Source organism: Macrosteles quadrilineatus, unplaced genomic scaffold (genome assembly GCF_028750875.1).
Source record: "Macrosteles quadrilineatus isolate MER2022 unplaced genomic scaffold, UCM_ALF_1.0 Scaffold_1__1_contigs__length_201487025, whole genome shotgun sequence".
NCBI lineage: Eukaryota > Metazoa > Arthropoda > Insecta > Hemiptera > Cicadellidae > Macrosteles > Macrosteles quadrilineatus.
In genome coordinates this window covers 173,551,533-173,790,127 of record NW_026542594.1, presented here as the reverse complement: position 1 = coordinate 173,790,127, position 238,595 = coordinate 173,551,533, and the positions used below count along the sequence as shown (strand labels likewise).

Here is a 238,595-nt window from a genome sequence, read left to right as displayed (position 1 = left end):
CCGGTGTCTTTTCCTAATTATTTAGGATATGTTTATCCTCGAGGTACATTTACTGTAACTTTTATTCGAATGATAATACATTGCTAATCAAATTCCTTGAAAAAATATTATAAACATAACGCTGAGTTTTTGTCTCAATTAGCCTATACAAATTGAGAGGTAAATAAAACATGCGGTTTTTTTTACAATATCCGAATTTGTTTTGACCCCGACACAATAATGCCACATTAAAGCACGGTATGGATCACGAACACTAGAAAAATACTGGTATGGATCATAGACATAAACAAATGATGTTTTTGGCCCGAAAGTGAAAACCCCTATACTAATAAATTTAATTAACATAATGGTTTTGTTTACTTTCAGGCAAAAAACTTCATTTGTTTATGTTTATGATCCATACCGGGTCTTTTCTAGTATTCGTGGTATGGATCATAAACATAAACAGATGATGTAACTGGCCCGAAAGTAAACAGTAGGCTATTTTAACCTAGCTGTTACCCACGGACTTCACCTAAGGCCCCACTAGAAAAAGCTTGTTTTTTTCTAGTGGGGTCTTGCTTTACCACGTTTGACTTTATAAGTATTAATAAAACTATTCAATTGAAAGAATAACAAACAAATAAGTACAGGTGAGGTATTTTTTAAGATAAAGTATATGGAATGTTCCTTTTAGAATGGAATCGCGAATTTATGAAATAATGAATAGTTTTTCGCAAGGTTTCTCCTCATGACGAACATTTTAAGTATATGGGGGGTTTATGGGGGTGTGAATTTTAGTTTTCTCAAAAGTTCATGGGTACTTATTTGGGATTTATATGTGGATACTTGAACATAACCGGTATGGATCATAAACATAAACAAATTATGTTACTGGCCCAAAAGCACGAATACTAGAAAAGACCCGGTATGGGTCATAAACATAAACAAATTAAGTTTTTGGCCCGAAAGTAAACTAAAACATTATGTTAATTAATTAATGTTATTAGTATAGGGGTTTTTTTTTACTTTCGGGCCAGCAACGTAATTTGTTTACCTCTTTTTATGATCCATAGCGGTTCTGTTCAAGTATTCTCGATTAAAGCTGAACATGAGTAAAATCGACTTGAGTGGCTAGACCAGCTGTGTTTAAAGTTTGAGAATTGATAGAAGTAGTCAATGGTTTTATGCAGAATCAATTAAAGCATATGGTACAGTTTCGAACCAGAAAAATCTACTGACTTTTCAAGGTCCTATTAGCATCCCTTTGATTATGATGTAAACACTTACATCACTAACAGTTCCCTAAATAACTTCCTATTTTCGTCGTTTCGTGTCTCCGATAAGAACGATATTGGGAAAGTTCTGCTAAATAGGGTTATATTGGTTTGTATTACGTAGACAGCCTGCTGTATTTATCTCTATTCTAGGTCTATGCGATTGGGTTTTAGTTTCAAACTCCTACCAAGAGGCAAGACTAGTTTAAAAGATAGTACCGAGGTAATTAAATCCATTGCAAAGCTCCAAAGGGCCGCAAATATACAGGCTACGAATAACAATGTTGAGCTTATATCCAACAACCATTTTCTGTAGTCAGTACTACAAAACGTTCATATCTATGTCCATGGGATTTTAATTAAAATTATAATAAATTTAACTGTGTGAATCTACAAGTAGTTTTAAAACGTATTACCATAATAATGAGGTGAGCAATCTATATATATAAAAGGCAAAGCCCTCACTGACTGACTGACTGACTGACTCACTCACTCATCACTAATTCTCCCACTTCCCACTTACCTAGGAGGCTGAAATTTGGTACACTGATTCTTTAGGCATTAAATAGGGAAACTAAGTGGTTTTTATTCTGATCGGACTTTTGGGCTCCGCCCCAGTGGCTCTGGAGTTTCCCATGTTAACCTAATGAGTACTCATATTTAAATGGAATTAATGAATCATAACAGCTGTTTCAATGAAATAAGTTGGTTCTGTTCTATGATGTTCAATAGCATTAAAGTTACAAGGATTACCAACAGAGTGCAGCACTATTATTTTTTTAAATATTTGACAACAGCTAATTTGAAACCAAAAGGTGAGTGAGCGTAGCGAACGAACTACAACCCGGAGGCGAGGTAGCGTAGCGAACGAGGAAGGCAAGTGAGCGCAGCGAACGAGCTCCAACCGTAAAGGTGAGTGAGCGTAGCGAACGAACTTCAACCAGGACGTGTGAGCGCAGCGAACGAGCTCCAACCTAAAGGTGAGTGAGCGTAGCGAACGAACTTCAACCAGGACGTGGTATGAAGTTAAACGGGGCAAAGCCCGCGGGTACAGCTAGTTAATAATAATTGTAATTATTAATAATAATGAGGAATTATCATTTCTCTAACTAGTAACTAGGCTAACTGTTCTAATTTATAACTTAATTGTTATATAGTATTTAACTTATTTAACTAAGTTATATCATTGACATGGTTATATTATATAAACTAACCGTTTACTTTCTATACATTACGTATCGGAAAAATCATATAAGCCCTGATAAAGATTAAAAATCTCTAACATAAAATGTAAAACTGCTGACTTTTACTAGTTCCATGTTGGCGACACTTGAGTGCACTAAAATGTCGAAGAAATGTTTTTTTTTCATTTCACGGTAGATTTTACGGGTTTTGTCTGCAATTTTTGTTTAAATATTACAGGACAAGCAATAGTTAGTAAAGATCTCGTCAAATTTGGTCAAATAGATTTAAGATTATCAAAATACCCCCACCGCAGCAAACCTGCAGACTAAGCGAATTCCCATTCGCCTGATTGGGTTTACAATAAAATGTATCCTTAAAAATATCACATTTTATTCCCTATTTAAATAGTATTAGATTAACAAGTACTTACGTTTGCTGCAACAGAGAGGGTAAAAGTGTTTTTTTTATGTTATAGTTAGTAAGAAATAAAAACATTTTCCAAATTTGATCAAAATATGTTCATAAATAAGCAAACTACAATAGTTTACTTATTCTCCATAAGAATAACATGGGAATTTAAAATTTACAATTTTTTTGAATTTCCCCCGTATTTATTAGGCGCATAATAACGCTTTGATAAACTAAATTATTTGTTTTTAAGCTTTTTAATATGGTTTGAAAATAAATTGCTAAACTTTATGTTTTTTTGGGTCAAAATGGAAAAAACCAATTTTTACCCCATAACACCCCCCACAAACCCCCCGTTCCCATAATCCAATCATGCTGGTTCGCGAACTCGTTCAAATAAATGTAGGTGAACACGTTTGTTTACCTATCAAAAATCGAAAATCTCATCAAAATCGAACCATTTTTGCTCGAGTTATTACGCTTACGGACACATAGGCCTATATAAATATATTATGAATTTGAACGGATGGTGTTTTGGGCCTCTGGGGACATAAAAACGAAAAAGTAAATCGGTCCTGGGTCCAGGTCTTACCATTAGACCTACGGTAATAGCTTATTCCCTATATGGGAAATCCAATAAAACGAGTAAACCCCGTCAACCACAAACATACTCAAATCGGACATCACTAACTTTAAAAATACATTACCTTAAGGGGGTTTATTAGAATAATATATCTGTAAAAATATTTTTAATTTATGGTAAACATTGCCGACGAATAACGTTTTTCCCCTTTAGGTTAAGAGATGGGAACACAATAACAGGTACCATTCTTTTCCGAAAATCCTTGAAATACTGCATTAAGAAAAATACGAATAGTTCAAACAACATAATCCCTAGCCTATTATATAAGTGCAGACAAAATACTCACATTCAAGCTGGTAAATGGACCAGGTGGCCGAAGCGAACGTTTCAGAAGAGACTTCCGACCATCATCAGGCCCGACAATGTAGAATCAGTGTGATCGGCCTTGAACTTCACACTACTGGCAATTATATAACTCTTTCACAGGCATTCGCTCTACTAAGTCGTGCCTATCATCACGTGCGCATCTCAGAAGTACATTGTAGTTTGACATTTAAGAAGTTTAAAAAGATAATTCTGTACTTGTGGAAATAAAGCGCCGGGCACTTTTAAACGTCTGGACGCGGTCCAAATGCTAGTTCTGTTTTGGCATCGATGTTTTACTAACCATCATTATTCAAAAGTTAACAACAACTTAGTTTGAAATTATTTTTCAAATAATCAAACAATCTGCCATAAATTTTACTGATTTTGATAAATTTGCATTTGTTGACGTATTTAAAGTAGCAGATATTTATTGTTTTAAGCTTGTGGTTAAGAAAAAGGTTGTTCAATATTATTATATCTTTTACATTAGCTATAATGTATAAAACGTCCAACAACGTATGAGTTTTTAAAATATTTTAAACTGTTGAAAACCTATTTATAGTACGTATTAGAGACTTTTATCAACGGTAGTAATTTGGTAACGTCAGTCTGACGCCAAAGTTAATAATTAATTATTTAATATTCCAACTGAAATGGATAGAGTATAACCTTCAATTTTTTTCTCAGGATCGGTCAGTCGACCTTCTTCTTTGGTGATACAAAAAACTTAATCCACAGTCTTACCAAGCGATCTTTTTATAGAGGATGTAATTGATATTTTACAAGTTATTCGTTCAGTTAGTCGTTTTAAACTGTATACCGCAAGTTGACATATCCGGTGATAGTTTTGTTTAAGTGCTTGATATCCAATTTTTTTTATCTTATCGAAGGGTGGATTTGACCACGTATTTTGTCGGAATAAAAGATGGTGAGCAGTAGTATTATGCAAATGTATAGTTTTATTTTGTCAGATTCAATTTAAAGTTAGTAAAATAATACATATAAACAATAAGAAATATACCCCAAGACATAAAACCATCTTACATTTAAACAAATTAACATGGGTCTTCTAGGTTGCCATGCTGGTGACGTAATAACAACGAAATATAAACGTAAAATCAAAACAAATGGAAGAATTCCAATCAAAAGTTTTATTTACAGTGTGGGGTGAAAATAGAGAAGTTTGCACAGTACCTACATATTTTTGGTTGAGTTTTCAACCACTAGTGTGACCCAAAATAAGCAAAAATCATCGATTACCAAACATTCTTTTTATGAAATTATCATCTTTATGAATCAATCAGCTGAAAATTTAGTGGTTAATTTCGTCCGTCTTATAAGTACTGAAGACGAAGTTTTTTTGATTAATTTGTCTCTTCACGATTTGTTATTATTTAACCAAAAATTAACCAAATTAGCCGACATCAGTGCTTGTCCTTTGATAATATAGGAAAGAGTAGGCCTAAAGAATGTAACATTATTCCACAGATGGAAACTATTATCTACATCATACAGCTGAATACGTTTAAGGATATTCGAGCACCCAAACGTCATCCACGAAAACACACATTAACACAAACTAGACATTTTAAATTACGACGGTAATAAGAAGTCTAGTAGTGTCCAAAGTCAACAATGTAAGGGAGTATTTAATCCAAGTTGAGTCGTCTAGACAATATCAACGATGGAATTCGATCTTGTTAAGACTGATTCCGAAAACAATGCTGTCGCGCTCGAAGAATTAACGATCTGCCATCTTGTTGAAAATAATTCTGCAAAACCTGCTCGCCGACTTTGCACGTTTTTTACGTATCTCGGGAGCAACAACCTACCGTATATACAGGGTGTCACTAAACACCGGAAAGTAGAGCCGCTATTCGTTTAGAAACAATACCAAATAAACTGTATCTGACACATACTTTCTCCGATTAGCTTGACAACAACCCTCATAACCTATTGGGAACCAGTGGGAGTAGCTTTGATATTTTATAGGAACAATCACAAAAGTTGAAATAACTTTTAAACTGTGATTTTTACAGCGATTTGGGTTGTACCATTTCGTTTAGGGTTAAAAGGACTAGAAACAACATAATCAAAATTGGTCGAGTCTTTTTTATATTCAATTTTTCGATTATTTAATATATATTTATTGGTTCTTATGAGGGAAAATCATGAAATTTGCAGTTACTTCTGTTATTTTTAAAGCAAGGTGGTTGTACCATTTTGTTTAAAGGTAAAAGGACTATTACATACTAAGTTTTAACTGTATCAGCAAATATGGTACTTTTAAACTTAATGTTATTTAAATAGGTTTATTTAAAATTGAAATAGATTTAAGACTCTTCATCAGTTGTTAGCCATATGGGATTTTAGTTCCTTAAGAGCAATATTAAATTTGACAGAACACACCATCATTTGAAGCAGCATGCCGGTTTTATTTATAGAGATACTAGCTGACCCGGCGAACTTCGTATCGCCTAAGTTATAGGTTTCCCCTAAGACAGACCGATGGAAAGAAAGTACCGTTACGTTTAATTTTCAAGATGATCTCGTTCGCATCGCTCAATCACGTCCTGGTTGAAGTTCGTTCGCTACGCTCACTTGCCTTCAGGTTAGCTCGTTCGCTACGCTAACTCGCCTCCAGGTTGAAGTTCGTTCGCTACGCTCACTCACCTTTTGGTTGCAAATTAGCTGTTGTCATGAATGTAAAAGAAATAATAGTGCTGCACCCTGTTGGTAATCCTTGTAACTTTAATGCTATTGAACATCATAGAACAGAACCAACTTGTTTAATTGAAACAGCTTTTAAGATTCATTAATTCCATTTCTCATAAGGTTAACATGGGAAACTCCAGAGCCACTGGGGCGGAGCCCTTTTAAGAATTTCGAAACGGGAAATAGTTTACGTCCGATTCGCATACCTACAGAATTTACACACCAAATTTCATAACGATCGGTGAAGTCGTTCCGGAGGAGTTTGCAGACAAACACTGTGACACGAGAATTTTATATATTAGAGATAGTTTTGAAAATAAATAATTATGTTTATAACATAGAGTACCGGTACTACGGAATAAAGAAATGATGTTTCAAATATTTGTTTTTGTCTTTTCTTAATACATTATTTAATTAAATGATAATTTAATTAATTATCATTAACTTATTAAGTGGTAGGGAAATAGTAGAACTAAAATCTTGACACCCCAGAGGACCACTAAACCTTAATTTTAACACCTGAATCATTATTTTATCACAACAGGTTTTTTTTTAAGTTCTCTTACAAAGTTAACATTGCTCTTATGGGACTAAAATCCAACATGGCTACCCCTGATGAAGACTCTTGAAAGTGAGTGTTATGTCGGCACCTCAAGGGCTTGTTGTGGTGTTGACATCAAAAGTAGGCGTGCAGTTGTGAATCAGCTTACTAATAGTTTAGTTTTTGTTTACGTTTTCATGTTTATGTTGACATGTTGAGTTGTTATTGTAGAGGTTATGTGTGGTTTTGAGGAGAAAAGAATGTTTTCCTACAGTTACAAGACAAAGTGGCCTCGTTGCACTGATTATAGTACGCCTACGCAAGTAGCTATATAATTGCTTCATTTACTTACTTTTGCCGCACTGCAGTATTCCAACCAAACAACAGAAAACAGCTTTTATTATGCACGTAAGTACGTTTGAAAATAAGTTGGCCACTACGACACTACGACTACGATAATCAGCTGGTGCAGGTTCCCATTTCTTCAACGCTTGGATTCTAACCTAAAAACGTGCCTGCGGCTAGTGTGTAAACATTTCTTTCATGTGCAGCAATGTGCCTCTTTGCACACTAGTTACACAAATATACTATTGTTTTTTTTATATTATTATTGTGAATTTTATATAAATTGGTTGTAGAAATGTTGCGAAGAGTTTTATTATCTTGCAATCAATATAAAAAAATACGGTAAATAATATAAAGATGTCTTGAAACAAAATAAGGAAAACAAGAACAAATTTGAGTACCCTAGCCCTAAGACACAAACACAAGCTAGGATTTTGTTAGGAGATTTTGTTATAATGTTATTTCTATATCTGTAAAACAAACAATCTCTAAAATACAAACATGAAACCAATTTCGTGGTCCACCCTTTGAAAACATCAGTACCAACATCCAGTCAAGGTAAAAATATTTACGCCACACTACATTATTTTGATGAACTTTCCACGCAAGGATTTAGTCCAGAAAACAGCTGTTTGCCGCCAGCTTATTCAAATGGGGTTTCATTGCGTAATACTGTTCTGCAATGAGTTTTACCGGACACCAATCAGCTGATTATACTGTATTTTCGTGGCAATTAGTGGTTATAAACAAAAACATAACCTCTCTCAGAGGTTATGACTAGTGATTATTAGTCCTTTAGTTGGTGGAAATATATAAGGATTTGTACGGATTAAGTAGTATGGCGTAAACTATCGTACGTAACTCGTCCAAAATGTGTGTACCGGACTCGTATGGTAATCCCGTACTCGACTTCGTCTCGCACGGGAACGACCACACTCGTCCGGTAAACACTTATTTTCAGGACTAGTAACGTAATATACTATTTCGCCACAATACACTGTTTTAATAGACTTTCCTCACATGAAATTGGCCCAGAAAACAGCTGTTTGCCACCAGCTTCATCCAATGGGGTTTCATTACGTGCTACTGTACTTAAATGAATTTTCACCGAACATCAGCTGATTAGTGATTATACTTTAATCGAATCAATAAACGAAAACATAGCCTCTCAAAGTTAAGAGTAGTTAAATGGATTTGTATAGTTTGTTATTGTTAGGTTATTTATGGCATAAAATGTCGTACATCACTCGTCCAAAATTTGTTTACCATAATCGTAAGGTAATCTAGTCCAGTAAACATATATTTTTCGGACTAGTAACGTAATCTACCAACTTACTATAAGCATATTTTAAGGGTTTTCCACTGGGCGACAGTGGCGCCGGACTTATACTGGGGTGTCTGGGGTATGGAACACCCCCATCAAAAAGGGGGTCCGAGGGCTCCCCCCGTAAATTTTATTGCATAAATTAAAGTGAAAATCAAACATTTCTAGTATCTTTTAATGAATTTTTCAATTATATTTGCTTATAGCGCCGCCATTCCCAAGTCCATATAATCTCACTTAATTATAAATTCTAGAACGTTGTAAGGCTCCCTTCGCAAAACCTCTTGGGCCAAAATCATGGCCCAATACTATATATGTTATTTTTTTTAAATTCTGATACATTTAAAATGTGAATCATTACAAAAAATATGCCGGCTCCACCCATAGTCACTGGGCGACAAAATCTCAGCACTGGCTGACAAAATAGTTTCTGGGCGACAAAATTGTTATTTTATGCCCTGTACTATTTCTACCACTACCATAAGTAAGTAGTAAACCTTTGATCTACTCTTTTGTCTTCTCCTTTAACCAATGCCACTACAAACTGGGATATTTTTCCAAAGGTTCTGTATTTATGGATAGCCTATTCCATAGACAACAAGCAGTTAGAATAAAAGCCCTACCATAAACTGTGGTAAGTCATGATAAATTACACTACTGTTATGCTATGTGGTGATGAAGAAAATGAAAACAAACTACCTTAAGGTGAATTTAAAATCAATTCAAACATTATTGTGGAAACCAGTTTTAAAATTGAAAAATCTATTGAAAGAATGTTGATGCCTTTTGACAAATAATTTTAAGATTTATGTCTCAAGGTTGCGCGTTTGATAAAATACTAAATAGATAATTTGCAATAATTCTGTGACCACTAAAACACACTCACCCAAGTCACAGCATGTCTTTGACCAATTAACAGTCTGAGTTTCATTAACAATTTAGTAAAAGTGGATGTTATTTTTTAAATTAATGTTATAAAAATGTGTTTATAACATTGACCTTGCCTTGCTATAATTGAAAATGCCATGTAACAGTAGATAGCTACTGCAATTATCTATTCAAAAGTCTATTTTAATGAAGTATGTGACTTACCATGACTACAGACTGAGCAAATTCCTACACTGAGTTTCTGAGTTCATGTCTTATCAGTGCTTGCTGTTTCTCAAGGTCTCATGTCTGGGGCTTTATGTAAAAGAGCTATCAAGCAATTAGGTCTAAATTTTGTGTCAATACTTAACTAAATTGCAAATAGAGTGAATCTAATTATATTGTACTAGCTGTACCCGCGGGCTTTGCCCCGTTTTAACTTCATAAGTGAGCTCGTTCTCATGGCTCAATCACGTTCTGGTTGAAGTTCGTTCGCTACGCTCACTCATCTTTAGGTTGGAGGTCGTTCGCTGCGCTCACTTGCTTTCAGGTTAGCTCGTTCGCTACGCTAACTCGCCTCGAAGTTAGAGTTCGTTCGCTACGCTCACTCACCTTTTGGTTGCAAATTAGCTGTTGTCATAAATAAAAAAAAAATAATAGTGCTGCACCCTGTTGGTAATCCTTGTAACTTTAATGCTATTGACCATCATAGAACAGAACCAACTTGTTTAATTGAAACAGCTGTTAAGATTCAATATTTCCTTTTAAATATGAAAAATCATAAGGTTAACATGGGAAACTCCAGAGCCACTGGGGCGGAGCCCGAAAGGCCGATCAGAATAAAAACAACTTAGTTTTCCTATTTAATGCCCCAAGAATCGGTGTACCGAATTTCAGCCTCCTAGGTAAATGGGAAGTGGGAGAATTAGTGATGAGTGAGTGAGTCAGTTGGCTTTGCTTTTTCTCGTATAGATTCTGTCCATTTCAGCCTTAAAGAAACATATTTATCATATTATTCCACACAGAAAGTAGCTATTTTCGATAACAGCCAAGAAAATTATTGTTTCCTAAGCTCCAATTTAGGATCAGTGAAAACATAGCAGCCAGGGTACCAATCCTGCCACACTTACTGACACCACCATCATACAACCTCCTGCAACACACATACAGGGAGGAGCCCAGAAATTGTTAATGTATTTTGAAAGTCACATTGGTTAATTTAAAACAAGCTCCTGAGAGTTAAGGAATTCCACAGGGTGCCATGGGCCTTGTTTAACCTCTATTATGCTTTTCCTTATACCACTGTCTGGGTAGCCAAGCGGTCATCTTGCTCACCTTCAAATCTGAAGGGATCTGGGTTTGATTCCAAGCTAAATCGTTTCTAGACATAGATTACATTTTTTTAATTACTATACCTATCCATTAATAATGATTTGTACAAACGGTCGTTGTTCGGTTCGTTTTTAGATGGTAACAAAACCGGGTTTGGACTCTTCTCTTATAATCATTTCAACTATTTCAATGGCGCAGCGTAGTTAAAAACAAAATTAACCACAACAAAAGACTTTTATTACATCCATGTTGGTGGTGTTCTTACACTTTTATACAACATTCTTAAAAATGTCCGTGTCATTCAGAAACTTAATTCAATTTTAGCCATGGCATCCCAATGAAACGGAAGTAGAGGTCTTTTTGTATCTTTTTGGCAAATTTCCGATAAGAGAATTGCCTATTACTGTCTAGGTCACTTGGTAAGATACCTGCAACTGATTTAGTCTTTCGTTTTGATGTCCCTAGAGGCATAAAAACATCGGTTCAAATGTTTGGAATGTCACTTGTATAGAACAACTCACTGTCATGACCCATCACTGCCTGTTTAAATAACTATTCTTTTTATTTCAATTAATTTTACACAGTACACTAGTGGAACCACCTTCTCCGACCATGTAAGCATAGCAAATCCACAACATATTTCCTGAATGAGAGTGCTTACAAACACAGCCAGATAGTCCCGTTGTCTATCAGGCTTTGCTTTGTGCAAGCACTTATACTTAATATTTTATAGTATTGTCTTCCGGTATAAAACACATGTGTCATGTGATGTAGCCTACCTATAACGTCCAAATACCTAGTTTATGGATTCGAACATTTAACGTTGAACAATTAAACATAAAATATTCACAAAGATCCAAACTATATGCACTGGATGAACTGAAACATCGTAACTATTTCTTTAATGAAAATCCGTAAATAAGTCATTTTTACATGTGATTTTAACTGCTAAATAATAGTAAAAATTAGTTTTTACCCATCCATTGCAAGCTCTGATATGATAAGACACAGCCTTTGGAAACAAATTAGTTTTAGAATGTTGAGAGCTTTTACAACAGAGGCAAGTTCAATTCCGAACTATTACAATGCAATCCATATAGTCCGCCATCTTGAATATTGAAATTCAGGCTGCCGGTAGAACCCTTTAAATATATCTTGTGAATGTCAGTCACAACTCACATGTTGGTTTCCCAAGTGAGCATTTTTTTTATTAAATGTCTGTTTTATTTGGAAAGTTCCAACAGACAGTAATTTTTAAATTAAAAATAGAACGGGACTGAGAAACTAGTCTGAGAAATAACAACTAAGCTAAGAAATAAAAGAAAGTTTATTATAGAATTGTATTTATTAGTCTCAACATTGTTTCATCCATATCCTTGTTTACTACCTACAATATATTTTATTGTACATACATTTATGTACCCCCCTCCACAGCCTGCTTCAGCTGCAATCGTCAGTGATAACTCCAAATCATTTTCTTCTCCAAGATTCAGGGCCGTGTTGAGGGTCTGTGGAGTCCTGGGCAAACTGAAAAGCAGCGTCCGCTTTTTTCATAGTGTGGGCACTCCCAAACACCAGCGCCCATGGGCATACGCCCAGACTGCCTGTTTATTAAAGCGGGCCTGCCAAGATTGTAAAATTCCTCTGTACAAGTATCCTGCAAATTTTGGGGGTGACTTCTGGCTGACAAATTGATTAGGGGAAGAAGTGGCGAAAGTTGTAGTATACCTCAATGAGAATTGGGATAGTCATAAGAAAAAACGTACTAAGAAAAAACGAAGGCTCCATGATGGCAAAACTGCAAATAATAAGTAAAATATTGTTACCACAGTTACTTAAAATTCATTTAAATCAATATCTCTTTCATTTCCATACCAACATTATTACTACTTTATGGCATTATACCCGACTTACATTATTTGTAAGTTTAGTTTTGAGATCAAATCTTAAGTTGTAGTTAATTGTGTGATGATCATGTGATAAAATCACACAGCATTCATAAAAGATCGCTCACGTTACCATACTTAAACTGAAGAAATCCAGCTATAGGTCGGCCGCTTAAAAAATGACCTGCGCAAAGAAAAACTTCAAGTAAATGTTTGGTGATACACAACATGTTGTTGTTGTTTTTAAAAGTGCAGAGAACAGACAAAACTGAGTAGTTCATAGTTTGGCCACATTGGTATCGCCGTGATACAGCGATGCAAAGAGTGCACACAGCGTTACCGCAATACTATCGCTACGGTATCCCATTCGTCTCTGTATCGCGAATCGCGGTTCGCTCTGGTGTGTGCGGCTCCATAAGCCGCCATGGTATCGCACGGACCACTGGTATCGCAAGAGAATTTCCAAGAAAAATAATCGCGCCTGCTCCAGTATCGCGCAGAGGATCGCTCTGGTGTGTGCAGGGCTTAAGAAAGCACTGTTTTAGCAGTAAAGCGTAATCTTCTCTGATGAACACAGTTGGCTGTGCTAGGTTTGGAACGGAGGGAATATCTCTTCTTTCATATTTTTAGGAGTAGAATTTAATGAGTCTCTGGCTACGGTATGATTGGTCTCAAAAGCGAATTGTGTGTATGTTTTAGGACTAGTTTATGTTACGTTATTTAAATATGCTTAGCGTTATGTTATATTGTATTATTTCAAAATATGATATTTTTTTAAGAGATTGATTGGAGGATTGAGCCAGGACCTACTAATCCTAGGTTTGTTGTTGTTGACATTACTTACTGTATTACCATTTCATCTTAAATTCATTAAGAATTTTTATTCTGTAGTTGTAAAAAATATCCCAAGTAAAAATGAACAAAACAAACTTGAATACTACTTTCATACATACATTTTGATGCTAATTTACAAATGATGTAGGTCTGCATAAACATATTGTTTGCTCTTCTCATTGAAGTTGTACAGGATTGGAACTCAGCAGCTGACATAAGGCAGATTAATGCTGAGGTTTAAGCTGATATGTAAAATCTTTCTCACCAAAATTGTATGCATCATGGTGTTGGCTGCTTTTGACCACTGTACTCTATAGTTTGCCAGCCTTCAACTTGCTGAGGTCCTCGTCCTCCTTATTGACTGGCAGTGCATAGTGGTTGTTACATTCACGTTGCAAAAGATAACTTGATGAACTAGGACATCCTGAGGGGCACGGGAATGTGTGAGTTTATAAAACTAAGTAGAACAAATTACAAGTTTATAAATGCTTCCAAATGTAGCTGTTTCAACATACTGAATGAGGGCATTGCCTATGACAGATATGTCTAAGCACGTTATGAGTTTAAATCCATTTCCTCCATTCATAAGTAGGCGACAAAGATATGCCTATGCACGCTATTATCTACATTTCCTCCATTTCAGTGAACGGCAAAGCTTTTTATCAGCAAACCTGGAACAAACGTATGTGCTCACTGGTTCATAATTACACATTTTATATTCTTTAACAGTAAATAGTTAATTTCAAATCAGTTCATGATAAACAATATGTTTTAGACTAAACTAAAACATACCTCGTCTTGCAGTTCAAATAAATAGTGTCTTTTTCAATCCACTACATGTTTCGCCATGTTGGCATTTTCAAGTGGTACACAGAAACATTGAGACTTGAAACATTATAATATCCGAATTGGACTCGTCATATTGTAGAAATTTACATTTAAACACAAAACTGTACATACATTTTACACATGACATACAGTTTTGTGTTTAAATGTAAATTTCTACAATTTGACGAGTCCAATTCGGATATTATAATGTTTCAAGTCTCAATGTTTCTGTGTACCACTTGAAAATGCCAACATGGCGAAACATGTAGTGGATTGAAAAAGACACTATTTATTTGAACTGCAAGACAAGGTATGTTTTAGTTTAGTTTATACTAAGCAGTTCAGGGGCTACAAAATGGAATTTAATATGTTTTAGGTTTTACACGATGATCATTTCTTAAGCAACCCTGCTCGAAAGTGTCTTCTACGAAGAACCGTAGCCCAGCTAAAGACCTTGCTCTACTGGTAACGTAGTGCCAGCCGAGTCCAAACACAGGTTCTAGAAGATACACTCCAGGTATATATAGACTATCTATGTATATAATACGTGATCCAACCCAAACAACGTCAGATTGACGTTTTGGGTTCTTTTAGCCCATGGACTCGATTTTTTTAAGCTAGCTGAACTATATTCCTTGAAAAAATCTAACTAGCCAAATGGCTTTCCTTTAAAATATATCCTAATGGGATTAATAATAGTTATTAAATCTTTCTACTAATATGCAGTTTTACATTAAACAATTTTTTTTCATTGACTGAAAACGGAAACTATTGCAAATCTCATATGGGTAAATCCTACTGTTTTCCTCATCTTTTTTTGCATAATGTGAAACATTGTATCCAATCAAGTTTTTCAAAAACCGTATTTGTCTTTTATTTATTTAAGGGGAAATGTCATATTAAAATACATCATGTAAAAAATGCCATCACAATTTTATTTCATAAAGTTTATAATGTATAAAAAATGTTTGTGCTATATCACTCTCAAAGGTTACAGGGTTCAAATATTTTATATAAATAAATAAAAATAATATTGCATTAAGTTATTACCAATATTAGACACATTCTTAAATTAATAATATAGATAACAAATTGCAGCAAATTACAGCAAACTTATTCTTACAAAATTTATATAAAATTGTTAGGCACAAAACATTCAAAAAGTGTTCATTAATAAAACTTGAAATATCGCAAATATTAATTTATCTTTAAAACAATTTCTATAATTAAATAAAGAAATGCTTTAGCACCTAACGGCTCATTGCAGCATATACATAATGTTATTTACAACTTTTCTACAACCGAGAAATGTTATGTTAGAAAAATAACTTAATATAAAAAGCTATAAGGATAAAAGCATATAATATTAATAGTGTATCCATCTCCTTAGTGATTCTGCTTGCTAAGCGGACGACCTGACTCAGTATGTTCACTTTGTGCAAATTGTTCATTTAGAATTTTTGACTAGTAACTTTTAAAAAGCTGAAAATAGAAAGTTTTTATTACAAGATGAGTCAAGATCTGTCCAGGATTTTATAAGTGAGTTAAGCCGGTGGTCTGAAGGCTCCTACAAAAGACGTCAACCGAACTGCAGTCTTCACACAGTCCGTACATTAAGTTAAAAATTACCACTAACAGAACTAAACAACAGACAACATATTAAATTCTGAATAATGTACAAAATAAAACTATAGTATCTTAGCAATAATATCCTTAACAAAATCAGGACATGCGTCCACCAATAAATACACTTTCTTTGCTTAGGCTCTAGTCGATTTTTCCCGTTTACATAACACTCAACATTATAATTACCGTACTACATACAAATCGCTTATAAATATGAATGGGGAGTTAATTCAGACTTTTAATTTATATCGCAGTAACACTACTTTTGGAGTTTTCAATTCACAGTGTCGACCGTCGTAGGCGCTAAATCTTCGATTTTTAAACCGTTTACAGATTCAGCGTGGTCAGCAAATCCGTTCGTTGTAGTGACATCGGCTTCTTGGATCTGCATCGGTTTTTCTTCTTCCTTTTTCAACTCTTCGGGCTTCTTGATAGGAGGAGGTTTGATTTCGGATTTTTCGTTCTGCTTTGGGTCAGTCTTTTTTGCAACACCAGTTTTTGCAGTTGTGGATCTCCCGTTAAGAAGAGGTTTGGTGTTTGTAACCTGCTTAACACCATTCATTGTTCTTCCCGCTGGTGCAGTGCTTGGCCTTTTGGCAGCGAGAGGAGCGGGTTTGGGAGCCGTGGCTGATGGTGGTTTAGGCTTAGCAGTGGTTGCTGGTGAAAGTTTATTTGTTGCTGTTCTAGTGGGAGCCAAGGGTTTTGAGGTCGGGGCAGGTTTGGTCACTGGAGGTTTTGTCAGGGTAGTAGTAGTGGGTTTCTTAGGAACTTCAGTTTTTCTTGGGAGTGGTTTATGATCACCATTCGTCAAAGGCTTTTTCTCAGCTACTTTATCTGTTGCAGGTTTAGCAGCCAATGTTTTGTTGGTGAGAGGAGATTTCACTCCTGGCCTTGCAGGTGATTTTGTAGCATCGGACTTAACCGATGGAGCCTTGAGAGTAGTCGGTGTTGTAGGTTTGCTGTTTGGAGTTGAAGGCTTGCTCGTAGACCTTGTCGAGAGAGTGGATGAAGTTGATTTATTTATAGGTAGTTGTTTTGGAACTTGTTTCAAAGTGGTTGTCGTGGGTTTTGAAGAAATGGATGAGGTTGGCTTGGTTGCAGGTGGTTTAGGGGCAGAAGCAGTGGTTGGTTTCTTGGCCATGGTGCTAGGAGCAGATGGTTTGGCCGGGGCTAGTTTGCTTGCTGCTGGTTTAGGACCAGCAGCAGTCGTTTTTGTTGTCGCCGTTGTCGTTTTCATCCCTGCTGATTTGGCTGGAGGAGCAGCTTTTGCCGTGGCTGATTTCACTTGAGATTTAGCTGTTGTATCTGGTTTCTTGGCACCAACAGCTGGTTTCTTAGAAGTTACTTCTTTTGTCTTGTTAGCCACCTTCTCAGCAACAATGGCACTTCCAGCAGCTACTGCTCCTGAAACAAGGCAGTACAGTAAAGAAACTGGCAGGATCAACTGTCTTAAGAGGTGGCAGGACCACCGACCATCTTGGATTTTCTTCCCATATCGGCAATGTTAATGGTTAAAGCTTATTACAGCATTGTTTATTAAGATCAAAAGTTGCAAAATATCTCATATTAAAGCTATTGAAAACAAGGATGAATTTTAAATGGTTATTATGTTGTATAGCTACATAAATATATTGACCAATCCACACCGAAAATATATTTAAGAATCATACACAATTTTCTGCCCAAGCTTACGGTGCATGATTAATAAATGTGAACACATTTTTTTGCTGAACGGCGCTATGACAACCACTGTTTAGCCTGGCATCTGACGGACAACAACAATGCAAAATGATTGCCTCCCGCGTGCTCTCAATACTTAATGCGTGGTAACTGTTTAGAATTTAGATATTGTATGAGAATAAAGATATTCAAAATTGAAATTAAATTAGTTTGGCTGAAAGGTAGCATATTATGGGGTGCCAGTCCTAAACAAGACATGATTTTGAGATAAACATAATTCTTTAAGATTGGTTTAAGGGACAGTGCTTTTTAAAAAGGTGAAAATAATCCAAAAATCATATAATGGTTATTTTTGGGTTCTACAGTAAACCCCCTTTTGACCGCGCACCCATTTAAAAAATTGAGTTAATCAAAACCAGGGTAAAAAAGTATGTCAAATGATAAACTAGGCAACTGGAAGTGTGTTCATGGCTAAAGGAGAGTGGTTCATAGAGATAAAAATTCACAAAACAACTTTTTATTATTTAAAGAAATAGATTTTATAGTTTAAGTTGTGCAGTAAGTGAAATTACATAAAAAACTTCTGTTTTAGATCTCTTTTAAACCAAAATAGCTTTTAAATTCCTACCACTTCTCCAGATAAAAGTTTGAAGATATATGTAAAGTTAATTAAAATCATTTATTAAGTATTGCCAAGTGGCAGTCGTGATAAAAAAAAATTAATCATGTATAAACATATTCAATTAATAAACTGTCATCGCATTAAAGTAAGAATCGGTTTTTAAAATCTGGCTGAGGTTGAAGATCTGAATTGTTAGACGATTTCTGAAATTTAATTGCAATGCATGCCCCGAACCCTAAATTTCCCAGGAAAGCTAACTGAATTCTGTCTATTAAAAAAAAACCTCTTTCATGAGCCATATGGCTTTTCTTTAATTAAAATAAATAATAATAATATTTACCTGCAGCAGCCACAGCAGCTACCAAAATATCAGTTTTTGGTGTGTCCTGAGCCTCCTTACTGTCGTCCAGTTCCGGGGCAGGAGTGGGGGGAGGTGTTCCGGCTGATGATGGCACTTCCGTTGTTGGAACTTCGCTCGTCTCTTCCAAATTCGTGATCAGGGTTTCTGTCACAACCGTGCTCTGAACTGGCTCGCTTTTCACAGCTGGTTCTACAATAATCGGCAATTCTGACTCGACAGCAGTTGCTTCATCTTTTTCAATCACCTCTTTTTCCTCGGTAGGAGGTGCACTTTCTGTAAGTGCTGATACTTCTGGTGCAAATACATCTAAAACAGAATCTTTAGCCATTTCCTCTTCTCCTGTTACATAGCTCTCAGATTTAGTGATTTGAGGTTCGTTTGCTGGTGTGAGTGTTTGGTAAGAGACAGTCTTTGTAGCTTCGGTTTCAACAATCTGAGGATGGGGTTCCAGAGGTGAAGAAAGCTCATGAACGTTTTGTGATTGAATGACATTTTCATCGAGTGCAGAATTGAACTGGTCGACTGTGCTGAAAAAGTCATTTGAATTGTTTTGTAGGTCAACTGGGAGCTCTTGTCTCTCAGCATTCTGCTCAGTAGGAGTAATAATCTCTTGTGGTTGGGTCAGTTCATCTTTGTTTATGACTTCAAACCCTTCATCTACATTATTTAATTCTTCTGGTGTTGTTTGAGAATTGGTGATGCGAGATTCTAATTCTAATTCCATCTCCTTAGTTTCAACATCAGTGTTAAACTCTTTGCTTGGTTCTAGCAACTCATGTGTGGATTCAATTTCTTTTCCATCAAGTTTGATGTCATCAAATGCTGCAAGTACTTGATCGACTGCTTTTGGACTGATAGGACTGATAACTGCAGAGTTGTCTTCAACAAGGTCACTACTTATGTTCAGTTCCTTGTCCAGTTTGGAACTTTGTTCACACTCCTGCTCATCCTGAGTGATTTTAGATTCAGTGGCCAAAAACCCTTCAAAGTCACTATCTGATAATGGTTTCGCCAAGGCAAAACTTGTTTCTTCTGATCCAGGGTTTGATAAATCAGAGAATAGGTTCTGTGTGATATCATTGACGTTTGTTTTGTAATTGGTCGTTTCTGATGTAGCGGGAGATATGTTTTCAAATACACTTGGAATTTCCGGTGTCTTTGGTAGTTCTGTTGCCAAAAAGGAACTGTCTGCATTTGGAGCTGGGGTAAAATTGGGGATATCTTTTGGAGATTCAAGTTGATCGAATGGAACAATATTAGCAGAATCTGAATCGCACCGAGGAGAGACAAAAGATGATGGGATGTTCTGCATAAAATCAAATTCATCGCCATGTTTCTCTGCTTCAACATCTTTTTTAGGGGTTTCGAGCGGTGTATCTACAGGTACCTCAAACTGTTGGGAAGAATCAGGGTTAAAAAAGGGATTTGTGTTACTGACAGTTTCAATCGGTTTGAAGCTCATGTCTGTTGGGGATCTTCGGTGTTCATTAACAAATCCTTCACTGTTGACTACGTCGTCAGCTCCACTTTCAGATTCAAATCCAGACGAGCTAGTCCTCTCTTGTGCAGAAATCAACCCTTCTTGAGGTCCATCTCCAGGTGAAATGAGATCAGGTGACTTTTGTGTATCAATGACGAAGTCATCTGCAGGAGAATCTAGGTCGGTTTGATGTATTTTTGAAGGAATCTCATCAGTGGTCGGAGAAGTTGGAGCTTCAACAGTCGTGGACCTTGGTGTTCCAGGAACTTGAAACTCTTCTGCATCCGCAGACAATGGAAGGTCATTTCCCATGAAAGAAGCAGTCATTGGGTCGCGATTGCTGAAGATGTTTGTAGATTCAAAGGCATTATTGCTGAAATCATTGTTCATACCGAAAATGTTAGCTTTTTCCAGAACTGCCGATGAAACTTTCTCTTCCATTTTTTGCAGAGCAGCAAATTTGTCAAATGGAGCGCTCTCCTGAATGTTATCTCCAAAATTTACAATGGTTTCGCTTGCCAGTTCAGAGCTTATTGGCAGAGGGTTGACTTCTTCGATCTTGTCCAGAAGGACTGAAAAGTTGTCTAAACAATTTTCTCCAAGACTTGGCCCATCTGAAAGTAAATTAAATATATTAAAACCGGTACAGCATACTCCTCATTATCCAAAAGCAAAAGCAGTCAGAATATCCGTGATCACTCAATAGAAAAAGTTTATAAAAAAAATTTTTGAAAAAATTGAATGATAGTAAATACTTTTACTTGGAAAACAACTTAAAACACAAACTTAAATCACAAATAAACGTTATAATGTATTAAACATACAGCTAGTGTTACTTTATACAGGTATTGAGAATTGACAGTGTGTGCTTGAGGAGCATGTGGTTGGTAATGGACTTGGCCAGCAAAGTGGTTGCTTGGTTACATAGCACATCAAGCACCTCCTTGACGAGTAACTACACTGTTGCCACCATTGTCCATGTCGAGCTAGTTTCCAGACAGTAAACCATTTTGGAAATCAAGTGGTTTGTGGTTCTATATTTTTTAATTCCTAAACTAAATTCAACAGGATAGCTGGTCATTGCTGGGCAGAATTATTGAATCCCCCCGCGTGCAAGATTATGTAAGTGATACATTCTTGACCACAAGAAATATATCTGACGCTAACATTCATCGCCAGATGATTGAAGTTTATGACCTTAAGGCAATAATAGAGAGTAAAGTACACAAATGGGCTAGGGAGTTTTAAAATGGCTTTGGAAATGTTCATTTTGAAAGGAATTGTGTTTTTGGTGGAGACTACTCACAGAAGACCACAAAGGTAAAAGGTTTTCATTTTTACATCCCAATCCAATTTGGCACACTACCCTCACTAATTGCATTAGGGCCAAAACCTTCAGTCTTCTGGCAATGGATATTGGATTCAGATATACTTCTTGTATTAAAAAAAAAACATTTCATTGACCTTATCTTGCTTGTGGTGGAAAATTTAATTTAAAGCATTTTAAAAACAAACTGCAAGCGTAATTGTCAGCAACAGAGCTGTAAATGGTGTCATTATGTTTACAAATAATGCAAGTAAGCGGGGAGGCGCCTTGTTGTGGCGTACACACAAACTACAGAGCTATACACAAAAATGGCCCCTGCATTAAGCAAATATATGGGGACAAAACTATTAATAAACGTTTTTGAGTTGAATACTATTGTAGACCAGCAAGATTCTAAATTCAGAAAAGATATATAACAGACGTTGGCAGGTTACTAAAATGAACACCCAACTTTTTTATTAACCCAACAAAAGACTCAGTGATAGCATCTTGGGCTTAAAAGCACCGGCATATCAATAAGGCCTGGTAGTTGAAGTTTACTAGAAACCGAAATAAAATAAAGTTTTTCAACTCTCTCTTAATCATCTTTTAAATCTTGCACTGCCACAATAATTCTATTGCTAACCATTATTAACCACAATACACAATACTAACTAGGACATCCAAGGCTACTGGGCCTCTGGGAGATTTCACTATTGAACTCAAACTCTGGTGGCAACGGTACGTTGTCCAGAGTCTTCTCGAAGCCGCGTGCCGGAGACGAGGCGAGGATTGGCGATGATGGGGCGTCTATGAGCCGCTTGGGAGAAACGGGAACAAACTCAGCTGCGTCTGGATTCAGTTGAGAGTTCATGTCTTCCTCTTCCTGCTGTAAATATTCACAAATCATTTAACATGTATCAGAATCTGAATCAGAAAAGCTTTATTCAAGATTTATACATTATATACATGAAATATATGCATAAATACAGAATGGCGTCAAAACAGCTTACTAATTAAAAATACTTGGTTAAACTAAATAAAACAGGAAAATTTAATTAATGTAATTACATGTTGTAAAACTCTTCAAATGAGTAAAATGCTCTACCAATTAGTAACAATTTAAGTTTTTTTTTTTTAAAGACCTAATGTTTTTTATATCAAATATTTCTTTTGGTAGATGATATTGGGTGCGCCAAAATAACCTGACAGTTTTTAATACTAAATAACTCAAGAACAAAATACAATTTTATATATTAAATAATGTTATATTTTACACACTACTATGCCATTTTCACTTATGAAAAATTATATCACTTAGGTGATGTCCTTCTCCTAAACGCAGGCTTTCAATTTTCTTGCATATTTGTAGTCACCTTCGCCTGATGAATAGAAACAATCTCTTCCCGGATACACTGCTTGTTCAGGGATAGTACGAAATTTCGAAACAACCACTTTGCTTTTTAAGTATTCCCATAGCCAACAGTCACACAAAATTAAGTCTGGGGATCGAGCTGACCACAGCACATCACCAAACCAAGAGATCACTTTACCGGGAAAGACTTCACGCGAAACTGTCGTTGAATAATTGGCTGTATGACAAGTTGCGCTGTCCTGTTGAAACCATGTTTTGGTAATGTCTATCGCTCCTAACATTCACAGTTGTGGAACCAAAAACCCCCTCAGTATTTCCACATAGCGTTCCGAGTTTACAGTGATAGGGGGTGTTCCCACTTTCATCCTCAAAAACATATGGTCCGATGACTCCAAACCGTGCCACACCAGTGTGGTGTCTAGTGTAGACAGTAACTTTCTTTCGACTAAGTGATGTTTCACCAAACATATACTATAAATACCTAAAAATGGCATAACATAAGCAATCGTTCACTACAACAATGAGGTATCTAGCTAGTATAACAACTGACTTATTACAAAACAAAAACCGTCAGGTTTTTTTGGCGCACCCTTTACAAAAACATAATACCTGCAGCTGTTGGTTTCTTGTTATAAAACTCCAGTTTGTGTTTTGTTACGGATGGATAATTTTTATGCCTAGTATTATATCTATGATTATCCCCCAGCAGTGGCACCTTGTCTTCAGAAGCCCTCACATGCATAATAGTGTGCAATATATATGAACTGTAAATGGTTAGAATTTTTAATTTTGGAAAAAATTTTTTGGCCGATTCTTCACCTTTGTATTTCATCCACCTTTGATTTATATTTCAAACAAGTTGTATAACTAATTATGATTTTGAGAAAATCATTACACTCAAAAATGGACATTTGTTCAAACCATTAAAATTTTGCAAGATCCATGCCAGATCAAAGGTTTATTGTCGGGACCACGTAAGTTTGCAGTTGGTGGCAGCCAATCACAAGACAAGGCTAGTGCAATGTTGCCACATCGCACTAATAAAATATACTAAGCAATATTTTCAAATCAGCTGGTATTATTAGATTTGGCAACACCGCACGGTTCTCATTGGTTCATTCAAACCCATATGGTAAATAGGCTCCTCTCTCAACTGCAAACTTATGTGGTCCCGACAATAAGCATAGTCCTTAGCATAAATGGAGTAAAATGGGGAATATCTTTTGGAGATTCATGTTAATCAAAGGAAACAACGTCAGCAAAATCGAAATCATACCGTGGAGATATAAAAGATGACGGACGTTATTTCAATAAAATCAAATTAAATTCATCTCCATGCTTCTTAGCTTCAAAATCATAACAGGAACTGTAAACTGGCGAGGAGTCTATATTTCTGAACACAATGCACAAGGAGGTGAAACGCCCAACCACTGTAAAATCTAATAGTGCTTTCAACACATCCAGAGATTTAAACTGTCTGTGTTTAGCATGTATTGGTTCAGTTTGTTAAGCTGATGAAGACTGCAGCTGAGAATAAATTTGCCATAGATGGTTTGGATGTTAAGCTATTCAAAGGGTAAACGAAAATATACACAATGATGACTATATCGTCATTCTCAATTTTTTTTTCTGTATGGAAAGCACTCAACACCCTCAGAGGAACCTTGAAACATGACCAATTCATATATAATATCACCAACCTGGATGCTCAAAGTTAAAAGGGTGAGGCCTCGGGTACGATACGAGCGGCGAGCGGTAACCTTAGCAGCACGTTAGCGGCAGTGGTGGCTACGATACGAGCGGCACATTTATAACGCTCATCAAATTTCTCCAGTTTTATGAGTCAGTTTAGTTGAAAATTGTAAACTATGCTTACCTGCAAGACGTATTGCAACTATTGTTGCTATCTGACAATTGGTTGCCTTTAAAGAAAAACTTAGTTTTTAAAAAAACCTTAGCCCTTACTTGTCCCCATACTTTTCTGGTGACTGAAGTGTTTTAAAACTTCTGTGCTGGTCATTCCACAAACATTCATTGAACTGCACCTCACGTATCGACCCGTATCGCATGTTTACTACTGTTCCCCTCTCATTTTAGGCCGAAATGCAGCATGACTCGCCTGAGCCGCGAGCGGCGTTTTCGCAAAAATCGGTTTTGACTTGGAACCATGAGTGGCGCTGAGCGGTGCCGCTTACCGCCGCTCACCGCTCGTATCGTACCCGGGGCCTGAGAGGTTGGGTACAAAAGGAAGCTGTACTCTGGAGAGCTGAGGAGCTTATAACTTGAATAATAATGGTTTAGTTTACCTCTGTCAATATGGTCCTTGCGTGTAGTTTGTCACTACTGCAGTTTCGTGCTCGTGGAGCACATCATCAGGTGAAGGTCAAAAAGTTAAAACATTTTCCTCACGTGAAGGTCGTCAATTCAAACACACCGAAAAACATATACACACGAACGGTACGATAAAAACATTTATAAACATGGCCAATACATTAAAAACGTTACACACGGGGTCCGGCGCCGGTAGAAGACAAGACTTGTTTTTATCGTACCGTTCGTGTGTATATGTTTTTCGGTGTGTTTGAATTGACGACCTTCACGTGAGGAAAATGTTTTAACTTTTTGACCTTCACCTGATGATGTGCTCCACGAGCACGAAACTGCAGTAGTGACAAACTACACGCAAGGACCATATTGACAGAGGTAAACTAAACCATTATTATTGTTGCTGTATGGTCCAGAGGCTACCCATCATGAAATTATAACTTGAGTTGTTGCATTGACTATTGGATACTAAAGTAGACATCCCATCTATCTGGACCAGCTGTTGCCAATTAAAAAAAGATATTATTTGTGTGAGCCAGTCACAGAATGCGTTAGTGTCTAATGTTCAATTTTCTACCTTATATGTTGTTGTTGATAAGTTGATGGGTCATAACAGTTGCTACAGCTCACAATTACTCATTCCATTAGTTTAACTTGATGAAAAAGTTAGAGTATCCGACAGAGATGAGCAATTTAGATTAGCACTATCTGTTAGTGGCTGACATGAACTACGATTTTGAAAAAAAAAATTGTGACAACTTTAAAATGGGGATGGAATGTCTAGTTGTATTAATAGTCAAAGGTTGTAGCTTATTTCATTACTATTCTGTTACACGGAATACGCAACATTTTCCCTGTTACGTCCACCAAACAAGGTCAGGTTAGGCCTAACGTAACTTAACCTGATGAGGTCGGTTTGACAGAATGGTTCCCTTATTCTTTTCACATCCCTACCTTAGACAAAGCAGAGGCCTGGTTGTCTGTGTCTTCTCCAGGGATGTAGTTCCACTCTTCTTCACTCTCCTCCCCTCCACTCTCTGCTAGGTTGTCTCCACTAGCATCCCTCGCCACTGCAACACCACAACAACATTACACACTGGCTGGGTTATAGAGTACTGTATTGGGGTTTTCACATTTAAGAGACTCGCTAATACAACTAAATGGGACCAATTTCTTTTCAACATCAATTGCCCTGCTGATCCATCACTAGAATCTTCAACGTTCTCGGCATTATTCCTTACATCACCAACAGAAGATTGATATTGCCACCTTCAACAACGTTTGCGGTGACTTTGAAATACAGTATTATGCGCCAACATGCAATATAACCGTAATAAAGTCTTTTTATACCTTTTAAACCATTTATTTAGTGTTTTATGAAAAAACGCATAGGTTAACCGTGCTTGAGTTATACTTTTTAGCTATTATTACATTCTGATAATCTACAGTGAAAACATAAACTTGTTAAGTGAGTTTGGACATGATTAAACTTGACTCTAAAACGTTTTAAATGCAAAACAATCCATTATTACAGTAGAGTCCCGCAAACTCGGCGTGATGTGGACTTGAAGGGTGGCGAGTTTGTGAAATGCCGAGTTATGGGGAACTACCGTAGGGTTAAAAATAAGAACAATACAATTTTTAAGCTATTTGTCTGCCTTTTTTTATTTATATTAATATTACAAGTCATATAGTACAACAAATCCTTGGTACGAGTTGTGAATTATTTGACTTGAGCTGGCTTAAGTCAATGTTTAACTTGGACTCAAAAAATCACTAATTTTTTGTGCCAGGTGATCCGAGTGTGATTTTGTGCCGAGTTATCCAGACTGCCGGATTATCGAGTGCCGAGTTTACGGGACACTACTGTATTAATAAAACTGATACTCTCTGTGAAGTAATGTTGCTAGTTTTTTTTTTTCTAAACGGGTTGAGTCCATGCATACTTTTAAAAAAGAATACTTTTAACTTCAAAGAGAGAAAACTTTTCATCCATCATACTAGAGTGGGGTGTGCTGGTATTCACTTTAATCTTACCCCATAAAATGAGTGGGGAGAATTTTATTCGATTCCATTGTTAATTAGAACCACTTGCCCTTTTCTGGCAGCTTACTTGACACAGGAATGCTTTCTGGAACAGGGAAATAAACTCCCCTTTTCCTCCAATAAAAGGGAAACATGGAATATTAATGTTTGTATAGAGGTGTGGTAACATTTTAAACATTGTTTTAGGATCTAGAGCTACATTTAGGGTATATTACTTAAAAAAATGACTGATACTGGAAGTGTTTCATTTTACCTATGCCTCATATTGGATCCAGTTTGAAAGTTCTCAATGCATCCTTCTAAATCAACTATCCTCATTCTAAAAATATCAATTTGTCATAATAATGAAAAATTTATAAAAAAATATTAGTGTAAATGATTTTAATTATTGGTCATAAATATTCTATTGTGCTTCTTGTAACTTAAGAATTAATTAAACTTATAGATATAAAATGCTTTAGAGCATAGACTTAATTTTTTTATTTTAATCACTATTTAAATCACTACCATAGCTAATGAAAGTTAAAAACCAAAACTGTTTAAATAACTGAAAAAAAATAGTAATTTTTTTTCTGAGTGTGTTGATTTAAAAGTAACAACTAACAACTGATTCCAAAATGTTCCATAGAATGAATAGAAAGAATTTTAAATTTTCTCTGTCAATTTAGTGAATTTTTTCCGATATACATATTTAGATTAGGCATGTTTATAATACCCGTTAGGAAATTGAGGACTTTTAGTAGGCACACACTGACCAGGTACATTAGACTATTGATACTTCAAAGATTGGTGGGTCAAATAAACAAATTTGAATTTTTAAGAGTATTCAGCTTAGAAAAGGCTTTATTTATCCAAAAAAGTTATAATCCACAATTTTGTTCTTTTTTAAATTGTAGACAACGTACTCAAAGGGATTTGAAACACTTTTACTACTTCTTACTTCACTGTACTACGTTTAGCCGGTCATGGTTCCATACAACAAACACAATCTCAACAGATTCTCTACAGGCTGAGCTTTTATTTAGAATTGTTGATAGTTTTTATCCATCGAATGTTTGAATGACCAAGAATACTTGAGTAGACTTAAGTTACATTTCCTGACCCCACATTAACCCACATGTAGCGAGTGTCCTTGCCTCCGAACGCCCATACAGTCCGACCTACACTTTGCATACAGGATTGACACCTGCTTGTATACCAATAAGACTAACCGGTCATCAGCCAACAGACTACTGATCCTGCGTAGGTACTTGTAATGCTAGGGTAGAGTATACAAATTTCAGTCCATTTAGTTTTCAATCTTATCAATAAATCAAACTGTAAATTGGTCAGAAGCAATACAAGCCTACAGATCAACAAGTAGTGGTGGGCCGGGGTGATACAAATACTCCAGTTGTTTGTTACAAATTGGAATTACAATTTTAACTATACTTAATCCTGAATATCACGTTGAACGAACTAAGAAAATCATATCCAAACACAATCAAAATAATATAAACTCAAAACAAGCCAGAATGTTTATACTTTGATTGAACTTTATACAAAAATAGTCTTTAATATGTCATAGACCTTTTGGTACAGTCATATTCTAGTTTAGTGCTTCAATATTACTCAGTATTAAGTATTTTATTATTCAGTATTAAGTTTATGAGGAGTATTTTCTTTGCTGCTATCTCTGAAGACGGTAAACAAATGAAACTAAAAGAATGTTTCTTCTTTCATAGCCTGTCTTAAGAAACTGGTAAATATGAACATAATTCATTTATAAACTTACAACTTAACTAACTTACTTAGGCCTATAGTAAATTTATGAAGAAATGTTTTTTATAAACCAACATTTTTTACCGATTTCTTATATTTTTATTAAATCTGAAAGTTTGGTTAGTCAAAAACCAACCCTTATTCATCAAAATTTCTAGAAATAAAACATGATTCATCTTATTAATTTGGAAGAAGATACAATTCTTTTAGTCATCCACTAAGTTGATCCCAGGTATGGACCCAAGAGGTAACTGTAACCATAAGATATATTGTTTTGTAAATTCTTTAAGTTGTCTTATTCTGGTACTCGCCTTCAAAATTTTCCCACAACAAGAGTCTGGACCATCGATATATAACTACGACCGGACTCATAGCATTTTTAGTTTTATTGCTTGATATTGACTTAAGTTTATGTATTGTTTCTATGTTTTGTGGACGATACATTATTTGACTTGATTTCAAATCAAGAAAAAGGATACAATTTATCTATATGTAAACATGGAATTTTTCTAAGGGGCCTAGCTAACGTCTTGACCTGATAAGATCACACTGAACCCTCCTTAACCAGGGAGGGTTAATAGTTGACATTGAAAAAAAAAACAGAAACAACTAAAACCACAACACGCCTATTCCTAGAAATGATACACTAGAGACTGACCAGAGTGAGAGAGAAAGAGGTAAACAGACGGTGGTAGATAATAGATTCTAATTAAGGGAGGGGCGTCTAGACGTGAACCGTGGGCGGGGGGGAGGGGGCGGCACGTGTTTGACACATTTACACACGCACACGTCTTATCATCTTATCAGTCCGTGGTCCGAGCGTTATACTGTAATAACTGTCCGATTAATTAATTAACGGACAACTGATTTCAAATAAGATAATCCTGGCAGTGTTATCAGACTAACTATAGAATGTATTCTAAAGCCACTGGTCTAGATGGTCCTAATTTTTAAGTTCCTGTGACCATTAATGAGACTAAATTAATGTTGATTATGTTTGAACATGGAGGATTTGATTGTTGTGTTGTCTAAAAACTGTATTCAGTGCTAATCAATCAAGTTAAAGATCACCATATCAGAAATTAATGTCATCAGCCTACGAGAAACCAAAAGTCAAAGAAAAATAACGTCCAAGAATACAATATGAACGATAAATATACAACATCTAGATATAATATTAAAAATATTACTTGACATTTTCGGAATAAAAATATTGTGTCCTTAAGGTAAGGAAATGTCTATTGTATTTTTCACATTATCGAATTCGGGACAATCAAATAATTGCCATATCACACAATGGAAATATTATAGCATACAGAGATCTTAATTCAGTATACACAATTAGAGCTTATTTTTTACAAATAACATGAACATTGAACAACTATCAAAATTGATAGCAAATTAATTTCAATTAGTAAACTTGCACTATATCAAACGCCTTTTACAAAACGCAAAAAATTCAAACTTAACGCACAATGCTTATACACTTATACACACAAAGAGAAGGTAATAAAATGCATGCATATATACAGTATATGTAATCAAATTTGTTGGGCAAATTTAACTACAATAATACCATATAAAATAATTTGTAATGTCTTGAATTGGGATAGTAAAACCCACCAAACTTGGTCTGCAACTCCGCATATGACCTTTACAATGGTCTCCACGGACTGTCCTTTACAGGATGGGGTAAAACAGTCAATTTGTTACAAAAAGGGCACGGCCGGGGGCCCCCCCCCCCCAGACACGCACGCAGTCCTGGTATTGATTTATAACACGCTACACGTCCGACACGGCACGCCTTAACACTGTGGTTAACTATTGTGGACAATTAAATACAATTTTGTCTATACTGTATACAAACGTCCTACTCGTGTTAGTTACAAGAATAAATAGTACAGAATAGAGTGAAATTAATTTAATTTATAAGACGTAAGACGACTGCAATTTTATGGGTTTTTTGTTGAATGATTGAAGATCGGTTTATGACAGTTTATGGCAACCATAACTTTATATTCCAGGTTTAACACGGTTCTATAGCTAGGGGTAGGGATACTAAACAGTCGTTGACATCTGCGAAGTTGAGTTATTGTTCTAGACGTTCAACTCTTATTTGACAAATTTCTTTGAAATCAATTAAACAATGGCAAATGGATGACTTATTCACGATCGTGTGTATAATGGTTTATTATATTGGTGTTTAACTAGATTAGATGATCAATATGCAAAAATTCCAGGTTACATTAGGCTGTGAAATTCGGTATAGTGTTGGAATAATTTCTTCACAACACCATAAACACAAGATTATTCACGTTAGAATAAATATTGTGTTTGCTAATAAAACTAGAAACGTTAATGCACAGTAATCAAATTGGGTTATGCGATTTTAGAATATTTTAATGCGATAAAACACTTTGATATTACTGAGAAAATATTTTTTTTAGCATTTACAACTACAATTCCAATGAGGAAAATGTGTTTATCAGAGAAAAAAATATTATTAGTCAACAATGACAGGTTTCTCTGGTCGTGGGTTGGTATTACCCATTAAACCCATTAAAACATAACCAGCAAGCAGATAAGGTTAACGTGAAATCCTCCCAATGGCACGAAAGCAAGTGGTTTACACGGAAAATTTGAAGTAGTCTACAATCATTTTATGATACGAAAGATTAGTTTATCACAAGTGAATCATGACACAATATTAGCAAGCATGTTATGGAATTTTTTCCTGTAGCTAACAAAGTCAAATAAAGGAGTAAAGAAGGATGGTGACAGTTCATAACTTTTTAGTTCATCGGAATACATAGTGTTTATTGTGTATTAAAACGTGCCTAAAGAGTAAAGGGCCAAGTTTGATAACCGTTTACTAATGTTCTCTTCTATAACAGCTGATCCTCCCGACGACAGACAAAAATAAGATATCCTAAAATACTACTTTGCAGACACCACACGAGGGAGCTACTGACGACCATAAAATGTCCGAGTTTCGTCCTATAAATAAAAGAATGAACCGCATGAATTTCAATGTTTACCATTTGAAAACCAATTTTTCAAATTGATTTTCTAAAATCAAAGCTTTTTATGTGATTGAAAGGTAAACCAAGATGTGCTAGGGTATTATAGTAGTAACATAGAAAATATAGTCCAGTTTGTACCTTATAGCCTGCACCCCTGTATGTCGATATTATCAAGAGCATATAAGTTTAAAATGAAAGAAAACAATAATTATGCCTAAATACATTAAATAAGAAATATTGTCGGAAAATATATTTAGAGCTTAATTATACACTCTATGCTTCTGTATCACACGAAAATAGGTCCGAATAATGTAGTCAAATTATACTTGAAATGCAATTCCTTACCAGGACTATGAATGACCGAAATGGCAATTTGGGGGTCTTTTGGTTAAGGGGAAGGGGGGGGGGGAGTGGCGCCAAGATGTTCTCCCCTACTCTCTAGGGCTAAGGGAGGCGACGAATTAGGGCGGGGTTGGTGAACGTATGCCTACAGTATATAAAATATAATTCATACAACACAATAGTGACTGAAGAAATCTGTATGTTTTACCATATATTAAAATAGTAGATCATCTACTACTATGTTCAAATAAAAACTCTGCGGACTCAGGCAAATACCCGTAATCTTCGCCGCCACCCTGTACATATGTCACGACCGAGGTGACAATGGATGTCCCAGAGGACCGAGGGACCAGGGGGGCGACGCCCCGGGGGTGACGTCATCACGGAAGCGCGACCAGGCCTTGTATGGCAACGTATTGGTCGTCTGGGGGTCTTGACCCTACGTACGTTTAGTCTGGCTATTCGATAAACAGTGCTAAATATCACATGGCTTGGTGTATGTGGTTAACACGTTCAATTGAGTCTGCATATCGAGAGATTTGATAATACTTGAGATTGTATGTAAGCCTCTTATCTGTGTTTAGTATTTTAAGTGTACATTCAACTAAACTTTGTAAATTCATATTTCCATTGTTAATTTCTCAATTTAGATCTTCCGCTTTAAAGCTACCGATTTTTTACATTTATAATGTTTTATTTTGTTCAAAAAAACCTTAACTAATGAATTGGGAGACTGATGTAATACAGTTTTTACCATAAGAGTGATAAAAATGCCCCAATCATACAATATAATACAAACGAATTAAATTAAACATTATTTTAAATCTGTACGTACAAAGCTGTTCTAATGTATTTTTAAACGGATCAATACGGTATGATACCATCAGTTTATTTACAATGCATACACAAATGAACAAAGGAGATGACTAGGGTATAGGGACCAGGGACTTGGGGGAACCAAGACATTTTCAAAACAGCACATTTTAAGAGAGATTATAATGGAAAAACGTTAATAATGTAAAATGGTGAGACAGTCGTTTGTCGGGTTTTGGTTTTCACTAATACTGTATTATAAAGTTGCCGCTTGCTTGACGACATGAGGAAACTTGACAAACATGTTGATTGATCAGTGCACACAATACACAAAGACAAATAATGTAAACCTAGAGAACATCTGACAGGACATCCGATTAGCACCGAGTAAAAATGTCAGGGTTGGCTTCTAACTCCAGTTGTATCAGTTGTCTATATATAAAGGCAAAAGTACCCATGAACTTTTGAGAAAACTACAAGTCACACCCCATAAACCATATACTTAAAATGTTCGTCATGACGAGAAACCTTGCACAACATTATCCATTTTTTCATAAATTGCCCTTTAAGGTCTTAGTTGCTTTCCAAAGGTAACTTCCCATATACTTAATGTTAAAAATACCTCAGCTGTTGTTATTTGTATGTTATTTTTTCAATTATTTATTACCTTATTAAAATCTGGTGTGATTATGTGTTTGTAATGCTGTATTCTGTTTTGTTTATTTCATCTTAACTTAACCAATCAATAGTTTTTTATAATACTTTGAAGTCAAACGGGTTGAAGCCCGTGGGTAACAGCTAGTTTAAAGTAACTGTCGGAACATAAGATACGATGTAGCTGTCAATGGTAAACAAAATAATGAATCTGACCAGACTATAGACCTCTAACTCAATTAGCCAAATGAAAAAGTGTCACCTGTTTTGCTTCTGTTTGCACGTATAGACTTCTCAACATACAGACATGTAAACCCCCGTAAACAAGAGAAACAGATCTCCAAAGAAGCCCAATCAAAACAATTTTAGGTAAAAAAATGGTTAAAAATAAAGGTCTCGACGAATTGTAGTGTATCTAAACCACTACTGGTTGTACATACAGTACCAGCCTCTCACCAGTGTTATGAATGACCAGCAAGCACCATTGACGCAGGTGAAATGCCAACGATGACGTCACCAGCCGAATTGCACAACTGCATCTGCGCCGTATCGATGCGTTCCACCTCTTGCTAAATATAAATCTGCGAGTTGAAATACATATACAAACACCAAGTTTCCGACGGCCAATTGTTCAAACAATGTTGCAAATTTTCTAGCCTTAAACGTGTGGGTGCCCCCGTCACAGCAAAAAAATAGTACAAGCAAATATCTAGATATTTATAGATTTTATCGAAAGACGTCTGCAATTTAACATTAGTTCAAATGAGTAACATACTTTTGATACTATAACGAATAATCCAACCATCTTAAGGTTTTCTTTAGACTTGCTACTACACTAAAAAATCCGAGATAATTAATTTGTCGTGCTATTTATCATATAACGTTAATTGGACATTGATCAAATTTAGAGAAACCTCAAAGGTGTTTCTGTATAAGAATACACAAAACAAAACTGTTTCAGATTCACATTTCATTCAGGATTATTCAAGCGACAATGTATTCTGTACCTCTTGTAAATATATAATTACATTAATTGTTTATAATATGTTTTACATTGCAATTTTCCTTTAGTTTTCATGGTGACCAATCAATATTTTCCTCCCAATACCACCTCACCGGAGCTTTTGATTGCCGTACGGTTTTAATCTAGGTACGTAAATTAACTTTTCCAAAGTATCAGTGAAATTAGTTGTTTCCATTGTATTTTTCGTTATAAAAACTTATATAATATAATATTATAGTACATACAGATGAATAGGTCCACTATAACAGAGAATGTGAGCAAGTTGATTTAAAAATAACATTTAATTTTAAAAGCGCACCACAGCAGTCATGCAATTCTCCAACCCTAGATAGTAAAGAACCAATGAAAGCTGATGATTGGCTTTTTGCTACAACGTTCCCACAAAACAATAATTAGGGACATTCATTAGTGCCACAATTGCACTCAGTGTTGCCAACAGTACCGATAACTTCGCGAAATTTCCCCGAGTTACCGGTAATTCCCTGGCAGTCGTGGGAACGACGTAGCTTTTGAATACAAATAGGCGTACAGTGGAATCCTAATACAGTAGTGAAATATAGCGGCAGGTGGAAAACTAGGATTAAATATTTAAACAAATACTAAAAGAAAACTAACAACTGACTGAGGATTTTATAAAAAAAAATATATATATATATATAACTGCAAGAGATTTTATCACTTTGTTTAAAACTCTCTCTCTCTCTAAGCATTGTTACAATGTATTAATTGTGACTATGCCTGGTTACAAGTTAAACTCATCTTATCAAAATAGATAAAGTGTGGATTGATTACCCCTTAAGTTCAGCTTATCAGTGAGACTTTTCTCGTTTGCCAAACTTAGTTAGGTTAGGTTAAAATGCCATGTGTTGTTTCTCCCGACTAACATGGTTTAAAAACAAACATTTGCTGTTCATCCGGAATGATTCTCGTAGAATATAATCATTCGGCCATTCTTTAACACGCATATACCTTTCTCAAGAATCAAATCATACATGTTGGAAATTCAAGACACATACATAATAGTGGTTAAAGTACAGGATCTCGGCTATAGAGACTCGAGTTCAAACCCTGACATCCACCCAAGTGCTTCTTTGAATCTTTGAACCGATACCCTGGGACAGAGACAAAATCAAAATCAACAGATAACTAGCTGGAAATCAACCTATATATAAAACTAAACACTTTAGGCTGAGATAGTTTTCAATGTTTAGGAGAGATATCTTCACCGAAAATTACACAACATACGATAGGCTGGAGAACAGAACGGTCATAATCTTCTAATAAAAATCCAGGTCAATCCTTAAGAAAATATATTGCAACTCCTGTGCTAAATTATCATAGCTAACACATAATGATGCTTCCCACTAACGGATATCAAGGGACCAAAATTTTTAATTTCCCGTCCCCAAAAAATATGTACTCCAGCGGCGCAAAAAAAAAATTTAAAACGTCAACACGTAATTGTTTCTGGAAACGCAGAGTCTCGTGCCCAACGTGAGGAATGTAGGTGGCTAGACTACAATCTAGATAATTTGTGTTAGGTTAGGATTTTTCAGGGGTATCTCATACGTATGAGGAGCACGGAAAAGATGAGAAATAGTTGACTGAAGTTTCTCCTTGCAGCAAAAACTCCCTATACAGTACTAGGCCAACTAAAACCATCAGGGGTATCTCGGTCTATTTAACTATGGCGAACACAAAGAAAATAAAAAATCTCTTCGTAAGGGATTAGAAAGTTCATAAAAACGTTTTACAATCGAATGAGGGGAAGAAAATTGTTATCATCAAAATCCATGAACAAACTCAGTTTATATAGCTCAAATACTACCACAACTAACAAATTAGGTTTCCTTATATATCCGTCTGTTTGTAGTCAAAGTTTTCGTCAAATGCCCAGACAAATTTTGCTTCTTGCAGCCCGTAAAACATAGACAACTTAAATATAACACGGACTAAAAGAAACAAAATAAGATAGTCCTATCTTAGCGAAGGGCCCTGACAGCACCAAAAGAGTTCAAGCAGGTTTTAACAATGTTGCTCTGAAACTAGTGTAAGCACAATTTTGCCGACGATAATTTGTACTACGAGCGGGGGGCAAGAAAGCCAACCGTTTTAACCGTTCAATAATAGTCGATAGTGAAATTTAATCAATAACAAATCACAAGAACAAAACTATGCGAAAACTCATTAAACTAACCTCAAACGTAACATGAACGTAGAACATCCACTCCTGTAGTGTGTCTTGCAAGAAACTGAGAGTTGAGAGTGGTCGGAAGATATGGACATGAGGGGAGGGGAGGGGAGGAAGGACATTTGACCTGATAACAGGAAGGACACTTGACCTTGAACGTGGGTAGATAAGGTTGTAGACATAGCGTGAGAGTACCCAGTGCAGTGGTCGGGGGATTGGCTCATGTTGAAAACAGTAGCTGATTATCAAGCAAGCTGATTAACTTATTTGTAAACAGTCAATTCTAGTGATCTGTAACAATGTAGTGGTCCCATTCATTTCCTTTAACCCTTTCAGATTATGTAATGATAACTTCCTGGTGATTTCAAGGGGCAATTCACTTATTCACGTTAAACAGTGACATACTTTAGGATGAATGTGGTAAGAGAGTAGAATGGTACGAGATGACCAACTGTGTAGATATGTCACTAACTAAGATCAGCTGTTTTCTAGCTAGGATTCTACCATTTTCTAGACAAACCGTCAAAACGCTACTCAATGTTTTAGGATAGAACCGGCGACGGCGACGTTCTCAGTATCAATAAAACTGTATTTGTGTTCAGTATATTTGAGCGAGTTTTGTTGTCTACAGTCCTAGTTGTCACAAGCTTTAAAATAATTTCAACCCATAAAAGTTGTATATTTACAACTAATGTTAGTTTCAAGTCACAACCAAGGAATAAATCAGTCACTAAAAGTCCCCTAAAACTAGAATAAACCATTTTAATAATCATAACAGTTGGAAATCAAACACCTAAAAACAAGCTCCCTATTATATAAAAAATATTAGAGGTCTATTTACAGTATCTGACCTTAGGCAATGCAATATCCAAAATAATCTAAAATAATATTTAACGATTTTTGCTCAAATTGAAATAACCTTTTATCGAAAGCTTTACGCTGCTACAGCGAAATTGAAACATCTTTCCCACCGTTCTCTAACCACCGGTCTAGAGTAATTAACTAAGTTAATGTTCTCCCTAATTAAAACTAATAGCGCCACTGTCGCGGGGTTGTGGACCATCTCTACGTGTTGTGGGAGAAAATTCTTGTTGGTCTTGAATAGGATCGTTACTAGACATGACGAATAATCAAGGAATCCAAGCTTAGCTAGGAGAAAGAGATCTATACACTATGTTTTATTTATATGACGCGTGCTCACCTCATGGGAACTGAGCTTTGCTCGCAGAAATACATTTTCAACGCGAATCATTGATACACTTATAGCTCGTAAAACAAAAAATTATGGTAATCAAGCTTTGCTGATAAGAAAATTCTTGTATCGAATTATCACTATGTACGACTTGAATCGTGGAGATCCAGCCATAAACAGGACCATTATTGTTTCTCTTGTTTGCTCTTGTATTCTCTTATCTCAAAGTTTATCAAGATTCATATTACAGTCTATTATGTAAACTGTGTCAAGTTTAAGGGTCCGCCCTACCTCTGCAGTTTTGTGTAAACGCAAGGGTCTGGGGCAACCGTGTTTCCGAAGGCTACACTTAACGTAGAATCAAAGTTCGGGTGGAATTTTGAAGAGGATTCAATTATCTAGATTGTTGTGGCTTCAATATTTTTGGTATCGTACCATAAAGCCTGAAAATATTCTTTGAATGTAGACGAATCTGCTTTAACACATTATAGAATTGTTACTTTAAAATTCTTAAACCAGAGACGCATAGATTGTTCTTAGTTCTGTAAAACCCCACTCATTGTTTTTTACTAGCATGCATGGGTAGTTTACAAAGACAGTTGCCGTGAACGTCTGCAAGCGCTTCTCGCGGCGCTGTTCAATGAGTCTATGTCTTGCGGACCCCCTTGAGAAATTTAAGCATTGCTAACGTGGTGCCCCTGTTACTCTAGCATAAAACGTTTTTAACTCAGAACTTCGTTAAAGAAAGAAGACAAAATGCTTTTATTTATTACAACTGGTTACCTACCGTTATACTACAGAATAAAGTTTAGTCACTCTTGGTCTACTCTGAATTTTCTGTGGCTATACTTCCTAATTAAAAATTTACAATTTATTATTTCTACTAGTAGAACTCTTAACGTACGCTTTTCGTTGCATATATTTAAGTTATATACAATACCTAGTCTATAACACAATGTAAAACTACAATTAAACAAAAACAAAGTAAAGATAAAACAATTGAACCTCATTTGAGAATGTGAACAAGCTGTGTTTCTGCATTACAACACTAAACAGCAATGCGAGCCAATTTCCAAAGTGACTACAACTACAGGTGTTTCGTGCAGCTGGTATGATTCATTTACACGAAGCTATTTCGCAATTATCATGGGCAAACAGATGACACATTTAGATACACGAAACATCACCCAAACATGTTACGATACAAGTAGGGTGTGGTTATGAAATTAGGAGAACTTTAAATACTGAAAGTTTAATTCTCATTTTATTGTAAAATCTTAGGTATATTTTACTGCGTGTTTAATGTTTGGTAAACCTAGAATAAGTAGATGTGATAAATGCTTGTGCTTGTGCAATTTGCACTGTTTAGGCCTAAGTTATACCAGAGGAAAAGCAATGGCTAATAAACACTAGTTATCGTCGTATTTAGATATATCAGTTTCAAATTAGGTAAAATGACAAGGAAAAAATTTACATAAAAACGTTTACAGAACTAGACGTAGAATACTGAACCATCAATTCGATAAAAGTGTATCTGCAATCTATTGTGCAGTGGTGTGGAAACTATATATGAGTAAGTTGGCAGGATTATGATTCTTGCCCACATTAAACACTCTTTTTATACATTCACCCCCCTTCTAATAGGTAACATATGAAAAACACCTGCTTCATATGCCGAGGAGACACGGGCTGAACTCAGTAGGGTTGAATATATAATTTTAGGAATTTAATTATGTCCAGGGTATGTAGTAAGGCAGTTTGAAAATTGCTATTTATTTATCGTTCTTTCATTGACTTAAGAACTATTTTAACCGAATAAAACGGATTTCTTGAAAACTATTCCTTGTATTCTGGTAAATATAAAAATATTAAAATATTTTACTTTTAATATTTAACACGTGCAATAAAAACACTAGTGAAGCAGTGAAGCGAGTACACACAAACGTATAACCGTGCACGTAGCAGGTCAAAATAAGTTTTAGATTTTAAAATGCATTACAAAATCTACTTGCAGTGCAGTATCCACAATCAATGGCACTACCTTAGTTATTAAATCACTCTTTTAACCAATAGTTTAACCAGTTGATTCCACCCAGTCTCTCGACCTGAAATCTTTATCCACACGTTATAGCTATTGAGGTTATGATGTAGCTGTAGCCATTAAACAATACTAATTACCAACGGAGTGGACTGAACGAGTGATTATTTTCGGTCCGTAAACCCCGAGGTTATTGACAGCGGAGCGGAGTGGAGTGAGTTAGCAACAGGTATGCGGTGGCGGTGAAGTGAAGCATCGCCCACTTGTAGATCATTGTTTTGTCTCTGGTACACGACTACATGCGTGAATTGTGCTGCATAATACACGGGTCAAATAAATGTCCCCTACAGAGATTGAAGAAACAATTCAGTTGATTTAAAATGGTCAAAAAACTCATAACGTCATATTAGAAAGGTTTAAACGTTTACCACGATTTCTTCTCTGTGGTTTTGCATATTTAAAGTGCTATAGATGGGTTGGAAACAATGTTTGTTTGGTTGTAAACGAATTTTTTTTATAGGCTACCCCTCAACCTAACCTATAACAATCAAATTTTCAAGGACAAATGTAAGTATGGCCTACTGCATTTATAACATTAGGTTGTCGGTAGCCTATATCCTTCAAGTTAACAAAACGTACATTTAATCTTGCTATCAAATTTCTTGAAATATATTTTTTTTCTGCCTTTGGCTTTGGTGCATCACAATGTGAAATGTGAGAATATGTTAAAGATTAGTTTAATTCAGCCAATGTTTTATTTATTTCTCACACTGCCGCCAGCGGCTGATTAACAAGAATGAAAGCACCAGTGCTAAGGAACACGTCGTCTGGTTAACTGCAGTCTATACAAACATACTAGAAAATAGAGAAATTCATATGTTCAACGAAATACTTTGAACAATGTAAATAAAAACAGTTGAATTGGCAAATAATCGCTTAATTATAACACTGTGTCATCCCTGATAGCCAATGGCGAGGTTAAAATGCGTCATACAACAGCTGGAATTTCACATTGACTGACAGCGTTTAGCAATTAGCTGAGTTTACCGAGAGGGTTATTCAGAGATGGGGGGGTTCAGCATTTGAATTGCCAAATAAAACTTCTAACGTAGTAGCTTCATTTGTGCTTAGCACGTTGATATAAAACGTTTCAATATAAAAATACCCCCGTCGCAGCAAACCTGCATACTAAGCGAATTTCCATTCACCCGGCTTGATTTCTACTAAAATATTCCCTATAAATTTTCAGATTTATTTCCTATTTAAATAACATTAATTTTAGTGAGTAGTTAGGTTTGCTGCTACGGGAAAGATGTTGAGGTGTGTTTTTTCAATTGAAATATTGATAGCTTTAAGTTAGTATGAAATAAGCCAAATTGCCAAATTTGATTGAAATATATCCATAAAGAAGCAAAATAGAACAGTTTATTTATTCTCCATAAGAATAACATGGGAATTTTAAATTTACAATTTCTTTAATTTTCTCCGTAGTCAATGAACATTCAAAAAAACTTAAATATACTAAATTATTTGTTTTTTTAAGCTCTTCAAAATGGTCTAGAGAGAAATTTAGAAATTTAAAGTTTTTAGGGTCAAAAATGAGAAAAACCCATTTTTACCCCTTAAAACCCCCCATAAACCCCTGATCCCATGGTCCGATTATGCTGGTTCGCGAACTCGTTCGAATAAATGTAGGTTTAAACGTTTGTACCAAATTTCATCAAAATCGGATCAATTTTGCTCGAGTTATCGCGCTAACGGACACATATATAAATATATATATATATAAATATATATATATATAAATATATATATATATAAATATATATATATATAAATATATATATATATAAATATATATATATATATGAATTTGAACGGATGGTGTTTTTGGCCTCTGGGGACCTCAAAACGAAAAAGTTAATCGGTCCCGGGTCTAGGTCTTACCATGAGACCTACGGTAATAGCTTATTCCCTATATGGGAAATTCGCTAAAAATACTATTTTAAGCTATACACGGTTTTGAAAGAAATTGCAAAGTGTCTTTTTTTTACAAAAAAAGGAAAACCTCGTTACACCATAAAACCTCTTTCCCATAGTCCGATCGTGATGGCTTGTGAACTCTTTTGAATAAATGCAGGTTTTCACGTGTTTACTAAATTGCATCGGTGATCGTACTAACGGACACATATTAATTTAAACGTATGGTGTTTTTTGCCTCTGGGAACTTTAAATCGAACAAATAAATCGGTCCCGGGTCCAGGACTTACTATGTGACCTACGGCAATAGCTTATTCTCTAGATGGGAAATTCGCCAAAACACATTTCAGTAAAGTAAAAGAGAATACAATAATTTTAACATTGTGCTAATCAGTGTAGTTACCATAGATATGTCAATGTCAATGTTTATTTTCGAAAGCTCTCTTAAGTTGTCAAAAGGTCAAAACTGCCCAAAGCGCATGACATTCCTCAGTACGCTGACAGTTCATTCAATTTGACACCTCATAACTAATCTTTGAGGCTGACAGCGTACTTGAGTACTTGGAAAAGCGTAATGTAACAGAACGAACTAAACAAATTGATTTGTAATAGGCTGCGAATACAAATGACTTTTTGATAACCATTGTTGCTGCTCGTTGCTATAATTGCGGTTCCATAGGCCACCCCAGAGAATTTGTCAACTTCACAATGTTTAAGTACTTGAGTTGTTCAGTAGGTATACAATACCTTTAAGGGGCTGGTGCCAAAAAAATATATTTGACACAATTGTCTGCATACCGTTTGCAAACGCAGCTCACTCAAACGATTAGCTCTTGCAAATTTAACCTGTTCAACAATCCTTCCCGAGTTCGTCAGACAGGAAGAGCAGATATTAACACTTCCGATTTCGCAAGACTCATTGTTCGACAGACATAATGATGGCAATTTCCTTTAAAACAATTACTGTGTGCGCGTTCGCGGCCTGACAGAAGTACAGTACAGTACAGAGATCAGTAGCGAAAACTTAGTTGAGGTGTTAATCATTCAGCAGTTAGCACTTAGTGGTCACATGAAGTTTTGCGTTTTGGACACGTTTAAATAATAGTTTCAGCTATGCGGTTTATTGATTTATGTGTAGGCCTACCATGAATTGACTAAGGGCACGAACTTGATAAAGAGAGGTCATTAGAGTAAAAATAGCCCCTAATAAATACCGGACTACAATTACATCCACGATGAAAGTGCGTCATGTAAAAAAACACAGACCCAAACTGGACGAGTTAATTTCGCATGTCATTGATTAAAGTTAATTATTATAATCTAAATCAATATAATTGAAGCAGTAGTGTTTGGTTTGGCACAATTGTAAAAAGGATGATTGACTCAAAGTGTGTCTTTTCCGAATATATTTACTATCTCAAGTATATACTCTAATGGGTATTGTTAAATAAGACTTGTTTTCAAGGTTGACTTCTTATCGAGGTTTGCAATAACATGTGATTAGGGGTAAAAAAATTCTAGGGGATTTAACAATTACACTTGTTATCAACGACGACTTGTTATCAAGGGTCTTGTTATCTAGGTTCCACTGTATTTAACATTAAGAAATAAAATTCAAGTAAATAAATAAAACATTAATGTCCAAAATCGACCTGATTTGTGGAATTTACTAGTGGTGGTGGTGGACAGCACGTCAGTAAAATATTACAGTCGTTTTACAGACTTCACCCTGAGAATGATTATTGCACGATTATATCACAAGAAAAGTCTAGGGTTGTCCGAGATTCTTCCAGTAAACAATAACACTACAGTCGGTTGTTGACTGTCTAATCAGTGAGATAACACCAGACACTCAGTCAATAATGGCCCAGCTGATCCATACTTTCACTGTTGCCCAATCTGGTCTGGATGACTCACTGTAAACAGGTTAATTCCGAACTTTACTGCACTTCCTAAACAGGTTTTGATATAAATAACAGCTGACATTAAAGTGATCAGGACAACCGTAAAGAGGTCAAAGAATTGGCATTTTAAGTAGGTTAGGTACTAAATAATAGATTTTACATTACATTAAAGTTATGAAATTACGCAGACCTAAAACTATTTACATATTAACATAGATAAAACATGAGTATGTTTTATCTATGATATTAATTTAGATGCTGAGCCAAGCAAAAGAAATACTAGTATTTTATTAGTATGCATACTCTACTCGTAAGCAAATATTTTCAGTATGGACTGACGTAGAGATAGAGATGGGCCTCCTAAATAGTAAACCTCTTCCAAAGAGTTTGATCGAATGCATGTGGTTTATACATCACTTTGAAATGTCAATATAAAATAACCAATTAAATCTGAATATTAAAACTCACCATGGCTGCGTTTTTACTACTGTATAAGAAACCTTTATTTCAGGAAATTTAGTACGGTATAGGCCTAACACTTAATTAAACACGTTTGAAGATTCAAACTTAAACAAATTGTTATCAGAAAACAATTGAGTTAAATAAGTATTGAATTCATGTTTTCATTCACAGCAATAACAACGGAAATGTTAAGTAGTTATGCAGTTACTATTACATTAAAGAAGTGTAGTTTTCATAAGGATAACGACCTTTCGGGACTTATTTCGCAGACAAAATATGGCTCACAGAAAAACACAGTAGGCTAATTATGTAGTGAAAACATATTTGGGATATTTACACTACCTACGTAAAATTACTGTATATAATTTAATTTCAATTTCACAGACCGGCGTGGTTAATAACACAAACAATTAGCCTAAATAGACACAAAATATCAGAGAGTTTAACTAAATAAGATAACTGTTGTGTAGGTTATGCCACTTAGTCAGTGGATTTCCACAATTAGTTTTAGCAATGAATACAAACCACTATCATTCATAGTGGTTTGTATTCATTGGTTTTAGTGGTTGGCAACGCAACACCTAGCTAACCTAACCAGCCCATTGGACTGTCAAACGTGTGTATTTGGCACTGCTTGGCCTACAGCCTGCACTTGCCAAGAGTCAAAAGTCACCAGTGAACTACAAAGAGGGAAAGAGGGCACAGCCTAGAGAACAATAATTTGGACTGATCATGGGGCCTCAATGACCAAACCCCTTCCAGATTACATATTGGTAATATGAACGTCACAGCTTTTACCATGAAACCATAACGAGATGTTTTTACAAAGGCTATACTGTACAATGTTCTAAAGCTTGATAAGCTTAATTGATGTTTGTTCATTTCTTCAAATTGCCTTGGGAATATTGAGAGAGATATGCGTTTAAAAATGTTTTACGAGAGCAGACTTGTTTGGGTTTAAGTATTTAGAATGAAAACACTGATTTTTTTGGATTATTGAAAATTAAAATTGATATTTCCAGAACCAACTGGCATTTTGAGAGGATTGGAATACAGATTCTGACCCAATAAGACACATAATAGCCTATGTGTCATATTATCGCCATACCTAGATGAACCTTTTCTTAAGAAAGCCAAAGTTGTTTTTTGGAAGTACTGTACAGAGTACCGGCCTATCCAAGGAAGTGACCAAGTTTATTGAGGAAAGAGAAGGAGGTTATGTCGTCAGAAATATTGCACAACTATTCACTCACCCCTCGTCTAGAACCAGCGACCCTCTGACCTTGAAAGCCATACGGGGTGGGGTGGCCAAAACAAGAAACTAGTCAACAACAAACTTCCCAAATTCACATGTTCGGTTGCCGAAACTACAGATATGCACATGTTTTGGAAATGAATAAATTATCAAACTGACAACATACTTCACCAAAATGGTAAACTGAACGCTTATGAATTCAGGAATATTCCATCCATCGCCCATCAGCTGATAACAGCGGTATAACAACAAAAATGTTCGAGTTACTAAACTAACTTAACTTACAATTTACAATTAAATGGTACAGGAGATATCCGTCCAAAACTTGTTCGTTCTGTTTATTATAACCCTTTTCAACTAATTTATATAATAGGAAACAATAAATGCAATAACAGTAATGTGTAAGGTTAAAATTCTTACCACCAATCAAAATATACACAAGTGTTTCAATGTTAGACAAAATTACAACATAAAAACTAAACTTACCACATTGTGTGGAGGAAAAATCAAATATCCAAAGAGAACTGATAAAATAGGCGTAAAGGAACCAACAATTAAACCAAATAAGACAAGCAAATGCAATGGACACTCACTAGACTGCGCTCAGAGCGGAACTATGGAGAAACGCTGCCAACAAACTGCACGAAATATCCCGCGACGGCCACACTGAGGGTGTATCTAGGCAGCGGAGTAGTGGAGAAGTGTTGCCAACGCACGGCACAAAATAACCCTCCGCGGACACACTGGGTGGATCAGTGGCACGGTGACGGAATGTTCTAGTTGCAATACTTTCTATAGCGCACCAGATGTCACGAATGCAGAACAGTGTGAAATGTATGTGAAATATTCATTTGACAGTGTTAAATTTCAACTGAATTACATGTTACCACATTTTTCATTTCACTGTGCCCCATTTTGTATAAATTATCAATGCATATTAATTCAACATTTTATATAGGTAGTAAGTAAAATGTATTGATGGTTTGGAAAGGAAACTGATGTTTATTACATCAATTTAATCGTAGGTACAGTATATACTTGATTTCTATTTGTATATAACTTATATTATTATAAAGAAACTTCCATGTAATAGTAACCATGATGGTAAATCCATTGCAAATATCCATTGTTTCTCTTTTGATGTTTAAAATAGGATTATGGGTACATAACACAGTTTCTGACAAATTTATAGTTTAATGTTGTGTTCCACTTTCAACTAATTCGTTCCGTGCTTCGCAAATCGCAACGGAATGAGGACGCAGAAGAAAATTATGTGGTTCCCAAACCATACAGTAGATAACACTGACACGCCAAACATTATCACAGGAACAACATTATTTTTAATTATTTACACTTTTTGGTTCAATTCAATCAGCTGGGTGTCCCATAACATTTAATGACTACTAGCTTTCTACAAGTAAAAAATGTAAATTTAGAAAATTTTGAGAATTTGCTGGTTGTTGTCACGGAAACAAATCGAGATTTTATTTTACAAGCTCCATTTAACAACTTTTGGCTTTCACACATCGAAAACTTTGGGAAAACTTTGGAAGTAAAAGTAACCAAGAAGAATAGTAAACCAAAAAGAAACCCACCTCTAGTACAGTAAGTAATTGCCTAACCTAACCTAACCTAACCAACCTAACCTGTACTCAATCTAATACAACTCTTCTAGTCTAGCACGCCAGGATATTGTAATAATTGCGAAAATTAGTGTAACACAAGAGTAGAGAGTGTTATCGTAAACAATTAAAATATAAAATACTTTAAACTAACAACATAAACTAACAACTAAACTAACAAATTTAAAAATGGAAATAGGTAAATGAATTTCTGGCGGGTGGCAACCCTGCGACCAGTTGTCTGCTGGCGGCCGCCCCAGTGTGCCGTCAGGGTTGCCACTCTCGCGGATCGATTTGGACCCAAACAAAGCGCAGTTTATTTACCGTTCGCACTCCCGCGGTCCCGCGACAAGAATAGCCCCGTGGCCCCCGGCGCGGCACGAGACATGGGCTGTGGGCTGCAGGTGGAGTGGCACTTTCACCTACGCGTGGGACTGCGGCATTTGGAGGCGGTGACGTAGTACGGTGCAACCATATGGATGATAGATGACCATATGCATGATGAATAACTTGAAAGTTCTGACCCTTCAGATACTCAGATGGCATGAATGTTTTTAAACGATTTTACGTCACTGTTGCATGTAAAAAGTTCCTAACTTGATAGTGGAGGATTTCCCGGATGAAGATTTTCTCTCGCAAATTCCGACGTAGGGCTGAATAGAAACGGACCTCTAGTGTTGGAGTGTGAAGCATGTGAGCATGGCCAGTACATTCCACACACGTCATGTCGTCCTGTCACGCAGTCTTCACCGTTATCTGTTATCAGGTCAGAGGCACGCGTCGAGCCTCGTATGGGCCGCCGGAATTTTATCCCCCTGGTTTGTGACGTCAGTTTCGCTCTGGGGGATAAAATTCCGCTATTCCATGCGATGTCCGTTATCAACTTAAACTTAGGCCTGGCGCACACGGTCGATTTTTCGATCGGCTGATTTAAAAATCGGCCAAACATAAATCGCCCTTAATTTATGTCCAGGCGCACACGTGGCGATTTTTTAGTCGAGAATGGATTTTTTGAGTGCGTTTAAGCTATCCTAAAATGGACTTTGTTGAATTAACCTATGTTTGTGCTCTTCTAATTAGACCAAAGAAAAAAAGAAGACAACTTAAATATTGGGTTCATCCGATAGTAAGTCAGAGACTTTTAAATCGACAGTTTTATAAACTATACACTTTACGTGATGACAGTAAAACGTGCTTTAATTACTATAGAATGTCTGTTGAAAGTTTAAGTTTTTATTATAACAGCTGTGGCCTTTTTTAGCAAAGAAAACAACACAACTCACACTGAAATAGTGAAGTTCACTGTCTCCTGTGGAGAACAACAAGCGACTGGCCGATTTTTTAGTCGACCGTGTGCGCGGACTGATAACAACATACAGATTTTCGGGCGACAATCGCCTCGCCTACGAATCTGTGGCAAAACCAAGATTTTAAAATCGGCGCAATTCTCGATCGCCTGTGTGCGCGCTTCCATTCAAATACATGATGCACAGATCGGCCGATAAAATAGATGCCTCAAAATAATCGCTCGTGTGCGCCTAGCCTTACTTATACATACAATGGTTGCATTTGTCATTGTCATTGAGTTATTTTTATCAATGATACAAACATGTTTATTTGGGAACAAGGTCAGAGTTTTGACGGTTCACTTATAAAAATCGTCGGTACAATATCAGCATTCTGACACATACTTTCTCCCATTAGTTTGTCAACAACAACCTTTATCATAGGTTAGCGGTGGGGAGAAACTATGATGTTTTATTGAAAAAAAAAACAATAACTTTTGGAACAAACATATTTTTAGCATTTTGGGTTAACTAGGCTTAACATGATACAAACATACTGAACTTTAATCTGAAACTTAAAAACCGGTTTTGTGAAAATCCGTCGATAAAAACACGCCTAGAAATGTTATTGATCAGTAGGCTACCTACATACAAAATTTCATTAAATCCAAAAGTGTAAACGGATATATCCACCTAAAACTCAAATTAAAAAATGTTAACGAAAACAATACTTTCTGCTCATAATATGAATATGTATAGGGAACCCACGAACAAATAATAACAGCGTCAAAACACAGCAACGCACCAAATAAAACATTTTTTTCACCACACTCATCACTTCTTCACACCACTCCACGCTGGAGAGGCCGTTGTCGGTTTGAGGTTCGTTAAGTTTACCACCGGCGTTATAGGATGGTCTAATTAATGGCCAGCACACAGCACGAGCGCCGTGACCTTGTGACCTTGGCTTATCTGTTATCAGCGGTCGGTGTGAAGAGGCGATTAATCGTCCAGAGATAAGACTGGCTCGCTCACACGGTTGGTTGATTGCATTCGATCATCGGATCGATGAAAATATAAACAGTGCAAACAAACATCACAATAACATAAAGAACTAGAATTTTGTCATCTTTTATTAAAATGTGTGATAATCTTAATTTTGTCCAGTAGGTAAGTGATTTTTGATTGAAAACATTTTAAGTATGTAAAAACACATCAGCAATATTCGTTTGGGCAATCGGTGATAAATCATAACAAATCCGTAAACGGTAAGTTTGTGTATTTGTTCTAAATGCAGAGATGTAACTTAACTGGGAGGCATTAAACCAAGAAATTAATTAAAAAGTCCTTAGTTACCGAACCATTATCAGCTTAAAAATTGTTTCCTAAATATTTAGAACTCTCATAAAGAGACATATTATCTCTTTATCATGAGAACCTAACTTCTTGTGTTCTTAAGAAAATAATAATACAAATTTGCTGAGTAAAAATTATTTTTAATGTGAGACACTTCAGCTAAAAAAAAGTCGGCTTCTAGCTTGACAGTCGCACATCAATTTCAGAAAAGTGGTTGGAAGCTTTTTTTGATAGTTCATCGGTACTGGTCAGGTACCGGTACCAGAAAAAAAACCTCTTCTCCCAATATCCCTCTGTATCGCTATCAAATGAAGGAGTTAGTCTAGCGTAGACAAGGGGAAAAGAGATTATTGTCTATGCTACGAAAACTCATCTAAGATTCTCAGCCGACACTGAATTGAGCATTTTTGTTACATTCGTTTGATAAATGAGACCATTGCTGACCTTACAGCAGATCAGTACACGTAAGGGAACAAGGCGTAAATGTACGTTTCTAGTGACACATGTTCACGACGGCTTGGACAAAAAACAAACTTCTCCTCTGTACTCTGCCTCATTGAGCATTTCAATGAATATCAAAGTGCACCACATTAGCATGACACTGGAACACGACTGGGGCAAGTGTAGTGTCATAACCTTGTCATACACCCACCCCACTCGCAATCTGAATACACAATCCCCCCCGCCCTTATAGGGGATTGATTAAACAAACTCAGGGTTTGGGGGTGAGTTCGTTTCAAAAACGACCTCTTAATAAGAGTGTAACGAGCGGTCCCTATTACGCGATTGACGGCCAAATTGTATTAAAGTTGACTCACGCCGCGGACCCTTGTGGAGAAGTAGACCGGGTGGTGTTAAAGCACGTTAAAGTAACTTAGAACTTGCGATAAAAGTGTTTGAACTATCAGTCAAAGCGGAGATGCCGTATTAGCTAACCGCAAGCTGACATTACTAATTCCAAGCAAGAGTCGAAAGAGAGCCTCTCAAGAAGGTACTGTACAGGAGCCACAGTACCTTCTTGAGAGGCTCTCTTTCCGGGAGGAGGTCTCTCAGCGCAGTACCCGCCATGGAGGTCTCCAGCTTCACTTTCCAAGAGTGGGGCTTGAGTTTGGAAGGAGAAGCTTCTCGTACTTCGGCCTCCCCTCTGGCCAAAAAAATATGCCTTGCCATCTTTTAGAGCCTAAATTAAGGAATTGTACTGTTATGATTAGTTGTTATTTAGATTTTCTTGTTTGTGTTTTGTTATTGTTTCTATTTATTTGTTTGTTAGTTTATTGTTCCTTATATTATGACGAGAGTTGTTCTGAAAAGCAGTTGTACTGACAAACGCTTGATAAAGGCATTTTTATTTATTTACTAGCTGGCCCGACAGACGTCGTCCTGTCCTAATGTGGTTTTATGTCAAATGCTCGTTCATTTTCAAGATGAGCTCGTTCGCATGGCTCAATCTCTAGGTAAAAAGTGTGGGTTGTTTAGAATCACAAAGTGCTGCGGAAAAAGAGACTAGGCCTATAGGATTTTAATCTACGATAAAATTGGCACTAGAGGTAGAAAAGTCATCCAAAACGTGACCGTCTTGACCTGACTACAAACATTCAGTGCGTGCTTAGGAACAAACTAGGATAGGAAAACGCTGTCAAATGCATGCTAAACGAGTTTAAAACTATGGATAAAGATATTTGAAATAGCAAAAAATGTTTTAATTCAAAATTTGCAAAAAAAGTTTTTGATTCTTTTCTTTCCGATATGAAATACAGTAGAAGAATCAACCAAGTATGAAATATCAAATATTAAATTTTCTTAAAGGCTTATGTTTTAGAGGTTTATCTTTCATACAACTTTCTAATAAAACACATTAGAATTTACATAAAGAGAAAAACATAGACCAGATTTCACGAACAAAATCCACTCATATCTTAAAGTACCTTACGATTTCCCCTCGTCCTATTTGACAAGTAAATTCTCAACGGAAACACTCGAGCCAACAATTCACGTAAGGCGTGGCGTATGAAAAGAATATTTGAAAGCACTTAACTCTTCAAGCCCCCACAGCGGCCCACTAGCTCACTCGGGAGTCCAGCGATTAAGTCCAAGGATGATCAAATCCTGATCAACGATATCAAGTTGCAGCCCGGCACAGCCCATGTACGGATCCCAGTGTACACCATCAGTCTTGTGTAATGTAATGAACGTGGTCACTTGGTATTCGTAAACAACACTCTAGTGGGGCGCCTGAACGTGGTTAGGCGATCTTTCTCATCGAGAGGGGATCAATCATTGTCAATCAGTCTGGACTTTGGGGTTGTGTTGTTTGAGAATTGGAACTTAGAACTTTTTTGGGGGAATTGGAAAATAAATTATTTCAATTACTTAAACTGTGGGCCCACAGTGACTTGTAAAGTACATGGTGTTTTTAATGCAAGGAATTACTACTACTGTACCGTAAGGACTTTTAACCTCAAAACCAGCGCATATCTTGGTATCTCTGTTTCTTTTCATTCCCGATCAGGTAATATGCATCGTTGCATAGCTATTTATGAGGTTTGATGTTATTGATAGCTTATTGTACTTATATAAGATTCAACATGGTTATTTCGCAAGCTCAAATAGAGTTTAGGTTTACGTTTCATTAGTCTTTTTACGGATCCAGTTTCCTTATGACAATACTATGAATACAGTAGTTGATTTTTAGGGACTGAAATTACAGCTAGAAACTTCAGAAGAAATTTCAGATTTTTCTCGTCATAAAACCATCGATTTCATAGCATACTCAATCTGAGCTTGCGAAAACACTTATGAAGAGTCTTATTCACAATACAATAACTAGACTCGTAGATAATGCAACACCGCATATCAGCAGATTGACAATGCAGTAAAAAAAACGGGGATACCAACATAAAAGGTTTTGCCGTTAAAAACTGTCTTAGGGTAGGCATTCACAATACAATAACTAGACTCATAGATAATGCAACACTGCATATCAGCAGATTGACAATGCAGTTAAGAAAACGGGGATACCAACATATGAGGTTGTTTTGTCGTTAAAAACTGTCTTAGGATAGGCATTCACAATACAATAACTAGACTCATAGATAATGCAACAATGCATATTAGCTGATTGGCAATGCAGTAAAAAAACGGGGATACCAACATATGAGGTTGTTTTGTCGTTAAAAACTGTCTTAGGATAGGCATTCACAATACAATAACTAGACTCATAGATAATGCAACAATGCATACTGATTGGCAATAAGGTAAAAAAACGGGGATACCAACATATGAGGTTTTGTCGTTAAAAACTGTCTTAGGGTAGGCATTCACAATACAATAACTAGACTCATAGATAATGCAACAATGCATATCAGCTGATTGGCAATACAGTAAAAAAAAAAAAAACAGGATACCAACATATGAGGTTGTTTTGTCGTTAAAAACTGTCTTAGGGTAGGCATTCACAATACAATAACTAGACTCATAGATAATGCAACAATGCATATTAGGTGATTGGCAATGCAGTAAAAAAAAACGGGGATACCAACATATGAGGTTTTGCCGTTAAAAACTGTCTTAGGGTAGGCATTCACAATAAAATAACTAGACTCATAGATAATGCAACAATGCATATCAGCAGATTGACAATGCAGTTAAGAAAACGGGGATACCAACATATGAGGTTGTTTTGTCGTTAAAAACTGTCTTAGGGTAGGCATTCACAATACAATAACTAGACTCATAGATAATGCAACAATGCATATTAGCTGATTGGCAATGCAGTAAAAAAACGGGGATACCAACATATGAGGTTGTTTTGTCGTTAAAAACTGTCTTAGGGTAGGCATTCACAATACAATAACTAGACTCATAGATAATGCAACAATGCATACTGATTGGCAATAAGGTAAAAAAACGGGGATACCAACATATGAGGTTTTGTCGTTAAAAACTGTCTTAGGGTTCTCGTAATTTGCGTTGCATTTAAAAACATACTGTATAGTAAAATAGTAATAAAGCATGCCAATGCCGTGACTTGGTCTACGTAGAACGTTGCAGGATACGACCGACGGAGACAAAAGTGGCAATTATTGTGCAACCGGAGAGAATTAAATGGCCAAAAGTGAAAACTGGAAAAGCGCAGTTGAGGGAGGAAGGGAAAGCGGGGGCAGCGACCGAGACATTCCCCGCTACCGACACTACAATATACCGGGAAAATGTCCCGTGACACAAGACTCTATACCGTATGCAACTGAGCAAGTCTGAAGTATTTTGCAAAATAATAATCTAATAAGACGATATCCCATTACAAAAAAAAACTGAATATTTTTGATTCATAAACAATAACGTTTGGTAACATCTTCAAAATAAAATATGAATAGAAAAAAAGAATTTGAAGCGTAAAAATGTAAAAGTGTTCACGTGCTTTTCAGAATAATTATTTTGAAAAGAAAAAGTTTATAAAATGAAATGAGTAGTTTATCGTGCACGCCCATAAACAGTGCATATTGGGATATAATTTTAACGCACAACCATTTTAAAATCGTCAGAAGTATTTTTGGCATATATTTTCTTAAAAATATATTTTACCTGTGAATATTGATAATTAATTATTCTATCGTAATTGCAAAATACAAAAAACAACCTTACGATCCTCAACCATGTGTTAATTTCTTCAAAACATTAACTACACAATTTTTATTATATAAACTCGGAATATATTGATGGGTTTGCTTAATTAGGCTCAGGGCTTTACTTTGACAATGAAAAATTTTACTCTCAAAGATTAACGAAAAGATTAAATGTTTCGGATGTATTTAATCTCTTAATCGTTAATAGAATACAGATAAATTACTGATTACCAATAACTTAAGAGCTACCACCTACAAAATCACTTTGCATTCTTTATAGCATATCCGAAGAATATTCACTCACAAAAATGATCACTAAGGGAGAAAAAATGTTGAAATCTTAATTAAGCCTAAAGCTTGACAGCTAAAATAATTAAACTCCAAAACATTAATCGTGTGACACTACCGCTGTCTGGGTCCACTTCTCTGGTCCAATAGTTTATTGTCACCCACCAATCAGATCAATGATGTTTCCACGGTAACGTCCCTCTATCAGTATTCCTAACACAGTCTTTGCCCCTAGTTGCGTGAGTCTTGTGAACCTTGGGGTTATTTGTTCAAGGACATGACAGGAATGAAGTAAAATACCCTCCCACCTGAGGGGAAAACCCAACCCAAGTTTGCGTAGGGTATTGCGAAAGTTGGATGGAAAAAGTTTTAAGCTATAGATTATCATTAATAACTTCTTCATATCCACTTTGTTGGTGCTTTAGTACGCGAATTTCAACACATAATGATCGTCTTATAACAAGACAAAATGTGTCCAGTATTGGTCTTGACATTTAATGCATATAAAGAAAGAACAATAATGATCGATTTTGAACAGTCACACTGGTTATCATCAGGCCCAATAAAGGTTTCTGCCATGATTTTAATATATTTTTTACTTAGGTAATTGGAGTTTTATAATTCAATTCAACCTGTCCAATTCCGATACTTAGGATTGTCTATTACAGTGCTAGTTCAATATACTCGCTCTCACACATGAGATGATAGTCCACTAAATAGTTGGATCTTCATGTACATGAGTTGCTATAGTCAACTACATAGTTGAATTGGCATGTACATGAGTTGCTATAGTCAACTACATAGTTGAATTGGCATGTACAAGAGATGCCTATAGTCAACTACATAGTTGGATATACTCACACATTAGATGCCTATAGTCAACTACATAGTTGAATTGACACGTACATGAGATACTATAGTCAACTTCATAGCTGAATCGAAATGTACATGAGTTGCTATAGTCAATTACATAGTTGAATTTACATGTACATGAGATGCTTATAGTCCACTTCATAGTTGAATTGACGTGTACATGAGATGCTACAGTCAACCACATATTTGGATATCCTCGCACATGAGATGCTATAGTCCACTACATACACATGTAGTCGACCCACACATGAGATGCGGCAAGCTGCCCCGTTGCCCTCTGTCGAGGGGTTGTGATCCAATCACATGTCTAATCCAATCTGGACTCATTAGCTCAAAGACAACTGGGGGAACCACACTTGCCCGGGGCAACCCATCTGGAAATGCTCAGGACTTTTGTTATGTGGTCTGGACGTTATTTATCCACCAGCTTTATCATGCCACTTGTCACATTATAATCATTGATTGAACATATTACCATTACTCATTAGATTTATCGTCCATGTGGATTAGCTGACTATGTTAAGGTCAATTCTCTCCTTTAAGTAGAGGCGTTTTGGCGTTTTAAGTTTGTTTCTTGTTTTTTAACAAACTCTGAAACTTATCACAATAATGTATTGCAGTACAGCCCCTAAGTGAAACCAAAGAAAATAAATCGTCAATTATACCCTAAAATTAAAGAATCTCATTTGGTCGATATCAAAAAAATTTAAACGTAACCAATATGAAACAGGTTTCAAATGATAAAATAAGATGTAATGTCTATTGCACTATTGAAGTCAATACAGTACCTTAACCTCTAAATATTTGTAAGTTTTTCGTGACCCCTTGTTTGTTTAAGGACATGAAGGGAATAAAATAAAATACCCTCTACACCCTTACTTTCAAGAATAAATAAGGCAGCAAGGGAATCGTGCTGTGAAAGTTTACGTAAGGAATACGAACGTTCTAAAACAGTACAGTAATTACAGTAATTAAAAGATTACTACCAAAGATACCCTACGGAAGAATTGCCATGATACCTGTTTTTATTCAGTAAACACTAAAGTCGAAACCAGTCGTCGAAACTGCAATTAATTGATTTGGCTTATTTTTGGATGATTTGCGTAATTACCCTCTCTCCTCCATATTAGTGTTGCTAGCGAATGGGGTTCAGAATATTTTCTGTCATGTGTCAATGGTACAACCTACGAGCTATGTTATATGCAACCAGCGTTTAAACTACGCCTACGAAACAACTTCACTAGCTCTCAAGATTAATTCACTACTTTGTTCAGTCGGCTTGAATATTATAGAGTTGCACAGCCTAATCTGTGGTTCATTAAAAGCTCATTTCGCGGTCTAGACAGCTGAGCCGGGGTGAGAAGAGGGGGGGGGGGTTGATTGTGCTTCTCCCGCAATTCACAATGAGGCAGTATGATTGCAACTGCTGATATGCAGCGGTGCATTCTGCATTGTGATATATATTGTGCAAGGGTGCAGTGTATGCTCACCCTTGGTTGCTCGGTTGCCATGGTTACCTACGTAATGTTCACCTGCCCCCCCCCCTCCATCACTGATACTCTGTTTCCCCCAAGTAGGCCTACGTTATGTAATTTATGGTTTCAAACTCCTCCAGCTTGATTCGCCCCGAGTTTATTTTTGAGTTTGTATACAATGTGGGGGCACCAAATCAATACATTTAGGAGATTTTCAGGATTTTTTATAACTTTGAAGACGATTTAAGTTAATACCCCCACCGCAGCAAACCTACAGACTAAGCGAATTTCCATCTACCTGGTTGTATTTCTACAAAAAACTTTCCCTAAAATAGTAAAATTTTTCCCCTTTTAATTAACATTAATTTTAATAAATACTTAAGTTTGCTTTTACAAGGAAGATAATAAGGTATGTTTTTTAAAGAATGTTTTTGATCCGAGAATACGGTAATAGATTATCCTCTTATGGGAAATTCGCTAAAATTGAAAACACATCGTAGTCTGAAGCGGGGCCAGTAATTATCGTCAGAGAAGAAACCCGTAGGGAGATCAGAAAATCCTTCGATGGAGAAATAAAAGATTCATCAAATGGGATAGAATCATAAAAAAAACAAACAAGAATCTTCGATCAAAAATATCTATTCCAAAAAAAGTACTAAACTAAACTTTTTGTACTCAAACAACCGACACGGAAGGTGTGGATATCAAAAACCCCTCTAACAAGAGAAGCAAATTTTTTTTAAGTAGAAGAATATGAAGCAATCCGGAAATCTCCACAGAAAGATCCTTTCATAAGTGTCAAACTGATCGAGGTATACTCAAACAATCGTCACAGGAGAGAACCCCATAGGAGAATCGGAAATCTCCTAATGAAGAAAACATTCTTCAATTGCGAATGAATCATCGAAACACTCAGGATTCTTGCACGGAAAGAACCTTTCTCGGTTTTGTATCAGCTGCCCACTTCCTCGCAATAAAACTCATCACCCAGCCATAGTGAGAGGTGATATAATTACAGCTTCCATTCTTTCACCTTTCACGTGAACCCACAGCCCAGATCTCGGCCGAGGATAAGCGCCGAAACGCGAGAACAGCCGTCGTGACTCTGGCAGGATGAAATGGCTTCAGACTACAGAGTGAAGTAGGAACAAATTCCGATATCAAGCTCGTTACTCCGCATGACTGCAAGGAATGTGATTGTGGAGAAAGGTTAGGTTAGAGAATTCTAAAAGCAGTCATTTGAAACCACATCCATTGGATTCCCTTAGAATCGTAAGATAATGTTCTGCTACGGGACACTACGTATGTGGCTTGTTGAACACAAACAATACTGATCCTACCTCTCTATAGGGTCTTAGTTTAGCTTCCTATATCTCTAGATAGTACAGAATATAACGCACAGAATCAAGAATATGATAGCTTGGAAGCAGCAAAATAAATATGTAAAAAGCCACGTCAATTATTAATCATCACTGTCGTTCTCATCCCGAAAGTTCGTACCCAAATTAAAGAACCTCGTTTGATCATTTCACCCCAAAACCCAATATACATGTAAACGTTTTGTCCGTTACCTTTTCTTGTTGACCAAAGTAAATGATTTTTCTGTAAGAAGAACCAGTTTTGTTTTCAATTTTATTTTAAATATTTTATAGCAACTGCTATAAAACGTGTTTGCAACAATTCATCTGCAGCTGAATTCGACAATACTTAAATGTTGCCGTAGACTTGCAAACACAAACGGTATGTGTTAAAGAAAGACGTTATCATTTCAAGAAATTGTCCTCGTATAAACATGACTACACAGAACGATCACAACAGACGCAAGTCTGACCAAACTCACTCAAATCCTTTTAATCAAGACTTACATCTACTTAAGAACCATTCTATCTTACCTTCATGGGCAGGCGGGGTGGGAGTGTCCCTACTTCTGTCCACGTCGACCGGATCGTCAAACTCCTTGCTCTGCTGCCTCTGTCGTTCGAAGTCATCGTCGTGCCCGTGTACGAGGGCCTTGGCCGCAGCGATGGCCGGAGACAGCAGTACGTCGTCCACCATGTCGACATCTGTCTCCGGGCCGAAGTCTTCGTCGTCGTAGTGGCCGGGTCCGGGGGCAGGGGCGCGGTGGTGCTGCCCATTGAACATCTCCCCGTTGAAGGGGTTGATGGGGGTCTCCATGGGCGGCCGCTTGGCGAGCTCCGCTGGATCGGTCAGGAACACGACCACCACTGAGATGTTGTCTGTCGAGCTCTGCTTCTTGGACAAGGCCACCAGCCGTTCAGACACCGCCTCTAGGTCCTCTGCAACAAGACAAAAGTGGAGGTTAGAGCAAGGAAAAGTTATCAAAAAAGGCAGAAGAGTACCAATGTCATAAAGGAACCAAATTCTCAGTAGAGAAATATCACATCTTCAAAAGTCTTTTACTTGTATACTTGAAACCTTGGCTAAGGACTTCTTTTTCTTAGGGACGTCTTCAGTTCATGGATTTAGAACGTGCATCAAGGTTTAACCATACGATAAGAGAGGTCAGGGTTTCCGTTGCACATATAATGTATGGATTGTCCTCAGTTCTAACCCTTGGTATACTCCTAAACTCTTAACTTAACCCAATCGTTCTTATGTACTTTCACCTAGTGATTGGACTGAAAATCCGAATCTTAATATTGCGTTAAGAGGTATACAAACCGTCTCGTTCTTCTTCGAAACTATTAACCCAGATATAAAATTATATCCCGTGACATGCGAAAAATCCAGCTGATTGACTCCATCACATTGCCGGTATTTCGCGCCATGGTGCAGGCTGCAGCCGGCGCGCGGCCGCGGCCACCCGACCAGAAACGGTGGCGAAATGGTGCAACGCTCCAGCGATTGGCGCCGCCGTCGCCTCGGTCACGGTGGCCGCGTGTGATGGCCCAGGATGACTGGGAAATACCAAGAATTTGCTGTGGTCCAACACTAAAATAAGTAGCAACTAGCAAAGATGAACCAGAAAATTTGTTGCGTGGATTTCGCCCATGTTAAATCAAACCTATTAAACAGTATTTTAGTTTCTATGAATGAAACCACTTCAGTTGAGATTAATGCTGTGGATTGAATCGCAATCAAATTCCCAAGTTTTTGTGATATATTGAGTCCTACAAAAACAATTAATATATTTTCATGCAAAGACAATTCCCGAAATTTAAGCTAGATAAGTTCTGAGCTGGGATTTAAGAAGAATACGTTTTGAATACTTTATCTATGTACTACGATGATGGGCAGGGTGTCAATTAAATTATTTGATTGATTTGTTACTAAGATTAGCTGGTTCTTTACCCGTAACGAATTATTAATAGCCTGATTATCAGGGACAGGAGTAGGCCTATGCAATCAAAAAATGTATCATGAAACATACTGATAAGTTTTCTAGTTTATTGTACTGTATATCTTTAACTAACATTTGACCCGTAACGATTAACTATACAAGTTCATGTTTAGAAGCTTGTCTTGTAATTCATTCGTATTATGGGGCACGCAATTGAATCAATCAAAATATGAGCTGATGATGAGAAAGACAGTTTTGCATCTTTACAAGTTTTACTCGACAAGACATTCTATCCTTAGCGAAATCGAGGAGAAAATTATGAATAAACGCACACCAAAACTGACTTCAATTAGCTACTATAACTACAACTTCGTATGCGACTATTGCTATATGTTAACAAATGCATTAATTTGTTTATTTCAGATTCTACAATAGATAAACCTCTTGCCTCAGCCTCATATACAAGAGGCGACCGATGCAACTTTGTATCCACATGTAAACATTGCGACCATTTCCCTCCATCGCGACATGAATACAAAGTTAAATGCCACATTCCCATGCAGACAATGTTATTCTCATGCCGTCAATGTCAGGAAGGGATGTCTTCACATCCCGGTACTCGAGTGAATCTTCGCGAGCATTTTAACACACCAGATATGGCGAGGGCCCGACAAGATAGGTATTATACTTATACACACACACAATATCTTATAGATTTACTATCCTTATAGATTTTCAAGGTAATTTTAGGTAGGTTTCCGTCCTTATAGTGCTTTTGGATTTTTAGTAATAATTTATTGCTATTTACCAACTTAAAAAATGTATTGAAACATAACGATTTATATAATATAAACTTGTCTTTGGGTATTCTTTGGGTATTCTTAACAAAGTGTACGTTACTGCTTGCTTCAAACAGGAAAATTAAAAAAATCCTTTTCGGAGGACAAGTAACAGCGTAAAAAGCGTAGACAATAGAACGTTTTAAAGGACGTTTAATGCTAGAAACAAATTCCATCTGATTGGAATTTCAAATGGGAAAACGAGCTTAAATTTTTAGAGCACCTCCTGTTTAAAACATCGAAAAAAATAAGCCAAATTCTCTCCTAAGATAGTGAAGTAAAGAGTTCACATATGTGAAAACTAAAAAAGGAATCGAGTTCAATGTACAGTTCCATCGTGTATTTACTGAATTGTCACGAATAAGTAAAAACCCTACAATACAAAAAAAAACTTGCCGTAGTCTGTTAAGTAATCACAAATGTTCGCGGTTATAAAATACGAAATCAATTTGAAAGAGGTGACTGTGAAATAAGCGCAAAATTCCACCGAGTCATGGTAACAGTGCGTGGGAAAAAGGTTGATGTGTTACAGATACGTTATGTCATTATCATTCAATTATTTGGTCGAGCATAGTGTAAAAATGAAAGTGAATCCAGCAAAAAAATTAACTTGGTTTTCTTAAATTCGAATTTCAAAATCATTGTGCGCTCTGCGCAATTTACAACCCCCGGTTGTTGACAGTGAAATCTAGTGCGGACTTCACCGAAAAGATAGAATTTAGATTTATTAGTAAGTTTAACACTACTAATCAATATGAACAGCTTATCAAATCATGCAGAGCCAGAAAAAGTAGGCTACGCAGACCGCAGAAAAGGATAAAAATAGTGTTGGCGTTCGATCTTTCGAACATACTGGACTTTATGTGAAATCCTTTCTCCCTCTTGAAGTGATAGCAATATATATATTTTTTCTTAAAGGTCCAGAACTCTTGTTCGCTCCTTCATAGACCATTTCAGCGAAAAACGGACGCTAAAGTAGAGTCAAATGCGCATTTACAGCAAAGCTAGGGATACGCAACGACGTAAAGCTAGTGGACTTCGACGAGTGGCATTTACTGTATAATGTAGTGTGTAGAAAAATACATAGCCGAGAAAATCCACCTTAACTATTAATAATTAATGTCTTTAGTCGTCACCGGACGAAACATTACCATTACTCATACATTACCATCTTAACCTTTAAGCTTACACCCTGGTGATTCGTTCCACACCATATCCTCCTAGGGCTAGGCTGGGGCGACTACACTGTCACAACAACGTGATGAAAGAGGCTTTCAGCAATGTTACACACACTCTGACATTATAGCTTGTGGGGTTCCTATCTTGGAAAGATTCACTTAGGGGAAGGTGTGTTGTGAGAAATCCGCTTATGTTACAAAGTATTTTACAAACATTATCGTTATCAATGAGTTAGGTTTCTATATAAATCAACCTTGCAATGTGTGGCTTTCCTATAAATTGTCATCTCCGAAATAGTTTAATAAATAAAAAAATAAGGTGTTAAAGGTTATGATTTGTTACGTTTGAGTATTTTTTCAAGCTGTTTATAAGATCGATTTTTTTCATATAAAACGTAGGCCTATATCCGAACAAAATTAATTTTGATGTCTAAGTAGTTTTAAATCCTATTTTTGGTGAGACAACAAAAATTTGTTTCAATAAATATTTTTTTTGTTACGGTTCTTTTAGATTCAATAATTTATTGCACGATTTCCTACATTTAGTTAATATAATGAAACCTTTTCGAAATAATCCTGAAAAATTAAAGACGCTTTTGAACGGTGAATTCACTTACAAAACTAAGCCATTTATTTACTGCAAAACGTAAAGAATTGTTAAATATTTTGGCAGAACCAATAACCCTTTTCCCACCTCAAATCAATTAATTAACTCTTTTGAGAACGACAACCTATAGTTACGTGTACACCGGGTGGGTAATATAAATGTGTATCCTATACTGTTTGTATATTCATTTGGATAGGAAAGGCACAGATTATAGAACAAATAAAAATATAACAAAATATCAATATATTTTAGAATTTCAGACGAGTATTTCACATAGTTGAGTCAAACGATCGCGTCAAAATACCAAAACAGAAATATCGCCACCACAAAGTATTGGGCTAGGCTCCAGACTCGTGGAAAATAGCCAAAGAATGCATCAACATTCACCAGAAACTACGTCAATAAACTTGCCGCTTTATAATACATCCAAACTGCAACATGCGTCATTACTGTTCAGATAAATTGCAATTATTCAATAACTGTGTCATTGAGATAGGGAAGATATTTTCTGTGCTATCATATTACAATACTGATTACTGTATTTTGAAATAAAAAACAATGAGTCCGTATGTATTTTAAATCATTTCGTAATAATCTTAAAGTCCTCGCAAAGTCATAGTGCGTAATCCCTTGAATACATTGTATTAATGTTCGATGTTACAAAAACTCTGTCTAAGCACCATCAACCTGATCGATATGTAATACACCTATGACAGAACGATATGGTATGGACTATTTCTTTAGTCATAAAAAAATTAAACCAGAAACATCCTACTCAGACCAAACAAAAGCATATATGCGAAACTTGAGAACCCTTGAACTGTGCAGTTGTAATCGTGTTAAATGGATAATTTTTTTTTAATTTTTCAACTAAATCAATTTGTTCTTCTTCATCCGTTCATTTAGTTTCAACTGTGTTTTCTGGCACTGGTCGGTTAGTGAATGAATACCATCATGTTCTAGGTTACTTCTTAAATTAAGCCGAAGTCAATTTTTATATCACGAAACGTTGAAAAAAACTATAATGGTCTTGTCTGCAATAACCATTTAAACAACAGCAACCACAAGTGGACGTTTGGTTAAATATTTCTTACAGTAAAGAAAAATAGTCCGATAATAATCGAATAGCTATTAGTAATCCCTATAGAGTTCTAGAATTACATCAACGTCACATCAATTCTTATCTAACCATTTCATGCGGTTTTTGCGAACGCTTCTTGAGAAGAACCCAACACGGATCCACCAGCGATGCACACATGGACCCCCCTCCACCTCCAAAAAAGGAGACATCAAGGATAAACATAGCATGTGGTGAAAATCTGACAATCAGATAGTGACCAGCTGTTCAAAGTGAACGTCTTTTAGCTGTTGATAAACAATGATAAGCTCAGCGTCACTTCAAAACAGACATTTGACACTTGATTCAAGCTCTAACTCAAAATTATCATTGACACGATCAAAACTCGATCATGTAGTGTTCTTTGATGAGTTCCGCCAGTGAATCATGATTTAAAACAGATTTTTGACCAAGAGAGCAACTGCCGATTATTAAGCGGATGAAAACAGTTTTTGATCGGAGCAACCAAATTTAGTCACGCCATTGATTATGACGCATTACGAAAATTCCACACTCATTGGTATCAATAGAGTGTAAGTCAAATTAATTAATTTTATGATATAATTTTCTACTTAACTTAGGAAACCAACTGTTACAAACTGCAACATTTTATGGATTTGAGAAACGTTAAAAAAATTAAATATGTAAACCTGTTGGGTTTCATATTTTGCTGTCCTTACAGTAAATCGAGATTTACATTCTAATGTTCAAAGCCAGATATTTGTGAGCCTTAAGCACAGTTTCAAGTTTTGATTTCAATGATGCATACACCTATGACAATCCTTAGTACATATGCTGAAATGGTGCAAGGTATCAGGTGGTAAAATGGTCTAAATCTTTTGAAAGGTACAAAGACAGACTGATATCTCAATGTCAAAGTTGATTCAATATTTTGTATTCCATCGTTTAGAACACAATAAAATGAAAGTAAAAAATTTTGTAAGTTGTTGTACAGCTTGATAAGATCTAATTGGAATTCATGTAGAATATGATTAACAATTAGAGGATAACCGGTTTGTAGCTAATTGTGGTTATAACGCGTATGAATATATTCATGCAATTTCAATGCATAAACCGCGCCTCCAGCGTGTGTGTTTCTATTTTGTTGAATAAACACAAAAAGTTTTTCGACGAAAAGATAATGTAATTACAATATTGAGTCCTGATAATTACACAAGTTTAAATAAACGTTCACGATTAAATTAATCGTTCAATTAGTATGTTAAAAAATAATTGGGGGATGTAGTTATAATCTTAAATATTTTTTTCCATTTAAACTTTAGTTTTTAAGTAGGTCTACAGTCCCTATTAAAGTATTATAGGCCTACTGCATTTATTCAATTGATAATTACATAAAAAAAGTTATATAGTAAATAATATTTAGTTTCATTAGTTTTTATAATTATTATTATCGTAAATACAACACTTTACCATTTTGTATTTCTAGTTTAACAGAAAAATACGTTTTATTTCAGAGAAATGATATTTTTATTCTTTTGTCTCCAAGATTATTTTATCTTATTTGTTATACAATACATATTAGCAAATTTACAATCCTAAGATCCCAGGCATGCGCACGAAAAACAATATTCATAAATCTCTACTCCGAAAATAAACACCTCCGGAACGATTAAAATTTATCATACCAATATAGGGGAGACTACAACAGTGTTAAGACATTGATGTTCGTATGACGTACACAATATTCTATCCAAACTAAACGCAAATAAATTAAGATTATTTTCTAAACAGTTCCTTTCGGAGATATGCATTTCCTTGGATTGCACCACAAACCCTCTGCAAGATAAGAATAGGGGTGTAAAGGTTAATGTAGCGACAAAGTGGTGTAGAAGCTTAACCACCGAATAATAGGATCAGCTGTTCAAACCGAACAGCTGATCTTAATATGTTGAATCTGGTTTTTCAAGTTTACAGACATCAATTCAATGGAAATAAGTCATTCGTAGTTGACTTAAGACTTAAGTAGACCTTTGAGACTAAGTACTTATATGTAAACTATATTCTAAAATATTTATGATACGTAAAGATTTCAAAATTAAATTTTAAATCGTGTTGAATTTCTATTATGTTTATTAAACAAATACCTATTTAAAATAATACTAGATGTCGTCCAGTGGTCGAAACTCGACTCAAAAATAGAATTAGAATTTTAAATTACGATAGTCCACAAAAAGTTCTTCGACACCACATGACCTTTTAGTTGTAATTTACAGACTCCAAATAATATTTTGTATCAACTAAACACATGCACAATATTTATAATGATTTTTATTTAAAAATAAGGAATAGCCTTAGTGCCGTATTTTTATACAAAATGCTTATACAGTTATGAACCATAGTTAACTAAAATGTTAAACTTTTACCAAATGTTTAGGCATGCCCAATATATTTTCCGTCCCTATCCTAACCTAGAAACCTACTTTTCTACCATTACCATAATCTGGGACCGGAATATTCACCCCGTATCTACCAACAATTTAATTAAGCAGTCAAGATAATATTAATGTCCTCTTAACCCCCATGGTGCAATATAATCCCCCATCAGTAGACCAAGCAATGACGTCACTAAGGGTGACCGGGAGGGGGGGGGGAGTTCAACACCCTACATCAGTAGAGATCACAACTGTTGTATTCTGAACAGTTCACGTTTAGGTATTTTTAGTAGAATATTCTTATTGCAATGTAGCTTTGGTGTACTACCTGACCACTGAAGCATTGATTATAATTTTGATCAGCTGTTTGATCTGCGGTTTTATTGTTGAATTTAAGTAGGTAATCTGTTGCACGTTTCACTACATTGTACAATAGCCTTTAAAATATACAATAAGGTTAATAAAATAAATAGACTGACAAAACATAAATATGGTTAATGAAATAAATATAATTTCTTTCATTAGATTGTCAACAGAGGTATTAAACCATTAAAGATTATAATGGGTAAGCAGTGGGAAAACTATGACAATTTGTGGGTAAAATCACAAAAATTCCAATGACTTTAGAACCGTATTTTTTACACTATTGGATGTTGTACCAATTTGTTTACAGTCTATAGATATTTTCCCACAGATTTTTGTATGATTGTGAATTTTGAATATCATAAAACATTATTGGAATAATATTTGGGGACCTTTTTAATCGCCTATGGCAAAAACACCTAGGATCCTTTACATTAAGCAACATAAATTGATCACCAATATTAAAGAACTGTCACTCTGGTTGTGACTCAATTTCCCACTTGATAAATACTTGTCCTTATATTTGGATGTATGATTCACTTTCAACTACCAGGGGAAATCCAAATCCATCTCAACGACCCACAATAGCCGCATTATTCGGTCAGAAATAATCTTATAATCGGATCTGAGGGGGATTTACCCGCAAAACCACGACTGGATCCGATTTTGACAAAAGTCCCCCGTAAACACGGGCAAAAACAATCAGATGTTTTGTAGGGTAACAAGGTATTGAAGCAAAAGCAAAACCACGATAACTTTTGGGAGGAAATGAGACAATGTACTTAAAAAACTGTACAGAACTGTTTGTGTTTAATAAGTGTGTAGGCACACAAAATTGAACAATTTGTTTATGATACAGTTTTGTGATGTAAAACAGAGTAATTTATTTGTTGAATTATTCTCTAAATTTAAAACTATAATGATTCCCTTAAATTAGAACTAACGACCAAATTATCATCTCCTACAGACACAAAAACTGTTTTTTTTTTCTTCTAAAAATTGCCTTTCCTTTAAACCAAGCCACAACGCGTTTTAACCATACATTTTCGACCACTTAAATCTTTCACTCATTTACTTACCATTAAGTAAACCACCCAATCAGCAGACATAAACTTTCCTAGGGAAAGGACAATTGGTCATAAACCAAAGATCAATTAGAGCAGAAATAATAAGTTGCAAATTAGAAAGAGAAAGGTCGACTGTTTATGTGCAACGGAAGAAGGGAGAAGAAGTTAAAGAAGGATGACTACTACAGTAGCGCGGTGAAAAGACTTCTGGGAGAATGGCCAAACATAATGTCAAGGATAGAATGACTCAGGGTGCTGGGCTGGGTACATGGTGACATGTTGACTGTCAATGAATCGACTTCGACTACTGCACTGAACTCGATTCAGTAGTCGAAAACATGTAGTCGACTAGTAATGTCGCTTCCTACCGTCGGTGAGAACGGCCAAAGATAATGTCAAGGATGGAATGACTCACGAGGTGCTGGGCTGGGTACGTTTTGACATGTTTACTGTACAATGAATCGACTTCGACTACTGCACTGAACTCGATTCAGTAGTCGAAAACATGTAGTCGACTAGTAATGTCGCTTCCTACCGTCGGTGAGAACGGCCAAAAATAATGTCAAGGATAGAATGACTAACGGAGTGATGGACTGGGTACATGCCATGTTGTCTGCTATAAAAAATCCACTCTGAATACTGCGCTGAAATCGATTTAGTAGTCGAGAACAAGTAGTCGACTAGTAAAGTCGCATCCAACCGTCAGTTGCTGGGAGAACGGCCAAAGAAAATGTCAAGGATAGAATGAATCTCGGGGTGCTGGGCTGGGTACATGGTGACATGTTTACTGTACAGTGAATTGACTTCGACTACTGCACTGAACTCGATTCAGTAGTCGAAAACATGTAGTCGACTAGTGAAGTCGCTTCCTACCGTCGGTTGTAGGGAGAACGGCTGAGGATAATGTCAAGGATAGAATGACTCACGAGGTGCTGGGCTGGGTACATGGTGACATGTTTACTGTACAGTGAATTGACTTCGACTACTGCACTGAACTCGATTCAGTAGTCGAAAACATGTAGTCGACTAGTAATGTCGCTTCCTACCGTCGGTGAGAACGGCCAAAGATAATGTCAAGGATGGAATGACTCACGAGGTGCTGGGCTGGGTACGTTTTGACATGTTTACTGTACAATGAATCGACTTCGACTACTGCACTGAACTCGATTCAGTAGTCGAAAACATGTAGTCGACTAGTAATGTCGCTTCCTACCGTCGGTGAGAACGGCCAAAAATAATGTCAAGGATAGAATGACTAACGGAGTGATGGACTGGGTACATGCCATGTTGTCTGCTATAAAAAATCCACTCTGAATACTGCGCTGAAATCGATTTAGTAGTCGAGAACAAGTAGTCGACTAGTAAAGTCGCATCCAACCGTCAGTTGCTGGGAGAACGGCCAAAGAAAATGTCAAGGATAGAATGACTCACGAGGTGCTGGGCTGGGTACATGGTGACATGTTTACTGTACAGTGAATTGACTTCGACTACTGCACTGAACTCGATTCAGTAGTCGAAAACAAGTAGTCGACTAGTGAAGTCCCTTCCTACCGTCGGTTGCTGGGAGAACGGCTGAGGATAATGTCAAGGATATAAGGACTAACGTAGTTCTGGGCTGGGTACTGGTGACATGTTGACTGGTTTAAAAAATCGACTTCGACTGCGATACTGAAATCGATTTAGTAGTTGAAACAAGTTATCGACCAGTAAAGTCGCTTCCAACTCCAACCGTCTGTTGCTGTTGCTGGGAAAATGGCCAAAGATGATGTCAAAGATGGAATAACTCACGGGGTGCTGAGCTGGGTACTGGTGACATGTTGACTGTACAATGAATCGACTTCGACTACTGCACTGAAATCGATTTAGTAGTTGAAAACAAGTAGTCGTATAGTAAAGTCGCTTCCAACCGTCGGTTGCTGCGTTGCTGGGAAATCGGCCAAAGATAATGTCAAGGATAGAATGACTCACGAGGTGCTGGCCTGGGTACATGGTGACATGTTTACTGTACAATGAATTGACTTCGACTACTGCACTGAACTCGATTCAGTAGTCGAAAACATGTAGTCGACTAGTAATGTCACTTCCAACCGTCAGTTGCTGGGAGAACGGCCAAAGATAATGTCAAGGATAGAATGACTCACGGGGTGCTGGGCTGGGTACATGGTGACATGTTTACTGTACAATGAATTGACTTCGACTACTGCACTGAACTCGATTCAGTAGTCGAAAACAAGTAGTCGACTAGTGAAGTCCCTTCCTACCGTCGGTTGCTGGGAGAACGGCTGAGGATAATGTCAAGGATATAAGGACTAACGTAGTTCTGGGCTGGGTACTGGTGACATGTTGACTGCTATAAAGAATCTACTTCGACTGCTATATCGAAATCGATTTAGTATTTGAAAACAAGTAGTCGACTAGTGAAGTCGCTTCCAACCGTTACTGGGAGAACGGCCGAAGATAATGTCAAGGATAGAATGACTCATGAGGTGCTGGGCTGGGTACATGGTGACATGTTTACTGTACAATGAACCAACTTCGACTACTGCACTGAACTCGATTCAGTAGTCGAAAACAAGTAGTCGACTAGTGAAGTCGCTTCCAACCGGTGCTGGGAGAACGTCCAAAGAAAGTGTCAAGGATAGAATGACTCAGTGTAGTGCTGGGCTGGGTACTGGTGACATGTTGACTGTACAGTGAATTGACTTCGACTACTGCACTGACTCGATTCAAAGTCGAAAACAAGTAGTCGACTAGCGAAGTCGCTTCCAACCATCAGTGAGAACGGCCAAAGAAAATGTCAAGGATAGAATGACTCAGGGTGCTGGGCTGGGTACATGGTGACATGTTTACTGTCAATGAATCGACTTCGACTACTGTACTGAAATCGATTTAGTAGTCGAAAACAAGTAGTCGACTAGTGAAGTCGCTTCCAACCGTTGCTGGGAGAGGTCAAAGATAATGTCAAGGAAATAATGACTAACGGGGTGCTGGGCTGGGTACATGGTGACATGTTGACTGTACAGTGAATTGACTTCGACTACTGCACCGAACTCGATTCAGTAGTCGAAAACAAGTAGTCGACTAGTGAAGTCGCTTCCAACCGTCGGTTGTAGGGAGAACGGCCATAGATAATGTCAAGGATAGAATGACTAACGTAGTGCTGGGCTGGGTACATGGTGACATGTTGACTGTACAGTGAATTGACTTCGACTACTGCACTGACTCGATTCAGTTTCAGTAGTCGAAAACAAGTAGTCGACTAGTGAAGTCGCTTTCAACCATCGATTGTAGGGAGAACAGCCAAAGATAATGTCAATGATATAATGACTCAGTGTAGTGCTGGGCTGGGTACATGGTGACATGTTGACTGTACAGTGAATTGACTTCGACTACTGCACTGAACTCGATTCAGTAGTCGAAAACAAGTAGTCGACTAGTGAAGTCGCTTCCTACCGTCGGTTGTAGGGAGAACGGCCAAAGATAATGTCAAGGATAGAATGACTCACGAGGTGCTGGCCTGGGTACATGGTGACATGTTGACTGTACAGTGAATTGACTTCGACTACTGCACTGACTCGATTCAGTTTCAGTAGTCGAAAACAAGTAGTCGACTAGTGAAGTCGCTTTCAACCATCGATTGTAGGGAGAACAGCCAAAGATAATGTCAATGATATAATGACTCAGTGTAGTGCTGGGCTGGGTACATGGTGACATGTTGACTGTACAGTGAATTGACTTCGACTACTGCACTGAACTCGATTCAGTAGTCGAAAACAAGTAGTCGACTAGTGAAGTCGCTTCCAACCGTTGCTGGGAGAACGGCCAAAGATAATGTCAAGGATAAAACGACTCACGGGGTGCTGTGCTGGGTACATGGTGACATGTTTAGTACAATGAATCGATTCTAAGTAGTTTTAACTCGTGGCTTTAAAAACGTAAACAATTAAACAGGATTTCACAAAAAAGGAGTATTACCCAGAATACCACAGATTAAAGATGTCCTTTACAATTCCTCAATACCTCAATCCTTTATAACTCTTTGTTCTTAATTTCTCTAACGTAAACAAACATTTATTTACACTACTTTACTGTCCTATATATATATACTTTATTTCCGAAAACCACTAAAGCTGAATAGATACGGAAACATAAACCATAAACAATTAGATAAAGAGCTAACAAACGTATCGCATATTCAAAAACGTTCTTTAAAACTAACCTCTAGGCTTACAAGAGAGAAGTTGAGATAAAATCAACGATCTGCAAATCAATTTGTACCAATCAAAAATGAATTACAACAAAACTGACGAAAGCCAGTTAGCTACTGATGATCGAAGGTTTGCTATTTGTACGTGCCCGGAGTTGCAAATTGGGTCCCCAGGCCCTGGAGTACAGGAAATTAAGTGCCCCCTAACCCCCCTCCACCCTAGATAAGCCCCAGCTCCCACCAGGTGAGAATATCTAACTAACTAGTACCCTAGTAGTTAGTTTAATTTAGGTAATTGATTTGTAACTGAAGTACAGTAAATTGTATATTTCGTCAAATCTGACTAATTAGAGGGGGTCTTTTAAGATGATATCCGTCACAATTTTAAGTTTCCCTACATAAATTGTTTTTAAATGAGTACCTGGTGTGGAGGGTCATTGAATGGAAACTACCTACATTGTTTTTCTGGATTACTTCATCAACTGTATAAAAGGGGTTAAGTTATCTTTATTCTGTCTAAGTAATACTTTACAAGTGATTACTTAAAGAATTAATTGGACAGAATAATGGCTCTTGTATACTACCATACTACCTACATTGTGCATATTGAAAATCAGGTTCAGTCTTCGGACGCCATCTTATCAACCGTAATCTTATCTCGTGTCACCGCTACCTGTAGTCAGGACTACTAACATACACCTGTAGTCAGGGCTCGACCTGTAGTCTGTAGTAGCCGGAACCCGCTGAAATTGGTCTGTTTTATGTCAGACACTCAGGTAAAAAAAAGTGTGAGTAAAGCTATAAACTAACCTAACTTAACCCAAACTGTGGTTTTTCCACTGTTTAAATAGTGGCGGTCCTCTTCTGAAAAAGACCCAATTATGGTTCAAGTGGTCCGGATATAAATGGAACGAAAGTCCAGATTGAATCAAATAGTTTTACTAAAGAAGTTCAGTGTTACTCAAGGAACCCTAGTTTTTAAGTAGCCCTTGCATAATGAAATATTTTTTTTTTTTTAAAGAGGTTGGCGGCCTCTTTAAACCTTGCATTTGCCCGTCCACACAGACTACAGATCTGTGCGTGGAACGTAGTGTTATATAGTCAATGGTGGAACGTATCCAGCAAAGCAAGGGGTGAGCCGGTACAGTACAAAGGTGAACTGTACTGATAAAAGTTAGTGGCAGTGACCAGGATCCGAACCCACGACACTACTGCCTTGGGCCCGAAGTCCGCGACGCTACCGACTGAGCCACCGACTCACCAAATACACGTTTTTACATAAAAAAAACATGCATGGGACAATGCATTTTTAATTACAACAAACAGTAGTTACGTACAAAGATAAGTAGTCATAAACTGTCTTAATTGACAATAAAGAATTCATAACTTGGTTGCGTGAAATGTTAATAAGCTGTAAAATGTTTGTCCGAACTAAGCGAAGTCCAGATTCATGAGGATTTGCCATTCACTGAATAAGATTTTTTCCTATAACCCTAAATTCTTAGTTGGTTCCTTATCGATGCTGAGAGTAATTTTACATTTCTATTGTTTTTTAACCGTAGACAGGAAAAAATTAGAATGTCCCAGGAATGTGATGATAAGGTAGATATTTTCTTATCCCTACCCTACCTTTTACATGTGTTTGAGAGCAAAGTTTCGTTAGTTTCTGTTCTTGACAAGTAAACTTTCTTTCGGTTTCGTTAAGATAGAGGTTTCTCTTGTTGCTTCAATTTGCTCGTTACGTAATGTTCGAGGTTTAAAAAGCGAGTGTTTTTTTCCTTGTAAAAATGAAGTTTTAGACAAATACAGTAATTTAATTTACTGTTAATGTTGTAAAATGTTACTGTATAGGGCCTACAGTATATTTTAATTGCCATCGTTTTTCTATTTTTATGCTATTCTTGTGTGTGATGTAGCATATCAAGGCTTTGTTTTACTATCTAATGTCAACTTTTTGTTAGATAACTCAACAACAAATGGGAGTTGGGTTCAGAACCCATTTCCAAAACAGGATCGAACTAGCAGCGTTCATATTTGAAGGTGAGCAGAACCATCCGGCTACCAAGATAATTTAATTTGACATTGTTTTTAACTGAGGTCCGTTTCGTTTCCAAACTGTGTGGTAGGACAACTTATTGATATAGCTGACAATTTAAATATACAGAATCTTATCTCCACCCGATCTACATTACGGATGTGGGAGTAGTCACGAATTGCGCACTATTTACAGTATAATCAATACCCTATATCGCCCATGAACAAATCTACCATCAAGATGAGAACGCTAACCGATCAGCTGATACGCTGGCTATTTGACCAATGGGTACATTGACTAACACCCGCTAACACTAACACACCCGACCGCCGGAAGGAAACTTAACTCAAAGCAGGAAAGCCTGCTATAAACATAAAGTGACCGGCCTACAATGCTGGCTGCTGTATATTGTAACTCGGTCCAACATGTGTGGGTTATATGGGGCACTCTCTCACAATATCTAGTACAATAGTGGCAAGAGCTGGACTACATAACAGACATGTCATATTCAGAAACGGGTATAATAAATGGATGGATACTGCATATTTTTCAAATAAGCTTGAAATGTTATAGATCTGTATTATGATACAATACAGTTATGTACTTTGATACCAAGATGAAATTCGTATTAGACGATACATTCGGGCATTTAAGGGTTCAATTGCAAAATTTCCAATATTAAACACGAACCTACTTTGTAACAAAAGCTTAGAAACAATAACCTCACAATAATGAAAGATATTATGTCCTTGATATGATATTTCAACAGACGTACTAGTCCTATAGCAATGATGTGGTCCTTATCTACATTTTTGCTTCTCAAGATACAAGTGTAATCGAATTTTTAATTAATTTCGTGTATGAGCACGGCATTTTTAATACACTTTTTGTGAGGCAGCAGTCTAAATCAATGTCTTGTTCCTATCTAACGTCGACATCATTTTATGTTGTTTGTTGTTGTTCCGGATCGGTATGACATACAATAAAAGGTTAAATTACCTGTGTCCGCCGCCAGTCGATCCTTATGTGCTACATGTCCGTAGTAACTAAAATAAAAGTAGGCCTACAGTGTATTTGTCTTTTATTCGTAATGTATATAAGTGTTAAGTTCGTGTACGTGTTTCAAAACTTCAAGACGCACCCAACGGGGAAGATCAAGATCTTATATTAGGACTGATGATGGCAATTTATTCTGCCGAAATGCATATCCTGTAATAGGACACAGCACATAAGGATCGACTGGCGGACACAGGTAATTTAACCTTTTATTGTAACGTCGAAATTTTAAATAGTATCATGGAATTGATAGCCCAATGAAGAACAAATAACATATGTGTTTAGAAACGATCTCGCTTGAAATCAAACCACTCGGCTACCCAGATTCATTAAATTTCAACATTACTCATATTGAAGAGGGCTTTTACTGGTTATTGCACTAAATTGATTAAATTCCTAATTTAAAAACCATTCAGTAGCCTTACGAATCGCTAGACTTTTTACCAATCCAATTAAACGTCACTGTAAAAAAACTGCTTACTGTAGGTTTGTTTCGCACACTAATGTTTATTCTCGTTTGACAATTAGTAACTGCACGACATGATCTACTGAAGATAAATGAAGACCCATTAACACTCGTGGTTCTGGTGAAGAACATTTACGGCGGCGACGCCACCGATGCACACTTGGTAATGTGGATGAGTGCATTGCTAAATATAGCCCCCCTAGTACAGAAATACCACAGTAACACCCTGTGGACTGCACTGTGGCGAGTCTATATCACCATCACACTTGATATATGAACTTGCAACTTGCCAGTAGTTTTACAATGCACGGACTTTGAACAATGATATCAGAAATCTGACACATACTTTCTCCCATAAGCTTGTCAACAACCTTTATCATAGGTAAGCGGTGGGAGTAACTATGATAATTTTGTAGGAAAAAATCATAAAAATTGCAATAACTTTTTTGTAACCATAGTTGTTACAGTAATGGGGGCTACAAAGACCAAAACACAATGATTTTAATCAATACTGGGTTTTTCCAAAATCCGACTTTTTGTAATTTTATGGATTTTTTGATGGGAAAATAACATGAGTTACAATAGATTTTGAACCGTAATTTTTACAGAAATTGGATTTGTACCATTTCGATCAGAATCTAAAGGACTATAACATACTAAACTTGTATCAAAACCGTTCGGACCAGATTTTTCCGTTATTTTATAGGTTTTTATGGGAAAATACCCGTTAAAAATCAAAATTTCAAAAAATTAAAAACAAAACAAAAAAATGTAAAAAAAAGCCTACATACCAATTTTTTTTATTGGACTACAGGTGTGGTCTGTAGCTCTGTACACATCCACACATACAGACACACACACACACATACATCACTTCGAAAACCACTTTTCTGGGTTTAGGGGGACCCAAAATGGAAATATTCACTCAAAACTCAAACTCGAAATTTTTGACGATAACAATACTTTCTCCATATACTATGTATAAGGAGAAAGTAAACAAGTAATTTAAAGGTCCTACATAACAGCTAAAGGATTGTATATGAATTTACGTACAACTGTATAAGGAGAGAAGGGAACATCCCATTCCTATATCACATTTTATTTGCAAATCGCTCTGGTCCTATTGTAAAGCCTGAAACTAGTGAAATGTTTTAATTTGGTGATGTTTAACGTTTGGAGTGCGCCAATGACGGCAATGTCATCATTTTCGGGTAGTTTCTCCACACAATTTTACGCATTATTCAGTCAGTCAGCTAGTGGCAAAGTAAAATTATATGATTTTGCATAATGTAAACAAAACGAATAAATCATTGTAGCTGTACTTCAATTGACACGGATCCATTACAGTTAACAATAAATACTTTCAAAAGACCCATTTCAAATGCAAACAGGGAAATAATAATTTATTACAACTTTGGAGTTTGAGAAAAAACAAATTGGTTTAAAAATCTGTATCCTATAATTTTAAATTTTACACTAACAAATCTTTACGTTTTCAAATTTTGCAAAAATTGGTTGTAAATGAACAACCAAAGTTTTTTACAATCCTGGACTCAATCAAAAAGGTTGGGACTCCAAAAGTCCACGGCGACTTGCACTCTCTCATCGTAGACATGTACAATGATGATGTCCGCCAGTTAGATGACTCAACATCTCCTGAAGAGTCTGTCAGCTGTTGACGTTACAGTCCTTCGTCCTGGCGTCCTCGCGACAAACAAATATTTACACATCCTCCCGACCATAACAGATACAAACATCCTCTCAACGTTGCATAGGTTTTGTCTATGAAGGACCTACATGGTTACAAAATAGCTTGAAACGATTTATTGTTTAGCTATAAACACATGTTTCACGAACTTTTTCATTGACGGAAACTATTAATACCCCGCCGCAGCAAACCTGCAGACTAAGCGAATTTCAACTTGTCTGATTACATTTTTACTAAAATATTTCCATAAATAAGACATATTCATTCCCTATTTAAATAACATAAGATTTAACTAGTGCTTAGGTTTGCTGCTACGGGGAAGGTAAAAGGTGTTTTTTGACCATACGTCAATAGTATATGATGAAGTAAATAAATTTGCCAAATTTTATCAATATATATCCATAAACAAGTAAACTACAAGAAATTTTCATTTTCTCCATAAGAATAACATGGGAATTTTAAATTACACTATTTTTGAATTTTCTCCGTGACCGTTAGGCATACAACAGCGCTTCAATATACTAAATTATTTGTTTTTTAAGCTCTACAAAACGGTTTAGAAGGAAATAATTTTTTTTTTAGTTTTTAGGGTCAAAAATGGGAAAACCCCATTTTTACCCCATAAAACCCCCCATAAACCCCTGTTCCCATGGTCCGATTATGCTGGATCGCGAACGCGTTCGAATAAACGTAGGTTTACACGTTTGTACCAAATTTCATCAAAATCGGATAATTTTTGCTCGATTTATCGCGCTAACGGACACACATATACATATATATATATATGAATTTGATCGGATGGTGTTTTTGGCCTCTAGGGAGTAGGGACGTCAAAATGAAAAATTAAATCGGTCCCGGGTCTAGGTCTTACCATGAGTACTACGGTAATAACTACTTCCCTATAGGGAAATTCGCTAGTAAAACGATTGATTTTGAAAGTGCAGTAGACAATTTAGGAACTCAACTGAACATCCTTGGGTGCGGTTGGACTAGAGCTTACGACAAGGGACTTAATTTCTGGTTCAATTCCCACCAAACACCAATGTATTTTAGCCATGTGATAATATGGTGACCTAGTAGTTGAGGGGATACAGGTTCACTTAGACAACGGTAAATTATAGGTCTCTGGCGAAAACCTCAAAAATTACAAACGATTCAGAAATGTATTTCAACTACGTCACGACCATAATATGTAAATTGCACGTTTTTCAAGAAATTTTAAAGTAGGTATGTTTTTAATGTCGTTCCATTAAATTCCCAGGTAGAATACAGAGGACTTAGTTAAATGTTACCACCATAAGAATTTGATGTTGTAAAATGTTGTTTTCTATCATATTACACAATTTTGTTACGTTGTCAAACTGAAAAGTAACCTTTCGCAAACCATAACGAACGTATCTCCCATGAAACTGTCACAGAGCAATAATCTCGAGAATTATAACTCCAAGATTTATAAAACTCTGACAGTCTCGATAAACTAGGTGTTTTAGCAAACAAAATGACATTAAATAACTTCCAGTATTGGCACTAAAGAATAATGTCTACACCATATAAAAAGCACAGATAATAGAAGTAATACTTCTTTAACTACTTCTCTCGTCTGTGTACCTTATGTCCAATAGTATGCCGCCTCACACAGCGCTAGGCAACCCGTTGCTCTTCAGTCTACGCACACTGCCTATACCCTCATCAGAAGGCGAACTGATGAATCGAAATTGGCAACTAGAATTTTAATTGGCGAATGCGCCTATAACAAGTTAATTTTGTCTGTGTGTTTTTTTCGGAATAACTAAAAGTATTTGACTACAAATTTCAACATAAAATCAAACAATACACTATATTGCTTTAAACACTGACTTTGTTTAGAAAGTTTGTACAACGAAATTAAATTCTGTCACACCGATGGCAATTAAGAATTTTACCGTTGACTCTGCTATATAATAAATGGTGGGTGTGCAACCGTTTTCTTCAGTAGCTTGGATTAACCATGCCATACATACACCATATTCCGGCAATTTCCCGTTGCGAAGCACGAACGTAGCACATAAACACGTGATAGAAAATAAATCAACTAAACACCAACGGATTAGAGCTCAATTCGCACCTCCCCTACCGCGACACCTTTGTTATTATATTGCGCCAGACATTACAGAGGTTATTTTGAGGAACTATTTTTTTGGTGGCGGAAGGCTCCGAGTGGACGCATTCCACAGCGTCTCCGGCCAATATAGCGCACTTCCTGTAGACCATCGCCATTACCATTACCAGAGGACGGTCGTAAGTAATCCACCAGAGTAATCATCGCGGACCAACGGGACCACGGAGCCATTACATTGGCACTTCTCTCGGGGCCCATTCAGAATTGTCAGACGTCTGCCTACATTTGGACTTGGGTTGAAGTATTTTAGGAGGGAAGAGAGAACGGGATACAGTACTGTAATATTACTACAATATCAATCAAGATCCCTCCCGTCAAAGGAATGCTAGTCTTTAACAATTTAATTACTTGGTAATAAATTTTAAGCTTGCATTGCAATTTTTAGAGGAGGAGATTAGAGAATTCAGTTGGATTAATGTTTAATCCTCCTAGGTTGGATCAAATGAGTTTACGACGTTAACACACACAAGAGAGAATTTAAGGTGAAGATGAGTGTACGATGATAGTAAAATGATTGAGAATGTGTCAGCTTTGTCACTAAAATCGTCTGGTTCTATAGCCAGAGCCATTTATTAAACACCCAAAGATTAAGATCAGCTAGGCCGGCTAGGACGGATTCGAATCGTTAAAATAATTGACATCGAATCCACTACGAGGCGAACATTATATCCACCCGGCTCTATGCACAAGTTCCACAACTTGTGGAACCCTAGGAAAAACAAAATTGTCTGCTTGTTAGTCGAACAGCGAAAGAGATTCGCGTAGAAAAAAAAAACTCATAAAAGTAATACAGAACATAATAAGAAGGCCAAGTTCTCGATCTTTTACGAAACACGACTCACTTCGTTCAATCTGTTTTTCTATCTGACTTCACCTAAGAGCAATTAACAGCATGTACTATCCGGCATTTAAAACAAACGAACCGTCAACATTTAATGAACGTCGAACTATCGAAAGTCAACGACATCTCGGAAGGGTTGGTCCTGTTACATTTTTCCGCCCTTGAAGGACTCAGTAATTACTACAAGGGTGACCATCGGGATGGAAAATACCACCTCAGATTGCCATCACAGTATGACAGATGGCAGGGGGTGCTGTGGGGAGGGGATATAGGGATCGTATCATAAAACCCACCCCTGGGTTCAATGTATCAAAAAATACATAAAATAAATATATATTACTAAAAGAATGTATATAGTTCTGGACACATTGGGGATAGAAACAAGTTTGAAACTAATGTGATGGTATTAGAGCGCCCTTGTACACAAGTCAAAATATAAAGGATTTAATGTGAAAGTTGGAAATAAGTAGGTCAGTGAGAATTTCCATTTGGTCCTAATCTCTATTTTTTTATGCAGTAGTAGAACCTCGATAACAAATCTCTCTTGGGGATGATTAAATATAACTTGTTATCAAGGTTGACTCCTTATAAAGGTTTGCAATAACATTTAGGCCTAATCTAGGATTGTATAAAATCAAGGGTATTTGAAAATAACACTTTTGTTATCACTGACCACTTGCTATAAAGTGTCTTATCGAGGTTCTACTGTAATTAATAATGTAGGTAAAATGTAGCAATCGAAGTAAGGACCCAACAAAAGTTCATTGAAAGCCCCAGCATGTACTACTTAATTTATACAATTAATACGTAGGTTTTTTATTATCTCTCGAAGTGCAGAACCCGGCTTTAAAATCTACAAGCTCTTATTCATCATTTACACTTGAACCAATGGCACAGGCTATAGTCAGGAGGCACAGACAATGGGGGCAGGAGGTCTTAAGTCAGTAACAAGGCCACAAAACCCCTTGCTCCATTCTACACTCATCCTTCACCTGTACTCATTATAAAGACAAGGCCATGTGTGTGGTGTTAGTGTCTCAAAGAGAAACATAAATCGTTAAAAACAAGTAACTCAAAGCTTGTCTTGCCACAATTTTTCTTCATAAATTCCAAAGGCGATTGCGTACTTAAGCAATCTATATAAAATGTTAGAAAATTATCAGCTTTATTTAGAGAAGATGGTACAGTACCGTTGAAGTCTCTCACAACCTTTACTAGGCAGGTGCGAACTTAATATTTTTAACTTCATGTATAGTATCATTACGGGGATGCGGAATACTACCCTCAGGAAAACCAACCCCCAGGTGAAACGTAACGTCACGAAACCTGCCAACTAACCAGTATGAACGCCGTGTCCGCGGCTGGAATACTACCCCCGTAGCAAAATGTGATGCTATGTAATTGTAATTTTAATTCGAGTAATTCAGTTTGATAACAGAAAAGGCATGTGAGGAATATCAAACAGAATTTTGAAATGTAAGAGCAAGATTGGTTGGTTAGGTTAGGTTAGTTTAGAACAGTTTGACAGCGAAACTGTCCGTGACTGGAAAACTGCCCCCGATCTCTGACGTCAACATAACGTAGGAACCTGCTTGGAGGGGGGGGGGGGTAGTTGTCTGGGGGACAACGTAAAATTATCTAATTATCCTTACGAAAATGTGACGACAAATTCTGTATATATTTCCTGTACCTATAAGTAATGCAATGTCGAAATTACTTACACTGAGTCATATGACAGTCATTACATTGTTGACAACAATACTCCATTGTAGTGGGTTTAATTTGCGAACAGTTGTCACTTCAGTCACTTAACTAATTAGCTACATATGGTTAAGTTGCATAACTTAAGTGATTGTCAGGTTCTGTAATGTATTATGACGTTATCGTCATCTTGACAATATAGTCAATTCAATTGTATAACAATCGCAGTAAAGAGGTTAATATATGTTTGAGTCCTACTAAATATAATTACATATGCTTTTAGAGGTTTATTTTCCACGAATGTATGTAGTGTTCTGTCCAAACCATTAAGGTTTTTTAAAACATTGCTCACAATTACAATATTTAAAAAAATTCTAGTGCTCCCTAAAATTAATCACCCTTGAGAGTGTAAACAATTGGAAAAAAGATCAAAGTGAATTTAAACGTGTCATGTTTAATAGGCCTAATCTCAAAAATTCTAATTCCTAAAATAGTTTTCATAATTTTACCGTTGTAGGTAACTTGAAAATCCTAGGAATACAGCATTCTGTCGATATTGAGAAGTGAAAAAGACGTATTGAGGCCAATTGATCGACGGTTTATTAATATACAAAGAAAAAAGTACAGGACTTAGATTTGAAATCCATAGCTGATTTTAACACAATTCATCCAATGGTTAACATTGGGTAAAACACCGACACCGGATGATAACCGAAGTCGGCGCGGCGGAGAGATGTGAGACCTCGGTCACAATAGTGGTAAATGTGTCACACCGAGACAAACCGATGACAATGGAATGCGTGTCCTCGGCATGAGAGCTCCAGGACCGCTCTCGGCTGTATCTGGAAGCTGGACTGGGAATATACCTGTTTGACACATCGTGCAGTTGAGTTGAGGACTGTCCTTTATTTCAGCGAACGTGGTGTAGTTCTTGGAATCGACACGAAGTAAAATAGTCGGTGGGCATGAATTGCGCCAAATTGTACATGAATTGCGCCAAAGGTTTCCTTAATTGCGCCAAACCCTCAAAGGGTCCCAAAAATGTCTCTTAGTTGCGCCAAGCCCAAGCCAGGTAGGGGTGAGTTGCCAGCAGAAGAAATAATCTTGTTTACGTGTTAACCTAACCTAACCTAACTTAACCTACTCAATTATACAGTTTAAGAGGCAGTTAAGGAACGTATCGGGTGGTTCCCTAGAGTAGTTGGCGCAATTCAGATATACCCGACTACCTGACACAGGTCAGTTGGCGCACTAATTGTCGGCCCTAAAATCATCGGTTGCCATGAATTTGACAGCTTTTAAACTATTCTTAGTATATCTGAGCGCGTGTTGTTTGGACAACATTGTCGACCACATCATTGTCTTAGCGTTAGCTTAGGTTGGATGGTTTCTTCAATCACCCATTTAGCACAAAAGGTTTGTCCAATACGTATTTGGGGATTGGAAGACTATTTCGGCCATTCCAGAAACTAAACAGTTTCGTCTAGTCCACGATAAGCCACCTACACTCTAAATTACTTACACCCTAACTGTCAAAATTCTATAGAAACTGTCTTACCCTCTTCTGGTCCCGTGTGCGTGTTTCAAGTCGCAACTAACAGTCTAGATTAAAAATACTTCTAAAGAATACTTTTCAGACATGAGAAAATACTCCTTTCCTCATCAGGAAACAAATTATCTTAAGGTATCCTTTAAAGGGTAAAGGAACTTTACTACCTTCCAGGTACATTGAAAAAATTACATTGAATCAAGTAACTATTGCCACTGCGCTGCTGATTGAAGTAATATATTATCAAACAATTAATAAGACATTATAGAGTCTACAGGCCTAACAGAAACCACTAAAACTCATATTTTTACATTGACCCATTTAAACGAAGAATCATTGAACCGAGCACCAGGATGGCTTAGTTAAATTAGATTTCACTGCATTGAACTTGATTGATACAGTAATTAAGTACGTTTTTCTGTTTAGGATATACAAAATATGAACTCATTGATTAGTTTAGGTCCATCCAAAACGAAAAATATATATCCATCATAAAGACGACCGTTGATATACAACGTGAAAATCCACAGTGAATAATGTATGAACTCAACATCATCATATGAATCTCCCGATTCCCGAGACGCAAAGCTTGAAATATTCTTCAGCTCCGCGTTGTACACGGACCACCTATCCTAACCAGGCACGGCTGTTTGTTGAGAACAAACAAACAAACAAGAGCGGTTGCTGTGTTTGTAGAAGTGACGAGGTTAGGGTTATTGTACAGACAGGTGTGGTGGGAGGGGAGTGAGTAATACAATGACTCATACCTCATGCGATTAACAGATACAGGGGTTGGTTAGTGGGACACGCGACAGAAGTTGAAACAAGACGGATTTTGTTGTGTAAACACAACAAAATTGCGTTAATAAAGATGAGCAGGTTGAAGAAGATACGGCCATGGACTGCAATACCACGAAACTAACTAATTATGACACATCGTACTATAGATGTTTATGTCAGATATGTAACACGCATTAGTTGAGTATTATACAGAGATTCTACAATATGCTACGTTTTTTCATGTGGAACTCCTAGTATCCCACAGCTATTCATACAAGTTCCCAGTACCCCACAACATCTCATGTAAAGTTTACAATATCCCAAATTTCATGTAAAATTCCCAATCTTCCACGGCTTTTACACGTGACACCCTTTTACTCCACATCGGTTTTATTTTGATCTTCCCTGTCTCGTGCATAAACATGTAAAAATGTTTGTACCCTACAGCGTTTCTAAAGTGTGTCCCATCTTTCATGTCAAGTTCCCAATCAACCACATACATAGGCCTTTAATCTCCCCAGTACATAACAAGTTTTCATGTAAAGTTTCCAATATCCCATAAATATTTTATGTAAAATACACGATATCCTACGGTTTTTCATAAACAGATTCCAGAATCGAACATTTTTTCGAGTAAAATTCCTATCAACATCTTTTCATGTAGATCTCCCAATCTCCAACAGGATGTCTTGTAATATTTACAATATCCCTCAGATTTTCGTTGACTAGTCTCCCCTTGCAATTGTTGAAAGATTTTATCCGTGAACAAGCGGTTTGTTTAAATTGTTATACTATTGAGGTAAGTCTTATGGGAATATTAATTGATCATCCTCGTTGGAAATGTGTTACTCAATGTCTATTCAATTTGCGTTTACCAATTAAAACAAGAGGCACGTAGAATGTTTATGTTTAGTTTAAAACAATGTGGATTTAGTTAACTGCATTTAGTTATTTCACAAATCACTCATAATATCCTCCAACAAATAAAAAAAAAAACATCCCACATTAAACAAATCTCAACAAAGCCGCCTACAGAAGCACTGCAAACCCGAGCGCGTACTCTCATAACGGGACAACGGCACGTACCTTTATTACCCATAATTCATTGCGGTACAGAAATAACAACGAACTAGATCGGCGCTGTTAGAAAGCGCCCGGAGAAAGGAAGGCGCAGTAGTCAATGTTAAAGAAGTGGTTCACAGTTAATAAGGGCAATTAGCTGTGTTAATAGAGCTGCTAGAGACTTGGGCGAAAGGAGACTGAAGAGGGAGGAGAACACTACTTCTACTGAAGAACAGCAAAGTGACGAATCGTTGTCAGCGAAATGGTTGGGTGCGAACTGTACAACACTTACAGGCTGGTAGAGAGGGTGGCATCGGCATCAAAGAATACCTAGTCAATACTTCTACTGAAGAACAGCATAGACGAGTGACGAATCGTTGTCAGCGAAATGGTTGGTTGCGAACTGTACAACATTTACTGGTAGAGAGTGTGGCATCAATGAATACCTAGGTATTCTGAAATGGCATTCAGAAAGGATGAAAATGTCGACCAAGAGAGTTATCCTGACCTAATGCTAAATTAGAGACAGAGGTCTTCAAAGGAGTAGAAATGTAGTCAAGAACGTTTTCTGATTTTGGCATCTAGAGAATATACAAGTAGACATATGACGAATCGTGCCAGCGAAACAGCAAGAAAGGCCAAAATCACACCTGACAAGCGAAAAGCTTTTTGAGTGCCACAAGAGTTTAGTGCTAAGAAATATTGTTTGTATTTTCCAGATTATTCTATGCGGAGCGGACTTTTCAGATGGTATAAAACTGTAACTGGATAAGGTTTAATGTATAGTACCAGCGAATGGTAATCTAGAAGGCAAGTGTCTACGTTTTGAACGTTGCATCTTCAAGAGAAATATTCGAATTTAGAGATTACTGTAGTAATTTGAATCACGTAATTTCGGGAGTGAAAATGGGGAAGATGAAGAAGCATTAATTTGAGAATACAAGCACTTCCAAGTCCCAACAGATTTTCATCCATAATTTTCCAATTTTATGGTTTAATTATGGTACGTAGATCATATTTCTAGCTCAAGATTCACTATACCCCCATTTTCCTTGACACTTCTCAAGTCTCCATTTGCATAGAAAGCGTGCTAGGCAGACACGGTGCCGTTAACCCTTCGGTGATGTGTAGGTGCAAACCGGAAGTGAGTGAAGCCAGTCATGAAGGGTGACGTCACCGGAAGTTGCCGACCCATTCATCCTGTGTGCGATATGAGACCCATACTTTGTCGCTCCTTCTCTTGAACTCCTGCGCTCAAGTGATCGTGTGCGAAAGGCTTCCAGCTGGCGAACTAGCACACCTGGTGGTAGCCGAGCTTTAGTAAAGAGTACAACATTGTGAGTTTCACGGAGAAAGAGTCGATATGATAGTCTTTAAGCCATAGTTTTACTATTTACTTTCCCAAATACCTTCTCAAAAGATGTTCATGAGACGTGATCGTGGGATTTCACGGAACAGACAGTCCAGGCTGCTTTGGGAAATAACATTTTTTCAGTCACAATACTTTCAAGAATTATGAAACCAAACATGTTGGCAAAGATCAATTGACATTTCTTACAAATGTTTGAGTTTACTTGTAACCTCGGGTTCACTAATGTGAAGTCTTTGCAATTAAAATACCTTACATCTTTGGGGGAAACGCTGTTCGATTTGATATACAGAACATTTTAAAGGCCCCTGGAGGAATTGAAAAATCTATATTCAGCAGTGAATAATTACATTTATGGTCCAGCAGAACCTAATTGTTCATGACTAAAGAAATATTTCATCATCTTGACTGGGTCATCAGCTAAATAAATAACCAGTAAGAAATCCATCCACCACGTTCACGTTTCTTTCTTTCTACGACGTCTAAACTTCTTTGTAATCAATGAAAAGCAACGGACTGATTTCTATATCATGACGTGTAGATTTGGCTTACATGGATATTTTTTAAGGTGCACACAACAACTTTGTACTAGAAAATTAATTCCTTTGGCTTGGATCTTTCAGAAACAAAGCCAAGATAGCTGACGCAAATGTATGCATCTTGGGCGTGTGAGTTATCAAGAAAGTTCGCCATAGTGTTATCAAGGAGGGCCGGTTCCGGAGGAAGTGCAGCAGTATGACTGTACATATCATAGTTTCTCCACACCCTGCACACGCCACAGTAGTACAGTAGACTCGCGTGCGTGTGTAACATGACAACTGGGGCGTGCCAATCAGGCTATCTGCTACAACATTACAAACTTTTTAGGTCGGCGATAAACAATTGTTGTTTCGGAGGAAAACTTGTTTTCATTCGACCGCAAACTTCCTCAATCTTCTGTGGTAGAAATGAAGTGAAACGCTAGCCTGTGAAGTTACTTCATGAATTATAGTTGCCCCGAGTTGGAAAATACTCTGGGATACAATCATACACATCTCAAAGATTTTGAAAAGCAAAACGGCAATTGTGCTCATTAAGATTTGTTACATCTTTAAAGCAGAGTTTTATCTCGTTGTTCCATCATAACTCTTGTGTTTGAGTAGACTCTTCACACCTAGCACACGGATACGTTATAGCACATTAGTGTATGGCAAATATTAGCGTGGTTAGGCTTAGTTCTGTGGTTATAGGGTATCTGATGGATTTCCTCTATACAAATGAATTCCGTTTATAATTCACGAAATTATAAAGAGAAGGGGTATCCTTAAAGTGATCAAGTTTACTTACTAATCTAACAATTGACGGTAACGCTTTTTTGCAAGAGAATACATCGTAAAATCGACAAAAGAAATCCTTGAGTACGGTGGCTTCTTCAGTCTAGCTAGATGGACAAAAAATAAAAATTAGATAGGATTCTTGCATGGAACCCACCAAGACACATAGAAGTCACTGGTAGAAACCAGAAGGCACACGCTGCATTAAAACATGAACTAATTCCCATAAATCCATTTGTTCCCCGATGTGAGGTTTATTACCCTACTTATTGGACCCAACAAATTGGTCCATTGTGGGCCGAGAGATGGGTAGGATTTACATACAATGGTTCCCACAGGATTCATCCCGTCTGCCATCCGGTGGCGTCTGTCTTCAGTTCCTCCGGTTTGAGAAACAGTTTCTCCATCTCCTCCTGTTGATTTCAAAATAATCCTACAGAAAAATAATCTTGGAGTCTTGAATAATTTTCTCTCTTAACACGGTTCGTGGATTGTCAATTCTACAAGATTAGTGATTTGTAATGAAACCAAAATCACTCAATTATTTTCAAATGACTTCGTTATTGGGATATATAAATATCTGGCTTAGCAAACTTTGGTCCCATCCTTAACATTGAAGATCTTGAATAAAGAAAACATTCTACTCTTGAACTAAGGACCATGAAAGGAACTTGACTCTCGATTCGTCAAGATTTATTACGTTGAATGATTTATCTATTATCAATCATACGCTTCTATTGGTTCATCATAACACACAAAGGTCCTATATAGGCCTCTTTCTGTGAAGTTGTAGAAAAAACGTCACAGTTAAACCCGCAATCCAAAATCTATTCATAAAATTCAAATTTAGGCCTCAAATGAGGTGCAAAATAACATGATTCTTTTCGATCAACATGCTGATTGTAGCATCTTCTCATAAGATGAGAATGTACTGCAAGTCACATGTAAAAGTTTCTGTAGTGGCGAGGATATAAAATTAATTATTGTATGTCGAAGAAGAGAGTCCAGACAGTTTTTAATTGTATTTTTAAGTTATAGTTAGACCTATATCCGACCTAATATATTCTACTCGAAGGCAATGCAAAAAACAAAAACATGGCGTAACACAGTGATTGAAAAGTAATTTTCAGGAAGCGAGTAGTTCGCGAAACAAAGTCTTCAACCAATTTAACGAACAAAGCCCTTGCATATGCAAGACGTAATGTTGAAGACATTTTGACGGTTTTGTCCAACAACTTAATTAAAGGGAAGACTGTTTAAGCGGTTGTTTGGATGGTAATGAACCTGTAGTATAGCTGTCACCGCCGAAGTTTGTTAGAACAAGGGACATCGAGTCTTTCATAAACATTTCCAGCCTTAACTGGTAAAGGGAAATTATACTGAATCCTCAAGCACATTAATTTTATCGATTTTTTGTATTGTTAATTTTTCTAAGAACAAATAAAAATACACGATTAGTACAGGTTTTAAAGGAGGAATGGATACAAAGTAAAGCACAACACTAGGAATTATGAAGATACAAACCAAGTTACAGATTTTTTAATCAAAATAAGATAAAAATCTACGAAAACATTACCATTTAAATTGGAACGTCTAAACATTAAACACAATTGTTTTAGGAAGATCAGTATGGATTGTTTTGGCTTTTTTTTTTATTCAATACCAGTGGCATTTTGTAACGGATAAAAGTTTACTATTTTTATTAAAAGCTGTTATGGATAAACTGAGCTAGCACCGGGGCTCAAAGGTGGCTTAACCTCTTGACTGAAGGCGGCAACACAAATCAAACATGTTCGATCAGCTGATTTATAAATTGTTACAATCCAAATCTCCACCAATCAGCTGATTGCACAACCACCAATTCCATTGTTGACACAACTTCCTCGTCGCCCAGAGACTTCCCTACAAGGAATGTCCTATGCACACTCCGTCACCACCACTTGGACTAATGACCAGTTAACAGCTGGCTAGTGCAATGATCCGCCCACACCACACGATATATGGTAACACTGGCAATGCTGAACCACATGCTACATCAGACTGACAGTGATAAAAGCAAAGAGGTCATGCAACCACATGACTAATGCTACTATGGCAAATTTTTATTAGGAAAATGACTTTTTCATACAGTTACCGACAAAGTGGGCTTCCTTGCACTGATTATAGTACAGACAGCCTTACTTTGGCGCACAGTTTTAACTTTGGCACACAGTTTTTACTTTGTCAAACACCACTATTCCAACCAAACAACACAAAACATTGCGCTTTTTTTATTATTCACGTAATCCGTGTACGCTTAAAAATAAGTTGGCAACACTTGGCGATTTGTCTGCAGAAACATCGTCTGCCGACTGTCTCCGGCGTGTTGCCGTTTGTCTCTAGCGATGTCTCCAGTAAGTCGGCCGACTGTCTCCGGCGTGTTGCCGTTTGTCTCTAGCGATGTCTCCAGTAAGTCGGCCGACTGTCTGCCGACTGTCTCCGGCGTGTTGCCGTTTGTCTCTAGCGATGTCTCCAGTAAGTCGGCCGACTGTCTGCCGACTGTTGACAGACAAATTTTTTGGTTTCTGGAGACAAAATACAGTGTTTTCTGTTTCCCGATCGAATGGGAAACACGGAGACAAGAGACAAAACTTTTGTCTCAAGTCTGCATGTGTGGACGTGTCTGGAGACAGGAGACTGGATACAAGCCGAAGGTGTTCAACATTCAGCCCATTTAGTAGGATAAAAAGCGGTAATATGACGATTTTTCTAGTATTCGTGGTATGAACCGAGTGATGTTGGGTTCTGCGACTGCGCAACACAGTTGCATCTGTCCATTGTCGTCTCCAGTTACCAAGGCAGCGGACCGTGTGGCCGCGGTCGCAGGTGACTCCTGAGTCCTCTGACAGGTGCAGATCCTTCGTCCTTCCTGTCCTGGCGCTGGCTGGCTTCCTCGGTCCTTCTGTCAAGTGACAATCCACACACACACACACACACACACACAACTACGTGCCACGTGACACTGACAGATGGTGGCTGAGAGTTCTCACAACATTGGAATCAAATATTATACGGTATCTCACAAGTAAAAATTATTTTATGTTCTACATTGCCGCCCCAGCGGAAAACGACTGTCCAATATTACCGAAAAAATTTTAAAAGGTGATAAAAACAATGCATGGATTTGTATATTTTAATAGTATAACTGGTCGAAACGGAGGCTTATGGGGTTGAGGTATTATTTTTACAAATTAAATAACAGCGTCCAGTTACAGTAACAAAGAATGTCAAACTGGTTCAGACAATTACATTTCGCTGTAGAACCTTTGTTGAAAAGAACCTCTAACCATAGTTCAACGTATTTTGTGTATTTTCCGAACACAGTAATGGTTAGTTTCTTTATCGCGATACAATAATTTCTTGTGTTCCAATACAGTACAGCATCATGTCAAGAAACAGAAATAGTCTGGTCGTCCTAGTACAGCACGAATTCAGGAAACGGTCTGGAAGTCACAATACGTGAGGAAATCGCTGACATTCAAATTTAATTAATGTTTTGGTAATACTGTCGCACTCCGAAGCTACCAAATGTCAACATTTCCTCGGATTTTTTACAACACGCAGTGAATGTAAAAACAACAGTTGTTTTTTAAAAGAACAAATCCTAAAAGGCCATGGAGAACAGCTTCTGTTTGTATGTACGACAACGTTCGACTTGTAGTATAGACGGAAAAACCCCGCATTCATCCAAAATTATCATCAAGTCCTTAAAATGGTACAATTCATACAGGACAAATTAAGTTACAATACTTTTTAAATACATGCGTTTTGCGTTTCAACCAGTATGAACACATGATATTTAAATTTTCAATGCCAACTCTGGTGACTCGACCAATACACTAGACTCACTTATCCGGACTCCTTCCAGTTAAACCGATGACCTCCGCAAACCGTGCTTTAGCGCACGATAGTGTACAGAAAGAGTCGATGTCTTTATATTTTTTAATGATCGTGGCTTCCTGGCCTTTCAATCACAAATAGTGCAATTGAGTTCTAGCCTTATATACGTAAATAAATTGAGAGAGAGTTTATTTAAAGACGTGATCACTGGTTTCAGATCTTTCCCACGAGAAAAGTCGTTTCAATCCCGCTCATTCCTGCCGTTCCAGTCCGGTTGAACTGATGTCATGATAAAGATTGTCGAAGAGATGTAACTTATGTCGAGTAAAGTCCAGCACCAATATACGGATAAGAGGGAGTCTACTGTATAGTGTTCTACATTGGCGACACTGATGTATCCACAACGGTCTCCATGTATCGCATTTGTCAAGTAAATTGCTCATCTGTACATCTCTTCTGCCCCGCCACACACACAGTAGCACACAGCTGCGTCTGGGCAATTTGTCCACAAGTTATGAAGTGGAAGTGGGCGTGACTATTATTTAAGACTTGACCGACGACTTGGCAGATTAAATCACCACTTAAACGCAGAAGTCTGACAACTGAATAGAAGATGTAATAGAAACTTGTATAACGAAATTCATAAAACGTATTAAAATGAGGAGGAATTTGCGTCGCGTCTTGCCTAAACAATCTAAATTAAACACATGAGAGTCCCTTTAGCATTATTAAACCATCTAAACGATCACTTGGGGATTTTTTCTAAGCGGTTAGGCCTACCTCATATTTACGAATTATGGATTTTGAGTTCTTACGTATCCGTGGAAAAAGTAATAAAGATTGAAACTTATTTTTCAAATTATTAGAAACCGGTTTGAGCAGTTTATAAAAATGATATGATTAAATAGTTTGTAAAACCGAGTGTACTTTTATTTATCCTGATGGAATGCTTTTATTGTATAAACTATTTTAAATTACGTTCTAGAGTCAGTATTTGAATATTGAAACAATAATTGTTTCAATGTCATTTACTTAGGTTATTTATATACATAAACCACTTCTTGTTGTCGAACTAAATAAAATCATAAATTTATTTATGATAACTTATTTATATAACTTATACATTGATTAATAAGCCATATGCAGCCTGTTTCGTATGAGTTTCATGTACCATACTCTAAACGTACGCAGATGCATTGTGTTTTTTTTTTACTTATAAAAACCTGCAGAAAGGCAAAACTTATTATTTACAATTTGAACCTTATTATTTGGTTAAAATTTCGAAGGACGACTAAACGTTTTTAGGTATTAGGTTAAATTGCTTAAGTAAGTAGTTGTAATATTGTGAAATTATAAGTGGTATACATTAAACAGGGACTCTCAATGTTATATTATCAATCTTATTCGGACGAAAAAAACATTCCGAAAAAAACCTAAATAAATCAAACACATTTCGTGATGGAAGGGTGCAAACGACACAAACAAACGCTTTATCAAGTGTTGATTCCGAACGTATCGATACTGTATTTGCCAACAATACGTGCTGGCATTTAGTGAAGTGCTTGGATTGGAAATCATGACAGGAGCAAAAAAGTTGTGTAGTAACAGTGAACTGAATGTGTACAAAACTGATAAAATATCACAGATCACTGACGAGCCAGATGAGAACTCGATGAAAAGATATGAAAAAGTTGACCTATATTTGAGGAAAGAAGTCATTGAAAGTTCGAGGAAAAACTAATACCCAAGGGCATCTTGGATATTAATATCTTTCCTGTTTGAACAGCCGGTAAAATTTTCTTCGGTAGATGACTTTTTTTAATGTACCTATTATAGTTTATTAGCTTGAATCTGTATTGCCAACTTTTTTCAGGGCGTCAATTAAATTAACTATAGATTTAACACGGGATGAGCCATACGAGCATACAATTGAGAGAAGATTGTAGCAACTTTTCATACGCAAACTTATATCGGCACAAAAACTGTACTGTAGTTAGATGGGGATCATACACTTAAATAATAATAGGTGACTCGATACTTTATCTACAGTGAAGCTCAACGGAATACATATTATATTAAGGGTGGGCTCAACCTATCCGCCGAGCGCTAATGCAAGGGTTTAGGATCTCCGTTATTGTCCGCTTATAATATATATATATATATATATAGCCGATTTAAAATATATTTATGTCAATTCATTCTTTTTTATATCCGTAGGCTTGTACTTTTTTGTTGATAAAAGTATAATTTTAAGTGGGAAATTGCTGGTAAATTCGTCTAAATAAGCCTTTTCTACAGCATTTTACACAAACAAATAAATTTGTAGAAGAAAATTAAAAAAGTAGAGTCATAAATTTGAATCTAAGGAGTAAGGAACAATCTTCAGACGAAAAATATTTTAAAAGTTAAGTGAGTAATTTAAGAGGGCTCAAACGCCTGCAAGCGGTTTTCGCGGCGCTGTTCAATGGCGCAACATAGCCACTGAGACCCGAGTTGAGATTTCTGAGCTGAGGTAGAGCACACCCAACAAACAAATATTTTGTCACCGAACAAAATATTCCCTTACTATTTGGATAAAATATTATTGAGTTTATTTCGTAATCGAAAGTACTATACTCGATTGATTAAGTTTCTCTAAAATAATATAGGCACGATTTAGTACAAAATGTTACTGGCAATACTAACCTACATTAACAACAATATGCCTCATAACATACAATTCTAATTTATTTTTGTAAATACCCAATTAGTATTTTTGCGTCCTTAGTAAAGGTGTGATCCAAATTTAATATTAATTAACATTGCCGACATTACTACTGCAGTAAATAAATCTTCATAATTGTGAAACATTACCTACAATATTCAGTTATTGATTATACTATAATGTCCACGATACTACACTTCCAATCATACTAAGTTTACGATATTGCTACATTGTAAATACTAGTATATTTCCTACAATACAATACAGTGATAACATTTCGGCGTTATTGTAGGCATTCATTATCATGAAATGCACTGTCGATTATGCTGCTTTACCTACCTAACTACAATACCGACAATAATAAGCTATCGACGTACCCTGCTGCATTACCTACCTAACTACAATACCGACAATAATAAGCAATCGACGTACCCTACTGCATTACCTACCTAACTGCAATACCGACAATAATAAGCTATCGACGTACCCTGCTGCACTACCTACCTAACTACAATACCGACAATAATAAGCTATCGACGTACCCTACTGCATTACCTACCTAACTACAATACCGACAATAAAACGCTATCGACATACCCTGCTGCATTACCTACCTAACTACAATACCGACAATAATACGCTATCGACGTACCCTGCTGCATTACCTACCTAACTACAATACCGACAATAATAAGCAATCGACGTACCCTACTGCATTACCTACCTAACAACAATACCGACAATAATAAACTATCGACGTACTGCATTGCCGACAAGTTGCTACTGCTCTTGGTAGGATACGAAGGAGAAGCAGGAGAAGGGCAATACAAAAGTCACGTCCTCAGACCACCTTGACAGAAGTGTCCTAGTCCTACAATCACGCTGCTGTGAACACCGCGACGTCACGCCTACAAGGACCACAGCATCCAGCATCCACCTAGCGTGTCCTTACTGCGTATCTATGGGGATCCTTAGGAAACTTGGTATTTTAGGGAATACTCAAATAAATTCATCTGTATTTAGTAGGAGTCTGGGTACCATAATACATTCACGAACGATAAAAAGTCCTTGGATCTTTTGTAAAGATCAACGTCAGGTAAACGCAGCTCACCAAACAAATAGGGGCAACAAAACGACCCATTAAATAAAATAGCACCTTTATCAATTCAAATGGTATATTTTGGAGAAAGCTCGAAATGGACATATGTAAACCCACTTAAAAGTCAACTATTGAAATGTCTTCAAAATGGCAAAACCTATTTAAACCATAAATTTCCGAGTAATATGGTAATAAGTTAACAGGAGGATGAAATCTTTAACAAACGTTCATATGAATAAGCGGTCACTTGACGTTGAGTTTAACAGTGAAGTTTGAAACTACTTACATAATATTTCATCACAGAGGCAATTTATTCACTTCAAAAGTCCATTCTCTTTGAAAGATAACTAATAAATATACTGTAGCTAGCTATCCTTGATATTATCTAATAATAGTGAAAAAGGCCCCAAACGTAAGTAGAATTGTTTTGTATTCGCCAGTACCTTTAGTGACAAAGTATATTTAATATTATTTCTTACCAGAAAATTTTGAGACACAGTCAAACGTTAGTCCCAAATGGTAAAACACTTAATTAATTGTTCTAATTTATATACCATATTATGTCTCCTTATGGACGATGACCGGACCGTGGTCAATAAGGATGGTCAAAAGGAACGATCATATGGATTGTGGACATGACAACCAAACCGAGGGAATCATTGAATATATTGGAGGTGTTAAAGTTTGATTTAGATAAAGATGTAAAGAACTACTGAGTTGATTATATCGTTGGATTTAGATCAAACATATACGAACAATAGAGTTTATATCCTATGTACAGAGTATGATACGCTGTTACCGATGTTATTATACTATACTCTACTATTATTACTATACTATTTTATATAATAGGGATTTGTCCAGTTAATTATTTCAATTATAAAATGTTAGTAAATATCAATTTTTTATCGACAATTCTGTTACAAAGCGTTTTTATTTTGTATTGTAAAGTTTGTGCTGGGTATTTCGTCTTTACAAATAACAGGAAATAGAACTATTGACTAATGGTATAGTCAATGATAAAACCAATCTCCGACATTCGTCATTTTATAGGGCGGTTGTTGAAAATGCACATGCCTATCAATTATAATATAAAACATAATAAATGTAAGTATATAATTTTGTTATTTAAAATGAAAACGTAAATAAATACATTGATACCTTAACATTGTTGTTAGCTTTAAAATAAGAAATTTAATTTAAATATAAAAAAAAACTACAGTCAAAACACAGTACCATCACTTACAGTTTTATAATTTTCACTTGTTAGCTAATAATTGAAAATCTCTGTTACATTCTTATTTAGCATTTATGACTTATTAAAATACCAACACGTATTTACTATTGTTCACCCATTAAACTTCCATTAACTAAAAGATTGAGTAATAAACATTTTATTACACAGGCACACGACCATTTACAGTGAGTTCAACAAACTGGCTCTATGCGGAAGTAATAAAATTATTGAATAAAAGAGTTCTGCAGAATGTATTAAATGGGGACCATTAATATTTAATGGCAAATATTTACAGTTTTAATTCCAATGAAAGTTATATTTTTTCATTTATAAAAATCCACTAATTAAATATTGAAAGTTCGCAAAGTGTAAAAATGTTTGTTTCTTTGACTTTTTTCAGAATGTATGTTTTATTGATTTCATAATGTAGGCTACATTCCACCAAATAAAAAAAAGAAGTAGGGTAATTTTCTTCTTCACGGAATCCTATATCAGCGTGTATTTAATGTACGCCATTGATAGTTTTCCACTTTCAACCAACGTATAAAAGTTACAAAAACACACACACATCTACGAAAATTACGAGTTTACATTCGTGCAAGCTATACCCATAGCAATATGGGAGTGCTTCTGAACTCCAGGTAAAATACCTATGTCCAGTGGCATTCCCACAATGCTAGGAGTGTGAAAATTTTAATTTTGATGATTTGTACAAGAAAAAAAAACACGATTAGAGAAACTACTAATGCATTTTGAAGATATTTTATAAACAGTCTGTGTTTTTTTTGTGCTTTTTCTTAAGGTCTTCTTTACCATCCATCAAACTATAGAACTAAAAAAAAACTCGACGTTGAGACCTAGGAGGATTAAACATTATGTATCAAACAAGTTATTAAACATCATGTTTAATCCTCCTAGGTAAAGACTACAAATCATGACATTTTTTATACCTGATAAATGAATTTTTTTATTAATTAATGTATTTCTTAAAGTGTCTTTACTATCCATCAAACTATATAGCCTAACTAAAAAAAACTCGACGAAGAGACTACAAATCATGACGTTTTTGGACCCGATTAATGTACTTATGAGTATGAAACAGCTGCAGTCACTGTAACTATACAGGAACGTTTGGCTCAAGCAAAAGTAACATTATTTCGACGATCATAAGGCTATTCAACCATGGCATCAAATCAAATAAAAATCATTTTTTCAATATTTTAAAATTACCTAGAAATTAGAATTATAATTTTTCACAGGCCTATTCCACACACTAGTCGTAGCAAAATTCACATAAACCCATAAGTAAAACCCCAAAAATCTGGTTATGAAAACTAAAGTAAAATATAATATTAAACTCACACAGTAAAGAGTTTAAGATGATATAGCGGGTAGTCCACGGGTAGCAGCGGCGCAGCACTAGACACACACACTAGGGCGGCACAACAAGACTGCGTGCGGCACAACGACAGCGGCAGAGCGGCGGTGAGTGGGGTGGGGGTGGGAGTGAGTCACAGGGGGAGGGAGGGGTGTCAGCTGTTGATCCATCGCCTCATGACGTAGTCAGGGGTGTTTAAACCCGACCAAACACTATGGATGTTCAAATACCAAAATGGAGGAGTAGTTTTGACAAATATTTACAAATAATACTGTCTTAGAATATATTTTTTTACTCAAAAAATATCTATAGAACTAAATTATAATCTAATGAATATTCAACCGGACCTAAAACAATAATAACCATATTCACAGAGGATATTCCTGAAGGTGAAATCTAGAGAAGATGTCATTATCTGGGGACAAGTGTTTTAAACAAGTTCCAAAGAGGTTAATCGAAAGACGTTTTAACAAGCTTTATGATGAAAAAAATATTGAAACATGATTTAAAAAGTTACTGAAAAACATATTAACAGAGGATATTCACAAAGGTGCAATGTGAAGGACATTCACAGTTCGTGAGAATTTTGAACAGATTAATCTTCAGAGTGTTGAATGTTCTAAGAGGGTAATCAAATGACGTGATACAAACCTATATAATGAAGTTAAATCTTGTTCGTGTTTATTATTATTTTTTTTTTACTTTACCTATTCAATTTTAAATACTAAGGATTGTTTGGCGAAAATCGAATTTTAAATGCATGATTGTGGCTTCATGACGAACAAAACTTATTTCAGTATATCCGAGTCACACTTAGCAGGGTGTTTGATACAGCTTTAATAAAAATCTGTCGTGTTCATATTGGAATTTGGAAGATTTTTTAAACGATAAGGGATACATTATATACGTCTGTTGCGGTTTAATTGTTTGTTATTTTTATATTTGTCTATCGAGTTTCAAGAATATAATCGGACGAAATGGTTAACGAGAATGACTAAAAAATAAAAAATAAATGTTTGCACCAAGTTCAGAAATCTATTCTTAATAGCTATGACCTTTATTTTACAATCGAGATTCAAAGTTTAGATAGTAATTCGCATATTTTCCACTTCACACACTGTGTTTCTTCGATTATTTATTTTCAGCACTAACAAAATGATAAAAAGTCATGGACCAACGCACAGTTAGGGACACATTAAAATCGCAATTCAGCTAGACATTGGCAGACAGACTTGTTCCAGAAACTAATTTAACGGAGATACAATTCAAGATTCCCGAACAATCTCCTAACTTGTAACCGCGATTCCTACAAATTCACAGGCAAGCCAAATTATTGCCCCCCCCCTTCCCCAAAATTACGCCACGTTGAAATGGGGTTATGCCTTACCTAATGTCGGTTCATGGCCACTCTGACCAGCTGACCAAAACGGAAAACTGACCTCTCGTCATCAGTGACTTCTTGGGAACCCGTCAAAACGAGCTACAAAACATACACAATACACACTCCCAAGCGAGAGCTCAGCATTGACTCAGCTCACTTTTAAGAGATGTTTTTTATTTACTGTTTGCTGAAATACCTTTACGTAATGCTCAATATGCCAACCTCAAAATAGTAACAATTAGTTAGTAAGATATTTAATTTATTGAAAAGCTTTGGTGTAAAGATTTAATTAGCCGAATGGAGCTCTAGCGAAAAAGTCATAGGCCTACCTAGGTTGTGACATGAAAGTACTTAATTAAAACGTAAATTAGTATACAATTTTCCTGTATATCAGCACTAGCTACAAAATCTAAATCGAACTCTGTGGAGGGTTGCCTAAACAATTACTTCGTACCAGAAAGTAAGGAGAAATTAAAATCAACGTTTACGGGACATCCAAAGAATATTCGCAGGTCCACTGGAGTAACAATAAAGAGCATTACAAGTTAATATTAAACAAGACTCCGGACCTAAAAGAGTTCACCTGATGTGTTTTCACGAACATAAATGTGTTAATCTATACGTAAGACTCATTGATCAAAAGAAAAAGTACAGTAGTTCATCAGATGTTTGTTCATAAATAGGTCGTACATCACCGTACGACAAATATGCACGGTTCCAAAAAACCACACAAAAACTTATGATCGAAGACATCAAAAGAACTGAAGCAGTTCATCCACAGACAGTTATTCACACAGCTGAAGAATTTAATCAAAAGAATACGGTATTTACAGACTCAGATGGTTCAGCTGAACACTATTGAAAACGTAAATTGAATTATCTACAGAACCGTGAACAAACAGACGTTCGTACTGTATAAGGAAAATTTGCAAGAAGACAAGAGTATCCACAGACATAAGACCATTTAATTGTTACTGAAATTGAAAGAAATTGAAAGAATAGTAGGATACTTAATTTTAAAACCTAGCAAGTCAAACCAAGTCTACATACAAGCAAAATTCAGCTACAAACATTATTCATCTCATTCATAAAGTTTTTATATGTTAATTGGATATTATGAGCTGTTACTAGACTAGAATATTTTGATCCCAAGATAATGGAATTGCTTTCGTATCGACCTCAAGATGATCAGAATTAGGACGTCAATTTTATCAAAGCTAAATACACTATTAAAAATCATGTGATGCACTAAACGGATATATTCACAGCTTTTGACTTGTAGGGCGATTATTAAAATAATCCTTCAAGTAGATCGAAAATCAAAATAATCTCTTAAATTCAAACAAAATTCAGCGTTCTGCGATTTGAAAACTTCACGTTAAAACGGTACACCTAGACGCGGGCGTGAGGTGAAACGCATTAAGTCAGGTTGTTGGGTTGTTGTCCTAGTGGGCCAATTAACACGATGTTCCGAGCCCAATTACGGATTAATTGGACGATAATGATTGGAGGAAGCTATAGTCTGGGCTGGTAAACACCTCGGAACTGTCAGTTGTTGGAGACCTGGTCGTGTAGACCACATAATGTGGCGATAATGTGATACTGATGAATGAGTAGGTGATTGATAACAATCTAAATGACTTCTATCACAGTTTTCTGTGCTTCTATCTGGGTGGGTGTGGTGGAATGTGATTCACCTATGCGTTAGTGATGGTTATTTACAGATCTAAGGGAATTCGTCTGAACATTCTTTAAAATTCAAACGGGTTTGTGAGACCCAACGGAATTCTTTTCAAGATCTCTAGGAGACCCATAGATAGACCAACAAAAAATCTATATTATTAAAAGAATTTGTTGTATTTTTGTGTGCAGCAAATCGACCCCTAAATATTTATTTTTATAGGCATATTGGGTGTCAATTTAAAGCTCTTGTCGTCTAGATGTGCCTTTTGCGGGTTTGGATAAGTCTCGTGTAAGTTAATATACAGATTAATCACAAATCATAAGGAGTCTATTTAAAGAATGTTTACGGACGTGAAAATTGTTAAATGAATATCCACAGACGAAAAGGGTTTATAACTACAAATTATTTGAAGGCATAAACAAATTAATTGGACTATTGTTCACAGACATAGAGAAATTAATATTTTAATCATATAGGTGTGTTAGCCCTTTCTGATATCAGTGTTAATAATATGAAACTGGTAAATTAGTTGTTTGGTAAAAATCTACCATGATTCTATTAGAGATGGATGTGTTTGCTGGCTAAAGTAGCCTAAATTTGTTCTGCTCTCTGGAATAACCCTTTTATGATACGGATATGAAACTAAAAACCTGTTATACAGAGAATAAATATGTTACGAACACTATCATGAATAGAAATTTAAACAGAGTAAACTTGGAAACGAAAATGAACGGTTATACTGTAAGATATTTCTCGTAATATAAAATCAAGTTCCAAGGATGAAATCCTTAGGATGTATTTTCTCTACCTAATTTATATTCCCCATAACCTCTTATAGTTTTGGGCCTATCTAAAATTGATCCGTAGTTACGATAGCATAGGAACCCCCTTCGAAGGAGTACACCACTCACTATTTATTTATATTTGATATATTTTGTCACCCAACAAAATCCTACCAAAATGTGGACCAGTGAAGGGCCACACCGCCATTATTGAACATTCCTGCTGCCCCATCGTCAGTGGTATGTGACTGTGAATGTGATGCGGTATGTGATCATGTGAGCGAGCTCAATGCACTACTTGCTGCTAATTATCTCAACTGCTACAGTATCTCACTCTCGACTACAACATGCGGCTAATATTTCCTAGAGGTATCCGACGAAATTATGGAAATAATGTTAGATTTCACACGACATTTTTTGAATTTTCTCCGTAACCTCTAATTGTACATTAATGCTTCCCCATACAACATTATTTGTTTCGAGCTACACTATTGATGTAGTAAAAATTGGGCATTCTTATGTTTTAAGGGTATAAATTTGAAAACGTCTATTTTTTAAATACTACAAAACCTTGCTACACCCCGATTTTATGACCCGATCTTGCTGGCTCCTGAAACCATTCGAGTTTATCCATATTTTCCCATTCATGCCAAATTTAATCAAAATCGTACCCTACTAAAATATCGGCATATCGCGTTAACGTACAGGTACTGTTTTATTTGAACGAACACGTTTTTCCACCTCTGGGGGATATCAAATGAAAAAGTAATTCGGTCCCAGGTCTCCGTGTTGCCTAGGGTAATAGCTTCCTTACCTATAGGAAAATTCGCTAAAATATCAAATACGTAAAATTAGGACATTTCCTGGGATTAATGCAGTATCTGCTCGGCCTGTTTTGGAAACTAAAGAAAAAACTCCTGGGTCAACCACAAAAGAAATTCGAAACATCAATCGTGGAACACGAATCTCACCGTTTGAACTCCGTCCAAAATCAACAAATTTAAACGCAACCTTTGTTTATAAACATCTAGTCTTTTGTTCAAGCTTGATCATTGAAAAGTTCTCTGAAAATACCTAGAATCGTAGTGATACAAACAGGTAAAACATTACTATGAAATGCAACTCCAACGATAAAAATCTTATTCAACTAAAAGTGTATGATAATGCATTTAACTAAAAACTTACACTATACTACTTATTATAATTATTTTTACATTACCAATAGATATTTGAACATTTACCGAAAAAATACAGACCAATTCGCATAATATTAAATAAATATAAATTATAAAGCTACTACCTTAGTTGAACTCGTCCATACCTGCTACTAGCTTTTCGTCCATACCTGAAAAAAACGAAGACAGTTAATTCACTTCAAAATATTATGCAGCTTTATACGACATTACAGAAATACGTTTTTAACTATTTAAGCAACAGATAAAACTATAGTAGGCCTATATGGATAGTAAAGATTTTATAATATAACTATCATGGATTCTTATCTTAACATTTATCTATTTTAAATGTATGCCTATACAAAAATTACACTGCCTTAACATGTTTTAGGTAAACAAAAAGTACCCAAAGTGTAAGCAAATTTATTTCTACAATGGCAATAATAACAATATCAAACTCGTTGTTTAGCACATGCGATGACACAGTTAATGTATAATCACCGGATGACATCATGGATAGTCAAGGTCTCTCCACTTGGACATTCAAAGACCAACGGACAACCAGATAACGGTCACTATCATGTTCACAGCCACTATGATCAGTACAACTTCTTACATTGATGTGCAATTTTCTTAATTATTACCACGTGCGTATTAAACTAAATACCGAAATATTACACCGATGTGCAATTCTCCTAATTATTACCGCGTGTGTATTAAATTAAACTAAAGGTCATCCAGTGGTCGAAAACTCGACCAAATATTTTATGTAATGAGCATATTTCTCTATTTTCACCCCACGCTGTTAATAAGACATGTGATTGGAATTTCCTTAATTTGTTTTGATTTTCTGTTTCTATTTCGTTGTTATTATTGTCAACAGCTTGGCAACCCATATAAGGCCCATGTTAATTATTTTAAATTAATTTGTTGTGCTTATTTTTGAGCCTATTTTAATTTAAAGAGGGATCCCGCACATCTACAGGAAAAAATCTTTCTAACGGTATGCGTAGATTTTATCTGCGATGCACACGAGCTGAGAAAAAAGGGTTTAAAGAAACATGCTTGCCTATTAATATCTAGATACCAAAATGAAAAGTGTTTATTCAAAAAGATAGTTTTAAAACTCAATTGTGATTGTAATAATGCACAACAGGGCATCAGTGGTAAAAAATGGTCCTTCGAGCTGGATATGAATCAGCTGTTTACACTCATAGCGAGTAACACTTCAAAGCCAAGACATTTTTATGCAACGTAAAATGTCTGTTTTGCGCAGTGCGATACCGTAGCCTCGAATTACAGAGATACAGGATGGTTGGAGAGCGGCAGGATTGCTGCGGTTGGGTGAGGTCAGGACTGGGACCTTGATACCAACCAGAGTATGTCCTGTGCAGCCCCCAGCCACAATCATGGGTGGTCGACCCAACGTGGCGGTAAATACCAACCTTACTTTGGACTACAAATCGACATCGCATTTTCTTAAATTGTGTAAACGGTAAAGCACGTGTACAAAGTTGTTGCCAAGCAAAGTACAATAGCCAATGTACAATCAATGCTATTACATTTCAGCGAATTTCCCTATGGGGAAATACCTATTACCGTGGGTGTTAAGACGATTTTGATGAAAAGTGGCATAAATGCGAATAGCTGGATATACTTGAATGAGTGAACAAACCAGCATTGGGTCATGCGATCGGGGTATTATAAAGTTTTCAAACTAAAAAAATAGTTTTTTCATATTTTCCTTTAAAACATGGAAATGTCCAATTTGTTATAACAGCCATCGTGCTGAGCTTAAAAACGATTTGTTTTGTATATTGAAATGTTGTCTCTTATAAAAGGTAACGGAGAAAATTTAAAAAAAACTCTAGGTACTTTTTCTTATGTTTTATATGATATATGTTAATCAAATTTAGCAAACTAATTTATATTTCATCTTATACCATTAACTTGTGGTAAAAAATACTTTTTACATTCACCGTAGCAGCAAAACCTATTCACTCGAAAATTCTATTGTTATTTACATGGAAAAAATATGTTTTGTTTTATTTTTTAATTACATTTTATTTAATTTACAATTTGTTCAACAAAAAAGAGCGATAAGCAAATACGATACAATTTAAAAACAGTAGTTAGTCTTTGCCCCCCCCCCAAAAAAGCTAACACATAAACTTTGCATATTTTTGGTACAATGTTTTTTGTAATATTTTAGTAACAATCCAATCAGACAAAGTCTGTAGGATTGCTGCGGCAGGGGTATATAATCTGTCCCCTCTAACTAAATCACCCATAATAACTATGTTTAAATTCAACTGAAACACCTGGCACTAAAAAAGTCGAAATACAAATAAAATTAAAAGCCAAATAGCTTACAGTCGTGGTGTCTCGGTAGCGAACAAAAACGTAGAAATATTTAATAACATAATTGAAGGGGGAATACTTCACCGTAATAAAAGAAACGTTTAAACTGGCCGTCAGAATTTCATTACTCAGACTTAACAAACCAAGTCACGAGTGAAGGATAAATTCTCACCGGCTGCAGCGAGCAACGAGCCCCAGTATACCAATCAGCTGATTGTAGGCTTAACGTGCGATTTCATAACTATACTATATCCGAGATATTGCTCACGTTTAAATTCCTGAATGGGTGTCAAAAAAATTGAATAATAGTAACTAATTGACAACCGTTTGAAATATTTACCGTTTAACTGATAACCGCAAGTAAAACATATGTTACATACGTTAATTGGTGGCTGAAAGTTACGTTTTGCTGGCCATGCCAGCTGTCAACGTCATTTGGGGACCGAGCAGATTTTTATATCCCTAGGAAGGCGAAATCAGCTGTCCGCTTACTTTCTTAAAACATGAATGCATTAAATACACAATCAGTATCCATAGCATTGCAATAGAGTCGTTTTATTGTCACCACTGCCTAGCAACTATATATTTTTATTTTTTATGATTCCTCAAATAATTTCTTCACATAACCTTAAAGCTGTAGTTGTGTTGAAAGTGTGCATTATTATTGTGGTGAATAGTGGTAATGGGGTATATAGTGTGGTGAAAAATAACGTTCGTAACATGGACCGAAATGGTTTTCTATTACAGTAATGCAACCAATATAATTAGTCACCGAGATGAAAATTTTATAAAAACCGAAAATTTAACACTTAGAAATGTCTTTAACCTGTCTCTTAAAAAAATATAGGAACCATTGACTTAAAGAATTGTATAAATTGACTATTTAGCTGATGTACAGAGTGACGTGGAAGAGAACGATTTTCGTATTTGAATCTGGTGTATATAATACACATCTGCCTTTGATTTTAGAAACAGACTTCAATTGTACCAATTAGTTTGTTAAACATTTTTTTCTTTTAAATCAAATAGTGAAAATACTAATAATATGATTCTATTTTAATAGATAGGCCAACGCAAAACGTTTATTTAGATGAAAAATCCATCTAAATAAAAAAAATATGTAAACAATAATCAGAAACCTGAACAATACATAAAAAAATACATGGTAATAATTTCAACTTTTGATATTGTTACTAGGGATACATAATTATTCAATTACTTTCCATAAGGTTGACATAATAACCTTTCAAGGCCCAGAGAAAAATCTTAAATTTAAAAATAAACAAATTGAATGTTACGATTGAGTACATAGGCTATCTTTGTGTAGAATATTAGCTATGCCATAACATCAGCTTGGGTGTGAATACGTATCCAAGCAATTTTCAAATTAAAAATACAGATATTATACATTCAACGAATTGACAAAATCGCTTCCAAGTATGATGCAGAAAGAACAGTTTTTATTTTAATGTGTCTGAAATACTCATAGGCAATTTGGGCGCTTTGTCATGAGAACTATAATTAATTGAACGTGATCTTTAGACAATTAAAACCATTGACTATATATATATATAGTCAATGTTAAAACTCAAGGGGGGCGAAGCCCTAAAGGAAATTTGTTTTCACCATTTGCCACTGCCCTAACGTTTAAAAATGACACCTCAACCGTGAAAATTTGGTTAAGTAGTTGACAGATGAAAAAGGAATGTTACTGAGAAAACAGTTGCATTAAGTGTATAGATTGTTGCGGCACAATGTAGGAACTCAATCAACGTCGAGACTCAATTCGTATTTCGTACAGCGACAGTCACACAATTGGAGAGGTATGTTCATGACTTCCTCAGTGACTCATGCAGTTTGCCGGTGCGTCATGCATCTCTCTCTCTCTCTCACACCTCCTCCATCACTCTCTCACACGCACACAGACTAGACTGGCGACGCGTGTTTTTCATATGTGCATGTGCAAGAACTGTATAAACAGATGGCGGAGTGTAAGTATTGCAATTTAAAACAAGTTCAAACACCAAGATATTTATGTCGACTTGTATACAGGGTGTTTCAAGGACTTTACAGCGTTGACAGTTTGTAGGTCCACAACTATTGTATCATTGAACAAGGTTCATTGTGCCTCATACTGGGGATGAAATATAAATATAAACTAAAATCTGTTTATATTTCTTTTTTGTATCACACATTTAAATTATTGAGGGGCTTCAGTAAAGACAATTGCAAGCGATGGGTCACTTCAACATAAACATTGTAAAAGAAATATGTTGGAGATATTTGCAAGGTATAAAAGCAAAATCATAAACCTCGACAATGAATATCCTTTACGTGTTTTATTCTTTTTACATACTTGTTGGTATACGCCTGTTTGGCCAGTAGGAGAGGGCGCAGAAGTGAATAATGTGTTTCTATAAATATACAGTGGTAAACAGTTACACTCCCACCATTGGATATCGACACAAAACTAAGTTGTTAAAATCTAAATGTGTAGCAAGATAAAATTATCGTATTCAAAATTAAAAAAGTAAACGCAATTAGAGAAAATGCTTTCTTTTGTCATGGAGACCAATCGATATTTATTTCCAAAAGCTCGCTTCAAAACTTTGGAGGTCCACAAGGCGTAGCATAAACCAACTCTTTTTATCAAACTAAGGTATTGATTGTATTTAGACATATTTAAGGTAACAACAAGCAGTATAACACATGGTAACTGTTGAAATGTTACACACAAATTAAAAATGTTAACCACTTAATAATAATATGAAAAATGATGTGTAAACCAGCATACCTGCTACACATGGTTTAAAACAACAGTGCCAAGTTAAATGATGCAGTTAGTCATCACGATCACACCCACAAAGAACTAAAATACAGCATGCCGTTTAACCTTGTGCGCAATTTTGTTCTCGCCACAGAGACAGCCACTAATAACGCCTCTCAAAAATAATTAAAGACAAGATGACAGTTCAAATACTCAATAGACCGCCCACAAATTAAGTTCAGTTAAACTCTCAGCAGGGGTTTAATAGATCAACCACGCTAACTCCCACTATGTTCTATATAGCAAAGGGAACAATTGATATGTGAAGAAGGGAGGAATGTGGATCTTTAAAAGTATTCTATTAAAAATCTTCCACCCATTTATTATAGAAATCAATTATTGATCGTGTCATGTTTAGCAATTCAATATTCTGACGAAATAAGCAGTAAAAACTATACAAAAAATATTTAAGCATTGCAATTTAATTTCAGTTTTCATGGAAACCAATCAATCAGTTAATCCTTATAAGATTAAATATGGTAACTTAGGAAATCCTGGGGTGGAGCCTTTATGGCATTTTTTACTACCAACCGACCATCTTGAAGCTTTGGCCGTCAATGTCGAGTTAGTAACAAGAGGGTATTTTAAGGTATTGAATCTGAATGTACTATTTTATTATGTGGATCCATCTATTAGAAAGTACTATGTCCATGTGTTGACCGGATGCATGATCTACATTTTTGTAAAATCTCAACCCAAACTGAGTAGTTTTTGCATTTATCCAAAACATACGAAGAGACAAACACACATACACAAACTATTTCTTTACATCATGATATATTAACTGGCAATGACCTTTTCCCTAGATCCTCATATCACCCCAGTAAACTATCAATATAAGAAAACAAGGTATTCTTTGAGCCCAACTGTTATTTCACTGTTAGTTTATTCACCACACCTCTGAGTCACCGTCTGCAGTCAGCTGATGCCATGTCTATTTCGATCAGCTGGTTGTAAACCGTACAACAATATCCGTCCGTCACACAACATGACGAATGAATTCCAATATCTCAAGTGGGACAGGCGTTCGTCTACTTGTCAATAGTTAATGACTACGCATACATTGTGTCAATTAAACAGCTGATAATCCAAAGGTGTTGACAGATAAACAGGGAATTTAAAGTTCAATCTCGAAATGTTACGAAATACTTTCTTCTACGATTGTACACTTCTTTTCTCCAAAGGAATCCTCACGCTCGAGCGAAGCAGAGGTTGGTAATATTTACAAGGGTCTAAATGTGTAGGCCAATGTGTTGAACTATTTTTTCGTCAAACTGCATCATTTACTATAGATAGACCTACTACTAAATTGTTGAACGTTGCAAGTATTGTTCCGCAAACACGTTGATACATTCAAATTGCAATGATGTTTACTCAAATAGGCCTATCGTAATTTTGAATTATTCGAAATGTAAATGAATACTTAAATTGGTGTTATTCAAGTGAAAATTCATGTTTCAACAGGATAATTAACAAAATATTTTACGAAAAAACAAATTAAATAAATGGGGACAATTTTTTTCTGGTAAAGCGGTTTATCAGTCGAACTTTAAAGTCAAAATCTTTGATTTCCTTGTCTCCAGTTGATTCTAGTTCCTTTTAAGGATTATGAGAATTACTTTCCCCTTCAGCCAATGCATTAAATCGTGATTAAAAACAGCTCTTCTCGCGAAAGTTTAACAAAAAGAATAATTTTCAAGAAATATTTTACTTAAATAAATATTCTTTATTTGACCTCGAGCACGTTATGATTAAAATTTTCTCTGCAACACAGTTTATGCAATGCATTTTTTAAGTAGTCAAACTAATTAAATACCTTCATTGTGCATCAAAGAATTGATTCATCGTCAATTTAATTAGTGTTAAGTAAAAAAAAAAATCAAAAACACACCTGAATCCAGAAAAACTTTACTGAACAATAGAAGCCAACGGCTTTGCACGAGTTCTAAAATTATAAATATAGAAGAGAGGCGGGCGAATTCACTGGGGGAAATAAAGAAACAATTTGTCTAGAGTGATTGTAGTCGTCTCATCCATACAACATGAGCTCGCCACATCTCGGGATTTCCTACACTGGGATGCCTTACAAGGGATATGATAGATAGCTAAGCCGTCCTAGTTCTGTATAAGTTATTACAATTGTTCAGTTTTTATTAAATTTATAGTGGCTGGACCCAATTTAAGAGATGTAGACAAAAATACGTGTGCATCATTTTCAATATTGTTGTTCAATATACATTGAATAAGACTAACATTGGGGTAGGCCAATATTTTTGTAAAAAATCATTCAAGTAAAAAATTTTTTGTTACTAATTCAAGCTTGAATTAATTCAGTTTTTGATGAGCAATAAGATAATATTTACCAACATAAACATTGTTCTTTTAAATGTAATTTGTCAAACACAAAGTTGCAATTAAGTGAATTGGCATTTGCACCTTTTTCGTGTGTTTATAAAAAAGCAAATGTTGCAAACGGTACCGGTTTTTTCGTTTTCCATTAACTAAACTAAACTAACCTTACCACTGCAGTGCTATGTAAAATAGTAGCGTCTCTCTAAATGAAAATACCCGAATATGCAAATAGCCTTATATCATGTACAAACTACTACTGTTTATCATACAAAAATTCAGTTGAGTCTTACTGCCTACTTCCACCTTACATTTTCAATATTTAGTGTTAGTGTTGGAACATTAACAGGATTAATCCAGGCAACAGCCAACCAGGATTCGAAACCAACGGTAAATAAATTTATTAAATTACGAATAAAGAATTAAGCTTTTTTTCATAAAATGTTTTTTTTTTTATTTCCGTAAGTATCCCAGAACTCTGTGTATTAATTTGATTGACCTTGACAACAAGTTGAAGGTCATTCCAGCTCCAGGACTACAGTTCCATAGAGAGTCGGTGCCATTCCATCAGGCATTCCGAACTGGTTTAGCGACGAGTGTATGAGGTATTCACTATAAACTGTGAATGTTCCGTCACAAACCCGCAACGCCATTCCAATGTTGACCCTGGATAATATCACGCCACCTGTCAACGATAATGACCGGGAAAATACGACACATTCACCCACATTCATGCGTTAGTTGCTAGTTAGCGTAGTTCTACATATTGTATAATTGGTATAAATTGATTTGGAAAATATATTTTTTACCAATTCATAGTTAGGCCAATAACATTTTCAGTGGATATTTTTTATTCCTTTTGTTGACGTTCCAAACTTGTCTAAAATGATGTTTTTGTCTGTGGTTTTTTTTTAAGTAGGCCTATGATACACCATGCTACCATTTGTTCTGTTCGATTGTATATTCGCAATGTGCTAAATATGAACAGCTGTTATGAATCCCAATTTTCTGAATTAGTGATTGATTTTTTTAAATTACTTTAGAATCAATCGAAAAAATATACATTAAAAATACTATGGTGTCATCAAATGTGAAATAACAAACAATATTTGAACTCTAGTGGATTTTATTTTCTTTTCGATTGCCAATTTGAACACGATATGTATATTCTTCTTTTAGCACTAGAATAAGTTGAAACCCCTTTGGTCGACTTCAGCGTACAAAAAAAAACGGCGAACCTGGCAAGAAACTAGTCTCAAAATCATCTTCAGATTTCACAATAGGAAGAGAAGTACTAGCAACATCTAAGTGAATGTCTCGATGTTATGGTCCAATTAACCTACTCTCCTACTACAACACTCCGATCATCTATATGATTAAGTTATTTACTGACCGTACGACGGGCAAATAAATACCAACGATACCGATCTATTGAAGGTCAAGTGAAAATGTCATTAAATCTCTTATTAAACTTCAATCTCATAAAACAAAATCTGTACTATGTTCGAATCTCCGCAAGATAAATTGCACGTCTGACACGATGGGATCGCTTAATCTAGATCTACATTGCAGTACATGATTTATCCTATCTATCTTATATATAAGTCAGCGAAGATTAGCGTGAATGTATACTAACAACAATACTTTAAACAATATCGTCAGCAATTTTAGAACATTTTAATTAAATTATCCTCAGAGAGGAAACTAGACATAATGCCATAAATTTTAATATCTTCAATTATACTAGTTTCATACCAACTTATTAAATGTAATCAATAACACCCATCGGTAAATTATTCTTGAAGAAAATATGGACACTTAACTTTCAACCATCAACTTGAATCTTGTACCTCAACTTTGGCAAGGGCTGAAAGGTAAAGGAAACCCGAGTAAGTTCAATAAGGTCAAGGTAGTGAAAATTGACTGATCTCAATTTAGGATCTAAGCTAGAACAAAACGTCAACAAGGACTTTTCAAGCAAAATAAAGTTTACGAACACAAAAGCATACTGCGACAATCTTTACAACACCCACTTTTCACGGTTGTAACAATCTTAAAATATACTTGGCAGCTAAGCAACGAAAGACCGGGGTTTGTGACAATATGAGTAACCAAAACAAGAGTTCAAAGACGGCTACTGCATTAATAGAGAGTCTAAAGGTCCGAATCTCCATACAAATGAGATTAGCCCGTGTCCTCAGAAGAAAGGATCCACCAACGGAACTGTTACTCAATCATACAACCATTCTGCAACAATGGGATCCACTCGTCCTGAACTATCAGATCCTCTCTGGGAACCACAGAATCCTTTCCCAACCGTTAGGTGCTCCGGATGATGCTGCACTAGCACTACACCCTGGTGAACATTTGTTTGACACTACATCTGCAGCATTCTGCAACAATGAGACCCACTCGTCCTGAACTATCAGATCCTCTCTGGGAACCACAGAATCCTTTCCCAACCGTTAGGTGCTCCGGATGATGCTGCACTAGCACTACACCCTGGTGAACATTTGTTTGACACTACATCTGCAGCATTCTGCAACAATGGGATCCACTCGTCCTGAACTATCAGATCCTCTCTGGGAACCACAGAATCCTTTCCCAACCGTTAGGTGCTCCGGATGATGCTGCACTAGCACTACACCCTGGTGAACATTTGTTTGACACTACATCTGCAGCATTCTGCAACAATGAGACCCACTCGTCCTGAACTATCAGATCCTCTCTGGGAACCACAGAATCCTTTCCCAACCGTTAGGTGCTCCGGATGATGCTGCACTAGCACTACACCCTGGTGAACATTTGTTTAGCACTTTATCTGCAGTATTCTGCAACAATAGGACCCACTCGTCCTGAACTATCAGATCCTCTCTGGGAACCACAGAATCCTTTCCCAACCGTTAGGCGCTCCGGATGATGCTGCACTAGCACTACACCCAGGTGAACATTTGTTTGACACTATATCTGCAACAATGGGACCCACTCGTCCTGAACTATCATATCCTTTCTGGGAATCACAGGATCCTTTCCCAACCGTTAGGTGCGACGGATGATGCTGCACTAGCACTACACCCTGGTGAACATTTGTTTAGCACTACATCTGCAGTATTCTGCAACAATGAGACCCACTTGTCCTGAACTATCAGATCCTCTCTGGGAACTACAGAATCCTTTCCCAACCGTTAGGTGCTCCGGATGATGCTGCACTAGCACTACACCCTGGTGAACATTTGTTTGGCACTATATCTGCAGTATTATGCAACAATGGGATGCACTCGTCCTGAAATATCAGATCCTCTCTGGGAACCACAGAATCCTTTCCCAACCGTTAGGTGCTCCGGATGATGCTGCACTAGCACTACACCCTGGTGAACATTTGTTTGACACTACATCTGCAGCATTCTGCAACAATGAGACCCACTTGTCCTGAACTATCAGATCCTCTCTGGGAACTACAGAATCCTTTCCCAACCGTTAGGTGCTCCGGATGATGCTGCACTAGCACTACACCCTGGTGAACATTTGTTTGGCACTATATCTGCAGTATTATGCAACAATGGGATGCACTCGTCCTGAAACATCATATCCTCTCTGGGAACCACAGAATCCTTTCCCAACCGTTAGGTGCTCCGGATGATGCTGCACTAGCACTACACCCTGGTGAACATTTGTTTAGCACTACATCTGCAGTATTCTGCAACAATGAGACCCACTTGTCCTGAACTATCAGATCCTCTCTGGGAACTACAGAATCCTTTCCCAACCGTTAGGTGCTCCGGATGATGCTGCACTAGCACTACACCCTGGTGAACATTTGTTTAGCACTACATCTGCAGTATTCTGCAACAATGAGACCCACTTGTCCTGAACTATCAGATCCTCTCTGGGAACTACAGAATCCTTTCCCAACCGTTAGGTGCTCCGGATGATGCTGCACCAGCACTACACCCTGGTGAACATTTGTTTGGCACTATATCTGCAGTATTCTGCAACAATGAGACCCACTTGTCCTGAACTATCAGATCCTCTCTGGGAACTACAGAATCCTTTCCCAACCGTTAGGTGCTCCGGATGATGCTGCACTAGCACTACACCCTGGTGAACATTTGTTTGGCACTATATCTGCAGTATTATGCAACAATGGGATGCACTCGTCCTGAAACATCAGATCCTCTCTGGGAACCACAGAATCCTTTCCCAACCGTTAGGTGCTCCGGATGATGCTGCACCAGCACTACACCCTGGTGAACATTTGTTTGGCACTATATCTGCAGTATTATGCAACAATGGGATGCACTCGTCCTGAAACATCAGATCCTCTCTGGGAACCACAGAATCCTTTCCCAACCGTTAGGTGCTCCGGATGATGCTGCACTAGCACTACACCCTGGTGAACATTTGTTTGGCACTATATCTGCAGTATTATGCAACAATGGGATGCACTCGTCCTGAAACATCAGATCCTCTCTGGGAACCACAGAATCCTTTCCCAACCGTTAGGTGCTCCGGATGATGCTGCACTAGCACTACACCCTGGTGAACATTTGTTTGGCACTATATCTGCAGTATTATGCAACAATGGGATGCACTCGTCCTGAAACATCAGATCCTCTCTGGGAACCACAGAATCCTTTCCCAACCGTTAGGTGCTCCGGATGATGCTGCACCAGCACTACACCCTGGTGAACATTTGTTTGGCACTATATCTGCAGTATTATGCAACAATGGGATGCACTCGTCCTGAAACATCAGATCCTCTCTGGGAACCACAGAACCCTTTCCCAACCGTTAGGTGCTCCGGATGATGCTGCACTAGCACTACACCCTGGTGAACATTTGTTTGACACTACATCTGCAGCATTCTGCAACAATGAGACCCACTTGTCCTGAACTATCAGATCCTCTCTGGGAACTACAGAATCCTTTCCCAACCGTTAGGTGCTCCGGATGATGCTGCACTAGCACTACACCCTGGTGAACATTTGTTTGGCACTATATCTGCAGTATTATGCAACAATGGGATGCACTCGTCCTGAAACATCAGATCCTCTCTGGGAACCACAGAATCCTTTCCCAACCGTTAGGTGCTCCGGATGATGCTGCACTAGCACTACACCCTGGTGAACATTTGTTTGGCACTATATCTGCAGTATTATGCAACAATGTGATGCACTCGTCCTGAACTATCAAATCCTCTTTTATGAACCAGAGAATCATTTCCTAACCGTTAGGTACTCCGGATGATGCTGCACTAGCACTACACTCTGGTAAACATTTGTTTAGTACTATATCTGCAGTATTCTGCAACAAAAGGACCCACTCGTCCTGAACTATCAGATCCTCTCTGGGAACCACAGAATCCTTTCCTAACCACTACCATTAAGAAATGACTCTCCACTATGAACTCTACTAACACTAATGAACTCCACTAGGAGCTCCGAATGATTCTGCACTAGCAGTAAACTTTAGGTGAACAATTTCGTTCAGCAGTGTTTCACCTTCATATCTTCAAGTCAAAATATCTTGCAAAACATTCTATTTCATAAATTGTTACTGTGTTTATTTATAATTTCTTATAAATTAGCCTATTTTCGAAATGGCATGGTACATCTGATCATGTCTCTTTTTTTTTACAAAGCTTTGCCTAGATTTTTTCAGACTAAACTGCTCAGTGATGCGCTTTGTGGGAGGCTTACCGCAAACCACACAGCGTTCTGGCGGTATTTGGAACACTGATTCTTTTGTAACACAAAACACGATTTAGTCTGATAACTGTACCGTTACGTCAAATAATCAATGTATAGAACCGTTTGAGTCACAATATTGCATGAACCAACACAAAACTATAGGCAAACAAATTGACAAACACAAACATGTTTATACTTACAGATTTTGCTAGCCTATGGAATATGTTCCGCTCTTCAATTATCTGCTATTTCTTTTAATTTTTACTAAAGGAGTCAGGCGAACTATAATAAAAACCAAATTTTCTTGTGGTAATGGTCTTCCTCCTTGATCTCGAATCCAAAAATTGCAACTTTATTTCGAACGGAATATTTTCTAGATCCTGATGAATTTTTAGGCGATAAATGATGTTGTTTAACAAAACGTCAACGTTAAATACTACCAAGAACTAAATTTAACTGGTTAGGTACTTCGGATGTTTGTTTGTAATGTTTGTAACTGCTAATAGCGGTTTCATTCAAGAACTTACAAAACTCTGTAAACATGAACATATCGCTTGATTAAGTAACTATTTTAACACCATTCCATACTATAGTTTACAAACACGGTCAGTCATCCAAAAACTGTTGAAATGTTTCTACGTGGTTCGAAATGACTTTTTTCTCTTTTTGTTGTCTTTTTTCTTTTTTTCTTTTTCTTTTTTTTCAACGCCAGTGGCATTCCACGAGCAATGAATACACAAACTATACTTGACGCCAGCGCTGACTGGTGGTCCAGTGCAGAACTACAGAACTTCTCATGACACTTTATAACGACCAATGATTCTACTTCACAAGTGAAGAGATGACAAGTAATTACAAGAGTCGACGACCTGCGCAGCTTGCTTGGTCACTGTACAGTGGAGTCACACTACAGCTGTCTGGAATATTGATGATAGCAACTGGCTCAATCTGGCCTGCTAAACTGTTCACTGTGTAGGAACATGGAGTTGTCATCGCAAAGGCTCGATTACCTAGCGAGGTTATTCATTGAAGCTTTCAATTATTTACAGTAGAAACCTGATAGCAAGACTCTCGTGGTGTTTATTAAATAACTTGACAAGTTGACTTCTTATCAAGGTTTTCGTCAACATGTGAGTAGGGGTAAAATAAATCCAAGGATTTGAAAAAATGACACTTGCTATCAAGGTTTGACTATATTTAAAAAAACAACAAACAAGACAAACACAACTTTATGAACACAAAAAAACTGTGGGTAGCCAATTTGTCATTAGGCGATCAATTAATGATCTTTTCTAACAGGTCGACGTTCAAGACCTGAGTTTGGACTGTTCCCCACAAAAAAGTTGATTAAGTGCTTCTGGCATAGATAGATACAATAAAATTAATAAACAAATTCACAGTATGGCTGCAGTCTTACAAAGAAAATGTGAAATGGTAAATAAAAAGGATAGACTTGATAAAAGAAACCATGGGAGATTTCGTAGAGGTCCCAACATCAGAAAATGAAACAAACAACAACAACAAACAACAAACAATGAAAGAAACAAACACCAGAAGAAGATGACAGGTATAATGACATGAATTCCCAAAGGGAAATTACATTAAAGAAGTAGACGAAATGGAGGAAAAAATTAAAGAGGCTTATTGGAAAAAAGGAGAAAAATACGGCACTATCATTACAGTTACAGATTACATTGTTACCTTTGTTTAAAAAAAAGTCTAAGTCGTCTGAATAGTTACATGGTGCTCGTTTAAACAACGGTTTTTTCAATAGACCAAAAAAATTAACGTACAATCATATTTCTGTAATCATACCGTCTCAAAATAGGGTAAAATATACTGCTAAATTGTTTAAAATCAAAACTATATAACAAGAATCAACAGCAAGGCTCATCATTAACGCTACGACATCGCCATGTCGTCGACCGTGTAGTGAGAATAACACACGAAAATTATAGGTTTGGAACACCGGTTTACCTTAATCGTCGGACATTCTGCTAAAGACGAGCTAATTGTAAACTCGTCCTCAGGGGTCATTAGAATAGAAAACGTCTATTTGGGGCAGTTACGGTACAAAAAACACGTTTGCATATAAGCTTAGTTGGTGTTTTTGACGAGGTTCCGTTTCATGGGACTTGCTATGAAACGGGAGGAAATGCAAGTTTAATGGAAAGGTGCAACTGAGGTTAATTCAAGTAAGTTCAAGCAATTTCTGATCCAAAATACGCAGTAGGGGTATGCAGCAATCCCGTAAGCTTTACATATATAAAATATACAGTAAAACATCTGATCAGTCATGTTACTATAAGCATACATAAAACATACTCCTCAAAGAGAGTATGTATACTCGAGGAGTATGTTTTATCTACGCTATATGCATAGTCTAACCAACACAAGTAGACCTCTCAGATCCCATTGTAAATTTTCAAGTTTGTTTTCCGTGTCTAGTTCATGTCCGGTTCATAACACTGACCGTTAGTGTCAACAAAACGTTTTTAGGGATTTGTGATTTACTAATTTTTTTATATAACTAGAGGACGACTTATTGTTTATGATTAGATCATTTTATTTGGTTAAACTAAATTTTAAATTACTAAAATGACAAGAAACAAATTTTAAACAAAACACAACCTCTATAGCGCACCCGGACAGAACTAACAATACAATTGGCCTCAGCTGTTCCATAAGGATGAGAAATTTGTTTTATCTATTGTATAAGGTACAACATGTAGACAACGACTTTTATTGTGAACAACTGGGTAGCTACACAGTGCTTTCTTAGTTATAAAAAGGTCACCGGTTTCAAGATAAGAAAGTAGTAGATTTTTGGTGGTTTGAAACTAGAAACAGCTGGGCTTTAGAAAAACTCAAAAGTCCATGGGTACTTTGGGATTTATATGTGGACTAGTTGAACCCTTGCGAATTCGCACGAATAATAAATTAGGATATTATAGCAACGTCTTTAGAAGTTGCGTCGTTGTATCGGCGTTGGTCTTGAGCTCGATCGTTGGCTATATGCATTCTAAGTTCTTTTTGCTGTTCAGTAGGAGTATTTTGCAGGACGAAGCTCATCGTGCTGAAATCTTGCGCGTATGGATTGATATCAACCAAACGTTGAGGGAGCGTTTTATAAAGTCCAAATTTCACAAAGTCCAACGGTTAAAAGATTAAATAAACAGAGCGTTTCACAAGGTCCAAATTTCATAAAGTCCAAAACTAGAGCACTTGTGCTCACTTGTGAAGTTAAACGGGGCAAAGCCCGCGGGTACAGCTAGTACATAATAAACTCGACATGACCAACAATAAAGCCGTATTATTAATTAATTTCAATTTTATGAACCCGAATGTACAATTTGAAAAGCAGTGAAACTTACTTTAGGGGATGCGCTTAGCGATGACGACGGGATTCTATCGTTGTAAGCGGGGATTTACTTATTGTGAATGAATGTTAAGCGGATTACATTCTCTTAAATACGTCGCGCTTGGCGTATTAAATTATCACTCCGAATCTTCAATGATGAACAATATTGTAGTCTGAATTACTGTTTGAAACTACAGTAGAACCTTGATAACAATGCTCTCAAGGGGATTATTAAATGAGACTTGTTATCAAGGTTGACTCCTTATTGAGGTTTGCAATAACATCAACATGGGATTTGGGGTAAAGTAAATTTAAGGGGATTGGAAAATGACACTTGTCATCAAGGGTGACTTGTTTTCAAGTGTCTTCTTATCGAGGCTCCACTGTATATTGTACTATTATCAAGTAAAATGTTTTGTTCTGTAAAAAATTGTAAATTTCTTTTCCATTACCCCCCCCCCCCCCCCCCGATTCAATCTCTTCGGTCGCTGATTTAACATTTTGTAAACACCGATAAAGCTAGGTTACCGATGCCACGAAACTCCTCACTAAACTAATTGAGTGCTCTAGTTCAATCATACCTCTGTCACATCTTAAGAGTCCTAGGTGAAACATGAATCAATTTAAATTTAGTCCAACGTCTTGCATCAGCAATATCCCACAGATAAAATGTAAAATAAAAAGGTTTACCACGAATTCCAACTTACAGCGAGGTATATTTATGACCTCGGTTCTATAAATAGGTTCCTTGGATTGTCCTTCCTCGGGAACCACAAGTAGGAACACAGCTAATGACTTACGTTCACTTTGCCGTAACCTTTATTGACCTTCACCGATGGTATTGACACAGGAAGAAGTACAATACAGGAAATTAATACATGTCTTAATTGATGGATTACACAAACTAAAAAGTATACGCATTCATAGAAGCAAAGAATAACAAGAACATTTGTTTGTTACGTCTTTGAGCAATCTGTTAACAGCCCTTTTGTAAAATTTGATCTTCTAAAACGGATAGTGGCTATAGTAGCTTTTAACATTGATAGGACTAAGTAGGCTATTACTTAAAAGCAGAGTGGTTTTAGTGCTTGAGAATCAAAAGGTTACTAGTTGGATTCTTGGAAAAGCTAGTGACATTTTGACGGTTCTAAACTGGGTCGTGGTATCCTTGAAGGCTAATATTAGATCCTGACTGAAGAAACTGCTGATCTAGTTAGTTACAAAGCTTCACACATAATCTCGCTCTAATCTAAACCGTTCAATTATCTTGCATTCATAGTTAGCTTAAAATACCAATGTAAAAGAATATTTTCGTTTTCTTTTTAGTTTTGAAAATACAGCCCAAATGACGCAAGTTAATATTTTTCTCTATGCAGCTAATATTGCAGGACGCTGTGTCTGCTAGACCAGGACTAGACGCTTGTGTAAACAGTGACACGGACCACAGAACTCGCAGACGAAACAAAGGCGTTGGAAAGTGAAGCAGAAGAAAAGTGTCGTCCTGCCCGAGTGAGCGGAGAGTATGCGGAAACCGCGGGACAGGAAAAGCCGGGTGTGCCAGGGCGTTGGGGTACGGCTGGGCTCGAACTGGGTAACCTTCGGAACAGTTCCGTATATCAAGAAATTACCAATTATTTGTGCTAGGTGAAGATGGTGGCATGCGTTAAAAATCACAACCCCAGACGGTTGTAGAACTAATCAGATACATGTTAACCCTCTAACATGGTATAAATTTTTACCTGGAAAGGATTTTTCGTACTCTTTGTATCTACTTTTGACTGTAGATATACTTTTGGGGAGTAGACGTCCCATTAGTATATTTAAATTATAGCCAGTTTTGGAAATAAAAATATAGCACAATAGAACCACCGACATAACGCTGTAAAATCTCGTTTTCTTTCTAATTCACTTAACTAGCCAAAATGCAAGAACCGTTCATTTAACTAAAGCATCTTCTTGTTTCCATCAATCATCCGACATAGTATACAAAATAGTATATTTCGCACCGAGGGACGAAAATGTGGTTTTGTCGGCTCGAGACAATATTTAAGTTTTAAGACGAAGTCGAGAACTTAAAACGATTGAGAGCTGCAAAACCATTTCGGCCCGTGGTACGAACGCTATTTTTCACCACACTATACCCTATTACAACTATTCGACAAAATAATAATGCACACTAACAGTCAACATTACTGCAACTTTAAGATGTGAAATATTTTGAGAGGTCAGCAAAAGTAATGACACATAGTTGCCTATGCAGCGGTGACAATAAAACAAGTCTATTGCCAGCAATGCTTATGGATACTACTAATGTATTTAATATACAAAAATGTTTTAATTAAAAAAGCAAACCGTTGGTTTTCGGCCCTAGGGTTGTAAAATCCTTCTCGGCCCCCAATCGACGATAACAGCTGGCATGGACAGCAATACGTAGGTTTCGGCCACCAATAAACGTCTGTAAAACGCCTAAAAACAATCGTAGTGTGGTGAAAATATCATTGAAACAGTAATAAGTTTGATACACCTAGCAAGACATCTAATCACAATAAAACATTTTATAAGCTGTTCACAGTCCCCATTATTGTAACTAATTCATAATAAATAATACGTCACAGTTCCTCATACAGAATAAACTAATTCGCTTGCAGAACAGCAATACACGACGTGGAGTACAGTTGCAGGGGCAGGTAGGCAATATGTGTACATCTCCCTGCCTCTAGATTGCCTATCCTAGCGCCGTCACATGCACTCTAGCATCGGTTACTGCGTGGTGATATTTTAAAATTAGCCTATATTAATCAATTGAGATGCTATTGTTTAAAGGAACTGTTGGGACACACGTATATTATTATTTCAATAATCTAGAGCTATAAACTCAATAAATTTAGGAATAAATCAAGTTATGGTCGCGAATGAAGTGAAATCAGGGTGTTCACAGAAAATTTGTCATTAATTTCCATGACTATCCATGACCATTTACCATTGATTTCCATGACTCACGAACTTTACTCGAAGGTTATAATATACACACACGAATAATACTGCCTAGATAAGTAATTTCACAGAAAATACTGAAATATGTATTAACAGATAACAATGGAGTACAATAGGCACAACAATGAACTAATATAAACTCAAAACTCATAAACTAATACAACTGTAATAAATTTAACTGTTGTACATTTGCAAAAATCCTGAAAATGCTACAAAAGTCAGGGTTACAGCTGAATAGAGCATTGAAAGCCCCTTCAAATCCTTCCATCATTGGGGATTTCCATTACTTTTTGCCTATTTCCATTACTTTCCATGACTATCCCTAACTTTCCAGAATGTGGACACCCTGGAAATGAATACAGTAATTACAAAACACTTGAGGTCAATCAAACTTTTTAGATACGTAACACTTCCAAAATAAAAAGTAAGAATGACAAAGTTGCTTAAAGCTAAGGTAAATCCTGTATTGAGCGTGACAACTCTTCTATTCTTTAAAAAAAATTTGCAGACAGCCTAATGGTCTATACAACTATCACGAAATAATTGACATTTTTCATATCACATATAACTCTTACAAAACCCCTAAACTCAAACGTAACAATATTACATTTTTAAATTACTGTATGTAAAACCATTGACTATAAATCATAGTCAATGGTAAAACCCTCCCGATAAGTATGACAAAGTTTCTGAAGCTAAGGTAAACCCTGTATTGATTCAAAGCTTCTCCTTACCATAAGGGGGGAACCCTCAGGAGGATAGTAAAGAAGGTAACTGACCCTACAACCATCAACCTGAATATTGCAACGTAACTTATACAAGGGCCGAGACTAAGAGGAAAAGGGGAATTTGTCTAGAGTGGTCAAGGTAGCTAAGGTCGAATCGGTACTGGTCCTTATACCAACACGCCATTTTGTACCCTTACATTTTTACGCTTTGCTATTTTACAAATGTATTTCATATGTACAAGGTCGTGGTAAGCATGTGTGTGAAGTTGTAGAATGAAATATATCGAATGAAAGAAATCTCCCGCTCCAAAAACCATGGACACATAAGAATGATAGCAGAGGAATTTCGATCCAAACTGAATCAAAAAGAGGGGGTCGAATATCGAGGCTAAACGATTTGAAGTTTAAGCTACGTCAGGAAAGTAATAGAAGAGAATGACTAGAATATTAACTATGAACAACCAACCGACGCCAAGAAAGAGTGATGAATAAATTATATAACTATTATAAAGACGATTTCAACGACGAATGCGAATTTAATTCATTAACCTTCAACTATTCATTCATTGCCTGGCTTATAATTTTCTGCAAGTCTAGTTTCGTAATTAAGAGATTACTAGTGGACGAACCACAATTATCCGCATGCAAACGAATATTGAAGAACGTGGAATTTAAATATTTATATCCTGTCCATCTACTGTACTGGGGAACCATAGAAGACAGTATCCACACTCATACTATGATATACCGTACCGGCTTAGGCTTAACCTGCGGTCGTTGGGCTGGTGGCGATTCGCCTACTACTGTAGACCCAAGTCATGAATATGTAATTTTTACTGTGTAAGGTTTAGTCACTATACTTTTCGGTTAAAACTAACCACAAGTGTTCCCATATTTGTATGTTGTACATACACCTAGCCTTACATATATAACCTCAATCTTTTTAATCAGCACTTGTGATACAATGAACATGCGTCTTGCGATAGAAAACTAAATGAATAAAAAGATTAAAAGAAACAGTAAAGCAACGTACTCATGGAGATGCGCTAGATAATTTGATTGTTCGTCACAACCTAATTTTTTAAGCTACCTACACCAACCACCAACAACCTACAATCCCCTAGTTAATGCCAATCGACCAAAGTTTTTGCTAGTTGGACGTCACACCTATGATATATCATCAGCTGTTTCACAAAACACCATCTTCAAGTGACCCAATACCTTTCCTAGCAAATGCGATTCCCTCATTACCCACAATCCTCATCGACGTTCGCCTAGGGTGTTGCCAAGCGGCTTTTAACTTGACACCCGCGCCTTTCCCATGTCGCGCCCGCGGCGTCAGGCGGATCTTTAAATCAAAACGCGCCTCCGCCGTATTTCTGGCGCACAATCTTTCTAAGAGCATTGTTACGGTGTCGTAAATATTCTCCATTGTTTTACCGTTATTTACTCTGCAGCAAAGATACGCTCCAAGTTTAAAGCACTTAATTCAATATTGTTGTTAGGGGTAGCTTTTAAGTATGGTGTCAGGTTTAATTTGTAAACACGTTTTAGTGTTCGAAAATAAGTCAATTTGGGGTGTAACTCAATAAAAAACAACGCAAAATTGCTCTTACTTTCCGATAAAGAAATATAAATCTTTAAAAATTGATAAATCCGACATAAACAATCTAAAATGGGGGGGAGTAACTTTTTAGGTTTATAGATCCATAGTTTGACTATTTAGCATGACAATAACTACCATTCCGCTATGAATTATAGATTATTTTTTGTTTATTCCTTTGGAGTATTAATTATCTTGGCAATGAAACTCCCTTAAGGGTAGTCCAATATTGTTGGATTTCATCTCACAATCATAAGCTTAATTTCTTTAAATTGTTTCGTGTATGACCACGTCTTTTTAATAAACTTTACAAATAAAATTTCTGTCCCCAATATCGTTTTTATTTGTTTTATGTAGGCTATTGATTCATTCTATGATGAAAACTTAAACTAAATGCTTTGTCATTTAAGTAGACCTAACACTAATAGTAGATCAGTAGCATACTTCTCATATAGCTCTTTTAATGACACCACGACATTTATAGCAAACCAAAGGATTGTATCAAATCTTAATACTTAACAGGGATTACACGCTCTACCAACACGGAGATCACGGAAGAATGCAGACTTTTATTGATCTCATCCAGAGATATCAATTACCGTGGCGTTTTTCACATCCCGACTGACCGGAAACAATTTGTGGAACAACCGGAAATGAGCTGAAACATGTCGCCAATTAAGTAACGTGTCGACCACGATAGGGAGGTCCCGAGTATGTATCTCAGATCACACATGAGAGCAGGGAAATGAGAAGAAAGGATAGGTGAATAGATACGAATGATATAAAGGGAAAATGAAAGGTAACGCCTTTGAAATCTTTCATCCATATATAAAGCCCAAAGTACCCATGAACTTTTGAGAAGACTACAATTCACACCCACACCCACATTAACCATATACTAAAAATTTTCGCCATGACGAGAAACCTTGCGCAAAACTATCTATTATTTCATAAATTGCCCTTTAAGGTCGTAACTCCTTACTAAAGGGAACTTTCCTTATACCTAATGTTAAAAATGCCTCAGCTGTACTTATTTGTATGTTATTCTTTCTTATTAAAATCAGGTGTGATCATTTGTTTGTATTACTGTATTCTGTTTTATTTCAGCCTAACTTGACCAATCAATAGTTTAATACTTATGAAGTCAAACGGGGTGAAGCCCGTGGGTAACAGCTAGTTTTATACGTATTACTTTGCTTACTTTCCCATTATTCAGCCATAATGATCACTTTCGCCAAATTACAAAATCAACACATGATTTAAGGACCGTACTCACACAAAACAGAGCGTTGATACCCCATACCATTGACTAATGCCCATACTAAAGCAAAAGCGAAAATACTTGCATGTGAAAAACAAAGATGTTACAAGAATCGTCCCATTCAGAGTCTCGGCCAAGTGGGAACTATCCAATGGGTAAAAAGCTATTACGAACTCTTCATGGTAAGACCTGGGTCCACAACATTGTAATTTGTTGCACCAGAATTCCCAAAACCCAAAAACACCATTCCCAACGATTCCGAGAACCAGTCTGATAATAATTCATATTACCAATTAAGGAATTAAGATGGGTATCCGACCATTTCAAGGGGTTTTTGAGGGGGGGAGTGGCGGTTTGGACACGAACATTAGATTGATTTATCCGTCTGTAGGATAGAAAACTGCATAGTGTTACATAGACACGTTTTACAAAGAATTCCCAGGCAATAACTATTTTCATGTTATAGTAATTCAAGACTAATCTAGGGACGTAAATCAAACACAGTAAGTGCAGAAAACTGTATAGTGTAATGTATCCAGAACCTCATTCCATTGTTGTAAAAAAAACATTGTTGAGTCAATCCACCTTATATAAACGAAAGGTGTAAAATGATGTTATATGGCCTGTGTAGCTTCATTAATGACTAAGATAAGCAGTTTCTTTAGGCAGGATCATTGATAAAAGCCTAAAGATCAAAGACGTCTGTGAAGTTCCGAACCATCAAAACCTAATATTTTCCCAGGAACGGGCGAAAGTATTTACAAGTTAACATTGATACTAACGCGTGTATACATCATGTCAGGTGCAACAAACAGTCGGAGTGCAACGATGCATTTCAGTGCATCCCACATCCTGGCAACACACGTAGTGGTCAAGGTGCGTGCGTAAAAGGGTCATCCATGTCCTGACATAAAGCCATGCATCAAACATACTCCCCAGATTTGTCATCCAAACAGCTGAAGATGGACGTATTTTTCTGTACAATATAGACAGAGTAAGAGTGCACAATTTATCGTTGTCATTACACAAGGGGTTTATCCTAATAAAACTGCATTTGTAGACTATAAATTTTGTTTGGTGAGTGGACAATACACTTCATCCCATGGTGGTGGTCAATAAGTAAAGCGTGTACTGTAAAAAATAGTTCCGATACAACACAGCACAAAGTCGCAACTGACAGAAAAACACATAACAACTTTCTACAGATTTTAAAATTGTGTGGGAAGTTGTAGTACCCAAATACTTTGTACTAGTACCCTAATGAAAATAAACGGTTTCGATGTAAATGTATACAACCTTATTGAATTGCGTGATTTCAAAGAAAAAAGCAAGCTTACTTACCTAATAACGTGATAGAAAATTGCACAATCACATACCTGAAACATTTGAAATTTGTTAAAAGATTTTATTTATCTCTAGAAAGGTAATTGTACTCCTTATCTTCTACTTATTCGTAGTACAGAATAATGAAAGGATTTCCACTCTCAGCCTTTCGCTACAGGGCACTGGTCATAGGAAGAATAGGAAGCAAAATACATGAAAGCTGGACTCCATGAGATAGGAAGTGTCGCCCCTTTTTTAGGCGAAGCGAAGACCACAAATCTACAAGGAAAAGTGTTAAAAGCTTAAAAACTAATATTCTCTATTTTAAGTATCCAAATAAAGTCGACTATTTTATAAAGTTAGTCAGCTGCTACTTTCTTTATTCGTTGGTCAAGTAAGAACAAATACGAGCTAAGCCCTGATACCTCTTTAGTCCTTGGTAATTTCGTGCTACACAATTTCCATCTAAAAACTACAAACAATTTATAAGCCATCACTGTCACATCACGAAGCACCTTAGCCTCACGATCGCATGCGGTGAAAACAGAAATCATAACTAAGACACGGTCACACCCATGTCCGTGATTCCGGTTAACATCTGGAAGGAAATTAACAATCAGTGTCTGGGTGTTAGCTTATCATAGTGATATTGTTGTGACACGAAGAGCACTTGTCAGGCTTAGTAGATAGGCTGGTAGAGATCACTGGCAAAATCTTTGTTGAGAAAGTGTAAATTAAAAATTCTTCTTCTTCACATCACCATCACGAATTGGAACAGGTGAACTGGATTCCGTTGTTTCGTAGCAATTTTTAAAGAGGACGAAAAGTGCAATACTTGTATCACAGAATAGTTGCTTTATTCATTCTTTACTAAGAGATGTGGCCGCAGTCCACGGATGCACAGAGTTAGTAAAAAAGTATGTGTCAAAAAGACTGGTATGATTTGGACACTTATATGAGACATAAAGTTGGGCTTTTCTTATTGTTCCGATGAAAATCAAAATATTTACTAATCACAAAGACGCACTACAGACCTTCAAAGGGAGGAAATGGTCGCAATAACTAAGGCAGAGTGCGCTAAGTGTTAATCGACATGGAAACATGCATATGGCACGTAGATAAATTTCTAATTTGTTCCATTGGTGAGAAGAAAGACAAACACTTCATAATAGTGTAAATTGTACTATGATAGTATACACCGCGTATTGTTTATCAGCTATTTCTGATGTAGCAACATTTTCATGTTGATAAAGATTCCAGGTTTAAGCAAACAATTAAGTTACGTACCAAGATGATTACAGAGGGTAAGACGCTAATACTGCCAATGCATCCTAGAAGATATACAGAAGAAGGAGCCGATCTGGTCTAGTGGTGGAGCGCCCCAAAGGTCCTGGGTTAAAATCCCACCAATCACCAGTGGATTTTAAACTGATATTTCTACGACCCCCTTCTATACCTAGGCTGAAGTAATGTAGAAAACAATTCCCAGCTAGAACCTAGAGGAATAAAATTTAAAAACCCAGAAGATTGTTATTTCACAGATGAAGCAGCCACTGAAGAGCTCGTTATTGCTCTGTCCAGTCTCAGTCTACCAAACGCATATCATTAGTCATTAAACCTGCTCTGCAGACCGTGAATGCTCCTAATAACCTCCTCTGGCCATCAGCATTTTGTAGCATAGGAGACAGTATGAAGCAGTCCAGAAAAAGGCATTACCTTACCATGGGCAGGTGTTCCCATCGCCATCAAGGCCTGTACACTCTGGTCTGCCTTCTGCTGTTCGAAAGCTGTATCAACATTGATCTTTTGAAGTTGGTCCTTCCAGCTCATTCTTGGTTAGCCAAGTGATCTCTTTCGATCTGATTTTTCTAAGGAGACGCTGTTAGTTTAATAATGAATTCCTTCACAGTCCTCTCTGCATCTGCCTACAAATTTTAACTGTTGCCACACTTAATTGTACACATTTATTCCTAACGCATGGTCTTTCACGAAATCTTATTTTCGGTTGAGCAAAAAATGAAATTTATTACTCTATTAGAAAAAAAACAAAAAACAACTACACTCAAAGACTTTAGTTAATCCCCATATTCATAATCAATACAGTAGTACTGGGATGGTAACTAAATGATGAATATTTATTTTGGTTTCCTAGAAAGCCATTTGGACATGAGTAAGGAAAGCAAACTCCAAAAAGAAATGTAGTCAATATTGCTAAAATAAAATTTGTAAGGTTCTCTTGCTTAATAGTAGTTGTTATAACAAATCAAGATCTGATAGGATTTACGATTAATGCTGGAGAAGAACCATCAGAAGTGCAGATCAATAAATGAAAGACGCAGCCAGTGGACCTTGCATGCGAAAGAACCAGAATATCCAAGAGGTTCTATTGAAATATTTTATGGAAAAATTATGACAACGAACCCCATAAGAGGAATTGTCAGCATTTCAATAGGGAAGTAGAATAGGAAACGATAGAGCCTAAAATTTTGTTTTGAACCCAGTAATAGGAATATTGCATGGAAAACTATGCGATTTCAAGGTTTGGAGACTTCTTACGGATTTTTCTAGAGCCTTGAGAAGTTTTAGAGGAGCTTACATTATAAAATGTTTCACATTATTATGTGCTTAGAGAACTTAAAATTTAGAGTGTCGATTTAAACTCACAATGGATACATTTTGATCTCGATATAAAATCAAATTCATCGTGACACAATGTTCTATCAAATCCATGTTGAGTAATTCTGGATTTATTTACAGTGAAAAATCAATTATGCTCTTGAACGAATTGTTGGTTCTAGTGAGCTTTATGACTCATTTCATAGGCATTTCAAGGTCCAATGAGTCACAGCAGCACCCAGGAAATAATAAAAGTAACGGCGATTTTACAAGCGGACGAGTATTATTGTTAGCAGTAGCAACGCCATAGTAGCCATCGTTTCGACTCGTGCGATTTTCATCCCCAAAATGGGATATTTTAAAGTTTTTAGGTTAAAATATAATTTGAATGTTCATTTAAAAGGTAAGTTAGTACAGAAAATAACATAAACTAAGCTATGCAAATTATCTGCCGTTTTAATCGTAGGATTGGAGTTACTGATGATAATTACTTACTTTCCGTGTCTGGAAATCAGACTTCGCTTAACCAAAAATTAGCTACCGATATGGCTTTGTCATTCGCATGTAAAAGATCATCTAATGTGCAAGACTGTTCTAGGCGTGGACAGATCAGCAGATGGCCAGGATCCTGAACAGCACCACACGCACACAAGATGTTTTCTTCGTCTTTATAAGAGACTCCATTTCTGCATATTGTTTGTCTTGCATTTTGGTACCTAGACCCTGATATGATTTAGGGTCTTTCACACCAAGTAATGCAGGCCTCCACCAGGAGCCAGTTCCTCCCTAGCTGGTAAGGGAGGGTTAGTCAACGTGGCCTCCTACCTTGCCACCCGATTGCTTGAGAGTGATCCATCCAGGAATCGTGTCCGTGATAAAAAGCTCTTTCTGGACTGAAGCCGTCGCTACTAATGATGAAAGATGAGATTTTGGAGTCAGTGTGGTACATCGATATACATTAGTGAGGATTTTAAAAGTAAATATTGATTGGTGTCCATGACTGCAATGAGAACAATGTTTACATTTTGCTATGTCATGATAATGAAAACAACAAGCAAGACTGTGAAATGTTATTTCACAATTCCACAAATCTGGTGTAAAAATTAAATAGAGATATAATAGTTGGTTCAACCGTGTTGCAGGTTTATTGATGATTATATTTTGGCGGTTCATTGATTATTGATTATAGGAAATTAGTAAGATTTTATAACTGCTGTACCAACCTAGCTCCTAACCCTAATTAAGTACCGTATTTAAATTTAAAGTGGGTAGTAATGTGAATGATTTAACTAACCGATTTTTTTAGAAATAGTATCAAATCTATAACGTTTACATTACTTGACTTATTCTGATATATTTTTGTTTACAATGTTCTTACACTATGGGGGGCTTCAGAGTGAAGCTATGTCAAACCGTGATGATACTACATGTGTTTTACCCTGAAGACAACGATAAAGATGTTAAATGTGACCGTGGAAGACTTAATTCTAGTCTCTGCACTAATAAGTGTGAATAATGTATATAGACTTATTGACAGAGGAAAAGTAATACATTTTTTTGTTAGAATGGTTTGCAATTGTATTTCAGTAGTCCTAACTAAGTAAGAGGGTAATATACTATGGCAATGGGATTTGAAATAGTAAATTGGGGCATAAAAATTTAAAATTACTAAATGTGATTTGATGTGATATAAATGATATAAATGAAGAATGACGACATCGAATTTCAAACAAAAAGGAATTAAAGGATGGCAAGTGATTTCTAGTAGCGAAATTTGAAAAAAGTTAGAGTAATATATTAAATAGATACAATGGAATTTAAAACAGTGCAGTACAGAATGAAATGGGGTTTTAATAAGAAAGCATGAGAAAAACAGGATTTATACAACATAAAGTGGAACATCTAGTCTTGTAGAGTGGTAACACTTCAGAGTCCAGTTCAGTAATTGACCGAGTGTGTATGATGACGTTTACGATTATGATGATATATGATGATTACGATTACGATGACGTAATGAAAGCATCAACGCAGCCACAAACGCAGGAAACTCATCATCTTGTGAGTGTGAGAATCGTAGATCTTGTCAGTTCATCTTTCTCCCGCTAGGTTGCGGTGTTTGACGCGTTCTTATTCTTGTATACACGTAACATGGTTTTACAGTTATTATTTTTTTACTTAGGTGGCATACATGCTTTTAACATATATAGTGTCTAACAAAATATTTACCTTAAAAACGCATAATAAGTCACTACAATTTTCAGCCAAAAAGTTGTACAGTACCGGACACACTAAATTTTGGGTTGAGGTAGTATTTAGAGGAATTTTGAGCATTCGTCAAACTCAACTGTCATACCTATTTTTTTACAAATCTTAACATTGTAAAAACATTATCTTTTACGTAACTGTGGGGGCGACCTGGCCTAGTGGTAGAGCTTGAGGCTTCGGCACCCGAGGTCCCGGGTTCAAATGCCACCAATCAACAATGGATTTTACCTATATGATAATGACACGAACCTCTAGGACTAACCTGAAGTAATGTGTAAAAAAGTCTGGACCCTAGGTCTTAGGAAAAGAACTCATGATTCACAATCCTACTAATCCTACTAATATTATAAATGAGAAAGTTTGGATGTTTGTGACAAGTGAACGCGAAAAATACTGGTCGGATTACGCTGAAATTTGGCATGATGATAGCACACATTCCCGATTAACATATAGGCATATTCTTATTTCAAAAATCCTTTCGGGCTCCGCCCCAGTGGCTCTAGAGTTTCCCATGTTAACCTTATGAGAAATGGAATTATTGAATCTTAACAGCTGTTTCAATTAAACAAGTTGGTTCTGTTCTATGATGTTCAATATCATTAAAGTTACAAGGATTACCAACAGGGTGCAGCACTATTATTTATTTTACATTTATGACAACAACTAATTTGCAACCAAAAGGTGAGTGAGCGTAGCGAACGAACTTCAACCTGGAGGCGAGTTAGCGTAGCGAACGAGCTAACCTGAAGGCAAGTGAGCGCAGCGAACGAGCTCCAACCTAAAGGTGAGTGAGCGTAGCGAACAAACTTCAACCAGGACGTGATTGAGCCATGCGAACGAGATAATCTTGAAAATTAAGAAGTTAAACGGGGCAAAGCCCGCGGGTTACAGCTAGTACTGTACTTAATAAATGGCTTATAAGTAAGTCTTTCACGGTCACACTTATGTGTGATGGCGGGACACAGAAAAATAAATAAATAAAAAGTGTAAATAAGAGTACTTTATTACCTTCAAATTAAATCCATCTTTGGTAATTGCTACCTACAGTCATTCTACCATCAAAAGAGTACCAATTAACTTTTTCCACTACTTTGACCTATAGTTACATTTACTGCTTTTCGTCTTTTCATCATTGTAAAAACAAGCCTGGAGATGACGCAGGAGTGACGTAACTCAGAATTATGTCTGAGTGGTCGAAACAAACACAGGAACAAACAAACAAACAAATGACCGTGAGAGATACGTTTTGTCTGGCTACACCGGCGCTTCTGTCCGCTAACTGCTGGGAATTGTGGGAAATTGCAGGAGAGGCGGTGTGGGATTTAGGTTTGGGGATTCTTGTCAAATAGATAAGCTGGACATCAACTGGACAACATTCATTATTGTGAAATGCTCCAACAGGTTTACTAACCCGATACTTAACAACTTTTCGATCAGGTAACTAACCTAGCCTAAAGCAAAGGCGTAAAATTGGGCACTGAGGTTTACAAGAGTCAAAAATCTGTTTTAGCGAGAAGAAGAATTAGCGAGGGTAGGTAAATGTTATCCGATTCGTTTCTGCCAAGTCGTATATAATATCCGACCAATGAATATCCACTGAACGAGTAGGAACAATAAGGCAGGTATTCAAACTTTGAAAGCTTCCCCGGGAATCGGCAAGTGCAAGTTTTCAAATTCGTGTCAGACGTAAGTTTTTGTTTTACCAGGTGTACAAATCATTCCTTCGACTAATCATCTACTTGGTGTAGACATATAAACCAGCTTGGTGGCACATGGTAGTAGAAAACGAATAGCAAAACCTAATCGATGATCATGCTGCATAGTTTACAAACTAACATAACCTTACTAATATCCCAACGACAGGTTGGGTTGTGGCATAAGACTCGGTCCCAGACTGACGATTTCAGCAACATTGCTATATCCTAAACAGATAAATCCCAACTCATAGACGGCTCCAAGCCAGTGGAGAGTGTTGAGGTTAAGGTTGAGGTGAAGCCGCTTGACAGAATTAGCTCGTGATAAATAGTGTCTGCTGAGTTAAAACTGGAGTTGTCTTTAAGCTAACAGATCGTAATCGCAGAGAGTTATAGGGTAAAATGTATACTTTGACTAGCGGGCTTCGCCCCGTTTGACTTCATAAGTATTAAAACTATTGATTGCCGTACCGTTTGGGTGGCATTTCATGAGGCTTTTTCTATTCATGGAAAAAAATCTGCTCAATTGGTCGAGTTTATTGACAGTAATATTTTTACATTAATTCTTTACATGTCCAAAATGGATTAAATTATATGAGGACTAAGATTCCAACTCGTGCACGCAGACAAGATTTAAAAAAACAAGACAACTTGACGTCACTGCTCTGGGTACGATTCCGCCACCCCCAATAGTTTAATAGTCTCCTATTTAAATAAAGACAAATGTATGTCTGTATGACCTTTATGTTTCAGCATTTATTCGATCATCGTAAAATAATGAGACCGTACTAGGCCTATATTATATCAGAAAAGATTATTTATTTAATCCTGGATTTTTACAATAAGTTATTTTAAACTTTTGGCACTTATTTTATTAGGTGATTTCCATAGCAACAGCAACAATGATGCAGTGTTTAAATTGCCTTTTTGTTCACATTCAAAGGAAAATATGTACAACACATTTTTCAAATGATTCTTATTTTACACCTTCACAAAGGTGACTGGCACAAGTCCGATAGGACGTGTGGTAAAACTTGGTGGTAATTTTGTTCATTTTCAAATAATGCCAATAATTTAAATGAGTGGAAAAATGTAAATTCATAAAAATGTAACAATAATTTTAAAATAAACTGTTTTGGTAGAGGACTTGTATTCCGCAAAACACCCCCTTCCAAAGCACAGTATACTTGAAAAATATTGATATGTTTTTACCATTTTTTAAAAATTACAACTGTTATAAACAAAACAAACAATATTCAACCGATAGAGGAAACGCACAAACTTAACTTACGTACCGGCGGCAACGCTTCGCTTAGTTTTGTGGGATATCTTTTGTTTTCACCTACGTCATTTCCAGACCTCGCCTTAATCCACAAAGAACATTCTAACACACGGAGGTTTGGTTGGAAGTTTAAAGCAGAAAGGGGTTGGATGTGCTTTGCAATTAATTTCCTTTCTATATCCTTTTCTGCGAATCATAATTTGGCCGTAATAAATAAGTCGTTGTACAAAATCTAATGTTATACTTACTTGTTTTTATTAACAGCGACTAAATTGCTGAGGAAATTCTTCGGACGAATTAAAGTCAGAAACATATACAGCATACAGCTGTTCTTAACTCCAGCTAATTTTTAACCCTTCCGATACATACAAAAACACAACTCATGTCTTTAACCAAAGAATATCCGGCACATTTCATCCCATTGTAAGATTTAAAGCTTCCTTTTTCATGTCTAATTCATGTTGGTGATACTGGGCGCTGGTGTCGACGAAACTCTGTTTATATTATTATTAAGGGTTAGTTACATTAGAACCAGGAGGACCGAGCTTTGCTCAATGAGATCAAAGGTGACGCCAGTTTACTACAACCACAGACAATAGACCACCATGGTCTATTCTCTGTGCTATAACGCGCTAACTCCAGTTGTAAGGATAGCATTTCACTGATCTCCAGTCATTAATTAAAAACCTCTTTGGCTTAAGGTTTGTTTATAATGAGCTGTTAATTTATTTATTTTCTTTTGTTGATGTTAACGATTTTCGTTGTTATATCGTTGCCCAATAGTAGTAATAAGGCTCACTGTTAACAATTGTTGACATTTAATTTAATTTTTGCGTAATTATATATTTTTGTCAGTTTTAACTGCTTGAAACACGTTTATAGGTCATAAAATGATGTACAACATTTTGAAGGAAATCGTCGAAGCCGTTTTCGTGATCTTTTGTGCAAGCAAGCAAGTATACATATACAAGCAAACATTGCTCATGTAAGAGTATAGGAATTTTGCTTTACTGTTTAGATATGTAACTAGGGGCCGAGTTATTGTTTATGATTTTACAGTTCTGTTTGGTCAAACGATTTTTGAATAACTTAACAAAAAGACGATCCTAGCGGCACCGAACAGAACTGACAATAAAATTGTCCCATAAGAATATCAAATCAACTAAGGGGCTTTAACTCATTTTTCCCTGCAGTTCAACGTAAAAGCTCTTCTTTTTATATACATTCCACCACCACATTCGAGAGCTGGGTGGTATTCAAGTATGAATGGAACAAAACCGAGAGCGACACTAGAGTTGAAAATGTGGAGTGAAGTATTCAGAGCGTGGAACATTTTGGTTGGCAGAGACACACATTTGGTGGCGTTCCACACGTTGAACACGACACCCATCTTTGTCTCATTGTGTGGACGAGGCATTCAGTTGTGGATGTAAATAAACATTGTTTAAAACATGTTGGGTTTTTTGTGTCTATTTTTGATCCAGGTAAACAAAAAATTACTCAACCGATTTGCTAATTAATTGTACACACTAGTTTATCGGACCAACATATAGAAGGCCAACTCATACCACGCTACACGAATTTAAGTCCTAGGGTGGAGTTTTGAGAAGTAAATATTGATTCGTTCCCATGGCAACAAAAACCCAACTCTATGTTTAGAGTTTATTTTTGGTTATTTTAATTTGTATATTATTTTGGGTAATATTGCGCAAATTCGACATCACGATTACAAAAAAACTACTGTAGTGTGATATATTTTTGCGGTTTTTACCCTTACTTGGGCTTCTGTACTAATCTTGTTGTGTTCTATGTAGGCTACTTTTTCACCTTAGCAACGGATCAGTTTTCAGATACCAAAACTATGTGAAAACTTCATCGCAATAGATCATTTCCACTATAATTCCCCAAATCACAAAAGCCACAAGGATAATATTTTGTTAAATTCGTTTATTTGATTCCGCTACAATAATTACAATAACTAAATAGAATTGTATTTCAAATTGGTGATACAGTAATTTATGTTATTGCTTAAGACTGGTGGTAGATGTGTAACTTTAGATTTAAAGAACTGTATATTAAATTTCTTCTTGTTCTATTTGGACAAGATAATGTGTAGTGAAAGGCGCCTAAATGTTTGTTCCCTTTATTTAATGAAGCTCTTGAAGATTTTCCGCTATTTATAGTAGCGTTAGTTTTTTTTTTTTTTTACCGATTGATTCAGTACTAATCAAAAACTTATTCAGTGTACAATTTTCGGGTTTCGTTTTAATCGTTTCTTTAAAAAAATTCTGTAAATAAATATGACGACTATTTAATATTCAGGTGTTTGCCTAGTACCATTGACTATATATACCTACAGTACGCACAGGCTTAATTTACAAAGCATAATCACGCCAAATAAAAAAGTTAGTAGCCAACCATCTTTGAAAACCCTCTAAAATCTAAACACCTATTGAAATAATTTACAGCAAGGATGTTCAAGACCAAATTATTTAATTTCAAACCCATAACGATCTAATCGTATTTTAAATGCTTTTAACGGTTTGGAGCAATTACGCTATGATCCCTGAAGCTAAGCAAATTTACATTTATAAAATTACAACGTAAAAATGTTATCAACCATAATCGGATGAAGCAGTGTTTTGGCCTCAACATCGGATTGTTCCCCAAATCAACCGTAAACTTCCCCCAAAACAATTTTAATAAACAGGGATATCGGGAGCCTCCCCTATAGTTGTAAAACACCCGTTATATTTGTACTTGGGGGAGGCGAGAGTACAGCTGCAACCTTCAGGCTGTCCCAGTAAATATAAGTTTGTTTTGTTATTACTTTTTTACCACTGGGAGTTTAAAACTGTTAAAATTAAATTATCCCAGTTCCCCTAGAAAACATTGGTGTTTTAAAGTTGAAAATGTATTACAGAACCTCGTTTGCAGACCTAAATTTGTGAAAATCTGTAAAAACATATATTGGTTAAGATTTGTCTTCCTTAACAACATACTGTTTTTTATTGGTTTTTCTCATGGCTAAAAAGGATGCACAGTTGCCAAGTAAATCATAGAATGTTTTTACATAATAAAACATTACACCATGATAAATGATTACAGCAGTATATTAAAAAGATCATTATATAAATTGGGCATTTTGAAAATCTAATATCTTCGTAACAGTTTTGTGGGAAAATAATATTTATATAAAATACATATTATGTACAATAACACCATTTATTTGTATTAGACATGTTAAAAATGTGTAAAATAATAAAATAATATTTTATTGGTCGTTCTGCATTTTGAGTACAATGTTAAAACCAATTCAGTTATAGATTTCCAAAATAAATTATGTTGATATTGGAATTATATCAGTCTGAATAATTATGTCTTTAGGTCAACAACCCAACATGAAATAAGGTTCAGATTTCACGATATAATAACGAATACATTTTCAGTGTCGAGACAATTATAATATAGTGTTTTTTAGCTACCAGGCAAAATAATCAAATATTTGTCTTACTGTACCAATGGGAAAAATATATAAACTTGTGTAGAAATTTACTATTTCAATGAGCCCTTTGCTATACAGTACTTCCCTGTAGCGTTAAAACAATTCTAAATTTGGACTGTAACCACCCTAAACCTATCGCTATCACCGCTGACCAATGTATTACTGTCCGAATTCGATCTACGTTGGAATTTGCCCATCTTATTGCTTGAGCTTAGGTGAGTCATATTACTGCCATTTATCGGATTTACCTACAGACCGTTAGTGAAACATTGCCGATTCCCAGCATTGCAAAAGATTTATATGAACTATTTGATTGATATTTAGCCAGAAGAAATTACTTGGTCATATAATATAGTTAATGTAGGTTTTAATTGCCAAGTATTGTACTGACTTATTACGCGCATATATTGTACGCATTTACAGTGTTTACACACATATATAACAATTAATTAACTTAAAATGAATTTACAGGTATTTTAATTACCTTTTAACATGAAAAAGAAATTCTGACAAAACCGTTTATATTTCAAGAATGAAACTAAAACCACAGACAATTTTTAGTAATTACTAGTCCGTGGTACTAGCAGAGACAATAGAGTATTAATAATCTATTGTCTGTGCTAGTACAATTTCATTTTTTTTTTTAGTTACCGTGAGTTCCAACTTAGACAAAAATGACAAACGCAGATAGGAATTGTGGCGTAAATTGTACGAAAGTTTTATCATCTTTTGCCAATCCAAATTATTTAACAACAACCTAGTCTTAGATAAACTATGCGATGAAGATTAAATGTCCTAATTGGTAATATTTTAAAATAGAAGGTGCACGGAATAAATGCATGGTTCTTGGTTTCAATTTGCACAACAATCTGTAGAAAACATATACACATCTCGAATAAAACATTTATAAAATTAAATAAAGAGAGAATGTAAATTAGAGAATAGAACAACAAGCGCACATAGTTTGCGTAGTAACGAAACAGATTTTAATTTGGAGATTTATGCAAAAATATTCTGTAGGGATTTACATTTCCAGATGTTGCCTTAATATTATAAATCTCTAAGAGTTAAACACAAAAAAATAAAACAAATTAAAAATTTGTGTTAATTTGCATTTACCAGTTAGTTAATGACGATAAAAATGTGAATAATTATTATTTATAAACAAATAATAGCTTTTCATGTGCTTCAAAATGAAGAGCGACCACAGCATAGATGAAGTTACATACAAGTTACTGGAAATGCTGTAGAACCCCGTTAACAGTCTCACCACTGAGTATAAAATATAACTTAGTTTCTACAGGGTGTTTTTTTAATTGCTTCTTTATTTATGTAACAAGTAAAAAAAACCAGAAAAATTGATTTTTTTATTTATTTAAGGCAAAAGAAATGTTGGATGGATACGGGATAGGAGGAAAAGTCTACTTTATACACCTGAAATTTGATTGACCATTTACATGCAAATCTTCCACATACGCACTACGCCGAAACACCTGAAGCACCAAAGCATTGCGGTAACCCAGAAAATAATCTTTATTCATCCGTTCCGCGTGAAATTACTTTGAAATAGTCTTAATTGCACCTCAAAAATATTCCATAATAGCCAAATCACCATTTAAATTAGGCATTTGTAAATTAAGTGAAAACCACAAACGATCCGCCATTGGGTGTCATAAGAACGCAGGCGAAATAGTACTGAGGCATCTTTTCATCAAACTGTGATAGGTTTTCTGGTGCATTAAACTGAAAACGTTATTTTAGATGCACAGTAGGAGTCAATAATGTATAGTAGTATGGTAGTTGATATTGCGATAGAGTAAAGTAGACATTGTAGCTATAATGTTCAAATATGTATAATTAATTACTTTACAAAATCTCACAACCCGAAATTGGTTTATTACACCTAATTTAAATGATTTTAATTTGCTACCCTTAAAAAGCGCAATTTGAAAGTTTCCCACATATTCTATCTGAGTATTTTTGCAATAACAACTAAAACGCTAGAGTAAAATACGATACAGAAATATGATTTAAACGTGGTCAATCAGTGAAAGTCAAAGACAGTAAATACACTATCAATCAATAAATCAATCAATTATTGAGATGGGGACGCCACATAGGTGCGTATTTTAACCCAAATATGAGTGAAGGATGAGTGGAGAATGGTGTGTGATGATCTGTGTAGCTTAGTTAATGACTATGATCAGCAGTTTCATTAGTCAGGATCATTTTATTTAAAGCCCAATGATCAGGAACAGCTGGGTCCAGTTTCGAACCATCAAAAAGCTAACAATTAAACCTAAAATGACAATCCCTACAACTGGTTAGATAATCTAATTATCAACTTAATTTTAAAACAATACAATTCGTTCCAACAAATGATGATTTGTGAATCTATTATGTTCATCATCAAATCCATGAAAGATTTGTAAATCTTAACTCGTATCCATACCTAAATGGCAGATTTCTGTAGTTTAAAGCTCACGAACATAATTGGTTTATACATAATAGTTATACTCTTGATGTATGTAACGTGAGATTAAACAAAACGCAGCACAGAATTAAGCAACAAAAAACATTTCCTAAACTATTCAAGACCAAATTCTGAGCGGCAAAGTTTCTTTCTTTAACCGCGAAAACCTTCTTCTCAAATAAAAAATCACAATAATCAAAATACATTGTTCACAGTTAATCTTTATAACCAGAAGCAGTTCATGCTAATTGTGACAGATTAATACAACAATTCAACCAGTTTCAGAGGTAATTGGGTGTAATTTTCTCCCAGAATGCTTTGTAACTACCTCTCCATGAGTCATATGGTAATCAGCTGTCTGCGTTGCCCGCCCACGACACAATAACAATGTCAACACCGCCTCACCTCCAAACGTCTTAATCCACAAATAACCTCGTTTGGAGAAATGTGGCTTTTAAAAATTAAAAACTACGGACTAGAACAATTTACTGTGGTTATTAGAGTTAATAGCTAGTTGAATGCAAAATTATTAAACATTTTAAGGTAGTCTTAAGGTCATAAAAACGTCAAATTTTGATTTCATAAAAGACTAGAAAATATTTGATCGAAGGTTTAATCAAATAATCTACTCACAGAGACCTTATCATGTAAGCCTATCCCATAATTCATAGCAGTTTTTCTTAATTTTTAACTCTTGAGATTGTAAAAGATCTCAATTTTGGCTTTGTATTCACTCTTTTAGTGGAAGAGAGGAAAAATAAACGCAATTCATATTTTTGCAGGTAATTAAATCACATGTAGTGATACACAAAATACAACGACAAAATGAAATAGTATTAATAAACTTAATATACAACACTAATTGTTTCACAGTTGTTCATACAGATATTGTTTCACGTTGATGGTTAACATGTCAATTAAAAAACGTCCAAACGATTTTGATCGAATACCTTTATGTTAGCTGCTATGGTAGTAAAAATTTTCACAGTTTGGAGTTTTTGTTTTACACCAATAAAGGACACCATTGAAACATCATGACCCATTATGGATAGGGTTAATATTATTTGCGTGAGCAAAACCGGGGCAGGGGAATTGAAAGTTATTCCTTGGTAGTAAATTAAACTGATCACAGATAAAAATAATTGACATAAAATAAAACGTGCTGATGCCAAACATAGTATTATTACAACTCAAAGTTATTTTTTAATTGAAGCAAGTATTTCCAAATTGCTGGTGACATTATTACGCAAGTTCGTTTAGGAATAACGGGACAGTTCAATTAAGCCGGTAATAGTTGCAGAAAACGCAACGGAGGCTATAATAATTACGCATAAGCTACCACATCAAAAACTTTCCTCCAAAATGATGTTCCAATTATTCATCGGTTGCCCACGTCTCCGTCTCGCATGGAAACGCCGCACTGGAAGGAAGGAATTCCTAACGAGTGAACGGGGAAAGTTAGCTATGCGCGCACTGCACTAGCCTATAGTAAATTGGCAAATCAATTAAACCGAGCGACGTCTGGGCATAATGGGTTCAGTGGTGCTTTGGGCAAAATCAATAATGAGACCTAACGTTCCATAGAAAACCTTTTGAAATTGCCTTCGTTGGGCGTTGATTAATTAGTTTTTGAGCGTTTCGAAATTAAGTGTGTGCTACAAACTGGAAAGGGGATTAATTTTTAGTTAGGTTGGTTAGCTAGAGGAAATGTGCTCAATCGACTAGATGTGCATGAACTGGATAACGTAGGCCTATCTAGTTTCAAGGAAGAGTCAACAAAGTAAAGAAATTCCTAAAACTTGAAATTTTTGTCGATCAAATTGGAAAGGTAGTATGAAGAAAGGGTTACAAACAATCGTGTGATATTCTAAACTAATCTGTGCTTAATCAGAAACTGAGGTTTTCAATGGAGCAGAAAAAGTGGCTCATTTTGTGTTAGGGGATTAGCAAGTAGTGAAATGAGATCTCAAATTCGTATCCGATAAACTAACTATAAAGCCGACTAGAGATTTTATGGTGTCTTATAGTAAACGACTGCCCTTTTCAAGAATTGTCATGTGTTTAGCCTGGACTCTACAACCCTGAAGAAGTAGCGCTGACATGGATTATAATGTTTAATTTCGCATGGTAGGACGATAGAAACAACGATTATTAAAATCTATATTGGTTTTTCAACAAATTGCACATGTCTCTTGGCTAAAGATATTTTAATTTCCAGAAAACTTGCTTGGGTTTTCAAAGATATCAATATTACTGACACTGACAGAGTGTAATGGGACGAAGTATAACTGCACACATTTTTTGGAACAGTTTTATCGTTTTGCAAATTCGCACATTGTTGTTGCAGAGAAAGAATGTTTGCAAGTGACAATTGCGACGGCGACGGCTAGACGCCATGTTCCACGATTGTCCACGGCTCGGCCGACGACCTGAGAGCTCCAATGCGTAACGGTCATCCTCGGGTTGCCCACCAACACTCCACAACTCTTTTAGTCATCTCTCCACAACTATCAGTCATCACTTCGCAACTCTCAGTCAACACTTCGCAACTTTCAATAATCTCCGCAATTCTCAGTCATCACTCTGCAACTCTTTTAGTCATCACTCCACAACTATCAGTCATCACTCCGCAACTATCAGTCATCACTCCACAACTCTCAGTCATTACTCCATAACTCTCAGTCATCACTCAACAACTATCAGTCATCACTCCGCAACTATAAGTCATCACTCCACAACTATCAGTCATCACTCCACAACTATCAGTCATCACTCCACAACTCTCAGTCATCACTCCACAACTCTCGGTCATCACTCCACAACTCTCGGTCATCACTCCACAACTATCAGTCATCACTCCACAACTATCAGTCATCACTCAATAACTATCAGTAATCACTCTACAAATCTCAGTCATCACTCCACAACTCTCAGTCATCACTCCGCAACTATCAGTCATCACTCCGCAACTATCAGTCACTCCACAACTCTCAGTCATCACTCCGCAACTATCAGTCACTCCACAACTCTCAGTCATCACTTCACAACTATCAGTCATCACTCCACAACTATCAGTCATCACTCCACAACTCTCAGTCATCACTCCACAACTCTCGGTCATCACTCCACAACTCTCGGTCATCACTCCACAACTATAGGTCATCACTCCACAACTCTTAAGTCATCACTACACAACTATCAGTCATCACTACACAACTATCAGTCGTCACTCCACAACTCTTAAGTCATCACTCCACAACTATCAGTCATCACTACACAACTATCAGTCATCACTCCACAACTATCAGTCATCACTACACAACTATCAGTCATCACTCCACAACTATCAGTCATCACTCCACGACTATCAGTCATCACTCCACAACTATCAGTCATCACTCCACAACTATCAGTCATAACTACACAACTATCAGTCGTCACTCCACAACTCTTAAGTCATCACTCCACAACTCTTAAGTCATCACTACACAACTATCAGTCATCACTCCACAACTATCAGTCATCACTACACAACTATCAGTCATCACTCCACAACTCTTAAGTCATCACTCCACAACTCTTAAGTCATCACTACACAACTATCAGTCATCACTCCACAACTATCAGTCATCACTCCACAACTATCAGTCATCACTCCACAACTATCAGTCATCACTACACAACTATCAGTCGTCACTCCACAACTCTTAAGTCATCACTCCACAACTATCAGTCATCACTCCACAACTATCAGTCATCACTCCACAACTATCAGTCATCACTACACAACTATCAGTCATCACTCCACAACTATCAGTCATCACTACACAACTATCAGTCATCACTCCACAACTATCAGTCATCACTCCACAACTATCAGTTATCACTCCACAACTCTAAGTCATCACTCCACAACTATCAGTTATCACTCCACAACTGTCAGTCATCACTCCACAACTATCAGTCATCACTCCACAACTATCAGTCATCACTCCACAACTATCAGTCATCACTACACAACTATCAGTCATCACTCCACAACTCTCTGTCATCACTCCACAACTATCAGTCATCACTCTACAACTCTCAGTCATCACTCCGCAACTATCTGTCATCACTTCACAACTCTCAGTCGTCACTCTGCAACGCTCAGTCATCACGCCACAACTCTCAGTCATCACTCCGCAACTCTCAGTCATCACTCTACAACTCTCAGTCATCACTCCGCAACTATCAGTCATGACTCCGCAACTATCAGTCATCACTCCACAACTCTCAGTCATCACTTCACAACTTTCAGTCATCACTTCAAAACTCTCAGTCATCACTCCACAACGCTTTGGTCTATTTGCCGACTATAAGTCATCATTGTCGGCCAACACTCTTACACTTTTAGTTATCAAGAATACATTATGAGTGCTAAATAATGCTTTCTACGCTATCTAGAGTGCATTGTGGATGTTTAAGAATGCTGTTAAATGTTAAAAATTGCTATCTAAAAGTCTAAGAATTCTTTAGGGATGCGAAAGAATGCTTTCTGGCTGTGCGAAAATGCAGTCGTGATAATTTAAAAGCCTGTACGATATAGTCTCAATTTAGAGTATTGCGAAGTCAGCCTAATCCGAATTAGAGCTCTGAATAAGACTCTGCATTGATTTTCCCCTAATGAAATCGAATCAATATTTGGCCCTAACCAATGAACCGAAAGCTGGCGATTCATATCATCAATCCTAATCCCTTTAAACTTATACTTTGTAGGATCATTAATGTAACCCAGAATTAATTTAGTACTATAAACAATTCAAAATTTAAGAATTTTAAATAAATATATATTTTTCTAGTATTTAACTATCTGAATGACTACAGAGTTTAACTCGTAAAAGAATCTAACGTGTACAGTACGGAAAATAATTATACTATCAAAAAATAAAACATTACACCGAAATTTCTTCCAAAATCTAATTACCGCCAAGATCGTAGATCTTCCACACGCGTTCAATTACAACAGAGTCGTGGTGAAACGTAATTTCCCCGATAAACCCTAGTTGCCCATATAAACTGTTTCAGCCCCAATCCTGTCCAGTCACCAGTTTGATGAAGACATACAGACCCCACAAGATGTAATGTTCAAACAACTATATCGATCGCACCACTAACCCCTCCTCCACCCCAGTAACGACGCGGTAAATCAAGGAAGGTCCCAGAGGGTGTGGACGTCCACGGACAGTGGGCTTGGCGGGGCAAACTGTCCATGAAACAATTGACAATGGCATTACCATAGGTTATAGCTCCGCGAATTTGTCATCCTTGATGTACTGAAGACGACTTAAGGGTGTGTTTCTTTCGATGTAATAATGAGTGCGTTTTTAGGTAGGTCTGCTATTTACTTCGAGAGACATACACAAAAAATTAATCTTACTAATATTATAAATGTGAAAGTTTGTGTGTTTGTTTGTTTGTGTGTTTGAAGTTCAATCACGCATAAACCACTGGACGGATTGGGCTGAAATTTGGCATGATGATAGCTTACATTCCCGATTAACATATAGGCTTATTCTTATCTCAAAAGTCCTTTCGGGCTCCGCCCCAGTGGCTCTGTAATTCCCCATGTTAACCTTATGAGTATTTCATATTTAAAGGGAATTAAAGAATTTAGTCAGCTGTTTCAACTAAAAAAGTTGGTTCTATGATATGGAAAAACATTAAAAAGTTATAATATTTACCAACAGGGTGCAGCACTATATTTTTTTTGCATTTATGAAAACAGCTAATTTGAACTAAGCAGCAACAAAAAATTGTGATTCGCAATGAGAACTGTCAAAGTAGGATTGTTTACAGTTATGTTTATGTTTTTCATTTCATGAATAATTTGTGATTTTTGCGAATTGTTGATAATTTATTTTTCTCAATTGTTTAGGTGAAGTGGTAGAACATGGCTGTGGTAGATGTGTAATACTACAGAATACTGTAAATTTAAAAAAGCAAATTTTTTCAAACTGTGTCCTCCCTTATTGCAAACGCAAAGATTGAGTATAACTGCAATAAGCATTTTATACTTATATTCCAACCCCGTACGAAGGACGGGTACTCTGCTAGTCTACAAATATATAAGACGTAAAATTGATTCTTTGACGTGTATTACTATCGTATTTTCATTATAGCGACGAAAAAACCAATCCAGAGAAGGGTAAAAGAACGCATTTTGGTTGGATACAAACTGGACTACATTTTTTTAGAGGTTGGCAGCTAACAGCTTCTTTTAACCTTGCATTTGCTCGTCCACATATACTATTTGTCCATGAGTTGAACGTATCCATCCAGCAAAGCAAGGGGTGAGCCGTTACAGCCCATAGCCGTCTCTAGTACATACTAAAGACAGCTATGACTGAATTGTACTGATAAAATGTTTGCGATAGTGACCAGGATCCGAACCCACGACATCGCTTGGGCCCGAAGGCCGATGCTACCAGCGACCATAGAATTAAAATTCTGTAAATAAAATAAAATAAAATAAAATTTTAATTCTGTTGTCGCTGGTAGCTACCGACTGAGCCACCAACTCACCTAGTGTCATAGTCACAGAGCCCTTTCAGGTATCTTTACTCGGCTAGGCGAAGTGAGTAGAGAAAATAATAACTAGTTTCCCTTATCTGTGGTTAAACCTAGTGCTAAATTAGGCAATAATGAGCCAAAAACGTTACCAATACTTCCTCAGTTGTGTTTATCTGTTTTGAAACAGTGCGAATAGTTCACAAATTCGTGCATGTAATCCCATGGGGATGACCCTTAGGGTGCACGGGGACAAACCTTCGTGTTGTTTTAATTTTTGTACATGGAAACATTTTTCCTACAAAATGTTGTAAATAAATTAACAAGGGCATACAAAAGTTGCCAAATTCGTACTCTCCGAACATGCCCAAGCTACAATGTTCTACGTCAACAAGAGAACACTAATATGGCAAAAATATGTAAAACATAACCATCGCGAGCCCCGACCTAACCCGTCCAAGGGCAACGCCCGACCGAGTGAGCCGTCACCCCGAATGTCGTCCAAATTTATTCGCGTGTTAAATATGCACATCGCCGGGGTCAGGGCAATAAAAGCCTCCCCTCTACAGTGTCTTGCAGGGACGCGCCACGTGCCGTCTGAGCGACAAGGCTGTTCAGAGAATAAAAACAGGGTTGTAGAACAAACATTACTATGTCCCCAACTAGCTGTGCAGTGCTACGAGAAATTACGTCAACCGAAATATTATATTTCGTACCTAGGGCCGAAAAGGAGGTTTTGCCGGCTCGATATAGTTTTTAAAACGATCGAGAGCTGCAAAACCATTTCGGTCCGTAGTACGAACGCTATTTTTCACCACACTATACCCTACTACCACTATTCACCACAATAATAATGCACACTGATTGTGAAAATAACTACAACTTTAAGGTTATGTAAGGAAATACTTTGAGGAATCAGCAAAAAAATAAATAGTTGCTAGGCAGCGGTGACAATAAAACAATTCTATTGCAATGCTATGGATACTGATTGGATTGTGTACTTAATATTCATGTTTTAAGAAAGTAAGCGGGCAGCTGATTTTGCCGCCCTAGGGATGTAAAAACCTGTTTGGTCCCCAAATGACAATGCCAGCTGGCATGGCCAGCAAAACGTAACTTTCAGTCACCAAGTAGGATAAAAACAGCTAAATACCCCCGTCACAGCAAACCTGCATACTAAGCGAATTTCCATTTACCCGGCTTGATTTCTACTAAAATGTTCCCTATAAATTTTCAGATTCATTTCTTATTTAAATACCTAACATTAATTTTAGTGAGTAGTTAGGTTTGCTGCTACGGGGAAGATGTTGAGGTGTGTTTTTTCAATTGAAATATTGATAGCTTAGTATGAAATAAACCAAATTGCCAAATTTGATTAAAATATATCCATAAACAAGCAAACTAGAACAGTTTATCTGTTCTCCAAAAGAATAGCATGGGAATTATAAATTTAATTTTTTTTATTTTCTCCGTAGTCAATGAACATTCAAAAACACTTAAATATACTAAATGATTTTTTTTTAGCTCTTCAAAATGGTCTAGAGAGAAATTTAGAAATTTAAAGTTTTTATGGTCAAAAATTAGAAAAACTCGATTTTATCCCATAAAACCCCCCATAAACCCCTGACCCCATGGTCTGATTATGCTGGTTCACGAACTCGTTTGAATAAATGTAGGTTTACACGTTTGTACCAAATTTCATCAAAATCGGATCAATTTTGCTTGAGTTATCGCGCTAACAGACACATATATCTATATCTATAAAAGAGGAACTATGTATGTATGTATGTGTGTGTGTGTGTGTGTGTGTGTGTATATACGTTATGGACTCCAAAACCACTCGACAGATTGTAATGAAACTTTCAGGCATTATTAAGCATCTCTCAAGGATGGTTCAAGTAAAGTTTGGTGCAGATCCATCAAAAGGGCTCTGCCCCATAGGGTTTTAAGTGGGCCAATGTCAGACTTTTTGATCTAAAATGTTTACAAATAAATATAATTTAAAAGCAGATGTTTACTTTCACCAACTGTTTTGTAGGTTTGAATAATCACAACATTCTGTATTAGCATTATTCATTATTTGAAATAGTGCCACAGTGTTTCTACAGATTGCAGCACAGAAAACTATTTTACTTTTGAATAAGTCCAAATGTATTAAACCCCAATCGCAGCACACATGTGCACTTAACAACGTTTATATTCTCCAATGTTAAATATTAAAACATAAAAACCTTTATCTAAGTACTGTATTATAAACAATAAAAGGGATGACTTTTTTAAATTTATGACAACAGCTAATTTGCAACCAAAAGGTGAGTGAGCGTAGCGAACGAACATCAACCTGGAGGCGAGTAAGCGTAGCGAACGAGCTAACCTGAAAACAAGTGAGTGCAGCGAACGATTTCCAACCTGAAGGTGAGTGAGCGTAGCGAACGAACTTCAACCAGGACGTGATTGAGCCATGCGAATACTTATGAAGTTAAGCGGGGCAAAGCCCGCGGGTACAGCTAGTAAATATATATATATATATATGAATTTGAACGGATGGTGTTTTTGGCCTCTGGGGACCTCAAAACGAAAAAGTAAATCGGTCCCGGGTCTAGGTCTTACCATGAGACCTACGGTAATAGCTTATTCCCTATATGGGAAATTCGCTAAAACATCATAGTGTGGAAATAGTAGTTTACGCAACGATTGCGTTAAGTGAGTCTTTACGACACGAGTAGAAAATTTAAGGCACGAGCCTTGGCGAGTGCCTTAAAAACTTCTACGAGTGTCGTAAAGACTATTAACGCGAGTTGCGTACACTACTTTACCTACGAGAGTTTTTTAATTACTATCAATCTGGATTTAATTACTAACAATGACTAATGATAACTTTTTAGAGAGGTTATGTTTTCGTGTATTGTCATCGCCACTGAAAGTGATGCAACGACTTGTTGTATAATCAGCTGATTTCCTGTAATTACGTGTTTGTTAAACTTCGTTAAATATTACATTGCTAGCAGCATTCTTACCATGAATAATATTGTATCAGGTACAATTCGGCAAATATTTCATTTATTTTTGGACTTCCACCAACTTAATTAAGAATACGCGAGTATCAACATGAACAAGTCGGATCAACAATTAAATTTGACGTTCGAAGCATTACAATTTTAATTCTTTTCTCTCAATACTTGAACCTCATTGGTCCGTTACCTGTGTGGATATGAGAAAACTATGCGGATATGAAATGAAACTATGCGGATATGAAAGTAAACAGCTGTAAAGTGAAACTTTTCAATTCTAAGAACTGGACTGAAATGGCTACTTTAAAAAACGGTCGTAGGTAAAAATATATTATGTTATAGTGTTTAAAAAATAACTAGTGGCATGTAGTAGGATAAGTCCCTAAAAAGCTCAAATGAAAAACAACTTATTGTTATATTTAAACAAACTAAGAATCAAATTATCTTTCACGCAGCAGCTCTGGAAATTGTAAGTTAATCATCTTTGAATCACTTTATTAAAAGCTTAATTTATCTAAATCATTGGTCATTAGTACACAAACTTCACACACTCTATCAACTAAATAAAAGTAGGATAGACTAATAATACATTACACATCTTTAATGTAAACAAAGCTGACGTTTTTCAATCAAAATGCATTTTAAATGGAAGATATTTTTCATAATTTCTCATTTTCTGGTAGATATGGACGTAATCTGCAATCCCCCCCCCTCAACGGGTCCAAGATTGAGCCCTTTCCCATCATCCTGCGAGCTGTCAAACTCTCATAATTTTAATTTTAAAAATTCGCTTAAAGAATGACTGATATAGATAATGCAAAACCAAAGAGGTTTATTTTCTCTTTGGCTTGAATAAAACAGCTATTAAGGCCAACAATGGGAAGAGCTTGTTTATAAGTTAGTTTTTATCTAGTTATGTTTTGTCTGGGCTATTTGATTAACTGTGAGGGACTAGATTATAAAATAGTCATTACATAAAAAAGCCTATTGTTGGAGATTGCTCAAACTCAATTCGTTTTGACTGTTAACAGTTTTTCAGTGTTTTTAATGGAAATTTTGTTCACACACGACTTCTAAAACATGTGTTGACAGCTCTGGTTTCAAACCGTGTTCACATTGGATTTAACAACAACATGTTTGACACATTTGAAGCCAACAAATGCAGCTTAAGATCGGCTGTTTCTATAGCCAGGATTAATTATCAAGGGCAGTTGGATCCAGTTTCGAACATAGATTCGGACCTTACTTAAGAATTGAACAGATGACCTTATGATTATAAGGCAGGTATGTAATTATAAAATAAAGACAACAACAAAAGATCACATGGAAACAAGCAATTAAAATGTTTTTGGTATACACATTTGTTAAATAACCAAGGCTGTAGACAGTGGACATGAATACCAGACAGTTGATAAAGAATATTAAATCCAAAACAGTACTGCCAGACAGCTCATTAAAATGCATTGACAGAGACCAACCAACTCTTAGCAGTAAAGTCAACCTACACTCTGTCCACTCATAACATAGTACTTCCTCTAGAAACTAGTAAGTTATGAGTGGCGAGGCGTTGTTGTTGTTGTTGTTGAGGATACAAACTTATGAGGAAATCAAAGCCAAGCGGACTGTTACGACTTAAAACATTGAAGCAAAATCACAGACAAAATCAGGTAGACTTATACACATTTTTAGATGCTTATACTTTGGAAATATATTGGGGAGCGAGCTGGCGTAGTGGTTAGAGCGCGGGACTTCAGTCCCTGAGATCCCGGGTTCGATCCCCGCCAAGTCACCAATGGATTTTATCTAAGTGATAATGCCGCAACCCCTAGGTCTAGTCTGAAGTAATGTGCAAAACAATCCCAGGCTCGTGCCTAGCGTCCTTAGGACAAAAAAAAAAAAAAAAAAATACTTTGGAAATATATTGAAAACAGGACCCACGACTTAATGATGCTCAGATAAGACAACATACTAATGAAACTGACTCTTAAAAAAATCTTAAAAATACTAGTAGCAAACAAAGCTGGTCTGGGCTCCAGAGTGCTAGTTGTATTGTATTTCACCAATCTTTGATAGATTTCAACTGTGCAATAATGTCATGATCCAGTGGGTCAAAGCCAACCACTAAAGTCCTTTATAGAAACCCAAAACAAAAGGATAGGTGTTTCAGACAAAAACGTTCTCTATATTGAAGAATTTACTTCTCAAAGAGCCTCACAATAATTTACTATTACAGATTTATTAGACAGAAGACAGTTTAAGCAGTTTTAGCAAATTACCCTAAGGCAAGTAGCTATTACCTTAGGTCTCATGGTAAGACCTAGGCCTGGGACCAATTTACTTTTTCATTTTGATGTCCCCAGGGGACAAAAACACCATTCGTTCAAATTTTTATATATGTATATATATGTGTCCGTCCAGACAAATAAACTTGAGTAATTTTGTCCGATTTTGATAAAATATGGTTTGAAGGTAACAACCCATTTGGATTGGTTTGCAGGATAAACTTGAATAAGTTCGTGAACCAGCATGATTGGACCATGGGAACGGGGTTTAACAGGGTTTTATGGGGTACAAATGGGTTTTTCTAATTTTTTTCCCTTAAAACAGAAAGTTTTAAAATTTTTCTCCAGACCTTTTTAAAGAGCTTAAAAAACAAATAATTTAGTGTATCAAAGTGTTTTTGTACGGTGATTGGTTAAAGGAGAAAATTCAAAAATTTGTTAATTTAAAATTCCCATGTTTATTCTTATTGGGAATATTTGTAAAATGTTGTAGTTGACTTGTTTATCGACATATTTTGATCAAACTTGGTGGATTGATTTATTTCATACTAAGCTATTGATATTTTAATAAAAAACACACATAATTAGTTTCCCTGTAGCAGCTAACCTAGGTTAAACATAAATGTTAATTTAATAGATTAGTTAAAAATCAATCCAGGCAAATGGAAATTCGCTTAGTTGGCAGGTTTTCTGCAGCGGGGGAATTATCTTTAAGGCTGATAGAAATTGATACCAGGGCCGCTTCAATAAATGAGTCCAGGGGCGCAAGAGGTTTTAGGATTTTTATGGGGCGTAAGGAAAAGAAAAATTTTCCCACAAGGTAGGTGGAGAGGGGCACGATAATCTTTCGTATGTATACCACATCGCATACAAACCACGAGCGTGATTGATACACTATTTATTTAAGACTTGTTGAATTGGTTTAAATACATAACTTTCAACCACTAATAAATATTTCCTTGCAGGTACACAATCATTTTTTAAATTTCCACCAAACATTAGATGTTGAATAATCGCCGTTTCCCATCACGACCCACATGACACCCAGCGATATGTTTAATTTACTAATTGGTTGTCATGAGGGTAGCGAGTAGCAACCCTCTCAACATCATCAGGTATCAAACTTACACATCAATGCAGGGGTCGGTTCAGAACAACCCACCCTAGCCATTGACAATGGCATTAACTATGAAACAGACAAACACTGACTTATTCACACACCCTTCAATAGTAGTGCTGCAACAACATTACTCTTGCTAGTAAAAGTGCAGTATTGAGTTGCAGGCTACAAACTATCCGCAGGACTATCCTAATACATAATTAGACCAATTCCTAAATTACAAGGCAAATATGTGGTTCGAATTTCACTATAAACTTTATGTCCATTCGTTGTACAGGCTATTAATTAACTCCTGTCTAAGGAACATGTTGGCCGTAGTCAGCAACAAGATCGCGCCACTCGTTCTACATTCATCCCCATTCAAACTTGGCTTAAAATACCTACTTTGACCTTCAAATTGTAGAAAAAGGAGGATAGCAGCTAGCTTACCTTGAAAGTGTGGGTAGGCCATAGAACAAGTAGAAAAACACTATGCACACAATATTTCAAGTGTAGAGAGAGTTTGACAATGTCCCTTAGGGGACGAAATATTGTGTGCATAGTGTTTTTCTACTTGTTCTATGGCCTACTCACACTTTCAAGGTAAGCTAGCTGCTATCCTCCTTTTTCTACAATTTAAAATCCTGGCCAAGAGCCTTTCTTTAAACAAAACTACTTTGACCTTCGTAAGGTCGCCATTTCAATTAGTATGAAGTATTAAATAATGAAAATTAATGTATCAATGTATGTTTTCAATATATATGTGTTTTCAAAAAAGGTAGAGATATAATCTACATAGTGATTCCTTGGGTCAAAGTAAAGAGCAAATCACTAATATGACTTTTTACCAAAATCGCTTTGCTAACCAGATATCCGCCAATTTGTATTTTTTACATAAACCTTCTTTGGATTGTTTTAACCAAACATTATGAAACTTGATGCCAGGAAAAAATTTTCTTGGTCCAATTAAAAATGTCTATATAATGGCCATTTTAATTATAAAATGTAAATTACTTACAATGGCTCTTTTTATGACAGAATTTTAGGAACACAGGAACACTTTTGTTTTGTTTTTAAAATATTTAGAAAATCTAATAAAAAGTGGCTGAATAATTTTGCAACTCATTATGCACCGTACATTTATTTGAATGAGTTCTCAAACCAGCATAATCGAATTTAAGAACAGGGTTTTACAGGGGTTTTATGAGGTAAACACAGAGTTTTCTTATTTTTAACCCTCAAAACATAAAGTTTTGCAATTTCTTTTAATAAACCATGTTATAGATCTTAGAAAAACAAATAATATATTACACTGCAGCATTATTTTTCATGGTTATGAGAAATGAGAAAAAAAACTGCAAATTAAAAATTTCCATCTTTTGTAAGTTAACTGTTGAAATTTCTTTTATGGAGATATTTTTTCATAAAATTTTGATAAGATATTGATTTCATACTATGTTATTAGCATTTTAATAAAACACACTTCATTAAAATGTTCCCTGTAGCAGGAATTTTAAGTATTAATAATTACACTTGAGTAGGGAATAAATGTGTTATTTTAAAGGACATTTTTTATTGAAAATCCAATCAGGAAAATGGAAAATCGCTTAGTCTGCAGGTTTCCTGTAACAGGGGTGTTTTGTATATGAACTTATTAGTGTTACATAAGAAGTAGGAGTCATTTTTCGAAATTTTCCAATTTTGATTAGCCATTTTTAGTCGTTACATATTTTACAAAAATAGAATATGCTGATAACAGCTTAAATTCAGACATCAACTATTATGAAACAATGAAATGCTTAACTGTAGTATAAAATTAAAAATGTGAACTAAAACACTCACTAAATAATGTTCATCATGTAAGAAACACTTGAAAAGTTCCAAATTGTTTCTTATATTGGTTTGTATTCCACTAAAATAAAATGCCACTTGGTTTTTAAACAAAAACGTCATATTTTACATATTATTTAGGCTAAAACCACAACTACGATTAACTAATTAATTTCCACAATTCGTCCTCGTCAATTGATTATTTATTGCTTCACAATCCTAGTTTCGGGCTTTACTGCTTAACTTTTTCATCAGATTGTCAAATTTTTGAACACAAGTTGTTGGCAATGATTTTTAAAATACTAAAATCATTGAACATTGTTGACAATGGATCAAGGAGCAGTAATTTTATTACAGACATAGGTAAATAAATCGAGTGTATATGAACTTCGCCTCGTGATCAGTAGAATGTGAGGATCAACTTGCAATCCTCCAGAAGGCCGATATAAACTGCGCTTGGTTTAAACTAAACTAGAGGTAAATATTGATTTTTAAGTATTATTTCAATATTGTAGATTGAGATCTTATGGTGAAATTTTATAAAAACTCGTCTTTACTTTAGAGCACAGTTCTTATACAATACAGAACTCGTAGGGCCATTGCATACTAGGCCACCACGGAAGCGCAATTGGTGTTGGGTGGCGAGTAACATTAAATGGGGAGCCACTTCATCAGCTACCACACTTGCAGCTTGGTTCATTTTCTATTCATCATGGTACATAAGGAAGAAGCTTATGGGTTTGCTTTTAAGTTTCTTTAAACGGAATAAGAGGGAAAAAACTGCATACATCCGTTTTAACACAATCCAAGTTCAAGGGGAGTGGAGTGTTTTTTACTCATTATGTCAACCTCATAAACAATCTGGACAAGTTTTACAAAATATCCTGGAATGACTATTTGTGTCCGAGTACACTTCACTACTCACGACCCAAAATGTTCCACGCCAAGCATTGCCATGATCACAAATTAAACTGGAGAAAAACAAAACTACTGTTGTCGTCACAGAGTAGCGCTAATGTGCAGTACTCTATAAGAAAAAACAATGTTTTTCGGCTGGTGGCAGGCAAAGTCGGTGGCTCTAGAACCTTCCAGGAGCCCAACCAAACAACCTAAGTGGCCTAGTATGCTGTTGTAAAAATCAATGACTTCTATAGTGGCCTCTCCCTCCGTCTGTGACGGTGTTTTCATGGAGAGCTAGAAGCAACGGACAAGTGTGGTTGGTAGGGCTTCAGTCTGCTTTACGTATGGAGACAAGGGTCAGGGTACAGTGTGCTGCTGTGGAGGTAGCTAGGGGTAAATGTGTGATTGTAATACGCCATGTAGGGCGTGAGGATTTTTTCCTCCAGAGCACTCACTAAGTGGAAGACTCCCTTAAGACAATTTTCTATACACAAATTTACATTTGTGATTCTGGGTTTCAGCACAATCTTCCTACGAGATTAGGTCTGGAGAACCTCTTCATCACTCTACATCTAGCAAAATTAGAGTTACTGAGTCACGCTACAAACTCCCAAGTAAACCTTTATGGATGAGTTTTCTTGCAGAGAACCTTTATGTTCCTCCTCATCCAGCAGAAATTTTCAAGTAAAATTAGTTACTGAGTCGAGCTTCCAAGCCCCATGTCACTCTTTAGGATGTGTTTTATTGCAGAGAACCTCTTTGTCCCTCGTCTTCAAGCAAAAATATTCAGCTAGATGACTGAATCAAGCTACCCTCCATGTCACCCTGGAGGGAGACATGTCACCTCTCAAAATCAACTCAAAATGTCCATTAGGATCAACTCACTACAAGGGCATCATGTTCGGACAGTGAGTTGAAATTATCAATATCTTCAAATAGCAAAAGAAAAGATGTAATTGTTTCACCTAGTTAAAATTGGCATTTTCATTTGGATACAGCCCATCTTTTCAAAAGACTTTAAAGGTTAATCCAATTGTTTTCGCTTGAAATGTTTGGTTAGGTATTACATGTTGGGGGTTTATGTACCCAACATTTCTTCTAGCTAAGGAGTATGTTAACATGGACTAATTGTTAACTGACTGGATAGCTGAGTGGTTAAAGTGCTCACTTAAGAATCAAAAGGTCGCCGGTTCAATCCTAAGAAAAGAATGTAGCTTTTTGATCGTTTGAGCCTGGACCCAGCTGTTCCTGATTGGACTTTAAATAAATGACCCTGACTGATATAACAGCTGATCTTTATCAGTACTACACTCATCCTTCCCTCATATTTGGGTTAAAATACACACCTAGGTGGTGTCCCATCTCAATTATTTCATAAATAATAATTGATAATATAAAAGATATTTTTTAACAATAAGGATGGATAAGAGACCTTATTTGAAAGTTCAATTGTGTCATAGATCTGGGACGAACCGGAATCACATAACCAATTTCAGTAAACAACAATGTTCAGATTATTCTAATTGATTTTTAGCTATCCAGACATTACTCTGAAGCTTCACAGGGATAGTGTCAGAATGACATCAACTAGTTAGGGCGACTGGTGTATGAAACTCGAGCGTCAAAAATTATATATAGCACAATGTAAAAATAAACATTAAAAGCCACACAACCAAATATAAAACTACACACTTTATGTCAACTTGATAATTTCCACACTAACCTGGATTATCCCTTAATTGTGCGAAGACAGCGTCAGTTGCTTGTTGTTCCGAGACAAAATCCCACAGTCCATCGCAGCCCAGGATCAAGAAGTCTTCAGAGCCGTCCAGAGTTATTTCCTCAATGTCAGGTTCAGCAGTAACATATGGTTTGTACTCTACATCCCCTGAAACAGTAAAAAAAGAATGTAACTCACTAAAAAGATCTAGTATAGAATCAGATCCAGCGATCTCAGACCACAGTCCAGATGTTGATGTGATTCAATAAATCTGGGTTGCTGAATTATGTAGTGATTGTCTGGTCATTTACAAGTCAAAGTCATGAGTTCAATCCTGTGAAAAGTCAAAAGTGTTTTGACAGTTTGAAACTAAATTAAGCTGTCATCCATTATTGTGTTTTTTAAAAATAACCCTAGCAGTAGAAAATCGTTTTTTCTACCACTGCATGCAAATTATCATATAGCCACACCTGTATAAACAGTACGCAAAATAGCTCCGATTTATTCATTCCCGCTTGCTAAATCAGCTGATTTCACTATTGGCTTTTCTATAAAACACTAACATCCGAAGAGTGAATAACATATCCTAAAAACTTAATCTGTGTGTAATAATGAGTTAATTATATGGTGGTAGGAAAATTCTTGTGTGTATTACGAGCCCAAAAGACAAACCACATTTTTACTGGTGTGATGAATTACGATGTGTGATGGTTGCCGTCAGCATCAGTACGAAAAACCTCTTGTTTTAGACAATTATCGTAACATACTTGTTGTTGATAAGTTAATGTTCTAAACCCCAAGGCTTAGGTCACATGTCTTGACCTGAAGTGTTCGCAGGATACTATCCAACAGAGATGATAAGGATTGATTATAGGGGATAAATTTTAGCAGGAGCCATACCCTACATGCCTAACACTGTGCGAAAACACATCTATCCTTACTTTCCTCTAAAAAAAAGTAAAGCTTTTCCCAATGAGAACATTTACTAAAACAAGCATGTTCAATAAACAATCAAACAACTGGGGAAGTAGAATGAATTATGGAAGACAATGTCCCATTCACAGACAGCCAGACGATCGCTTGAGGCAGTTACCATTGTAATTGTGACCACAGTCAATGATTCGTGGAGAAGTCAGTTTCACTTCTCCTCTTTGTATGCAAATGCAATCTGAGGTTAAGACACTAAAGATGCACATGGATGCATTTAGTTTAAATATGATTCAAATATAGAAATGCAGGGTGTTTCCAAATTATCTGGACATATTTTGTGGACTTGTTCCTTCCAAGACAAACATAAAATGCCTTATAAGTATGGGTTTAAAATGTTTACATTTCTGTCTGTCAGTCTTTTTGTCTGTTTTTTAAATTATTTTATATCTTAGGATTTTTTTAAGTTAGCAATTTTAAAATGTAGGCATAAATATATAGTTTAGAAGGTAAAAAAGAGCTTACAAGGTTTTAATATCTAAGGCCGTTTCAATAGGCCATTGAAAATCTTAAATGCCAAATTTCATGAAAACCGTAGAAACAGTAGAACCTTGATAACAAGACTCTCATGGGGATTATTAAATGAGACCTGTTATCAAGGTTGACTCCTTATTAAGGTTTACTATAACATGTGATTTTGGGTAAAATAAATTCAAGGGGATTTGAAAATGACACTTGTTATCATGGGTGACTTGTTATCGAGGGTCTTCTTGTGGAGGTTTTACTGAGAAAATTGATTTATAATTAAAAATAAAGAGAATTCAAATCCAAATCAAATGAGACCTTGTTTGTTAACATCAGATAACAAACAACCGAATTATCAGTTTTTTCTACATTCCAAATAATAAACCTATCTTAAGAGCAGTATGGTACTCCTGGGAAAAAATTGAAAACTCAGTTGTTTGTGAGACAATTTTTACAAACAAGGTATTATTTGATTTGTATTTAAATTCTCTATCTTTTTGATCGTAAAAACAATTTTCTTAATGTTTACGGTTTTCATAAAATTTGGCATTAAAGACTTTAAATGGCCGCCACATTGAAACAGCTTGAGATATTGGAACAAAATTTTGCAAGCACTTTTTACCTCCTAAACTACACATTTATACCAATTTTTAAATCTCTATTTTGAAAAATGTACAAGATATAAAATGGTTTTAAAAAATCATAAACAAACCAACAGACAGAAATCTAGCCTTTTTAGACCCATACTTATATGGCATTTTATGTCTCTCTGAGCTCAAGGAACAAGTCCACAAAATATGTCCAGACAATTTGGAAACACCCTGTATACATTAAAAACCACATCTAATAAGGAATGTTAATTAGTTCTGTAAAACCATTTAAAAAGTAATAATCTACCCATAATTGAGTACAAAAAACTTAAGAAAAGTGAAGAGTGTGTAAGTTACTAGTAGTAATGTTTAAAACAAGGGGAAATCAGATCACCAGATAGAAATTGTTGCGGTTTTTAGGGGTGCCTTCAACTGCCCTCATACACATTTACTGATAGGTCTTGCAATTGCCGCCTCTCCACTGAAGGAGCAAGATACATTCAATCTGTAGCCAAGGGAGCTACACGTGCAGACCATCAGTAGCCCTTAGGTTTGTGCACGAGTACTAATAAGCCCAGCTGATGGATAAGGAAAACTGAGCATTGATGTTAAGAAGACAACCTGACTGATTGTGGATATCCACGACACCCTCTTCAAGCATATTTTTAATTAGCTATTTTGTTTTTTTAACCAAAATACACCCTTGTCTAAGTCTGTAAGTTCATTGTGTCCTCCAATGTTCCAGTCTTTAATCCAGTCTCTATATTTGACCCACAGAGAAGTAAGGTACAGACAATGGGCTATACAGTAAGCTATAGACTAGTTAACGACTAGTATACTATTAAGAAAATTGACAGGAAAGCAGGCTTACCTTTAAATAAGTCCATAGAGACACATAAAATACATCACTAAAGTAGAAATTTTCGTGGTCACTTTTTCACCTGGAGAAAATCAACTTTTTGACTTTTGTTATGTGTCTCTATGGACTTATTTAAAGCTAAGCCTGCTTCCCTTTTGATTTCCTTAATAATACCTTAATAATATTAGGGATGGACGAGATTGGATTTTTAGTTCAAAACAAGACAGGATTTTTTATTTCTTAAAAAATTTCAAGATTTTCAATTTTTTTATCTCGTCTCGAAAAAATCTTGAACAAAATAGAATCTCGTCTCGTAAAACGAGATTTAAAATTTCCCGAAATTTCGAACCCGTCCATCCCAGCTTTTTATCAGATAACGACTAGTATAGACTCTTAACTCATTAGGCGCTGGTGTCTAGGGCAAAGTCCAACCCTTTCCCTCTTATGTACTACAACGCTCGGGGGTCTAAGACCATGTGCCATGTGCAATAGGAATTTCCACACAGTGCTCACCGCTTGGGCTCTACCTTGCTCGACAAAAATATATTTCCGAACTGAAAGTGCATTGTCTTCCCATAAACAAGTCTCCTATGTACCTTCCTTCTCTGTGAGAAGTAAAACTATATGCTAATAATAATTTAAAATAGCAATGAGAAACCCTGAAGGAAGAAGACTAAGAGGAAGGCCATGAGCGACAGAGGAAGATGCAGAAGATAGAGATGGTGGTGCCAAATATCTCCTGGGATATGCGTGGTCCTGAGAGTAAGAGTAAGACAATATAAACAGTTACCCATATCTCCAATACTTATCTTTCTAATAAAATATTGGTTCCACACAAGATCATTGACACTACGCCAGCCTCCCTCCATTGCTAACATTGATCCTTTTAAAAGCCAATTGTATTGTTAACTTTGATCCAAGAAGGATATTTTACAGGACATCTATAATAATTGATAATTTTCAATTGAAAGCAAACTAAATTTGTATAGTATTATAAACTAACCAACACAAGTAGACTTCTCATCCCATTGTACATTTTGAAGCTTGTTTTTCGTGTCTAGTTCATGTTGGTGACACTGATCGCTAGTGTTGACAAAATTTTGTTTCTCTTATTTTAAGTTTAAATTCATTATTTGTGCTTTACTGTTTGGCTATAAAACTAGGAGACGAGTTATTGTTTATGATTAGATTGTTTTATTTGGTTAAAGGAGGTTTTAAATGTCTGAAATAACAAGAAACAAATTGTAAACAAAACACGATCTCTACAGTGCACCGAACTAACAATAAAATTGTCTTCAGCTGATCCATAAGGATGAGAAATCTACTAAGAGTTTTTATATGTTTTATCTATGATAGTATGTATAGTTTTGTACCTATAGCTCTGGATACTGCTAGCTGGCCGTTGACTCTCCAGGTGCCCCAATACAATACTGTTCCTCCCATGCCTTCTATCCTGTCTTTTTCATCCTGAAACATACAGAACCATTGTAATGGGAACTGAAATTAGTAAGTATTACAATATTTTTCAGTATAGTAACAAAATCATTGCTGATACTTTGATTCAAGATTAGTTTCCAATGTTCCCATCATAGAGAAATTCTAAATGAGCTGTCACGTGATAGGTAGTTGGGAGTCTTAGTAGTCAACCAACTAATGATATAACTAGGTTATCAGTTAAACCTTGACTAAAAGCCTGCAAGCCCAGTTAAATCTTGACTAAAAGCCTGCAAGCTTTTTGATCGTTTTCCACTGAACGCAGCAGTATTTGATAAAAGCTTTTTATTTATGATCTTGGCTGAATGACCAGCTGGTCTATCAGAAGAAATTGCACATGTTTGCGCCCCATTTTTATTCATCTGTGGCCCCAGTTACCTTTAAATAAACTTCATCTGTAAAGTAATTTTATTTTAATGATAGGTCAACCCGGCCAATTTAACAGTGACAAGCGTCGAGATCCCATCAGCTGGTGGGGGAGAGGGGAGTCAAAAGAGTAACAGCCTCACCAAAACCTTGATCCATCTAGCCGGATAGTAGCATCTAGTTAGGACCCTTTAACAGAGTCAGGGCAAGTCCTAAATGGCAGCGAAGACAAAGAAGAGGGACTTTATAACGGCAGAGCTGGCAAACGAAGCAGACATTGCAAAGGACTTGTGGCAAAGAATAATATTCAAATACCCCTGCAGTCTTATTAAGAGATAAGACACCTAAAGAAAATCAGGACATCCGCAAGGAGACAACCTAAGAGGAGTTGCATGCTGCAGGAGATGATGAGTACAAAACGGAGCATCAGGCTACCTCCCGTCATAACTATTCCCGACTATTCATTCGGGGCTATCCTGGTACTTGCGGGATTTAAATGGATAACCAAACTGAAGATTTTTTAAGGTTTTCCCTAGATCATATTTTGACAATTCCAGGTGGCAAAGGCGACCAGGATGCATATCCATTAACCAGTTTCACTTAAGTTCATGTAATTATCTACAGCTCAGGGGCTTAACAATGAATTTAAACTAACGTTTTCATGGACCTCAGCGAAGAAGAAAAGTTGTTGGCTGAGACAAGTGAAAAGGCCGTTTAGGACTACAACCTAAAGATCTATGACTTCCTGGAGGGAAAAAAGGCAAAAGTACGGAAGATAGAAGAGGGCATTTGGAAACATCAGACTAGAACAAATCCAATAATCTTACTCCTTGCAAAAGTGAAAAAAGGGGTCTTGAAGTCCAAAGTGTCAATATTTGCGAGGAAAAACATAAAAGATTGCCAAGAGGATCCTCTCGCACTGTGTCTTCGTCTGCTGTGGTGACTCCTCAAGTGAAGCGACAGAACGACAAGACAACTTCTACCTCTACCTCTACCACTTCAACAGCCCAAGTAGAGGAAAGGATGCATGAAGATGAGAACAAGCCCACTTTCAAGTACCGGTTCTCTGGGTATAAGATAGCTGTTATTCCTGAAGCAATTCAGCAAGGTTCATAGAGGAACAGATGATCAATGAGCTCTATATTCATAGAAGAAGGGTAAATGCCTCAGATTCAGAAAGCATATCTAGAAAGATGAGCTCTGGTTTTTCCTGCTGCAACAAAGCTACGGTTAACTGGCTGAAGACAATCAGTTAAGAAGACACAAGCCCTGGCTTGGAAATGATAAAGGAATTGGCAGTCGAAGTAGATGATTACAAGGACCTCCTGAGGGATACAAAGCGGTTAACAAAGAGAGACGTTGAAGACCTGTTCAAAATCATCAAAACCCTCTTCTAGAGGATTTGAAAAGATTTTGTTAAACCAAGGAATTAATTACAGTGAGGTACATTTTAGAACTTTTTAAAGTTTTGCAGCTACCAAAGTATTACTATATACTCACAGGTCTGTCAGGTTTGTGTGGTCGCACTATCTCCAGAGGTCGACCATTCCTCACCAACACTGCCTGAGAGTCGCCCAGCCAAGCGACGTACAGCTTGCCTTCCTTGTGTCTCAGCAGAGCAACCACAGCTGTTGTACCTCCGTGGAGATTCTACACCAAAACATGATCAACATTACACACAGTTTGAGTTTGAAGGAGACTGATGAAATTTAGTAGAGCTTTGAATACTTTACTTGTTTTACTTTAATACTTTTCAATGAAATGGCGACCATACAAAGTAGGTATTTTAAGCCAAGTATGAATGGGGATGAGTGTAGGATGAGTGACACAATCTTGTAGTCTTGTTAGTAACTAAGGCCGACATATTCCTTAAACACAGCTGTTAATTAATAGCCCATAGGTACAGCTAATGGCAACCTAACCTACAGTTTATCCAGTTCAGTGGAATCCGAACCACATTTTTGCCATGGTATATACAAATTGGTCTAATTATCAGGATAGTACTGCGGATAGTCGTGGTACTCACTAGTGCGGACGTTAATCCACACCTGGGAGCATCACATCTACAGTACATGCCTATAACTATCCACAATTCGTGACCTCCTAGTAGCTGGATTACAGGACGACGCCACCCGTCCAAGTTAAATCTTAAAAACCCTACAATAGCCACCGAATTAAATTGTTATTAATGAAAACTTATGTAAATGTGACAAAGAGAACTTGCAACGATAAATTCAATTTGACAATGAACACAGGCAATTTTTCAGCAATGCAGCACAAATAAAATATTATGGATTTTTATTCTCACTCTAACCTATAAAAAATATATTGGGTGTTTCACTAACTAACCTGAATTAGTCCTACGCCTAGTGTGACACATTTATATAACACATACCTCTCTCTCAGCCTTGATGGTGAACATGTTGTCGGTTCTGCAGCAAGCGTCGTGCAGTGCTTTGACAGGATTGGCCGGATAGTGTGGACTCTCTGCTAGGTACTGATGTAGATGTGAAACACTGTATATGGCTGCGTCTACACCGTTGTGGCCATCCAACACCCCATAGTAGCTGGCAGGACCCCAACCCTACAAACATGGAGACAAATACTGTCAAAATCAAACAAGGTTTCAACGTGCAAGGTTGGATTTTGATAGCAAATAATACCAAAACGATACACAGCTTATATACTAAACCAACAGAGAAATGAACAAATAACTAGTTAACCATACGGTAGAGTCTTGATCGCGAACAAACAAAAAAGGAAAAATAAGTGATCATCCAAAGGTTCATAGGCAAGTGAAAGCGTTATGATGGTAAAAAGGTACGAGGGATAAGGATTTTAACAAACTGAATGATACAGAAATACTCAAATTACTGGGGTGTTTACATAGAATGAAATTTTCTACGAAATCAAAGATCTATGTCAGGTAGCTTACAAATCCGCCCAAAATTTAAACATCGTTCTGATTATTTCTGTAGATATTTTTTTAGTTCAAACCATAGTTTTAGCCCATTTTTTGGATCGTCACACAGATACAAGTATGCATTGATGTATGAGAATACAGTTTTACTGGGTGATTCCTCTGAGAAAAGTAAATTCAAAGACACCGATGCTTTGAAAGAGAAAATGTTTGCAATAAACGGATTCCTTGAGGTTATTGTTTCCAACTGTTTGGTCAAATTTTAAATTAGAGATAGTCTAAGTTGTGTTTTTAGCCTGGAGATCAAACACATTAACACATCTGCAGCCAAGCTTATATTGTAAACCAATCAGAAAGGGACTATTGCAATTTTGTCCTGTAAAGCTCTAATTTTGTTTTATTTAACGATTCTTGTCAACAGGTGAAAATGATTTTTTTACTATTTTTGTTTGGACTACACAACCTCTGTTAAAGCTGGTTTGGGTTGGATAGTGAAAAATTTTGACATTTATTTTCTACCAAAGTTTCACAACATGTCTAAAATCTTTAATGGTTTTGCTCAACTTTAAGCGACATCCACTCACCTTGATATTGAAAAGTGTGTGGAAGTCGTGTATGACTACATGCCTATCCTCCATCGACCTCCGAGAGTTCTTGATGGCGCAGGAGGTGACTGGTAGGAGAGGGTGAGGTGGGGGGAGAGTGGACAATTCTGCGTTGTCTCTGTAGCGAGCACACACCTCTACCAGTTTGGTGATACATATTTGCATCAGTTTCAGTGACAGATAGTCTGCAAACAAATAAACAGATGTAGTTTATGTTCAAGTTTAAAATGTACAAGTACAGTTAAATCCCGTAAACTTCGCACCTGATAACCCGTAAGGTTAGCGGCCGAATTGGAAAATTGCAGCCATTCATGAACAAATTGAACTAATTTTTTCTTATTTCATAAAAAAACTAGGTGAAGTCCTACATAAAGTCTTCTCAAAATCAAGTTTCTAAGGTACTTTAGGTTTCTAAGGTGGGTATGTTAAATTGGTCCCCCTGTTTAGCTTTTTGAGGTGGGAGAAAATTTTTGTTTTGTCTTCCAGATGTAATTACTCAACAATAAACACAAAAAGATTAATTTAGTGAATTTGCTATATGGGGAACAAGATATTACCATAAGTATCATGGTAAGACCTGGACTCGGGTTCACTTTTTAGTTTTAGGGTCCTTAGAGGCCAAAAACACCATCAGTTCAAATTGATAAATTATTAATGTATCCGTTAGCAGGCTAACCCAAAAATGATCCAATTTTGATGGAACTTGGTATAAATGTCCAAATCTGTGTTTATTCAAACAGAGTTTGTGATCTAGCTTGATTGGGAAAGAGATTTCACTGAGTAAAAATTGGACTTTTAGCATTTTCTACCCTCAAACCATAACATATGGCAATTTCTTTCCATAGGGCTGAAAAAACAAATAATGACAACTACCGTATTGGAATCATTGTAACCTAACGTTTAATGTGAAACTTTAGTAATAAATTGTGTAACATTTCCCTGGATTTACCAGTAAAAATTGACATTTCACACCAAAATCTCAAAGCAATTTAAAAATTAATGTCAAGCAATTACTGCTTGCAATTAACAGCTGAAGCTCAAGAAAAGTCGCCACTAATCAGTAGTTGCCAGTTGATAAGAGGTCAACTGGCAACTTTATCAAGCTTATTACAACTAATGGTTCAGTTAGAGATTGTAGGTATCAGGATATCTCAAAACAGCTGATAAACTTTGAGTCAATTCAGATAAAACTGTTGCAAAGTTGAGCAAAATGTGCAACATGTCAATGAGAACTTTATGATGAATTTGGTTTCAGTAACTTTAACTTTAAAATATTTTTTAAATAATTTTTGTTCCATTGTTAACTTATCTCTGATAGGCTATATAGTACAGCGAAACCTCACTATCTCGACAATTTGTTGACCCAGAGGTGGTTGAGTTTGGGAGTTGTCAAGTTATCCAGAACGTTGAAATGTTTAGTAAGTTTAATTTCTCTAAGCTGCTCTTGTGTTACAACTAAGGAAAAATGGCTTGTGGTGTACGTTCTGCATCATGTAGCTCCTAAACGTGTAAGTTTAGGGCGAAAATGTGAATAGTAAATAAGTCTCAAAATAGCATCTACATTTTAAAAAGTCATACAATACACAGTTGTCCTATTTTCAAATTTGCTGCCATTTAGGAAAATGTTGGCCATATTTGAAACAATAGAATACTATTTTTGATATATTTCATGGTTTTTCAAAGTAGACGCAATTTTAAAACTTATTTACTCTTTACATTTTACAAAAGCTCAAATCAAAATTTGCTAAAAATCAGGAAATATAATCTACAAACATGTTGAGCTCTTGTTTTGGTTCAATCATCTCACAACAGTAATGGAAAGTTATTATGCCTGTGTCAAGCGCAGAAACTCCAAACAACTTAGATTCAATTTATCTTCATCAACAGCCTCTCACTTATCAGCTTTATAAATCTCTGTTTACCACTTGAAGAGGCTATAGGTCTCTGATCGCTTGTTATGACTGAGACTGAACAATTTTGATTAAAGAGTACAGTCTGAAATGATTTTTTCAAGTATTTAAAAAAGTGAAAAATTCCACATTAAAAAAAAATTACCATTATCATGAATGACTTCTTGTAACGGTCAGGCAATAATGTTTCAAGGCCAATCAGTCCAGGAGCTGAGGGGGTTTGAGCATGCATGAAAGTAGTACCCAATGTTATTGCTGATTATTGTAATATGGACTGTGGTGATCAAAATTAAATCATAAATCATAAATCTTTATTGGTCATTAAATAACAGATGTTACAATGGACCTCGTTGACAAAAAAAGGTGCCAAAAACGGCCATGATGTCATAAGGTGGGGGGGAGGGGGCAAACATGGCAGGGGGCGCTGTGAGTTAAAACTCTGATATTTCAAAAACGGTAAAAGATAGAACATCGGTTAAAACGTCATTGTAATTCTAAAAATATGGACTACAATAATGGTTATTAGGTCCGACGTCATATCTCTAATAATAAACAAGTAATTGTATAAAAAAATGTAAAAAAGGACTAGCCCTATTCAAGTAGTTTTTTTTTTTTTTTAAGTAGAACAAATTTGTGAGTTTCGCAAAGAAGTAATATCAAATATCTTTGCTGATAGTTGTAATACGGACTGTAGTGATAAAAAATACACATGTCACCTCCTTTTCAGGTGGTCGAGATCTTGGGGGGAGGGGAACAAAGATGGCAGAACTTGCTGTTCATTGAAACGACTCTATCTCGAGAACGGTACGAGATGGGACATGGGTCAAAACGTTGTTTTAATCAAAAAAATATGGCCAATAGAAAAAGTGTTTAGGTACAAAGTTGTATCTTAAGTAATAAAAAAGTTATAACAAAAATATGTTTCGCAAAATCTACATTATACAGCTATTTTTTTTTTTCAAAATTCATAGGAACTGTTGATTAAGAAAGCTGACCACAAAAGACTGAACTACTCTTTAATAACCCATCCTTTCAAACAAAGGATTTTTGGAGGCATGGTAAGCTATGATATAGATGAATTAATTTTACATTATTTTATTTTTGTAATAGCAAGCATTGTTTTCAAAATTATTTACTGCTAAACAAAACGAATAAATACATATTGTGAGCCTAACCTTATATTTGTTTTGTCAAGAGTAGGATTTGGATATTCAATAGTATTTAGTAGGCCTAAGCTAGACATGGACAAATAATTATGGCTTGTAGAATTAAATGTTCTTTTTGGGGGAAACATGATGGAATAGCATATTACTTCAATTAATGACATTGTGTGATAAGTTAAAGAACAATTTGTTGTGTAGAATTATTTATATTGAAATTAATTTGTATTATTATTGTATTTTTGTATTGTTATTATCTATAACCTAGACCCTCACAGTTGTCTTAACACTTTTTCAACTACTAAAATGTGACTACTAAATTATTCCTAATGGATTTCAAACGTTAAAGGTTAAAATATCTGTTAGGATGGGTAGGCAAATATCTTATCGATCAGAAAGAGTTATTTAACTTAGACCATGATTTTTCCTTCCTAAACCAACTTTGGGCCATTTCTATTGTATGACAACTACCATAATTTGAAGCAATACTTACACAACAAGATTATGTCTCGGTACTAGCATAACCTAAACTGAACAAACCTAATCTAACCTAACTTAACTAGGAATATAAGGTAAAAGGTAAATAAAAGGATTTGTAGATTTATATCACGTTAGAAACTAAAAACCCTAGTGGTAAAAAATTTAAAAAAAGTGAAAATCAAAGTGAAAACACTATGATGAAGTAGAAATGGCGAAGATGATGAATTAATTCATTACTATATTTGTTGAATTTATTTGTCACGACGACGCGTGACGTCACCACGCCTATTCCATGTGAGCGCTGCACGTCTGACTCGCGACCTGAATACTGTCCAAGTTGTGCAACATGTCACTGACCCTATACACTCACACTGAGATAAGTCCCTTGTCTCGTTGACATTATCATGGGGTGGACAAACCAGGCAGGATGCTGACTGTATTCAAAGTAATGGAGTTATGCACCTCTGACTGTGAAAGGAAATGTATTGAATTTTTAACCTAACCTAACCTAACCTAACCTAACCTAACCTAACCTAACCTAACCTAACCCACTGCGACAAGCGCATAACTGCCAAGCGTAGACAACCCTGACAATCGCTCTCCCTCCCTCCGTCACACTCTTTCTCCCACCACCACCGTTGGCAAATCTCCGCACCAAGAGGTGGCCGAAGGCATCCCCCCATCTACCTGACACCCGTTGGCAAAACTCCGGTTCCCGGCGACGATCTGGTCTTTTAGCCTTTTATTTATTTTACAGTTTAAGTTAGTGGAATAAATATTATCTTTCTGATAAGAGCAAAGTTTTGATAAATAATTATATCATAAACCCCCGATATAACACTTAACTATTTATTTTGCTTGTTCATGCATGTATTATTTTGTAATGAGTATTTATTCTGTTGTTATACCTATTGATATGATGTTTCTTGTAATGTTAGTCTGCAACTATTTATTTTGCTTATTCATGCATGTATTATTTTGTAATGAGTATTTATTCTGTTGTTATAGGCCTAACTATTGATATGATGTTTCTTGTAATGTTAGTCTGCAACTATTTATTTTGCTTATTCATGCATGTATTATTTTGTAATGAGTATTTATTCTGTTGTTATAGGCCTAACTATTGATATGATATTTCTTGTAATGTTAGTCTGCAACTATTTATTTTGCTTATTCATGCATGTATTATTTTGTAATGAGTATTTATTCTGTTGTTATAGGCCTAACTATTGATATGATGTTTCTTGTAATGTTAGTCTGCAACTATTTATTTTGCTTATTCATGAATGTATTATTTTGTAATAAGTCAATCAATGCAATATGAAACCTTTCTTGTCTTTTTGTATGTTATATTGTACCATGTATTTGCAATTCTTGTAATTATTTTTGTGTAAACCATCTTGCTTTTATGCGTATTGTATAATGGCATTTGCCGTAGATATAAATAAATAACACATCCTAAACCAAAACCAATACTGCATTTCATATACACTGAGAGCTAAAGAGAGTTGACGTTTGTGCAATACGATTACTTATCTGATAAGTTTCTCATCTTGGTAAGATTATCTTATCACACTTGACGATAAACCTAACCCAACACTCGTAGTATTTGCAAGCAGATAACGCTGGATACATAGGCCCACACGTTTTGGAAAGAACATTTACTGATAAGGTTCTCGTCGCGGATATTAGTGTTACAATTGGCATAATGCTGTTGTATAGCAATATAAAATAAAATAAGTAAATAAATAAGAACAGACAATTAAATGTTATCAGTGGTTCTCATTTTAGGATTATAGCAAATCTCCAAAACAACCTAACGCTCTTGAGTTCATTCATACCCAAATAGAATAAATTAACACAGAACAAGTTGTGAAATATTAGTACCGTAATTATAACTTTAAATTTGTATGTAAAGATTGTCACAACTGGAAAGGGGACTACCAAGATAAACCTAACCTAACACCCAGTATTACCATTATAAAATTAACAATTTTTTAAAGACATTCCGCATAATTTTAGGTACCGGTACGTAAAAACACATACAGTATTATGACGAGTTCCTTAATTTTTTAGACATGAAAAAGGCAATTCTACCTTATTTTGGGGGTTTACAATTCAGTAGAAAGGTGAGGTGAATAGGACAAAGCACTCGTCACCTCTTGAAATATCACGGAGGCCAAAATTTAGACCCGTTTACAAAAAGAATGCCTTGCGGAGAGGTTAGTTCTCAGTTGGGGTTTTATTAAAAAATCAGTTCCAAGCTATTAACAGTTCATTGTTAAAACTGTTGAGGTGTTAAGTCTTACACTTCAGTGTAAAATCCTAACACGTTTTTAAAACAATGCAATAAGGGAATGTTACAAGGAGAAAATAAATATAGTAACCGTTATAATGTTTTTATAATGAAAAATAAAAGCCCAGTGTTTTGGCAACTCTTCTTTCAATCTCGCCATAATTCACTTAAGCCAAATTTTCGTTTTGGTCACGTCTAAATAATGCTAACTTATTTTAAGTTGATTTAACAACGTGTGTTTCACATTTAGTTACAATGCTAAGTAAAAAAAAAAATTGCAACGGTTTACAAATAAATCGTTTCATTCTTAGTAAAAGCATTATTTTTATTGGTTCGTTGCAAGAAATAAAAGGATATAAACAAAAAGCCCTATCTAGCGGGCTGAGAAATACTCGTACAATTTCTTCAACCGATAAGGATGATCTATGATGCGGTATATGTAATGTTATCTGTTTTACTAGCTTTAGCGTTTTTTTCATTTAGTACAATAAAACGTCCGTGATAATCAGATTTCCGTACGAAGTTCTGTATGACGGGTCAGAGAGAGCCGACGACAAAAGGAGTGAAAATGTCACCTGCCCTTGGGCTTATATTTACATTTGGACAAAAATACACGCACTGGCGCCGTCGTGTCTGGTGTAAAACCACAGAGGTGGCTGTGATAAAACACGTGCCTTTCTCTCTCATACAATTTCTCCCCTCTCCAACGTTACAAAAAACGTGTTATCATTGACTTTGGATTCTGCTAGAAGACTAATCTTCCTCGTGTAAAGTCAGAAAACTTTTTACTGAATTATATTTCCACGCTAATGATGACAAATATTTATATCCTAACTAAGATTAAATTTACAGTGTGTAGTTCACTCTATCATAGTACATGAAATACAAAATTCATGTTATAAAAATATGTTTGTATTTTTTTCAATAACAGTCTAGTTTGGTAATGAAATGAAATGATTTATTGCCATTAAAACTATGAACAAAGTTCACGACAATCGTCAAAAGAATTAAACAAAACAATCAAGATGGTTATGGCAACTAAAATAACTAAAACTCTAAACCAAAATACTCTTCTTGAATGGTACAGGCATGCCTGGGTTAGAGTAGTTTTTAAAACTTGTTTGAATTTTAAAACACATAGGTTTTTGATGGATGCAGGCAAGAAATTGTACATTTTTACACCTTGGTACTCAAAACTATTTTGAGTGGCTGTATGGAAATGTATGGGAATGCTTTAGTGTAGACAAATTATCTTTAGATCTATTGCAATAGTTGTGCACATCATATATCTTTTCAAAGTGTGAAATGTTTTCTTTTACATAGAACAAACTTCCCAAAACTTACGAAGATGGTAGTTAAGGGGGTGTATTTAAATTTCAAATTGCAATTCAAGAAATAGTTGTAATAGGAGGATTTTAAAAGTATGGATGGGAAATCTTTTGCAGGGACTAGTGTCTAGCATTAAAACAACGCTATGCTTTTCTCCTCGTTTTCCCCATCAATAAACGTTGAGCAACAATTGCTATTCGATATTGCAATGAAACTATCATCCTAATGTCAAATCTCATTCCTTCTTTATATTTAGGTACATGTTTCATGTTATGTGACTAAATATTATCGCTGAGTATTATCGCTAGATAGTATTTATTCGCCTATTGGGTCTGATAATGATTGGAGTGTCCAATCGAAATCGATCACCACTTACCATATTTTTTGTATATTTACCATCTTGTGAGTAACAGTATAAGCGTAAATATATGTTAGTGTTATAAGATGTATCTTTTATTTACTTTCACTAAATATGTGTTATTCATTGTGACCCTTGGTTGGAATATATATTAATGATAAAATAAAAGGATCCCCTCACCAACCTTATCCAACCAGAGTTGCTGGCAGCAACTTATCCACCAACTGTGGTTGGATAAGGTAATCCTTTTATTTTATCACTAAATATTTCTCTCATATTTAGAGGTCGATTTGACAGTTTATAGTGTACTCTTTGGGAATGTGTATAATAATATCAGTAGTCAATAGGCAAGCAAGAGTTTACATCTAACACACTCTGTTTTCAGACAATAGTTTGAAAGAATTTAAAAATCAAGAAATAAATTGTTATCTAAATGTTCATGCTCTTAACATAGTGTATTAGTCAAGACCAAACAAATTCTATGACATCTTTGCAATTGTATGTGTTTTACAAAAAAATAATACGATTCATAATATATACCGTATGGACTTTAAGCAAAATTCTCTGAACCACCGATACAAATGTACAATAACCGATACAAATGTACAATAACCGTTAGAAATGAAAAGCCCTGACTGTTAGCCCTCCAGTTGTAAGGGCGGTCAAGTGGCGTCTTTAAGAGCGTACTTGTAAATGCATTTTCTCTCAGGAAATTGAAGTTCAGTTTTACCCTCCCTGTGACTGATATTGCAAAAAACTGTGCTTAGTAGCATTCAACGTTTAAATAAGTTTATTTTTAATCAACAGTCGATGACTAATGTTTTCCTTTATTAGATTTAAAGTTGTCTCATATCCCCATTGTGAAGCACATAAGTTATAGAATAGAAAAGAATTAAATATACAACGTCAGCTGTGCTGCGGATACCATTGGTTCTGGCGCACACCGCTTGGAGTGCCATGTAGTTATAGCGTTAGTGCTACGTAACTGCACGGCACTCCCAGCGGTGTGCGCCAGAACCTATGGCAACCATGGTAACCGCAGCACCGCTGACAGTCTTTATTTAATTCTTTTTGTCTGTGGTTAAAGTGGCTAGTACCGGTACTAAATACAATTCTAAAAAGTACTTAATGTACGGTACCTAGTCTAGATTTTAGGGTGTTCTTCAAAATGCTATATTAATGTTGTTCCTAGTTTAATTTATAAATAGCCTTATTTTGTAATTGTTTTCCCACTAATATAGAGATTTGTAAAGGGCATGCATTAACTGATATCAAGGCCATTCATATCAATTGTTGTGCCATGGACCAAGGTCAATTGATTATTAGAGATAAAACAGTGACCAGTCTTAACCCACACAATGGTAGTTGTTTACATTATTTCCACAAATAGAAGTACTTTTGGATATTGTTTTATCATCAATATGGCATTGACTTTTCACTGGACAATTAGACTTCTCATCCCATTGTTAAACCTGAAGTTTATTTTTATGTGCTTTTGATGTTTGTGAAGTGCTTTCATGAAGTGCTCGCTTGACAATCAAAAGTGTCGCCGGTTCAATCCTGAGAAAAGTCTACAGCTTTTAGTTTGAATCTGGACTCAGCTATCCCTGATCATTGGGCTTTAAATAAATGATCCTGACTGATGAAACAGCTGATCTTGGCCAGAAACATAGCTAAACAGATCACCACACAACAGTCTACACTCATAATTGGGTTAAAATAGTCACCTATGTGGTGTCCCCTCATAATGATAATGATAACAAAAAAATGCCTTCTACACACATCAGACATCTATATAAATAAAATTAGAGTTTTGTCTGTACATTGCTTAGAATAATGAACTTTTTGGTTATTTTTACATTTCATAGGTCAGAGAAACCGAATCAAACCTTATCTCAATTTCTGTCTGTCTGTCTGTCTGTCTGTCTGTCTGTCTATCTGTCATTCTCTTGGTAACGCTAAAATACGCACTTTATTACAACTACTCCTCAATAACTATAGCACTGTCCCGCCTGAAACTTATTTTCCAAATACTATACATATATGAGATGGTTTTAGACGTATTTCATCGAATATGAGACAGTTAGATATTTAACAGTAAACCCTTGAAAATCAAGTTTTTGTCGATTTTTGACGTGGAATTTCTGGAAGAATGTTGCTTTGTTTACAACTAATCATATGCACATGGTTTTAATTGAAATACAATCTTAATTTTGACATTGGCATACAGCTGTGATTAGAAAACGTTAGCCTATTTGAACTCAAGGTTAACCATAGCCTTATCGATTCACACAACTTAAAAACCATACGAAATGTATACTATATTATATAACTGAACACCAGTTCTGCTAATTATAACAATGGGTTTTGTACATTTCATCCATTACCGTACAAATAATTAAAATAATAATACATTAATTGGTTAGAAGTAAATTTAATTCAAATTACAGATTCAATACAAAGTATTCAATATAAAAGTTAAACATTTTAGATAACAAAATTACGATCAGCTGATTGTTATTCTTTAATATCTGTGCGCTACTAACCAGCAAACAAACTTGACCAGTTTATTATTGTTCATTACTCTTTACACCAAAATAAAAGTTATAATAGTTAATAATGTCCTAAATTATTTCACGTTTATAAATAAAAGAAAATCTACTCTTCTTTTAATTTATTTTTTTTTGAGGTAATGTTTTTAAAAAAGTTCATATTCCCATATGAATTTGCATCAATCAGATGTTTCATACTGTACAGTAGAGATATTCGTTGACATAGTGTCAAACACAAATTAAATTTGTTTACAACTAAACATATGGACAATATTTTTGTTGCTTTAGTTGAGAGGTTACAAGTTAATCTTTAATACATTATTTGTTGAAATATTTTCTATTGTTTCTAAATAAATATGTCCTGAAGAGTATGCCTCGCAAGAGAAAAAGCAATTTGGGTAGAAAAACAAATAATGCCAAGAGACAAAAATTGTGTGTATCCACGGAATCAGTTGATTATGATGATTCGGACTCTGATGATGGTGTACATAGCAATAATGAGTCGACAATTTTAAGTTCCGTTGTGGTTGAAGATTATGCACGACCTTCAACCAGTCGAGAGCGTGTCGCCCTATTTAGGTCTCAGCAGAATGAAAAAGAACGTGAAAGCAGGCGAGACACTGAACGTTTAAGATTTAGCCAAAGAATACAAAATGAGACGGAAGAGGAGCGAGAAGCTCGACGGAACAGGGACCGAATACGGCACGTCCAGAGAAAAGAAAATGAGACAGAAGAGGAGCGAGATGCACGTCGGTGCAGCAACCGAATACAGCAAGTTCAGAAGAGGGGAAACGAGACAGAGGTTGAGCGAGAAGCACGTCGGAACAGTGACCGAATACTACACGTTCGGGGGAGGGAAAACGAAACAGAGGAGGAGCAAGAAGCACGTCGGGAGAGTGACCGAATACTACATGTTCAGAGGAGGGAAAACGAGACAGATGAGAAGCGAGAAGCACGTCGGAACAGTGACCGAATAATACACGTAAGGAAGAGGGAAAATGAAACAGAGGAGGACCAAGAAGCACGTCGGGAGAGTGACCGAAAACTACATGTTCAGAGGAGGGAAAACGAGACAGATGAGGAGCGAGAAGCACGTCGGAACAGTGACCGAATACGACACGTACGGAAGAGGGAAAACGAAACAGAGGAGGAGCAAGAAGCACGTCGGAACAATGACCGAATATTACACGTCCAGAGAAGGGAAAACGAAACAGAGGAGGAGCAAGAAGCACGTCGGGAGAGTGACCGAATACTACATGTTCAAAGGAGGGAAAACGAGACAGTGGAGGAGGGAGGAGCACGTCGAAACAGTGACCGAATCCTACACGTTCGCAGGAGGGAAAATGAAACAAGAGAAGAGAGAGAAAGTAGGCAAGAACGAGATAGAGTTCGGCAAAACCAACGTAGGAATAATGAAACTCCTGAAGAGCGGGAAGCTAGACATATAATCGACAATGATAGGTACCGTCGCACTGTTGAAGAGCAAACTCTACTTTTGCATGACGAGGCGACCCGAGTGGAGGAACTTCGAGCAAGCCAGGACATTGCTGACAGAAATGCCCGTGTTGCCGCTGATTCTGAAAGACATAGGGTGAACAGAGTCGTTGAGAGCGACGCAGAAAGACAAACTAGGATCGCGCGGGAAAGAACTCGGCATGTCGAAAGAAATTTAACAGAATGGCGAGACACACACAACAGTGGATTCCAATATGATCCTTTTACACGTTACAGTGAAGCTGCCAATATTGGAGATTTTGATAAAGTTTGTAGGTTTTGTCACGCTTTGAGTTGGTCAAAGGAACCACGTGGAATATGTTGTGCTTCTGGTAAAGTGTCCATACCGTCTATTTTGGAAGCACCTGAGCCGCTACGTACATGGATATCGGACGAATCACCTCAATCGCGAAATTTTCTTAGACATATCAGGGCCTACAATAGTGCGTTCCAAATGACTTCTTTTGGAGGTAATGAAATCCGTGAAGGACCATATATGCCTACATTTAAGGTTCAAGGACAAGTGTACCATTTGATCGGCTCTCTTTTGCCACCCCCTGGACTTCCGCCGTCTTACCTTCAGATTTACTTTGTTGGGGATGACCAAGTCCAGCTTCAAAGAAGGCAAAGTTTATTTCAAGACCTTGATCATGACATGTTGGCCGCTTTGCAAAACATGCTTCAGAATAATAACGCCTACTTGCTCAGCTTCAAAACTACTTTAGAAACATTTCCTGTAGATTCACCTGATTTCAAAATTGTTATTAGAGCCGACAGACGCCCTGCAGGGGACCACCCAGGTAGATACAATGAACCAACAGTCAATGAGGTTGCTATTTTGATGATTGGGGATCCAAGTGACCATCGAGACATCATTTTAAATTCAAGAGAACAGGGTTTGAAACGAATATATGAAACCCACCGATCTTATGATGCCCTACAATATCCCCTTATGTTTTGTAGAGGCGAAGATGGATATAGTTTCAATTTATATCATGTAAACCCGGTTACTAAACAACCAACCACAAAGAAAACTAGCTCACGAGAGTTTTACGCCTATCGCATTATGGTTAGAGAAGGTGAAGCAAATCACATTCATAAATTCAAACAGCTTTTGAACCAGTACTTGGTGGACATGTACGCTAAAGTTGAGAGTGAAAGGCTGCTGTATCTTCGTACGCACCAAAAGGAACTGAGAGCAGAGAATTACATACACCTTCAAGACGCTTTAAGACGAGACGACAACGTAGAAGAAATGGGGCAAAAGATAATTTTACCTGCCACCTTCACTGGAGGTCCTAGATATATGCATTCTCGCACACAGGACGCCTTTTGCTATGTTCGGAAGTTTGGTCGTCCAGAACTTTTCATAACAATGACAACAAATCCAAAATGGATAGAAATCACGAGTGTAATTGGAGAAAGGCAGTCTGCTCACGACCGGTATGATGTGGTATCACGAGTTTTTCATTTGAAGCTTAACTGTATGATTGCTGTTCTTATGAAAGGCCAGATTTATGGCTCAGTTCGCTGCTACATGTACTCTGTTGAATGGCAGAAACGTGGTCTTCCACACGCTCATATCCTGATTTGGCTTGAAGAATCCATTCCTCCAAATAGAATAGATCAAGTCATTTCTGCAGAGCTTCCAAATCCTGAAACTGATCCTGAACTTGCAGATATAGTCAAGACTCACATGCTGCACGGACCATGCGGAGCTTTTAATGTGCGACAGCGCAAGCTTCCCTGTATGAAGGATGGTCACTGTAGCAAAAGATACCCTAGACCATTTGTCAATGAAACGGCAACAGGAGACAATGGATACCCAACATACAGAAGGCGCTCCCCAGATGATGGAGGCCATCATGTCCTAATCAGAGTAGGTAACGATGAAATCCCTATGGACAACCGATGGGTAGTACCTTACTCGCCTGTATTGTCCCGAACATTTCTAACACATGTTAACGTTGAGTACTGTAGCAGTGTAAAATCTATAAAGTACATCTGCAAGTACATAAACAAGGGCAGTGACCAGGCCACATTTGCAGTAAGTAATGACACAGACGAAATTAAAATGTACCAAAGTGGTCGGTATATATGCACATCTGAGGCGGTATGGAGAATTTTATCATTTCCTATACATGAGAGGTTTCCCGCTGTGTTGCATTTAGAGGTCCACCTTCCAAATGAGCAAAGAGTATATTTCCAGCCAGGCAATGTTCGGGAAAGAATGGACCAAAGTACAACTCTTTTGGCCTTCTTCAATCTCTGCCAGACGGACGCCTTTTCAAGAACCCTCCTCTACAACGAGTTGCCCTATTATTACACATACTCTAAACAAAGAGGTTGGTCCAGGAGGCGGAGAGGACAACCAGTACCAGGACATCCTGACGTGAGACAAGATCCGTGCATCGGTAGGGTGTACACTGTCCATCCAAGCTGCAGTGAGCGTTACCATCTCCGACTCCTCCTACACACTGTTCGAGGTCCAACATCTTTTGAGGATCTCAAGACTGTTGATGGTGTGCTCCATCCAAATTTCCAATCCGCATGCCGTGCCCTTGGTTTACTAGAGGATGATGCGTGCTGGGAGGGCACTCTTGCAGAAGCTGCTGTTTCTGACAGTCCCACCAAGTTGAGGGATCTCTTCAGTGTCTTATTAGTATTTTGCAATGTGAGCAACCCTCTTGAGCTCTGGATCAGATTCAGAGATTCCCTCTCAGAGGACTTTTTGAGATCTGCACATCAAGTCGACATTAACACCACCTTTGAAAACAATCCTATCATATATGACCAGTGCCTAGCAAGCATTCAAGAGACAATCACTCGCATGGGAGGACTTGGGCTCGAAAGCTACAACTTACCAGTACCAGCCATAGATGTCAATCAGTTAAACCATGATTATATCAGAGAGACAAGTTACGACCATCCCGAACTCATTAGGTTTATTGAACAGTGTACGCCAACTCTCAACGAGGAGCAGCGCCAAGTGTATGAGCAAGTTTTGACGAGCATAAATGGACAAAGAAACAAGATGTTTTTTCTTGATGCTCCTGGAGGTACTGGAAAGACCTACCTCATAAAGCTGATTCTCGCAAAGGTTAGATCAAACAGTAAGATTGCTCTTGCTGTGGCCTCTTCTGGCATTGCAGCAACCCTTCTGCCAGGTGGAAGAACTGCCCATTCCATGTTCAAAATCCCAATAAATGTAGAGCATATGGACATCCCGATTTGTTCTATATCGAAGAGCGCTCCCATGGCACGAGTTCTACAAGCAGCCTCCTTAATAGTCTGGGACGAGTGTACGATGTCCAATAAACTGACAATCGAGGCCCTCGACAGAACACTCAAAGATATGAGGAACAGTAATAAGATCATGGGTGGAGTGACGGTATTGTTCTCTGGTGACTTCCGCCAAACTCTGCCAGTTGTAGTGAGAGGCACAAGGGCGGATGAAATTAACGCCTCTATGAAAAGATCTACCCTATGGCCAATAATGAACAAACTGGCGTTAACAAAGAACATGCGGGCCAATATTGGAAATGAGGTGGAAGAATTCTCCAATGTTCTGTTAAAGTTGGGAGATGGAAAGCTGGGTAACGTTGATGGAACTATCGATATACCATGAGCCGTGACATGTCCACCAAGCGTCCCACCAATGTCACGCCTCAGGTGTTTTTTGTATAGTGCGAGTACTGGCTTTGCGCCGGAACTCGTTCAGTTTGGGTCTGGCAGCAGTCCTGCAGACCCCGGGGCTATTTTTCCGCTGCCGAGCACATTTTCGGCAGAAGAACAGCGACTGTCATCGTTTCATGTCAAGTTTGGTGTTTGTAATGTTATATTTGCATCGGTTAACTTCTAGTCACTTTTTACTGTGCTTCTTACAAACCTAATTCTTTTGACATGTAATTAAACGGTTTGCCAGACGTCAGATGAGTAAGTTGATTGATTATTTTTGATTTGTTTAGGTTAGAAAGTTTCTGAATTAGTTTTGGCCTTCAGCCACATGTTGTGCAGACTTTGAGTGGGTTTTGGCTAGTGAAAAACAAGTATTAAGCACCTTCTGTGCATTGGTATTACTTTTATTTACCAATTACTTGTTTTTCAAGGCGCTAGACCCATTTCTGAGCCTGGAATTGAACAGAGTTTTGTTGGGCCTTTGGCCAAGCTTTGTGTGGTCAAACCACAAGTTTTTCTGGTTAGTTTAGTAGTTTTTGTTGTTGTCAAGTTTTCAAAGCTTTCCCCGAGACTCTAGGCCAGATATTACCCAAGAAAACTCACTTTGAAACTCTCTTTTGTGCGGGCTATGGTCCGTTTGTTCTGTGTCCCTGTTAATTTATTATTAGGCCTAAGGCCTAGTTTGTGCTCATTTTTCTTTTTTTATTGTGGCCTACAACTTGTTTAATGTAAATTTTGTCCCTTTGTCCCCTGTAATAGTGTTTTTTGTTATTTGTATTGTAGGCCATGTCACTCAGCCTAATTTTTTTTAGTTAAGTAATGGCGCCTCCTGGGGGCCAAGCTCGGTCATAATTAGTTAGTATTAGTGCTCTTACATGTCCCCTGCAATTTTCATTAAGTTTGGTTAATAAATGACCGAGTTATAAGGTTTTTAGTTTAGCGCAATTCTGTTTTCTGAGTGACCGTAGGTAACTGACCCCCTACCTGGCCTCAGGCTAGTTGGTAGGCATGGGTTTGTCTTTTAAAAGCTGCGGGCACTTGTGCCACAACTTTTAAAAGCTGTTTGAGCAAATTTGGTTGGTAATAACCGGAGTTATTACCGGTTTTACCCAAAAATGCACCTCCAGCCAAAGAATTTTTAATATTTTGTGTAAACTGTTTTTTGAAGTATTAATTGTAGTATTTATGTAACTGTTTTGTGTTTTACTAGTGTATATTACCCTTCTGGACCCTAAATTCATATCTTTTATTGTCAACTTAAATTTTTATAAAAAAGGTCTGTAAGAATGTGTTGTTAAAGTTTGTAAAATTTAAAAGTCTATTTATTGTTATGTTTTAGAGCTTTATTCATCTGAATTAATCTTGTCTAGTCATTTTTCTCATTGTAACTATTAAAGACAGTTTTATAAAGGAAAGCCTATTAAAAGAAAAATATTTTTAATAAAATTCTCATTTGTAATAGTTTTGGTCAGTGAACGAGTGGTACAGAAATTGTTTTTTGGAATCATTTCTTGAAAAGCTTGGTAGGCCTAATGTTAAAATCAAGTTACATGAACTTTTATTAGTTAGGCCTGGAACTTGTTAAAAGGGTCCCGGATGGGAGGTTTTGTTCCGCCACTTCCGGAGAGGGTCGCCCGGGGAGACCTTACACCTTCTCCCTCTTCGGGCTGCCAGTCACCCTGCTCCTGGGACCAGTGGGACACACTACACCTTCAAGCCACCATCCGCCTTCTACCACCACCGCCACCCACCACTAGTTGAAGCGACCAGAGTGACCAGTGACCATTACCGCAAGTTATATTTGTAATTAATGAAAGTTTTTTGAAAAGGACTGATCATCAATGGGGCCCCCAAATTATTTACCATTGTTATTTATTTTTAGTCACTTGTTATTCATTTAATTGTTGATTTTTTTAAAGGTTTAATATTAATTGTTACCATCTTTAATCTATTCGTTGTTAGGCCTATTTTTCTGTTACTGGTACCAGTATTTGTAAGTTTAGAAGGGTAAACCTAAAATCATTTTTTTTAATTAAATTTTTGAGAAAGCTTATTTAAAGAAATTCTTTGGATGGATGTTTTGTTATTTGTTGATTTTTTTTGTAAATATATAGGCTTTGTTGACAACTGTTTGTTTTTTGATATTCACCCACGGCCTTTCATTTTTGTTAGGGATGTGGGGCGGCCACTCGCACTGTCACTATGGGGGGCATGCTTCCAATAGTTGTTCGTCTGGGGGCGGTGCGAGGGGTCGGCTCAGATGGTAGCAGAGCGTGGTTTTTTGTGCTCTTTCCACGAAGGGCCGTGGTTGGATTTGATTTTTGGGTGATGCTGGTCTAGCAGTCTTAGGAATTTTTTGAAGAAATGTTGTCGTGGTGGGGTAAGCACACTGTTGTAGTTTTTTATTAGGAGCTCGCCCTTGGCCGAGTCACCGGGTGGAATCTGGTTAATGACTTGCATCCTTTGGGAGCAAGAGTGTCAAAAGCATGGCCAAACCCAAAATTGAAACTGTGTGTGTGTGTGTTTACCTCATCACACAAATGTTAGGTGTTGTCGTTTAGTGTATGTATGTATGTGTGTATGTGGTGAGTGTAAGCCCGTGTTTTGTTTTGGTGGCTTAGGCGGTGTGTATGGGCAGGTTCTTCTGTTTGGGACCTCATCTGACTGTAGGCATTTCAGTCCAGAGCCTTTAGTTAGTTAAGTTTGTGAATTGTTGTTGTAAAATTTTTTGTGTGTGTTTTGGAAGGTAGACCGACTGACTGAAAGCAAAATGGGTTTGTTTGCTCCACTGCCCAATCCCATTGCTGGGGTTTTGAGGGACATTCGCCCGGTTGATGGTTTAGAGGTGGAATCTTTGTTAGAGTTTTTGGGAAAGGTGTTGCACCTGAAGGAGTTCCCAGGCATGGAGGACTCAGTAGTGTTGGAACTGCTGGTTCCACTCTGCCTGAGACCTCTTGGTGACAAATTGTTAGATTGTTTGAAACGGGGAGTAAATTTTGACAATTTTCACAGTGAAGTGCTTGAGCTCTTTGTCCCCTTCAGGGTCATGGAGAGATTGAAAGTTGAGAGGGTGTTTCGACCTCAAAAATTTGATGAAACTCTCAGTCAGTATGTGGGTGACATTCGTGGCGTGTGGTGTGTCCTACGGCTGGACATCCCTGAATCCCAACTGGTGGACATTGTCTTGCAGGGGTTGAAGCCTGAGGAGCGGTCCAGACTGATTTTTGCTCCGAAGCCTTCTTCTTTTGCGGACCTGGATAGGCTGGTCATCCTTTCACGGAGCGTTCAAGACGCTGATTGTCAGAGGGAGCACGTTGCGGGGCATCTTCCCCGGACTGGTCCCCATCCCGCTGTAGCATCCGTGTGTCGAGGTCGTGAAACACCGCAGAGACAGAGGCGTCCTATTGTTTGCTTTGGCTGTGGTCAAACAGGTCACATGAGACGAGAATGTCGTCAGAGGGTTAATCTTGGGACTTTGTCCAAAAACCTGAGTAGCTCACAAGGGGAAAGTTTGCCTAAACCGCCCTGTGAGAAAGCTGTTTTGGAGAAAGTCAGTAAGAATTTGGTTTCTGTGAGTACTGCCCCTTCTGGGAGTGCTGGTTTTGGGGAGCCTCTGTCGCGGGGAATGAGGGAGCTTGCATGCATGGGAGTGAAAGCGGCGCGCTCAACTTGCCCACGACTCAACATCTTCTTAGGTAAAACGGTGCAGAAGGCCCTTGTGGATTCTGGGTCAGCCCGTTGTCTCATTTCCCTTTCCCTGTTTGAAAATCTAAAATCTTCTGGGCTAATCAAGCAAGTTGAGCGAAGTACCCACATCTGCTGGACTGCATCAAAATCCCCACTTCCTATCATCTATGAAGCCCGTTTGAAATTCAAGATTGAACATTTTTCTTGGGTGTGGAGTTTTTGGGTAGCCAAGGACCTTTGCATTCCCGTCATTTTGGGAGCAGATTTCATCAAGCATTGTGGCCTGATTTTGGATTTAGGCAGAGGCCAGTGCTTCTTTCGTTTCGCAAGACGGGTGCTCATTCCTTTCGCGGATGAAATTGTGGATGGTGCAGCTGTGGTAGAGCCTGAGACACCCAGCAAACCAAAAGTTGATCCTTTAGGGCATCTGACTCCTGGTGAGGCTGAAGCAATCAGAACCTTGTGTTCTCGTTTTCCTGAGGTGCTGACGCCAAAGCTTGGAGTCACCAATCTTTTGGAGTACGAAATCCGTTTGACTGACACCCGTCCAGTTCGTTCTCATCCTTACAAACTTGCTCCACCCAAGATGGAAACACTCCGTGGAATCATCAATGAGCTTCTTGAAAATGGGGTAATTGAGCCTTCTCGCTCAAGTTACGCAAGTCCAGCTTTTCTAGTTCCAAAGCCAAATGGCAAGTCTCGAATGGTTCTAGATTATCGCAAGTTGAATGCTCAGATTGAAATTGACTCTGTCCCTCTCCCTGATTTGCACTCTGCGTTCGATTGGTTCGGTAAGGCCAAGTATTTTTCCGTCTTTGATTTGAACCAGGCTTACCATCAGATTCCTTTGAAACCTGAATCTCGACCTCTCACTGCCTTCTGCGTTCCGTGGAACTTGTACCAGTTCACACGTGTTCCCATGGGCCTAGCTGTGGGGGCCCAGACCCTCACCAGACTTCTGGACTCCATCTTCCATGACGTCAAGTTCAAATTTGTGTTCAACTATCTTGACGATCTTTTGGTGTACAGTGAGAGCTTTGAAGACCATCTGGTTCATCTTGAGGAAGTCATGTATAGGTTGCTTAGGGCTGGCCTTACCGTAAATCCCGAGAAAGTTAGTTTTGCTCAGGCTGAGATTTCTTTCCTAGGTCATCTAGTATCATCTCGAGGTGTCTGTATCGATCCGGCTAGAACCCAGGCTATCAGGGAGTTTCCTCCTCCCCGAGATGTCAAAGGCATTGCCCGTTTCATTGGCATGGTGGGTTTCTACCGGCGCTTCATCCCCAATGTGGCTAAGTTGGCGGCTCCTCTCAATGAGCTTCGGAAGAAGGGCGCCAAGTTTGTTTGGGGTGAAGCACAACAGATGTCTTTTGATCTTCTGAAAGAAGCTATCATGCAACCTCCAGTTTTGGCGATGCCAGATTTCAGTCAAAAGTTTGTTTTGCAAACCGATGCTTCCTCCGTCGCCATTGCGGCTGTGTTGTCTCAAGAGGTAGATGGTGTTAGGCAGCCAATTGCGTATGCCTCACGCACTTTGAACCCATGCGAAAAGAAAAGCTCTTCTGTGTATGAGTTAGAGTGTTTGGCTGTCGTGTTTGGAGTGAATAAGTTCAGACGTTTTTTGGAACACAAAGAGTTTTTGCTGGAAACCGACAACCAAGCACTCTCGTGGCTCCTTGCACATCCTCGCCAGCTTGGGAAAATTGGTCGTTGGGTGGTTCAAATATCTTCCCTCAAATTCCAAGTGCAACATGTTCGAGGCACGCAGAATGTGATTGCTGACACTTTATCCAGGATGTATCACTCACCTGACGACCAACCTTCTGATCAGGAGGAGCACACAGGGTGTGCCGTGCTCCTAGAGTTTCCCCTTGCCTTTTCTGAGTTCATCCCACATCAGTTAAAAGATCCCGAGCTGGCTAAGATCATTGGTGAGCTTCAAAACGGGGGAGCCCACCCCCCGTATTTTCTGTCCCAGGGTGCCCTTTGTTGTCGAGACCGACAGCGAGGTAAACCCAAGGTTGTGCTGCCTAGTCTTCTTGTACCCATGGTCTTTGCGTACTTTCACTTTTCCCCTGTGGGTGGGCACTTAGGGATTCACAAGACCATTGCGAAGGTTAGGGACATGTTCATCTGGAAGGGTATGGACAGGGACATTGCGGCACGAGTGCGTTCTTGTCAAACATGCTCGCTAAGCAAGCCTGCTCAGAATACCAAGTATGGGTTGTTGTCATCTGAGGTGGCGGAGAGACCTTTGGAGAAGGTTTTCATAGACTATGTAGGGCCTCTCCCACGTAGCAAGTCAGGAAACAAATTCTTGCTTGTTTGTGTGGATGCCTTCTCCAAGTTTTGTTGGCTTTTTCCTTTGAGGAACGCCACTGCACAGCTCACCGTGCAGGCACTTCGTACCCATTTGTTCCAACACTTTGGGATACCCGCCACCATTGTTTCCGACAACGGAACTCAGTTCGTTTCTCACCTCTTCAAAAGAATGTGCTTTGGGCACGGTATCCGCCATGTGACCACTTCTCCTTACTATCCACAGCCTTCCCATGCTGAGAGGTTCAACAGAAATCTTCGATCCGCTCTCATAGCTTTTCATGCTGACAAGCAGACCACCTGGGATCAGGAACTTCCTTGGATTCAATTTGCTTTCAATACTGCACACCATGAGAGTCACAAGGCGGTCCCTTTCGAGCTGTTGTTGGGCTATCCACCCAATAATCCCTTGGCAAATGTGTGGAAAATTGGCGACCTTCTGCCACCCCCTGGTGCTGCCAATGTCAAGGCTACTTGGCAGGCGGCTAGGAGGAACTTGATCAGAGCTAGGGAATTGGTACGGAGGAAGCACAATCGAGGTCGGTTGGACAATCCTTTCCAGGTGGGGGATTTGGTTTTCTGTAAGGCTCATCCGGTCAGTTCGGCCGTGGACAAGAGAGCCGCTAAGTTGTCTCATCGGTGGTCAGGTCCCCACCGCATCTTGAAGTTCTTGACTCCTGTCTCCGTGCGGCTGGGAGATCCGCAGACTGGAGAAGTTTTCCGGAGGGCTCACATTTCTCTTCTGAAGCCTTTCCGGGGAACAATTCCGTAGGTCATCTTTCATTACTCTTGTGTCTGAGTGGGAAGTGCACTGGGCCAGAGAGCTTGATCACCTCTTCCGTCCCTTGTGCGCTGCTGAAGATTTTTCCCTAGTAAATTTTTCCAGCACTGGCCAGTGCAAACCCTGGGGGTGAGTAGTCCCTCCAGTTGAAAGTTTTTGGCGTTCCCCACTTCAGACACTTGAGTTGATCTGTGGTGTTGAGTTCTTCTAGAATTGGGAGAGGTTGTTTTTTCTTTTTTTTTGGAGAGGAAGTCCTCCTTTGGGGGGGGAGGTTGAGCCGTGACATGTCCACCAAGCGTCCCACCAATGTCACGCCTCAGGTGTTTTTTGTATAGTGCGAGTACTGGCTTTGCGCCGGAACTCGTTCAGTTTGGGTCTGGCAGCAGTCCTGCAGACCCCGGGGCTATTTTTCCGCTGCCGAGCACATTTTCGGCAGAAGAACAGCGACTGTCATCGTTTCATGTCAAGTTTGGTGTTTGTAATGTTATATTTGCATCGGTTAACTTCTAGTCACTTTTTACTGTGCTTCTTACAAACCTAATTCTTTTGACATGTAATTAAACGGTTTGCCAGACGTCAGATGAGTAAGTTGATTGATTATTTTTGATTTGTTTAGGTTAGAAAGTTTCTGAATTAGTTTTGGCCTTCAGCCACATGTTGTGCAGACTTTGAGTGGGTTTTGGCTAGTGAAAAACAAGTATTAAGCACCTTCTGTGCATTGGTATTACTTTTATTTACCAATTACTTGTTTTTCAAGGCGCTAGACCCATTTCTGAGCCTGGAATTGAACAGAGTTTTGTTGGGCCTTTGGCCAAGCTTTGTGTGGTCAAACCACAAGTTTTTCTGGTTAGTTTAGTAGTTTTTGTTGTTGTCAAGTTTTCAAAGCTTTCCCCGAGACTCTAGGCCAGATATTACCCAAGAAAACTCACTTTGAAACTCTCTTTTGTGCGGGCTATGGTCCGTTTGTTCTGTGTCCCTGTTAATTTATTATTAGGCCTAAGGCCTAGTTTGTGCTCATTTTTCTTTTTTTATTGTGGCCTACAACTTGTTTAATGTAAATTTTGTCCCTTTGTCCCCTGTAATAGTGTTTTTTGTTATTTGTATTGTAGGCCATGTCACTCAGCCTAATTTTTTTTAGTTAAGTAATGGCGCCTCCTGGGGGCCAAGCTCGGTCATAATTAGTTAGTATTAGTGCTCTTACATGTCCCCTGCAATTTTCATTAAGTTTGGTTAATAAATGACCGAGTTATAAGGTTTTTAGTTTAGCGCAATTCTGTTTTCTGAGTGACCGTAGGTAACTGACCCCCTACCTGGCCTCAGGCTAGTTGGTAGGCATGGGTTTGTCTTTTAAAAGCTGCGGGCACTTGTGCCACAACTTTTAAAAGCTGTTTGAGCAAATTTGGTTGGTAATAACCGGAGTTATTACCGGTTTTACCCAAAAATGCACCTCCAGCCAAAGAATTTTTAATATTTTGTGTAAACTGTTTTTTGAAGTATTAATTGTAGTATTTATGTAACTGTTTTGTGTTTTACTAGTGTATATTACCCTTCTGGACCCTAAATTCATATCTTTTATTGTCAACTTAAATTTTTATAAAAAAGGTCTGTAAGAATGTGTTGTTAAAGTTTGTAAAATTTAAAAGTCTATTTATTGTTATGTTTTAGAGCTTTATTCATCTGAATTAATCTTGTCTAGTCATTTTTCTCATTGTAACTATTAAAGACAGTTTTATAAAGGAAAGCCTATTAAAAGAAAAATATTTTTAATAAAATTCTCATTTGTAATAGTTTTGGTCAGTGAACGAGTGGTACAGAAATTGTTTTTTGGAATCATTTCTTGAAAAGCTTGGTAGGCCTAATGTTAAAATCAAGTTACATGAACTTTTATTAGTTAGGCCTGGAACTTGTTAAAAGGGTCCCGGATGGGAGGTTTTGTTCCGCCACTTCCGGAGAGGGTCGCCCGGGGAGACCTTACACCTTCTCCCTCTTCGGGCTGCCAGTCACCCTGCTCCTGGGACCAGTGGGACACACTACACCTTCAAGCCACCATCCGCCTTCTACCACCACCGCCACCCACCACTAGTTGAAGCGACCAGAGTGACCAGTGACCATTACCGCAAGTTATATTTGTAATTAATGAAAGTTTTTTGAAAAGGACTGATCATCAATGGGGCCCCCAAATTATTTACCATTGTTATTTATTTTTAGTCACTTGTTATTCATTTAATTGTTGATTTTTTTAAAGGTTTAATATTAATTGTTACCATCTTTAATCTATTCGTTGTTAGGCCTATTTTTCTGTTACTGGTACCAGTATTTGTAAGTTTAGAAGGGTAAACCTAAAATCATTTTTTTTAATTAAATTTTTGAGAAAGCTTATTTAAAGAAATTCTTTGGATGGATGTTTTGTTATTTGTTGATTTTTTTTGTAAATATATAGGCTTTGTTGACAACTGTTTGTTTTTTGATATTCACCCACGGCCTTTCATTTTTGTTAGGGATGTGGGGCGGCCACTCGCACTGTCACTATGGGGGGCATGCTTCCAATAGTTGTTCGTCTGGGGGCGGTGCGAGGGGTCGGCTCAACCACCTTCTCTTGGTGTTATTGTTCAAACCCAAGATGAACTCATCGAGAAAGTCTATCCAGGAATTGAAGACCTCCCAAACAAGAGCAGTGCCTGGTTATGCAATAGGGCTATTCTCACTCCAAAAAATGAAGTTTCAACAAAGATAAATAAGAAAGTGATGTCCCTATTCCTAAGCGAGGACAAGACATATTTGTCGGTGAACACAGTTCTAAGAAATGATGACGCAGTGCACTACCCGGCAGAGTTTCTTGACTCGGTGACAGCACCTGGACTACCCGCCCACGAACTTAATCTTAAAATTGGTATTCCCGTTATGCTTCTAAGAAATTTAAACCCTCCTAAATTATGCAATGGGACTCGGCTTCGAATTCGAAGTCTCCAGCGAAATGTCATAGAAGCCGAAATTCTAACAGGCTGTGGTGCGGGAGAAGTGGTGTTTGTCCCCCGGATCCCCCTCATCCCAAGCAACTATCCCTTTGAGTTTAAGCGCCTGCAATTTCCCTTAAATCCATGTTTTTCCATGACGATCAACAAATCGCAAGGTCAGACACTGTCAACAGCAGGGATTGAACTAGGTGACGCGCAATGTTTTTCACACGGACAGCTGTACGTGGCGTGCAGCCGAGTGCGATCGCCAACCAACCTTTACATACATGCCCCAGGCGGTCGAACCACTAATATAGTATATGAAGAGGCATTAAGTTAGGCAACCTTTTAATTTTTTGTGTTTTTTGTTTTTCTTCACTATTTAATATTTATTTTCAATGTATGTCATTTGTTGTTTTTGAAATTTTGATATTGTAATTTCGCTGTGACAAATGTTAAGCGCTTCAACTCTGCTATCTTTGCTAACTTTGTTATTTAAAACTTTCGAATATTTTTTAAGATTTAAGTTTTTTAATGTATTTTTATGTACTAAATTATGTTAAAATAAATTAATCATTGTTATTACAAAAAGTTTGTAACCTTATTCTTGAATAAACCCGTACGAAGAACGGGTACTCACAGCTAGTACATAACTAACATTAAAATCTTAATAAACCCTTATTGTTTATTTTTACATTCAATTTTATATAAAAAAAAAACAAAACATTGTAGTGTTTAGTAGCCTACCTATGGATACGATTTGTGTAAAAACATTCAGTTATTGTTCAAAATGTATTGATATTTAAAATAAAAAATATGATAAATATATTGAGCCGCCAAAATAGTGTGCTATCTATAGAATACCGCTTCTTACTTTTATACAAAAAAATTACGGTAATGTAAGTTCAATTTTCTAGTAATGATTTAGTATGCCTATTCTCTAGTAATAGGTCTACTCTATCAAACAACAGAAATTAGTTGGTATTTATTTCACAGTACAAAATATAGTTAATTAGACCTATTCCAAACAAAATTATTATTTTTTCAAAATATTTTTTTCATTATTTTAAACCTTATTATTATTTATTATTTTTAGAGAAATAGTAGTTATTGACATGATTTGTTAAACAATATTAATTTGTGTTGGGCCTATTTGAAATATCAGTTAGAACAAGAACAAAAGTTATTGAGCCCTACACTATCAAGGATTTGCATGAAGATATCAAGAGCCCTCTGATTCAATGTTGCATTGTCAGTGTCAGTGGTATTTTCCGTGACCAATTTAACATGAACTTCTCTCAACCCACACTTTTATTGATCAACTCTCAATGAAGGTCATTTGATTTGGCCAATATAGGCTACTCACAATTCACAAACTATAATTTTTATTTCTTTGAATCTCAATTTATTATCGGTGTTCAATATAAAAAATTTGTCACATAGAGGAGAAAATGAATAAAACCCATAAATATCATAAACAAAATTGGTTTTTCTCATTTTTGACCCAAAAAAACATAAATTTAGACATTTTTTCCAAACCATTTCAGTAGAGCTAAAAAAAAGACAAAAAATTTAATATAGGCTAACTAAGCCTATATTAAGTACACTTATTATGCGCCTAATGGTTACGGAGAAAATTCAAAACAATTTAAATTTAAAATTCTCATGTTATTCTAATGGAGAATAAGTAAGCTTTTGTAGTTTGTTTATTTATGAACATTCTTTGATCAAATTTTTAAAATGAACCTATTTCTTACTAAACTATTAACATAAAAAACACTTTAACCCTTCCTGTTGCAGCAAACCTAAGTACTGGTTAAACTAATTCTATTTAAATAGGGAATAAATATGATATTTTTAAGTAGACATTTTACTGTAAAACCAATCAGGCAAATGGAAACTCGCTTAGCCTGCAGGTTTTCTGCGGCGAGGGTATTTTAATTTTAAGTGATAAAAAATTTTCCTTTAAAGCTGCTACAAAAACAGCTGGTTTTACTGATAGATTAAGAGTTTCGTACATTTTCAATTATCAATATCTATATTATTGTATTCAAACTAACTTATCACATAAAAAAATATATCATATGAAATTTGCGACAATCACCTGTAGTAGGTAGTGGAAATTATAAGCATTTTTTTCCACAATTATTCTCATGTTAACATGTTAAATGTGTAAACCGTGAGACTTAGACCTAAAAAATTTCAGTATCGGGAAAAAACATTTAAATCCTCCAGCCATTTTAGAACAGTTAGGCCTAATTTACTTAAGTTTCATGTCCATCAGAACAAAACATACCGACAGAAATGTGTTCAAGAGATTAACTTACAATATTTCGCTAATTTTAATTACACTAAATTCAAGCTGTTGGGAAAGTTGAACTTGGAACAGATTACCACATGATACATCGACAGGTCACACAATGATTTGTGACCAGCGCAGGTGAGTCACACGTGACCTCAGCTATTATGTGACTAGTCACACAATGTAGTTTGACCTCTCTAGTAATTGAGGTCTACTGGACAATGATGCACATCTCATTCAGAAAACCTGGGAGGTTTGGAAGCTGGGATATTTTCATATGTGATACAATGGAATCATACTCCATCATTTAGACATGCGTAGAGAGAGAAAGAGTGTTACTTTATCACAGACTTTAAAACTGAGTTAGGTAAACCATGAGTTTTTTTGACACAACACTTTTTTAATGTGTGGGATAAGCAAATACCCCGCCGCAGCAAACCTGCAGACTAAGCGAATTTCCATCTACCTGGCTGGAATTCCACTCAATTATTCCCTTAAAATTGTCAGATTTGTTTCCTATTAAATATCATTAATTTTAATGAGTACCGGTACTTAGGTTTGCTGCTACAGGGAAGAAAATAGGGTGGTTTTAATTGAAATACGGTATTGATAGCTTAGTATGAAGTAAACAAAATTTCAAAAAGTCATTAAAATATGTCCATAGACAAGCAAGACACAACAGTTTATTTATTCTACATAAGAATAACATGCTAATTTTTTATTTACACTCTTTTGGTTTTTTTTGTAACCATTAGGCACAGAACAATGTTTCAATATACTAAATTATTTGTTTTTTGAACTTAACGAAATTTTTTGGAAAGAAATTGTAAAATCTTATATTTAAAAGATGAAAATGGGAAAAACCTATTTTTACCCCATGAAACCCCTGTTCCCATAGTCCGATCATGTTCGTTCGTGAACTCGTTCAAATAAAAATGTAGGTCTACACGTTTATACAAATTTTTATCAAAATTAGATCATTTTTTCTCGAGTTATCGTGCTAACGGACACGCACATGTATGTATATGAATTTGAACGGATGGTGTTTTTGGCCTCTGGGGACATCAAAACGAAAAAGAAAACCGGTCCCAGGTCCAGGCACAGAAAACATACTACTATAACCCAGAATGCCAACCGCATGGCAACGCTGGTGGCGCTGCCTACGATTGACAGGCAAAGCTCTCTCAAAACACTTAATGCTTTTTACCATGCGGTTGGCATTCTGGGTTATAGTAATATTTTTTCTGTGGTCCAGGTCTTAAAATGAGACCCACGGTAATAGCTTATTCCCTATGGGAAATTCGCTAAATTATTCCCTATATGGGAAATTTTCTAAAAAGTTTATTATTATTGTAAGGAGTTAGATAAATTTGACTTACAGAATTATTGGTTATAAACTTTAAGAAATATAATTTTACTTGCATCAATCAATTCATTGTTAATTTTACATGGTTTTTGAAGTAACATGATGTATAAGTAGTTACCTAAAACAGTTCACACAATGGATGAATCAAGAACAGAGATGAGACAGTTCTAAATTTGACTTCACACAAAACATGACTAAACGTTTCTTCTCAATATGAACATTTCACCATCTATTACATCCTTTTAATGATAAGAGACGTTTGTCAACTATTTTAAAACATACAATTAATCATTTTAAGTATAAATTCACCAACAATGATAAAGAAAAGATAATAATTTATGAAAGTTTGTGAAACTCTACATAAACAGATACTATATTCCTGAAAGCAGGGGTTATAATAAAAATTAAAACGATTGTAAGAACTATAAAAGTTTTATAACTGAAAAAAAATTTAATGCTACAATTACAAATTTAGCCTCCCTTAATATTTTCATTTTTTTCTCTACAAAACTTGTATTAATTTTTTAAGAGGTCATTTGTTGCTAATGACATTTAAAAACTGACATCTACTGTTGTGAATACCCAGGCGGTATATCTATAACATGGGAATTTAAAAAAATACTTTTTTATTTGTAATTTTCTCTGTGATGATTTAGCCTCTGGTGACCTCAAAATGAAAAAGTAAATGGATCCTGGTTTCAGATTTTACCATGAGACTTACTAACAGTAATAGGTGATTCCCTACACGTGGAAAATTTGTTAATACACTAAAGTATATTAAGGACATTTATAAGGTTGAGAGAGGTACGAAAACGGTAATTTTAATCTGAGAAACTTCTCTCTTATCCGAGAACTAACATTGAAGAAGATGAGGATGGTACATCAGGTACATGTTTCTGTGCAGCCTAATTTCAATACAAAGATACACAAACACTTGTTATCTTAAATACCGCATTGGCTGAATCGCACAGTTCTAGTTCAATTAATCAGTCCTTGAATGTTGATTCAATAATCAATTGCGTAGAAATTGTATTGTCATTATTACAAAAACAACAAACAGTGATCCCAAACTCAGTAAGGAACAGTGTTTTATTATTTCTTGGTTTAAGTTAATTTTTGTTACGAGAGTTCATGTTCATTAAGGGACTATAACAAAAACTTGTTATCACGATCAGTAAAAAATGGGTTTTAAGTCTATTACTAAAGTTCTAAAATAATAAACTAATTACCACTAGTCATTATCTTCCAATAAAATTAGGCCTAACCAATTGTAGAAAGGGTTTTAGACAAACCAATAAACAAAAGCATACGTTAAGTAAAAGCCTTGCTACTACCAAGACCAACTATTACCATTGGTCAATTTCGTGTGGCGCGGCGAGCGAGGTGGACCTACAATGTTATTGTTGTGTATGGAGATCTAACCAGCGAACCGTGTCTCCTTCGTTTCGTGTTGTCTACTGACCGAATAGGCCTTCTACGCTACAGAGACTCTAATACAATGAAACTACATGTTGTAGTGTTAACCTACAAAACATCCTTATACTATGCTGTATAAAGAGGATACTGAAAAAGGTTCTTTACAAAAATGAACACCTGATTGTTAACTAACACAATGAGCATAAAAATATGTCTTTACTAGATTTCTTTGAATGCAGGTTTATTTTTTTACTATCCTCCAAGGAGAAAAGATCTTTTTCAAACCTCTAGAAGATACGTCAGGAAATTCTACCGCGATGATTTCTATTAAATGGCAATGATTAGAAAATGTTTAAATTTGCTGTAAAAAATGTAATTGTGATTTTGTGATTTTTTGATTTTGTGATTTTTTTTATTTTGCCTCTTCTAGTATTAAATAAAACAAACTGTTGTAAACTATCCAGATAGCTGAAAACAATATTTAAGAAAAAAGAAAGGAATAGATAAACCAAGAAAAAAAACAATGACTACCTAACCCTCCAAGTGTCTCTAGTTTTGGTCTTAATGTTCGCCCATTTATTGCGCAATCGCAGGGTTTTATTAAAATGTATCTTAGAAACTTAAAAACAATATAAAGTATACTGTTTTATATATAATTTTGTTTGGAAAATTATGGGCTTCAATGTAACATATAAAACATTACAAAAAAAATGTTCAACAATTTTTGTGGGGTTAACATTTCTCAAAAAGTATAAAATAAATGAAAAAAAATTATGTTTGCGCTCAATAAATTGTTATAATTTATAGGTCTACAGATATTTTAAAATAGCCACTTTGTTCAGAATTTTATGAGGATTCCAAAAATATAATAATATAAGGAAGTAGATTTGCAAATAAATAAGTTATGGGCAAAAAACAGATTTCGGTACATAGCGTTTAGCTAAGAATGCATAGCCTAACCATAGCTAGGAATCTGGCTGATAATTTACATAAATATCACTACCTACGTCTTCAGGATCATCAAGCAGCCCTTCAAAATCACTTAAATTTTCTTATAATGCACCACGTATATCGCTACTTTTGATTTTTAACACTAAAACAATGATAAACGTAATAAAACACATCAGTCATCGGTGCGAGGGTAACCAAGCTTTTTACAAATACGCATGTCAGCTGTCTGCTACAATTATGATCGGCTCGAGAAAAAAAGCGCTTAGAGACAGACCTTGGGAGAAAGCTTAGAATCTGCCAAAAAAACTATACCTAACTCGATCCAGTTCAATCCGATTTAGTCAGTCATAGAGCCTTCGCCGTAAACAGTGTTTGTGAGTCACAAAAGCGACACAAAACACTACACAAAGTTTGTTATGAGTCGCTTTTACGACACATAACACTTGGAGGGCTAATTTGATTATTGCACAGTCTTTTAAAGCACACGTGTTCTCTTTTCTATAGGCCTAACTTATTTTTGTGATTGACCAGTTGATCGTAGTATGTAACACTTTTAATTATTCTAGTGGCTATGTGTAACGTTTCAAACTGATATAATGCTTTAATATAAAAACATAACAAATGGTTTTTTCTGAGCAGTTGAACATTTTTTCTCTTGTTTTCAGAATAAACAACTTTTTGCACAGTAGTTTTGCACTTACCTTGGACATGGGTGTTCATCTAACTTTTCCATAAGGGAGGGTCTGGGAATACAGAATAACTGCCAGTAATAAGGGGGATCAAGGGGGCCAGAAAATAGTTACAATCTAAGTACAAAATGTTTGATTTTACAAATTTCTTGGGCTTCCTAAATTCTTAGGTCATATAAAATGTGAATGATTAACTTTTATGTATTTTTTTATATTAAACACAAATTAAAAAATGTGGTTAACGTCGGGCCATATAGGGAAGACTCAAACTCCCTCTATTGATGGACGCCAATGGCCTTGCATACTGGTAAAGTTTTTGCTGAACAAATTTAAGATATCGTTCTTAGTATGGGCTATTCATTGTGACCATCTTCACTTCATATTCTACTAATCTTATAGGCTACCGTATACTAAAAAACTTTTGCAAAACTATGACAGCTTGCCTGACAATACTACTGGACCAAATTTTAATAAACTTTAATACTTTTTATTAAAATGGCGACCATACAAAGTAGGTATTTTAAGCCAAGTATTTGGAGATGAGTGTAGGTTGAGTGGCGTGATCTTGTAGTCTTGTTGGTGACTAAGGTCGACATATTTCTTAGACACAGCTGTTTTTAATAGTCCATACAGATAATGGCAAAGGGACCTACAGTTTATAGTGGAATCCGAACTACATTTTGCCTTCCCATGTAGCACAGATGGTTGGGCCAACGTTGGACAATTGTGGGACAGTTGGTCGATGGTTGGTTGGAGCTTCCACAACCAACCAACCAACCGTTGTCCAACTGTATATCTCGTAGTTAGGCCAACCAATATTTACAACTGTGGACCAACATTGGTTCATTGTTAATGAAATACCTTAATATGCATTGCTGGGTATCATACATCAAGCCAACCGCTGTCCAACCGTTTTTCACTCCGTTGGGGGACCAACGATGGTCCATAGTTGAGTTTACACGACTTTCATTCTCTGGATCTAGCTTTCACAACATAATTATAATAATGAAAATATTTTTTTTATTAATATTCTTTAACTTATTTAAATTAATTTAAGGGGAAAGATTAATCTTACTAATATTATAAATGTGAAAGTTTGTGTGTTTGTTTGTTTGTTTATTTGTTTGTTTGTTTGTTTGTTTGAAGTTCAATCATGCATAAACTACTGGACGGATTGGGCTGAAATTTGGCATGATGATAGCTCACATTCCTGATTAACATATAGGCATATTCTTATCTCAAAAATCCTTTCGGGCTCCGCCCCAGTGGCTCTGTAGTTCCCCATGTTAACCTTATGAGTACCTATTTATAATTAAAGGGGATTAAAGGATTAAAGGGGATTAAATTTGATTTGATTTGATTTGATTTGAAAGAATTTAGTCAGCTGTTTTAACTAAAAAAAGTTAGTTCTATGATATGCAAAAGCATTAAAAGTTATAAGATTTACCAACAGGGTGCAGCACTATAATTCTTTTTGCTTTTATGAATACAGCTAATTTGAACCATTGACTATTTGAACTAAGCGGCAACAAAAAACTGGGATATGCAATGAGAACTGTCAAAGTAGGACTGACGGTTATGTTTATGGTTTTAATTTCATGAATAATTTGTGATATTTAGCGAATTGTTATTAATTTTTCTGTTTCTGTTGTTTAGGTGAAGTGGTAGAACATAATCTAACGGTAATTAAATAATCTATTTTCAAATACCAGTATCCTCTCTATGTCCCAAAAAAAATTCAACTACTTGATGCCTAAACAGATTAACAGAATCGTATTATACAATGTAGTATCAAATATGTTTTAAGTAGGTATTGCGACCATTGCAACTGTCGGCTACTCTTTCACCACTTGAAATCTCTCATAATCAACTATCACAGATAGCTCTGTGGTAAGGTAAGAGGCTCACGAGTCAAAGGACCCGGGTTCGAGACTCGTATGCGCAAGAAAATTTTATTCTAGTTTTTTTTCAAAATTTGTTTTTATGAACTATTTAATCAATTTACTCAACTAATAATTATGCTTTTCATACTAAATCTTTATTATTTTGTGCAAAATAAAACGGTACAAAGATTAATGTTGGAAGAATGAGATGATAACAAGATAATCATTAACAACTAGTTGGCAAGAATCTATTATGCAAAACCAAATGATTCAGTCTGAAGTCAAACATAAGCAAAAACTTTAACCAACTTTAAACTTATGCCTAAAGGGTTTTCCCTAAAATCTAATGTTTAGAAGTGTATGGTTGGGGGAGGATATTCAATGAAATTTACATTTTTTACATTTCATATAAGCTGGGTTCAGGCTTAATTGAAGGGGAACATAATGAAATGGCGTTCCAGAACCTCTCTCGTTAAATAACATGGTCTTCATTTTATAGGCTACTATTTTTGTAAATAAATGTTTTAAAATAAATACTAATTGTGTCATAGTTATACTGCTGCCTATTATTGGATTGTAGGATGAGTATCCATAGCTACAGTACATCTACGTTCATATTCTACGTTCTTGAATTGCTTATATGCAAACTCAGTTGTGCACATAAACAACAACGTACTTCAAAAATTTTTTATCTTTGAATGAATAAAAAAATAAGCTTCAAATTCAAATAAGAAATGTGAGAAGGATTTATCAAACAATTTACTGAGACATGTAGGCCTATATGTGATTGTATGAATGAACGTCAATGCTACATGGTTAATGGATGATCACGCCATACCATTCACATGACTATCTCGCACACGTGAGTGCAAATGATAAAAGGCTGATTGAGAGGCTGGCCTTGAGCCTATGCCATTGTTTGGCAAAGTAACCAAGTCAAATGCCAGATTTTACAACTTGTTTTCAGTGCATAAGTTTTATAGACGCATATTAGTTGAAGAGTGTAAGAATTAAATTTTTTAAGACAGACCTGTGTCATGCCAACTAAGTTACAAGTTTATTCAATGCTTTGATTTTTTTTTTTTAGCAATAAAAAATAGCCAATCACTAAAATTGTCAGTTTTTTGCCTTACACATACACAAAGATGTTACATAATTGCTCCATCTATACAAGCATTCAATTGAATTCAATCATTTATTTTCACATAACGTTTACAAATCCAGCATAGCTGGGAAACAGGTAAAATGGTCATATGTACATAAAACTAAAATAACTACATAATCAAATAAATACATCATATAAAAAAATCATTTACTTTATATACGCTCTGTATGTCAACCAGCAATTTGGCAACTTTTTTTGTATTTTTCAAATGATTCTAGTGATTTAATATTTTCAGGCAGTTTATTATACAAGGAAGGGTTTCAAGTGAGGTAAGTCTGTGAATGGGAAGTTGTAAATCGTTTTGGTGTCATGTTAAATAATTATGGCTATGGTTTTCATTCATAAAAGATACAAGGTTTTTTTATCAAGATTAATGTTTGCAGGATATAAATTGACGGAAGCGTTAATATTTTCAACTCTCTAAATAATAATTTACAGGATCGCCTGGGTTTTGAAAATTTCATAGCATCTATCTATATAATTAATACGCTACATGAAACTTTGTCGGTTGAACTCCTCCGCCATTTCTTAACCGATTTTATCCGTTGACGTCTCATTGGAAAGAGCGTGTCGCGTAGATTTGCAAACTGGCCTTACATTTTTGAAAAAGTCCCTTGGACTCTGCCCCAGTGGCTTTGAAAGTTCCCATGTTATCTTTATGAAGAACATAATTGTTTACATTTTGATCAGCTGTATAATTTAATTGCTGTTATTTATTTTTCAATTCAATATTTACTATTTGAGTTTGTGTAAACATAACTCCCAAGACGGATCGTGTTAGTATGGTTGTATCTTAAATTTGTATATTTATCGTCGTTTTGTGCCGCTACGACGGGTCGTGTTAGCACGATTGTAACTTAAATTTCTGAATTTATCGTTATTTTGTGTAGCTATAATTTGTTTATTTGTTGTTTTTTTTCTTTTAAATGCCTCTGACGCGACAACAACGAAACGTAGACAGGAGGCGTAATCGTGATAATGACCGCAGCTACAGAACAGTGGCGCGTAAAGGCTTAACTCATCACAGTCAGCACCTGACCCTTGACAATCTCAACTATTAGGTTACAAATGCACCCTAACACTAATCCAAAACGACTTTTCGTTTTCAATTGGCCATCTATCAATGACCTGTGTTGCCTGTACATCGAGGCATTTTGAGAAGGAGAAAACTGGCCGGAATTCTTTAGGTTTATCAATAACGAAGATAATCGTGTTCTGAGTTACACGCCGGTAATCTTTGAGTTGACTCTTTTAAACTCATTGTAAATATGACTTTTATTTGTTTTGAAATAACTCCTGTAATACTTTGCAATTGCTTGAATTCGAGCAACATGTACACTAGTCTATATATTAATAGGCAAGCATGTTTCTTTAAAACCTTTTTTCTCAGCTCGTGTGCATCGTAGGGAAAATCTACGCATACTGTTAGAAAGCTATTTTCCTGTAGGTGTGCAGAATCCCTTTATAAATTAAAATAGGCTCAAAAATAAGCACAAAAAATGAATTTAAATTTTTTTTAAATTTAACATGGATATTATGAGTTGCCATGCTGGTGACGAAATAACAACGAAATATAAACAGAAAATCAAAACGAATGGAAGACACTCCAATCACATGTTCTATTCAAAGTGTGGAATGAAAATAAAGAAGTCTGTACATTAAATATTTTTGGTCGAGTTTCGACCACTGGACGACCTCTAGTTATTATTATTGGTTACCTACAAATCCCCCTCTATAAAGATGACGGAAAATTATTATTTTATAGGCCTAGTCCACCACGTGACAAAAACTTTTGATTTGCTATAGTATATCCTTGGGAGTTGAGGCTCAGTGAACAGTATCTACATCAAAACTTGGGTGTGTTACTCCTAGTGGTTAGCGTCTCAGACTTTAGGGAGGGTTGGATTTCCCGCAAATCAACAAGAGTGTTTTTATTACCCTACCTTCTTTTCATGGGCAGTCTATAAACAAAGAGTTTTTGCTTTTATTCGGATTTACTTTGCGCAACACTTTACCGGAATGCATCTGCGGTTCAAAGACTAACTTACCCAGTACAATTTGTTGCTCTAAGACTTAAGCTTAGTCATTGTTGTTCTTCATTCGGTCTTGGTAAGTTTCAGATACCGGAACCTAAGTTATTTTTACTGACTACGACATTGAATTTCATCAAAAATATGCTTGGGCTAATCTAGTAATAAAATAGCCTACTATAAGTTAACTGCTAGAGGTTAGAAAGGATCGGTAGAGCTAAATAATTTTCCTCACCTCCAACTTCTGCTCTGAAGCCGCAACTGATCGGATCGACTTTACTCAAAGCCCTGACTTCTTCTATAACTTTGCGGATGAGATGAGCAATCAGAAATGGAGGACATTTCCTGTAAAAAAGTGAACCATTTTAATATGAGGTTGTCTATTAGACCTATAAGTATAGCTTACACATTCGGACACTAACACTGCCCGGGCTATCATATTTGAACAACTTTGCTTGGTCAAATTTTGGTTCAGCAGATTGAAATTGAGTTTAAATAGGCTAACTTAAATATTAGTTAGGCCTACTTATAAGTTATATTTAAATAAGTTACTGTATTAAGATACTTGTACTTTCCTGTTAAAGGAAACATTCATTGTTATTGATTGATTTCTTTTCGATACACCTAAGATTATCGATATTTTAACGTAGCCTTACAACAAGTTTGGTTAGTTTAGAATAGGTCTAGGCTACTGTAGTTTAATTTCTTAATCTAAGTTAGTAGGCTATTAGAGGCTATCATATATAACTTAGGCCTAGGCTATTATTTTTGCCTAAACAAGGTTAGTTCTTAAATTTGTAATTTAAATGGGTTTGAATATATTAAAACAGAAGGAATAAGTTATGGATCATAAAGGAAAACAAAAATACAGATATATTGAAAAGAAATCATCAATAACTTAATGACAAATGTTGCCTTTAACAGGACAGTAACGGTAGGCCTACTTAAATCCAAAAACATTAAAACTAAAATCATGGAATTAGGCCTAGGCCTAAAGTTTAAATTTGGTTGTTTTCAGAACTGCAAAAAAAGTAGTTATCATTAAGGCGTTTAAATGTGTGTTTACACACTGGTGTGACATGCCTTTTTTTACTTGACTAACATATGCAAGTTACGTGAAAACCAACTCAATTTTAAAACTTGTGGGTGTTTGCACGCTGATGCGACTGGCACCGTGCAACGTTTAACTTATGTGCTACGCAAAACAAACCAGTCGGTGTTTTGCGAGTCGCACAACTTCAAGCAGCCCCCCGCCCTGGCACATGGGCAGTAACCAATTCTCATCAGTAAAATCTTCGTAGGCTGTGTATATTGTGTTAAGTGTTGCACTTTATGTAGGTAGTAAGTTAAATGTGCCTTTGCCGGACAACGACCATGTTAATTGTTAGTTTGAACAAGTTTTAGAGGAGTTTCATGTTTTGTAAAACCATAATCTGAAAACATACAGCAACAGAAACGAATAAGACAACTAAGACATGGAGGGCAGTTTTAGCAAATTGGTTGAAGCTTTACCAATAATGCTAATAATACCACACAAATATGGGTGCACCCACCATCGAAGATTTCACAAACTCTCTTTCTATGCCTTCTCCTTTTCAGCACTTAAGAACAATTACCTAACAAAGAATCATCCTCACTAATTGACATATTGTCTTCAACGGTTCAATTTTGCGATTAGCATTAAGTTAGTTAGTGTATAATCGCTTGCTACAAGCATCAGAACTTGCATTTTACCGTACGAATCGTGAATGCCTCACCAGTGTGTAAGTTAACACACCTTAAATTATAAACATGGAAGTGTTTGAAGACCACTTTTAGCGAATTTCCCTATAGGGAAGTAGCTTATTACCTAACTTAGGCCATCAAGACCTAGGCCATGGACCTAACTTATTAAATTACTTTTTTATTTCGATGTCCTAAGAGGCCAGAAACACCATTCGTTCACATTTCTGTATATGTGACGGTTAGGTTAGGTTATGACAGTAGGACTAACTGCCGGATGCCTAATCCGCGTCCGGTTAGCGGACGCTTATCCTCTGCCGTTTAAAAATGTGTTACGATAACACACAAGTTTAAGAAGACGGTTTGTTTATTTATTTTTTTTTTTACATAGGCCCAGTTTTTTAAAGCGAACAACTGAATATCAATAATCTCAGGTGAAATTTATATGGACCTAGCCCCCAGGGTTAAATTAAGAACCATTAACCTAAGTAAGAGGCTTAGAGCCTAGGCCTGCTTTTCATTCAAATGGGAGTCTTGCACTCATCTCTATAACCACACTAACAGCTTAACTTACCTTTGTTCCAAATACTGCAGACTCCAATCACCAATAGCCCCAGGTATTTCACACTCAACTAAATTATAACCTGCAACTTTGACTGGAAGCTGATCGCTTGGGTCAACTGTAGATGTAAACCTTTCGAAGAACTTTCTGTATGTATCTATAAAATCAACAAATTCACCCATGCTTAGCACTACACACCCGCACTTTTCCACTGAATCACTAAATGAACACAGAACACACAAACTATAAGTTACACTCAAGTTAACACTAGTAAAGTAGTAAAGTTACGCCCAACTTTATTCACGACACGATAACCCACAACACAAACATTCAACAACCGCTTGACTTGAATCTGATTGGATCATGGAGTATGACAATTGAATTGATATGTCAATGAAACCTGGGATGAACGATGAAGCCTAGAACTGGAACCCGAACAAAACAATAGAACTCATCGACCTCCGATGTCAAAAAAATGGCAGATCACCTGACTCAACAATGTCCCTAATCATATGAGTAGCAGGGCTACCAAACCAACAACAAAAAGCTCCCCACCACAGACATTTCAAACATTACATATAACACTTTTTTTGCCTTAGTCGGGGGGCACATTGTATTCCGTGGGATGTTTTGTGAAGGGAATGGACTATGTGGAATCTCTTTATTATGTCACATAAGAGTGTAGTACCGGATGTTTACCTTCAAATGGTGCTGTTTGGTTTTTATGACGTCGTAAATCCAAGATGGCCACCATGTGTGACATCCATTCATTAAATTAATAATAACTCTTTCCAGAGTAAAATAATCGGATTTTAGTTTACACCATGAATTCAGCTCGAAAAAGCAAACAATTTAGTAACTTGAATCATTGTTCTATGTCCATTGGTTACCACGATATTGCACGCGGTAAACATAGAACATTGCCCCCCACGTTATCCTTATGGGGGAAAATAATAAAATTGTATATCTCGCTTATTTCTCGACATATCAAATCAAATCAAATCAAATCATTTATTGCCGTAAAACATACAAAACATACGTATGGCATCGTCATATTTTACAATAAATTTCTATTTACAAAACTGGACATCTTAAATAAGTGATAAATTTGTCAACATCATACACACTTAATTCTATCAAAAGAGATTTCAAATGCACTTTGAATTTCTTATCATCTAAGCATTTTACATTATGTGGCAGCAAATTAAAGATGTTCTTACCTAATTCAAAAGTAGATTTAATGGTAGTCTGATAATTACATTGGTGAATTCTGATAAAATGGCTCTGTCTGGTAAAGTATGAATGTACTGAATTGTTGGCAGGAATATTATTAAGATTTTCTTTAATGTACAACAAAGAATCCAGTAAGTATAATGAAGGTACAGTTAACACACCAAGTTTTCTAAACAAAGGTTTACAGTGAGTTTTTCTTTTTACTTTACAAATGATTCTTAAAGCTTTCTTCTGCAAAATCAGTAATTTTTTAACACTGCTGTCACATCCCCACACTACAATTCCATACGATAGGTGACTCTGAATGTGAGCAAAGTATATTGACATCAGAACATCAAAATCAACAATCAACCTGAGACGTCTAATCATAAAAATACCTTTACACACTTTTTTGCACACACTGACAACATGATTATTCCATTTAATGTTAGGTTGCAGAACTATACCTAGAAATTTAACCTCTTCAGGTGTGTAGTGAGAACAAGAACTTAATTAGGTTAAATTTGAGGATTTGAGTTTTCTTCTTGTTGAGACACAGAAAATTTGCAGCCGTCCAGTCCTCAACAGTCATGTTGATATTATTGAGAATCTAATCTGATTCGCTAAATTATCATTTGAGCAACTTATCTGAACTGCAAGGTCATCAGCGTACATGTATGGCGATACACAAACATTACTTAAAGCTACTGGTAAATCATTGACATATATTATAAACATAGTTGGACCAAAAATTGAACCTTGAGGAACACCTGTGTCAACCTTTAAATACTGAGAGGAACTACCATTAAAAAATACATATTGATATCTGTCTGACAAGTATGACATAACTCCTAACTGACTGATTATCAAAACCGTAGAACTCAAGTTTTCTAGCCAAAACATCATGGTTTATAGTATCAAAGGCCTTGGACATATCATAAAAGCTGTTAATAACCTTTTTCTTACTGTCTACATTGAAAGTACTTTCTTTCATAAAATTAACAATGGCGTCTTTCGTTCCACGCTTGGGCCTAAAACCATATTGTTTGGGGGTGAACAATGAATTGTCCTCAAGTGAAAGTAATACAATACCTGCTTGTTTAGCACTATTTCTAAAACCTTTGAGATCACTGGTACGATTGTTATCGGACGATAGTTGGCATAATCAGATTTGGAGCCCTTTTTAAACAATGGAATAACCTTAGAAAGTTTAAGACATTGAGGTACGACAGAAAACACAATACACAGATTTAACAGATAACATAATACTTCAGCGATAAAAGGTGAAGCGAGCTTCATAATACGAGAGTTGAGGTTATATACATCTAGACTTTCACTACTACTTAGAGAATTGATTGCATTGTGCACATTTTCAACAGACACACATTGAAATGAAAACTTTGATGACTCATTGCTTGGCCTATTATACAACTTATTGTTACACAATTTGTTTAGGTAATAATCTATTGTATGTTTTGATTGAGGTATATCATGAGCAATGGCACTAACATTACTAATAAAACAGTCATTAAAACCATCGCAAGAGAGATCATCTTTTTCCTTAACAATTATAGGTAAATCATTTTTATTTAAGCTCTCTTTAACCACAGACCAAATTGCCTTAGGTTTGTCCTTGGCTTTGATGACCCTTTCACAATTATAAGACAACTTAGCTGACCTAACCTCTTTTTGGTACCTTGCTTTAAGCTTTTTGTAAGAATCTTTCAAATATGCTTCTCCTGTATTCTTGAATCCTACTAATATTATAAATGAGAAAGTTTGGATGTATGGATGTATGGATGTATGGATGTATGTTTGTGACAAGTGAACGCGAAAAATACTGGTCGGATTGGGCTGAAATTTGGCATGATGATAGCTCACATTCCCGATTAACATATAGGCATATTCTTATTTCAAAAATCCTTTCGGGCTCCGCCCCAGTGGCTCTGGAGTTTCCCATGTTAACCTTATGAGAAATGGAACTATTGAATCTTAACAGCTGTTTAATTAAACAAGTTGGTTCTGTTCTATGATGTTCAATAGCATTAAAGTTACAAGAATTACCAACAGGGTGCAGCACTATTATTTCTTTTACATTTATGACAACAGCTAATTTGCAACCAAAAGGTAAGTGAGCGTAGCGAACGAACTTTAACCTGGAGGCGAGTAAGCGTAGCGAACGAGCTAACCTGAAGGCAAGTGAGCGCAGCGAACGAGCTCCAACCTAAAGGTGAGTGAGCGTAGCGAACGAGCTCCAGCCTAAAGGTGAGTGAGCGTAGCGAACAAACTTCAACCAGGACGTGATTGAGCCATGCGAACGAGATAATCTTGATAATAAGAAGTTAAACGGGGCAAAGCCCGCGGGTTACAGCTAGTAATTCATAAATGAACAGACACTGTTTTTTGAGTGAACTCAATTCTTCAGTATACCATCTGGGTTTCCTAGGCCTACTATTTAACATTGTACAAATTTTAATTGGAAATGCAGTGTCCACTATTCCTAAGAATACATTTAAAAAGTAATCAAACTTATCATCTAGAGTCTATATCTTGATACAAATTTGTATGTGGCTTTTGGCTTCATATAGTAGCTAGATCACCTTGAATATGGCCTAAAATCCCCCATTTTGACATTTCCGTTGCAGCAAACCTACATACTCACTTCCCGTTGTTTTTTATGGTCAATATTTTTGCATGCTTGTTTATGAACATACTTATGATATGAGCATTTGAAATTCACTGAGTATGTAGGTCAGCTGCAATGGGAGTATTTTAGCTATAAGCGAATCTCACAAATTATAGGTAGAAAATCAAATAAAATAGACTATGTGGGGCATATGTAATTTCGTGGGATTTTGAATGAAGCAATTGTATGATTGGTAACGAAAGGTTTTTTTTTTCTTTTGGAAGATATATTGAAATGAAAACTCTCCCCCGTACATTTTTTATGGACGTTTCGTTTCGTACTTTGACAATTTTCATATTTTTTTTTCTCATATCTCCAGTTCTTATTAACGCTTGCAGTTCGTTCTACTCTTAAACTATTTAGCGATGTAAGGGCTTTCATATTTGAGCTATTGATCAATAAAATCGGACGATTTAGAGTCTAGCTATGAACCCAAACACATATTAAATTTAACTTTTTCTAAATCAGTTTTTATTAAAGTATTTACATCTCGCGTTGCAGAACAGTGGCGAACCACGTGTTTTGATGGTAATAGCGCTGTAATAGCCATAGTTATACAATTTAACAATACTTATAAGTTTTAACAGCTGATTTATTTATTTTTTTTGTTTTAGCGAATTTCCCATATAGGGAATAAGCTATTACCATAGTACTCATGGTAAGACCCGGGACCGATTTATTTTTTTCGTTTTGAGGTCCCTAGAGGCCAAAAACACCATCCGTTCAAATTCATATACAGTATATAATATATTTTATGATAGTTCTGTGTGTGTCCGTTAGCACGATAACTCGAGCAAAAATGATCCGATTTTGATGAAATTTGGTACAAACGTGTAAACCTACATTTATTCGAACGAGTTCGCGAACCAGCATGATCGGAACTATGGGAACGGGGGTTTATGGGGGATTTTATAGGGTAAAATAGGGTTTTCCCATTTTTGACCCTAAAAACACAAACTTTTACAATTTATATCCAAACCATTTTGTAGAGCTTAAAAAAACAAATAATTTGGTACATTGAAGCGTTATTGTACGCCTAATGGTTACGAAGAAAATTCCAAAAATTTGTAATTTTAAAATCCCCATGTTATTCTTATGGAGAATAAGTCAACTGTTGTAGTTTACTTATTGTTTATGAACATATTTTGACCAAATTTGGAAAATACATTCATTTCTTACTAAACTATTAACATTAAAAACCCACCTTTTTACCCTCCCTGTTGCAGCAAACCTAAGTACTCGTTAAACTAATTTTATTTAAATAGGGAATAAATATGATATTTTTAAGGAGGCATTTTAATGTGAAATCCTATCAGGCTAATGGAAATTCGCTTAGTCTGCAGGTTTGCTGCGGCGGGGGTATTTACTTTTGCGTAAGATCAATATTATTTTTTAGCTATAAATATATGCAAGGATAAGGCCTACTTACTTTAGTCAACATATTGGCGTACTCGAACGCTTCCAGATGAAATACGCTTTGTTGAAACAATCTTCATTGTTTCATCTCAAACCTTCCCATCATTTTAAGTTTACTGCTGCAGTGAAGTTAATATAGTTTTCAATTGAAATTTTAATAGCTTAAGCTGGGTTTTCCTAGGCGCGGAGTCGGCGAGCGGAGAGAGGAACGCGGAGAGCGGAATTGAAATTAACATGGCATTCCGCTCCGCTTCTAGGAAAACAGTAACATTAAATTGCCTAAGACAAGTGGAGTCCGCTCTCCGCGTTCCTCTCTCCGCTCGCCGACTCCGCGCCTAGGAAAACCCAGCTTTAGTGTGAAATGAACAAATTTGGCATGTTCGATCACATACCGGTAATCACCAAACAAGCAGACTGCAACAGTTTATTTATCATCCATGATACAAACGTGGTAGTTTTTAATAGGAAAATCAATTTTTATTAACCCATAATACTCCGTTTCCATAGCTAATAAGTTGTTTAACATTCGTATATTTAATAACATTTACCAATATAATCCCGTTTCAATAGACCGTAGTTCGTAACAGTTCGACTATTCACCGCTAGACAGCACTTACATCGTCGTTCGCAACAGTTCGTCTATTCACCGCTAGAATACACTCAAGTGGAACTCGCAATCCACCGTAGTTTAGTTAACATTATAAATGATTTAAAATTGTATTGAATAAAATAAACACACTTGCCCTTAGTCAAACAAATAATCAGGTTGTTTATAAGTAGCCAATTCACAATATTCTGCTAAAAACCCGTGGTAGTGCTATAAATAAGCTGTCTTACTGTTTGGCACTCGCAGTGATCTTTGCGTATCTCGCGCATATAGTATCTTTACTTTCCCGACACCATCACTCATTGATTTTGATTTCACATTGTTTGTTTAGATTCTTTTAAAAGCCGAGAGTCGCGCCTCTTCTGGAGGTCGACGATTGGCTTATAAACTTAAATTATTTGAGATGTACATCATAGTTAGTAACTAGGTGTAATGCAGTTGTCTGCTAGCAATATTGTGAGCGGAGCTAGCATGTGTAAACCCAATATTGTTTAGTGTCAACGCTACTGCTGCTACATCTGTTTCTCGTAAATGAGAAGTATAATTGCAATATCCAATGTCAATGGTATATTTCGTTGTAATATGGAATGTCTATTAGCACCAATTAGCAGTATCCAAAGTCAATTATAAGTCTGGTTCACGTAAATGAATTGTCTACATGCAGGAACCAAAGTCTATGTTTCATCTGGTTCTCATAAATTTAATGTCTACTTACATCCAATGTCAATGTATATGACTAGCATAGTACCCGTCCTTCGTACGGGGTTGGCATATAAGTTTAAAACGCTTATTGCAGTTATACCATAGATAAAAGGAGTATAGACAGATAGATCGTAACTTAGCCTTATTCTACGATTATTTTTTTAAATTATTATTATTAGTGTATTTCAGGTGTTTTTATTTTGTCAATTGAATGTTGTATAAAGAGACAAAGATAAGACCATGAAAGACGATATCCTTTTTCATTTTGATGTCCCCAGAGATAAAATGTCTATTCGTCAAACTTATTATACATGTGTAAATGTTTAATAGGTTAATATAAAGTATATAATATTTATATACATAATATGTCCGTGAACACGATAAAACACGAATAATTTGGTACGATTTTCATAAAGTGTTAAGCCGGATAAACTTGAACTAGTTCACGAACCAGCAAGATCGGGTCATGGAAATTTGTGGTAATACGGGAATTGGACTTTTTTTTAAATAGGGGGTTTTACATTATTCTAAACATTTTTTTAAATTCTCCCTTAAGACATGGAATGCCAAACTTGTACTAAAGCCGTTGTGTTGAAAGCTTAACGAAAAGATTGTTCATTGAAGTATTGATGCACGTAATTAGGTTACGAAGACCTGCCCAAAAACTTTACATAAAAATCCCATCTTATTCTTATGGAGAAAAAGTAAACTATTGTAGTTTGGGGATAAAATCAAATGCTTATAAGAAGGAAGTATTTTAGTTAAAATTGAATCAAGCAAAAGGCAGTTCTTTTAGTGTGCAGGTTTGCTGCAACGGGGTTATGTTTAAGCCGTGTGAGATTCTGTTTACATACTTTTTGCTATCTTTTGTCTTTTTATCAGCCTTATCACCCCTCCCCCCCCCCCTCCAGGGAACTTCCTTTGGTCAGTGGGTGGGTGAGGAGTGGTGGTTGTAGTAACAGTGAACAGTCGTGACTGGTGGGTCAATCCTGGCACAGTTGCCGATTCATAACCGCAAACAATTTGTAAGTTTTATGTATTTATTATTTTTAGAGTTAGTTATTCTATATTTACTAATATACTGAAAATATTTTCCCCATGACATACTTTGAGTTTTTATGATATCTCGCCTTCATTCAGAAGAGGCCTATTTCAAAACTCCATATTCATACTAAGTTTTACTGGCATTTATTTTACAAAATTGTTTATTTAATATGACATTTGTTTGATATTGTATTCTAGTTATGGAGTCTTGTGCTATTTTCCCCATTTTGTTCGTTGAAATCAATCATTTCAAACTCTGATATGAACATTGAGCAGTCTATATGGGGAAAAAATTTACTGTTATTTTGCCCCAAATATCATTAAATATGTGAATTTCCTTTACGGTTTGATATTTGTACTAAATGAAATTTGTTTTCACTTATTTGTAGTCTACCAAAGCTATGTATATTGAGATTAATAATTTTTTCTTGAGTTGTGTTCAAATATTTCAAAACCGTTGTCCATAAGAAAGTTGACGTTTCTGGTACTTAAATCTTATTTGCATTACACTGTCTCAAAAACAGCTGTCTTACGGATCGTTTTGAGTCCCTAAAGAAAGCTTTTTTCGGACTAGTAAAAAAAAATTACGGACTCTAATCATATGCTTATCAAAGCTTATCTCAAAAACAAATCAGCTGTTCTGATAATTTAAAATTAAAATGAAAAAATGGCTATACAGTATTTTGTATTTTCTACTATAATATATGACAATGTAATGAACAATATTGTTCATAACTCTTTCAAAAAAAGCCTACTTTAGGGACTAGTAACGAAAACTACTATTAAATTCAGCTTAATTTTTAAATCTGAAGAATATTTCAACCAAGCCTCTTAAACCAAGACTATAGAGTACACAGCAATGTTTCGATGAAGAGATTAGGTAATGATTTTCAGTTAACTGCATTTCTAAATTTATGTATCTACAAGACTTATCGTCCTAAATTTAATCAAATCATTGTCCAGCACTAGATTTTAGGCACCGGGAGTTACTCAGAGATTTTGACAGAAATTATCAGGCATGATGCCAGATTCTTTGAAACGTATCTAAAAGCGACAGGCGTTATTTGAATTTACAGCCTGTCGACAGAAACCGCAGCCAGTGACAGTGACATAATTAAATCATGACCCAATACTTAATGATATCGACCATAGTATCTAATAAGAGTTATTCATCAAGATACAAAAATTACTTTTTATCAGAGAAGAGATAAAGAAACGAAGCTATAAATATAAAAGAAAATTATCAAAATTCCTGGCAGTCAACCTCCTCGATAATAGCGAGGCTACCTATAGGCTCAGAAGAATACATCCAATCGATCTTCCTAATAGTTTCTAGTTTAATTTTTTATAAAATGTTTTGTTTTGTATGTTAGTGCACTTGCTGGAATGTAATTAACTCATGTTAAATTGTCATGACATTTACTTATTGTTCCAGTATGGAACAGTGTAAATAAAATAGCCTACTTGTAAAAAAAGATCTGTTGATAAAGACCCCCGACCGCCAATGTAAATTCATTGTCTGCCATATGGTATATAGCCAATGGTAAATTATGCGACCTGAACAGTGACGAGTGGATTAGGAGCTACTTTACAGTACTATGTAATATTTTTGTGTTATTTTATAATTCTGTAAATAACATAGTTGGTTTTCGAATCCCTTCAATTGCCAATGGTTTATATATTATCATAATTAGGAGGTTTTCGTTTACACACTTTATTACCCACTAACACACTCTCCTCTTCGACTTGCATGTCAAACACTATCTCGCCTGGCCCCGAAATGGGACTTTTGTGACGAGTATTGAACGATACTGTACTTTTTATCACGATGAAAAACTACTTCATGAAACTTAAAAAAGTTGTAAAAAATTAGTAACAGCATAAGTTTTGCCAGTTAAATAAGACCAAATCAACTAGAGCTTTCAGAAAAAAATTAAATGAGGTCATCAATATTACAAATAATTAGAACTGAACAGTAAATATAAATTTTAATTTATAAATTTCAGTGTACGGTACTCTAGCTTTATTCTGTCAGATTTAATCGTGTTTTAGCGAATTTCCCTATAGGGAAGTAGCTATTACCGTAGGTCTCATGGTAAGACCTAAGCCCGGGACCGATTTACTTTTTCATTTTGATGTCCCCAGAGGCCAAAAACACCATTCGTTCAAATTTTTATATATATATATATGTGTGTGTGTCCATCCGCACGATAACTTGAGTAATTTTTGTCCGATTTTGATAAAATTTGGTGTGAAGGTGTAAGGCGGGATAAACTTGAATGAGTTCGCGAACCAGCATGATCGGACTATGGGAACGGGGGTTTATGGGGGGTTTTATGGGGTAAAAATGGGTTTTTCCCATTTTTGACCCTAAAAACACAAAATTTCACAATTTCTTTTTAAACCATTTTGTAGAGCTTAAAAAAGCAAATATTTAGTATATTGAAGCGTTATTATGCGCCTAAATGTTACGGAGAAAATTAAAAAAAATTGTAATTTTAAAATTTCCATGTTATTCTTATGGAGAATAAAGTCAACTGTTGTAGTTTGCTTGTTTATGAACATATTTTGATCAAATTTGGAAAATTAATTAATTTCTTACTAAACCACAGTACCTTTAAACATTTTACATAAAAACAACTCTTTTACCCTCCCTGTTGCAGCAAACCTAAGTACTCATTAAACTAATTCTGTTTAAATAGGGAATAAATGTGATATTTTTAAGGAGACATTTTAGTCTAAATCCATTCAGGCAAATGGAAATTCGCTAAGTCTGCAGGTTTGCTGCGGCGGGAGTATTTAACTATTTAATGTAGTTTAAATTTGATATCAATACAAGTAGTAAACTCTGTTAATAAAAATTTTAATTGAAATTATATCAATTTTCTGTTATGTATTATTTTTAATTAAAACACATTGGTGCTCGCTCCTTAATTGAGCTAACCGGGAACTTCAGTTCTAACTTTGTTGACGTCAGGCATAGTAGTTTTTGTGTAGCGGAAGTAGTGTTTATGTCAGGAAAATTCAGCTGATCACTATTTGTTTTTGGTGAGTGGAAATTTACTATTTTGGAAGATCTCAGCTGTATGGAAAATATGGCTATTTTCAAATACAGAGTGATGAAAAGGTAATACCGTAGCCGTGGCTAAGAAAACAGCTGATCTGTAAAGTTAACAAAATATAATATAACACTGATCATCTTATTCTAAACTCACACTGCATTCATATTCATAACACAAATTGTGTCGAAAGTGACAAGTACTGTATCCCTTAGGGCGATATTGACAAGCTGGTTTACAAGGCACTTTGGTATACATCAGCACATTATTTATTGTAGATTAAAATTTTTATTCAGGTTATAAACATAAGCAGTTACGTGTTGGGTATTTTATGTTAAACAATCAATGAAAGGACGGAGTTTTTGAAAGACACCTTTTACAACATTTGGTGTGGTGGAATCAGCTGTCAGGATTCTTTTTTAGTGCGGTCCAAGCTCAAAAATAAAATTTTAGGACTATTTTAAACACAACCTTGGAACTTGGCAAACATTCGCAACAATGAAACATAAAAGGTCGTAAACACTACCAGCATGGCAACAAGCGACAGTGTGGGTCGCGACCTAGACCTAGTTATGACTTGTAGCTTGTAGTGCCTACTCAATACAAGAACCTGCACTAACCCCACGGTAGGAGTCCTACACCATGTGGGCCTAGGTCATGCCAAAGTAATACTAAGAACTATTTGAGCTTTATTCGTAAGAACGAGAATCTTTTGGAAAAGGTTTTCCAAAAACAAAAACACAACCTCTACCCAAAACAATTATAGATTGATAGAGAAACCTACAACTGCAATTTATAACGTTGTTACTTTCTAAGGAACAAATTAACAAAAAAAATGTTTATGGGTAACTTCTGTATAACATACACTGCCGTACGGTACTAATTGTATCCTTCTTTGAAATCAAGTTTTGTCACAATTATAGCAGATTCAGAGTTTAAAAACAATAAGTGGGGAATACTACTATTGTGAACAGGACCGATGCCGTTCTTGATTAAGAACAATTCAGAGAAATGCTTGATCAAATAATCTCATTTTAGTGACCCCCCTGGGGGAAGAAGCTATTATTACCATTGACGGCACAGTAGGACCTAGACGCAAGACCAAATTACAGTTACTTTCTCCTCCAATAATACATAGTATATGGATAAAGTATTGTTTTCAGTTAAATAAATATATATGGGTGTCACTCATCTTTTTGAAATCAGGAGAACACAGTCCTTGTCACAATAGTTCTAAAACCCACACAAACTCACATTTAAAATACAAAAATTAAAATAAAATGCCAGAAAGTTATCTTATTACAGTAGTTGGAAATAATTCTCTTATTATAGTTATTAGTTGGAAATAAGAGAACTTTAGTCTGGTATTTTTTTTCAATTTTTGTATTTTAAATGTGTGTTTGTGTGTTAAACACTCCATTTTACAATCAATAGCTGTGCTTACATTTTTACTTCAACAAATTGTCCTGATAGGAACATTTTTATGTACCATATACCTTTTATTTGTTCACCCTGACAATCAACAGGCCAATTCCATCATGTGTTAGCTTTTATGTGTGTATATATATATATATATATATACAGGGTGAGTTTTAACTGTCCCCCCCCCCAACTTTTTTCTACATTTTTTCAAATATCAATCCCAGACCACTTCCAAACATTGTTGGGTAGTAAGTACTTCATTTTGACAAGGTAGTCATTTCCGGCCGCCATCTTGGATCCGCCATATTGGATGCAAATTTTTTTTTTCAAATGTAAAGGTGGGGTTGTGACCCATTATTTCGAACTAAATTTTTACCCTGATTACAATGCCGCAAACCGTTTTTAAAAATCTTGATTCATTCTAAAGTTATGAGGGCTTTTTAAAACTTTATTTTTAGCCCATTTTAACATTATGCATTTACAAACTACGACCATAATCTCAAAATAGTGCTAGATAAAGATAAGTATACACTACCAGTAATTGTCGACCTATTTTCACTTGGTTATGACTGATGTATTTTTTTCGGCCGCCATCTTGGATCCACCATTTTGAAATGTGATAAATTATTTTAAATATGAAGGGGGTGTTGTGACCCATCATTTTGAACTACTTTTTTAAGCTTAACTCAATGCCGCAATCTATTTTTTGTTATCAAGTTTTATTTATGAAATATTGCATTTCTTTTGTTAAAAATGTCAATATTTCAAAATCAAAAAATGAAAATGAAAAACGGATCACGGAATTAAGTTCAGATTAAAAAAGTAGTTCGAAATGATGGGTCACAATACCCCTTTCATATTTAAAATAATTTATCACATTTCAAAATGGCGGATCCAAGATGGCGGCCGAAAAAAATACATCAGTCATAACCAAGTGAAAATAGGTCGCCACTTACTGGTAGTGTATACTTATCTTTATCTAGCACTATTTTGAGATTATGGTCTTAGTTTGTAAATGCATAATGTTAAAATGGGCTAAAAACAAAGTTTTAAAAAGCCCTCATAACTTTAGAATGAATCAAGATTTTTTAAAACGGTTTGTGGCATTGTAATCAGGGTAAAAATTTAGTTCGTAATGATGGGTCACAACCCCACCTTTACATTTGAAAAAAAAAAATTGCATCCAATATGGCGGATGCAAGATGGCGGCCGGAAATGACTACCTTGTCAAAATGAAGTACTTACTACCCAACAATGTTTGGAAGTGGTCTGGGATTGATATTTGAAAAAATGTAGAAAAAAGTTGGGGGGGGGGGACAATTAAAACTCACCCTGTATGTATGTATGATACAATTTTGTCAAATTTATACTTGGAAAAAATGTTGTGATTTTCTTTTGTGTGGTAACAACTTAGATGTTGGTGAACAAAACTTAACTTGACCACAATGGATTCCAGACTGACCTATATCCTGTAGATAAGTGTGGTCTCTCAAATGATAACAATACTATCAGTTGCTCCTAATCATATATTTTCAAACTTTTACACCATATTTACTCTCGCCTTTCAAATCTGTTAACATCTATATACAGGCTTCAGATTCTACTTTATAGGAAGAGAAGTATAAGTGTACCCTTAGCCTACATAGAGTATACAGTACAAAGTAATTATTTTATACTGTCAATGTCTAACATCTTCCACAAAATTGTTCTACTTTTTCAGAATCCACTGTCAGAGACAAAATGCTGAGGTTCATAGCATTTATATTTTTCACCACTGTCGTGGCTTCAATAAATTCCAACAAACTGGAATTGGAAAAATATCACAGCTATGAGGAAATGACAAGTTTTCTGAACAATTTTGCTGGTCTAAACCATAACTTGGTTAAGCTCTACACAATTGGACGCTCTTATCAAGGTAAAACTAATAACTACAAAATAATTTTTCTAATGATGGTCAAAGACAGGAGTTTTGAATCTCCAAACCAAAACTTACAAAATAGAATCCTGTATCTCAACCCCCAAACTTTTTATTTGCCTTGTCAAGGTTACAAAAAATAAAAGGTATTGTTCAAACGTTTATTATAGAAACAAAACAGAGAGAATGACCCTACAATTACATGAATATGTGACTAATGTACTATAAATTGTTAAACACATAACTTTGAATAAACAACAAACACTAAAATAAATTTAACTCCCGACACTAAAGTAAACATGCATATTTTAGATCAAAACTTTTAGTACCGTAGTCAATATTTATTTGTCTTTAATATGAATATGAAACTGTATTGTACGTTATTCAAGTATAGTACTGTATTTAATACCTTTTGCAGTTCAGATGATAATAATTTGAATTACTTTGTTTCATCAGTGTAGTGAAATCTTTGCTCCATTGCTGCCAGCTCGTGTGTGAACGATGATAAAAAAATAATAATGACACCCACAAGATTCAGCAGTTTCAAGATCATAACTGCCAATTCTTCAATTTCAAAACTTTTAAATCTCGAAACTTACTGATAAAAACTAGAATTTCTAAAGTTTTGATGGTTTTGAGATTTAAGATTTGGTTTTGACACATCCCTAATTTTCACACATACAATCAAACTAGTAAAATCTTACTTTGATTGGGTGAATGTTTAAAAACATTATTTCTATTAAGGATGATTAAAATACATGGCTACAAGAGTACAAATTAACATGAAAAATCCTTGCAAATACTTTTTATCTATAGTTTTAAAACCATCTTAGAGGAAACGTCATATAGTAAAATAAATTCAGTTTATGAAAGACAACTGTTTATCCAGTACTAATCCTTATCTGAATTTTTAGACAGAGAACTTTGGGTTCTTGAGATAACAGGAGTGAAGGAAAAGTTCTTAAGACCCAATGTGAAGCTGATAGGAAATATCCATGGGAATGAACCAGTGGCTGGAGAAATGTTGCTTCATTTTGCTGAAGTAAGTATCATAGTCCTAATTAATATTGTTATCGGTACCGGTACCTAACAAGGTAAATATTAAAATCCCCGCTGTTAACAATTCAGTTCAAATTTTAGATCCTACGGATTGAAAACTAATTCTGATTATAAATAAAGTCATGTATTGTCATTGTTATCTACTAAACACTGAAATTAAATTCATTTTATAATCACTGTCTAGTTTCTTGTTACAATCTGATGGTTAAACTTAAACGTTCAACTGAAGGATCAGCCGTCAATTTACAATTCACGTTCAAACCGTTTTAAAGAAAGTTGGTCAGCGTAATTAATTCTAAAGAAAATGGAAAATGAACTCTAGAAATAAATTTAACATGAGAGCAAAGCCCTATAGGAAATTACCATTTTAATTACCTTTCGCACGTGCACTAGATCAATCTTTAGAATGACACCTCAAATCGTTAAAATCGGTTAAGTAGGACGGCTGGAAAAGGGATGTAATAGAGAAAACCCTTTGTTGTAAGTGTTAAGATTACACTCTCTCAGTATAACTAATGGATAACAGATAAAAAGTTTATTGATGAATCCAAGTCTTTTAAAAGGACAGTTAAAGGTTGTAGAGACAAACATAACGAGAATGTTTTTTAGCATAATTCAAGCTTCAGAACAGCCTCAGAATATGTTTCATAGCATTCTTCTTTAGATTGTTTGCAAGGAAGCATATTTTTGCCAGAGGTACAGGACAAGATAACTGTAGTCCTCCTTTGGAAAGGTTTTCTGCTTGCGTCATTGTATTCTTTATGGCGTAGTTCCTATCAGTATAACCTTCAACTATTCCAACTGTGTTGCTCATCGAGACTAATTGTTTACCAAGGTATCTGATTTTTTTCAGTTTTTGGTAGACCAGTACTTGGTCGGAGAAAGGAGGGTTCAAGAACTCCTCGACTATGCCCGGGTGCACATTTTGTTCAGCATGAACCCTGATGGCTTGGCTATTGCACTAAACCAAAGTATTCCTGGTGAGCACAGGAGTTGTACTTACGGACCTGGGAGGTGAGTGAAATATTCAAAATGTCATAAAACATTCTTTAGAAATATTCAACCCCTAGTATCATCATAGATTGAACACACTCCCTTATAAGAGACTCCCTCATAAATAGACGTTATGTTAAACACCCAACACCGAAAAAGCTTATAGTGATGGTACATCATTTGAAAATACTGGAATAATGAGGTCCCAAGACCTACCCTTGTGGGTCCCCTAGCCATAGGCGTCCATCTAACTTTTTGATAACAGTGGCCGGAGGGTCTGGGGGGTAGGAAATAACTCCCAAAGAGGATGGTCCCCTTTCCCAGAAAATAGTTGAAATTTAGGGTCAAAATGATTTGACGAATTTCTTACCTAAACCCCTGGTCATATGCAGAAATTATTAAATTTTATATTTTTCACGCACAATATAATATAAATTATTATAAGCCCCAGTTTATTAAACGTTGGGTCTCATAAAGGGGTGTAGAGTCCCCTAGCTAAGCCTTCTTTCACACCAGCGCGGTGCGGGACCGTCCCGCACCGGAAGAAGCTGTTTAGACTATTGAATCATATGGGAGCTTTCACACCAGTGCGGGTTGACCAAGACAGATCTAAACCTCTGTCCGGGTTGAAAAATCACCCGCACGAACCTAAACTTCCAATGCGGGACGAAACCGCATGAATCGTTTTTAGATCATGGGCTCTTATGTACGTTTTCACACTTGCGCGGAACGGGCTGGTTTCGCCCGCACATAAATCAGTATTTTAGACAGTCTGCGTCTATCAGTGGTCGAGTGTGGTTGATTTTGTAGTACTCTTGTTAACTTATAGGGAAGTTTGTTGTTTTTGGTATGGAGGTTGAAATTTATATGAAGCCGATTAGTTTGGTCAAGCTTTATATTTTGGTTTAGTTTGAAGGCCAGTGTGTAGGACAAGACCCCCCTGCAGCAAACCATCTTTCATTTGCATGTTTCAATTTTTACAAACAATTTTAATAAACTTGCCTGATTTATTTAATATAAAAACATTTGGTTTAATGAACACTTACATGTTGTTCTAAATATATGGAAGGAAATGAAGTGTTGTTTAAGCTTAAAACACCTACAAATATGTGCATAAATATCCATGTGTATCAAAAAATGTATCAAACTACAGAATTACTTTATCGCCTATAGTGCACTGAAATAAAACAATTTATTTCATAAAATAATAATCCTATACTGCACTGGGAAAGCATGCCATTGTTAGTTAAGCTGTAGCAACTGAAACATGGCGAGAGGTGTATTTAGATTTGAAATCAGTTATGCCTTGGACATTCTACAGAAGTTTAAGATCTTACAGAAATTACCCCAAAGAAGTTAGCCCACAGCTGTCACCATAACTTTTAAAAATACAATGAATTGACATTTTTACACACACGGCATCGATCCAATTAAGTTATTTAGCAAGGGGGTGCTGTATATTATTTTCGGATACAACAAGTAGCGTAACAACCTTTCTTTTATTTATTTGAATGAAAATGCATCCAAAAATCACAAAGTTTCAGCCTGGAAACTCCCGGATTCGGGCTGATAGTGTGAAAGGGCCTTGCTGGTCGGCCCGCATCGACGGTGCGGGACGGTGCCGCACCGCGCTGGTGTGAAAGAAGGCTAAGGTATTCATCACAACACATCTTTTAACAGATTCTCTGTCTTAACAATTTAGATCAGCTGATTGGATACAGTGCTCACTTCACAAACTAAAGATTGCTGGTTTGCTCATGACAAAAAATCGGTACTAAAGAATGCTTATTTGTTTACTGATGAAAAAAAATCACTATTGCCCAGGTTTTTAGCGAATTTCCCTATAGGGAAGTAACTATTACAGTAGGTGGCACGGTAAGACCTAGGCCTGGGACCGATTTACTTTCTCATTTTGATGTCCCCAGAGGCCAAACAACACCATTCGTTCAAATTTGTTTATATGTATATATTTAATATATGTGTGTCCGTGAGCGCCATAACTTGAGTAATTTTTGTCAGATTTTGATGAAATTTGGTTTAAATGTGCAAGGCAGGATTAACTCAAATGAATTCTCACATTTTTTGCAAAAAAAAAACATAATATTTCTCAATTTCTCTCTAGACCTTTTAAAGAGCTTAAAAAAATAATTTAGTATGTCAAGGTGATTTTGTACGGTTATTGGTACCGGAGAAAATTTAAAAAATTGTAAATTTAAAATTTCCAAGTTATTTTAATGGAGAATATTGTAAAATGTTGTAGTTTGCTTGTTTATGGGTATATTTTGATCAAACTTGACAAATTTATTTATTTTATACTAAGCTTTTGATATTTTACTAAAAAACACACACTTTATTAGCTTCCTTGTAGCAGCAAACCTAGGTAGTCATTTAACCTAATGTATTTAAAATAAATTAAATTGAAAATCAATTCAGACAAATGGAAATTCGCTTAGTTAATAGTTTTGCAGGTTTGCTGCGGCAGGGGTATTTTATTGTTCAGCACTGAACCCAGCTGCCCTTGAATAAATAAATTTGTTTACAGCTGGGCAAAAATAAATAATTCTGGCTAATGAATCAGCTGGTCTAGTCAGTAACAAAGCTACACAAGGCATCACATTCCATTCCATTCTCATCTTTCATTCATATTTGGGTTGAAATACACCCAGGGGATGTCCACCTGAGTTTGAAAAAATTAGTAAAAAGAAAATATATCTCTCAAAATAAAAGTATTTTCTTTTTTAAAACATTGGAATTTTTTAAACATTGAAAGTAGGACCATAAAAATTAAAATTCCTGATGAGCCCAAAGTTGTAAATTTGCACCTTGGAAAGAACAATCTGGTATCAGTAAGTTATTAAAAAATGTACTATTTCAGAAACAACTTGATGGATTTCAATCTCAATCGAAATTTTCCTGATCATTTCCGTCCGAATGGCCAGTCTCTACAGTTGGAGACGAAGGCAGTGATGAAGTGGATGAAAGACTTTCCGTTTGTCTTGTCAGCTTCACTTCACGCAGGCTCTCTGGTGGCTAATTACCCTTACGACAACTACGCATATAACAGTGAGTACATTTATGTTCATTTTTAAACTTCACTCTTATTTATTTTTAAGTAATATAGGTTAGATATGTGAGGGACGAGGGACAGATAACGTTTTTATCACCACCCCAAATTAAATAATTTTTTTTAGAACCCCCCGCCTCCCCAATTTGCATTAAGGAATGCCGTTGATTATTGGATACTGCATTACACCCCCTATATGGACCAGCTGTAACCAATAAAAAAAAAAAAAAAACACAACACAGTTCAGTGAGCCAGTCACAGAATGGGCTAAAGCAAGGCCACACTAAAAAAACAGGCCGTAATGCTAGTCAAGCATGACGTCAAGATAGAAGACGGCAATGACGTAGGTATTTATTTATTTATTTTCCAAGGAAAGATTAAAACAAGCAGCTGATCACAAACGGCAAACATTACGTTATTGCCGTCTTCTATCGTGACGTCATGCTTGACGAGCATTAAGGCCGGTTTTTTTAGTGTGGCCTTGGCTAAAGTCTAAAATTTTCTTGTCTAACTTACTCTTTGTTGATGACTTAATTGATGGGCCACAACAGTTGATGACTCACAATAAAACATTCCATCAGTTTGACCTGGCAAAAAACGTTTCAGTAATTTACTTCAGCAGAATCACAATCTGTCAGTGGCTCGCATCTGGCGATTTTGATTAAGAACCCGATAGTGACAACTTTAACTTTGGGATGAAATGTCTAGTTGTATTATAGCGTCTTGTTTTCCTGGTCAGGAACCGATGAGAACCTCTTTAGCGAAGGAGTAGGTGGTGTGTCATCATTCTTCTCTTGAGGGAACACCATTACCGTAACGATACGAGGTGAAACCATAGGTGTTCGTGGCATAGTGGTTGATTGATTGATTGATTCTGTAGGGGCGGACCTTGTCCTGTTGCACGTCAGCAACTGGTCAACCACTGGCGTAGTGGTTAGCATACTCGACTGATGTCCGCTGTCCATGAGGTATCCAGATCGAATCCCACTGAAGACATTAACTTTTTGCCGAAGATTTTGCTTAGAATGTGATTACTTCTTAACTGTACATCTTTTGTTAGAATTTGAAGCATTATTGATTTTATTTTATAAACAGAAATATTTTTTTATTATTAGTAAACCTTTATTTGATATTTATTTTGTATTTTTTTTATATTATCAACAAGTTTGGTTGGTTAGGTTAGGTTATGGCAGTTTAATTTTACAATTAGAAATTATAAAATTAATTTTATAATTAAAAAGTTATTACACTAATTTTATAATTAAATTTTTCTTAAATCAACGTGAGGGGCTCTCCTAAAATCCCCCACTCCTGTGCAGAAGAGGTTTTCATCGGTTCTTGACCAGGAAACTGAGACGCTAGTCTAGGTAACACTTAAATAACCAAAAGAAAAAAATTAAACTATGAAAAGATGTTGTGCTAAGCAAAACCATAGTTTAAAGATAGGTACTCCAACCATTACCAGTTAAAATCCAACCGTTACAGTTAAACTATGAAGACACTATATTGCTTCTCGAAAATTTGTATGATTTCAGTGTTTTTAAAAAGTTATAAATGCAAACTTTATTTTAGTAAAACCTCAGTTACTATCACCATAAGAAAAGAATCCTTCATATTATTTCTTCTTTATTTCCAGTTCATATTTTTTCCAACAAATAATAACCGTGCTAAATTTAGTTTTAATATGTTTAAATTATATTGTAATATTTCAGTCTGGGAAGAATTTTTTAATACTTTCAACACCTTGGATCTTTCTCAAGAAGAGGTCTTCAAGCTGTGGAAAAAATGGCGTCCCGGTTCGTTTACCTAAAGTAAAAGCATTTCGCAATATTTTGGGTTTATGTTGCTTTGGTGTTGGGGTAAAGTTTTTTTTAGTTTATAATCTTAACAAATCGGTGTTGGTCTTTGGTATTTTTGAATTTGCATGATACAGTCTCATTTCTTGTTTGTTTGTTTTTTCTTATCGTTTTCTAATGCTTGTTGTATTAAAACATTTTAACTTCATTACCGGCAATACAGAAAATTGTGTTTACTGTTCAAATGCTAACTTCCTAAAACAGAAAGCTAGTATAAAGTGAGATGAGACAGAGAAAAGTTTTGCTAGGAACTAAAACGATAAACCAAGGAATGAAATGGAATGGTTATGGTATGGTGTTGCTTGACGATTTAAAAAACTACAGACCAGACAGAGACACCAATAAAAATTGAATCAATATGAATACTGAACTACCACATGCCTTAACGTTTCATTTGGTATCATCCAGCTTATTTTACTAAGGAGAATAAGTTAAAGTAAGGTGTAACATCGTCTTGGGCTAAATGTGCCTGGAAATCATAGAGGAAACCTGTTGGAAACCGATCAATAGTCGTGTCATTGTCGAAGTAGTTGAATTGGGTAAAAAACGTTTCATAGTGTGACTAGCCCTATTAGAAGTGTTATTTACTTGGTCAGCCCAATGCAAGTGTGTGTTTATTTATTACTCCTAGGTTTTTATTTTGTCTGAGTCTTTAAGAAGGCATTTTCCGTCAAAGTCAAAGGCAGTAGGCCAATTTTAATATTTAGTCTGAGGTAGCCTACAATCATTGCTTGAGTTTTGTGAACGTTGAGTTTAAGTCTGATGTTTGATGCTCGGTGAGTTATTGAGTTATGTCAGAGTTCATAAGTAATACAATGGTAATACATCAGTATCCATCTTGTCTACATTGGAGTGGAGGTAAAGTTGTAAGTTGTCAGCATATAGATGGTAGTGTGAGTTTGTTATATGATCTGTAATGTCATCGATTTACAGAGAACAGTAGTGGGCTAAGTTTAGATCTTTAAGCAACCTCTTTCGTAATCTGCTTCACGTAAAACATTTTTGTGACAGACTTTGACACACTGCTAATGATCAGATAGATTTAGGACTCAATCCAGTCAACACCGATCAAGTGAATTGGCTCTGTGCAGTTTAAGAAACAGAAGAAGATGGTATACACTTTCGTTTTGCGAGATTTATTTGTTTTTCATGTACTGTATTGTCATTGATTTATAATTCTTTATGTTCCAAAGACTTTTCTTTCAACATTACAACATGCATGTTTTACAATAATTACAAACTACCAATTTTTTTGTGTGTCCATATTGAGTTTTGGGGAAAATGTGAACTTTTTATTTGGAAATTTTTGATAACACAAATTGCCATAATCAATTTGGTATTTTGTGTCACAGCTTCATTTGTATGCAAAACCTTTAAGTTCACAAATTCAAACCGTTTTTCAGGAGAGCAACTAACGCATGAGCAGAGTTTGACTCCGGATGATGATGTTTTCAAACACTTGGCACGTGTGTACGCTCAAAAGCACCCAACAATGCACAAGGGTCGAGCCTGCCCTGGAACTAAGGTTGTGTTTCCGGGCGGGATTACAAATGGAGCTGCATGGTATCCTCTTACAGGTAAATGTTATAACCTTTCAATGAAATACAAATACTTGATACTTGAGTACGGTTCTGTTAGTTTAAAACTAATTGGGATATCATATCTAATCCGGTTTGGATTAATGAGCTTTGTTTTAAAATTCCAAACGGTGGCGCTAAGAGGACTTTTTAGAGTCTAATTTGTCAAGAATTAATTGGTAGAAATTGTGTGTACCGTACCAATAAATCTGCAATTTAAAAATTGAATATTTGTGATAAAAGATAAATCAATGTGACAGGTGTGTTAGATGATTAAGGAAAGAACAGGAACCTAGACCCTTTTAACTCTTAGATAACAAAGTTTTTTCCTTTTTGAGTAAATTCTGTACTACAAAATATGGGTTCTACATTTTTGTTTGTGAATAAGTAAGAACTTATTTAATTTTGATTTTGTCAATTATCAATTATCAATTATCAATCATTAAGATGGGGACGCCACTTAGGTGCGTATTTTAACCCAAATATGAGTGAAGGATCAGTGTAGAATGGTGTGAGATGATCTGTGTAGCTTGATTAGTTAAGGCAACAAAATCAGTCAAGTTCCTTACATGTATACAGTTTATGAAGTTATATTTGATTAACTAGGCTATACTTTAATTAATAACTGTAAACGGTTTTAGTTAGGTCCCTCTTTATGATATGGATCTACAATACAAAAATTTAATTAGACATTTAAATTTAATTTGTATACGGTACTGTAAATTAGTAGTTTTAAATACCTGCCTTAACAAACATAATCTGTGAAAGGTAAAATAGCAACTATCCCTACTACTAACTGATCCCTACTAAAATGTGAAATGGGCAATTTGTATATGGGTCGATGGGTCCCCTCGTTTTTAGCGAATTTCCCTTATAGGGAATAAGCTATTACCGTAGTAATCACGGTAAGACCTGGACCCGGGACCGATTTTTTTGTTTGTTTTGAGGTCCCTAGAGGTCAAAAACACCATCCGTTCAAATTCATATATATATATATATATATATATGTGTGTCCGTTAGCGCGATAACTCGAGCAAAAATTATCCGATTTTGATGAAATTTGGTACAAACGTGTAAACCTACGTTTATTCGAACGAGTTCGCGAACCAGCATGATCGGACCATGGGAACGGGGGTTTATGGGAGCTTTTATGGGGTAAAAATGGGTTTTTCCCATTTTTGACCCAAAAAACATAAAATTTTGCAATTTCTTTCGAAACTATTTTGTAGAGCTTAAAAAAAAAATAATTTAGCATATTGAAGCGTTATAATGCGCCTAATGGTTACGGAGAAAATTCAAAAAAATTGTAAATTTAAAATTCCTATGTTATTCTTATGGAGAATAAGTAAACTGTTGTAGTTTGCTTGTTTATAAACATATTTTGCTTAAATTTGGAAAATGTTTTTATTTCTTACTAACTATTAACATTTTACATAAAAAACACTTTTACCCTCCCTGTTGCAGCAAACCTAAGTATTTTAAACTGATTCTATTTAAATAGGGAATAAATGTGATATTTTTAAGGAGACATTTTAGAGTAAATCCATTCAGGGAAATGGAAATTCGCTTAGTCTGCAGGTTTGCTGCGGCGGGGGTATTTTTATTTATGAATATAGGTAGTTCTGTAAGCCAGTCACAGACTGTGTTAGTATCTTATATTCCATTAATTTTCTACCTTATTTGATCTTACCGAGATAACTTTGACAAAAAAGATGCTACACCTAAAGCTTACATTAAGTTGTCCAATCAGTTTGACTTGGTTAAAAAGTCTGCATATTCAACAGAAAATATAATTTAAATCAGCAGAATCTGTTGGCGGCTCACTTTAACTACTAGGAACTAGGACTATAGTTCGGCCGCTTAGAAAGCGACCTCCTCTAGCATTGGTTTAGCATTAGAGCGCAGGTCGTTTTCTAAGCGGCCGAACTATAGTTGCATTACGAGCTGAAACGACAACAAAATTGAAGTGTTAATTTATATATATATATATGTTTGATTAGTAATATAACCTCCTTACTGCTGCCCAGATATATTATACATGTAGCCTTTTCATTGTAGGAGGGATGCAAGATTACAACTACCAGGAACACGGCTGCATGGAGATAACACTAGAGATATCATGCTGTAAGTTCCCAAAGGCCTCGGAACTTCCAAAGTATTGGAATGACAATAGAGAGGTAATAATGTGTCTTGTGTTATAAATTAATTTAATAAAATGTCGTTGATTTGATCTACATTGAGTCACTGCAGATAAAAATATTCTACATCAGATTACCATTACTATTAGTAAGATACAAGGTAAACACTTGCTCAAAAATGGAGGTCACCTGAACACATGGGAAAAAAGAAAGAAAATACATCAAATTTGTTTCGCAACAAGAACAGTGATAAAATATCAAAAATCACTAAACAGAGTGTAGTTTACTGACAATTAATTTTTTAAACTCATCAAAGATTGTGTACAGAAGAGCAGAGAACGGATTTTCAGTTCGTCCAGTGGCGGTCCCCTCCACATCCAGGAAAACAGTACCATTAAATTATCTAAAACAAGAGGAGAGCAAACTCCACCCTCAGCTCATCACCTAGGAAAACCCAGCTTTAGGAAATTTAAACTATTAAAAAATGATTGCGGAATTCTCAATTAAATTTTTTTTTTCACTGACAAAGTAAAAATTAATTGTTAACAAATTTAACATACCCCCTGTTGTTGATGTAAATGTTGAAAATTAAAACCTTAATGGTTTTTACATTTTTACAAATGACAAACTCCTATCAACAAGTTTATTTCAGCCTCTCTTATCTCTATTGGAAGAAGTACGAAGAGGAATCAGAGGAGTGATTGTAGATGAGGAAGGCGTTGGAGTCAGAAACGCAACACTCTACATCCTCGGACGAGAAGATGCTCGCTTTTACACTTCAGAGAAAGGAGAATTCTGGAGGATTCTTCGTCCAAATGTTTACTTTCTTCATGTAAGTCATTAATAACTTTATTGGGACTGAGGTGGATGATTATACATTTTTTTGAGATAGTCATACTCGTTTGTTACAAAATTATCTCCAATAATAATTGTTGGTATAATTAATTAGGTGCGGTTTTTAAATCTAAGACAGTTTACTTGATGAAAGGGTTTTGGTGAATTCAAGATGTTAAAACTCACTAAAGAAATTTGTATGTACATTTACATTTTTTGTTGATTTGCATTAGATAGTAGATGATTTTGTATTTATATATTCCTACAACTGCCATTAAAGATTTTCAACTTTTGCAAAGATAGTATAAATTTTTATAGCAGAAAATACCTGTACAATCATACAAACTCAATAACATTTTAAAATCTAATTATTGAAGTCTTTATTTTTTCTTGACATCAAAATCAAAGCAAAACCGACATATTACCGACTTAGATGTATTAAAATCTACCAGGATTTCCTAAAGTCACTCCTTAATAACTTCTCACACTGCTGCTCACACAATGTTAAAGCAAAACTCAGAAAACATCCTGTTTTGTTTTAAGTATTATTCGCACAAAATATTATGCCTTATAACAAATTTCCAGGTGACTGCAACTGGGTATCAAAACCAAACAATACCCATCAACGTAAGACAGCCAGAAGATGGTCAATGGCCGCAGTTTATCAACATCACGCTGCTTCGTACCGGATCTTCACAGGTTTTACCGAACGGACCAAGATGGACAAACGCATCGCTCAACGGAATGGACACAAAACAATTGAACACTGAGATCCCAGTAACATCTACAGAGTTGGAAGAATCGTCAACACTTGAGAACAACAGTTCAATGGACTATGTGGTTCATTACAGAATGCAAGTGCCAAGTATTGCTTCAACACTTGCGACGTCTTGTCTTTGGATCTTGGCTATATGTATCGTAACTTGGTGAAAACAGTAAATGACAGTAGTGTACATGGATTATAAAGTGCTCAATAGCACCCCAGAGATAATCTACTACATTCAATAAGCTGGACTGTAAATATGTAAAAAATAATGTAAAATTTTTAAAAATCAACTGTAAATATATATAAGAAAATTAAACTATATTGTCGGCCTTAATACATCCTTTATCTCTAGTTTTAAGTACCAGTACATATTCTTTATTTAGCTTGTACTCAAAATCGAACTTAAAATTGCCTAATATTTCCTGACATAAAACTAGTTATTTGTTAGCGATTAGGCAATGGATAAATTAATTATACAGAATAATGAATCAAAACCTCTCTGCCTCATTAAAAAAAAATCTAGCTAAAAGTTTTATTTGTATTAGGCCTGGTTTTTGGTTATTAATTGGGTTCTACCAAGGCCACATTAAAAAACAGGCCGTAATGCTCGTCTAGCATGACGTCAGGATAGAAGACGGCAATGACGTAATATTTGTGATCGGCTGCTTGTTTTAATCTTTTCATCGAAAACAAAAATATAACCTTATTTACGTCATTGCCGTCTTCTATCATGACGTCATGCTTGACGAGCATTACGGCCTGTTTTTTAGTGTGGCCTTGGTTCTACCCAGCAGCCTGAAATACAATTCAAAATGGCCGGTTATATGTATTGAAATATAGTTCGGGATTGAACATGGCTTTATTGTGAAAGCTCTCAACATTCTAAAACCAATTTGTTTTAAATGATTGTGTGCTTTTTGTGCTCTTAACATATCAGAGCTTTCAATGAATGGAGAACAAATTATTTTTAACTATTATGTCAAAGTTAAAATCACATGTGAAAAAGACTAATTTACGGATTTTCAAAATTATTTTGTAAATACTATAAGAATCAACTACAAGTTTTTAAATACTTTAAGAATTAACTAAAAATTTTCAATTCATCCAGTGCATAGTTTGGATTTTTGTCGATATTTTACATTTTATTTCAACTCAATAAACACTTTAATAATGCAACGAGGTTATTTTTTGTACTATCATGTTTACGAGGTAACCAGCCGGAGGGTGGAACCCTCTTTAAAAAAAATACTTATTTATCTGATTGGTACCTCGATAACTTCTTGATAAGCATTCAACGTGTTATTAAATTTACGAAAAATAAATAAAAGAAACGTCTTATAACACTTAATATATTTACGCTTATCCTGTTACTCACAAGACAGTAAATATACAAAAAAGATGGTAAGTGGTGATCGATTTCGATTGGAGACTCCAATCATCATCAGACCCAATAGGCGAATGATACCTATTGTCATTTCATTTGAATTTCATTTCATTAGAATTGCATTTTACGTTCAATTGAGTTTTGCCAATCACCTAAGAACATACAAAAATAAACCCTTGCAAAATGAACCCTCAGAATTCTGGTGTCAACAGAATAAAACCACAGATTAAAATCAACAATATTGTTGACAAACTATGTTTACAATTCCCCTAAATGTCATGAATGGAATAAAATCAAAAGTTTAATCATAGACTAACCAACACAAGTAGACTTCTCATCCTATTGTAAATTTTGAAGCTTGTTTTTCATGTCTAGTTCATGTACGCCACACTGGGCGCTAGTGTCGACGAAATTATGTTTCTATTATTTTAGGGTTAATTTCTTGATTTGTGCTTTACTGTTTGGTTAAATAACTAGGGGACAATTTATTGTTTATGATTACATCGTATTATTTGGTTAAACAAGGTTTTAAATTACTGTATTAGCGGGAAACAAATTGTAAACAAAACACGACCTCTACATAAACCATAAAATTGGCTTCAGCTGTTCCATTAGGATGAGTAAGGGAGTATGTTTTATCTATGGTTTAATCCTGTAATCAAAGGGAGTATGTTTTATCTATGGTTTAATCCTGTAATCAAATAATAAACGTCAGCTGACTGTATCATTTTAAGTGGTTTGTAACGCTTTATAATATTTCAGGGAAACAACCAGAGTTTTAATTTCTTCTGGGAATAATGAGTATCAAATTGCAGATTATGTACATTTGGAGGAAAATAAACCAATGTTATTTTGGAAGCCCTTTTATTTACGTATATAAGTTCAATTTCTGGAATAATATCAACCATTCAGTTAAAATAAGCTAGCAATTTCCTATTTAATATATTACTTAATTAATAATAAAATAATTAATTAATTATTAAATAATTAATTAATAATTAATTATTTAATATATTATTTAATTGTTAAAAGAATATATTAACAGTCAATATCATTCCTTTACTTCTGTATAGGCCTACAATGAATTGTTCCGTAAAAGCAACTGTATTAACTAATAATATACAACAGTAATATAAATATTGACAGTAATATACAAGTTTTGTTCAAGGAAAAGTGCTAGGCCAGGATTTCGAATAAGTAAGTTAGTATAAACAGGGATAGCAGCTAGCTTACCTTAGAAGGAATACAGGTCACACAAAACACATAATATTTTGTAAGGATGTTATATTGTGTGTTTTTTATGTGTCTTCTGTGTGTTCTATACCCTACCGTCCCTACCTGTATTTCTTCTAAGGTAAGCTAGCTGCTCCTCCTTTTATGAATGTCGTTACAATAAATTATTTTTCATATTATTATTTTATTAGTGGGGTGGGAGCCGTCGAGGTTCAAACTGTTCGTTCTGCCAAGTATCTTGGGGTCATGGTAGACAGCAAGCTTAGCTGGCGGGATCAGATCTTCCGTACAGCGGACAAGGCCGCTAGGGTGGTTTCTTCTCTTAGCTGGTTGATGGCCAATGTCGGAGGGCCTCGGTCCAGTCGTAGAGGGCTGTTAATGTCTTCGGTCCAGTCCGTACTGTTGTACAGTGCTGAGGTGTGGGCAGACGCACCAAATAAGGAGGCATACAGGATGCGGCTCGCCCGAGTGCAGCGTCAGGCAGCACTGAGGGTAGCATCTGCCTACCGAACAGTGTCCGAGCCCGCCGTCCTGGTGATTGCTGGAGTCATCCCCGTCAAACTTTTGGCGGCGGAGAGAAAGGCAATTTACCGGCGCCGTGGGGAGGACGAGGCACGAACAGAGGAACGCACCCGCACCTACCAGCTGTGGCAGGAGGGCTGGGAACAGGAGACACGGGGACTCTGGACCAGGTGACTGATACAGCTAGTCTAACCTTGGGTGGATCGGCGGCACGGAGAGGTGGACTTCTACCTCACCCAATTTCTGACGGGACACGGCTTTTTCCGGTCGTACTTGTTCAGGATGGGCAAAGCCGTGTCACCCGACTGCATATACTGCCCAGGCATTCTCGATGACGTGGAACATACATTTTTCCACTGCCAGCGCTGGGAAAGGCCCCGCCTGGAGGCTCAACAGTTAGTAGGACTGCTGTCGGTGGACACGGTCATACCGATTATGATGGAGGGAGAGGACAATTTGACCTGTGTGTCACATTATATCCAGGGTATTCTCCGCGCCAAGAAGATCGACCTTGACCGGGATGCGGTGTAGGTCATTAAGAATCTAAATGCCAGAAATGGTGCGAGCCCTGAGGGCTTAGGTCACATGTTGGCCTGACTTGAAGTAATGTGACAAACAATTCCAGGTCTGTGTCCAACAGAGTAGAGGGGGTCTTTTAGTGAGTAGTCTGATAATTTTCAGGAGTCTCACACTACAGGCTGGCTACCTGTGTGCGTAAAAGCATTTCCCTCCTCTCCCTAAAAAAAAAGCTTTTTGGAGCAAATAAAATCCTGTTAGTTTTGACCTGTCAAAGTTGAAGTTAAAGTTTCTTTTTTCTTTCGGTGCGATCATAACGTACCGTATAGAAAACTTTAGCGTACTTGTAATACATATGTACTTGTAATGTGTGTATGTACTTGTAATACACTTACAACTGATTCCTACTGTCAAATATTTTAGTCAACCCTTTTACCGATGTGAATGGGTTCATTTTAAAATTTAAATGTTCGAAACTACATAAAGAAGCTAAAGAGAATTGTATTGACTCAACGTGCTTTCGTATTTCTTAAATCCCATTTTCTGTAGTACTTGTTTTCCTTTTTGCCAATAATACGAGTTAATTATCTTTAGCACACTACTTAAACATTACTATAATCATATTTTACATATAAATTTATCCTTATTACGTTTGTATAAAAGTTTAATCATGTAAAAGATATGATTAATTACATACACATAGCATAATTAGTCCTATCACAATTTCTTGATATAAACTAATTAAACTAGTTCTATCTTAGAAAATTAATTTTCATGTGTAATTTGTAAAAATATTTTTAACTTGAACAGTACAGATATTTCCTAATATGTTGGTCAATACACACGTATAATAACGTGGCCAAATACCGAACTATTTTCTCTATTAACAGTTAGAGCCCCTCAGTGATGGCAAAATCACAGTTCCATCCGTAGACAGAACTTACCAAGATGCGTTCAACTGGAAAATTGTCTCACATCCGAGGATTTGACACCGGGGTTTATTTCCTTTTTCTCAATTTAACACACCATATGAGAGAAGTGCCGTGCTTTTTCTATTTGATGTCAGATGTAAGGAAAATGTTTGTCTATATCCGATAATATTGAGGTTTATTTTGTTTTAATTATGGCTTTACGACTGCGTATCATTGAAAATAGTGACATTCAATTATACATTGAAGAAAGTTAAGACCTAATATTTTATCAAAGTAAAAACTAATATAGACGCACGCAAACGTTTGAGATATAGAGAAACGACATTTATTTTACAAGTTGTTAGTCATTTCTACAATATCCTTTCTGTCAAAGTAAGCATGGCAGTATTTTTCGAAGAGTATTATTTCCTTTGTTTGACAAGAATTGTAAATTGACACGAAAATTTTTGAGATGAAAAGTAGAATACATTTCCAATATTGTACTCATATAAAATAAAAATACCCACGACCCGTAGTGATTAGTGGAAGAAGGATTAGCTGTAAAACTGTTAATTTTAGAACATCTTTGTTCAAATAGTAATATAAGTAGTTTAACATTTTGAGCTTTTTAGAGACTTATGTCCGTACTTTGCTTCTAGTTTTCTTTTTATTCTTTTTCGCTGATGATCAGTGTCATGAACTAAA

At 36.2% G+C, this 238,595-nt stretch overlaps 2 protein-coding genes across 3 annotated transcripts; one reads left to right on the top strand and one right to left on the bottom strand.

Annotated features, from left to right (window-relative positions):
• Window positions 1-15,398: 15,398 nt before the first annotated feature.
• On the bottom strand, window positions 15,399-207,388 carry LOC128990192 (mucin-2-like). Its single transcript, XM_054412482.1, has 12 exons — window positions 206,987-207,388; window positions 204,926-205,035; window positions 167,870-168,075; window positions 166,761-166,949; window positions 165,866-166,015; window positions 163,879-163,972; window positions 159,608-159,772; window positions 59,345-59,749; window positions 26,200-26,315; window positions 22,221-22,434; window positions 18,739-20,853; window positions 15,399-17,500 (listed from the first exon to the last, which is right to left on the bottom strand). Exons 1-12 carry the CDS (start codon window positions 207,154-207,156, stop codon window positions 16,371-16,373), a joined length of 5,064 nt encoding a protein of 1,687 aa, XP_054268457.1. The 5' UTR covers window positions 207,157-207,388; the 3' UTR covers window positions 15,399-16,370.
• A 7,164-nt stretch (window positions 207,389-214,552) lies between these two features.
• On the top strand, window positions 214,553-233,630 carry LOC128983213 (carboxypeptidase M-like). Of its 2 annotated transcripts, XM_054402424.1 has the most exons (10): window positions 214,553-214,622; window positions 220,843-221,037; window positions 221,952-222,079; window positions 222,950-223,110; window positions 225,965-226,152; window positions 227,866-227,949; window positions 229,413-229,586; window positions 231,645-231,763; window positions 232,377-232,556; window positions 233,144-233,630. In XM_054402424.1, the coding sequence occupies exons 2-10, from the start codon at window positions 220,863-220,865 to the stop codon at window positions 233,486-233,488; spliced, it is 1,554 nt and encodes a 517-aa protein (XP_054258399.1). In that variant the 5' UTR covers window positions 214,553-214,622; window positions 220,843-220,862; the 3' UTR covers window positions 233,489-233,630. The 2 variants fall into 2 exon arrangements, with proteins under 2 accessions (XP_054258399.1, XP_054258400.1); XM_054402425.1 differs by lacking the exon at window positions 227,866-227,949.
• The last annotated feature ends 4,965 nt before the right edge of the window (window positions 233,631-238,595 follow it).

What these genes read in the sequence shown, in the direction of transcription:
- LOC128990192 (XM_054412482.1), bottom strand. Translation starts at nt 207,156, where the DNA reads ATGGGTGAATTTGTTGATTTTATAGATACATACAGAAAGTTCTTCGAA. An exon ending in CACACAAACCTGACAGACCT is followed by an intron (nt 163,973 to 165,865) that starts GTGAGTATATAG and finishes TGTATGTTTCAG; the next exon opens with GATGAAAAAGACAGGATAGA. An exon ending in AGCTGCTGTGGCTGCTGCAG is followed by an intron (nt 17,501 to 18,738) that starts GTAAATATTATT and finishes GCCTTGTTTCAG; the next exon opens with GAGCAGTAGCTGCTGGAAGT.
- LOC128983213 (XM_054402424.1), top strand. Translation starts at nt 220,863, where the DNA reads ATGCTGAGGTTCATAGCATTTATATTTTTCACCACTGTCGTGGCTTCA. An exon ending in AATTGGACGCTCTTATCAAG is followed by an intron (nt 221,038 to 221,951) that starts GTAAAACTAATA and finishes CTGAATTTTTAG; the next exon opens with ACAGAGAACTTTGGGTTCTT. An exon ending in TGCATGGTATCCTCTTACAG is followed by an intron (nt 229,587 to 231,644) that starts GTAAATGTTATA and finishes TTTTCATTGTAG; the next exon opens with GAGGGATGCAAGATTACAAC.